This window comes from Callorhinus ursinus, unplaced genomic scaffold (genome assembly GCF_003265705.2).
Source record: "Callorhinus ursinus isolate GAN/ISIS: 27379988/994484 unplaced genomic scaffold, GSC_fseal_2.0 scaffold32, whole genome shotgun sequence".
Classification (NCBI taxonomy): Eukaryota; Metazoa; Chordata; class Mammalia; order Carnivora; family Otariidae; genus Callorhinus; species Callorhinus ursinus.
Genome location: NW_027397094.1, coordinates 17916903 through 18205260, shown reverse-complemented (window position 1 = coordinate 18205260; position 288358 = coordinate 17916903). Strand labels below are relative to the sequence as shown.

Below are 288358 nucleotides of genomic sequence, written 5' to 3'. Positions count from 1 at the left end.
ACTTACGGTTTTGAAGGCCTTGCCCCCGTGGCTGAGGCAAAGGCCCCGCTTTTTCGGAGTGGCTTCGTTGCACCACTGGTGAAAGAGGGTGGGCAGTCAGGGTTTCAGCGACAGTTTGCTTTTAGAACCACGGCCTTTTGTGGTCCACGGCTTAGAGGAGGAAGATTGGATCTTTGTCCAGTCTCTGCCAACACCTTGCTAGCCCTGCTGGGCCAGTGGTCCCGTGGCATGATGGGGGACCGCCTGTATGAGATTAAGGGAGTTAGAGATACATGCGTGATGTTGATACTTGCAGCTTGGGCATCATGGAGAATTTATTCCTGAAGCCAACTGAGTGTGCCTCAGTAGTAACCGGTCTCATTATTGTTGTATTTGTTGCTTCAGTAAAAATGAATTTAAAATAATCCTAATTTAGGCAGCTGACAAAATACTCTGTAATTGTGTTTAGTAAGGTTGAGTTTTGGGGCTCCTGGGTGGCTCAGTCAGTTAGGCAGCTGCCTTCACCTCAGGTCACGATCCCAGGGTCCTGGGATTGAGCCCCGCCTCAGGCTCCTTGCTCAGCGGGAAGCCTGCTTCTCCCTCTCCCTGTTGCTCCCCCCTCTTGTGCTCTCTCTGTCAAGTAACTAAATAAATAAAATCTTTAAAAAAAAATAAAGTTGAGTTAAAGATTACCAAAATTCTATGTGGACAATCACTTTTTAATTGATTCACTCAAATATCTGAATGTCTGTTCTTTGTCAGGTGCTGGGATACAAAAATGATTTAATCATAACCCCTGCCCTCAAGAACCTCTTTCATGGGAGCCAGCAAAAAATAATTACATTACGGTGTGGTGGATACAATAACTGAAGGGTGCATAGGATCCTGGGATCACACAGAGAAGGGGAACCTGCCTAGCTAGGTCATGGACGTAGTGTCCGAGAGGGTTCCAAGAGGAGGTGACAGCCGAGCTCAGTCTTTCACAGTGTGAGGAAGAGTGAACTGGCTAAGGGATTGGGGAGGAGGGTGGTCCAGCAGAGGGGACAGCATGATTTGGAAGTAACCAGAAAGTAAAAATCACGAGACCAGAGAGACTACGGTGGGATGGCAGGTGAGAAGGTTGGAGAGAGGCGGCAGCCGGGCTAGTGATTCTCATCAAGGATCTGGAACTTTATCTTACGGGTTACTGAGTCTCAACCCTGGCTGTACACTACAGTCACCTTGGATGCAGGAAAATTCAGATCCCAGGCCCCACCTCTCGAGATGCTGATTAATTGGGCTTAAGTATGGTTTGGGCATCAGCATTTCCAAAAGCGCTCTTATGTGATTGATTGTAGAGGACAGGAAGCTATTCAAGGGTGGTAAGCAGTGAGCGATATGGTCAGGTTGGGACTTGAGATAAATCATGTCTGTAGGTGCCATGTTGAGGACAGATTGAAAGGACGGGAGACCAGGGTGCCAATTACGGCATTTTTGAGTAATCCAAGTAAAAGATGACTGATTAAAGCTTTAAGGAGGATGTGGAAGTAGAGACGAAGAGATATAGATGAATCCAAGAAATATTTTGGTAGTAGCACCATATGACTCATGTGCTAAATGGGGCAGGGCAGTTGATTTGGGGGTGGGGAGTAGCGGTGAGGAGGTGGGGTCAGGAAGGCATGAGGAGCCAAGGGTAACTAGATGTCGCACTTGGGTAACTTGGGAAAGAGATGTCATTAAACCAGAGGATAAGCAGGTTCCGGGGCATGTAGATGATTCTGTCCTGGAGGTGTTCCCTTTGCAGTACCACTGGCACAAGCCCATGGGATTATCTCATAAGCTCTGGGGAGAAGTCTGGGCTGGCGGTATACGTTTGGAAGCCATCAGTACATAGGAGTAGTTGAAACTATGAAAGGAATGTGATCACCCGAGAGCAGTTGAGAGTGAAAAAAGCAGTGATCAAAAGCAGAACCTTGGAGACTGAGAGATGGAGAAGAGGAACCTAGAAAAGAGAAAGAGAGGGAAATGGTCAGAGATGTATGGAAGGAACCAGGGGAAAGTGGGCATCATTTCAGCCAAAAGGATGAGAGTCAAAGACTTGTTCACTATCAAATGCAATAGAGAATAGTCTCCTAAGCTAAGAACTAAGCTAAAAAACATCCACTGGGGTGGGTAATAGGAAGTCACTGGGCATCTTTATCAAGAACAGCTCCGGTAGAATTATGAAAACAGAAGACAGCAATTGAGGAACGAAGAGGAGGTGAGAAAGTAGAGTGAGTGTTGACTCCTCTCTTGAAAAGAAAAGGTATAGTAGGGTCCCAAGGGTTAACGTAAAGAGGTTTTGGCGATGGAAGAAATGTTAGCCTGTGTGAATGCTGAGAGGAAACAAGGGAAGGGAAAGGAGAGGAGGGTGGAGAGATGACAGAGACAGTAGGGTGCTGGGTGAGGTGCAGAGAGAGAGAGAGAGAGAGGGTCAAGGGCCCGGGTGGAAGAGAGGGACACTTCATCCTTCTGGATTGTCTCGCTCTGAAAACAAACAAAAAAATTTTTTACTAAATTTGTCACAAAAACAACTGTTACTCTTAAAGACTGTAACATTGTTATTAAAATTGGCTTGGTGTTGAGTATTATTAAGCTTAGCACGAGGTTTTATTTAATCACCTTGCTACCTTAATACTGCGTCCATGGTTATAGTCCATACAAGTCGACTCAGAACATTTTCAAGATACATTTCTTCTGAGATCATCAAAATCATAATTACATCTAGGTGAAAAAATACAAAGATATAAGTTAAAATTTTTCAGCAGTACTTCAAATTTTCGGAATAGGCTGTACATTCATATGATTCAAAAACCGCTGTTTCCTCCTCTTTTTTTTTAAAGATGTATTTATTTATTAGAGAGAGAGTATGCACACGTGTGAGCCTCTGAAGGGGCCCAGGGAGGAGGAGGGAGGCAGACTCCCTGCTGAGGGTGGAGCCTGTTGCGAGGCTCCATCTCACCACCCTGAAAACATGACCTGAGCTGAAATCAAGAGTGGGTCACTTATGGGCGCCTGGGTGGCTCAGATGGTTAAGCGTCTGCCTTCAGCTGAGGTCATGATCCCAGGATCCTGGGATCAAGTCCCATATCGGGCTCCCTGCTCCTTGGGAGCCTGCTTCTCCCTCTGCTTCTCTCTCTCTCTCTCTCTGTCTCTCATGAATAAATGAATAAAATCTTTAAAAAAAAAAAAAAGAGTGGGTCACTTAACCCGATGAGACACCCAGGCCCCCCTCCTCCTCTTTTTTTACACAAAAGTTAACATACTATAAATTCTGTACCTTGCTTTATGTACTTACTAGACCTATGGATCATTACAAATGAACATATAGAGACTTCCATGTATATATGTATGCTAATACACATACATGTTGTGTGTGTGTGTGTGTGTGTGTGTGTGTGTGTAATATTCAGTTGTCTGTATTGCTATAATTTAACCAGTCTACTTGGGACATTTGGAGTATTGCCAGCATTTTGCTGTCACAAATAATATTGCAGTAAGTAACCTTTTATATATCATTTCCCATGTGTGGGGTGTATGTATAGGATAAGTTCCCAGAAGTAGAATTGCTAGGTGAAAGAACATAAGCATTTGGAATTTAGGTAGAGGCTGTCAGATTCCTTCTAGCATGGTTGTAGCAATTTATAATCCCACTGTAATGAATGAAAGTGCTTATTTCACTGAAGCCATGCCCACAGGGTATATTATCATACTTGGATTCTTACCCGTCTGGTAAGTAGGAAATGGTCTCTTTGTAGCTTAATTTTAAATTAATTTATCTTTGTATGCACAATATATTCATATAATTCCAAATTCAAAAAATAAAAAGCGGATACAGTGAAAGTCTCCCTCCATTACAAACCCTCTCCTGTCCCCAAGCCATCTAAAACTCCTTCTTGAAGTCAGCTATTATTCTCACATTTTTTAAAATATTTTATTTATTTATTTACTTGAGAGAGAGAGAGAGAGAGCAGAGCAGGAGATAGGGGCAGAGAGAGAAGCAGGCTCCCCACTGAGCAAGGAGCCCAATGCGGGGCTCGATCCCAGGACCCTGGGATCAGGACCTGAGCCGAAGGCAGATGCTTAACCGACTGAGCCACCCAGGCGCACCTATTCTCACTTCTGTTCGTCTCCTTCCAAAGATATTTTTATGCCCATACAAGAAAACATGTATATATTTTTTCCTTATTATTCAAACCAGCTGTTTATACACAGTGCTCTGCACTTTGCTTTTTTCACTTAATATATTTTTGGGATCACAGAAACATAAAAGCTTTTTTTAAAGGAGACTTGCTTGGTCCTCAGGTGAGCTGGACCCAGAAAGAATGGGCTCTGGTATTCAGTATGGGGATGCTGCCTTGAGACAGCTGCGGTCACCACGTCGCGCACAGGCCCCAAGCGCTCAGGAATGTGGCTGTTAGGAGCAGCGCCGGAGTGTACAGGTAGGTGCTCTCACCACAGCGTCTGTGCTGGCCCTCTTACCTTAAACTTGTTCACTGCTCGGGAGTTCTACACCTGCTTAACTATACAGCTTGTCATTGCTTTTGCAGCTACATTACGAAACCCAGAGGTGATGGTATAATTAAAATTAGATATTTCAACAACAGTGGAATACACATTCCAAGCTATAAAACAGTTTAACAAATTTAAAAGAATAGAAATTATACAGACCACAGTGGAATTAAACTAGAAGTCAATAACAGATAACTGGAAAATCCAAAATATGTGGAGGTTAAACAACAGAGTTTCATTTGAACTAAATGTAATTCAAAACACAACTTATCAAAATGTGGGGGGATGCCATGTAAGCAGTGCTTAGGGGGAAATTTATAGCATTGAATGCATACTTAGAAAAGAAGAAAGATCTAAAATCAGTCATCTAAGTTGTCCACCATAGGAAACTAGAAAACGAAGAGCAAACTAAATCCAAAGTAGGCAGAAGAAATAATAAGAATTATAGCAGAAATTAATGAAATTAAAACCAGAAAGTCAATAGAGAAAAATCAACAAAATCAAAGCTGATTCTTTGGAAAGATCAATAAAATCAACAAGCCTATAACCAGGCTAATTAAGAAAAAGGGGGGGACATAAATTACTAATATCTGAAATGAAAGAGGGGACATCACTGCAGATCCTATGGACATTAAAAGGATAACGAAGGAACACTATGAAAAACTCTGTGCCCACAAACTTGATAACAGATGAAACAGACCAATTCCTTAAAAGACATGATTTGCCAAAATTCAAGAAAAGAATAGACAATTTGAATAGGTCTTACATCTATTAAAGAAATCGAACCAATAATTAATAATCTTCCAAAAGAGAAAGTACCGAGCCCAGATGGGTTCTCTGCTGAATTCTACCCAACATTTAAGGAAGAAATTATACTATTTCTCTACAGTCTCTTTCACAGGAGAGAAGCAGATGGAATACTTCCTATCTCATTCTGTGAGGCCAGCATTACCCTAATTCCAAAACCAAAAACATTACAAGAAAACTACAGCCCAATATCTCTCATGAATGTAGATGCAAAAATCGTCAATAAATATTAGCAAATCAAATCCAGCAATGTACAAAAAGAATTATAAACCACTTCCAAGTGGGATTTATCCCAGGTATGCAAGGCTGGTTCAACATTCCAGACTCAGTTCATGTAATCCATCACATCAATGGGCTAAAGAAGAAAAATCATAGGATCCTATCAAGAGAAAAATCATTTGACAAAATCTAACACCCATTCATGATGAAAATTCTCAGTAAACTAGGAATAGAGAGGAATTTCCTCAGCTGGGTAAAGAATATCTACAGAAAACTACCACTAACATCATCAAACTTGAAGTTTTCCCACTATTAAAAGGAACAAGGTGAGGATGTCCCCCCCCCGCCACCACTCCTTTTCAACATCATCCTGGAAGTTCTAGCTAATGCAGTAAGATAAGAAAAGGAAACAAAAGGTATACAGATGGGAAGGAAAAAATTAACTGTCTTTGTTCACAGATGACATGCTCATCTATAATGTAGAAAATCTAAAAGAATCCACAGACTCCTACCTAAGCACTTATACAGCATGGTTTTTTGTTTTTTTGTTTTTGTTTTAAAGATTGATTTATTTGAGAGAGAGAGAGTACATGAGAGGGGGGAGGGTCAGAGGGAGAAGCAGCCTCCTCTCCGAGCAGGGAGCCCGATGCGGGACTCGATCCCGGGACTCTGGGATCATGACCCGAGCCAAAGGCAGTCGCTTAACCGACTGAGCCACCCAGGCGCCCATACAGCATGGTTATGTAGCAGGATACAAGGTTAGTAGACAGAGTCAGTCACTTTTCCATATGTCACTGATGAACAAGTGCAGTTTGAAATAAAAACAATACTCTTTAGCATTCAAGAAAAGAAAATACTTTGGTATAATTCTGCCAAAATACGTACGAGATCTGTATGAGGAAGACCAAACTGATTCTCGAGTTTATATGGGGTGGCAGAATGCCCCGAATGGCCAACGCAGGATTGGAGGAGAAGAACAAAGTTGGAGGACTGTGGCTGCTGGAGTTCAAGACACTGTCCAGCTATGGTAGTCAAGACACTTTGGTGTTGATCAAAGAAGAGACACAGAGATCAGGGGGACGGGGGAGAGAGCCCAGAAATACACCTACATAAGTATAGTCAGCTAATCTTTGGTGAAGGAGCAAAGACAGTCTTTTCCACGAAAGGTGCTGGAACAACTGGACATCCACATGCAAAAATATGAATCTAGACCAACCTTACACCCTTCACAAAAATTAACTCGAAATGGATCATAGACCCAAATGTAAAACATAAAACTATAAAACTCCTGCAAGATAACATAGGAAAAAATCCTAGACTTTTTAGATACAACAGCAAAGGTCCATGAAAGACATAGTTGATAAGCTGGACTCCATTCTAAAACTTCTCGAGGAAAGACAACAAGAGATGCCACAGCCTGGGAGAAAATATTTCTAAAAGGCATGTAGTTAAGGATTATTACCAGATAGACAAAGAACCCTTCAAACTTAATAATACGAAAACAACCCAATTTAAAAATGGGCCAAAGACTATACCAAACACTTCACCAAAGAAGACAGTAAGTATATGAAAAGATACTGCACAGCATACATATGTCGTCAGGGAAATGCAAATTAAAACAATGAGATACCACTACAACATACTAATTAGTACGGCCAAAATACAAGACGCTGACAACACCAAATGCTAGCAAGAATGTGGAGCAGTCGGAACTGTTAGTCATCGCTGGTGGGAATGCAAAATGGTACGGCCACTTTGGAAGACAGTATGGCAGCCTCTTACAAAGTAAACATATCTGTAAATATGGTCCAGCAGTCCCACTCCCTTGGTATTTACCCAAAGGAGGTGAAAACACGAAAATCTGGGGCCCCTGGCTGGCTCAGCCGGTAGAGCATGTGACTCTGACTCTCAAGGTCATGAGTTCAAGCCCCACGTTGGGCGTGGAGCCTACTTAAAAAGAAGAAAGAAAAAACACAAAAATCTGCACATGGATGTTTATAGCAGCTTTATTCGTAATTACCAAAACTTGTAAACAAGTAAAATGGCCTTCAGCAAATGGATAACTAAACTGCGTACATCCAAACAATGGACTATTATTCGGTGCTTAAAAAGAAATGAGTTATCAAGCCATGAAAAAGTGGAGAGGAACTTTCCATGCATATTACTAAGTGAATGACACCAGTCTAAAGAAAAGGCTACATACTGTATGATTCCAACGCTATCACATTCTGGAAAAGGCAAAATATGACAATAATAAAAAGATCAGTGGTTGTCAGGGGTTGGGGATGGGAGGGATGAATAGAGCATGGACAATATTTGGGGCAGCGAAAATACTCTGTATAATACCGTAATGATGGATACATGTCATTATATATTTGTCCAAACCCATACAGTGTACAGCAGCAGGGGTGAACCGCAATGTAAATAGTGGACTTTGGGTGATGATGTTGTGTCAGTGTACGTAACAGATGTAGCTCTCTGGTCCGGGATGTCGGTAATGGGGGAGGCTCTGCGTCTGTGAGGTCAGGGGGCATATGGGAAATCTATAGACTTTTCCCTCACTTGTGCTGTGAACCTAAAACTGCTCAAAGAAAGCCAAAATCTTATTAAGAAAAAAGTCCTAAAGCAAACACTAAAATAATATGACAAAGAGTTTTGGCTAATAAGCCAAATTTAAATTTGGAATTTAAATGGGATAAACACATAATTAATCTAAATAATCAAAAAGCAGGCAGAAGGAGGGAAGGAGGGGGAAGGAACCGCGCAAATAGGAAATGGTAGATTAAACCCTGCCAATTAAAGAAGATGTTCTGCTTGAAAGAATTTAAACTATAGGAAAGCCTTAGGCTCTTGGTCAGAAAGAAAGCAAGAGTGGTAGGTGGTGGGAGTAATTGGGATAGAGATTTTTCTGTCTTTGTATCCATCAGGAGACTTTCTTGGGTAAATTGAAGTCTAAATGTGTTGCTAAAATAGAAGGCTTATATATAAAATTCGCAAATGGAGATTTTACCTTTCTAAAGCTTCCTTTTTCCCATTTACCACAGTGGACTTCTTTATGTTCCTACCATATTATCTAACAGGGGTAGGTAAGTTTAAGTAAAGTTGGAAGTTACGTTCACTAAGTCCCTGTGGGACTTGAAGCTGTGTTTGTCTGTACTGTTATAGTTACGCATATTTCTAAATCGCTCTTTATATTTTTTAGGTGTTCATACAGCGGTATTTGGGACACAATTGTCGGACCTTGAAGAAGTTTTTTACCACCATCTTTTTCTACTTTATACAGAAGTAGATATTTGTGCGAAGAAAAATAATTCGGCGTGTTATGTAAGCTCATAGATGTGGCACAGCAAATCATATAATAATAAATCTCAATAAACGGACAGTACCATTAGGTGTATACATGTATGTAAGAATTTTCTGTTTCATATTTCCCTTTCACTCTTGGTTCCAATCCTGTGTGTTGTAGACATCCTCTCGTGCGGTCTGTCTCCACAGCATGGTATCTGATGTAGGATATGGTAGAATGTTGCTCTAAATGCAGTCTAAAATTTTGTGTTTTTTGATCATACGAACTGAAATCTGTCACTGGTGAGGTGTACTTTGATCATCATGTCGGGTACCTTGCACAGTGCGTATTATTTAGGACCTGATAGTCAAAGACTCTGGCATTGAGGGCCAGTGCGGCGCTCACTTCATGCCGTTTACCACAGTCCACAGTGTTTACGTAATCCACCCTTGAAATACGAGATCAGTAGTTACTCACATACGGAAATGAAAAATGGAGTTTTTCCATGAACTTCACACTGTCCAGCACTCTGGTGATTTTAAAGTATCTTCATCCAGATCAATTCAGGAAGCGTAGCCTGAGTACCTGCCGTGTTTTGGCCACTGTGATCGGCACTAAGGATTCTGTTGTCTTCACCCAGACTTACTAGGAAATCGGTTCTGCTTTCAGCTCTTCGTAAATGTGATGGACGGTGTAATTTGAGGCTGCTCACCTGTTTCTGGTTGCTCTATCTGGTCTCCCTGCTGGAAAATGTTGTTTGTTACTGTGCTTTTCCCGGGATTCAGTGTATGATGTCACAGCCTCTTTTTTAAGTCTTTTATTGTTTTGTGTTCATTTTAAGGAAACCCACTAAACCAAGTTCATATTAAAGGAATACCACTCATTAAGAAATTTCTGTATCGCTTTCGCTGAATACTTAAATGCCTTACCACAGTTATCAAGTTGACATGTTTTTCATTCACCCAAGGTGTGTATTGAAGTATAATATACATTGTATCACAAAGACTTGTTCTAATATTTTAAAATGTCAATGCAAAAAAACATATAATAGAACTTTTCTTTAAAGTTGAAATGCAGTATTATTTAAGGCCAGAAGGTTAAAAAGCATTCTTCACCTTCTGTATGTTCTTTCACTGTGACTTTTAGCTGCAGACTGATTGGTAGATCTCATTGCCTTTCAGTTAGAAGCCGCCCACTGCTTTTGTTGTTTGATTTAATCAACAGAGCACAGTGGCACCACAGACTCTGGAAAGTGACTTGGATAAAAATATCAGTATGTATCTGCTTGGGGTATTTTAATTTTGCTTGTTTTAATGCCATGGATATTTTATTTTGAAAAGTCAGAATATGAAGCAAATTCTCAGACTGAACTACTTCTGGGACCTGGCTGGAAGAACATTCGATTCAATGTCTCATTTATGATAGTTTTGCAGGCTGCTCACTCTTGAACAGCTTTTTGCATGGGATAGGAGCATGTCTGTTCTACCACATCGGTTTATTCAAAAGCAAGAATTTTTAAAATAAGATGTTAAGTTGGTTTATAAATGAGCCTATTCATTAAACCACAGGTACTGCATATAATTCCACATCCTTTGACCAATAAAAGTTGCTGGAGAACCAAACCATGGTGGTTCTTAATAAAGGCCTTCGGGAGAAAGGAAGAAGGAAGATAATTCAGTGTTGGTCAGTGGAGTGTTTTCCAACACCCTCAACCAATTCTCTGGTTCTGCAGAGATCCTAGCGGGGTGGCGAATTCCGTTCCCATTATCATCCACCTGGAGATAACTCAGATCCCACAGGTTCCGGGCGTGGTCTGCCCTGCCCCTCAACGCACACGCACACTTCAGCGCCAGGAGCAAGCAGGTTACCTGTGCTTCTGACCGACCAGCTTCAAATCTGAGATTCCCAGGACCCCTTACTTGGGTTTGATTCATTTGCTAGAATGGCTCACAGAACTGAGAAAAACCATTTACTTGCTAGAATGCTCATTTATTGCAAAGGATACAAACAGCCAGATGCAAAGATACATAGGGCCCAGGCTGGAAGGGTCCCGAGTCTAGGAGCCCCTGTCCCCCTGGAGTCTGGGGTGCACCATCCTCCTAGCCAAGGATGTGTTCTTGTTCACCAACCTGGAGACTCATCAAATCGTGTTCCAGCCCCTCTAATGATTTGGTCTTTCTGGTGACCAGTCCCATCATGAGGCTCAAGGGGCCCCACCCTAAAGCACCTCATGAGCATAAACCCCAGCGTGCCCAGAGGGGATGTTTTGTGACTAACAGAACACACCCCATCACAGGAAATTTCAAGGGTTTTAGGAGCTCCTTGCCAGGAATCGGGGGCAAAACCCAAATATATGTTATTATATCATAGTCTAATAAATGTTATGTATACATTTCCCACAACTTACTAGGTTTTCAGGATACTCTTAATTCACATTTCTAGTAAAATATTTTTTCGGTCTTCCTAGAAAAATATTCTAAGCTCCATTTAAACTTGAAATTGTTCTTTTACAAGTCCAGCATTTAGTGAAAATAAGAACATCACAGTTTAGAATGAATCTGTTTTATTAAAAACCTATTTTTTTGTGACTTATGAAATCTTAAGGAACATGGATTCCTAGCAGATCAGTATTATTCAGAGTGATGAAGAATCTGGTGTTAAAATTAGAAACTTGGGGCACCTGGGTGACTCAGTCGGTTAAGCATCTGCCTTTGGCTCAGGTCATGATCCTGATTTAGAGGGACCTTAAAACACCTGTGAATTATTAATCTTTTTTTTATGTGCCAGTTGTAAAGTGAGTCTCTTTCCTAATCATTCTACCTGTTCATATATACATATAATCGGAGTTTGTCCCAGTTGTTGCTTGGTTACTTCCCAATTATATTAAATTCTTCAAGGAGTTGTTTTTAGACTTTGAGAGGGATTTCTGTGAGGACATCCAGCAGATTGAGGAAGACCTGTGACAGTATCAGCCATCACCCTCTCAGGCAAGAAAATACGGCTTACTGTGAGAAGACGATAGTGTGGTCAGGGAACCTGTGCGTGTCTTTGCTCTACCTTTGCCCCACTTTTCAATGCTGTAGTACTTGGAAACATCCAAGGCATTTGTCATTGCACCCCAAACTAGTCCGGTATGCATCTCTGAAAAGAATTTCTTTTTAATTTTATATAATCACCATACCATTGAGATCTTCTTAAAAGATACTGATACAAAGCCAAGATGGTTATGTTTTTTCTTATCTTGCAATTATATAAAGTTTTCTGGCAGGTACTGAGAAAGCAAAATGCACATCTTTCATACCATATTTTCGGAGCATGTGGCTAATTGTGCTGGCAGTGCCGGGACGGCCCCGGGGACCCCTGTGCCTGCAGCAGGGGCACCAGGACGGCCAGCACAGCATCAAGTAAAATGCTGATGTCTGTATGTTGGGTGGGGGGCCCTCAAATCGTTTTACATAGAATTTGTTTTTTGTAATATGAGTAATTCAGAGTAAGTCTCCCACATTATTCCCTTTTCCAGAAGTCATTGTTTCCATGGCCATAAATGTACATCACATACCCCATAGTACGTATTATGCCCGTTTGCAGGGGAGAATGGTGCTTTTCTGTGACACTCACGTTTTTCCGAATGCCACCTGCTTTCCCATTGCTTCTGTGCCTTTGCATGGACTGTGTTTTCCTCACTTGCATTGCACCCCCACCGGCTCTGCAAGTCTGTCGGGCTCAGCCCGGTTGTCCTGTAGGGGGCGCTGTAGCACCTCTCTGCTGGGAGCCTTCTCTAAGCCCCTTCCCCTCCCTGGGCATGTGCAGACACACTCGGCTCTTGTCGTTCTCTGTCCTAACCTTTCTTTTGATATTGATCACGTTTCTCTATATGTTATCCTTACTTGTCTTCTTTCTTGGGCTGAGACCTCCCGAGGACAGGGCTGCCTTTAGTGTGTCCCAGGCCCGGCACATAGGAGTGCTTGTGGAAGGGACAAATGATGAGTCAGTTCTGTCCCCAGGACTTTCTAAAGTACTCGGATGTTCAGTCTATGCACTGCGAGATCCATTTTTGCAAAATCCCCGAAGGATGGTCATATGATCCTGCTAAATCCCTTTCTGTCTGGGAGGGAGTTTCATAACTCCTAGAGCCCTTTTCACATGACGTTACCAAGCTGGTGAAGTGGAAGAGCCCAGCCTCCCCCCACAAAGATCCACTTGGACAGCATTAGACAGCTATCCACAAAATCAGCTCCAAGAGAGATCAGGAGTCCACTTAAGAACGTCAACACAATGGGACAGAAAAACCTGAGGATAACCGCCAAAAAAGGGAAGAAGAATCAGCTTCGTTTTGCCTGCACTCTCCCATCCTCTTAGGCCGGCACTGCTCAGCACCGTGAGGACCCCCCAGCTAGGAAGAGTTCTCCTCACCCGGGAAGGGAGAGTGGAGGGAAGGACTGGTCTCCCCAGGCTTTGGAGGCACAACACAAAGGACCCGCTTCAGCTTTACCGCACCCGGAGGCCGGCAACGCTGAGACTTTAGAGACGGCTCAGAACAAGGCAGAGGGTCGAGGGCTGTCGGTAGCAGCCACGGTTGCCAGTGACCTGCTCTGCAGAGGACCCCGGCGGCTTGCACCCCTGCGGCTCACCCACGTGGGCCCCCTGCAGATTTCATTCTTTGCCCCAGTGCCAGATGCCTGAGTTCTCTGCTCCCTCCCAGTGCCCCTGCCAGAGCCCGGGATCTGTAGCTCCACGAGTGCAAGATGCCAGACCGAACTTCCCCCCCACCCGCCCCCATGCCATAGCTGACCCCCAGTGCCACTCGCACACTTGCCCCTAGCCACTCCAGCTGTGCACTCACAGGCCACCAGCCTGACTCGAATCACTGGTCGATCCTGCAGCCAGAGAAGTGCACACCAACAGCCGGGGTGCCCCAGCTGCATGCTTCTGGGCCTGCAGTTGGCCCAAACCCTTGTTGCTGGCTCTGGCCCCAGCCCCGACCATGACACCAACACCTGCAGCTGGCTTTCACAGCCAAGTACGTGCACACACCTAGCTTGGCCACCGCTGCTGCCTGCCCCGGTCCCTAGCTACTGGACCTGAAGTTATCACCGAGGATCCCAACGGCCCTTGAAGCCAGTGCAGATGAAACCGCCCGCCCCCCAGTGCTTGCCAAGGACCATACAGTTGATGCTGTGGACCTCAGTGGCCTGAACTACTGCAGCATCAGACCTGGAGCTGCCACACCCCCCACACTTGGTACCCTGCACTACTAGTCTTGGAGACACAGCACGCTCCAGCAGCCCCTATTCACAGGTGACGGTCTTTCCTTACTGAAGCCAGTCCATAAAGTCAAGGAGGTGACTGCTTCTTCAAACGCACATACACCTATACAAGTGACAGGGATCACAAAGAACTGGGGAACACAACACCACCAAAGGAACACCGTAGACTTCCAGTACCTGACCCCCCAAAGAAATGGAGATAACATGAATTGCCTGATGAAGAATTCAAAACAGTTGTTCTGGAAGATGCTCAGAGAACTACAAGAAAACAGTTTAACAAAATCAGAAAAACACAAGAACAAAATGAGTTCAACAAAGGGAAGACATAAAAAAGAACCAAACAAATGTTGGAGCTGAAGAATACAACTTTTAAACCGAAGAATTCAGTAGAGAGCTTCAGCAGCAGACTGGAATGAACAGTAGGAAGAATCCATGAGCTTAAAGGCAGATGGTATGAAATTACCCAGAGAAACAAAGAAAGAATGAAAAGGAATGAAGAAAGCCTACAGGACTTATGGAACACCATTAAGAAACAATCTACCCTGGACGCCTGGGTGGCTCAGTCGGTTAAGCATCTGCCGTCGACTCAGGTCATGATCCCAAGGGTCCTGGAATCAAGTCTGGCATCGAGCTCCTTGCTGGGTGGGGAGTCTGCTTCTCCCTAGGTGCCTCCCCCTGCTCGAGCTCTCCCTCACTCTCTCTCTGACAAATGGATAAATAAAATTAAAAAAAAATTTTTTTTTAATTTAAAAAACTAAAAAAAAAAAAAAAAGAAACAATCTATCCATGGCTTTGGAGTCCCTGAAGGAGAAGGGAGAAGGGAGAGAACACTTTCTTTAAAGAAGTCATGGCTGGGGTGCCTGGTGGCTTAGTCAGTTAAGTGGCTGCTTTTGGCTCAGGTCGTGATCTGGGGGTCCTGGGATTGAGCCCCAAGTCAGGCTCCCTGCTCAGCAGGGAGCTGGCTTCTCCCTCTGGCCCTCCTCATGCTTGCACTCTCCCTCTCTCTGCCTATCTCTCTCTCTGGGGGTCCTGGGATCTTGAAAAAAAATTTTTTTTGTAAGTAGTGGCTGAGAACTCCCCATACCAGGGAAGACATTTGAACATCCAAGTTTTTGAAGCTGCGGAGTCACACCAAAATTTCAGTCCAAAACTATGTTCTCCAAGACACATTATAATGAAAGTGTCTAAAATCATATGTCCTCGTGCAACCTACTCCCTTTCCAAAATTTGGGTAACAGAGTTATCCAGTTGTTTTACATTCTAGAGGTAAGAGCTCTGATGTTTAGGCAGCAGGTTTTTTTATTTGGATTAGTATTTCTTGGGAATTCTGTCTGTACTCGTGGTTGGCCTCCTGGTACCTCACGGTACAGCCTGGGGGCAAGCAGGTACCCAAGGCGTGCTCTCCATCTTCATGAACGAGCTTTAGGCTTGAGGGCTGTGAGAAGCAGTTGAGGATTACTGATAAGCCTCTGCTTTTAGACCTCAGGCGTCTAAGTATTATATGATGGGTCATAAATGCTTGGGGGCGAAATGTGTCAAATCTCTCCATTTTGTCAGTTACATACTCTGTTACAGTTGACAAGTCCCCACGTTGGAGAAGCCAGAGCCGTAATTAGATCTTGAAAACTTGGACCTCCTGCCTTTTCAGATGGAGAGATGAATGGCCAATAGTTGTCCTACTCTAATTTGAAGATTAAATGATTTCACCTGAAACTTGAACTTTGTATCTCTTTAAGTTGTTTATACAGGTTTTCACCTGATTTTTCAAACTTTCACCCTGTCTGAGCTATGGAGAACTATACTGTTGCACTTGGAGAAACCCAGTTGCTGAGCACTCCTTTGGTGGTTCACTGGGTCTCTGATCAAAGTACAGCACCGGGCATCCGTTCCAAGAGCCCAGTGGAAGCCTGAAGCTGCAGAGAGTACTGAGCTCTATATATACTCTGTTTTTTCTTATATATACATAGCTATGGTAAGGTTTAATTTGTACATTAGACACCGTAGGAGAGTATCCAAACTGCCAGCATCACCACCCTTGTGCTTGGGGGCCCTCAGTAAGTGAAATAGGGGTTCCCCGAATACAAGCACAGCAATACCACAACAGTCAAGCTGATAACCAAGGGGCTCGGTGACTCGGGGTCCACGGTACACGGTACAATGTGGGTATGCGGGACAAGGGGCTGAGTCCCCTCTTGGGCGGGACAGAGCAGCTTGGCACAAGATTTCACGATGCAGCTTAGAACAGCACACAGTTTAAAACTTAGGAATTATTGGGGCGCCTGGGCAGCTTAGTCGTTGGGTGTCTGCCTTCGGCTCAGGTCATGATCCCAGGGTCCTGGGATCGAGCCCCGCGTCAGGCTCCCTGCACCGCGGGAGGCCTGCTTCTCCCTCTCCCACTCCCCCTGCTTGTGTTCCCGCTCTCACTGTGTCTCTCTCTGTCAAATAAATAAAATCTTTAAAAAAGAAAAGAAACCTTGCAAATATGATAACTTGCTTTTTGTCCCTGCCTTCAATAGGTTGAAAATATTACAAGTTAAAAGCGCATGGCTGAAAAATGCACGCTACCTGGTTTTCAGGATGCTTGCCACCATCTTCTTACCTTTGGCTTTTAAAGCTGTCCAGAACTGAAATGGTTTGTGAGTTAAATAGTAAGGGAAAGGTAAGAATGTGCCTGTGCTGACGGCTGTCAGCACAGCCGTGGGGAAACTGTCCTTCACCTTACACCCTGAGGTTTGCATCCCTCCCGGCAACATTGTGTGCCATTTGCTATGGCCGCATTCCTGTTGACCCAGGCTAGCCGTCGCCTGTGCTACCCCTCATCTCTGTTTATTTAACCTAGTCCTTGAGCAAGAGTAAAAGAAAATTGCTTTATTTACTCAGGATTGTTTTTTAACTTAATCTCTATCAGATTATTCTACTGGGGCCTTCTTTTCTCCTATTTCCAGGAGTGATTTTGGCTTTATGCTAGTAAAATGTTAACCTGTTGCTTCAGACTTTCACCAAATGTAGTTACATTGCGGGCCCCATGTAATGGCCTCAACTTTAGGCCAGGTCTGGTGTTTGTTCACAGGGTTGACATCATGTTTTCCCCGCGTGTCAGGTCTGTTCTGTCACTGGGTGACGCCGAACAGCATGCTCCGCTGGGGGGAAGGTGGAAGTCTAGTTCAATGGATGCTATAGAAAGTATAGAAGGCAACCAGGAGGGGTGAGTGTTGGGAGTCACCCACAAGTGAGCATGGGACAAAGGACCCTGGAGCTAAGCCCTGCCCGAGAAGGAGGTGGCCAGCTGAGCAAGCTGAGCCATTGGAGGGGACTCTGGGCAAGAAGCAAGCGTTTGGTTCTGACTTCACAGGTTCCACTCAGTAACCAGAAAGCAGCACAGAGACAAAGGAACTCCCTGGTTCTGAAATCCTAAAGCTGTAAGAACGTGAAAAGAGAAACTGATGTCCTCATCACAGGTGTTAGTCAACACCTAGGCTACAAAAACAACAAAAGATAAATGAATGGTAAAATCAGTGTTCACAAGTAGTTACTCTTACCTAGATCAAACTATCTTTCATAGTCAACAAAACCAGTGTCTTGTGTTTAAATTGAAACCATACACACAGCAAGATTCCTGCCACAGGCAACCCCAGGAACATATGAGCAGTTGGCAATGTCAAAGCAGTTAGCAACAGTGAGCAGGGAACAACCGTGCTTCCGCTTAGGTTTTGTCTATGCTTCCGATGGTTCTGCACTTGGCTTCCTTCCTCCCTCCCCTGTAGGTCTAACTCATGGTGACAGGCAGACAGTGTGGTTGGGCCACAGTCCACCCACTATACTACACTGCTGTGAACTCCCTTGGCCAGGACACCTGCGCACATGGGTATATCAGGAAATGCTTAGGAGTGGAACTGCCAAGTCAAAGAGGTGTTCCTTTTTACGATTCATAAAGCGAAAGTACCCTCCAGCACCCTTGTGCCAATTGACTCTCCCACTAATAGAGCAAGGGGTCCAAACTTAAATCCACACTTAAAAAAAAACAAACCCATTAGGTTTATATTTTATCTTCGTTAACCTAGAAAAGGTTAGCCTTTTTAGTGAGAATTCAGGATTTATATCTTACTATATCAGTGTATACTTCAGAGCAGTAGCCAGAGACTGCTGTTAGTGGGGTAAAAGCATACCTTCTTCGTGACTACTACAGTATTTACGGCAAAGCTAAAATTTAACAAAGACGACAGAATCTTCAGGGGGAGGATATATCTTGGAAGAAGGGCATTTAGTGTGTATTTTCTCTAAGGTTTTTTTTTTAATGACTAATACATTTTTATGGTTCGAAAATCAAAGCAGTATGAAAGATGCACACCAGAGCTCCCCTCCCCCCGACCCCCGCTGCCCACCACTCCATTCCTTCCCTCACCTCTAGAGGTAACCACCTTGTAGTTTGTGTATCCCTCCAGTTTCTTGGTGTAGATACAGGTATTTCTTATTACTTTTCTCTCTCTCTCTCTCTCTTTTTTTTTTTTTTTTTAAAGAGCAGGGAGCCCGATGCAGGGCTCAATCCCAGGACCCTGGGATCATGACCTGAGCCGAAGGCAGATGCTTAAGGACTGAGCCACCCAGGCGCCCCATTACTCTTCTCTTTCTTAAACAAAAGGTAACATATTACATACTATCCTTTTCTCTCTATACTGTATCTTGGAGCTCTTTGCATATCTCAGTACATTGAGAGCTTTCTTCTCACTAAAGGCTACATAGTGTTCCGTTGTGTGCACAGACCAGGTTGTCTTTAACCAGCTCCTTACTGATAAACAATTGGGTCATTTCCAATTCTTGGGTTCTTTTGAAGTCATTCCAAAATATTTAATTAATGACAGCATTGTTAATTTTTGAGTCTTTACCTACATTCTCCTTCCCTCATTTCTCAGAAAAAGTAATAGCATTCCTTCTAGTTTAACCCCTTTCCTATATACAGGCAAGAATCATTTAGAAAATTTGATAGAAGGGGAGAAAATCCAGCAAGAAATGTGCGAGAAATTTTTGATGAAAACTACTGAAATAAATATAAGAAGACCAACTTAAATGGAGACATACTATAGTTGGGAATGGAAAGACTCAGTATTATTAAGATATGAGTTCTCCAAAATTAGCAAATTCAATGCAGTTTAATAAAAGTCCCAAATGGAATTTTAATAGAATTTGTAAGTTCATTCTAACGTTCATATATATATATAAGAAAATTGCCAAGAAAAGCAAAGAACAAGATGGGTATATAGACACTTGTCATGCCAGATACTAAAGGGCAAAATTAAATTAAAACAGTGCTATGAGCTCAGGTATATACAAATTGATCCATAGAAGAGCAGCAGCTAGAAACCTTCTCATGAGTCTATGGCAATTCATGAAAACATATGATGTGACAGCTTATATCAGTAGCAGCTCTTCACTGGATAGTGTTAAGTCTATTTTCTACTCATTTAATTGGAAGAAAAAATTCAATTTCTACTTCATATTCACCAAAAAATTAATTCCAGTTGGATTAAAAAACTGAAAGCAAAAGACAAAGGGTTTTTTTAAGGCATTGGAAGAACATACAGAATTTTTTTAATGACCAAAGGGTGATTCTTTCTGACACAAAATCCCCCATCTGTAGAGAAAAGGTTTAAGTTTTGACTCTGCAGATTAATATTTCCTATAAGACAAAGGAAAACAAAGTTCAGCAATGGGCTTTGACAACACATTTGCAACACATTTAACAGAAGATTGATACCAGACAAGCTAGACAGACAGGAATGCACTTAAAAAAAAAAAAAAGTAGTGTGTTTTCCTAATTTTTCCAAAATATTTTTAAAAGATTGGCAAAGGGGGCACCTGGGTGGCTCAGTCGTTAAGCGTCTGCCTTCAGCTCAGGTCATGATCCCAGGGTCCTGGGATCGAGCCCTGCATCGGGCTCCCTGCTCCGCGGGAAGCCTGCTTCTCCCTCTCCCACTCCCCCTGCTTGTGTTCCCTCTCTCGCTGTGTCTCTCTGTCAAATAAATAAATAAAAAATCCTAAAAAAAAAAAAAAAGGTTAGCAAAGTACACAAACAGGATATTCATCAAAGAAATAGGTGATTGACATGAAAAAGATGCTAATCTTTATTATCAAGTAATATGCAAATTAAGATAACCACATTTTAATTCCCGATATTGGTAATATCTGACTTTTTCTTTTTGTTGTCAGTCTTGCTACAGGTTTATCAATTTTGTTCTTTTTGAAGGACATACTATTTGTTTCATTTTTTTTTTCAAATTCATTGATTTCTACTCTTTACTTTCTTTCATTCTACTAGATGTGGGTTTATTTTGCTCATCCTTTTCCAATTTCTTAAGATGGAAGCTTAGGTTATTGATCTGAGAACTTCTCTCCTAATAATAGCCCTTGGGGCGCCTGGGTGGCTCAGTTGGTTAAGCGACTGCCTTCGGCTCAGGTCACGATCCTGGAGTCCCGGGATCGAGTCCCACATCGGGCTCCCTGCTCAGCAGTGAGTCTGCTTCTCCCTCTGACCCTCCCCCCTCTCATACTCTCCCTCCCTCTCATTCTCCCTCAAATAAATAAATAAAATCTTTAAAAAAAATAGCCCTCAAAGCTATAAATTTCCTTCTAAGCACTGTTAGCTGTGCCCACAAATTTTAATATGTTGTAATTTCATTTTTCTACCATCTAAAATACTTTTGAATTGCTCTTAAGACTTCCTTGGGGGATTATTTATGAGTGTACTGTTTAATTTCCAACTGATTTGAGATTTTCCTGTTATCTTTGTTACTGATTTCCAGTTTAATTCCTTTGTAGTATACAGTATACAGTATAATTCCATTATAGTCAGAAATATACTTTGTATAATTTAAATTATTTTGCATTTGTTAATGTTTATTTTATAAACAGGATATGGTCTATCTTAATGAAGATAGACAAGTTCCATGTGCACTTGACAAATATGTTTTTCTGTTGTTGGGTAAAGTGTTCTATAAGTACCAGTTATCTGATTAATGATATTGTTTAGATCTTCTGTATCTTCATTTTTTGTCTACAGTGTTCTATTACTGATAGTGAAGTCTCCAACTGTACTTGTAAATTTGTCTAATGTTCCTTTCAATTATCAGATTTTCCTGCATGTATTTTGCCCAAGCATGATATTCTTTGTAATTTTAGCTTTTTTCTGAAAGATCAACTTAGTCTGCCCACCCTAGCCACTCTGTTTCCTGCCATAGCCCTGCTTTCCCTGGGCATACAGAGAAGCCTTGCTCTTCTTACATGTTTTAATTTTGTAGGGATGATCCTTGCCATACTTCTAGAAGTTCACCAGGTTTTAGGAACACTCACCATGTTCATGAGAGCACTATTCGGACAGAAGCTCATATATTCTAAAGCACTGTTATTAGGTTCTAAGGAAAAACTCACTTCTTCCCTGTGTCTCCTCTCTCAATACTACAGCACTACTTCACTTCTGACACCAGATTTGTGGGTTTTCCACACATCAAGCAATTCTGTGACAACAGCAGGTGTCCTACAATTTAACTCAATTCTGACAGTATCTACCTGGAAATAGCATGAGACCCCACAGGTTAAGGACTCAGTCCCATAAGACTGCCCTCATTCCCCATTTCCGATGCCAATCACAAGTCCAGATTGTTACCTGTGTTTCTGTCTGACCAGCTACGCATTGGAGGTTCCATGACCCTCCTTGGGTCTTTTAAGTTCCTAGAGTGTCAATATCACTAATTATCACGTAAATACAACTCAAAACCACAATGAGATATCATCTTATGCCTGTCAGAATGGCTAGCATCAAAAAGACAAGAAATAACAAGTGTTGGTGAGGATGTGGAGAAAAAGGAACTCTCATACACTGTAGGTAAAAATGTAAATTGGTATAACCACTGTGCAAAACAGTATGTAGTTTCCTCAAAAATTTAAAAATAGAAATACCATATGATCCAGTTAATTCCAGTTCTGGGTATTTACACAAAAGACATGAAAACACTAATTCAAAAATATATATGCACTAACCCCTCTGGAAAACAGTATGGAGGTTCCTCAAACAGTTGAAATTAGAGCTACCATTTGATCCAGCAATTGCACTACTGGGTATTTACCCCAAAGATACAAATGTAGGGACCCGAAGGGGTACGTGCACCCCAATGTTTATATCAGCAATGTCCACAATAGCCAAACTGTGGAAAGAGCCAAGATGTCCATCGACAGATGAATGGATAAAGAAGATGTGGTATATATACACAATGGAATATTATGCAGCCATCAAAAGGAATGAGATCTTGCCATTTGCAACGACGTGGATGGAACTGGAGGTTGTTATGCTTAGTGAAATAAGTCAATCAGAGAAAGATATGTATCATATGACCTCACTGATATGAGGAATTCTTAATCTCAGGAACAAACTGAGGGTTGCTGGAGTGGTCGGGGGTGGGAGGGATGGGGTGGCTGGGTGATAGACATTGGGGAGGGTATGTGCTACGGTGAGCGCTGTGAATTGTGTAAGACTGTTGAATCACAGATCTGTACTTCTGAAACAAATAATGCAACATATTTTAAGAAAAAAGAAAAAGAAGAAGATAGCAGGAGAGGAAGAATGAAGGGGAGTAAGTCAGAAGGGGAGACGAACCAGGAGAGATGATGGACTCTGAAAAACAAACTGAGGGTTCTAGAGGGGAGGAGGGGAGGAGGATGGGTTAGCCTGGTGATGGGTATTAAAGAGGGCACATTCTGTGTGGAGCACTGGGTGTTATGAACAAACAATGAATCATGGAACACTACACCAAAACAAATGATGTAATATATGGTGATTAACATAACAATAAAAAATTTTTAAAAAATTTTAAAAAAATAAAATGTTAAACAGAAAAAATATATATATATATGCACTTTATGTTTATTGTGGCATTATTTACAATAACCAAGATGTGGAAGCAACCCAAGTTTCCATCGATAGATGAACAGATAAAGAAGATGTGGTTTATATACACAATGGAATATTATTCAGCCATAAAAAAGATGAGATCTTGCCGTTGGACCCAAGAGGGTATTATACTAAATGAAATAAGTCAGAGAAAGACAAATACCATATTATTTCACTTATATGTGGAATATAACACCCAACAAAACAAACAAAAAGCAGAACAGTCCCATAAATACAGAGAACAGACTGGTGGTTGTCAGAGGAGAAGGGGTGGAGGGTGAACAACCTGGATGAAAGGGAGTGAGGATACAGCCTTCCAGTTACGGGATGAGTAAGTCACAGGAGTGAAAGGTACCACATAGGGAATACAGTCAATGATAATGTAATGGTGTTGTATGGTGACAGATGGTAGCTACCCTTGTGGTGAGCACAGCATAATGTACAGACTTGTTGAATCACTATGTTGTACACCTGAAACTAATGTGATATGTATCAACTGTACTTCAATTTAGGAAAAAAAGAGACTTACAGGGAAGATGGCAGAGTAGGGGGACTCTAGGCCCACCCTGTCCCATGGATACAACTAGATAACACTCACATCAGTGTAAATAACCCAGAAAAACAATCTGAAGACTGGCAGAACAAACTCCACAACTTCAGGTAGAGAAGAGGGTAGGAAGTGCAGAGACTCAGGAACTAATGGACTCTGGGGAATGTATGTGGGAGGGTGGGATACCACAGTCATGGAGAGGGGAGAGGAACAGACCCTCACACCAAGGAGTCCACACAGGAAAGATGAATCCCCATAACATTTGGCTTTGAAAACCAGGGGGGCCAAATTTCATGAGTTCTTACAAAAAGCAAGACTTAAAACGTGGAATCTTAAAAAATCAGCAGGCTCAGCTCTGGGAGAGCATGTGGGTGAGAGGAAACTGAATCCCCGCCCTTAAAAAGACAGCACAACAAACAGCCCACGTAGGTATAGCAGCAGCTTGAAAAACGCCTGGGGCATATGGGAGGGAGAGTTATTTACTAATCTCAGAGCATGTACCTGTCAGGAGAGACAGAAATCCCTGGGGAACTCCTCCAGGAACAAAGGACCTGGCAGGCACCATTCCCCTCCCCCCCGCCCCACCCCCCAGTGTAAACACACAGCCACCTGTGGGACTCACTAACTTGCTATAGCACTGCCACTCCCGCACCCCATTACCCACCCCCCCACACACACACGCACACACACTGTGCTTTGGCTAATCCACCCCTCTGGACAGCCCACCCCAATCCCATCACAGCAGGGGGGCAAAGCTTGCTTGCGTCACACCCCTACCCCAGCACCTCCATGATGTACATTGGTGGACCCCCCTTCTCCAATATGCTCTTGACCAGAACCCATTAGGGTAGTGCCACCAACCCGGAAGAACGAAAGCAGCCCCTACACTGGCCAGCACCACTCCACAATGACTCCTGCGCCAGAGAGAGGGAAAGATAATCACACAAACTAGTCAGACAGAGACCCCAGCAGTGGGCTGGAAGCAGACATCTGGTCTGACTTCAAGCCCCGCCCACCAACCAAAGCTTCCCTGGGGACAACACAGGGAAAGTGCCCCACAGTTTGCTGCTACTGCATCTCTGGCAAATGCTTGGTGTGACTCAACTCAAGCCCAAGGTGTCCCCCTGACTGGTCCATGAACACCACAGGGACGAAACACTGCCCACAACAGACAAAGAGAGCCACTGCAAATGATTGGACTGAAGGAAAAAGTGGCTCAGCCACAACAGCAGGGTGCATACAACACACATAGAAGACACCCCTGATGTGCCAGGTTCTGGGGAACAGTGAACATTGCATGGCAGGGTATTACAGGACCTCTTCTTCACATGGCCATTACTTTCAAGAGCAGGAGATGTAGCTGTCTTCCTTAACACAGAGAAACAGACACAGAGAGTTAGATAAAATGAGGAGACAGAAGAATATGTCCCAAATGAAAAAACAGGACAAAAATCATAGCAAGAGACCTAAGCAAAATGGAGATAATACACCTGATAGAGAATTTAAAGTAATGATCATAAAGATACTCAATGGACTTGAGAAAAGAGTGGAGGACATCAGTGAGACCCTTAACAATGAGATTAAAAAAAAAAACAATCAGAGATGGGGCGCCTGGGTTGCTCAGTCGTTGAGCATCTGCCTTCAGCTCAGGTCATGATCCCGGGGTCCTGGAATCGAGCCCCACATCGGGCTCCCCATTCAGCGGGAAGCCTGCTTCTCCCTCTCCCACTCCCCCTGCTTGTGTTCCTTCTCTTGCTCTCTTACTCTCTGTCAAATAAATGGGTGAAATCTTTAAAAAATAAAAAAAAAATCAGAGATGAAGAACACAATAAATGACATTAAAAATACACTAGATGGAATCCATAGTTTATTAGATGGCAGGAGAATGAATCAGTGACCTGGAGGACAGATTAATGGAAAGTAGTAAAGCTGAGCAGGTGAGAGAGAAAAAATTATGCAAAATGAGAATAGACTTAGGGAGTTCAATGACTCCATCAAGCATAATGACGTTCACATTATAGGGATCACAAGAGAAGAGAAAGAAAGGGGGGCAGAAAATTTATTTGAAGAAATAATAGCTGAAAGCTTCCCAAATCTGGGGAAGGAAGCAGAAACCTAGATCCAGTAGGCACAGAGATCCTCCAACAAAATCAACCCAAAGAAGTCCACACAAAGACATAGAAATTAAGATGGCAAAAAAAAAAAATTATAAAGAGAGAATTTTAAAAGCAGCAAGAGAGGAGTGCCTGGGTGGCTCAGTCGGTTAAGTGCCCAACTCTTGATTTCAGTTCATGATCTCAGGGTCATGGGATTGAGACCCAAGTTAGGCTGCACACTCAGCACAGAGTCTGCTTGAGATTCTCTCCTTCTCCCTCTGCCCCTCCTCCTGCTCTTGCTCTCTCTCTCTCTCGCCCTCCAAAATAAATAAGTAAATAAAATCTTTTAAAGCAGCAAGAAAAGACAGTTACATACAAGGGAAACCCCATAAGGCTATCAGCTGATTTTTCAGCAGAAACTTTGCAGGCCAGAAAAGAGTGGCATGATCTATTCAAAGTGTTGGAAGGAAAAAATGTACAGTCAAGAATACTCTATCCAGCAAGGCTATCATTCAGAATAGAAGGAGAGATAAAGAGTTTCCCAAACAAAAGTTAAAGGAATTCAAGACCACAAAACCAGCCCTACAAGAAATGTTAAAGGGGACTCTTTGAGTGGAAAGGGAAAACCATAAGGAAGAATAAGGAAAGTAGGAAGCACAAAAGCAGTAAAAATAAGTATATCTGTAAAAATCAGTCAAGGGACTCACAAAATAAAAGGATATATAAAGTATGACACCATGTACCTAAAATGGGCAGATGAGAGGAATAAAGAATGGGTTCAAACTTAAGCAATCATCAACTTAATATAGACTGCCATATGCAGAAGATGTTATATACAAACCTAATGGTAACCACAAAACAAAAACCGTTAATAGATATGCAAAAAATAAGGAGAAAGGAATCCAAGTACCACTAAAAAAAGCCAACTAATCATGAGAGAAGAGAGCAAGAGAAGAAAGGAACACTGGGGGTCACCAGAGGGGAGGTGGGTGGGGTGTGGGCGAAATAGGTGAAGGGGATTATGAATATGCTTATCTTGATGAGCACTGAGTAATACAAAGTATAGAATCGTTAAATCACTACATTATACCCTGAAACTAATACAACGCTCTGTTAACAGTACTGGAATTAAGAAAATAAAATAAAAAAAGAAAGAAAGAACTGTAGATACAGCGTCTGCTAAACACCAGGCACTGTTTAGACAGTGGAAGACAGAGGTGGCAGTTGACCTGGGAAAGGAGGACTTGTGCCCTCTCAGAGCTGGGCCCGGTATTTAAGAACAGGAGGTTCCATTTTACAATGGAGGCTGTGTCCAGGCAATTCACTTTCCTCTCTGACCTCAATTTACTCTTTTTAAATGAGGAGGTTAGATTATATGATCTCTAAGCCCTCACATTCTGATTCTAGCACCTTAAGAATGAAGTTCACTTCCAAGTCAGCAAAAGAGTTGCAGGAACATACATAGACCTCAGGGTGTAAACACTATGTTATCCGAAGGGAAAATAGAGATAACATGCTTTAAAAAAATGTTTTAAATAGTAAAATAAGTTGCTTGAGTGGCTCACAGGAATCAGGAAAGCAGTTTACTTACTAGAGTACTGGTTCATTATAAGAGGCTACAACTCAGGAAGAGCCAGATGGAAGAGATGCATAGGGCAAGGTATGTGGGAGTTCCCATGCTCTCTGGCCACATTTCTGTGTGTTGTCCTTTTGAGTTTTTCTGAAGGCTTCACTACACAGGCATGATTGATTAGATCATTTGTCCTTGATCCTCAGCATCCTCCCTCCCCAGAGGCCAGGGTGGGGACTGAAAGTTCCTAACCGTCCAATCACAGCAGTCCCTCGGGCCCCCATCCTTGGGCGTTTCCCAAAGTCACTTCATTAACACAAATTCAGGTATGGTTGATAGGGGTTTGTCAAGAATAACAAGGCACACCTTTCACCTTTAAGGCTCTGGAACAGTTTCAAGAACTGAGGACAGAAGACCAAATATTACCACTGTTGCTCTTTCTTTGCTCCCAGTGTTCCAAGTTCTGTCTTCAGTCTGAAGTATATCCTGTGGCTCTTCCTTTAAAGCAGGTCTGCCAGCTCTCGTTCTCTTAGCTCTCCTTCATGAGGGAATCTCTTTATTTTACCTTCATTCCTGAGAGATATCGCACTGGGTATAGAATTCTGAGTTGGCAGTTGTTTCAGCACTTTAAGTTCTGGCCTCCACAGTTTCTGATGAGGAAATGGACTGTCATTTGAATTATCCCCTCTAGGTAATGTTTCACTTTCTCTGGCTGCTTTCAAGATGTCTTTTGGTTTTCAACAGTTTATGATATGTCTGGGCTTGGATTTCTTTGGGTTGAGCCTGTTTTCCGGTCACTCAGCTTCCTTGGGTGGTTGTCAGCCATTATTTCTGCAATACTTTTACAGCACTATGCTTTCTCTTCTCATTCTGTGACTTCTATGACATGATCCTGGAAATTTTCTTCTTTTCTTGTTGTTCAGATTGGATGATTTGTATTGATCTGGATCTTTCTCTTGTCATCTCCATTTTGCTACTAAGTCTATCCAGTGAGGTTTTAAAAATTGCAGTTTGGTACTTTTCAATTCCAATATTTTCATTTGGTTCTTCTACCATCTATTTCTTTACTGATAATTTTTACTTTATTTTTTTATTTACTTTTTTAAAAAAGATTTTATTTACTTGAGAGAGAGAGAGAGAGAGAGAGAGAGAATGTGCATGAGCCAGGGGAGGGGCAGAGAAGCAGACTCCCAACTGAGCAGGGAGCCTGATGTGGGACTTAATCTCAGGACTCTGGGATCATGACCTGAGCTGAAGGCAGACACTTAACCGACTGAGCCACCCAGGTGCCCGATAATTCCTACTTTAAATGCTTATTTCAAGTGTGTTTGTGATTAGTCATTGGAATATTTTAATCAGAGTTTCTTGAAAGTCTGTGATGGTATATATTATCTTTCTTTCTATTAGAGTTATTTTCATGGCTTTTTATATGCTGGGTAATTTGGGATCGTATCCTATGCATTTTGAATGTTACATGAGGAGATGCCAGCAAATCCTATGGAGAATGTTGATATCTTTGTTTTAGCAAGTAATCAGTCTGGTTAGGTTCAGGCCACAAGTTCTGTGAGTGGTGATTCTAACATCAGTTCAGTTTTCAAAGCCTTTACAATGCTACTCGGATCTGTCACCATCTCATGATCAGTGGGAGACCTGGGGAGAGATCTACGGATCAGCAGAGATCTCAAATATGTTTGGTATGCTAATTAGAATCAGTTTCATGGGTGAACAGTGTGAACCAGGTGAGCAGGTCAGGGGTGAGGCAGAGCTCATAAATAACTTTGTGGAGTCCCTACTCTCTCTCCAGTACTTCCTGGGCCCTCTAGCCCAACGCTTCCAGCCCACTCCAGTAACTGAGCCTTGGCTCCACTTCCTTGGCCACGCCTCTACCAAATGGAAAAGAAATTCCCTTCCCTCACACTCTTGGCTCCTGCAGGCTCCCACTGGCAGCCAAGGGATTAGCTGGGGCTCTAGCATCAAAAATGGAGAAGGAGAGCAAAGAAAGGGCATCGCCCCCACTCCTTCTGAGCTCTAGCACTTCTGTTTTTGTTCCACAAGCCTGGCTTCTCTAGGATCTCTGCACCACTGTGCTCACTTCTGCAATTGGGGCTGTGCTGCATTCTGGCTGGAAGATCCCAGAGGAATACAAAAATGGGAAACTCACCACTTCGGTTGTACTCAGAATTCTGGGCTTCTCCCCCACCTGCTTGGTACTATTTACCTCTTTGAGTCTTCCAATGGTTGTGCCATACATTCTGTCCAGGTTTTATTGCTGTGTTCAGTGAGAACAAAAGGAAGGTGTGTGTCAAACTCCACTTAACCTGGAACACAGACCTTCCCTATGATATTAAAAGCTATAGAACATGTAGGGCATGATCATGTACTTGCACACCTCCCAAGAAACATACATGTAACTCCATAGCTAAGTGTTTAGAGAAAAGGTCTGCAGGTTTCCAACTTAACACTGGCTTCCTCTACGAAGGGGTGCAGAACTTTGGTGAGGGGGCAGTCCTGAAAGAACCTTCACTTCATACTTCTTTTTTAATTATTTTAACCATGCACTATTGCTTTTGTAATTTTCAAAATAGGGAGGTGTGAGGGAAAGGACTAGGAAAAATTTAGAGTTCAACTCAAAGTTGAATATACAGAAAGTATTTTTCCTGGGTATATCTTGTTAAACATTTGTCTGATGAAAAATCCACTTAGGAGTCAATATGATCGTACATTTTCTTCAACCATTGATGTACTAGTCAGAATTATTTCCCACAAAAGAGAAATTTTAGCCTGCAATTTTAACTTTATTCACATTTTCCAAGTAATTGCAATATTAAATATAAGCTAAAAGCAATACATAGTTCTTAGAAAATACAACCCAAAATTCTCATTGCCTGAGCTTTGTGATTACAGATGCCCAGCTTTTGTTCCTTCAGAATGTTAAAGTGAAGTCCGTACTCATACAACAACATGGGGAGACTGTTCTTAAGTACAGTTTTGCTAATTATAAAAGAAATCCAAAAAGAGGCTTCTAATGTCTTCATGCAGGTGTCCTTCCAAAATGGAAATAAGTATTTAAGAAGCAACTTATTTCTATCTCACACTAGGAGGCTTGAAGGGAGCGAATCTGGGCCAATAATCTAGACATAGTTCCTTGCATATACTTTGGTATTAAGCATATACTTACACCGAATGACTCCCTACTCATTCTGTTGTATAAAAATCCATTTCAAATGCAAACATTTTGAAATGATCAGGTCACATTTTTAGGATCCCTTTTTAAATATTAAGTAACTTATCACCAGACTATAGTAAGGACCTTATGAGTCAGGCATTAGCATTTTAATATCAAAACAAATACAGAATCAAGATAAATAAACATTAGCACCATTTTTAATCTAGTCCAGGGTAAAAATATCCACGAAACTATTTTTTTTTACTGAAGCAGTCAACAAGAAAAGTTTTCACTTCCAACATATGCTTTGCCTCTCTCCCTCTTTGCCAATAATGCTTTTAAACATTTTAAATACCAAATACTATAACATTCCCTTTTTAAAGTTTATGCTCAGTACAGCATTTCGAGTTAAAAGGAGGGGAATCACTGCAGATTTTTTTAAACCCTGCCAATAGCACAGAATTCTGTTCTGGAAAGTGAGTTCTAACAACTCAGACACCTTTCATGCAATTTAGCTGACCGAGTTGGAGTGACCTCGCATATACACCTTTCAAGTTATTAGCAATTTCTATTTAATGAAACAATGACAAAGCTATTACATATGAAGTGCCATAAATATGTGCCTACTATATCATGAGCAATTAAGATAACCTACACCCTACTATATGTTCAGTAAACTTTAAAAAATGTGTATGTGTGCTTAGAAATGTCATGGTGGTGGAGGAGTACATATATATATGTATGTATAAAACCAGAAGTACCAAAGTATTTTGATACCTCCTAAATAAGAGCAGCCTTTTAGGTTTTAAAAGAAAAAGAAAGAATAGATTCCTATTTACTTCTCATTCACCTTGGCCCAGCAGAGTGCTAGATGTTATTCAATATTCTATTACTGCTTTTGATAAAAGTAACACAGAAAACATGTTTATGGCCAACGGTTTTGTTTTAATTTTAAAACCAAAATTTAAAAGAGAAAGTCTTATTGTAGCCATTATTTTGTTCTATCTTTCTAAGTGTCCCTGGATCCTCAAACAGTTTCAAATTTTTCAACACGAAAGGTAATTTTAAACTATCTTCCTGTCTTCCAACTTGTCCCATGATTTAGGAACATAGTTACAAATACATTTGTTTCTAGAGTGAGAAGGAAAAAGTAAGAGCATCAAATTGTTACCACTGAAAAACATCATGGGCTCAAAGGGTAATTTCCACCCCTAAAAAGAAAAGACACCCTAACCAACTAATGACTTGGGCATGGGATGGGCACTCACAATTAATTCAGATTAATTTATTCATTGTTCATTGCACATTAAAAGTACTTTAAAAAGCTTGTTCATTTGTCCTCTACTTAAAAAGGGGGACAACTGGCCAATATTGCCTTCTAGGTTTTATCTCTATCTGGACTTTTCAGTAGTAAGCACATTAAATACAAGTCTGTTCTCTAAAGGAGAGAGTCTGGCTTGGTCAAAGCCTGAGGAAGTTGGGTTTCTAAGGCAGCCCGTCAGCGTGGGGCCTGAGCTACTCCAAGGCTAGCTTCCCTAAGATTGTCCGGTGCAACAGGAACACTTGAGCTTCATGGCTAAAACCAAACATGCAAGAAGTGGTTAGAAAGGAACGGTTTTTACAATCAGTTACACCATCACAATGCCACATTAATTGGATCTTTAGGTACCTGCAGTGTTTAAGGACTTTAATAATAATTACAGCAACATTCACCAGAATTATTAGCAAGGTTGTTTGGACCAACATATAGAACTTCCTGTTAAATATACATCTCAATGATTAGGAGAGCTCTCCATGTAAAAGAATTCACTTCAAAACAATGCAAATATTTAAAAAGTTTGTTTTTTTTTTAAAGCTCATGATTCTTAAGTGAGTTGTCAAAGCTCAGTACAGTTGTAAGATGACACTGTGTGAAGACTTTATGTGGAATAAAACATATTTGTGTTCTAAAAATTGACAATAGGGGCACCTGGCTGGCTCAGTCAGTACAGCATGCGACTCTTGCTCTGAGGGTCATGAGTTCAAGCCCCATGTTGGGGGTGGAGCCTACTTAAAAAAAATAAAAGTAAAAATTGACCATAATACTTCAAAGATACAGAGTAAAAATATCAAGGAAATGTTCAACCTCACATCTAATGGCAAATTTTATTCGCCCATCTCCAGGTGACAACCTGGCCTAGGCAAAGACCTCTTTCCTCTCTTATAGAGAATTTAGGACTCATCCTTCCTGTAGATTCCTGTCTCTGCTGGATAGAAACCAGTGTTTCTCAAAACCATTTTTCTACCCCAAGAGCAAATGTACCAGGGAAGGAGCACTTGGCTTACACACTCACAACCGTGCCTCGACACACTACTATTCTCCCACTGTAAGTTCTCTGTAACATCTACTGGCTAGGAGTAACGCGTTTCGGCCAGAAGTCTGAATAATGTACGGAGTTGAGGCTTTGTTATGAATGAGTCTGTAGAGGAGAAAGTACAGAAAGGAGGGGTAGGCCACATCTCTAATTGGTACCTTAATATTTGCCCCCTGTCCCCAGTGAGCAAGACAATCTCAACATAATTAAATGAAATTTCACACTGTAAGTTCTAAATGTCATTGCCAACTATTCTAGAAAAGGCAAAAGCCCACAGTGCATATGTGCCGAAAGGCCACACTGCGGCAAGGAACTGATTCCCAGTTATGTGTTTAAAGAAAGAAAAAGTTGCAATAATAATAAAAAAAAAGTTGCAATACTACACTAAAGACACAGTACTGGCACTTCATTCATTGGAATGCATTCGATCTATTAAACTATGAGATAATAAGTGCCTCAGTGACATCCTAAAGAGAAAAGAGGACCCTCCCCCAACACAGACAATTCTTAAATATCACAGTCTCTGTGACGTGGTCCCGAAACTGAAACACAAGTAAGTTCTGGTTTCACTACACAAGGAGTCAATATTAGTGTTGAAAACTCAGTTGACAAGCTATTCTTTCACAAAGAAAACTCCACAAAAGGAAAATGGGTCTAAAGCTGCAAGTCGGAATGACCTTACGGGCTATGGAATCTGGAAAGTGATGAGAACAGGGTGAAAACAGGCTCCAGCTAATCTGATGAAAATACTGAGTGTTAAGCATCTGTAGCCATTTAAAGGCATTCGGTGTTGGTGTCTGAAAAGATTAAGATGCTTTAAAACAAAACCCTTATAAGAATATCAAATAGGGAATTAGCTTCAGAAATAACCAAATGTCTATGGCTTCAACTGTCGCCCTACAGCTGAGGTAGGTGACCAGGATCTATCGAAATAGCAGTCTTTAGGAAATTCCCCACGAAAAACCTTGCGTCCTCCACTGGTTTCTTAAACCTGTGTCTGTTGTCTTTAGATGGTTTTTCTTTTGTTCTGTTTCTTCTTTCTTTCATTTACACTTTTTCGAAGAGGCTGTCCCAGCAACCGTTTCTGCCTTTAGGCTCGTGCTGAGTAGCATCTCATATATTCTGTCATCCACGGGTTCTCGGAGGGGGAAGGCTTTATCCTTCTGTTCTTCTCCACCTCTACGGAGTGAGCACGCTGCCTCTGAGCCATCAGTTTCCTTTTTTCCACCTGCCTTCTGTTCTTGGCTCGTAATGCTGATTCATGAATCTAAGTTATTCAAAAATAAAAAATTATTATTTCCAAAATAAATGCATAGTAAGTTCCGTGGCTTTTGTAACAGTTTCCAAGAATGTCTGCAATGAAGCCACGCGCAGGTCACCTGAAGCAGGGCAGAAGCAAGCCCAGCCCCGTTGGTTTGCTTCTCCCCAAAAGCCATCCCCTTGCCCACCGTCAGTGACCAAGACACTGAACCACCAAAAATATCCACTGCACTGAATTGTAGATAGAAATGATAAGCAACCAATCTGCAATGTGCCTCTAGAAATAGGCTCTGGAAAATTATTGAAAAAGCTTAGCATCAACCTGGATAAGTATTCCATTAAAGGACTTTAAATGTTCTACCACAGTATACTAAACAAAACAAAAAACAAAGTCTGAAGGGATTTTTACCACTTAAAACGTTTCGTACTACAAACTCTCTTAAACTTAATCCCACGGAATTGCCAGAGTCTTTTGTTAAACGACAGCTTCATTGTCTCAAATATCACTCCAAAAAACACCATCTGCTAGGGGTCGTTCAGAAGTCTGTTCAGTAAAAATCTGATTATGGCATTTCATCAGAATTCAAACCGTACTTTCTGCTTCTTTTCATTCGTTCTTTGTTTTAGGCTATAGCAGCTGCATTAACACTAACATACATAACTGCTTTGGGCCTCCACACATGAAGACCTCTTGTCAGACACGTTCTCAGGACCAAGTAAGAGGACAACCAAGGCTCCAAGGAGCAAAAGGCACCGGATATGGATGAGCAGGGGAAAACACAAGCATCCATATTTAATGCAAAGAGCAAAAGGGAGTCTACAGTAGATGCCAAGAACTACAGGAGAAGCCATCTAACAAAAGAAAACAAAGGAGTCAAGGAATACCCGTTATCAAAACCAAAGGAACTGGAAACCTCTCCAGAGCCCCGTGGCAAATCTAGATGGGCTGCCACAAGCCCTGGTTGTCCTCCTCCTCCTCTGACCCACCGGCCTCCCAGCAACCTGAAAACCCTGATTCCAGCCACTTCTTCACCTGGCTCCATATTGGTAAACCTTCCAGATACCAGCTAACTCCCAGCAAAACCCCTCGATCTCCGGGAAGCTAACACCCAGACTCCTGTTTGCCAATCAGATGCCCAGGTCTGGGCTTTCCTTGCCACCCCCCCGTCCCCCGCCATCCCCTAAGACCTACCATGACCCCCAAGCATCGCAGCGAACACAGGACAGGTTCCACAGGAGCAGAGCCCAACTCCCATCCTCCCTCCAACCAGGCAGAGAAGCTGGTGCACATGAACCCACCTCATGCACCGGAGCAGAAGCACAGACGTTGTGAGTTTTTTGGCTTCCCGTATCCGTCTGTTTTTCTCCCCACCCATAAAGGGCAAACGGATGCTTGTTCTCTTTTATTTTACTTGATGATCTTTGAGGACTTTTGACTGCTTTCCTATTTCCTCTAGCAAATAAGGCACTTTGTTGCTGTCGAGGTTCAGTACTGCTAGGTAACTTGTCAGTCTCTTTTGTTCTGATCTGTTGTTCAGGTTTTTCTTTTGTATCTTTCACTGGCAGTGCTTTTAAAAAAAAGGAGACAAAACAAAATGAGAATGTTTTAAAATCATGTTTCTATATAATTACCTTAAATATTTGGGTTGTAAAATTCATAATGCTTAGTTCAGTAACTTGTTCACTTATAGCTCAGTTCACAATTTCCTGGAGAGCAGAACTACAGCAACAAGTTAGTATCATACTTTTCAGTCTATCCCATTTTAAAATCAACAAATACACCAATATTGAACCAAGCCTATTCAAAAGCAACAACTGTTATGCATATTCTTTTCTTAAAAAGATTTATTTATTTATTTATTTATTTATTTATTTATTTATTTATTTCAGGGGGAGGGGGAGGGGCAGGGAGAGATGGAGAGAATCCCAAGCAGGTTCCATGCTCAGCACAGAGCCCAAAACAGGGCTCGATCTCACGACCCTGAGATCATGACCTGAGCCGAAATCAAGAGTTGGGCGCTCAACCCACTGAGCCACCCAGACACCCCTGATATTCATATTCTGAAATTAAGCAGCTCAATTAAATATTAAAAGCTAGAAAACACCACAGCCTAACAGCTTTCTCCACAACCCCAAGGTACGTCCAATCATCAGTGTCTTGCTTCAGAGAAAGATCTGAATTTGTGGTAATCACTCAGCAGTGGCAAAAGGTTAGTTTTTAATTTACTCAACTGGAGTTCCAGGATTCCATTTCTTTCTGAGGCACCATGATTATGGAAAGCTCCTGATGGTGCTTACATGCTCAATTTCGTTTCTTTTTGACGTTCCATGAATATAGAAAGTTCCCTATGGCTCCTACCTGCTCCTTGTAAGAGCGAGCTGGCAACCTCAATTTAAAAGGTCCTCAGTCACAATTGGAGTGTTTCCATAGTTATTCACATAGGCTTCCAGCCCCACATTCCCAGTATGAAGAGCTGGAGAGGAGAGCTCCCCCAACACGTGCAATAGAAATGCCTGCATGAATGAGAACCCATGGTCTACACAGTCCTAAATTCTGTCAAGCAGAGCTGGAGAAACTCTGGAGGAAAATGGGACTGCCCTGGGGCGGCTGGGTGGCTCCGTCAGTGAAGCGTCTGCCTTCAGCTCAGGTCATGATCCCAGGGTCCTGGGATCGAGCCCCGCATCGGGCTCCCTGCTCGGCGAGGAGCCCGCTTCTCCCTCTCCCACTCCCCGTGCTTTTGCTCTCTCTCTCACTCTCGCTCTATCTCAAATAAATAAAATCTTAAAAAAAAAAAATGGGACTGCTCTACCTGAGGTCAACACCAGACATTAAGGGCACACTCTAAAACATACCCACTTCCCTAACACTTTATGATTTTCATTATTTTTATAAACCTTTTATCTTTTATAAAAGTTATAGTGTTTTGTTTAAACCCTTTGCGAGCTCATGTTTCATTTCAGCCTAAATTTACATGTTTTGTTTTTATTGACATAAAATTGGTATATAACATTATAATTTGGTATTTGTATACACCACAAAGTGATCACCACTGTAAGCCTAGTTACTGTCCGTCACTGTGCAAATAAGCCCATCCACCCATTCTGCCCTCCCCCTTCTCCCTCCCCCCTCTGGTAACCGCTAATCTGTTCTCTGTATCCATGAGTTTGTTTTTGTTTTGTTTGTTGATTTGTCTTAAGTTTTTTAGATTCTCCATATAGGTGAGATCATATGGTATTTGTCTTTCTTCATCTGACTTATTTCACTTGGTATGAAACCCTTGAGAGACATCCATGTTGTTGCAAATGGCAAGATTTCCTACTTTTTTTGTGGCTACTCTGAGTAACATTCTGTCGTGTGTGTATATATATGCCTTACATTCTTTGCCCATTCATCCATCAATGGCCACTTAGGTTGTTTCTAGATCTTGGCTATTGTAACTTATGCTGTGATAAACACAGGGGTGCCTATGTCTTTTCAAAGTAGTGTTTTTGTATTCAGATAAATACCCAGAAGTGGAATTGCTGGATCATACAGTTAGTTCTATTGGTACTTTTGTGAGGAATCGCCATATTGTTTTCCATAGTGGCTGCACCAACTTCTATTCCTATCAAGTGTATGAGGGCTCCCTTTCCCCCACAGCCTTGCAATACCTGTTATTTCTGATCTTTCTGGTAATTGCAATTCTAACAGGTGTGAGGTGACATCGAATTGTGGTTTTGATTTGCATTTCCCTGATAATTACTGATGTGTAATGTCTTTTCATATGCTTATTGGCCATCTGCCTATCTTCTTTGGAAAAATGTCTACTCAGGTCCTCTGGCCATTTTTTAATTTGGGTTGTTCAGGGTTTTTTGTTGTTGAGTTGTGGGAGTTCTGTATATATTTTGGATATTTAACCCCTTATGGGATAAGTCATTTGCAGATATCTTCTCCAATTCAATAGGTTGCCTCCTTTTTACTTTGTTGATGGTTTCCCTCACTGTGCAGAAGCTTTTCAGCTTGTTGTAGTCCTGTCTGTTATTTTTGCTTTTGTTTCCCTTGCCTTTGGAATCAGGTCCAAAAAACACATTGCTAAGACTGATGTCAAGGAGCTCACTGCCTGTGTTTTCTTCTAGGAATTTTATGGTTTCAGGTCTTTAAACCACTTGAGTTAATTTTTGTCTGGTGTAAGACTGTGATCTAATTCATTCTTTTGAATAAGAGCTCCTTATGCATCCGGGCTCCATTTCACTTACCCCAGCTGTTTAAGGATCTTTAAGGTCTTAAGAATACCCCTCACTTTAGATGCTCCAGAATTTGTCTCTAGATAATGATTTTATAGGTTGCTATTCCAAAACCTCATCACTTCTTTAGGACATACTCTTGTCCCTTACTATTTTTAGCTGTGATTCGTTTCTTGCTTCTGTCCATGTTCCCTTTAGAGTGAGCCCCGAATAGGAAGTCCAGATCCTGTGGCACAAGTGTAAGAAGCCTCAATTTCTGTCTTTAGCAATGACCTTGACTCTACCAGACTGTTTCATTTATTACTACATATTTTAAGAAGGAGATAATGCACTGACCCTGGGATTTAGTGCTTTGTACCACTGTGCCATATCTTTAAACACAGCACTTGAGCTGTTTGCGGATAAGGCGAGATGCCAATCTTCCATTTTACCATGAGAACCTAAATCCATTCATTGCTCAAACATTTCTGAGTGATGTGTCCACACTTTATTCTCTTCTCTTTGCTGGCTAGAAGCCCATCAAGACCAAGACAAAGGGAGATAGAAGGGGGGGGACACAAAGCCTTGTGAAGTCACAATACTGAGGATGAGAGGGAAAACAACCCAAATCATCTTCTCTGATTCATTTCCCTTCCTTCTCTTCCTCTCCCACTCCCTCTGTGTCTGACCCAGGCCTTCCAGAGAAGCCTACCCAGAGAAGGTAATAATGATTACATGTAAAGGATAAGCTAGCCAGGAAGAAAATAGAAAAGAGAATCTCAGCAAGGGGGAACGTCTTGTTCAAAGGTCCGGAGAGAAGAGGGAATATAAATAGTTCAAAATGACAGGTGCACAGAGAGTCTATGGATGAAGGCATGGAGCAGGTAGCAAGGGTGGAATAAAGACTTTCTATGCCAAACTCAGGAGTTTTATTTTATCCTGAAAATGATGAAGAATCACTAAAGGATTTTAAGCTGGAAAATGACACGGCCCTATTTACATTTTAGGAACAAGGCCTCTAACTAGCAATGTGAAGGATGAGTTAGAAGGATGAGGACAGAAAGGCCAGCTAGCGAACAATGGCAGTCTGGGGGTGGTGCGGGAAGCGGGAGGAGGTGGGGACGGACAGTCACAGCAGAGATGGAGAGGCAAAGAAGGACCAGAAGGGGGCCCGCCAAGCCCGGCAGGTGCTCAGACTCACCGGGCACTTGTGAAGTACACACTGACCAGAACAGCAGTGAGGTGGTGCTGAAGCCTCTCCAGAGCAGACAGCCCAGCAACACTGGGTAGACTGGGTAGGACTGACAGGTGAACACGACACAACGCAGCCCTGGGCACAAAGAGGGGGCTACAGCCCCCACAGGTGTTTGGAGTGGATGGATGGGCATGCTGTCCTCTGATGAAAGGCCCACCAAAGGATAAGGAAAGGATAGTCGCCTCAGATGTGACATGCTTCTGGAACAGCCAAGCAGGCAGCAGCCGGACACTTAATCTGGGGCCGGGAGAGGTGGTGAGTGAGCAGGTGGGAGCTGAGGCCTGGATTTGGAACAGAAGAAATGCAGTCAGAGAAGGGGAGAGTGGAGTCAGGCCCCCAGGGACAGTGACTTAAGAAGCAGCCAGGCAGAGGACGGGGCGCCCAAAGGGCATGAAAGAATTGCTAGAGAAGTAGAAAAACTAACCAGGTGAGCAAGGAAGGGAAGAGCTTCGGTGAAGGAGATAGCACTTAACAGTGCCAAATATGATGGGGGGGGTCAGTGAGATGAGGAGGAAGAGACTTGGCATTTGGCAACCAAGCTGTCCCACAGCAGACAGAGGGGAACGTGGGGTCACGGAACCAGACTACAGCGGGCTACGGAGTGAACAGAGTGGAGACCTCAGTTCATAGTCAACAGTGGACTACGGGACCAACCCTCCCCAGCATGGATAAATAGAGACTGCTGCTCAAAACCCAGAGGGTCCACAGGCACCCAACACAAAAAGCTCAACTCTTCTCCAGTGACCTGCGGCCTCAAATTATCCCTGCAAATGATTTTGCAAACATAATTATGAATGTACTGCAAAACAAGGAGCAGGCACACAAGGAGAAAAGACAGTAAGGAAGGACCAGCAGGAGCAACAGCCTTGACATGAGGGAATCAGCATTAACAGACTATAAAATAATGGCATTTACGCTCCGTGATACTTCAAGAGAAAGACAAACTCAAGTACATCTGCAGCAGCAGGAGACAAAGACAGAAAATACAGAAGAGACAGACTTATTACTATAATACTAATATTTATAAAACCCTTGAAGTACTGCCTGGTATAGGAGAAGTGCATGTAAGTCTATGATTCGAAATCCTATTCAAAAGAACGAAGCTTAGAATAAAGACTTCAGACAAACAAAAACAGTGCTCACAACCATTATAGCGGAGGATTAGAACACTCCCTTTCTCAGTAACTGACAGAACACTCAAACAAAAATAAATCCAGTCTTGTTTTAGGACTGTGCTTAATCCAATACAAAAGCCTAACCACATGTGGCTATTAAAGGTAAGTTTAAATTAATTAAAATAAAGGTAAACATTCAGTTCCTCAGATATGCTAGTCGGAGTTTTAAGTGCTCAGTAACCTCATGTGGCTAGTGACTAGCATGCTGGATGATACAAAGAACACATCCACCATTACAGTAAGTTTTACTGAACAGTCTGATTTTTTAAAGTATTTTCTAAAGATTTTTTTAAAGTATTTGAACGACAGAATTTGACCTAATGGATACATATACAACACTGCATCGAATAACTACAGGATACAGAACTTGTAATAATATAAATGCTTGGCGTTTAAAGAATTGACATATCTAAGGCTATAAACCAAATCTTTAATACATTTATTTAAATCATATAGACTGTATCCTGTAGTGTAATTAAACTCAATAAAAATAAAAAACTTTAAAAATCTCTAGTTTTGAAATTTAAATACATTTTAGTGCACATCAAAAACAAATCATATGGTGGGGCACCTGGGTGGCTCAGTCTGTTAAGCGGCTGCCTTCAGCTTGGGTCGTGATCCTAGGGTCCTGGGATCGAGCCCCATGTCCGGCTCTGTGCTCAGCGGGGAGCCTGCTTCTCCCTCTCCCTCTGCCTGCCTGTCTGCCCGCTTGTGATCTCTCTCTCTCTCTCTCTCTCTCTCTCTCTCTGTGTGTGTCAAATAAATAAATAAAAAATCTTAAAAAAACAAATCATATGGTTACAAAAAATGGGAATGTACTCAATGTCACATTTAAAAATGGTAAAGTGTGTTAGGTATACTTTACAGCAATGTTTAACAATTTCAAAAAAAAAAATAGTGGTGATGGAAGTCTGCGGAGTCCTCTTGAGATTTTCTCTCTCCCCCTCTGCCCCTCCCCCAGTGGTGCACATGTGCATGCTCTCTCTCAATAAATAAATAAAATCTTAAAAAAAAAAAAAGGGAAAGAAAAGACATGCTTCTAAAGTTTCTTCACCAAGCATGTTTGTAGATTTTTGGTATTTGGGGTTTTTTTTAAGATTTTATTTATTTATTTATTTAGAGAGCATGGGCAGAGGGAGAGAGAGAATCTCAAGCATACCTCCGTGCTGAGTGAGGGGTCTGACGTGGGGCTCAATCTCACCATCCTGAGATCATGACATGAGCTGAAATCAAGATACAGATGCTTAACTGACTGAACCATCCAGCTGCCCCTAGTCTTTTTTTTAAAGAAAAATATGTTTCCTTATGTTTGTATTTATGTATTTATATACATAAGTATTAAACTTTAATTTTTCATGTATTTTAAAAATCATAATAATTTTGCTTAAGTAAATAAAATACTATATAACAAAACTTGGGCCTTTCTCCTGCAGGAAGTTAGGATTGATCATACTCAACTGATGGTATAGCTAAAGCAGTAATCAGATGGAAATTTATAGCCTTAAAATCAATATATCCAAAAAGAAAGGCAGGGCAAAACAAAACAAAACAAAATCAATGATAAGCATCCATCTTAAAAAGTTAGAAAAATAAACTCAACGAAAATCAGAGGGGGCACCTGGGTGGCTCAGTGGGTTAAGCGTCTGACTTGGTTTCGGCTCCAGTCATGATCTCAGGGTTCTGGGATCAAGCCCCGCGTCGGTTTCTGAGCTCAGTGCAGTCTGCTTGTCCCTCTCCCTCCCCCTCTGCTCCTTCCCCAGCTTGCATGTATATTCTCTCTCTCAAATAAATAAAATCTTCAAAAAAAAAAGAAAATTAGAGTAAGGGAAAAAAGATCATGGATTAATAAAAACATATAATAAAGAAAATCCACATAGCCAAGCATTAGTTTGGGAAAAAAAACTAATAGAATTCACAAGTTTCTGGTAAGACTGATCAAGAAAGAAGGAAGTAGGGCGCCTGGGTAGCTCAGTCGTTTGAGCGTCTGCCTTCAGCTCAGGTCATGATCCCAGGGTCCTGGGATTGAGCCCCACATCAGGCTCCCTGCTCAGCGGGAAGCTTGCTTCTCCCTCTCCCAATCCCCCTGCTTGTGTTCCCTCTCTCGATGTCTCTCTCTCTGTCAAATGAATAAATAAAATCTTTAAAAAATAATAAAATAAAAAAGAAAGAAAGAAAGAAGTAAAAAATAAACGTAAGTAAAAATACAACAAATGGAATTTAGGTTAAATACGCACCAATGACATGTGTGTATAGTCCCTTCATCCCAAAAGCCCACTCGAGTGAAGGAAAAAAGGCATAACCCACAGGACAAAAAGTAAGGGAGGTGATGACATCAGGTGTCGATAAAATTTTGGAAGCTGGAAAGTAGATGAAGATGTAGAAGTGACCTTGCAGAATTGAGTAGGATGAATCCTAACTCCCTGCAGAAGAAAGCCCCACAGGACACAAACTGAACCCCAAAAGGAACTGGAAAATGATGCAGAAGGTCCAGCATTAATCAGTGCCGCAGCCCACATACTCTTCTAACCACATAATATGAATGTGCCTGTTGAGAATTGGGCTGGTAGATGCTTCTTCCTTATGAACCTTGGCAGACTTTTTAAGCAAGGAATGGGGTGAAAGAGGTGCTACATGGCTCCCAGTAATAAGTCACAAAGGGCAATACAGCATCTGCCCAGCTCTCTCTCTGGAACACATGCCCTTGGCGGCCAGCCAGCATGTTATGAAGAAGGCCAGGTGCATGAAGATGTCACATGTGAGTGTCCTAGCAGACAGCCCCCAGCCCTGGCACCTTCCATCAGAGGCTGCAGAAAGCACAGAGCAGAAACAAGGCATACCCCTGTGCCGAGGCCAAATTCCAACCCACAGAAACCATGAGCAATAATCAATGAGTACTGGAATCTTAAGCCATTAGTTTTCAAGGTAATTCTGTTATGTAGCTGTAGATACTTCTTGCACAGTCTTTCCTCTAGTCCATAAGCCAGGTGATGGCTCCTCTCCCAACCCAGAAGGCATATGGGTTACTCTCCAGAGAGAACCAGAGGGGGTATGGACTTGAAATACCAGGCACAGGAGAAGTAAGGGGTAACACCTTCCTGAAAATAGGTTTATGTGGTAAAGAACAAGACCCCTGCTCCCTTTCCCCAACTCTGTTCCCAGAATGCTGATGGCCAGGCTTGTACCTTCCAGGCAGGAGATTGGAAGCGTGCTGTCTGGGAAAGTGAACACAAGAACAATGGGCATATACTATGCTTGAAGTCCCTCAGAGAAACAGCTGGTCCTGATCCAATTAGTCAACAAGCACCCCCACATACAGAGCTCCTAAAAAGTTCTTCAAGCCTCACTCTTACATATGAGCAGACAGGCTAAGAGCAAACATGTGAGTATATCCTCTAAAAAGAAAAAGACCAAAATATACAGAAAAGACTAGGAAATACAAGAGAGCCCTCAAAGGATATTTATGGCTTTTTTTTTTTTTTGAGTTAAAAGAAATCCAAGAAGAACAGGATGCTATTTTTTTATTTTTAATTTTTAAAAATAACACTTGGGACAAAAAACATGTAATCTTTTCAGAGTTTAAGACTGGGATGGTAGAATTAAAAATTTCAGTATAAAGTTTGGAAGATAAAATTGATGAGTTCTCCAAGAAAACAGAACCCAAAATTCCAATATCAGAGAAGTTTTAAATAAAAATGTTAGAGATTTGATTCAGGAGTTATACCATCCAACTAAAAATAATCATAGAAAGAAAAACCAAATAGAGCACAGGAAATTATTTTAAATGGTACTAAAAAATATTACTGAACTGTAAGAAACATTTCCAGACTAAAGAGGCCCACCAAGTTGTCCGCCCAATGAATGATAAAAGACATACACATAGGGGGCACTTGGCTGGCTGAGTTGGCAGAGCATATGACTCTTGACCTCAGGGTCATGAGTTCAAGCCCCACATTGGGTGTAGAGCTTACGTTAAAAAAAAAAAAAAGGGACAGACACATAGAATTTTAGAACACCTAAGATAAAGAGAACCTCTTTAAAAACTGCCCCCTCAGCAAAAGAAAGAAAAAAAAATGAGGTCACATACACAGGGTCTCAGAATGGAATGGTACTTCTAAAAAGCAAGACCAAAAAGTAGGATTCAATATAATAATGCTTTAGAACACTGAAATTTCTAATCTAGAGTTCTCTACCTTGCAAAATATCAATCCAGCCTTTGGATATAGTAAAGGCATTTTCAGTCATAAAAGGTCACAAAACCATTACTTCCCATGCAACATTTCTCAGGACTTACTGAGGATGTGTTACACCAAAAGGAAGGGATTAGCCACACAAAGGAACGCTTGAGATTTCTAAGACAGGGGTCAGATAAAGGAGGTAAGCAAAAGGAATACTCAGGCAAACAGTGAAGAGAAGCACCAGACTGACAGCTGTGTCAGATCTGGGCAGCATAAATAAGGAGGATGAGGGTTCAAAAAAAAAATGTCTCCAAGGAAAAAACTAAATGAATGGAACACCTAATGTGTCTAGCATATGACAAGTTTTAAAGTACTACCAGACTATTTCAAGCTGAATTAATGATGGGAGTATAAAAAATATACATAAGCAAACAAAAAAATGAAGCAATGGTTAACTTCAGGAAAAACATAAATGAAAAGAAAATGTAGTCAGAATATACTACTTGGCTCACCTGTAAATACCATTTTACAGAGTCACAATAATTCAAACACAGAAACAAAATAGTGCTTAAACAAAATAGTCATATAGTTAATATTGTGGGACAAATAGGTGCTCCTATAATATATGTTGGGGAGTGGGGGTGGCAGAGATAAGATCTTAAGCTAAATCATCTCCCATGATGGGAAGTCAATATATAACATTTAAAATAAAAAAGCCAACACATAAGTCTAGATGAGAAGAGGGTGGCCAAAGCTGAAAAGAGTTGGAAGGTGCACCCTAGAGAGCAAGAGGTATGGGAAATAGGTCAGAATTATTTTTTTTCATTTTAAGTATATTTTTAAAAATTATGCATATGTATAACTTTGCTAAAAAATAAAATTTAATTTAAAAAGAAATGTGACTATGAAAAAAGCAATTAGAGACAGTCCAGACCACTCTTCAAGGCATGCTTCAGTCCACAGTAAACACTCCCACTGCCACCCCATCACACACAAAGAACGTCCTGACAGCTTTCTAGGACCCATCTCTTAAATAAGAACGAGAACCCAAGGATCATTAGACACTTGAGAAAACTAACATGAAATTCAGATTTATAAACAAAAAGAACCAAAAATGGGGAGACAGTGGGGAACCAGAGACTATGCTATAGAAATACAAGGAGAAGAAAACAAAAAACTTCTAGTAATATCCTCAGCAAGATAATAGAAGATACTGTATGCATGAATCAAGAACAGAATACTATTTTTAAAAAAGGCATAAAAAGAGGAAGGAGGGGGAGAGGAGAGGGAAAGAGAGGGGAACAAGGCAAGTCCAGAAAACAAAATTAAATTTAAAAATATATAGGGGGCGCCTGGGTGGCTCAGTTGGTTAAGCAACTGCCTTCGGCTCAGGTCATGATCCCGGAGCGCTGGGATCGAGTCCCACATCAGGCTCTCTGCTCAGCAAAGGAGCCTGCTTCTCCCTCTGACCCTCCCCCCTCTCATGTATTCTCTCTCTCTCTCAAATAAATGAATCTTTTAAATAAATAAATAAATAAATAAATAAATAAATAAATAAATAGGATCCCACCAGTTAAAAAAAAAAAATGTAATAGAAGAGGGGCACCTGGGTGGCTCAGTCATTAAGCATCTGCCTTCCGCTCGGGTCATGATCCCAGGGTCCTGGGATGGAGCCCCACATCGGGCTCTCTACTCAGCGGGAAGCCTGCTTCTCCCTCTCCCACTCCCCCTGCTTGTGTTCCCTCTCTCGCTGTGTCTCTATCAAATAAATAAATAAAAATCTTTAAAAAAATGTAATAGAAGAGTTGGAAGATACAGTTGAGAATATCACCCAGAAAAATAGAAGAAAAAGATGAGAATAGGGGGTGGGGTGCATATTAGAAAATGAGGGGATAAATTCATGAAGTCTAACATCCATCTAAGGAGTTTAGAAAGAAAGGAACAGGAACAGAAATAGAAATGAAAAAACAACTCAAGAAAACTTACCAAAATTACAAAACAGGAGTTTCATTGTAAGGACTCACCAAACACACTGAAGGAAAACAGACCCAGACCAAGGAAAAATTTCAGAACACAAAGGACAAAGAGAAGACCCTAAAAGCTTCCTGAGGGTGGGGACATGTTATCAAGATTCAGGAAGACATGGGACTGCAACAGCAATACCACAAGTTACAACACAACAGAGCACTGTCTCCAGATTTTTTAGAGACAATACTCCCAACCTAGAATTCGATGCTCAGCCACACACTCACCAAATCATGAGGGCAGAATAAAGCTATCTTTTGACATGCAAGGTCTTAGGAAATTAATCTCTCACATACCCTTTCTCAGGAAGCTACTAGAAGACAAGCTCCAACAGGAGGGGTAAACCAAGAAGGAAAACGATGTGAGGGCCACACAAGGGCTCCTACCCAAGAGAGAAGCCAAGGAGTCTGTGGGGTGGTGGCCAAGGGCCCGCCCAACATGGAACCAGGCAGGCAGCAGGCACCAAGAGCAGCAACCAGGCCAGATGGAAGTAGGTCAGAGGCCCTGGGAGGGATGTCTTAAGATGTCGACAGTGATAATGAACCTGATGTATTGGTTGTATTGTGAGAGAAAAAGGAGTCATGGCAAACAATACAGGACAGCTTTGAGCAACATTTTCCAGGCACCACATTGTAGATGCTAATTGTAATCTAACCAACTCCGTGCTGACTATATTGTGGAAGGTATGGGGAGGGGCCGTGTGTCTGGGTTAGGAGAGGGGTAAAAAGAATTAAAGCCAGATAGATAAGGCTAAAAACTGGGGGAGAAAATTAAGAAGTGTCAATACTATGAATTACAAATAGTAATTGTTTTATTGTTATTTACAAGTAACAATCTCCATGTTACTTGGAGAAACAGAAATCAGCACCAAAGGAAAAACCAGAGGAGCTGGAAGTGGACCCCTAAGGAACAGGCAGTTGGTCTGTGTGTGGCGGGGGAGCTGCTGTATCTTTGTAATAAGCCACACAGAACTGTATGATTCCATGTGTACATATGGCTTCAGTAAAAACAAGAACCAAATGTTTATGTTTTACAGAAATTCAGGAGTGCTCATCATTCTAGTATGTAAAACCATCCACTGAAAAACAAGGATTTTGTAATCGGGAGTCCCGGACTCGGCAAACATCCTTCCTTCTGCCTGGTGCCTAAACCAGAAATATTAGCAGAGAAGAAAGAAATAACTGATCTTAGCCACTGGTAGGATTCAGTGTCTCTAAGGAAACCAAAATAATCCACGAAATCAGGTAAACACAGGCACCATCCATACTACATTTCTATCTAAAAACCACATTTCTATACCCACAGAAATAAATGACACCTCTTTCACAAACAATGAAAGGGAAGGGCCGGAGGGAGAAAAGCACATTCAGTCTGATAAAGTACATCTCACAACTTAGCTGGTAGCTCAGTGCCACAGGAATAAACCAGAAGGCATGTTTCCCTACCCCCGCCACCTTCTGTTACTCAAATTTCTACCAGTGATCACTGCAGCTAGGACTCCAGCTTGTAGATATTCAGCAATCTCTGGAAATTGACAAGGAACATGAGGATGGAGAGGCAGCTCTGCACTGAGATGTTGCACTGAGAATAACTGACGATGACAGATCAAGAACTAAGTCTCCTGGCTCTTCCACTCAAAGATTACATCTCCCAGCCTCTTGCAGAGAGTCGAGGGCGACGAATTGCAAGGAGTTGATTAATTACCACTTACGATGCCATAAACAAAAATAAAGTCACTGATCATTTATCCCGAGTTCCCATTTCTTCATCTATAAGATTGAGACAAAAATTATGCTCCTACCACTTAGAATTATTTTGAACGTTAAACGAGAAAATAACATATTCTAAGATCAGTGACCGGAGGCATAATAAGCTCTCAATACATTTCGGTTATCCTAATCGCCAGAGCCTCTTTAAAATTGAGTGACCCGGGGTGGAGAGTGTGAGGTGTCTGGCCACCGTTAGGAAGAAGGAAGGAACCGCTCGTTACTCCAGGCTGTATCCTGCCTGAGGCATTTAATTCGGCCCTGAGCACCAGCGACCATCCTCCGGGCCTCTGATGCTGAGACCCCAACTCTGCAACCGTCTAGCCAGGAGACAAGGTGTAGGGCCGCGGCGGAAACAAGGCACGCGCCGCCCGTGAGCCATTTTCCAGCGGCTGCTCCGGCCCTGCATCTCGGCAGCCTTTTGATGAGATGCACACTTTGGCTGAGCGGAGGGGCAAGAAAGCCAGAGGACCTAGCACTTACATCCCACCAACCAGGAGTTACGCAACAGCCTGCGTAAACAAATTCAAAATATTCTTTAGACACAATGCAGCGAGGTCAGGGAGTTAACACAGAAAACAGCGGCCCCGTTCATAAGACTGAAAGCTTGGCTCCGTGATTCTTAACCTCTCGGGGTAGGTCCTCTTTGAGAATCCGATGAAAGCTGGGCTCCTCTACGGAAAAAAAAAATGGGCGCTTAGATATAAATAGATGGGATTGTGGAGCTCACTCCGGCAACCAAGGCCCCCGAGTGAAGAGACGGAGTTCAGCGGCACTTCAACTCTATTCACAACCAGAGCCACCCTAGTACGGAAATAAAGGGTGGGAGGGCAAAGGCGGGGCTGACACCACCCTTACTTTGTCAAGGGAGGTGGATTCTTCATCTACCAGGGGGAAAAAAGAAAAAGGGAAGGGCTTGCCCTGAGCGCAGCGAGACCCTGAGCTGGGCAGCTCGGCCGCCAGGAGCAGGCCCCTCGCAGCCCCCTCCCGGCCCGGTACCTGGCAGAGCCGCAGCGGCCGCCTCCTCCACGCTCTCCGCGTCCCGGGCCTCCTCGGCCTCCGCCGCCTCGGCGCCCCGCTCCTCCGCCGGCCCGCGCGCCCGCCGTTCCGGCCCCTCCGGCGCCGCGGGCTCCGCGGGCGGCGAGGCGGGGGCGCACTGGGGCGCGGGGCCCCCGGCGCCGGACGACGCCGATGACGCCGAGTCGTCCGAGGCTCCGGCCGGGCCCCAGTCGTCCCAGAGCCAGGGCGCGTGCGCCTGCTCCAGCAGCCGGCGGCCCAGGCGGTAGTGCAGCAGCTCGCGGTAGCACGGCCCGTACTCGTCCCAGCGCGGCTCCCGGTAGCGCTTCATGTACTCGCTCTTCACCCCGCTCCCCGGGGACATGGTGCCTCCCGCCAGGCTGAGTGCGCGCCGCTCCGAGCCGCCGCCGCCTACGGACCGGGGGGACACGACACAGAGGCCCGCCCCGCCCCTCCCGCCGGCCCGGCCCGCCGCGACGTTTAAACCCGGAGCCCCGCCCGCACGGGGCGGGGCGCGGGCGGGGGCGGGGGCGGCGGTGAGGGGGCGGAGGGAGCCGGCGGCCGGCCCCCGGGAAGGGGCGGGTCCCGGGAGGACCCGCCAGGTAGCGTCGCGTCTGGTGACCCTGTCCTGAGAGCCCGGGCAGGGTACGGGGCGGGAGGTTCCCGGAGGCGGGCGGAGCGGCCAGCTTCGCGGGGGACGGGCGCCCCCTCGGGGGACGGCTCGGGAGGTGGGACGCCAGAGGCTGTGGGCTAGGGTGACAGGGCCGCGGGAGGCCGGGGACAGGCGGGCGCAGGAGCGAGGCAAAGCAGGAGCGGGGCTAGGGGTCCTCGGGGCCCCCTCCAAGCTTACCTCCTGGGTGCCGCCCCGCGCTGGCCCTGCGTCTCCCGCCCCGCGGCGCCCGGCCGGTCCTCCGCGCGCTGGGCGCTGCAGCTCCGAGCGGCCCGCCCTCCCCCGCGCTTTCCTCCCGAGCAAGATGTCGCCGACGGCGCGGCGGCCCGCGTCCCTGCGGCAGCGGGCAGGCGATGGCGCCGCCTCAGTCCCCGGGAGCAGACACCTCCCCCGCGCGCTCCCGGTCCCGGCCCCCGCCCCGCCGCGTGGGGGCGGCTGCTTCAGTGCTGAGCGCCGGGCGCGGGGATGCGGCGCCTCCGCCAGCCCCGGGCTCCGAGGCCCACGGCCCCGGCCCACCCGTCCGAGACGCCCGCCCGCCCAAGCCCCCAGTAGGCGCCGTCCCAGGCGCCTGCCACCGCAGGAGGCCTCGGTTAGGGTCTGGTGTTGGTGCCGGGTCCGGGGAACGGTGCCCTCCGCCCCCCCATCCTTTCCCGGCCGGCGACCCGCGGCGCTCCCCTCCTGACGCACCTGCCCTGCTCGCGTTTCCCAGAGACGAGTGCACGCGTTGGCTCTTGGCTTCCCTCCTGTGTTCACAGCACCTGTTACTCTGGTTTTAACCTCTTTAACCTCTTTTTACGCTTTAGTACAATTCCTTTCTGGTCGGTACCCCAAACATTTTTTTAAACTTAATTAAAACCGCTAACCCACCCTCTCAGAGACCTTTGTACAAAAAACCTTGACAGATTTCAGTTGTGTTGTGCGAAAGTATACAACGTTGCTCTAGTCGCTACAGTTTCCAGAGTGGCCCCAGGCAGATTCTTAACCTCTATTGAAAGGAGCCTTGATACGTTCTTTACAAAAAGATCTGAAAGAAGCTTTGGAAAATCAAAAATAATTAGCAGTTGAAAAGCAGGCCTAGGCCCGGAGTGAGTTACCCAGTTCTGGCTTCCATACCGGGATTCCCATCCCCCACCCCCACCCCTTCACCTACAGTGTTTTTCTCACCTACTACTTTGCTTCTCCCTTTGTGGGGCAGAAGCCCCAGCCCCTCGTAGCTGAATGATCCAGAGGTAGATACTGCTCAAGTGGGACAGGTCAGACTATCCTGAGAACTTGAAGTTAGCAGTCCAGGAGTCATTACCCCTGGGCTGTTAATGGCACTTTTCTGGACGGTCACTCCATGACCCCCACTGTTGACGTCCCCACAGTGGCCCTGAGTTTTCCCCTCCCCAACTTTACCTTTTATTCCTTGAAACTTCCTAATGCATTTCACTTTTGTTTAAGCTGTCCAGGGTTGGTTTCAGATGGTTGCAACCAAGAGAATTTTAACAAGTAACATTAATAACCTGGGGGGGAATGACCACATGCAGTTATATGAAACATGCAGAATACAATCTGTTTCAGTTGGTCTTGGCTGCACAATTAACCACCCCAAAAATTAGTGGTTTAAAACAATTAAGATTTATTATTTCTCATAACTCTGTGGGGTCAACCAGGCAGTTCGTCTGCGGGTTTCACGTGGCTGGGTTAGACTCATTCATACAGTTGCTTTCAGCTGGAGGGAGAGCTATCCTGTAAGGCTCCAGAGGGCCTGGTCATGGACCTGGCTGTGTACTGGCCCTAGTTTGGTCTCCTCACTGTGGCCTCATCCTCCAGGAGGCTAGACTGGCTTTTTCACCTGGTCCTCTCTTCTGAGAGGCTAATGACAGAAGCTGGAGGGCCTGGGAAGTTCATAAGCGTCTCTTCGGCTGCATACTAAGATTCAAACCACAAGGCCAGCCCAGATTCAGAGAGAGAGAGAAATAAACTCCACCCCCGCACGAGAAAAGCAGCAGCAAACTTACCTGGCAAAGGGGCATGAGTTCTGCACGGAGAAATGTGTGATCATGCCTTATAATCACACCTCTACACACAAAGTGTATAAGGTAAGATAACATTTTTTGTATAACAAAAAATAGAATTAAGAACAATTTATTTGTTTTACTTTCACCTGTTCTGCACAATTAAGGGTATTACTTTCTAATTTTTTTAAGTTATTATTCATCAGGGCTCATCCGCTTGGAAGTGACAAAAACCAATTCAACCAGCTTAAACAGAAAGGATATTTAGGGGTGCCTGGGTGGCTCAGTAGGTTAACCATCTGCCTTCAGCTCGGGTCATGATCCTGGGGTCCTGGGATCAAGAGCCTTGCATCGCAGGGCTCCCTTGGGGATCCTGCTTTTCCCTCTGCCTCTGCCACTCCCCCTGCTTGTGCTCCCTCCCCCCCCATCAAATAAATAAATAAATCTTTAGGAAGAAAGGAAGGGAGGGAGGGAGGGAGGAAGGAGGGATATTTAGTGACTCTAGCAAAGCTAAACCCAGGGACCTGGTCAATGTCATTGGGATTCTGTTTCTTTCCGTCTTCGAGCTCTGCTTTCCTCCTGGGGCTGGCTTCTTTGTCTCCCACCGTAAATGGACTTCCTCCACATAGCTGAGGAAATACCCTTGTAGCCCCAAGCTTGTGATGTCTTAGCACTGGATCACCAGCAAGAGAGAACTTCTCGGTATTCCAGTTATAGAGAAAGATTCTTTAGTCACATGCTTAGCTGTTGCTGGGTGTGGGAAGGGATATGACTGTCCAAGCCTGGGTTACAATGCCCATCACTATGGAAGGCGATAGGGTGGCAGGCTGAGAGTGACAGCCCCAGGAAAAGCACATGGAATAAGGAGGGAGCGGCTCCTCAGAAGGAAAAGTAGTAGGCAGACAAAACTGCGTGTGCCCATGTGTATGTTTGTCTTTGTGTCTAAGAACAGGAGAAGAGCGTTCTAATTTCACAGCACTTGTTGGGGGCGGGGGAACTGGGAGGTAGATGATCACAAGTAAGGTACAGCTGTTACGAAATTGAATACAGGGCACCTGGGTGGCTCAGTCAGTTGAGCGGCTGCCTTCAGCTCAGGTCATGATCCCAGGGTCCTGGGATGGAGCCCCGCATCGGGCTCCCTGCTCAGCGGGGAGCCTGCTTCTCCCTCTCCCTCTGCCCCTGCCCCCCCCCACTTGTGATCTCTCTCTCTCTCTCTCTCTCTCTGTCAAATAAATAAATAAAATCTTTTTAAAAAAAAGAAATTGAATAGAATCATAAGCAGTATCTATCAAATTGTATTTCTCTATCAGGGTGGTAAACATTCCCTCTAAAGAACCCTCTGTTCATATAGTACTGAAAGCAGCCAGTGTGGATGAGAGAGCCCCTTTGTTCTGCAGGCAGAATTGGGGCCACTGAGCAGAGATAACACGCCACAACTGTGGAAAACGTTGTGGACTTGGATCTGATTTCTAAAGCAAGAGGGAAATTTTAGGGATGGCCTGAGAAGCTCACAGAAGAAATAGGGAGGGTGGAAAATGAGCAGGCATCGAGGAGACCCCCGAGGCCTGGCTGCAGGGTCCTGGACAGACAGGAGAGGGAAGATCTGGCCCCTCGACTTTGGGAGAGGCAGCCCTAGCCCCTGGGGAGAACCTCTCCCCCCCCCGCCCCGCCCCCGGGGGACTGGGGAGCCAATAGAAAGGAATGCTGCACTCCCGAAGATTATAGGAAAATAGTGTATATTTGCTACATAGGCATAGAGATCCCATCTAAGACCTGCTAGGATAAGTCTGGCCAGCCGTGGAATAGCAGCCTCACAAAAGGGGAGCATTTCAAGCTGTTCTCCACCTTTAGTGGCGCACCCCTAATTCTTTGAGCTCCCCACTTCTCAGAGCCCTTCCACCCAAAGCCTCTGGTGCTATCACCCCCAGGGTGCTACCCCGTCCTGTGCCAATAACCTTGTCCTGAGCTGGGGAGGCTGTCTTGCAAGTGCTTCCTCCACCTCACTCTTCCTTTCTTCTGAGATGTTCTTTCCATGTCATATGCTCTCCTCTCAACTCTCCCTCCCCTCTACCCCCTCTCCAAATACATACATACTCAGAAGTCCCCTGTCCACTCTGCCCTCTTTATAACCCCACCTCCCAGTGGAGAAGCTACAAATGCTCCATATTTTCCCTAGTCTCTCTTGCAGCCAGAGTGCTGTTGTGAGGCCCTAAAACTCTGATCATCAGTTACTGCTGCCCCCAGGCTCGGCATCAGGGTTTACTGTTGCATGGAAGCAAGGACCAGGAGACTCTGGCTGAAATGCCAAGTTCAAGCCTGAATTCCTGGAGCAGCGGTGACCACGGTGCTTAGAGAAATGCTGGCATCCAGAGCTCAAGGGAAGCCAGCCGCATATCTAACACTCCTGGGCAGTGGCGGTCTCCGTTACTGTTCTTCCTCTCAGAGCTCTAAGCCTGTTTTTTGTTTTGTTTTATTTTGTTTTTCAAGATTTTGGAAGCCACCCAGGCAAGTTTTAAATAGGTGTCTTTTCTTCTAAAATTAGCAGAGTTGATTTCTCTGATGAATAATTAAGCACTTTGTTGAATACACTGGAAGGTCCTGAGTCTTCCTCCTCTCTGCAGGGGTCCCCAGGTTCCTTGGCAGCTTCCCATTCCTCCTTCTCCTTGTTTAAACTAAGGATTCCCCATTCGCCCCTCGCCTCTTTCTTCCTGCTGTCTCTGCACAAGGGATCCCATAACAGTGATGACCTCTCTCGTGGCATCGACGCCCCCACGTCCTGCCCCTCTCTGCAGGGCCAGACAAACTTGCAGCTTATTGTCCACTATCTCCTTGTGCATAGCTCGCTAATACTGAGTGCTCCGTGTTCAGATCTGCCATCTTGCTCCCTCCACCAAGCCCTTCTCCTGCATTCCCACTTGCTGCTAACAGCATTTCCTTCTCCCACTCGCAGAGCCAACCTGTCGGAGTCATCTTTGCGACTGGGTACTCCACATGCAATCACTTGCTGGTGGGATCCTATCGATCACACAGTGGCTCGTGTGCCCATCCTCTCACCACCTCATCATCCCAGTTGGGGGCACACTCACAAGCACCAAGCCCCCTTCAGGGCCCTGCAGAGAGCAAGGACCTGAGCAAATAAGGGTCTACACCAGGGGCAGGCCTAGCTGAGTTACTGTACCCACAGGGCCTCCCCCAATCCTCAGCTGGAGGGGAAGCCAGGCCTTTGCCCTGGAAAGGAGCTTTCAGAGCTGCAGGCTGATCTAGACTCTAAATAAGAGCACAGAAAAAAATAACACTTAAACATTAAACAAAATCATCAAGTGGAGCTCAGAACTGTTGAATTGCCTTCTTTCGCTCCTTGTCTACCATGAACGCAGCCAGGAACGATCATATACAAAATACAGATAGTTCCTTTCATATGAACAAGATCTAGACTAAGCAATTGTTTGACTGGGTTACTCCTGGTAGTCATAACCTTATTTCTCAAGGCCATACCAGCCACAGGAAAAATGAAAATATGCAAAATATTTAGCTTGAATATTTGCAAGCTAAAATGAATATATGCAAAAAAGTATTTAGTTTGAATTCCTTCCTACCAAGAAGCCTGGGGAAATCCCCCCAACTAGGTCTCCTGGAGCCCTGTTCACAGGGAGAGGGTGGCTGCACAGAGAACACCAGCCATATACACTCTCTCTGGGTGGAAGTCAGGTTACTCAGACTCTTCCCTACCAGGGGCTTCAGCAGTCCCACAAGGAAAACCACCCTAAGTCTTTCACTTACTGAGAATAGGCAAGGAGAGTTTCTGTGCCAGGATCCACTGACCCCAGACCCTGAGCTTGACCACTAATTTGAGCTCCTCTGAGAGGCTACTCAGCCCTGGGGCTGGCTCTCAGATGGGGACCCCCGTCTTAGTCCATTCAGGCTGCTGTAACAAAGTCCCATAGGCTTTGTAGCTTATGAACAACAGAAGTGCATTTCTCAGAGCTCTGGAGGCTGGATGTCTGAGATTAAGGTGACAGCACAGTTGGGTTCTGGTGACAGTCCTCTTCCTTGTTCATGGCTGGTGTCTTCTGGGTCTTCCCATGGCAGGAAAGGGGGTGAGGGAGTCCTCTGGGGCCTCTTTTATAAGGGCACTAGCCCCATTCAGGAGGGCTCTACCCTCATGGCAGAATCACCTCCCAGAGGCCCCATCTCCTAACACCAACTGATGGGGTGTGGGAGGGGTTGGATTCAACATATAAGTTGGGGTGGGGGGGGTCACAAACATTCAGACTGTAAAAACCCCTGTATCCTCCCTTCCTCCACCACTGCCACCTTCTACCTCCTGTTCTCCTTCATGCCCTAAACAGTCATACAAGCTCTTCCTCCTCCTTCCCCCTCCCTCTCCCCACCCCCTTCTCCCTCTTTCCTTGACTTCCAGCACAGTGCCTCTGACTCCCTCCAGAATGATCCCCCCCCCCCCCCCCCGCCCCCCGTCTTCCTACTCTTGGTCCTATCTAACAAAGAAACAAAAATATCTCCAATTACCTTGACTACTAGATAATAAGCCATCACATCCAGAAACACAGTGGGATTACCATGGCAATTTGTCAGACCTTGCAATTCTGTGTGCAGTCTCATCCGGCTGCATCAGTAACGCCTGCTTTGAAAGAGTGCCCAGACTGTGATTCTTGCTGTCTTGCTCCATGGTGTTGCCAGCTAAGCCCCAGGTTGCCTGTTTGTGTGTGTTTCTGTAGAAATTCTTGGCCCTATCTGCATACATTCTGTCAGCCCACCCCCGTGAAGATCAGGATACGCACCTTTTTTCTGAGGCTTCGTAATTTTTATGAAAGGATGGACATTCTACTCACCACTTAGTAAAGAGCATCTATACTCCAGGTCTGTCTCCCAGAGAACAGAGCCCCCAGCTCTACAGGGCTTGGGAACAAGAACATATTTTTCATGGTGGATTGCCTGATGGATATGCACTCACTCCATTGCTCCAGGTGATTCTTTCTCTTCCCCTCACCTAAATCTTTTCCTTGCGCTCTAGCCAACCCATTAGAAAAGTGTTCTTCAAGAGCATTGCTGGTGCCTCACAGAATTGTTTTTTCTGAATTGCATGTGGTGTTAGAGTATTGGCTTCACTGGGGGACTCTACAAGAAATGGCTAGATACTCTCTATTAAATCCATGCAAGGTAGTTGCAGTGATCTGCCCACCGCTTCACCCATTATCTCTTTGTGAAATCCCATAGGAGAAATTTGTCTTAGTCCTCGATTGACAAATTGACTTATTTTTTTTTACCTTTCAGACACTGAAAATGCTGTGGTTTTTCTTTCCTTCGACTGCTGTATAGAGCCAAATTTGTGGCCCACTCTTGTGCACTGACCTACCACAACTTTGTTCTTTTTCTTGCTCTGGTTGCCTCTCTTACTGATCTTATTCTATTGTATGACGTGTATTTTGGATGCTTACTAAAATCCTTCCTTAATCTATTAATTCTTTATTGTTTGAAAATTATTACTTATCCTTCAGAATTGATGTAAAATGTAAACTTTTTTAATTCAATGAGATTTACAGGAGTATGTAATATAAACTACCAGATCTCACATAGGAAGCCTGGATATTATTAAAGACCTTAATTGGAAATCAATATCTAAATGTACTTGAGTCCTTTTTAAATTGAGGATGGCTATAACAACCCACAAGTAGATGGATAAAAATAAAAACGAATGACTTGTGTTTCCGTTCTTTGGATAGTAGTCGCTATTGTTTCAAGGTGTTTGCATGAGGGAAGAGCAATGGGAGCTCATACAGACATACAGACCCACCCCTGCCACCCACCTACCAGTCCTCCAGCAGGAGATGTCATCGTGCTGTTTGATTGGTGTAATCAGCATCCTTCTCCAATGCAACATTTGGAATACTCAGCTTTGGATAATTGTTGTCAGACAAAAGAAGTGATTTTGGAAATATTTTCACAGTGGACATCTCTGTATGGAAGGAAGGCAGGCTGGCAACATCAGGGACCCCACCATCCTAGGGCTTGACACCCACCACTGAATTCCAGTGAAATTCAATTTTGTGCAGTCACGGAGAGCTTGCTGCGTGTCCAGCACTGTGCTCAGGGGAGGAAAGCTAAAAGACCCAGGTCCAGCTATGTGCCCAGCTGTGCTGAGGGCAGGAAGTGTGAAGGATTCAATTCAATTCTGAATTCTGAAGGACTCAGGTCTCAACCTCCAGGCTCACTAACATTCACTGGTTCCCAGTTGGCAGTGGGGGGCTGGAGGGGGGGGTCACCTACTCTTCTGGGAATATGACTAAAGCTATAGACTCTTTCACCAGAAGGGAATAGATGTACACACAAGACATTTGCCTGCCTGTCGTCCTCTCCCCATGCTGGTTTATGGATCCCAGGAAAAGAACCCCTATCTCCTATTTATGAGACAAATTATATGATTAGATGTCTAACAGCTAGCATCAAATGCCCGCTGATATCAGGCGCTTTACTCACATTATCTCAGTTAATTCTCAACTCTGTGAAATAGACTTTTTTTTTTTTTTTTATAAATGATGACACTGAAGACTAGCCCTAATAAGTACCTGGACCAAGATTACACAGCTAATAAGTAGCAGAGATAGAACTGGAACCCAAGTATGGCTGACTCCAGGGTTATCATTCAATTTTAGTATATGTGCTGCCGAAGCGAGCACCAGGGTTATCATTCATGTTGCTAGAAGGGAGGATTAGGACAAAAAGAATTTGTGGGGCGCCTGGGTGGCTCAGTGGGTTAAGCGTCTGCCTTCAGCTCAGGTCATGATCCCAGGGTCCTGGGATCGAGACCGGCATTGGGCTGCTTGCCCAGCGGAGAACCTGCTTCTCCCTCTCCCTGCTGCTCGAGCTCTCTCACTCGCTCTCTCACAAATAAATAAATAAAATCTTAAAAAAATAAAAGACAAAAGGAATTTGGCCGAGGAGTATTTGGCCAGATACCCTGAGGCAGAGAAGAAAGACTGTGGAGACAATATGGTATGGGGGGTAAGTAGAGCAAGTACTAGGGCTAGGCTGCCTGAGTTTGAATCTTGGCTTTGCCACTATGTGACCTCCGTCAAGGAACTTAACTTCTTTGTGCTTCAGTTATAAAATAGACATAATGGCAGTTCTTGCGAGGATTGGATAAAATTATACTTTATGAAGTAATAGAACTGCATATTCACTTAATAAGCAATCGATAGATGGTAGCTCTTTTTATTAGAAAGCGGCAGCGCAGGATGACCCTGTGCCTTTGAGGAGTCTAGGTCAGAGGAAGATGCTCAATTTAGAAGTCTAACCAAGGGGTACCTGGGTGGTGCAGTTGGTTATCCAACTCTTGGTTTCGGCTCAGGTGGTGATCTCAGGGTGGTGAGATTGAGCCCAGCACTGGGCTCCCCACTCAGATCCAAGTCTGCTTGAGTTTCTCTCTCCCTCTCCCTCTGTCCCTTCTGCTCGTGCTCTCTCTCTCTCTCTCTCTCTCAAATAAATAAATCTTAAAATAAAAGTCTAACTAAGAACCAGCTTCACCATCATGCAGGTCCCTTCACTGAGAGTTTAAGTCAATCTTTGACACATGTTCTTTCTGCATTTGTAAGAGAGCTGTGAGGACCCCTTCGGGGGAATTATACCGTGTCGGTCAGCTCTGGCTACCATAACAAAATACCACAGACAAGGGGCTTACCTAACAGAAACTTATTTCTCACAGTTCTGGAGGCGGTAAGTCCAGCCTGATCATTTGCTGGTGGGGGCCCTCTTCCTGGCCCTGGCTTGGAGGTATCTGCCTTCTCACTGTGTCCTTACATGGTGGAGAGAGTTCTGCATCTTCTTATAAGGGCACCCGTCCTATCATATCAGGGCCTCACCCTTAGGACCTCGTTTAACCTTTATCACCTCCTCAGAGGCCCTATCTCCAAATACAATCATATTGGGGATTAGGGCTTCAACATATGAATTTGGAGGGAACACAGTTCAGTTCATAGCATATACTCTGATGGTTCTGGAGATCCATTGTGATGGCAAAGTGCACTCAACTTTCAGAGCCAATTAAACTTTATTGCCCAAAAAAGTGACTCAGGAGTGTCAGAGAGTTGCTCATCTTCTGAGCCCAGAGAGGAGAAAGTGGGTACGTGACAGGGAATTGAGTGACAGTGACAAAATAACTACAGGTTCGGAGGCTGCTGACATTGTCCCACATCCCATTATGCCTTCTTTTCAGAACCCTGGGAATTGGCAACCATGACAAAAATGGCTGGTCAGAAGCCAGGTTGAACCTTTGGCACTGTGTGGTCAAGGGGTGATAAGACCTCCGTAACTTCAGCCAGCCTGCGCTGCTGGCGCATGTAAGCACGTCTGCCAATAGATAAGGCAGTGCTCAGACATTGTAGGGTCAAATCTGTCAACAATTAACACAGGGTTTTCCAAACACCATAGTAGATGTTCAAAATGCAATTGCTTTTGATGATGCAGTTGACTCTGTTTTGTCTCAAATGGAAAACAAGATTTATTTTTTTAATAATTTTTATTGTTATGTTAATCACCATACATTACATCATTAGTTTTTGATGTAGTGTTCCATGATTCATTGTTTGTGCATAACACCCAGTGCTCCACGCAGAATGTGCCCTCTTTAATACCCATCACCAGGCTAACCCATCCCCCCACCCCCCTCCCCTCTAGAACCCTCAGTTTGTAGAAAACAAGATTTAAAAAAAAAATTGGTCTTCACAAACTTATCTAAAAGAAAACTTTTCTACATGCATAATAAGGGTTTTAACCTTGCTCAAAAGGAGGTCTGACCTTTGTCCTCAGCTCCTGGTAGGTAATCTCCAAGCTCCTGGAATGTCTTCACTGATGAATGTCTTTGTTTACGTGGGGGTCTTGGACAATACCAGAATGTCTAACAATGTGATTTATGGTGGGGGCTTTTAGTCATGCAGTATCAGCTCAACCTCCAAAAGATCTGGAGACTGAGGCCAGTTACATAGACAGTTGACTATGGAGCCACCATATAGACTCTAGACACTAAAGTGTGGGTGAACTTTCTTGGTTGGAAATATTCCACAAATAATGTCAGCATCATAGCTGGGAGGAGTTAACACTGCCCATGACTCCATGGGGAGGGGACAATCAGAAGCTCTGTGTTTGGACTCCTCCTGGACTACCCCATGCACCTCTTCACTTGGCTGATTTTAATCTCTATCCTTTTGCTGTTATAAATTGTAACCATCAGCTTTCAGTGAGTTCTGTGACTGCTTCTAAAGAATGATCAAACCTAAGGGTGGTCCTGGGGAGTCCCAAACTTGCAGTTGGTATCCAAAGCAAGGGTCTTGTGAACTGTGCACCCTAACTTCTCAATACTAGAAATTAAACACAAGTACACAATGTATCAAAGAAATCTTGATTTGAAAGTAGAGAAGAAAGTGCTTGAACCTTTCTGATCATTGCTACAAAGTTAAATTAGAATCTTTGTTGGCAACTGCTTTCATGGATCTCCTGAAATTCAGAGGCTGCTTACATATTGGTTACTCCACAGTTCTCTAGTCTTGAAAACATGTTTATAAGGTCATTTAGTGAAGGTAAGTTTTCTCAAGATCATACACTTATTGCCAGAACTGAGACCAGAATTTACTCTTTCATTTTACCCATTCACATGGAAATATATATACATACCTTTGGGGTTTATGTCAGGTGTCCTCTCCCAGGTGGGCTCTCCCAGAATACTGTTGTTCATGGTTCACAATAAAAATGTTTCAAACATATAATTTAGATATACAGGGTGTTAAAATAGCAACAGAAGTACAGCCCAAGGGGACTGCAGATCCTGAAATCAGTACTTCATTCCTTGCCATGATGTTGAAATACACTGTTTTATAATAATACCTCTCTCTGCAATGGGAGGCTGATTGGAAACTCTCCTTTAGCTCTTTCCTTTTCCTGTACAGATCCTTTGTCTTCTTAAAATGGAAAGATGCATACATAATATAGTGGTTCTAGTGTAGGACTCGATTCATTAAGCATTTATCAGAGGGCTGGGAGGCAGATTTCACCTCAGGATAAAGAACTTTCTTATAAATTAAAATGGGCCAGCAATGTGATTGGCCCCTACTAGGTAGACCACGGAAGACCCTTGTTGGGGATTCAGGGGTTCAGTGGAGTCACTTACCAGTTAGGAGCTAGGGCTCTGTGGTTGGACAGAGCTGGGCTGAACACCGAGCTTCCCCACCTACTCCTGGCGTGCCCCAAGGTTAGCCATCTGCCTCTGTGAGCCTCAGCTTCCAAACCCTGAAAGATGGGAATAGTGACAATGCCTCTGCCATAGAGTCATCGTGAGGATTAGGTGAGATGCACACTGAGGGCTTCACAAGGACTCCAGAAATGCTAGAAACTTTTTGAAATTTTATGCCTTAAAAAAAAAAAAGGAAATCGGGGCGATTGGGTGGCTCAGTCGGTTAAGCGTCTGCCTTCGGCTTGGGTCATGATCCCAGCGTCCTGGAATCGAGCCCTGCATTGGGCTCCCTGGTTGGTGGGGAGTCTACTTCTTCCTCTCCCTGTCTGCCACTCCCCCTGCATGTGCTCTCTCTCTGTCAAATAAATAAATGAAATCTTTAAAAAAATGGAAATCTTTTATTAAAGAAAGTCTGACCAAGGAAGCTTAAATAAGTGACACAGATAGAAATAGAGTTCTTTTATTTTTTAAAAAAAGATTTTTAGGGCGCCTGAGTGGCTCAGTTGGTTAAGCGTCTGCCTTCTGCTCAAGTCATCTCAGGGTCCTGGGGTCAAGCCCTGGATCTGGTTTCCTGCTCAGCAGGGAGCCTGCTTCTCCCTCTGCCCCTCCCCCTGCTCGCGATTTCTCTCTCTCTGAAATAAATAAAACCTTTTTAAAAAAATTTTAAAAAATTAAAAGATTTTTATTTATTCATTTGAGAGAGAAAGAGTGAGCACAAGTGGGGGGTGGGCAGAGAGGCTGAGGGAGAAGCAGGCTTCCCGCGGAGCAGGGAACCCCATGCGGGACTCGATCCCAGGACCCTGGGCTCATGACCTGAGCTGAAGGCAGACGCTTCACCGACTGAGCCACCCAGGTGCCCCAAAACAGAGTTCTTTTAGATGAAGCTAAGGTAACAATCCTTACCTTCTAGAAAAGTAGGAATATCTGATAAGGTTTTTACTTCCTGTTCATTTCATCTGGATAAGGGTGGTAGTCTCTGAGAGCATTTCCTACCTGGTCAGACCAGCTTCTATAGTAGACTGATTCCAAAATCTCAGTCTCGGAAAACAATAGAAGTCTATTTCTCACTCACACAAAGAGGGGGCTGTCCTCCCAGCAGTGAGTCAGAAATCCTCCGTCTCTCCCCCTTGTGACACAGCCATCCCAACACAGGGCTTCCAGGTCACAAGGAGAAGGGGAGGGGGACGACGTTGGAAAAAAACCCTCTGTGTGTTTCTCTTGTGCTCTCCCACGACCTCCACAGTCGCAACTCTTCTGACACCACATATGTAGGGCTTTCCACATCAAGAAATTCTGCAACACCAGCCAGGGGTCCTACAATTGAAACTATCTACCTGGAGTTAGCATCAGATCCCATGGGTTAAGGGCTCCGTCCCACAAGACTGCCCCCACTTCAGAGGCCAATCACAGGTCATCACTTGTCCCTCGGTACCCACCTGGCTGCAAATCAGAGGTTCCCGTGACCCCTCTGCTCCTGTAGTTCCTTGGGCAAGCTCCGACTCGTCTTTAGGCTCCGCTCGAGCCTTCGATCCTCCAGCCCCCTGCACTGCCTCTCTCATAGGAAACCCTGAGCACTCCTCCTCCCGGATGCACTGGCATGCATCTGCAGTCAGGTGCTACCCGTGGAGTCAGGGCTGTGTCCTTTCTCTCTGCCGGACCAGGAGGTCTCTGAGGCAGTAACCAGACACATTCGCTCAGCTATGGCCTGAGCCTCTGATGTGTGCTATACCAGCGATTTCAGTGTAAATCGCTCTCTTATGGATTTCAAAATACAGTAGACCCTTGACCCCCACACAGTTGAAACATTAAATATAACTTCTGACTACCCCAAACTTCCCTGCTGATAGCCTCTGTTGGCCGGAAGCCTTACCAGTAACATAAACAATCGATTAACACATATTTTGTATGCTACATGTATTCTACACTGTATTCTGACAATAGAGTAAGCTGGAGAAGAGAAAATGTTAAGAAAATCACAAGGAAGGGTGCCTGGGTGGCTCAGATGGTTAAGCATCTGCCTTCGGCTCAGGTCATGATCCCAGACTCCTGGGATCGGGTCCCGCATCAGGCTCCCTGCTCCTTGGGAGCCTGCTTCTCCCTCAGCCTCTCTCTCTGTCTCTGTCTCTGTCTCTCATGAATAAATAAATAAAATCTTTAAAAAAAAAAAGATTTTAAAAAAGAAAATCACAAGGAAAATACATTCACGGTAGTGCACTGTACTCACTGAAAAAAATCCCCGTGTGAGTGGACCCATGCGGTTCAAATCCATGTTGTTCAAGGGTCAGCTCTATACCAAATCCCTTTTCACTAGAAAGTAAAAGCAGAAAGGAAAGAGCAGGAAGGAGGGGCAGTAAGATGGGGAAATTTCTGTGAAAATTTTTGAATTATAAAGGGTTGGGTTTTTTTTCTAGTTTATTTATTTTTTTCTAGTAATCTCTGCACCCAACGTGGGTCTTGAACTCATAACCCCGAGATCAAGAGTCACATGTTCTTCTGACTGAGCCGGCCAGGCGCCCCTGAATTATAGAGTTTTTTAAAAAGCTCTGTTTTCTGGGCATATAAGGCAAATTAATATGCATCTGTTGCAGCTAAGCTTGTGATTAGTTAGTTAACACTACCAGACTTCCAGAGCCCGGCTGCTTTATACACAGCCATGCTATGAAAACGGAAAGCCTTCCACAGGTATCATCTCAGCTTGACTGGGGCCTCAAATGTGTGGCAAAGATCTGCAGTTCTCTGGGCTCTCCCTTTGAAAAGGTCTTGGAATTCAGTAACTTTTTCGTTTTGTGTTTAAGGTTCTGAGAACGTGGAGGAAGACATTATTTCAACACTTGTAGCCTATAAGAATCTCCTTTCTCAGTACATGTAGTTTCTCACTAAATGGGGATCTGGGTCGATGAGGCTTTTGTAGGGGCTGGGCTCATGGAACTTCGAGGCAACTTTAGAAATTCTCTCTTGGCCAAACTGAAAGTGACAAGCCATGGGTAGCCCATGGGCAGGTACTCGGTGCTTGACGAGCAGTCCTCCCTATTTTGGGATAGTTCTAATTATTAATAAGCTAATGAACTGTATTTATTATTATAGCTATAATAATAAACAAATATGCATATAATTATATAAATATATAAAATTCACATCATATAATAATTATAATATATTTATATTATACATTCTATAATAATTGTAATATATAATATATAAAAATGTGTAATATATATAAATATATAATTATATATAAATAAATTTTTATATATAATCTTATATATTTATATAAATAGTAATACATTTTAATTAGTGATAAACTATATTAAGCTTTCTTAGTTTACTTATCCTTCTGATTCTAGTTTTATCTCCCAGAATCTGGAATAGCATTGATCAATCTACTCCTTTGATTACCTGACAGCCCTTCAGCCTAGGAGACAGTCTTGCCCTATCAGTAAGCCACTCAGAAGTGGCCTGAGGGTCCCCTAATCAAGCCCTTCATCTTGGTGAAGAGGAAACTGAACCTCAGAGGCCAAGTCAGTACTCCTGGGCCCTAACCAACTCCCCTCCCAACCACAACCAACGCCCCCCGCCGCCCAGGGCCCCTCACCTTCTCCTGTCTAAAAACAACTCTTCCTTGGGGAGAATGAATTTCTTTTCTCCACTCCTCCTTAGTTTTCCCAATTTTTATAACGTGTTTGTTTTTCTGCAGTAAAAAACTAAAACACGTTTTAAACATTCAAGTTTCCTTCACTCTCCATTGTATGACATTCCAGATGCCTCCTTATTCTGATTGGCCCGCTCAATGTTCTCTGGTTTGTCACTGTTCCTGATCTTAAAATGCAGATCCCAGGATTGAACTGAGATGTGGCCTAACGGGAACTAGGTGCAGGCCATTTTTCATATATAATGGCCTGGACACGATCTCGACAAGGATGCTCCAGGAAGGCGGTGCAAGGTTGTATCTTTTAATCACAGCACACTGTGGTCAGTCTCTTTAACTCCTTGGTGATTTTTCACATGAATTGCCAAAATGTTTCTCCCATATTTAAAAATCTAAATCCAGGGGCGCCTGGGTGGCTTAGTCGGTCAAGCGTCTGCCTTTGGATCAGGTCATGATCCCAGGGTCTTGGGATTGAGCCCCTGCTGAGTGGGGAGTCTGCTTCTTCCTCTCCCCCTGCCACTCCCACTGCTTGTGCTCTCTCTCTCAAATAAATAAATAAAATATTTTCTAAAAATTAAAAGAAAATAAAAATCTAAACCTAAACTTGGCATTTGTCCTGGTTGTCATTTTACCCATTGATCTGAGTCCACCATTTCAGGTTGTCAAGCTTGATGTCAAGTCTATTTATCTACAGACTAGCTTTCCCTGTCACTTCTATAGTGTCTACAAGGTTATCAAGCAAGTTTTCCATTTCCAAACACTGAGAAGCTAGAACAGAATACTCCATGCTCCACTATGATATCAATCCAGTTTTTAAACATAATTGTTCAACCCACTCATCTCTCACCTGTCCAGGTGTGCCACTATCAAGCCAACATTTCTCCATTTCATGCATAGGATTTTATGTCAGACGCCATATGAAACAGACAAAATGCTCTCTGAGGGATTCCTTGGTGGTATTAAGTGAGCACCACGATCTGAACACAGAGTGGCCCGAGTTTGGCGCAACCCACGTGCTCTTTCTGAATTAGTGCAGACTCCCAGAAATCTCCTAATCCCTTCCCTCATAGTCAAAATCATACATTCAACAATCAATCCCAGGAGTTTTCTGGAAAGCAACGTCAAGCAGACCTACAGTTTCTCACACTCTACTACATTTTCCTTAAAAAAAAATGAAATGCCAGTCTGATTCTAATCTTTTTTGATATTCCTATCATCTGTGATTCCTTTAAAATCACCAAAAAGGGTTCCAAATTATATCCAGGAGCATCTTCAGAATGCCCAGTTATAGATTATCTGGGTCTGAAGTCTGAAACTCATAAAGCATCTCACTCTGCCCTGGATTATGTTTTTGCTTAAAGGGACAATGCAGAAGATGGTGAGGCAAAGGGAAACTCTGGTTTTCATTATAACACATGAGGACTTCTCTGGGGTCATCACTTGACAAAGAAAAGCGAGTGCCCGAGTCTTCTCCAACCCTAGTGCATGTTATAGATTCAGACATTTCCAAACCTACCAGCTGGGGTCCTCAGGGACTGAACTTTCCGCATGGAGCCCTGGATCTCTCCAGGGCTCAGATGGCATTTCCCGGGCAGCGGGCCACCACGACTTAGAAGGTAAATGCTATCATGGCCAGATTCAGACTAGGGTATCTGTTTCCTCCTCCCAAAACTTCAAGTTCTGTGTGATCCACTTGCCAAGGCAGACATCATCATGTGTCACATTTATAAATAGCTCCAAACATCTCTGCAAGGGCTCAGGGGGCCCCTGGACATAAAGGGTTTAGCTGAGATGAGAAGAAGGAGAATTTTTTAAGTTCTTCAGCAGTTGTTTTGCATGAAGTGAAAGCACTGAAACAAGCTCATTACAGAAGCAAGGATTTTTAGATGAACTCCCTTTTGGAATAAGATTTGGGCTTTTAGGACAGCAATGATCAGCACTTAACTAGAAAATTTCTGGGAATTGAGGGAACTAATTTTGGGAAGATCTGTAAAGGACTGAGGTACTAAAAAGAATATAGGACTTAGTTCTTAAAGAGGCTGATGGCCCAATTTATTTAAGAAGCTAGAACCCCTTTTTGTGGCTTTCTGACTTGATACTCTAGTTCAGCCCAATCCTCTCCAGGGGTCTCGGCTGGGAGGTCAGATTCTCACCTTCTCATGGATGGGGCTGAAGGTCCAGATTTGTCTTCTCCAAAGAAACAGAAGCGGACTTGGTTGGGGAATTATTTGAAGAGTGGCCAGCAGAATTGATTTTTTTTTTTAAGATTTTATTTATTTATTTGACAGAGAGAGACACGGTGAGAGAGGGAACACAAGCAGGGGAAGAGGGAGCGGGAGAAGCAGGCTTCTGGCGGAGCAGGGAGCCCGACACGGGGCTCGATCCCATGACCCTGGGATCATGACCTGAGCCAAAGGCAGACGCTTCACGACTGAGCCACCCAGGCGCCCCCAGAATTGATTCTAACTACAAAAGTCCTTACCCGGTGGTATTCTGTTGAAACCCAGGTAGCAGGTAAAGCACCCTGTGGTCTGAAACAGACACATCGTGCACTCAGAGATCTAAGGTCTCAAAGATGGAGACTGACCAACCCTCCACTGAGGGCTCTGCATGCCTGGGCTGGTGGGCTAAGCAGGAGGCTGCTCTAAGTATTGATTTAACCCACATAACACCACTACACTCGTGGCCTTATCACTTTTCACCGCTGACTACGTCCCCAGAGGTGAGGGGTGGAGGGCAAGGCCCAACTGCAATGGACAGCGGAGCCAGGTTCTAGCCCCGTCCCTCGGTCCTGCAAGAAGTGAGAGCAAGAGCAACATGGGGGAGGGAGCAGACCTCCACTGTCCACAAGGCCATTTATGTTGTGAAACGTGTGCCCTGTCCCTCTCCCTGCCTGAGGGATGTGGGAGCCACGTTGGGTGAGTGCGAGGCTGGGGGAAGGTTTTTGGTCCCTAGAGAACTATGCTGAACCAGATCCCTCTTGGGGGCAAGTATGCACTTGCTGGAGGAAGGGTGTTGATGTCTAAATGAGTGCTTGGAATTGCTTTCTGGCCAGCAGAGCACACAAAGCCTCCTGCTCAAGAGGTGGCAGGCTGTTTTGAAGCAAATTGCGTGGCTGTTGTCTCTTAGGTGACCCCAACTTCGCCCCCTCTGACCCGCCCCTCTGCCCCAACTACAATTTTAATTATGATGGCCATCCACTTAACGACCTTGGTTTCTACACCCACACCAGGAGTCCATGAAAATACCTTCCCTGTGTCTGTCCTTCCTAACCAAGAGCTCATGAATCTGAGCCTTCGGACTTCACCAAGTCCTTTGAACAAATGGGCCACGTCCCCCATTTCCCCTTTTAACTGCCACACTGGTTGGGAAAGTAGGAACTAAGGTCCTGTTCTCAACAGCAGCCCCCAGTTTCAAGTTTTCAGATATAAGTGTGAGGATTGTCCCCGGAGAAAGATTCAGAACAGTGACTCGAGGGACCGCTTGTGGATAGTGTTTCAACTTTCTAAGTGACCCAGAATTTTTTCTGACTCTGAGGTCAGCTCCAGGACCCCTGCTGCTCATTTGATGCCCTGAAAGACCAGGAATCTAGTTTGGGACAAGATGCCCTGGGTCCCGCAGGTTGGGGCTCTGAATTAGAACCTGAGCTCCTCAGGGCTGGGTTCATGTCTGATGATTCTAATAGCAATTCCAATCTGTGTGTGGTTTTCCCTCACACCACCAATAAGAAATTCTCAGACACCAGCTGGGTGTCCTACAATTTAACTTAATTCTAAATCAATCTTCCTGGACATGGTGTTAGATCCCACGGGGTAAGGGCTCAGTCCCCCAAGACTACCCCCATTTCAGATGCCAGTCACAAGCCCAGGTGGTTCCCTGTGCTTCTGACCAACTAGCTATGGATCAGAGGTTCCAACGACCCCTTCCTTGGGTTTGATTAATTTGCTAGAGCAGTCCACAGAATTCAGAGAAACATTTTATTTACCAGATCACCAATTTATTATAAAAGGATATAACTCAGGAACAGCCAGTGGGAAGAAATGTATAGGGTGGGGTATGGGGCAGCAAGGGTGAGGTGGTCCCATGCCCTCTCTGAGCTGGCCACTGAATCTTCACCAACCAGGAAGCTCTCCAAAACTCTGTCCTTTTGGGTTTTATAGAGGCTTCATTACATGGGCATGCTTCATTAAATCATTGGCCACTGGTGATTGAACTCAACTTCCAGCCCCACTCCCTTTTCCAGAAGTCAAGTTGTGGGACTGAAAGTTTCCAACCCTGTATTCACAGAGCGGTTCCCCTGGCAACCAGCCTCCATCCTTAGGTGCATTTCAAAAGCCATCTCATTACCATAAACCTAGCTGTCTATGAATAACAAGATACCCACCTCACCTACATGGATCTGAATTTCAGGAACTGAGGACAAGAGACCAAGTATTATAGCAAAAGCTCCTTTTTCTCTTATTGCTCGGGGAATTCCAAGGGTTTTTGGAGCTCTGTGCCAGAAATGGGACAAAGACCACCTATATATTTCTTATTATAAATCACAATATCACAATGCCCTTTACTCAATTCAACAAATGCTAACCACTAAGAAGATGGATTCACAGTAAACCTAGTTAAGCTCAAGTGTCAGGGACACTCACTTGCCTTGGTCCCTATCAAGACTCTGAGAGAGACTCTAACAATGCTTTTAGGAAGTCCTTGGTTTGGGTACAATTTACAAAAGTAAATAATTTAATTGCAACTTTCCCTCCAGTGTGCTTCCCTTCACATGGAATAGGGGTAGCTACAGGTAATTTGGGATCTGGCTGGTAGGATGTTGAGTTGGGGAGACGTAAGTTTGGGTTTGGTGAGGTTTGTTTATGTGGTCATGGGCACTTCCACACATAGGCCCTCCACGGGGACCGATGACACAGTGACACCGAGCACTCCGAGCACCTGGCCAACAAAGGGCCACCTGCCACTCCATCTGCCGCAACCACAGCTGATGCCAGCACCAACCTGCTGTACCTTTAGGAACCACGTCACTTGCGGGGGCAAGTAGGCTTTGTAGGCTAATTTTAAAAAATTAGTAAAAAAATAATATTTGTCATAGAAAACTGTAAAACACAGGGAAATGGCGAAATTACATTATAAGAAATGCTCACTTGGAAGATTATTATAATTAATTATATATCATTATATATATATGATATATATTTATGATATTATATATGATATATAATTATATATCATTATAAGAACCTCCTCACTTGGATGCATGTCCTTATGATATTTAAGCATATACTCATTTTATTTTATTTTTTTAAGTTCAATTTAGTTAACATATAGTGTGTTATTAGTTACAGGGGTAGAATTTAGTGATTCCTCAGTTGCATGCAAAACCCAGTGCTCGTTACATCATACGCCCTCCTTAATGCCCACCACCCAGTTACCCCATCCCCCACTCACCTCCCCTCCAGCAACCCTCAGTTTGTTACCGAGAGTTAAGAGCCTTTCATGTGTTGCCTCCCTCTCTGTTTTTATCTTTTTATTTTTCCTTCCTTTCCCTTATGTTCATCTGTTTTGTTTCTTAAATTCCACATATGAGGGGTGCCTGGGTGGCTCAGTTGTTAAGCGTCTACCTTCGGCTCAGGTCATGATCCCAGGGTCCTAGGATCAGGTTCCCTCCTCAGTGGGGAGCCTGCTTCTCCCTCTGCTTGCCGCTCCCCCTGCTTGTGTTCTCTCTCACATGCTCATGCTCTCTCTCTCTCAAATAAATAAATAAAATCTTAAAAAGAAAATTCCACATATGAGTGAAAGCAGATGGTATTTGTCTTCCTCTGACTGACTTATTTCACTTAGCAGAATACCCTCTAGCTCCATCCACTTCGTGGCAAATGCAAGATTTCATTATCTTTGATGGCTGCATAATATTCCATCACACACACACACACACACACACACACACACACACACATATATGTACACATACACATCTTCTTTATCCATTCATCTGTCCATGGACATCTGGGCTCTTTCCATATTTTCGCTATTGTGGTCATTAAGATTGGGGTTCATGTGCCCCTTCAAATCACTATGTTTGTATCCTTTGGATAAATACCCAGTAGAGCAATTGCTGGGTCATAGGGTAGCTCTATTTTTAACTTTTTGAGGAACCTCCATACTGTTTTCCAGAGTGGCTGCTCCAGCTTGCATTCCCACCAACAGTGTAGGAGGGTTCCCCTTTCTCCACATCCCCGCCAACATCTGTCGTTTCCCGACTTGTTAATTTTAGCCATACTGACTGGTGTGAGGTGGTGTCTCATTGAGGTTTTGATTTGGATTTCCCTGGTACCGAGTGATTTGAGCACTTTTTCATGTGTCCATTAGCCATTTGGATGTCTTCTTTGGAGAAATGTCTGTTCACGTCTTCTGTCCATTTCTTGACTGGATTTTTTTTGTTTTTTGGGTGCTAAGTTTGATAAGTTCTTTATAGATTTTGGATACTAGCCCTTTATCTGATATGTCATTTGTGAATATCTCCTCCCATTCCATAGGTTGCCTTTTAGTTTTGTTGACTCGTTTTAAAAAGTGAAATTGAGACCATGACGATTTTGTGGTTTAATCTACCGGTTTTATGTGAGACTGCATCATGGTCATTTTCCTCAGCCATTTCAAGATCTTGCAGTACATACTTGTAGTGGTTGCTCAGCAGGGCCATCTTACACCATGCACCCAAGCTTATCCAGCTGGGCTAGCCTTGATCCGTGATTTACCTCTTCCAAGTTAGGTTTGTCAGAAATAACACTGCGGGGTTCTTGTACATATACATCTTTGCTGCCTCGTTCATTTTTTCCTTAAGATAAATTCCTGAAAGTAAAATCACAGAACAAGGCATTGTTATGGTGTTGGGTTTAATTGTCTAAACTGCTTTCAGAAAAGTTTCCAATTTCCATGGCCGCCCCTGGCAATGTTGGAGAGGGTGCCCATGCCACCAGCCTTCTCAGTACTGACTTGTGTGTTAGCTTCTTAAACATCGCCAATTTGATATATGAAAAGCAGCAACTCTCAGGGCTTGAATGGTCATGACTTTGATCAGTAATAATATTAAATAGGGTTAGTTACGTGCATTGGTTTGTGTATTTATTTTATGTCCTTTGTGCTTCTACTTATTATTTATCTTAAATTATGATTTGTTCGTACATGTCCTTTGCCTGCTTTTCTATTAGGATTTTTAAAGATCTGTTTTCTGTTTTCTTTAATTATGACTGTATGAACCATTTGTCTATCTAATTGTGGCGAGTATTTTCCCTGTCAATTGTCTGGAAATGAGTTGGTGGCTGGGCTCCATCTGTCCTAATGTTTCCATCTTAGTGCTGGATGGATGGCCTCTTTGTCTTCCCTGAACGGATCTATCCAGGGCATCAATACCCTTTCTCAATGGAGCTTGAAGGACAGTGAGTGAACCGACCCATGATGGACACTGAAGTTTGCAAAAATCGCTACTAGTTCAAGGGCAGAAGTGATTCGCCAACAAGGCCTTTCTTGCCGAGGCAGTCAGCGGTGCATGCCTCCTCCAGGGCCTCCTCCTCACGGCCGGCCTTAGGGAGGCTCCCCTGCTGAGCACCTTCCAGGGGCTTCTGCAAGAGGGAAAGCCAAACCCCTTGGCAGGACGTAGAAAGCCTTTCCTGATCTGGCCCCTGCCTGCCTTTTTAACGTCTTCTCCCCCAGCCCCTGCTTATCCTAAGAGCCCCAGGGCTGTGCTGTTTGCAGTTGGCTGTGTGGGAAAGACCTTCTAGCCTTAGTGCATCCAACTCCTGCTCAGCTTCCAGGGCTCAGTCTGGGCACTGCCTCCTAGCAGCCTCCCTCCCTGCGCAGCCCAGCACACATCCTCACCGCTCTTGCGGCGCTCATCACTGCGGTTCCACCAGCTTGCTCGTCCACACTGTCTACTCCGTGACCTCCGTGGTATCAGGAGCTGTCTCTTCTCTCGGAAATGCCCACTCAACACATCGCAGGCACGCACTGTGTATTCATGGGGGGGAGGGAGGAGAGGGAGGAGGAGGGCTAGTTCTGGGTCTCCGTAGATCTGGCACCGTGGAAAGGTGCTTCGCAAAATATCGTCCCTTTCCACGCAGAGGACATTATAGTCGCTCGCGGAGGTGGTGGCCATGTTCGCGTTGCTATTATCTTCTGGAAACCATCTACAGTCTCAGGGGCAGGCAGACAACCTTCATGGAAGAGAAAATCATTGCTTCAGGGTGAAACTTCTCACTGGGCAAGAGAATCACATAGACGAAGCAAGGTGGTTTATTTTCTAATTACACTCTCTAGGGTTTCAGCAGCACCAGGTGTAGACGTCAAGGGGACCGCACCATCTACTCCTGAGATTGGACCCATGTATGATTTGTCGCCTGCGATTTTCGGGCATCGGACCCGGCACACGTCCTGGGCGGGGGGGGGGGGGGACGGCTAGGGCAGGAAGAGCACCTGCTGTGCTAAACTGCCCTTCACGGCTGTGCTTTGTGGTGGGTCCGTGGGCAGGCCCTGCCCACCCACCGCAGAGAGAGGTGGCAACCCCAGGGCTGCGTCTTGTGTTGGCTTCCAGAGTCCCACCCGCCAGCTCTGCGCGGTTCACCGCTCCCCTGGCCTCCTCGCCTGCTCAGGTGATTGCCCTGTGCCCAGGGCTGCAAGTGCAAGGGATGCACCGTGAAACCAAGGAGGGCGAGGGTCCTTCCCCACCTGCCGCACTCCAAGGGTCTCTTGAGCTCTTTCTCCTTTAGACAGTAGTTCCCTCCGGGGCTTTTTTATGCCAAGTTATTGGCTAATTATTGGAGCCATCCCGTTAAACAGATCTATTTTGAGGAGTCAGGAGACCAAAACCTGGGGGCACAGAAGGAGGACGAGGTGCACACAGTAGTAGCACAAGCCCATGGACCATTGCAACCTAGACTCTGCCACGAGTGACTATAGTTCTCTTCCCTGCAGCAGCTGCTCACCAACATCTGTCTGCACTAGAGTCATCTGGGGCTTTTATTAAACTGCAGATGTCAAGGGTCCTCCCCTAGATTCTGCCTGGGGTTGGGAGTAGACCAGAGATCTGCATTTTCACACACACTTCAAGGGACTCTGATGCACACGGCCTGAGAACCACACACTGGGAGACATGGCCTTGCCTGGGTTGAACTGGGATTCAGAGATTCACTAATCAAACTGTGGTCCACGGACCACCAGCAGCATCTCATCATCAGGGATCTTGCGTTAACTAGACTGTCTGAGCATCTCAGATCTACTGAATTAGAATCTGTATCTTAACAGAATCCCCAGGTGATGTTATGCACCAGAAAGTTTGAGAAGCACTGATCCAACTGCAGTAGAGAGAAAATGAGAAAAGGCAAAGAGGAATCCCACAAAACTCTTAAGGAAGCACAAGTCCCGCTGGGAAAATTTTGGAGGTATTTGGAGTTGCAAATGTGTTTTTCTAGAGTAGAATTTTCAGTTCAGGAGAGAAGCTATACTCCATCTGCCATCGACAGGGATGGGTGTGTTACCTGAGCCATGCAGGTGAGGCAGAAACTGGTGCTGTCTCTGGAACATCAAACAGTTCTCCTCGGAGAACATTCAAAGACCAAAGCCCACGACTCTGAAATGGCAATATTCTCAAGTAGCATAAAAAGGAAAATGCAGGCTGATTTTGCTTTTCATTTCAACTCACTTGTTTATTCGTGATAGAACACAGATGTCCGCTCGAGTCTCCCTACGGCATAAATTTGTTTATGCTAAATTGGTTTGGCTGAGACCCATCTCCAACCCCACCATCAGTCCTGGGGCCCGTCAGAGTACAAGCCCTCCTCATGATGTGTGACGGCCCTCTGCGTCTGATTCCTACCTTAGTGCATGCTGCTCGTGTCTGCCCCCGGGGCAAAGTGAGCCTCTTGAGCCCTTCCCACCACAAGTCCACTCACCCTGAGCATTTGGTGAGTTTAGTGCACTTTATTGGAGATTTGGGGTCATAAAGGGGGCTCATCCTTTCACTGGCCCCTTTCCCTGTATCTCTCCCTAGCCCCCCCCCCACCCGCCCCTTCCCCAAACAAAACAAGTACCTCTTGTTTCATAACAGTTTTGCAATCACCTTCTGGGATTTCACTCCATGGGCAGGGTGGCTTATGGACACATGCTTCCGAATAAACACCTGCGCTTTCCCTAAGAGAACTTCTGATAAATAACATCTGCTCCACTTGTGGCAAAGGGGCGACTGAAGGCGGAATAAGGTGAACTGAAATAGATCCTTCACTTATTTCTCAGACTAAGATGAAGATTCACTAGCCAAGTCTAACTCCATCTCTCCACATCCCTCCCCTGATCCTAAACACTGAGGTTTTCTGATAGGGATAGGAAACAGAAGAGAAAATATGAGTACAGGGTCCAGGGGGAGCCCCTCTGAGGCTGTGTCTGTGGCCTCAAGGGTAGATCTGACAGGTGGCCGATCGGACCTCGGGTTCTAGGATTTTCCTGGGCTCTGTCTATTGATCATCAGGGGCCATTCCCTCACACCACATCCAAAATGCACCAGACTAGGACCTCTGTGTTGGGGAGAACACTTCATCCCTCTTTCATCTGTGCCCTAAAAAAATACCTGTCAGTGAGCGTGGAGTCAGGAAAGGAAGGAAGCCTTCCTGCGGGGCTGAGCACGGGCCACGGTGCTCCTCCCTGGAAGGCATGTGGCCAGGGATGGGGAATGGGGAGAGGTGTGGTAGACAAGACTCAGGGGACCAGGAATTTGTGGCCTGTGTTTGCCCTTCTTTTTTTTTTTTTTAAGATTTTTTTTAAATTTATTCGAGCGCTGAGGGAGAGGGAGAGGGAGAAGCAGACTCCCCCCTGAGCAGGGAGCCCGACTCGGGGCTCGATCCCAGGACCCTGGGACCATGACCTGAGCTGAAGGCAGACGCTTAACAACTGAGCCACCCAGGCGCCCCTGTGTTTGCCCTTCTTATAAAATCATATGGTGTGTTCTTTTTCTGTAGGAAAACTCTGAGAACAATTTTTTGCAAATGAATTCAAGGAGAATAGCTGGGCGGAGAAGCAGTTAGGCCTCCCACTCAGGATGACGTGTGAAGAAATTGGCCACCCACCAGTCTGTATCCAGCGCGAATAATAAGCACCCTTTCTCTTCACCACGAAAGCACAGTGCCCCCATCAGATGCAATGACATCATAACTTCCGGGAAGCATCTTGCCTTTTCAGGCTTTTCCCTTTCATTAGATTTTCTGTGAGGAATTCTGACATGCACTAGAGCCAGATGCCTGAGCAAAGCCACATGTGGGAGAAAAGGGGCCTTTATCACAGCCGACAATACTTTTGCTGCCTCACTGTGTATCAGAACAGACACGACCCTCCACCCACATTTAGCCATATTTATCCACACCCCGCCCCCCGCCATGCCCTGCATGAAAGCACGGTCCAAACATGAGTACTGCCAGGCCTGACCCACCCCAGCCATGGGCCAGGCATCTGCCTAATCAGCTGAATCCGGATCAGGGAGCCCCTATGATCCGTTTCCCTAGGGAGGGGCAGGCAGGGGGCTCATTTTGGATCTGTTGGAGTGCAGTGTTCCCTTACTCTTTATTTCCCGGCCTCTCCTGCTGCCTCATCTGTACTTCTACTTGACTCACGCACAGAGGGGACAATTCTGGCCACCCCGCTCCAGTGCCCAGAGAATTTAGGCAGGAAGCCGGAAGGCTTCCGGGGGTGCTGGGCAGGGGGCACAGAGGCTGCCCTCCTGCCATTGTTTCCTGGCCTGGGCCCCACTAGACTCCACCTCTGGGCCCCGGGACTGGGAGCAGGGATGCTGCTTGTCCTCTGGGTCCCAAAGGGAAGGGGCCAGGGAGGGAACAGAAGCCAGGCTGGCCAGCAAAGGAGGCTGGGGGACAACAGCAGCTCTCTCTGGGTGGTGTGCCACCAGGGAGCCACCCAGCCCCTCACCCCTCCTCAGGCCCCTCTCTGCTGAGAGATGGAGGTGGGAGGTAGTGTGACCAGCAGTCAGCACCCTGTCCCCTGGCAGGGCGCAGGGGTGAGGCTGGAGCACCCCCAAGACCGCCTCCCCAGATGTGTCAGGGCTAGGCTAATCCCCAGTCCCAGGGCCTAACTTCGGCCCTTCCCTCCCGCTCAAGAAAGGTCACTGTCGTAGGAGTTAGAATGGCATTAGTAGAGGGATAATCTTACCTCCTTATACACTCACTCCATCGTTTACGGCTGGGGAGGGTTTACTTGTGGGGCAACAAGTCATGACGAGCAGCGGCCGCCTCAGGACAGGCTGAGCTGGGCAGAGTGCATGGCACCCCTCCCCCTGCACCCAGGCATGGGTGACAGGACAGGTAGGCAAGCGCTGGAGGGATGACAGTGAGGTGGGCTGGGGGCGGAGGCGAAGAGGGCCACAGGGAGCAAGATCCACAAATCCAAGCCTGAGTTTTGCCTCAAGCAGTGCTCAGAAATGTGCATCTGCAGAACTGGGACAGGTCCCCTGGGGATCAAGGAACAGGAGGAAGCATCGGTGACAGCCCGCCAAGGAAGGCTTTGCAGAGACAGAGTTTTTAAAAATATGTTTTCTGCTAGCAATGTTGCCCAGTGCTGAACTCCAAGGGTAAGTAATTCTGTTTTCCCGGCCTGATGCTTTGATCCTTTATGAGGAATCACCTAGCCCACAATTACCCCTAGGCCTTGAGTGTGAATCATTGATCAATATTAAATCCCTCGGACGCAGAATCACAGAATCTTCAAGACGGAATGGTCTCAGGGAACATTGAGCTCAAAGCCCTCATTCTACACAGAAGGACTGATCAACCCCTGAGGCGCGCAGAAGCTTGCCACTGCTCTATGGTGCCCGGGGTTTGAGGCCCTCTCCAGCCAAAGGAGGGTGTCTCCAGTACCTGTCTTGACACTACCTGGCATATCATAGTTGCCCAATTACTGTTTGCTGAATTGGATTGACATAAATGAAGAACTCCTAGCGTACGGTGCCAGAGGTTGTTCCTTATTCCCCAAACCGGTCCCCTTTCTCTCATCTTTATAGAATCCCCACATTTTAGTTGAGCATATCAGTGCTCAGAATAAAAATGACTTTTCTGAGTTACCCTTGAAGCAATGTATTTTGGCCAAGTTTTGACCAATAAAGCATAAATAGCAGTATCACATGACAGCTTCCAGGAGCTTTCCATAAAAGATAGCTAGTCATGTCCTTTGCCTTCCTCCTTCCTGCTAGCTGCAATGTGTGTGTGATGACCGGACCTATGCAGCCCTCTTGGACCGGGAAGTGGTGACGTGAATTGGGACCACATGCAGCAAGGTAGATAGTCCTGGGTGTCTGAGGATTTCGTGGAGGAGAGCCTCAATTCCAGCCCTGGATGAACTATCCTCAGACTTTTAGGGGAAAGAGAAATAGATTCTTATTTTGTTTAAGTCACTATTGTGTCTCTTACTGACAACTGAACCTAATCCAAACTGATGCACCATGCCTTTGCTGCCTAGAAGTCCTCAGTAGTGCTTATTGAATGAATAAATGCCAAAGCAATAATGTTTGTTATTGAAAAATAACAAAATTAAGGAAATATAGACAACCATTTTCCTACAAGGATAAAAGAGAAAATTTGAGTCTCATGCTTGAGTCCTGCCTACAGTTAATAATCAATAATAACTGGGTAAGAAATAGTACAGAGGATCATAGGGGAAGGGAGGGAAAATTGGGAAGAAATCAGAGAGGGAGACAAACCATGAGAGACTCTTGACTCTGGGAAACAAACCGAGGGTTGCTGGAGGGGAGGTGGGGGGAGGATGAGGCCAGTAGGTGGTGGGCATTAAGGAGGACACGTGATGTGAGGAGCACTGGGTGTTATACGCAAATATGAATTATTGAACACTACATCTGAAACTAATGATGTACTATATATTGGCTAACTGAATTTAAATTAAAAAATATAATAACTGGGTAATTGTTGGCATTGCAACAGCTATTGAGATACTAAACACCAAAATACCCTACACAGAGCTTCCCTATAACTAGTGGGCTCAACTGTGCAAAAATGAAACAGTATTTTCTTTTTTTTAAAATTTTTTATTGTTATGTTAATCACCATACATTACATCATTAGTTTTTGTGAAACAGTATTTTCTGTAATCATTTTATGCTTTTTCTTGAACCCCTGTTTTCTCCCAAGAGCAAAAACAATCTTGTTGGGGCGCCTGGGTGGCTCAGGCGGTTAAGCATCATTCTTCGGCTCAGGTCACCATCCCAGGGTCCTGGGATTGAGTCCTGCATCAGACTCCCTGCTCAGCGAGGAGTCGGCTTCTCTCTCTGCCCCTGCTGTGCTCCCTCTCTCTCTCTCTCAAATAAAATAAAAATCTTAAAAAAAAAAGATCTTGTTATTTCTAAATAAATTCCTTTAATGACTATGAAGTCATTTTAGGATTTAAATTCAGATGTTTCTGCCCTCCTTTCCGTGGGGATGTGGCAAGGCTCTAGGGGACTTGGGTAAGTGCTGAGGAGGAGGTGCCGACCTCAGTCCACCTTTGCCCATGTGGCCCTCCTGTGGGGTCCTCATTCCCACAACTCTGCATCCTTTGCAGCTCTGCAAGGAGTTACACCCTCCTCAACAAAACTATGGGACTCCTTGAGGTTCCCTAGCCCTCTTGGCACTTCTGGGACCTCCTAGGGTCTCAGGACCTTTCCCTGGTCCAGCTTGAGCACCATAACCTTGGCCCCCGGAAGACCCCACTTAGATGCTGCTCCAAGCTCTAGTTTATGCTGGTCACATCAGTGCACAGCCCCCAGGGCTCAGGGGTCCTTGTCAACTTATCAAGGGGTCATTATCATGGCTCATTCAGCCTGCGTGTGCCTGACACAGAGTTCCTTCTCAAACTTGCAGCATGGGTGGCCTCCCTACTACCCTACCCCACCCTCCCAAATTTGAAAAAACTCTCTTCTTTTCGTCCCAGAAAGAGCTTTCCTCCCCTCATTCTGTGGTGAAGAAAATAGGCTTCCACATGTCACTTCTGAGTGTCTTCCTGTCACTTATATGTGAACTTCAAACACTTAACTCTTCATTTCTTAGCCTTTTAATCCCCAAACCCGCCCCCACCCCCAGTCTGACCAAGCCAGGGGCTCCTGCCAATCGAAATCCTCAGTTTCTAAGACATTACTTAGCTATGGTCCACACAAGCCTATTTTCTTTAGTGCCAAGGCTAAGAATGTGATTGTTTTTGGTCTCTGAACTTGGCCTCTAATGTTGGAAAGAAGGGCCGTGGAATAGATAGGAATACCAAGAATTAAAATGAGCAGCTAATATTTCAAAATGTTGTCCTACCCCATTAAGATCAACAGATCTTCTGTGTCTCAGAAAGTGCGCAGGGGTGAAACAAAAAGCCCAAAGGGTCACAGAGAACCCAGGCTCCCCTGGAGTGGTAAATCCCAGGGAACCACCCTCCCCTCTGAACGTCGGTGTTTAGGCTGCTTCAGCCTGTTTTCTATTACTTGCTGCTGAAAGCATCCTATTCAAGTATGAGTTTGTCTTTGAGGACATTGCTTAGTGCATGAGGCAATGTCCCTTTCAAGAGGGCTACAGGTGACAATGACTTTTAGCCTCACTTTTCTGAGCAATTCTGAGCATTGGCTTGTTTTTCTCACTGGATACCGTAATCACTGTGATAGTATGTGCCGGGGATTTGTTTTATTCCGGTATGATAAGACACAGGAAAGGTGTAAAGGGGAGTCTGCTTCTCCCTCTGACCTCTTCCCTCTCGTGCTCTCTATCTCTCATTCTCTCTCTCTCAAATAAATAAAAATAAAATCTCTAAAAAAAAAAAAAGAAATGAAAGGTGTACAGGGAACACAAGTTCAGTGAGGAGGTGGGGGTGTGTGTGGGGGAAGATGTTGCCAAGAGCCTCCATTGTGCCTTCCATTGGAAAGGCAAAGTGAGGCAGGGGAAGCAGGTTTAGGATTGGCTGGTTTGAATAACCTCCATGGGTTCGGGGGGCATAGGAGCTGTCCCCGATTGTCTGCTACCTGGGCCTTGGTGATTAGGGCAGGGGGATAGTGGCCCGGAGTATGAGAGCCCACTGAGCAGGTGACTGGGGTGTGGGCTCTGGATTGGTGGGTTTGCCTATGGAAGGTGCTTAAAGATGGGTTGTTGACTATCTCTAGGAATTAGCTAGCCCTGGGACAGGCATTGGCCTTTGCAGGCCCCAAGCATCAGAATAAAGACATGATTAATACAATCATATTGTATCTCCCTCTTTGCATAAATTGTTGGTGAACTCAGAATTAAACTTACGGTGTGTTTCTACCTGCCTAACTAATCTCCCTCCTAGCTTTATCTTAGCTTTCCAACCCTCTATGTTCCAATTTCTTCGCTCATTTTAATTTTATCTTTTATAATCTTAAATCCTTTTTAGAACAAGAAAACACTGCAGCTTCCCACGAGGATCGGCACAAATGAAAGCATACAGTAAATTTGTAAGAGGTGATCACAAACACTATGGAACATGTCCTGTAGCTCGGACAAGAGGCTCTGCTCCTAGAACATGAACGTGACCTCCTACTGTCCTGTCGTAAGAGGTATTTATGACACACTGATCTTTTTTTTTTTTTTTTTTTTAAGATTCTATCCATTTATTTGACAGAGAGAGACACAGCAAGAGAAGGAACACAAGCAGGGGGAGCGGGAGAGGGAGAAGCAGGCTTCCTGCCGAGCAGGGAGCCCGATGCAGGGCTCGATCCCAGGACCCCGGGATCATGACCTGAGCTGAAGGCAGACGCTTAACGACTGAGCCACCCAGGCGCCCCTAGGACACATTGATCTAAAACAACTCTGCCTTGGAATCCAGCAGAAAGTTTGGGGTGAGGGGATTTCCTTCCTTAGCGGGCTCTCTGGAGGAATGGGAATGGCGGGGCTCTTTCCAGGTACGTTCCCCTGAAAGCAAGTAGAGGCCTTCAGATTTATCCAGTTACACTTCAAGCTGCCTCAAAGATGAAAACATTTCTTTCTCAATGAAAGCTTTTGTTTGGAGCACCCAGCGGTTTGGAGCCCTTGAAAGGACTCGGTCATAGTAACTGACAGGTGTCACACACATTCTGCTCATTATACTCAGGCACGATTCACAGACTCTAGGAATGCGCTGGCCCATCTTCCAGCCGAGGAAAGGGCGAGGTTGCATTATGGCCTGAGAATTATCCATTTGGAGAAGTGGAACCAAGATCAGAACTGAGGCAATCTGATGCCAAAATCCGTGCCTTTAACCACCAGGGGAACTGCCTCAGTTATGAGGGGCTCTTAGCCTGGACTATTTTAGTTGAGAGTGGCAGAAACCCCAATCAAACTGGTTCATACCAAACAAACAACAGTGGGAAAGAATTTGTAGACTCCCCAGTTCCACTCTGAGCATCCCCACCTGACTCTCCGTGTCCTAGCTCCCACCCCAGGGGCCACAACTGCCTGTAACCCCCACCCGCCCGTCCCCTATCCCCCGACTGCAGCCTATTCGGTGTGTCCAGGCCCAGCAGAAGCAAGCCTCCCTCTCTGAACACCATCGACCAGTCTAGGCAAGGACTCTTACTGGACAGTTTGGCTCATTGGCTCATCCAGGACCAACTGCTGTTTCCAACTTGGCTCACGCTGCATCGTGGGCCTGGTCCCAGTCTTTGGGGGGGGGGGATGGGTGATGCACAACAGTGTGCTTGATGGCACAGGGAGGAAAGAAGGGTATGGGCAGGTGAAAACACAGATGGTTACCGGAAAGCGTCCGTACCACCAGCCTGGCGCCTGCGTGAGCAACAACGTGCTTCCGAGGAGAGGCACCTCTGCCCACCCCTCCCCAAGCGATGAGCAGCTAGTCTGCTTTCCCCCCAGCTGAAGGGTCCATGGGAGGGGGGGATTCCAGCACTCAGGTTCTCATGCTGAAGCTGAACAACATGACGCAGGTGTGTTCTGCTAGCAAACCCTCACCACTGTGAAAAGTTTCAATTAAGGTGTAATGTGGGCATACTAAAGACAACTGCCAGACGACCATGGGTGCATAGGAAGGGCCCTAAGAACCCCAAGGCTTTGACGCTGAACCAGAGACACATTGACATGATGGCTTCCCATGAGAGCTAAGATCCCTCCAGGGACAGCTTTCTGAATTTTCAGTGCAGAGTGGTTTCAAATACGTTATGGCTGGCCCAGGTATCAGGCCATGCATCCCGTATTTTCTTCCAAATACATGGGTGCCCTACAAATGGCCCCAGTTTGAAGGTCACCAGAGTCTTCCAGGACCCACTCATCTTCTTACCTCCCTGCAGTCCCAGGGGTAGACAGTCCTTTAAGGAGATTAAGGTGCACACTGTGGGTTGCATGGAATACTCTCGGACCAAATGAGACAGACCCATGATGTTTCCATGATTCCAATGAGGCCATTTCTGTCCCTTGGGCCTGGTCAGACAGGGGCCCTGACACCAGTTTATGGGGAAGGAGAGATCAACCCAGGGGTGGTGGAGCCATGGCAAAGCATGAGGCACCAGGACTCTGGGGCCCCTTAGATGTTGTGTGTGACTCTGCAGAGTGTCATGTGTATCTGGCTTTTTTCTTTTCTTTCTTTGTTTCTTTGTTTCTTTTTCTTTCTTTCTTTCTTTCTTTCTTTCTTTCTTTCTTTCTTTCTTTCTTTCTTTCTTTCTTTCTTTCTTTCTTCTTCCTTCCTTCCTTCTTTCTTTCTTTCTTTTTTAAGAGGGAGAGAGTGAGAGAGAATGCGTGGGGGTGGGGGGGAAGGGGGAGAAAGAATCTTAAGCAGGCTCCATGCCCAGTGGGGAGCCCAACACAGGGCTCTATCTCACGACCCTGAGATCATGACCTGAACCAAAATCAAGAGTCAGATGCTCAATCAACTGAGCCCCCCAGGTGCCCTATGGCTTTTCTAAAACTGTGAAATCAAATTCATGTATTGTATCTGTCAAGAGAAGGTGTAGAGATGAAAAGTGCTCCAAAAGGAGAAAAGAAGTTTATTTACAAGAAGGGGCAAGAGAGCCAGACTTCAGTAACACTCTCATCCAATAAAAAATCCAGCGAATATCTCATATTAAAACTCACAAGACTACCATGTTTACATCTGTCTTTTCATGGTGGAAAAGCAAAAACCCCCCACACGTTGTGTTACATCCTCAGACAACAGCTCTGAAAGCCAGGGATGAGGTGGTTTCTGCCGAGAGTCCGGGCTTATGGGAAATGCTCAAGATTTTTTTCTTTGGAGATCAAAACTAGCCTGAGTGACTGTATTGTTTTAATTTTGTATGAAGGTACAGAGTGTTTTTCCCTCCCTGACTGCTGACTGTGGAAACTGATCTGCACGCACACTGGTAATGGGGGCTGGGTCTAGTGCTGGTTTGCCCCGGGGTGAGTCATTTGTTTGCATTGGGTCCATTTCTCTCCTTCTTCCAACATGGCTCCCAGCCCTTCAGAGACATGATCAAAGTTAGTACCCCTCCCAAAGGGACACTCCTTTTTCCTACTGGCATCAGGACAGTCCTAGGGCCATAAGGAAAGGTGGCTTCGACAAAATGACACATGCCATCTGCCATTAAAGAGAAGAAATAGTGCCAAAGCTGCGGACTTCTGCTTCTTTCAGCTTTTTTTCTTATTCCCTGAAATCATCTGAGATGCATGAATCATTACATCTGTTGATCTTAATGAGGCAGAAGAATATCTTGAAATATCATTATTCTTGGTACTTCCTTCCTACCCTGTGACTCTTTCATCAGTAAGAGCCTGAGTTTGGATGTTCAGGGGAGGCTGAGCTGAGAGAGCAGAATATCCTTAAGGCCTTTGACTTCTAAACTGGGGTTGTGAACTACATCCCAGAGACACAGTATCAAAGCTCAAGCACCCGACTTCCTGGGTAAGAATAATAAAGGCATTAGAGGCTCAGGAAGGACTCAGAGCTAAAGCTTGCACACACACACACACACACACACACACAGGATGCATGCACACATGTACAGGTGCGCACGCATGAGCACACACTTAGAAGAGTCTGTTTTCCCACCACTCCAAGAGGAGAGAACTTTCTGAGTTGGGGACTTGGGCCTGTTTTGCCAACAAGACCCAATTTCTTTTTTTTTTTTCATGTAACATCTTTCTTTTTTTGTAAGTTTTTATTTTGAGTGAGTTAACATACAGTATACTATTAGTTTCAGGTGTGCAATATAGTGATTCAAATCTTCCATACAACACCTGGTGCTCACCATGACAGGTGCACTCCTTGATACCCTTTCTATATCTGACCCATTCCCCCCCCTTTCTGGTAACTATCATATTGTTCTCTGTAGTTAAGAGTCTGTTTCTTGTTTTGTCTCTCTGTTTTCCCTTTGCTTATTTGTTTTGTTTCTTAAATTCCACATATGAGTGAAATCATGGTATTTGTCTTTCTCTGACTGACTTATTCCACTTAGCCTTATACTTTCTAGATCCAACCAGGTTGTTGCAAATGGCAAGATTTCATTCTTTTTATGGCTGAATAGTCCATTGTATATACATACCACCTCTTCTTTATCCATTCATCAGTCGATGGACACTTGGGCAGCTTCCATAATTCAGCTGTTGTAGATAATGCTGCCATAAACATAGGGGTGCATGTATTCCTTTGAATTGGTGTTTCTGTATTCTTTGGGTAAATACCCAGTAGTGCAATTACTGGATCATAGGGTAGTTCTATTTTTAACTTTTTGAGGAACCTCCATACTCTTTTCCGGAGTGGCCGCACCAGTTTGCATTCCCACCAACAGCGCAAGAGGGTTCCTTTTTCTCCACATCCTTATCAACACTTGGGGTTTTGTGTGTGTGTGTGTGTGTGTGTGTGTGTGTGTGTGTGTGTGTGGTTTTTGATTTCAGCCATCCTGACAGGTGTGAGGTGGTATCTCATTGTAGTTTTGACTTTCATTTCCTTGATGATGAGTGATGTTGAGCATCTTTTCATGTGTCCGCTGGTCATCTGTATGTCTTCTCTGGAGAAGTGTCTGTTCATGTCTTCTGCCCATTTTTAAATTGGACTATTTGTTTTTTGGGTGTTAAGTTGTATCAGCTCTTTATATATTTTGGATACTAACCTTTTATCAGATGTCATTTGCAAATATTTTCTCCCATTCAGTAGGTTGCCTTTTAGTTTTGTTGATTATTTCCTTTGTGGTACAGAAGCTTTTTACTTTGATGTAGTCCCAATAGTTTGTTTTTGCTTTTTTCCCTTCCTTGGGAGACACATCTAGAAAGAAGATGCTTTGACTAATGTCAAAGAAATTACTGCCTGTGTTATCTTCTAGGATTTTTATGGCTTCAGGTCTCACATTTAGGTCTTTTATCCATTTTGAATTTATTTTTGTGCATGATGTAAGAAAGTGGCCCAGTTTTTTTCTTTTTCATGTAGCTGTTCAGCTTTCCCAACACTATTTGTTGAACAGACTGTCCTTTTCCCACTGGATGTTCTTGTCTGCTTTTTTGAAGATTAATTGAACATATAGTTGTGGGTTCATTTCTGGGTTTTCTATTCTGTTCTATTGATCAATGTGTCTATTTTTGTGCCAGTACCATACTGTTTTGATTACTACAGCTTTGTAATAGAGCTGGAAGTCTGGAATTGTGATGCCTCAGCTTTGCTTTTCTTTTTCAAGAAACTTTTTCAAGATTGCTTTGGCTATTTGGGATCTTTTGTGGTTCCATACAAATTTAGGATTGTTTGTTCTAGTTCTGTGAAAAATACTGTTGGTATTTTGATAGGAATTGCCTTACATGTGCAGATTGTTCCGGGTAGTACAGACATTTTAACGATACTTGTTCTTCCAGTCCATGAGCATGGGTTGTCTTTCCATTTCTTTGTGTTGCAACAAGACCCAATTTCAATGGTTGTTCCTGTTCTTTTTATCCTGTAGCCTCTGAGAAGTCCATTGCCTTTTTCATTCATTCATTGAATAGTTATTGAACATCTGTTTTGTCCCTTCTAAAACAGAATGTGATGGCTCTGGATTTCACCTCGGAACGTTAAAGAACAGACTCTGAACTCTCTGTGACGGTGATGCTGATGGGGATTCTACCCTCCTATCATGCCAATGGGCCCTCATGCCTCCATTCAGCTGGGACAGAGACTCAGAGAGGAACTGCATGGGCTGAATTTTGCACCCCCCGCCACCACCACCTAAATTCATATATTGAAGTCCTAACCTCACAATATGACCTTATTTGGAGATAGTGTTACAGAGGTAATCAGACTAAAATGAGGTCATAAGAGTAGATTAGAGTTACTAATCCAATATGACTGGTGTCCATATAAAAAGAGGAATTTGGAAACAGAAATACACAGAGGGGGAAGGGCATGTGAAGAGGAAGAGGGCCACCTATAAGCCAGGGAGAGAAGCCTGGGACAGATCCTTCCCTCACAGCGCTCAAAAGAACCAACCCTGCTGACACCTTGATCTTGGACTCTGGCCTCCAGAACTGTGAGACAATAAATGTCTATTGTTTAAGCCACCCAGCTTGTCAAACTGTGTTACAACGGCACTAGCAAACGAACACAGAAACCAACCCAAGCCCTTCGAGCCCTTCCTCTCGTGACCCACACAGATGCCCCTGGGGCACACTGAGGGCCATCCTTGTTTACTGTCTGTGCTTTCCCTAAAGACTCTGTGTGTCCTACCCTTCCTTCCCTGCGAGTGAAGAGGTCTCCAGCAGTGGATGGGGCAATAGGATGTGGAGTCACGGGGCTTTTGGATTGCTAGTCCTTCTGTTACACCAGTTCTGCTAAGGGGTATCTGTTGGGGTGCCTGCCAGCTCATAAGCCGCTGATGCTCTTCTCTGGGAAGTTTTGCCTTTCCCTTATCTCTATTGGTGACAAAGAACACCCATTGGCCATGCTAATGCTGGGGCACCCTTTTTCTTAGCCATTGCTTATTGAACTAGGGATGGAAGCTTGACTCAAGCTAGGCCAATCTGATTTTTCCTATTCTTGGAAGTGTCAGATGGAACTGAGACAGAATCTGAACTTTCGCCTATGGCTGGATCTGTAAGTGTAAATTTGGAGCTGCAGGGTGTCCATTGTCTATGGTGGGGCAGATAAGCAGGAAGGGAAGAACAAAGCAGACATTCAAAGAGGAGGAGGGTGGCAAACAGAGAGAGCCCTTCCAGCCCTCCTGTGCATTCCCTCCCTGAGACCTGGCTGCATCCCCCACATCCTGGTAACTCCCCTCCCCACCTTTGCTGAAGCTAGCTGGGCTACTTCATACTCACTACCCAGTCTCTACCATAGCTCCTTCTCTTAATGTAGCTAAATACTTCTAAACACTAATTTTATAGCTAGAAACAAGCATCATAATCCAAAATCATGCATCTATTTTTCGCCAATTTCCTTTTGGTTGGAAATAAGCCAGACTTGAATTCAAATCCCAGCTCTGTGACTTACTTGCTGTGTGAGGTTGGACAAGTTTCTCAGTCTCTCTGGGCCTTCATCCCCTCATCTAAAGCGGGTAGGTGGTAAGGGTACCTGCCCCGATAGATTGTTGTGAAAGACAAATCTCACACACAATCTTATCACTTCTCTTCCATAAGCCTACAAAAGTGTGATCTCAGGGTCCTGAGCTTGAGGCTCCCGCGTCGGGCTCCTTGCTATGCGTGGGGCCTGCTTAAGATTCTCTCTCCCCCTCTCCCTTTCCCCCTTCCTTCCCCTCCCCTTCTTTAAAGACAAAAACAAAAAAAACAAAAAGCACTTCTCTTTATGAACAAACTAAACAAGTATTTACAAGAATATTTGATATATATCTGCAACTTCCTTTGAAATGCATCAAAAAATCAGACAGATTTAAGGGTGGGTAGAGGGCTGAGTAGGTGGACAGGCAGGTAATAAAGCAAGTGTAGTCAGATGTTAGCGGTGGATCCTAGGTGGAGGGCATATGGGTGTTCATGCACGATTCTTGTACCATTCTGTACGCTTGATGTTTTCCATAATAAAACTTCGGAGAAATTCATGAACACATGGAGGTTCTAACGGCCCATGTGGAGCAGAAGCAGACAGAGGGAAAAGTAAGAGTTCCCCTTCACGTGTACTCCCCACTCCCACGCTCTCTACCCAGGGAACCTCTCTAAATTCCCATCATCCCCTCACTTTTTAAATGAGCTCCCAGAGGCCCAGAGAGAATCCACTTTTGGCCAAGATCTCGCTGCAAGTTAGGGAGCCCATCCAGCGCTCTCAGCCCCGTTCGGTGAAAGACACTTGAGGGAAGCAAGTTCATCATCCCCTGGTGACAAGAGTTTTTCTCACCAGCGTGAAACTCGAAACTAGACTCGAGCCATAGACACACGCCACTATGTTAATGGATAACGTGTAAATAACTGCAAATCCACCTCAGCTTGGCCATTCAGAAAGAAGCTGCCTTGCAGCGAGGAGCCAGAAACAATGATTACAACATATAAACCAGTCCAGAAATTAGCAGGTAGGCGGTCCTTACAAAGGAGAGAGAAGAGTGGGCGTGCTGTTCAACAAAATGGGCAAAGCGTGCGAACGGTCCAGTCACAGGAGGACAAATTTGCCAAGTAAGCATGTTCTGCACACACTACACAAAAAGTAAAGTTCAATGTCACCAGGAAACAAGCAATACAAACAGTGCCTTTTTCTCACCTGTTGCATGTCTAAAGAAAAAAGTGATCATAACCAGTGTGGGGAGTGGTCTCCACACTCCGCCTGCCCTTCTCCTCACTGTTTTACTCTTCTCTGCCCTTCTTCCGCAGGGAGGGCTTGGCAGCCTCCTTGTCCTCAGCCCTCATCTTCTTCCAGTCCCAGAAGACTCCACAGCCTAATTTGAAACCTCTAATTTGACGCCCCAGCCAAAGGGAATTCATCCACGTTTGGGGGAGTGCCTGCTGCATATTAGGCCAGTTTGGAGAATTACGTGGCCAGGGAGTTAATTCTACAGGAATTAGCACAAGTGTTTTGTCCCATTAGAGGCCTGGTCTAGAAAGTATTCAGCCGGAGATAACACATCCCTTCAGTGAAAGTACAGCCTTCCCACCATCTTGCCATTTTCAAAGCAAAAAATGCCGACTGAAAAAAAAAAAGGAGCTGGTAGGAAAATAGGGCATGAGAGACAGGTGTTCTGCCCTACTTCATCCCATACTGTCCCCTCCAGGCAGCACTTCATTGCTGACGTCATGAGTGGGAACATTTGTCAAAACATTTGGGAGATCTGACCGCATGTGGGGCAGGACAACAGGGGAGGAATGCACTCCATTATGTCCAACTAAAAAAAAATTACATATGCACATACACACGCACAATTAGGACTTTAGGAGAACAGACCTTAACATTTCAGAGATCCCCTAAACCAGTAGGATTTGATTCATGTGTTCACTAATTCACTATTTATTGAACATCTACTAGGATACACTGGCAAAGAAGACAGGCATGGCTCCTCCCCCCAGAGCTTCCACTCCAGTGAAGGAAACAGATCCAACAGGAGAGACAGGAAATACGATCAATGTTATTGTTCTGGGAAGGCTTCCGTAGTAACCAATGTCCTTTATCTTCTGGATTCTGATGCTTTCACATCCGGGGCCTTGCTGACCCTGGAGGGAGTCTTCCAGGGTTAGACACTGTAAACAACTTGCCCCAAGAGTGTGCTTTTCAAATGCGAACCAACCAACACAGAGCCCACACCCCTGACCGCCTCTTCTATCCATCCGGCTGTTCCCACTCAGGATCACTACCACTCGCTCTAATCAGCTGGGGACACCCCTACACCCAGAGTCCACTGAAATGATTCAAACTAGCCAAGCCAGAGCCTGCTTCTTCTGCCTCCCACTTTCCTTCCCACAGAAACCGTAATAAAGCCTCTTGCCCACATTTCCCCCTTGTTCCCTCTGTCTCCTGCCAAAACCTGGGACGTCCTGAGTAGCACTGCATAGCTTGGTATGCCTCCTATTTCTAGGAAACTGCTAGTATAAAAAACTTCTTTTTTCTTCAGTCATTTCCATGTCTGTCTGTGTTACCACACCTGACTTAACACACATCTTGGGCCCCTTATAACAGCCTCTCTGTAAGCTGGTGCTTCAGCCCCTCTCCGAAGGATGAGAAGGAGCCAACACACCCAGATCTTGGGTCCATAGGAAATAGAAACAGTATGAGCAAAAGACTCAAGGCAGGAAAGAGATGGGCTTATGTGAGGGCCTGGAAGTGACCTCAGTGGCAAGAACATGGCGGCATGGTGCATCCTCCACATGTGCTTTCTGTACGGACATATGGGAAGCCTACCCAGAGTTCCTTCTTGGAGTCCTTGATGCCAGGAGCTCAGTACAAATCCACACAGAATGTCCTTGGGCTCTAGAGGCCACCATGAGCTCCTCACACACCACGGTGATGGAAGGGCCTTCGTGCATGAACTCATGCTCACAAACAACCTGGCACAGGAGAAGATTCTCTTAGAAGTTCCACGAAAATTATTTTAGAGCATATTTTATACCAGTTAACATGGTGTTTAATAACCAAGGGCAGAAAGAACCTTCCAAATATTAAGCACTCATGCCCATTTCCCTTGCCATCTGTTTTCTCATAAAATATTCCCTCGGTATATTACCTATTGCCTTCTGCATTAAGATTCAGCAGTTGAGTAGATTTTGAGAGCTTAGCTATGATTTCTAAGGTCTCTGGTGTGAGCAACGGAACTCTCTTAAGGTCAAATCTGCTACTGGTGAGAAGATGAAAATATGCCCTCTCTCCTGATAGCAATAGGGAAGGGAGACAAGCAAGCAGGAGGGAGGTGGGTGAGGGAGGGTCTGGGGAGGAGTGGAGATTAGTGGGTGTTGAGCCTCTCTTATGCTCCAGGCATTGTGTTAGGCATATGTTTTTCCTTTTTTTTTTTTAAGATTTTATTTATTTTATTCATGAGAGACAGAGGGAGGCAGAGGGAGAAGCAGGCTCCCCAAGGAGCAGGGAGCCCGATGTGGGACTCGATCCCAGGACCCCGGGATCATGACCTGAGCTGAAGGCAGATGTTTAACCATCTGAGCCACCCAGGCGCCCTGGGCATATTTTTTTCCATTTTAACTTTATATAGATGTGTAATATACATCCAGCAAAGTGTCAGATCATAAATGTACAGCTCAACAAATTTTCACACATTCAGTGTCCTTGCATATTCCACATTCTAATTAACAAACAACATTACCAGCAACCCAGAAGCCCCCAGCATCCTCTTGCCATCACTATAACCTGCCCAAGGATAATTACTATCCTAATTTTTCTTATTGAGATGAAATTAACATAACATGAAGTTAACCATTTTCAAGTGAACAATTCAGTGGTATTTAGTACATTTACACTATCATGCAACCACCTCCTTTGTCTAGTTCCAAAACATTATCATCGCTCCAAAACCCCATTACCTATTAAGCAGTTACTCCCCATTACTCCCCTCCCCACCCCCCAGCTCCTGGCAACCACCATCTACTTTCTGTTTTTATGGATTTATCTATTCTGGATATTTTATATAAATGGAATCATGCAATATGTGACCTTTCATGTCTGGCTTCTTTCACTTAGAGTAAGTTTTTCAAAGTTCATGTACATTATAGCATGTGTCAGTGCTTAATTTTTTCTTTATGGCTGAATAATATTCCACTTGTATGGATAGATTACATTATGTTTATCCGTTCATCTCTTTTTTAAAAATTTATTTATTTATTTGAGAGAGAGAGAGAGTGTGCGTGTGCAAGCAGGGGAGGGGCAGAAGGAGAGAGCGCGAATCTCAAGCAGACTCCCCGCTGAGCACAGAGCCCCACCTGGGGCTCTGTCTCATGACCCTGACATCATGATGTGAGCCAAAATCAAGAGTTGGACACCTAACCGACTGAGCCACCCAGGTGCCCTTATCCATTCATCTCTTTCTCTCTCTCTTTCTTTTTTTAAGATTTTTATTTATTTATTTGAGAGAAAGAGAACGAGCAGTGGGGAGGGGCAGAGGGAGAGAAAGAGAAAGAGAAGCAGACTCCCTGCTGAGCAGCAAGCCCGATTCGGAGCTCGATCTCAGGACCAGAGATCATGACCTGCGATCATGAACCAAAGGCAGACGCTTAGCCGACTGAGCCACCCAGGCGCCCCTCCATTCAACTCTTAATAGACATTGGGTTATTTTCACTTTTTGGCTGTTATGAATAGTGCTGCTATGAACATTCATGAACAAGTATTTGTTTGAGTACCTGTTTTCAAATCTTTTGGATATAAATCGAGGAGTGGAATTTCTGGACCATATGACAATGATGTCTCACTTTTTGGAGAACTGCAACAAACTGTTTTCCAAAGTGGCTACTGCATTTTACATTCCCACCAGCAATGGGAATGAGTTCCAATTTCTCCACATCTGTGTCAATACTTGTTATTGTCTGTCTTTATTCACATCCTAGTGGGTATGAAGTGGATCTCATTGTGGTTCTGATTTACATTTCCATAATGACAAATGATGTTGAGCATCAAGTGCTTATTGGTCATTGTATTTTTTTTTTTCAGAGAAAAGTCTATTCAAATCCTTTCCCCATTTTTAATTAGGTTATTTATTCTTTATTGTTGAATTTTAAGTTATTTATCTGTTCTGGATACACGGCTCTGTAGTGTAAGCCCTAATTGTTTTTTTTTTCTTTTTTGTAATGTGAGTGCCTGACAAGCTTTGATAGCTTAAGCATCCATTTCAATGAGGTATCCATTTCAAAGATGGCTATCTTGAATAAACATATTGCCAGCCACATGACTAGATAAAGAGCCAGGCCACCTCTGCCCACTGAGGCTCTGTTGTTTTAGAGATCTTGGTTAATTTTGATAACTGGCCATTTAGGTCACTTGTCTCTTCTCTTCCTATGCTTTAAATTCCCACTCTTATGCTTTAAATTCACCAATAAAGGTCGAGCCTGTGAAACCCTAGGCCCCCACCCTCAACCCCAATAAAAGCAGAACCCCAGGCTTATGCACTTTTCCTCACCCTCAACCTCATATGGCCCCAAGTGTGCTGTGTAATTTCTAGGTGTTGTAAGTAATAAACTCCTATTTTTTCAAACTTCCTGATGGTTGTTGCTGGAGGGCATCTTGCAATCATAGTAAGAAAGATAAAGGCCAGTCCAACCACAACACTGGTTATTGGTAAGTTGAGATCAGCACAAAGCTGTCCCTTATTAGATATATAATTTGCAAATATTTTCTTCCATTCTGTGGATTGTCTTTTTACTTTCTTGATGGTATCATCTGAAGCATAAAATTTTAATTTTGGAGTTCCAGTTCAAGATGGCAACTCACTTCCTCCCATGGATACACTGAATCTACAGCCACATATGGAACAATGCCCTCTGGGTGGAGAGGGGGACTAGCTGAGTGATTCCTACACATCAGGTGAATGAGAAAAACCCACATAGAAGCTGGCAACAGAGTTAACTTTTGTGTATAGTGTGAGGTAGGGGTCCAACTTCATTCTTTCATATGTGGATACCCAGGTTGTCCCAGGACCCTTTGTTGAAAAGACTGTTTTTTCTCCATTGAATTACCTTGGCCCCTTTGTTGAAAATCAGCCGGCCATCAGTCAAAGACCACAAATGACGCAAGCTAATCCAACTGCAGTTTTAGGCCCCAGAGTGAGGCAGGTGATACATCTGACATGGGTTCAGGACAAATACTTGCTTCAAAAGGATGCTGTGAGGGCTTCCACCATGGTAGGCATTCTAAGACCCTCTTCATTCTAAGACACTTACAAACATTATCTCATCTCATTCTCATGGTAATCCCCTGAGGGTAAATACAATTATTCCCTCCTATAGAGGAGGAAACTGAGGCACAGAGGGGCTAGGCGATTTGGGCAAACCCGTTCACCCAGTAAGGGCAGAGGGTAAGAGAGCAGAGCCAGTAATCAAATCCAGGCAGTTTGGGTTCCCAACCACTACACTAGGTAAGAAGCCTAGCACAGCCCCTGCCATCTCTCAAGCTCTCAGAAAAGACCAAAAAAGCAGCTCTTATTTATAAAATGAAAATAATAACACCTACGTTAGAGGTTTTAGATGATGTGGGCAAGTGCCGCTTTATAAACTCGAAAGTGCTGTTTTACTGATGTAGGGGAGATGCAGGATTTAGGCATTGTCATTGGCTACATCTGTGACATGACCCAAGACTTCTTTTTCTGGAGGGCTCTGCTGACGGAGGAGCTTTTCTTAAAGGTACATTTTTCTGCTTCAATTTTAAACCAGCTATGATGCACAGAGAGTAAAGTAGGTTTGTTGTTTTTAAAGCCTCTTCAATCTCATGGGAAGTTTGGCTCATCTATTTCTGGAGAGGTTCAGAATACATGGACCCCACACCCTCACAGACACGTGCACACACAGAATCATCACAGTCCTGCATACCCAGCTCTGGGAAGCTGCCTCTCCCTTGAGACACTTTATTGTTTAGAAAGGAAAAGTAACGTGAGAAAATAAATCCTCAGGCTGCAGAGAATTTATCTACAGAATACTGTTGTCATCCTGATGTTCAGGGACTAAAAATGCTCTAAATAGCAAAGGCAGATAATTACTGCCTTCCAAAGGGAAGTTGGCAAGAATTTCAAAGAAAGGAAAGCAAGTTTGCTTCCATCAAGTAAGGTTGCAGATAATAAATTTGCCCATGATGTGGAGGCGGGGGAAACCCGCATAAGCGTCAGTGTTAATTCCCCAGGTAATCTGTATGTAATGCAGATATTTGTGATACAGATCCTAAGGAAAACATGCCCCCTCTACCACATGGACTCTTGCTTCTGTGGGAAGTTCGGTCTATGCTTGGAAGAGGGAGGTCAGCCCCAGAAAGGATCACTTTGCTTAAGACACTTGTATTAGTGTCCTATCATGGCTGTAATAAGTTACCACAAATTTGGTGGCGGGAAGAATACAAACATATCGTCTTGCATTTCTGGAGGTCGGAAGTCTGAAATGGATCTCAAACCCTGGGGCCGGCAGGGCCGCGTGCCTTCTGGAGGCGGTCAGGGGAGAGTCCATTTCCCTAGAGGCCGCCTGCGATCCTGGGCTCCTGGTTCTCTCTGCAACACACTGCATCACATCAGAGCATGTCTGCTCTCACCGCCACCGTCTCAACTCCTTCTCTGATTCTGACCCTTGCCTCCCTCTTGTATGGACTCTTGTGATGACATTGGGTCCACCCAGATAATCCTGGGTAACCTCCCCATCTCAAGGTCCTTACCTTAGTCACATCTGTGAAGCTTCTTCGGCCACAGCAGCCAACAAGTTTACAGGTCCTGGGGATCACAACATGGCCATCTTTGGAGGCTGTTTTTCTGTTCGCCTTTTCTGCTTTCAAGAGACAAGGTCAGGAACCCAGTTTGCCTGGCCTGCTCCAATTTCAGGCAAGACCAGAAGGGCACAAGGTTGTACTTGTATTCCTAAGGGAGAAGGCATCTTGGAAGATGCCCTGAGAGCATGTGGTCTTGGACTTGACCTTCTTTTTTATTTATTTATTTATTTTTCTTTTTTTTTTAAATTATGTTATGTTAATCACCATCGTTAGTTTTCGATGTAGTGTTCCATGACTCATTGTTTGTGTATAACACCCAGTGCTCCATTCAATACGTGCCCTCCTTAATACCCGTTGTTTAAGTAAACTTTTTTTTAAAGATTTTATTTATTTATTTATTTGACAGAGAGAGACACGGCGAGAGAGGGAACACAAGCAGGGGGAGTGGGAGAGGGAGAAGCAGGCTTCCCGCGGAGCAGGGAGCCCGATGCGGGGCTGGATCCCAGGACCCTGGGATCGTGACCTGAGCCGAAGGCAGACGCTTAACAACTGAGCCACCCAGGCACCCCATTAAGTAAACTTTTTATTTGAGAGCGGGTTTTGATTTACAGTGAAGTTGTGAAGATAGTATAGAAAGTTCCCATATACGTCATACCCAGTTCCCCCAATTATTAACATCTTAAATTAGTGTGGTACATTTGTTAAAATCAATGAACCAATACTGATACATTATTATTAACTAAGGTTCACACTTTATTCAGATTTCCTTAGTTTTTACCCAGTGTCCTCTTTCTGTTCCAGGATCCCATATTTCATTTAATCCTCGTGTCTTCTTGGGCTCCTCTAGGTTGTAACATTTTCTCAAACTTCCCTCATTTTTGATGACCTTGACAGTTTTGAGAAGTACTGGGCCAGGTATTTTATAAAATGTCCTTCAGTTGGGATGTGTCTGATGTCTTTCTCATAATTATATTGGGGTTATGCATTTTTAGGAGGAAGACCACGGACATAAAGTACCATTGTCATCACATCGCACTCAGGACATGCCCCATCAGCCTGACCTAACACTGGGGATATTAACTTGGTCACCTGGTGGAGGGATGTTATGTTTGTCAGGTTTCTCCACTATGAAATCACTCTTTCTTTTTTCCTTACCATACTTGATAAATACGTGGCTTCCCATGGGCCACAGCTTCATAATTCTGAGACCACCACACAGGTATACTGGGATCGAACAATTAAGTAAATGGATGACAGTGGGACTCAGTGTTCCCCCTGTTGGAGGGAAGGTTACAGAGGCGAGGGAAGGCGGCTACAGTGACCCATGTGGCAATGTACTGCAGTTGGAAACATCAGTATGAACTCGTACAGATTGCTTGATAGAGCAATACTTAGAGTTGTGTGTAGACAAGGTTTACAGCACATAAATACTTTCTTGCTCTGTCAGCTGAGAGGTTCTCTAAGCAATGATACCCAACTAGCAATAAGCAGAGCCAGCCCCAGATCTTTATGTTCTAAAACCATTCTCCAATAAAAGGAACCAGAACTCCGGAGAAATGGCTGATTCCAGGACTGGGGCAGAAAATATACAAGGGGAAGTATCTTGTAGGGCCAGAAAGTAAGGGAGTGATTTAAAAAAAAAAAAAAAATCCCACAGTGATGAGGTAGATCAAACTGACACAGGAGCCAATAGACAGAACTGGAAGAATCGGGCCTTCCCTTTTAACTGTCAGTGATAGTTACTACCAGGCGCTGCATGGTACTTCACACCCAGCTAAGGCTATGCAGACAGCATCACATCAGTCCTCACAATATTCTTGTGAATACTTTCCTTAGTTTTATGGACAAAGAAGTGGAGACCTGAGATGGTGAAGTGAACCAAGATCACACATCTGGGAAGTGACCTCTAGGATTCACGACCTTCATACTCAGGGTCTGCTCCCAAATGCCACTCACGGCCTGCTCCCACGGCCTCTGGGAAGCCCTGGTCGTGAGTGGCCGACCCACAGAGGCCTCACAGGCCAGAACACATACTCCTGGTGCGGTTTCCGGTGCATCTCACCTTCCCCAGGAGATGGTAAGCTTGTCAGGGCAAGACAGATGTCTCCCTTTCCCTTGCTCTCTCCCACCCCAGTGGCCAGCAGAGTGCTCGATACACAGTCCAACAAGTGCCTGTTACCTTGCCTTACCTGTCTCTAAGGTAAAAATCCCACTTCTTTCTCCAGAGAGCACACAGTTCCCTGCAGGATCAGCACATACTAACCACCACGCCTGTAAGAAGCCTAAAGCAGAAGGCAGAGTTATGATACCTTTCTCTGTTTTACAAGTCACGTCTCTTAAGACTCTTTGTGCCTCAAGCCAAGATTCCTTTCCCTCTAATTTAGGAGCTTCCGGAATCTATGAGCCCTACACGTCCCTCAGATGTATCCTCTCTCCTGACTTAACGAGGGAGATCCGAAGCTCAAGCAGTATAGCCCTTTGTGCCCATGCAGAGAAGGGGGAGCCGGGGAGGGGAGCTGGGCTCCGGCTGCCAGGTATGCCCCACCACCTGCCACAAAATCCCCTCAAACAGGCCATGGTGGCTGGCTGTTAGTCACTGCCATCTGCCCCAAAGCTGAAGGCAGGCCTCAGCATAACAGTAAAGCCTCGGCCACCTTCAGACTGAGGAACCAGAAAACCAGCATTGCCTGGGCCAGACTGTGCTGGGGGCAGACTGAACTGGCTTTTTCCTCAAGGAGTGAAGACCAGCTTTCTCGTGACCCTTGTGGAACGTCTCCACCCAGGCAAGGGGGCTCTGTGGGCCCTAATGACCCCACGAGGGTCATGAGATGCTGAAGGTGCCAGCATCTAAAGTTGTCAAGGCCCCACCGGCAGAGCAGGGGGAAAGGGCAGTGCCCAGAGCTGAGAGAAGGACATGCCCCAGAAGACAAAGACCCAACTGCTTGGACAGCACTGCCTTCCTACCATTGAGAGAGCTGGCTCTGGAATGGGGGAGTTTTCCTTTCCTTATGTGAGGATGTGTCATTTAAGTCTGTCTCCATCTGTATCTATATAATGGCAGACAACTGGCTGAAAAGTGAAAATGCAAAGTAATGAAATGCCCTCTCTGTCATCCAGACGTCGACTGGGGCCATGTGGTCTCCTAAGATTGAAATAAGATAGGCTTGAACCCTCATTCCATCCTGTGGAAAATCCAACATCTTCCCTCTACATGCCAGGAATGGATATTCTTGTTTTCATGTTCGTATTTTTCTCTGAGCTAGTACCACTACCAGTAGGAACTCATGTTTAACTTAACACATATACAAATGTATATATGGAGATAATTATAGATGTATGTATACATGGGTTAATATACACATCATTATTCCCTAGCTCTGCCTGCTAAGAGGTCCTAGAAACAACAATGAACACCCCAAGAGCGATGAGCACACTAGTGGCCCATATCTTGGTTTCTAAATATCATTCTCCAATAAAAGGCACCAGGACTCCTTGGAGACATGATGGGTACTAGGGCAGGGAAAACACAACACGCGCCTGGAGCGTATTGCAGTAGGAGCAAGTAAGGAAGTGCTCCATAAACAAAAGTATTGTGATGTCAAAGGAAAGAGCACCTAATGGCCAAAGCCAGAATGATTTGACAAGAAAACAGATAACATAGCATTGGATTATAACCCAGAGTGTGTATATGTAAGTGATGATTGAATTAGTAAAATAATGGGTGAAGAGAGGCAGTTCCTCCTTACGGAAGATTCTAAACAATGTATGGAGAGACCCCCCCCCAACGCCGCTGCAGGGTGTCGGGGGAGCTTTAGCCTCCTCCTTTAAGCTCTAAGCCTGGGCTCTAAAAAATATTGTAGGGAAAGTAAAAAATAGTAAGTTAGGGTGGAGAAACCTGGCAGACATCCCCTTAGCCACATGGTGAGGACAAATGCCAGAAAGGGTGGCACACCAACTCATGCAACCTTCTATATGATGTGCTGAGAAGGGCACTTGGCCTCTTTAGTATTCTTTCCAAAAACCCATAATCCCAGTCTGATCATGAGAAAAAGATGAGAGAAACCCAAATTGAGAGACCGTCTACAAAATACCTGACCAGTACTCCTCAAAACTGTCAAGCTCATGGAAAAAAAAAAAACACACACACACAAAAAAAAACCCAGAAAGGACTTGAGAAACTCTCCCAGGCCAGATGAGAGTAAGAAAACATGGTAACTAGATGCAGCGTGGTGCCCTGAATGGATTCTGGGACAGAGAGAGGGCATTCATGGGAAAACGGCTAAAACCCAAAGAACTTTTGGAGTTTAGGTGACAGTAACGCACCAAGTCTGGTTCCTTCGTGGGTATGAAGGATATGAAGACAGGAACAACAGGAGGACAGGGTGCAGAATACACAGAAAGAAGCTCTATGTACTTCCCCTGCAACTTTTCTGCAAATCGAAATTTTTTCCAAAGTAAGCGTTTAAAAAAAAACAACTCTACTTGAGCTTTGAAATAATATATCCTGAAGGCACCAAACACGCACATCACACTTATTCAGGAAACGTTTCGAAGAGCCGCCCAAGTATTAAGCTCTCCTTCTGACGTTATTGCCGGCACGCCGAATCTGTGCGAGGCCTGCATTCTCGAACATTCACTGCCTTACCTCCCCGCTCAGGCCCGCTGCCCTGGCCTGCACCGGGCCCACTGAGGCTGGTCACAGACCTGCTTTGACGGCCACCTAAACAATTCCCCAACACAAAAGCAAACGGACCCAGCTCTTTGTGTGTGGCCAACTTTACTAAAGATGTGGAGAAACGGAGAGTTCTCCCATGTCTAAGCTCATCTTGAAAAGCAGTGCCTGGGCCATCTCCACCCTGCAGAACTCCTGCCATTCCCCCCCCCACTTCCCTCCACCCCAGTTCCTGGCCATATCTCCTGCTGAGGACTTGAACCTGCCCTTTATTTACTGCCCCCGACCCTGTCTATGTGAGGGGAGTTTTTCCGCAGTTGGCTTTCCCCCCCCCACAGGGCACAGGCTGGCCTGACACGGGAGTCCCTCCGCAGTCAGGGGGCCAGCCCTGCATGAACTCGCTGCGGAGGTGGGAGCACTGCAGGCCAGGAGGGCACAGAGCTTCTGCGGGGAGGCGCGCCGAGGCTCTGCCCAGGCGGCCACAGGCCATCATGGCCTCAGGAGCCGGTGTGTCCCAGAGCTATAAACAGCGATCACAGGCAGGAGCGCAGAGCTTCTGGGCAGCGAGGGACCCTGGAGGTGACACTTCTGCCCCTTGTGTTGCAGATGTGGAAGATGAGGCCCGCAGTGGGAGCACTGAGTCACGGAGGGACTGTCCCAGAGTGAAGTCAGGAGAACCCCGGCCATCCGGCTGGGAGCACAGCCCAGGAGGAGGTGGGGGCACCCCGAGGCTGTCCGAGCAGAGCGCCCGGTGAGAGTGGCCCGATGGGGCCCTGCTGTGGGGGACCTGGCTGTCCAGGGAGAGCAGCCCCAGACCCATGCATCCTACAGGGCCCAAAGGGTCCAGGCCCAGGGTCCCCATCTCAATGTCCCCCCCAGCTCTGCAGACGTGGCTTCTCCTGCGGCTTCTCGGGAATTCGCCCCCGGTGACCAACTGTCCATGTGTATTCCAACCAAGCTTCGGAGCGGTGGCCATGAGGTTCGGTGAGGCTTCCGAGAATGAGGTGAACGAAATCGTGTCAACTTCTGAAGAAGACAAGACAGAGGAGGGACTGGGAGCTGCTAGTTTGTTCTGTGACTGCTCTTCACTCCTCCGTTCATGGAGCTGATAAAACCTACCTGATGTTCTTAAGCGGAGCCCCTTGGACACATCAGCTGCTTCCCATCCTTCCTTATGGGCCACTCACCCTCTGCAGCTCATTAAGCTGAAGAGGCCTGGGAACAAGGTTTGAAACGAAGGTTAATGAGACTCTTTGTCAAGGAAGGAAGGAGGGAGGGAAGGGAGGGAGGGAGGAAGACAAAAAGAAAGAAGGAAAGAAAGAAAGAAAGAAAGAGAGAGAGAGGGAGGGAGGGAGGGAGGAGGGAAGGGAGGGAGGGAGGAGGGAAGGGAGAGAGGGAGGGGGGAAGGGAGGGAGGGAGGAGGAAGGAAAGTCAAACCAGAGCTGCGCGAGGCCTTGGCTCTGAGCCCCTGCAGAGGCGGAGGGCAGCTCCTCTGTGGCTAAATGCCACCAGTGAGAGGGGCGCCTGTCCTCTTCTCTCACTGCCTAAAGATGCTGGTCACTTCCAGTCGTCCCGTGGCAGAGCTGCTCAGCCTCTCTGCGGCTGCCAGCCATTGTCAGATCACTGGGGCGCTGGGGCAGAAAGCAAACACGCGTGCCTCCCTCCCTCCCAGAGCTGGGCAGCTCAGGGCCCTGTGTGGGGGCCCAGGGAGGGGGGAACTCGGTGCCCTGCCAGGGCCCTCGGCCTGCACCTCCAGGGCAGCGTGCTCCCGATTTCCAAAATTAACTCTGCTGTCGTGACATTAACCGCCCTAGTAAACATGCTCATATGTTACCAGGGAGAGAAGGCCATGAAGCCCCCTCAGCCGCGAACTAGGTTAATTTCTGGAACCGAAACAAGCCGGGGGTGGGGGGAGAGGGGGGAATGGGGGGGCAGCTGAGCAAGGCAGGTCCATGCGTGCTGGGGCCGTTGGGGGCACAGCAAGAAAAGGCAGTGATAAAAGTACCCAAGGCACTTCTTCGACCCTCCTGGAGGAGGCGGGGGGGGGGGGCCTGCTTTCCCAGCCAGGCTTGGAGGACCCCCAGAAGAGCTCAGGTTGGGGGATAAATTCCCTCGGCAGGCTGGGTGGCGCCCTTACCCTCTGCAGCTCCCCCACGGCCGCCGGAGTCCCTGGGACCTAATAATACACACAAATCAGAAGACAGGCTGCAGGCCGTGGCCATGCAAGGAGAGGGAGCAAGCTGACGCCTGCCCTAGGCTGTCCCCACTGGCCTCGCCCTCCAGCAGCAGGGTGTCCGGGCCTGGGGACACCCTATATTGAGAGGATGAGAGCGCCGGGGGGAATGGCAGGCATGTGGCCCGTGGCAGGCATGTGGGGTGAGCTGTCAGTGAGCCCGGCCCAGAAAGCCTGTTCTCTCCCCACACCGTCCTTCCTGCCCGCAGGCTCCAGAGCCAGCTCCAGCTCCCAGAGGGTACCGAACCCTGCGAAATGGAAAATTGGGCGCGTGGAGTGAGCGGAGGCCGCTAGGAAGATGGAAACGTTCAAAACCTGCTTAAGGAAGGTGGTGCCCTGACTGAAGGGATCTAAGAGAGAAATACCCTCTTTATCCACCCTCCACCCAAAGACGCCCGACAGCTCCGCATTTCCAGGGCTGCCCTGGACGTCTCCACCAAGCCCACCACCACACTCCCCAGGCATTCCGTGGCTCGTGGCTCATGGCTCTGGAGAAGTAGCAGGCTAGAGATGCAGGCTTTTTGATGCAGTACTAGCCTGGGACTTTGTGATCTACCCTCAGTCTTGTCTTTCAAACCTGCAAAATGGGAACACTTGTAGCTTTCTTCCTGAGCAGGCTGCTCCTTGGCCACAAAGGAAGATGCCCTGACTCTGGTTCATGAAGGGCAGAGACTCCACCAGCAGACCCTCACTGAGCCAGCCCTGGAGGAAGGAAGCTCGTGGGCTCTGGGACCACGTTATTGGGGGGGGGGGTGTCCCAGCCATGCAGGGCCAGGCTGCCTTTCCCCCTGGGGCCACTAAGAATAGACAGGAAAGGGAAAAGATCAGATGCCTGTCAGGAAAGGTGCAGGTACTTGGGGCGGCAGGGGGGGGGGGGTCTAGTTTGAGCACATGGGCAAGCCGGGCACCCGAGGCATTGCCCAGGAGAATGGGGCCCTCGGCTCAGATAGATAGGGGACAGGGGAGGGCAGGGCGGGAGAGGACAGCACAGGCACTGAGCCTGGCTGGCCCCTTGCGCTTTCCCAACAGGGTCTGGAAGCTCTTGTCTCTCCCCCAGGGCCTCCCAGAGCCACTCTTGGCTTTAAAGTTTGGGTTTAAAGCGGTGCTTACTTGTGTAAGGAGAAAGGGGGAAAAAAACCCAGCGGCCTCCACTTGTCAGTGTCCCTCTGCTTCCTTCTAGGGTCAGGCAGAGTGTATGAAGGAGAGGACAGCTGCCTGTTCTGGGAGGCCCCAGAAAAGGGAGGTCTGTGCCAGTGGCCAGGCACCTGCTCCTGGAGGCATGGCCCTCAGGGCACTGTGCTGGGGTCTGGCGCTCAGCCTCTCTGGTCCCAGGCCTTAGTGCACAGGCAGGTCCTGGGGCCCTGGGTCACCAGGATCTTGCTCTGAATGTGAGGATGCTTGCCATGGAGAGACTAGAAATGCTCATGCCTCTTCTCCACCAGACCCAGGAGCTGGGAGCCTGGGATACAACGGCACGATGCGTTCTGGCTGTCCACCCCTTGCAAAGCATGGCAAGAAGGATGCATGGCTCCCAGCTCGCCCAGTTCCTCCCAACAAGAGTAAACCCTAATTCTCCTCCTCCAAGTACCTGTAAAGCACCAGGATTGACATGATCGATATTCCCGCCACGATTTGATGCGAACAAGTTAACTTCAGAAGGCAGGGCTCAAATAGCTCAACACCTCTCACCCTGGAGATTATCCAAAAGGAAGATAATCCAGGGAGGCTCAAAGCCACATGGCAGCGCACCCCTTGCCCTTGACCCCTGCCAGTGGCCTCAGAAAGGCTGTTGTTCGCACCGCAAATCAAAGAAAAGCGGCCCTCATTCTCTAGAAGGCACTAGGGCGCAGAGCTCTTCTCAAGACTGGGCCCACCGGTCTCCCCCTCGGCAGAGCAGACAGTGACACTGGGGATCTCTAGTCACTCTGCTGTCATCCTCCAACGCTGCAAGGCTGGGCACACCACCCCCGTTTCACAGATGAGGGGATGGAGCCTCAGAGAAACGCAATGACTTGCACGGGGTAACCGGCCGTAGATCTGACCTCCAGCCCCGGGCTCCGGCGTTTGTCTCTGACCGGCTGCGATCCGCTGGGCCCCGGGGAGGGCGGCAGCCTTGCCCGCCGGCGGCCGAGGAGCCCTGTTCTGCCGGGGGTCACAGTCAAGTGCCTAGCAGCACAGCCTCCCAAGCCCCTCCGGCAGCCGCCGCCACGCCCGCTGCCAAAGCCGGACCCGGGATCATCGGTGCGGCGGCCGCCCGGGGCCTGGCGAGCCTTCCCTCCCGGGGCCGCGGCGGCTCCGAGCGCCTGCTTACTAAAAAGGCGCCGCTCTCCTAGCAAGACAGAGGGATCGCCTCGTAATTCCTATTGCGACTTCTCCAATATTCCCTCGGTCCTCATCCTCGGCCCTCAGATCCGTCCCCCCCCCCCCCCCCCCGCTGGGAGGCTTACTCAGCGAGCCAGAGAGGGGCAGGCGCGGATACAAAAATAGAGGCAGGCGGCGGGAGCGGGTACCGTGACTCACCGCGGGGCGGGCGGCGGCGGGCCTCCCGCTCCGCCCCTCCTCCTCTGCCCCGACCCGCGTCCGCTCTCCCAACTCCTCTTCCTCCCCTGCCCTGTCCCTGCCTTGCTCCTCCGCCTCCGTCCTCTCTCCTCCCCCGCCTCCCCTCCACTTTCCGGCCCCCAGAGCGCAGGTCCTCCGAGCAGACACTGGATAAAGCAGGCCTATTTGAGGCAGGCTCCCCCAAGGCTCGCTTACCATTTAAGATTCCCCAGCCTTCGTGCCGGAGATGGGAGGAAACGCCAACATAGCACAAACTCTCATTCTCTTGTGGTCTTCCTGGGTTTTCTGCAGAGAACACTCCAGTTCTAATGATCCTCCCCGCCAGCTCCAAGGTGGGAATAGACTGAGAGGAAGTGGAAAGGCTGCAGCCCAGGCCGCACCCCCAACTCAGGGCCCAGGCCGCACCCCCATCTCAGGGCCCAGCCCCCCATCTCAGGCCCCAGGCTGCACCCCATCTCAGGGCCCAGGCTGCACCCCCATCTCAGGGCCCAGGCCACACCCCCATCTCGGAGCCCAGGCAGCACCCCATCCTAGAGGCCCAGGCCACACCCCCGTCTCAGGGCCCCCGGCCTGTTCCCCCCTCCCCACCCGCGGCTCCTTCTCCGGCACTGCCAATCTGCCCGGTGTCCCACACCCGCCAGAGCTCACTAGCTCCCCTGTTTCAGTGAGCATGCTAATGTGAGTCAGAGGCCTGAGAGTTGTCATGAAGTCTTTCCTCCTGTGATGCCAGGTTCTCTGTCTCTCTCTCTCTCTCTCTGCCTAAAATGGTTCAATGGCTTTCCATCACTCTTAGATTAAAGAAAAAATATATCCTCTGCCATGGAGGGTCTGCTCAAGCTGGGTATGGCTCCTTCTGCACCCCCAGCCACAGCGACCTGTCCTCCTGGCTGGGGGCCCCACCTTCAACCCCAGCCCCGGGAGGAGCTGTTCCTTCCCATGACCCTTCGGAGGCACCTCAACCTGCTCTTGCTCATCAAACCCCTCTGTGGCCCTTGACTTCTCCTATGCTGTCAGCGTGAGCCAGATTTACAGAGTTACATTGATTTGTGCTAACATGTCTCCCCTCACCCTGATACTGTGAGCCCCCTGAGGGCTGAGACCCTGAGCCTTTGGCTCACCCTTTTATCTCCTAGCTCAGTGCCCGGTGCATAGTAAATGCTCAGTAAATGTTGGTTGGGTGAATCAGCAAATTAACTGCTGACCGGTGGGTGTGCCAATAAGTAGGCGAGAGTGGAATTACAGGGTTCTGGATCCTTCTGGAAAATGAGGGGACTAGATTTTGGATGTCTTGACTTCTCAGACTTATGAAAAGGACAGCCCCCACGCCTGTGACCTTGGACAACCAGGAAGTCGGGTGGAGGAAAAGGGTACTTCCCTGGCTGTGAGCCATGACCCTGTATCCTCCCGTGGCCTTGAGCAAATGTTTGCCTCACAGTGTCCACATTGTCCTTTGGAAAAAATACAGCCACTCGGCACAGGGCTGGGGTGAGGGTGCGGCAAGGGGGTGCCCAGGGGGGCAGGGAAGGAAGAGAAAAAGCCCGCTGTGAGGACAGCGCCCACCCTCATGCTGGCCCAGGCCAGACTGTGTCTTCCCCGTGAAGTCCCTAAATCTCAGAGGAGCCGAGACCCTGGCTCTCAGATTCCTGGCCTCCAGTGCCAGTGTGGTGGACGAAGAAACACCGGGCCCCCGTCAGGGGGCAGAGCCGGGCAGGCAGTTTCAGCCTCTGTGTCCCCGGCGGTTTGAGCACACGTCCTGCCTGGGCCTGGCCCTACCCCTGCGGCCCTGCCCTCCACCTGCCTGCTCCGCCCTGCACTCTGGAAGTCTGAAACAGAAAGTAGAGGAAAACCCAAGGTGGGGTGGGAGGGACGGGGTGGCTGGGTGATGGACACTGGGGAGGGTATGTGCTACGGTGAGCACTGTGAATTGTGTAAGACTGATGAATCACTGACCTGTACCCCTGAAACAATACATTATATGTTAATAATAAAAAAACAAAAAACAAAAAAAGCAGAGGAAAACCCAGGTTCTAGAGAACCTTCCAGAGATAGATGTGAAGGATACGAGGCATCCCTTTTAAGCATTTACTGAAGAAGTTCAAGTACAGTCAAGCGATTCCTTCTTGGTGCCTACAGTGGAAGAGATACTTGGCAACTATGCGTTGGGGAATGGACAGGAGGGGAGGGACAGAGCGGGGGAGAACTTGGAGCACGCTGGCTTAGGAAGGGCCAAGCGTGAACTGGAGCCTCGGCGGAATTTGCAGGGAATCTGGGCGTGGAGACGCTCTTCAGTGGCATTGCGTGTCCCCCTTCTGCTCGCTCACCAGCTTGTCCTGCTCCTGACGTAATTCCGAACAGCCTCTCCTTTCTCTCCCGTGTGTGACACTGTCAGAGGAATGAGGGGCCAGCAGCCACGGCGGCTCTTCCCCCTCCTGCTAGAGACGGGGCCAGGACCAGAAGGCAGTCTCTGGCACCCCAGAGACTCTTCCCTCACTGCTGTCTGCCCAGCTCCCCCAGCACTGCTCTGGAGCTCAGGGCAGGGGAATGGGAGGAGCAAGTTGCGCTCCTTTCAGCCACTGCCCCCTGGGGACCACGCAGGACACAGTGGTCCTCTGATGCTTTGCCCAGCCCAAACCCCTGGGCTCCTCCGTCTGTCTCAGGAGCCCAGCCTCTGGCCACCAGGCGGCTTGTGAGTTGGCTCTGCCCAAACCCATTCCCGCTGCTGGAAATACCATCCAGCACCCCCCCCCCCCCACAATTGAACTACTGAGGCCTCCTCTTTTCTGGATTTTTTTCCCCCATTTTTCACTTGACTATTTTTAACATTAACATAATACACATTTCTTGAAGAAAAATAAAGTTAGAAGAAATATTGAAGTATAAAAAAGGCAGAAAAAAATCACCCATCAACTCACTTGCAGAAGTTGTAGGGTGACTTATTACTTTGACCCAGTTCCTTTGTCTCTTTTGCCCTTCATTTTTTTTTTCATGGTTCAACTGATCCCTGTTGACACATGGCACATTAGCATTGGGCTGCCAGGGCTCCAGGCACCTCTGCCTCCCAGCTGGTACCCTGTCAGCCTGGGGAATATTTCAGACCCAGAGCATTTTTAGACCCAGAGGGAGAAAAAAAAGCTTTAAAATAAGGCAGCAGAATTTGGGGCAAAATTCCTGAAGACTGCATAGGAGATTTGTGCTGTTCTTCAGAGGTGGCTCAAGCCAAGCCTGAGAAGTAAGAGATGTGGAGTTCTATTTTTAGAGAATATGGCAGGCTAAATTCTCAGAATCAACACTCCTGTTGAAAACAACTTTTAAGAAGCCAGATAAAGTATTTTAGAAATCTTACAGGCACTGAAGAGTTGACAAGATACTAAAGCACTACTAGGGCCCAAATCTAAGGGAAGCCAGAAGTGCAGTAATTCTAGGAACAGCTCTTTCCCTGAGAGTGTTTGCTTATCTAGATTACCTTGCACTTGGGGGTTAACAACTCTGTAAAGCTTGGGGCCTTCCTACCTGAAGCTGAAGGGCTACCCCACAGGGGAAGAGGGAAGGAGTTAACCAGAGGTAAACCCCACCCCACACTGACACGCAAGCATCTGAAAGGTAAGTTGCCTTAACCCAGAGCACGTGGCGGCGGTGTTGGTGTGGGGGGCAGATTTCCAAGAAACTGTGACAACAGCTGGGTCCTCACAGGTACCTGCGGTCCCGATTTGTATCACCTGGGAGGACCCAGAGACCTCAGGCTGTGGAGTTTATCATCGTTTCAGATTAGTTGTATCTTAGGGGATCCCTGGCACAAGCAAATACAAATCCTTTCTGGAGAGAGGCACTTGTATTCCAGGTTTCTAAGTGTTCTACAAGTAATTCTTCAAGGACAGTGAACATGACTCTGTCAAGAAAACACATGGAAACAAGGTAGTATGAACAAGAACCCAAACAACAGGTAACACAGACTCCAAGACTCCGGTTACTGGGATTATTAGGTCCACATTGTTAAAAGAAACAAAAACAAAAAAACCTGTGGATACAGGGGCACCTGAGTGGCTCAGTCAGTTAAGCGTCTGCCTTTGGCTCAGGTCATGATCCTGGGATCCTGGGATTGAGCCTCACATCGGGCTCCCTGCTCAGCGGGGAGTCTGCTTCTCCCTCCCTCTCTGCCCCTCCCCCCTGCTTGTACTCCGTCTCTCTCTCTCATTCTCTCTCAAAAAAATAAATAAAATCTTTAAAAAAAACCCACCTTTGGATCCTTTATTAAGGAAGTAAGAGAAAAGATAACAAATATCCATTGGGAACAGAAAGTATAAAAACATGACCTCATTGATTTGGAAAAAAACAAAAGAGAATATCTAAACATTTCTATAAGGGAAAAAATTAATAACAGAAACTTAAATGTCCACAAAAGAGCTTAATGATAGAGTAAAGGAAGAATTAGTAGATTGGACGATCAATTAGAGGAATTGCCCACAATGCAATTCAGATAAACCCCTTAAAATGAAAAGTAATGAAAAAATTTTAATGTAGAGCATATCTGATATTCTGGGGCATCTGACTGGCTCAGTCAGAGCATGCGACTCTTTTTTTTTCCCCTTAAGATTCATTTATTTATTTCAGAGAGAGAGAGAGAGAGAGAGAGAATGAGAATGCCCAGAGAAGAGGGGCAGAGAGAATCTCAAGCAGACTTCACACTGCCTGGAGCCTGACACGGGACTCGATCTCATGACCCTGAGATCTCAATCCTGAAATCACCACCTGAACCAAAATCAAGAGTCAGTCACTTAACCAACTGCACACCCAGGTACCCTAGTATGTGACTCTTGATCTCAGGGTCATGAGTTTAAGTTCCATGTTGGGCATAGAGAATACTTAAAAAAAAAAAAAAGTTCTGATATTCTATTTTTGCTTGCAATTTTTTTGATTAAAATGTGCATTGAATGAAATACACAGATCTTAATTGTATGCTCACTGATCTTGATCTGTTTGACATAATTTATATTTATCAAAATATAGACCATTTCTATCACCCCCAAAATTTCCCAAATGCCACTTCTCAATCTCTACCCCACTCCCCAGAGACAACCACTGTTCTGTTTTTTTTTTTAAGAAAATTTTTTTTTTAGATTTTATTTATCCAAGAGAAAGAGAGAAAGATCACAAGCAGGGGTGGGGAGGGGTAGAGGGAGAAGCAGACTCCCCAGTGAGCTATCCCAGGACGCCAGGATCATGACCTAAGCCGAAGGCAGACGCTCAACCCACTGAGCCACCCAGGCTCCTTGTTCGGTTTTTTCTATATCATCGACTAGTTTTGCTTGTTCTCAAATAACATATAAATGGAATATTACATATAAAGGCTTCTGTGTACATTTTCTTTCGCTCAGTATGTTTTTGAGATCCATTCATGTTGTGTGTCTGTAGTTTGCTCCTTTCTATTGCTGAATAGTATTCCATTATATGACTATATGCAACTTTCCTATTTTTCTACTGGTGGATACCTGAGCTGTTTCCAGTTTTTTCTGTTTTTTGTTTTGTTTTAAGTAGCCTCCATGCTGGTCAAGGAGCCCAACATGGGGCTTGAACTCATGACCTTGAGATTAAGACTTGAGCTGAGGTCAAGAGTCAGAGGCCTAACCAACTGAGCCACCCAGGCACCTTGCTGTTTCCAGTTTTTACTATTATGAATAAAGCTGCTATTAACATACTGGTACAAGTCCTTTTGTGAATATATGTTTTTAATCTTTGTGGGTAAATTCCTAGCAATAGAATTATCAGTTATTAGAGCAGATGTATGTTTAGTTTTATAAAAAACTTCCAAATGTTTTCCAAAGTGATGGTACCATTTTGTATTCCCACTCAGAGTATGAAAATTCCGGTTGCTCCATATGCTTGTCAACATCTAGTGTTGTCAGTCTTTTTAATTTTAGCTGTAACAGTAGGTATATAGTAGCTTCTGATCGTTCTTTAATTTTGTCTCTAATGGCTAAAAATATTGAGCACTTTTTCGTGTGCTTATCTTTTCTTAAAATTGGGGTAAAATATACATAACATATAATTTGTTATTCTAACCATCTGTTCTGTGGCATTAAGTTCATTCACTTTATCATGCAACCATCACCACCATCCATCTCCAGAACTCTTTCATCTTCCCCAGCTGAAACTCTGTGCCCATTTAACAACTAACTCCTTTTTCCCTCTTCCTCCCAGCCTCTGGCAACCACCCTTTTACTTTCTTCCTCTATGAATTTGACTACACTAGGTATATCATATAAGTGGAATCATATAGTATTTGCCTTTGTGGGACTGTTTTATTTCACTTAGTGTAATATCCTCAAAGTTCATCCATGTTGTAGTGTGTGTCAGAATTTCCTTCCCTTTTAAGGTTGAATAATATCCCATTGTACAAATATACCATATTTTGTTTATCCGATCATCCATCACTGGACACTTGGGCTGCTACAATTTTTTGATTATTGTGAATCACGCTGCTATGAACATGGTTGTGTAAATATCTCTTTGAGTCCCTGCTTGTATTTCTTTGGATATGTGCTCAGAAGTAGAATTGCTGGATCATATCTTCTGTCTTTAATTTTTTTTAGGAATTTCCATGATATTTTCCCCAAAGCCTACACCATTTTACAGTACTACCAGCAATGTACAAGAGTTCCAATGTCTCCACATTCTCACCAACACTTGTTATTCTGTTCTCTTTGTTTGTTTGTTTGTTTTTGACAATAGCCATCCTAACAAGTATGATCATGTGCTTATCTTATTGGCCATTTGCATATCTTCTTTTGTGAAGTGTCTGTTCAAAATATTTTGCCCGTTTTACTGCATTTTTATCTGTTTGTTATTGAATTGTAGGGGTTATTTATATAGCCTGGATACAAACCTTTGTCAGGTATGTTTTGCAAATATTTTCTCCCAGTACTAGACTTGACTATTCATTTTTTTAAAGATTTTATTTATTTATTTGAGAGAGAGAGAATGAGAGACAGAGAGCACGAGAGGGAAGAGAGTCAGAGGGAGAAGCAGACTCCCCGCTGAGCAGGGAGCCCAATGTGGGACTCGATCCCGGGACTCCAGGATCATGACCTGAGCCAAAGGCAGACGCTTAACCAACTGAGCCACCCAGGCACCCGACTATTCATTTTTTTTAATGTCCTTTGATGAACAAGTATTTTAATTTTGGTGAAGCCAAATTTGTCAATTCTTCAGAACGAAAGGAGAGAAAACATGGGACTGGAGCCAGTATTTGAAGAAATAACGGCTGATAATTTCCCAAACCTGTTGAAAAGACACCAATCCACATATTCGAAAGGCTCATGAATTCCAAAGAAGATAAGTAAAAAAGAAACCCACAATTAGGTACATCGCAGAGAAACTGCAGATTATCAAAGGCAAAGAGAAAACTTAAAAAAAAAAAAAAGTTGAGAGGCGGGGAGAGAGAAATACAGCTTGCCTCAAAGAAATACCAGGCTGACTGTTGACATCTCAACAGCAACAACGGCACTCAGGAGATAGAGAAATGTCATTTTCAATATGGTGAAAGAAGTAACTGTCAACCAGGAATTCTATATTCAGGAAAAAATTCTCTCAAGAATGACGGAGAAATAGACATACATAGACAAACAAAAACTGAGAGATATTGCGACCAACAGATTCTCATGAAAAAAATTCTAAAGACTATGTGCTCAAGCAGAAACCAAAAATGATCCCACTTGGAAAGGATCCACAGAAAGCAAGAAATGGGCAAAGAAAATTGTTAATATACAAGTAAATCTGAACTGTATAAAACAATTATAATATCTTGAGGAGGTTAAAGCCATGGCTGATGTAGAACAAATGATAATATCTGGGGGTTTAAAAAGATAGAATGGGGGTGGTATATGGGTGGCTCACTCACCTGTGTGTCTTGATTTTGGCTGAGGTCATGGTCTCAGGGTCGTGAGGCTGAGCCCCATGGCAGGCTCCCCACTGGTTAAATCATCGATTCAATCCAAATATGTCAGTGATTACATCAAATATACATGGACCAAGTGTTCCAATTAAAAGACAAAATTATCCTGCTGGAAAAACTATTTAATCATATGCTGTTTACAAGAAATACGTATAAAGTATAAGGACATACCAAGGTTGAAATAAGAGAATAGAGTCAAGAGTTCCAGGTTCAAGTCTTTGCTCTACCTCTTTTCCTAATTTATAAACTTGGGCAAGTCATTCAATCTTGAGGTCTCAGTTTTATCATGTATAAAAGTGGCATAATAGTCTCTATTCTAGCTACCTTGTAGGTTAAAATCAGTTCATGTATGCGAGAGTGCTTCATAGAGCATAGACACAATATTAATGTAAGAGATGCATGACTTATTAAAATGAATTGTTAATGTTAATACAAATGAGTTGTTATAGGGTTTCTTAGGTACTATAGAGGGTCAATTTGCTGCCCCTATCTGAGGCTGAATTGTGCAAACCCCCCCATTCATATGTTGAACTCCTAACACCCAGTACCTCTGAATGTGACTGAATTCAGAGGCGGTGTCTTTAACGAGGTAATTAAATTGAAATGAAGTCATTAAGGTGGGCACTAAATCCAGCAAGACTGATGTTCTCTAAGGAGGAAATTTGGACCCAGACATGGAAGGATGGAAGACAAAGTGAGGACACAGGGAGGGAGAAGATAGCCATCTATAAGCCAAGGAGAGAGACCTCAGAAGACACCAATCCCACCACCACCTTGGTCTTGACTTTGTAGCCTCCAGAACTGTGAAAAAGTTAGATCCTGTTGTTTTAAACCACCTGCTTTGTGGTAATTTGTTACAGCAACCACAGGATCCTCATACAGGTGCCATGAAGGAAAGAAGTGAAGATGTGGTAGCATAAGGATCCAAGGGTGTTATGGCTGCCCCTTGGCCCATGATACAGAGAATCTGCCATTCTTGAGACCAGCTCTAGTCACCAGCAACTCTGCAGTGATTAGGTTTAGGAAACGCCAATCATCATACAAAAGGCAATCCTGATACTACTATTGGTGCATATGAGGACCACCAATGTCATCTTCTCACCTTCCACAATCTGTCTTTTACTCACATATCACCCTCAGAAGCTGTTCATTATCAGGAGGAGCCATTAAGAAACTGATAAGAGGGGCAGGGTCACCAGAAGGCTCGGGGCTCCTTCACCCAGTGCAGGTCCTCCAGCTTCCTGTGTGACAGGACCACCCTTGGTGAAGCCCCGGCATGTTCCTCATTCACATCTGACTAACCTTCAGCTGCCTTTGCCTCCCTAACCCACCTTTGGAAGTTGCAGCCCATGATGGCTTGGGAGCTGGCTCCGGCTCTGGGTGGCGAGGAGGCAGGTGGCCCAGAATCCTGCGCTCTTACTGTGCTGCCTACCCAAACGGAGAGCCATCAAAGTCAGATTTTCTCAGTTTCTTTCTGAGAGCTGCAGTTGAGGCATGTATCATCGGCTTATGGTAATTAGTCAAAAGAACTATGACATATCAACGGTGCTGAAATGGATGCCTTCCAAATAACAGTACAGGACAGAAAGGAAATGAAAGTGACAGAAATGAGACAAAGAGGAGAAGGAGGCAGTCAGGTAGGTAAGCTGATGCCCACATGGCCGTGCCGTTCTGTGGCATGAGCCCATTTCCACCTCCAGTCCTCGGGGCTGAGGCACTACCTGGTAAGAGGCAGTGCTACTCTGTGTCCCCAGCACCAGAGGCAGGGCAGACCCTCTTGAGCACAACGAGGGATGTGTTTCCCCATAAGAACCAATATTTGGAGCCCATGGAGCCTTGTCAGAAAACAATGGAAGGGAAGCCAGCCTCATGGTGGCAAGTGGCTGAACAGGCTACAAAACAGCCACTGTATCCACAGCATCAGAGGGTTCACAGTGCAGAGTGGGCCCGGCCTCTAGGAGCTCCGATAGGCTTTGTGGTAATCAGGGTCAAGGCGTAAGTGCCCGGTGATATTGGGGATCGTGGCACCAAACTCTTAAGGATGGGACTGTATCTTAGCCCTCTCTGTACCCCTTGCACATGGTACGTGGGCAACAAAATATTTCATTAACCTTTTGTGGGTTTGACCACATCTGGGGCAATAGGTCAGGGGACAGATGCAGCTGGGAGGGACCCTGATATTCCATGGTCCAAATCGAACTTCCAAAGGTTTAAATGATGGAGCCTAGGGTGTACTGGGGTATGGGGTCCTTTCCTTTCTCCCACTCAAACTTAATCCTTTTTAATCCTGACACATTCTCTCTTCTCATGTTCTTCTCTATTCCTTCTTTCTTCAACTGAACACTAGTCATATAGATTTAGTGAAAACAAATTGGTGGCAACTTCACAAGCTTTTGTGAGAAGGAAATAAGATCCCTGATAAGTCCCACTGCCACGTCTAAAGAAACACACCATAAGCAATGGGTGGGGAAATTTTTTGTTGTTGAAAACAACAAAGAATTGAAAATTCTCTCAATGCTCCAAAAACTGATTCTCTGAGATGGCTGTTCAGCTGGGGAATCGGTTGTAACATTATTCGCTCCACTACCACCACACAGGGACTTCTTGATTCCTCTTACCACAAACACTCTTAGAGCTGCTGGACTCAGTTTTTCTCCTCTCATCCAGCACAAACATTTGTATATGCTCTAGATATATATTTTCAAACGACTCATTCTTTACCACACCCAACATCCTCTTTCAGGACAAATATAGGTAATACAATTTACCAAATACCTATAATCATGACCTAATAGGAAAGCAGGAAAGCTAACAGAACACTAATAAAATGTGTGATGTTTTGTTGTTGTTGTTGTTGTTGTTTTTAGAGACGTGTCAGTAAGGAAAGTAATTTTTAGATTTGGCGCATTCCCAGTGAAACCACAATTGGTAATGTTTGCACATTTTTTCAGTAGAAGAGCAGTATCAAAGGTAGTGCACAAGGAAAGGCTACCAGATTATACTGAAAACTTCTGTGAGTTCTAAATGACCATGAGTCATGTAATGATTATGATCACAGGAGAAATGGGTCATTATCTCTTTACCTACCTTACTGAAATCTTAATTAAGGTATTTTGGGTTTTGGTTAGAAAACACTTAACAATTAGTTAACTCATGTAACTCTGACATTTTTCCAGGCTGCTGGCTACATGAATTATTCAATCTGTGTGTACGTGGGTTTGATTTGCTCAGATATGCCTATGTATACCTGTCATTATCAATAAAACCTAGATTCCTCCAAGAGACTAGAACTTGGGCCATTTTTAACATTTATCCACCCTTGATGGGGCAATAATACATGGAATCATAGACTTGTTTTATTAAAATTTTAAATTCTACTGAATTACTGATTTTCTTGATATCTGGGTTTGGCAGTATTCCCACATTAGAGGCCTCAAGGATTTCAGAAACTTTTCAGTAGGCCATAAAAGGAGACAATGAATAAACATGTGGCTATGTGGCTTACAACATTGCATAACGTTAATTCTACTTGCAAACCTTCTTTGAGTCAGAATCTATTTTATTTAGGTACCACTGTCCTTGGTCATCTTGACTAGAAAACATTAAGCTAGCTCTTAAAAGTAGGTACTGTGCTCTCCTGTAGAAATTCCACCTCTGTTAGTATATTTTGTACCTTTAGACTATGGCCAGTGGTGGGAAGGAGGGGGTGGTGTTCCTCCTCCTCTGGTAACCCCTCTTCTTCCAGTGCCAGTCTCAGCTCCACTCCCTGCAGACATCTCCTTGCTGGGCTGCCCTCGGTGTTTGTGCATGCCCAGCATACGCTGTCCTTTCTGGGCCGCTCATTTGGCCCTTGCTCACCCTCCTCCCACCTCTGGGCGTGGCTCCTCCCCAGCCCCACACTGGAAGAGGCACATTTTTATACCACCATCACCTTGGCATGAAGCAAAGGACTTCCCGGTCTGGTAGAGAAGTGATTGTCTTCACTGGTTCATTAAATGCAGAACACAGCCCTTTCAGTTAGACCTCGAGATTCAGGAGGGAATACTGATTTCCTCGAGGGAATGCCCGACGGGCCGTAGGGGGAGCAGCTCTCGGGAGCCAGCACCGCGGACAGCGCCCGATGCCTGCGGCGGGCCGGAGCCACCCGCCCGCGGCCCCCCTCGAGCCTACTGCTCAGTGCAGCGCCCTGGAGAGGGAGAGGTTCCTCGGCTCACACCGGACGGCCAGGTCGGGCCCTCGACGGGACTGCCAGTGTCTGGGAATGGATCTGATCGGGGGCCGGGGGGGCGGGGACCGTGAGCACGGGAAGACTTAACTAATGGTGTGGCTCGGAGCGCACTCATTCCGCCCTCATTGTGAAAAGTGACACAAGAAGATGGGGCCCCTCTTCCTCCCCTGTGCCCCACCACCCCCCGCAAGTAAACACAACGAACAACTTTAGGCAACAGACAGAATGGCTGAGTTTAATGCTTCAAGTTTTCCATTTCCTTCCACAGGGCTTTGTTTTAAAAATAACAAAATGAGGTAAATAAGTTAATGTATGTACACTTTATAAACATTGTGTCGCGTTGCGGCTGCCAGCAACTCAAGTTGTTAGAGACGAAGTTGCTGCGCGGTGGCTCGAGGTCAGCCACCTGCAACCTGAGCCGATTTGTCGTCCTGAGGAGAATTCGAGCGCTGTTGGTGGAATGGGGTCTAGAAGCATTTGCGGTGGACGATGGAGGGGCCGGCCTCGTCGTACTCCTGCTTGGTGATCCACATCTGCTGGAAGGTGGACAGCGAGGCCAGGATGGAGCCGCCGATCCACACCGAGTACTTGCGCTCAGGGGGGGCGATGATCTGAAAGACAGTGAGCGCGTCAGGGGGCGAAGGCCGCACCCCCGAGCCCACGCGCGGGCGGGGGGCGCGGGCCGCCGCCCACCTTAATCTTCATGGTGCTGGGGGCCAGCGCCGTGATCTCCTTCTGCATGCGGTCCGCGATACCGGGGTACATGGTGGTGCCCCCCGACATGACGTTGTTGGCGTACAGGTCCTTCCTGATGTCGATGTCGCACTTCATGATGCTGTTGTAGGTGGTCTCATGGATGCCCGCCGACTCCATGCCTGGGGGCCGCAGGGAGGAGCGTGAGCCGGCGGGGGGCGACCCGGGGGCCGGGCGGGGCTGGGCGGCGCGGCCCCGGGGCTGCTGGCGAGGCCGGCGGGCGGGACTCACCGATGAAGGAGGGCTGGAAGAGCGTCTCCGGGCAGCGGAAGCGCTCGTTACCGATGGTGATGACCTGTCCATCGGGCAGCTCGTAGCTCTTCTCCAGGGAGGAGGAGGACGCGGCCGTCGCCATCTCGTTCTCGAAGTCCAGGGCCACGTAGCACAGCTTCTCTTTGATGTCGCGCACGATCTCGCGCTCAGCTGTGGGGCGGGGGGGGGGGGGGCAGGAGAGGAGCTCTCAGCGCAGGGCCCCGGGGCCCGCGCGCCACCCCGCCCGCCCGGGGTGTCCGGAGCGCCGCGCACCTGTGGTCACGAAGGAGTAGCCACGCTCAGTGAGGATCTTCATCAGGTAGTCGGTGAGGTCGCGGCCAGCTAGGTCCAGACGCATGATGGCGTGCGGCAGGGCGTAGCCCTCATAGATGGGCACGTTGTGGGTGACGCCGTCGCCAGAGTCGAGCACGATGCCTGCGCGCGGGGCGGGGCGGGGGACAGGGCGGCGAGTGAGCGGGCGCCCCCCGGCCGGCGCGGGCCGCGGGCGGGAGCGGGGGGGTGGGGCGGCGGGCGCGCGCACTCACCGGTGGTACGGCCGGAGGCGTAGAGGGACAGCACGGCCTGGATGGCCACGTACATGGCGGGCACGTTGAAGGTCTCAAACATGATCTGGGTCATCTTCTCGCGGTTGGCCTTGGGGTTGAGGGGGGCCTCGGTGAGCAGGGTGGGGTGCTCCTCGGGGGCCACGCGGAGCTCGTTGTAGAAGGTATGGTGCCAGATCTTCTCCATGTCGTCCCAGTTGGTGATGATGCCGTGCTCGATGGGGTACTTCAGGGTCAGGATACCTCTCTTGCTCTGAGCCTCGTCACCCACGTAGGAGTCTTTCTGACCCATGCCCACCATGACGCCCTGCGGAGCGGAGACACCACGCGCACGTTACCGCGGCTCACGGTGGCCCGGGGCCCGGCTCCACGGGGACCCCGGCCCGGCTTCCTCCGCCGGGCGGCAGCCTGACCTGGTGGCGAGGGCGGCCCACGATGGAAGGGAACACGGCCCTAGGGGCGTCGTCGCCGGCGAAGCCGGCTTTCACCAGGCCGGAGCCATTGTCGCACACGAGGGCGGTGGTCTCGTCTTCGTCACACATGGTGTCTGGTTTCTGCAAAGGACAGGAAGGCCGTGGAGACACACGGCGCGTCAGGACAGGCGGCCCCGCTGGCCCGAGAGCCCTCCCTTCCCGGGGACCGACGGACGCCCCCAGCCGGGCCAGGGGAGCAGCCGAAGGGACCCTGCGCTGCCCTGAGAGGGAGAGGGGCACAGGATCGTCGTCGCGTCGTCGCGACCACACGGAGGATTTCTCCACCCCGGGAGCCCCGGCCCGGGGTCCGCCGAGACTTCTCTGCCTTCCTGCAGGCTCCCCGCGGCAAGAGCCAGGCGCGGGCGCCCACCCTCTCCGCGCCTCGGCGGCCTCGCCTCGGAGGTTAGGGCCGGCGATACCCGCTCGCTGCGCACGCGTGCGGCTGCAAGGGCACGGCCGTGGGAGGGGCTTTGGTGCTCCATCTCGGGAGGAATGGCCCATCCCGGACCCTCTTGACACTCCAGGCTCAGAACAGAGGCACCTTTTCGTCTGCTGGCCAACCCAGAGAATAGTGGCCCCTGCTGATCTTTGGGGGAGGTTCGTGGGGGAGGTATTGCCTTTGGGACGACTAAAGCAAAACCTTTAATCTACGGGGCACACGCTGAGCCGCCAGGTAGCGGAGCCCAAAGGGGCTGGGGATAAATTTGGAGACGTTTCCAAAAACTGATTGTGTCATGTCTCCTCTATAAAGCGCGTGTGGCTCTGAGGACCAAGACGCAGGGGACAGAAAGTAGGCCTTGGGGCTGCTCAAACGAGTCGGCTGGGTTCTACCCCGGATTCTCCAGGCTCCCCTCGGTGGTGCCCTGTCACCTTGTCCCCCTGTCCTACGGTTCTCCTGTCCCCGACCCCTCCCCCACTCCCGCCCTACCTGGGCGGGTGGCTACACCTGCTGCTCTCCGGCTCGGGCCCCGGTCGCCGCGGGAGGGAAGCGAGGCTTCTCTCGGCTCTGTCCGCTGCGGTGGCCGCCGGGCCTCGCGCTCAGGTTTTATATAGCCCGCGGGCGCCGCCCCCCCGCGCCGCCCCGCAGGAATGTCGCTCCCCTTCTCGAGCCATATTTGGGTGTTGGGCACTAGAGCCCCCTCCCCCAGCCGGCCCGCGGCCCTGGGCCCCAGCCCGGGTCCCCTGCGCTGACCAAAGAAGGAGCGGCCTGGCCCGAGCCCAGGTAACGCGGGCCGGGCCGTATATGGAGCGTGTCCCCGGCCGGTCGGCCCCTGCCGACCCGGCCCAGTTGCCTGCCCGAGGGGATGGGGTGGGGCGAGGGTCACCGCGCGCGCCAGTGGGTGCGTGGGTGCGCCTGTGCTCCCGGAGCTGCACCTGTCCGAAAGGCCTCCCCACCCCGTCAGCTCTGCTCGCACTGGGCGCTCCGGAGGGTGCCTCCCACATTTCAGCCCATCTCTGGCTTTACTCAGACCCCCGAGACCCCACGCGCGGCTACAGGGAGGAGGGAGCCGTGTCCCAGCGGTGGGACAGAGAGGACGCGGGTAGCAGTCACACCCGGGGTCCCAGGAAGGGAAGGAAGGAGACCCCCGCGCCCCCCCGCCCCCGCCGGGGAACTTCATTTCGCCCTCTCCACCGCTGAGCTCCCCAGTTCAGAGGGCTGACCCAAGTCGGCCCCCGCCCCCACCGCGGAGAGGGCAGCCGGCGGCGGGAGGGCGCGCAGCTGTCGCGGGCCGGACAACTGGCGGCGGGAGGAGAGAACCGAGAGGCGGGGGGGGGGGGGGGGGAGGAGGAGGAGGGCTCCCGGGGACAGGCACCAAGCCAGGGCAGAGCCATTCGCCTCCGTGACGCGCAGCGCACCCGGGCGCTCACGAAGGGCGTGAATTTGGGGGGTGCTCTCTCTCTCCCAACTGACCTGGCCCAGGTTGGGTGAGCCGAGCTGAGCCCCCAGGTCCCCACCTCCTTGGTGGGGCTACGAGTGCCCCTGTCCTGGGACTGAAAGGCCAGGGTCAGAACCCACGACCTGGTGGTGGAACGGGTGAAGCGCCCTTACTAAATGAAACCTTGCTCGACCTTCCTCCCAGTGAGGACGACAAGGACATTGCACTCTAGGATGGGTAGCAATTTTTCCTTCTGCAAAGGCTGAACAAACTCATCTTTATATTTAGAGGATGATGCCTTGCCAAGGCCAGGCGGCTTCCCAGTCCACCCTGGAGAGTCACCATCTACCAGAGGCTGCTGAAGCGGTTCTATTTATATCACTGATATATGGGGATATGCCTTTCAGATTTTCTAGAAGGATTTGGATCTACTTATGGTAAGGTGGAGTGAGGGTCAGAGGAGGTTATCCAGTTGGTGCCGGTCTCACATTTTCTTTTTTGGCAGGGGGTGGGGGAGCAAGCGCAGTCCTAACCCTGATGTAGAAGGCACAGGGAGACACAATTTTCTGTGATGAACTCAGGGACATGCTTTGAGGGGGTACATCAGTGACGTGGGACAAACGAGAATGGAATCATTCATTTTTCTGATGTGCTTGTGTTCCCAAAATAGTCGTGATTCACATTTGGTAGTGGAACTCAGCAACTGGGACAGGTGTGGATTCTCTGGAGGAGGGACAGAAAAGCACATGTAACCCTCCTCTGTAGCCCACATCATGGCAGCTCTTCCTAAAACCATCAGTCAATTAAAAAATAGTTTGGTTATTATGGGGCTTACGCAGTGAGTGTAAAGGGTCAGCTAAATGCAACCATGGTTTCGCATTTAGCTTTTTCAGTTATTTTAGAGAATGAGTGACTGACAGAACTACATTTCGTTTGTAATACCTCATGTCCTGCTGTCAGTGGGTAGTGAAGAGACTAGAAAAAAATAAACTGGCAAATGCATTATAGGTCCAATATAAATGGAAAAGCTTAAATTTTGCCCCGAAAGTAGGAAGAATACCTAAGAATATATTTTAAAGGGGAACAGGGTTGTCAATATTTCCCCAAACTCTTGCTCAGTGCCGTTCTTCTCTTCTATTGCAAGCTTCTCTAAGCCCAGAGTCTATGAGCTTCAAACACACAAAGCTATGAAGCAAACACTCAGGAGGGAGGAGACTGCTAGTACAGCAAACCTTGGGAGAACACCGCGCCGGACATCTTTCTGCGCACGGTTGGGGCTGTTTAAATAGTCTCTGACAGGTCACTATGGGGCCACCCAGTCCCATTCTGGTATTGTTGAATTCTCATTGGCCTAGGGGATAGACCTAACGGGTGAGTGGAAAAACTGTCTCCATACATGTACACTTTTGGGGAACACACCAGTGCTCTGCTCTCCCCTGATAAGCGGGTGCCTACCTGCATACCCTTTTGAGAACTATCACTAAGCAAAGCTCAGCCATGTACGGTATGCCTGAGAGTGCTTGCTTCTAAGTTTTCAGGTGCAGCCCTGCTCTTGAAACTCTGACAAGGCCCTTGTGCAGCTCCTCAGCTGTGGCCTCACAGCTCCCTCCTCTGCAGCCCCATACCCTGAGCTCCTCACGCATCTGCAGACCCCACTATCGCTGGGTCTAAACCTCCTATCATTTCCTATTGATTCAAATATGAATTCAGGGGTGTCTGGGTGGCTCAGTCCGTTGTGTGCCTTTGGCTCAGGTCATGGGTCTCGGGGTCCTGGGATTGAGCCCAAATCAGGCTCTCTGCTCAATGGGGAGTCTGCTCCCCCCCTGCTCGTTCTCTCAAAAAAATATTAAATATGTATTCATAAAACTTCATATGCTTTCGTATTGTTAAAAGCATACAGGCGTTTAACTATCTGAGGTAAATAAGACAGGTACTAGTTATTCAGTTTTAAGAATCAGAAAAGCGAGGCTCAATGAGCTAGACCACACTCCCAGGTCCCAAAGCTGGGGCTTGGGTGCCTCTCTCCCACTAGGAGTAGTCAGGGCAGGGCAGGGACTGCTTTCTACCTTCCTTTAATCCTTCCCAACACTTGGTTTGGTTCTGAAAACATAAGAGATCCTCAAGAGATCTTTTCCAACGAGGGGCCAAAGACATCCTGCAATGAAGTCATGGCTTCTGCCTTGGCCATCTCTACCGGCCTAATGATTCCACTGGAGCCATCAGCTCTCTGCCCCCACCCTCCACCTCCTAGTATCCAGCATAGTAAGTGGGTTAAAAGCTTGCACTTTGCAGTAAGGTATTTCTGGGTGTACCCTCTTCCCCTTCTGACTGGCTGTGTGACCTTGGGCAGCTCACTTCAAGAAAGACTCCATATTCTCAACTGAGGATACTACCTACTGCTTAACATTGACTTGAAGATTAAAAACTAGGTAAGTGCCTGGGACAGAAACACTCAATAGCACAGTATCTTTCTTCTGAGTGTTTGGAGGAGGTGAGGGGGGTGAGGTGGTAGAAGAGGGGAGCAAAAGACATTCAAAATTATTAGAACTGTTTGCTAAACATGTCAGCTTCACCACAAACTGAACAGGAAGAGTCATGTAATTTTACAGGAATTTGGAGTACACACAGACTTTTGTACAAAGATTTACTCTAGTAGTATCTAAAAAGGCAAAAAAAAACAAAAAACAAAAACCCAACCCAAGCCAACACCATTAAGTCAAGTGTTCAGATCGTTAAGGAGGCAGAGAACCATTAAATAAAGCATGGCACAGCCATGTGGTGAAGTATCATGCAGTCATTAAAAAACTGTATCTTCAACAACTGTGAAGGCATGCATTTTTGAAGGGGGGGGATTGTTTCTTCGGGGTGTGAAAAGAATCTTAAATTAGGTATTACAATGATTTGTGGCCTCCAGAAGCACAGCACATAAAAAAAATACACAGTATATCTGCAGAATTAAACTTTGCTGGGGGGGATGGGGGTGGAGTGATTAGGACAAAACTACCTAAAAAGAGTCCTCAGGAATGACAATGGGAAAAAGACTGGGAAACACTGGATGAAGGATACGTGGAGATGCTCACAATACACACTGGGCTACAGAATACACGGTATGCACAGTCCCAAACTGTCCAAGATGCGTTTCACTTTTTAAAAGTTTAATCTCTACACCCAACATGGGGCTCGAACTCATGACTCTTGAGATCAAGAGTTGCATGCTCTTCCGACTGAGCCAGTCAGGCGTCCCTAAGATACACTTCAAACTGGTACCTGAAGCTATGTCTAGCTGGTGGAATTACAGGGCTTTATCTTCTTCCTTCTACTTTTTAAAAAAATAGGTTTCACATTTTCTAGTTTTTTTTTTTAACTTAAGAATTAATTAGGGCACCTGGGTGGCTTAGTTGGTTAAGCGTCTGCCTTCGGCTCATGATCCCAGGGTGCTGGGACTGAGCCCTGTGTGGGGGGCTTCCTGCTCAGTGGGGAGTCTGCTTCTCCCTCTGCCCTACCCCCACTCATACTCGCTCTCAAATAAAAATCTTTAAATTTTTAGAATTACACAAAATTATTTTTTAAATTATATTTTGGTACCTAATGAGTGGATTTTACATAGAAATACGTAAAACTCTTTTCTCTTCAGGCATTCTCCAAATTAAAGGTCCAGGAATAAGCAGGTAGAACTACATTAATATTTCTGTAGTTATCAGCTTCAACATGTACAAGTACGCTGGATTACAATAGATTAAGTGAGTCTGACGACATTATGGTGTGGCTTTCCTTCCATTCCTGTTCTAGAGAAAGCAACTGGCCTCAAAGGGGAAACATGCTGGACAATCTACCCGCAGGCCTCATGTGCCTGGTGGGCGATATACTTCAGGACTCTGATTCAGACCCCAAAGTAAAAGAAACAATTCACTTTTGAAGTTTTCTTCAAAAACGAAATCCCTACAACAGAGGGGATCAGTAGCCTTTTACTTCACTGGGGTTTCAGCAAGTCCCTTATGTGTATCCAGTTCTGCCTTCATCCTTGACACAGTCACGATTTTTTTTTTTTTAATTTACTTGAGAGGTAGAGAGAGAGAGAGCACAAGCAGGGGGAGCAGCAGGCTCCCTGCTGAACAGAGAGCCCGATGTGGGGCTCGATCCCAGGACCCTGAGATCATGACCTGAGCCGAAGGCAGACGCTTAACCGACTGAGCCACCCAGGCACCCCATATTCACAAATTCTTAAAACATATCAGCACGCAAAGCTGGCTGCTCACTTTCAAAAACACATTATTGTTTCATTTAATCAAGGCTGCAAGCTGTGACTTTGAGAAAAGCAAAGATGGGGGGCAGGGGGGAACCTTTCCCAAGTCAGTAAAATTTCTTTCCTTAGAAAACATGCTCACCTTTATAATGTGTCTTTATCAATTACTCAATTTATTTAAAAATCAATTCTTTGATAGACTATGTTGTGAAATTTTTAAAATTTAGAAAAATTATTCAAAATCTTAGGTCTTAATTTTACTATTACTAATTTTTAAAAATGCAACCATTTCGGTGCTAGGCTACTGACGATGAGATAGAGCTAGAAGAGCGAGCCTTCCCCTCCCTCAAAATAAGATGACTACGCATTACACTGTGACAGCAGTAAAGCAAAATCATGCCATCAATAAGGCCAGGGTCACTCTCGGCCTGGCTTTCCTGTCACACTAGGGCTATCAGATTTGTGGCAGCATGCTGAAGGGGGCACAATCCTACGTCCAGAGCACATTACTGAAAAGGATCATACAGGCAAGAACTGTTAATGTCTATGTCCTATAAGATAAAAATTCTGCAATTTCTTATCCGCCATCTGACAAGTTCAACTTCCCTTAGCACCCTTCAGTAGATTTCTAACTTGGAACCTGATGCTGTCCCCACATACAAGCTGCAAAAAGAAAAAGACAAGGCTGCTAGTGTCTTTCCTTCGGTTATTAATGTAACGAGCTCCATTAACCTCTTCTTGCCAACGTATTCAAGGCTGGATTTGAAGCCTAGAGGGGAAGAGGGCACAGACGGCTGTCCTTTGTGAAACCCGGAACCGGACTCTCTTCACCATATTTAACTTCTGACCTTTTCAGCTGCTGGAGCAAGTTGTTTAGTGAGCATTCAACTGGGCCAAAATCTGAATATGCAGCAACTCCCTGTCCAATCTTTAGTCTTTATTTAAAGCTGATAAAAACTGAGTGAGGACATTGCTCAGAACAACGAAGCTTTGAGAACCACTACTTTTCAGTAAATTGGATGCCATATTAAGAAAACCTATAATGGCTTCTAGCATAACACATGCTTTACATTAGTTAGACTGTGGTAAAGCTGGAATTCGGTGTAAATCACCTTGAAAACACATGAAGCTAATTGAACCCCCATACTGAAGATTGTAACTCACATTAATACTATAAACTTATTTACCATAGGTAACTTACAGATAGGTTAGAAAACACAGGTCTTATTCACTCCTCTCATTAATACTCTATTATTTACACAGAAATGTTTAATATTTTCCCAATGAATTAATCAGTTCTTAAGCTCACATGAATTATGCCTTGTTTAGTCTTTTAGTCCTATAGCAAGTCAGCAAACCTGACATCTATCTTACTACATATTTCCCACTAGCTCTAACCAAAAGACACCAAATACTCCAGATTCTCTTCAGTGCAGAGTCACAGCCATTTCAGAGACAATCAGTGCAATCTTGTCATGTTTAAAGTCACAGAAACTGAGGCCGAGAAGTGCTTTGTGCATACAAGTAGCCAGAACCAGAGTTAAGAACTCCAGAACCCCTGACAGAATGAGAAGAGGAAGAAAGGGTAGCAAGCATGGAAATAACAAGTGATACATTTCAGATGGAAAAAGGAGAGAAAATATCTTGTAGCAAAAAAACAAAACTACATTCAGTCACACAGCTGTTTTGTAGCCGCTTTCAAATAAAGTATACAAAATTCAGCAATACATGTTATAAAACTACAAATTTTTAGATGTTTAAGGCCTAAGATTTTTATAAGGACATGCTTACACAAATTTTCAGGGACAGTGACCATTTTTAGAAAAAGTTACATTTGTCCCAGAACATAATATTCATAGTTTGCTTTCAAAACAAACTCAAAGTAAGGATTAGACTTTAAGCTTCCAAGCTGGTCGGCTTGCAGGAGGTCTTTCACCTCTGGCAGGTATTCACTGAGCTGAATGCCTATAAACACAAACACAGAAAGTCCTTTTTTATTTTCATAAGACTCCCAAATGAATGAAGATGATTAATGATAACATCTGTGCTTCTATTTAAAATATATTGTCACTCCACTATTGGGAAATACTCTGTTCTAAATTCCTTCCACTGTCAAACATACTTGCAGGTCTAACGACAGGACATTCTTTACTTAGAAGAGGTTGCTTGAGTGTTTTTCCCCCTAGTGGTCAAAATAGCCAATCTGATTAAAGTCTTTAATAAGACCCGAAATACTTTCATTTTTCTCCACAGCTTAAGTCATTTCTTCAATGTGGAAGTTTTTAACTAATAATCACCTGAAAACAAGTATTTCAAACAATTATATATTCCAACAATTATATATTCAAGTATTTCAACAATTATATATTAAATATATAGCCAATTATATATAGGGAAATAATTTAGTAGAATAGGATCATGAAAACTAGCTCCAGTGTCTCAAAATATATTACAGTGTGAAATGAGACAGGTGAAGAATCATTTCTTCATTAGACTTCTATAAAGGTGGAAAGTCAATGAGCACTGATGAAATGAAACTGTTGAATTAGGATCTGTGTAGTTACAAAAAGGTATATGTTTTCTCACTTGATAAAACTGGAAAAAAATTTTCAATTAATAAGACTGTTTTATAATGTCACATTACCATAAGGTTCCCAAAATCAAATACTGAGTTTTTTTTTTCAATACCCTCAAAGTGCCTAGCATCACTTTTTGTACTTAACTGTTATATAATAAAAATCTGGGTTAATAAATGTTATGAGGTGAAATCTGAACTATTTATAGATCATTATAATTAAAATACTTCAAATACTTTTTGTCTGTAACACAGCATTACACTTCTGAAAATACAGTAATTTCTAAAAGATCAATTCTCTAAAAAAATTAAACATCTTGGGGTGCCTGGGTGGCTCAGTCGTTAAGCGTCTGCGTTCGGCTCAGGTCATGATCCCAGGGTCCTGGGATTGAGCCGAGCCCCGCATCGGGCTCCCTGCTTAGCAGGGAGCCTGCTTCTCCCTCTCCCACTCCCCCTGCTTGTGTTCCCTCTCTCGCTGTGTCTCTGTCAAATAAAAAAATAAAATCTTTAAAAAATTTTTAACATCTTGTTTGGCTTCTATTTTTATCATGCATGCCCTCTGTTTAGAACTAATATTTGATGACTTCTTTTCTTCACAGCAGGCGTTGAAACTCTGCCCGGTGGTATAAGGAAGGCGGCCTCGGGGATCTTGGTAAACTTAAGAGCCAACGCCTCACCCAAATGGGGCAGCGCTCATCAGATTGTTGACTGTTGCCAGGACAATATTTCAGTCCAGTTTAGGCCAATATTTTGATTCTTAGAATTAAGAAAGTAAGATTTTTTTTAAGATTTTGTTTATTCATTTGAGACACAGAGATAGAGAGAGAGATAGAGAGAGAGAGAGAGAGAGAGAGAGAGAGAGAATGAGCAGGGGGAGAGGCAGAGGGAGAGGGAGAAGCAGACTCCCTGCTGAGCCAGGAGCCTGATATGAGGCTCAATCCCAGGACCCTAGAATCATGACCTGAGCAAAGGCAGACATTTAGCCATCTGAGCCACCCAGGCACCCCAAGAAAGTTAAGACTTTTGTAAGACACTTCTCAACTATTAAATGCTGGTGGCTAATTAGAAAAAAACTTAAAGTCCATGTATCGATATATGTATTTTGTGTATAATGTACCTCAATAATATTAAAAGCAAACTGAAAAGCTCCATGTGGGTAAGTTAAATGTATTATAGAATCAATTCTTTCCACAAACTGAAGTAATTGTTGGCTGCCAGAGCTTATGAAATATGAGGCTATCTATATCTCTCTACCGTCAGGATCTGTCCTTTTAAAAACATCTGCTATTGTATATAGTAGCTATATTATTAAAAAGCTTCCAAAAATAAATGTCTATAACTTCTTGTTATAAGTCTATATACACCTTTCATTTGTATATATATGTTTATTTATTTCTATAGTAGTTTCTACTTGTTTTTGTCCTTTGGTCACAATTTAACAATTCTTTCTGCACAGTCACAACTTTCCATTCCTATTGTTCATCTATGATTTATTATCTGAGAATAACAAAAACAGCAAAGTCACCTTTAAATAGCACTAACCACTTAATTAGCCACAATTCAATTCTGTGGCACTTTTAAGAAACAAACTTCATGGAAAACACTGGATTTGGGTCCAAATGCTTTCTAATAATCTATGAGGCTCAACTGGAAAATCTCTCCAGCAGTACAGAGAAATCAATCATATCCAGTTATTTTTTCATTTCTAAATACAAAAAAGAGAAAGTCTTACAGGTGCATTTTAGCTCTTTATGAATTTCAAGTATTTCAAATACTTTCAAACAAAAGATTATTTTGCTATATCCCTTCATTATTTCATTTTTAATTTTTATTTTTGTGACAATGAAAAGGCTTAATTAACCTTTGTGTTATTTACTCATCTTTGAAAAAGAATGCACTTTATTAAATCTCTCATGGTAGGATGATCAAGTATCCCTTTTTCAAAATAAAAGTCCAGATCAATTATGAGCAAGTTCCAAGTAATCTATTCACAGAATTACATTTTCATTGGATCACTTACAAAAGGAGACTACAAGTCTGAAAAGTAATGCTAAGAGACCATCAGATGGGCTGTAAAACAAAAGCTTCTGACACGCAAACACTGAGAGTTTGCTTCTGTTTCACCTCAGAATACTGGTTGGTGTGGTTAGTTTCACACTACTTTTCTAAGGGTCCCCCTTCACGTCCCCTGGTTAAGCAAGCAATTCTGAAATAGAAGACTGCAGAACACAATCCATTACAGAGGAGTCTGGGTTACGAATCTGCAAAATACATGTAGGTACTCAAAGGACAAATGTCTATTGAGTGACTACTACATACCAGGGACGGGGTTCGTCATGTTTTATGTAGATTAAATAATGTATCTTGCATATATATGTATAGAAAACTTCCAAATGCGTGTAAATGTTAGAATGATGGATAAAAGTCCTATCCATTTAGAGGGGCTGAATTTACAATAACTTATCAATGTGTATTTTTTCCATTTGGTATAACACAGAGTATCCTTATATCTGCAAAGATTACTGGTAAACACTAAGTCTATTTTGCGCATTGCCTAAATTTAGTATGACACATTTTGACAGAACATTCTGTAATAAATATGAGCCACACATGTACAAAATGTGCAAAACTGCTCATCTCTAGTCTTAACACTCTCCATATATTAAGCTCCCAGTAATATGAAAAAAGCTGAAAGTAAATACAGTTGATCCTTGAACACGGGTTTGAACTGCATGGGTCCATATACTTGCAAATTTTTTTGATACAGTACAGTACTGTAAATGTATTTTCTCAATTAACAATTTCTCTTCTCTAATTTATCTTATAAGAATATAATATATAATACACATGCAAAGTATGTGTTGACTATGTTATTGGTAAGGTTTCTGGTCAATAGCAGGCTAATGGTAGTGAAGTTTTGAGGGAGTTAACAGTTATATGTGGATTTTCAACCATGCTGGGGGTCAGTGCCCCTCATCCACACATTGTTCAAGGGTCAACTGTATCCTCTACTTCAGATTCCCCCGAGAATAGCATTTTATCCATAAAAGCTTCTTTACCTAATTTGTGTCTCAATCAGCAAATGGAATTTTGCTGTTTTAGGTGCAAAACATACCCTTCTTGTTCCTTTTTTATTTTGTTCCTAAAATGAATTTCAGAGTGTTAATGTCCAAAATGAATGTGTAAAAAAGCATTCTGTAATTTGCACTTTAGTATGGTCAGTTATATATCAAAAAGTTATTTCTCATTTATATATTATTTCAAGTTTTCAATCTTCACAAGAGTTAACTGAAAAATTAAAGGAAATGGCTACTTCTATCATACAGATTTTTGGTGTCACAACCAACATCTGAATCCATTCCTTGTCCATCCTGAATCAGCATGGAGACTTTGCCCACTGGAGTCCACCAGGACCCATGTGGATGGAGACTTCACTTTGACACATGCTCCCCCAACTGGGAGAGGAAAGAAAAAAACCCTTCCTTCATTTTAAACAAATCTAATTCTGAGTATGATACTGTTTAATCTTAAATCGCCCTGGCATTGACACCTTGGCAAATCCCCATTTTTCTCAGATTTCTAAAATTGAGGACTGATGCTATAACTTCCAATATTAACAAACCACTTACCATCTTTTAAAAGTTTCTGTAAGATTTTCACAAATATACTGTCTTTAGATACTTCAATTGGATCATCCTTACCATCTGAACTAGACCAGCTAGAAAACAAAATTGCAATGAGAAGAAAATGAAATCATGGACATATCTGAAATAAATGACTTCTGTTTGCTACTGTAGTTTTGTTTTGCTGTTGTTCCAGGGGTGGAGAATCTTGAGTTTTGTGATACTGTTTCAAAGTACTTAAATAAGGGAGGTTTCAATGTTGAATATACTTAAGTCTCTATATTAGATACAAAATGCTACACTCACGTAGCTATTCGCCCAACATAACCATATGTATTTGATGTCAAAACAAAGTAGCAAACCATCTTTCCCAAAATAATTCTATAAATAAACAACAAATCTAGTAAAGACTCCAAAGCAGATCTTCAGAGCACAGGTAATAGTTACAATATACTGTAACATATTCTGCTTTTCATAAAAGTAAAATGGTAACCAGGGTCTATTACAATATAAGTTTTCTTTATCTAGTGAAATTATCTACTGCTGAAACACATACACACACACACACACACACACACACAAACCACTGCTTTGTAGTAATCAATGAATATATTCCACAATACCTTAAATGCTCCCCCAATGCATTATTTTATTTTATTTGAGGGGGGTAGACCACCCCCTACCCCTGATTGGGGGGGGAGACCACCACGACCACCACCCCCCACCCCCACCCCTGCCCAGAGCCTGATGTGGGGCTCGATCCCAGGACCCAAAGATCATGACATGAGCCAAAGGCATGTGTGAGCCACCCAGGCGCCCCAATACCTTAAAGTTTTTAAACGTGAAGCCATGACAAGGAATTCCAAACGACAGCATACTTTTTTAAGATTAGGAAGGAGAATCAAGTGGGCAGAGCTAGATGCTTCAGAGAGTGACCTCCAAGACCAAATAGAACAACAATTTTAACTATTTGGGAGTGATCAGAGGAAGAAATGCTTTAGTAAAAATAGTTCTACTGCAATTTCTCAGCACCATATAAAGGAAAACTGTAAGTAGGAAAGGGTGTTAGCACTCAAGTCACATTCTCTAAAATTCTTTTCCTAGAAACAATTCAATCCCCCAACTGATTATTCTCAGTCTTTCACTGCCACCACCTTTCTTTGCCACCATTTCCCGTAGAAATCTCCCTTCTCAGGAAGGAGATGATCATGAAAAAGAGGTCTCAGTAACTTACAAGAGAGTACTGATACTCTAATAAACTTTTTATTTAAAAAAAAATGCAGCTTCTTGTTTGGTAGAACTGGCCCAACTTCTGTGAAAATCAGGAACATATGTATTTCTGTGCAAACTGACAGTCCAAATTTTAAAATCGAAAGTACAGGGGCGTCTGGGTGTCTCGGTTAAGCGTCCGACTCAGGTCATGATCTCAGGATCGTGGGACTGAGCTCCACATTGGGTTCTGCACTGGGCGTGGAGCCTGCTTGAGATTCTCTTTCTCCCCTTCTCCCTCTGCACCCCACCCCCGCTCTCTCTCACTCAATAAATAAAATCAAAAGTAGAGATTTATTATACCAGTGGTCCTAAGTCCTTAAACTCTTCCTTAATTATTGAATGAAAAATTAAGATTACTAATGCACACAATAAAATTTTTATAATTATGTTAGAATACAATTAGGTTACAAAACCATTAGATATAGGATATCATAATCTTCCTAAAGAGTCCTTTTCTAAAACCATAGATTAGAGTCATGCTATGAGAACTTACTTATCTCTCTGAAGAGCTTTGCAAAGGATTTCCAGTTTTAGATCATTTATATTTACATCTTCCTCCTTTACAGTAAAACAAAAAAATCCTCATTAAGTGCTGATTTAAAAAAAATACATGCTTAAATTTGAGTTATGTTAACTAATTCTGCATAAATACAATTGATTTACCTTAATTCATAATTTAAAAAAATTTCAGACATGAATACTCAGAAGCGTAAGCCAATTAGTAACTGTGAGAATTAGTTTCTGATTATTCTGTGATAATCTGATTTTATCAGGAAACTTGAAAGGGTTAAGACTTTAAACAAGGTAACATAAAAGGCAATACACTACATTTTTAAAATCTATCTATTGCAGGGCCAACTATTTAACCTACAGAATTGTCATTTAAAGCTCCCCCCCACCCCCAAGAAAAAGGTTGAGAAACAGCTCCTCTTAGGGTGAATAATGTGAAGAATAAATTGATAAAGCAACATATCAGACTGAGGAACTAATAATGACTTAATGATGAAAGAGAAAAAATACCTCAGGACTCTGAAAAGTGGTGTTTTTTATTCATGCACAGAAAAAGACATCTGGGAATGTGTGAGAATTATCAGGAAAGGGAATCTCCTGACAGCTTTTCTAAAGAACTATACACATTCCAAGAGTTAGGAATAGCTGAACCAGAGAGTCTTTCTAAATTAACATATTGTCATGATTGGCTACAAGAGGTATTTTTTTCTCTTTTTATAGGTATTCAGTTCTACAGAAAACCATATATATAAACTGTGATACTTGCCTGTGATCATCTCAAGTGATTTTATACTTACCTCATCAATATACTCCAGCAAGTCCAAAGCTTTCTTGAAATCATATTCATTAGCTCTTCTGTTTTCTTCACAGATATACAGCTATAGAAAGTTCAAATAAGGTTGAGGATTATTTTAAGTAATCATATAACCAAGACTAGAGAAATTTATGGACAAAATATGTCATTGTCTTTTAAGTAAGTCAAAGGTATTTTTATTTTATAGTAAGACTATCATCTTTGGAAATCACATTCCATCTATCCTCATAATAAACTAACTGATTTGCAAATCTTGGTATACGTACTTTTAAAATGTCAGTAAATTTATATTCTTAGGTTCAAGATAGTATACATATTTTAGTATTCTTTTGAGCATATTCTTTGCAATATGCTATATAAGGAGAGGCCGTTGTGAGCTCAATTACAGGAAATCTGTTACTAGTAATGTCTAAAACACTGAAGTTTTTCAATTGTCCTCTTTTTAATAAAATTAGAGCAAATTCAAAGTGATCCTACATCGCTCTTGCATTTGAAATGCTTTCCTGAAAGGCAAAGAGAGAAGCAGAGTTAAGGCTACAAGTGTACTTAACAACAAAAGTATCTTTTGTTGTAGTACCCAGGCTACAGCCCATAATGTAGCTATGCCCTTAAGAATGTGTTATGTTCCAAAGGAAAAGGGTGAGGATGGTACTTATAGGCTATGAAAATCCAGTTCCTTAAACCATTTTTCTTATGGAACAGCCTGAACTGTACCTCATGGTACATATGTGTCCTATGCTGGAAAAGAAAATACAAGAACTTTCTTCTGGTCACCGGCATGAGCATCTCTAGGAACAGGTGGAGATCTACAGGGAGGCAGAAGCTGATCCACTACTTTCTGCTAATGTGCATCCTGCTCTCAAGCAGCTTCTAACAACTTATTCTGGGGGAAGGGGAAAGTTACCAGAAAAACAGGAAGTGAGGAGATGACTACTCATAGGAACTATACCATCTGACTCAAGAAATACCGATGCTGTTTTGAGACTGAGAAACGGTGCAAGGATGGGAAAAGCACGCACGCTGATGAGCTGAGGGGCAGTCAGCACTGGCATCGCACTGAGACTTAGCTGTTTCTCCGCCAGCAGCTGTTCAGGCAGGGTCTCCTGGTGCAAAAGAAAGCGCTCCTGCTCAGCCATTTCTAGAATTCAAAATGAGAGGCAGGAAGGGGAGTAAACTCTTCTGCTCTATCATAAAACAAATCTAAATTAAAAAAAAAAAAAGAGGAACATCTCTAAAGGTAATCTCATCACTACCTGGTGATCCTAAAATGTTATAAATTCTGCTAACTCTTGATTCCTGATGTTAAAACATACTCATGGTTTGATTCAAATCATATAAACAATCACAGTCACCACAAATAGGAGGGGAGAGAAGAGCTATGAAAATAACACTACTGTTTGAAGGAGTTGTAGAACAGATGGCTATTTCATGAGGCACAAGTCCCTCAAATCGGGGGTCACCCAGTCCCATTTTCTGGTAACTCAGCAACTCCTGCCAGAGTTTCTAATATAATCTTTCACTAAGGGAAATGATCTATTTAAAAGCCACCATGAGTATATTCCAGGAAAAACAAAACCTGGAAGTTTATGTGCCAAACCTAATTAGCAATGGTAATCTCAATAGGATGAGGTGACGGGGTGAGGCTATTCAGGCTGCAGCCCATTCCCAGGCTTTGCCCAGGAAAGTGTGCTGGGCTGCAGGGGAAAAGGATCGAGAACTGCCATGCAGCCTCATAAACACAGCAGTCACAGCAAAGTACAGTGACCAAAGCATAAATATGCTCAAATACTGACATCACTCCATGTGATCCTAATTTTATAACAAACAAATCATTTTTGTGCAATTTCCATACCAAGAAAAACAGACTGGGAGGATACACGAAATAGTAACAGTAGTAATCTCTGAGGCAGTGAGATTATAGGAACAATTTTTTTTTATTGTGTTCTTCCTGGTGATTTACAAATTTCCATAGGAATTTTTCATATAACCAGAAAGTTATTTTTTAAAAATCTACTCCCTATGACCAGACACACTGATAGTCCATAGGTAATTACTGACACCTGAAAATACTCCCACTGTTTTAAGAAAGTGAAAGTTAAGAAGTGATCAAATCAAAACGGTGACCAGAGTTCTAATGATTTCTGGTGGGTGGGGGAGCAAGAAATAAAACCTTGATTTGATTAACATAGTCTATCTCTGGTGACCAGGCTAAAATATGGTTTCCCATGTCAGACTATCAGCCAACCTTGCAGAATATATACACACTTCTCTAGAGCAATAGGCACTACTAGTACTTAAAAATGAAAGACTGAAGAATCTCCTAAAGAGTGAATAATAATTTTAGTAATAAAAGTTAAATGATAAAAGTTAAAAGTTATATGATTTATTAAGGACTTAATATATGCGAAACATTTTTTTCAAGGAAGAGTGTCTCCGATCCTTACAACTACCCATTTTATAGCCAAGGAACTGAGGCTCAGAGGGTACCCAAGGTCACAAAACTAGTAAGCTGGAGAAAATAACTGAAACCAGATCTCTCCAATTTCCATCCAGATTCTTTCCACTATTCCCACTCCCCAAAGAAAAAAATGGCAGTATAATTGGAATCCATACCTCAGAAGCTGGACTCTGTGGCTAAGCCCTGCAACCACACACCTATATTTGCATATACTTCACTCCTGACCACATAGCTAAGATCCCCTCCAATTTTAATTTTGAAAAATTCCAAACCTACACAAAATTTTAAAAAAGAATGCAGTGTACACTGTATACCTAGAGTTACCTGCTATTAACATTTTGCCATCTTTCTTTATCTATCTACCTACCTACCAACCTATTTGCTTTCCCCCCTACGCAATATGGAAGTTGCAGACTTTCATGCCATTTCGTTTCTAAATACTTTAGCATATACCTCCTAAGAACAAGGGCATTCAACCAAGTATCATTATCAAGTCTGAAAAATTTAACACAAATAAAGTAATGTCATCTAATATTATGTTCACATTTCCCCAGTCGTCCCCAAAATGTTTGTCATAGTTAGTTATTTGGGGGATGACTGAGGAGTTGATCAAGCATCTCACACTGTATTTGGTTGTCACAGCTCTCAGGCTACTTTAATCTAAAACAGCCTCTTGTCTTTTTTTTTGTCTTTCATGCTGCTGAATTTTGAAGAGTCTGGGCCAATTATATTGCAAAATGCCCCACAAACAGGATATATCTAATCACTCCCTTGTGGTTAGATTCAGGTTGACCATTTCTAGCATGAAAGCAACACAGGTGGTATTCTACACTGTCACATTACATCACTCCAGGAAGCATATAATTTGAGTTTGTCTCACTGCTGACGATGGTATCTATTAGATCTGTGTAATAATACTCTGAAAACATGACATGATCTTCTTCCCCCAACCCTTAAACTCAATGGTTTTAGCATCCTTTGATGACTAATTAGTCACCAGGGTTGCAAGATGACTTCCCAAGTCCTATTCTACATTTATTAGTTGGTATTCTTTTTTTGTAAAGAAGCATTTCACTGACCCCTCCCCTTTTGGGTATCACTGTGGATTTATGGATTTTTTGTTTTTAAACGTTTTTTAAACGGTGAAATAAAATGCTTTACTATCATTCTTTTTGGTGTTCAAATTATCCCCAAACTTGGCTAGTGGAGGCTATTGTGTTGACATCTCTACATTAACCCTGCTTTCTGGCTAAACAAGACTTCCCAAGATCATTTCTTCAATAACCCTCAATTCCTTTTACTGAGAAATAGTAGTTAGAAGCCAAAGTATAGGACTAGGTATACTCATGCTACGGGGGTGTCACTGATTTTAGGCCTTTTCACTGAACAGAGCCAAGAAATACTTTAATTTTAAACAATCATGATTCCATCTGATTATCTCCAATTCAAATGCAGTACAGGGTTCTTCCTCATCTTCCTTCTAAATTTCATCTCCCTTCCCCTTGGTTCTCAAAAATAACAATATACCCAATCATTTTCTCAACCTACAATATAACAAAATAGTTGTATACAATTATGACACCAAAAAGTTTTGAATTCTGAAACCAGTAGCTTCAAAATTACCACTATCTACAATAAAACCCACTGAGTAAAGGTCAAGATTTCTTTGCAGTTCTTCTTGTTCTTAGAATATGAGTCACTACGGGTGTACTCAGAACACTCTTCAAATCATGTAACATCCTTCTTAGGAATTCTTATTTAACATACAAATTTTCTCTAAAAAACAGAATCCCAAAAAATACATACTTGAGTAAGGGTCTAACGACACTGAATCACTCCTCTTAAAGGAGAGATGGGTCCTGGTGTCTAATGAACCCTATTAAATGATAATAGGAATGCACAGAGTTCATTGATAGCATGACTGATGTTCAAATCCTTTCTTTTACCTTCAATTTTTTCTTGCAGTATATTCTCTGAAAAGTCTGAAGCCAACGCAGCCAATTTACTCAAACCAAGAAGGGTTTTTTTCTTTGCAAAGTAATGAGTTTCCACGTTTGCCAAACCCAGCAGTGTTGCATGAGCCTACGATAAACAAAATATGGAAAAATGGTAAGATCCTGAGTATTAAATTCAAATTTAAATAAAGGTTAAGTACAACCCATAGTTGTTTCCCCCCCTTACTGATACCAAGGAAAGATCAGATCCAATACTAGCAAACCTAAACCTGACTGGTACTATATACTGAGAGTAATTACTCAATAAAATATTAACCAGCCACACTAATTATTGGGAAAAGAAACATGTACAAAACATCTGTTCTATAACAATTATACATTCACTTCAACAACTTGTCAAGGACAAACTTTAAAACTATTTAGTGTACTGTTTTTACTCATAATTTGAACATTTTTAAGAAAATACTCATTACAAAAAAAAGGCCACAGACTGTTATTTACACATTAATAAAATTTTTGTGCTTTACTGTAATAGTAGTCAAATCACAAGGTACTTTTTTTATTGAGACATTAAAAGTAATGGCAATGCCATCATAAATAAAAAAGAACACTTTATTTAAATTATGTCATAGAATAGGAGATACATATTTAAAAAAATCTCTAGGGGCACCTGGGTGGCTCAGTTGTCAAGGGTCTGCCTTCAGCTCAGGTCATGATCCCGGGGTCCTGGGATGGAGACCCGCATGGGGCTCCCTGCTCAGTGGGAAGCCTACTTCTCCCTCTCCCACTCCCCCTGCTTGTGTTCCCTCTCTCGCTCTGTCAAATAAATAAATAAAATCTTTAAAAAAAAAATAAGATAGTAAAATAATCTCTAAATAGTATTTTAATCACTAAACTAAACAAGTAAAAAATTGCCTAAATCTGCTCCATGTAACTCAATCCTTCTTACCTTTTCTAATTCTTGGCTGTTAATTTCATGTAACCAGCTGAGATGTTCATGAGCCTGCAAAAAATTCGCCAACTCTCCATGCTGAGAAATGGGCTGAGATAATAATTTGCCTCGCTTTCCTTTCTCCAGATACCAACGGAAGAGGAAGTCTGAAAAATTCTACAAATAACAGGGCAAGGAATCCAGTAATATTCAGTAATACAGTTTTAAAAAGTACATTTCTTATAATAAAATATTAATTTTTTTCAAAGGTCTTAGATTGCAGAACAGAAATCCTTAAATACTTATTTTCTATATGGTAGGGCCTTAAAAAAAACTTAGTCATCTCATTTAATAAATGAGGAATTCGGATTCAGAAAGGGAATCTTGCTCAAGGTCATGTAAACTTTAGATGTGCGTGGTATGGTATGGTAGCCATTAGCTACATGTAGCTGTTTAAACTCAGTTAAAATTTTAAAATTCAGTTCCTCAGTCACACTCGCCACATTTCAAGTGCTCAATGGCCCTATGTCCTATCTTAGACAAAATATATGAGTAAGATCTTCAGTGTCACAGGAAGTTCTATGTGACAGTGCAGAACGAAAGATTCTCAAAGACTGAATTCTGTGCCAGAAGGCCATGCAGACTGGCATGATAAATAAGAATCTAGAGAGGCCCTCAATGCCTAGCTGGTTTTTCCCACCAGACTTTGCTGAATGCTGGGGTAAGTATGGAAGCCTAGGGTGGAAAGGAAGACTAAAATGTCCTACAGTCACACAGTATGTAAGAGATGTTTCCACTAAAGAAGGAATTCTGCAACGAACATACCAATCCCACAAGACTTCAAAACCAGAAATGAAATGAATATAACAAAAGCCACAACGAAGCCTTGGCCCACCTCTATTCTTGATGAATCGAGTGACCTGCCTCTCACCCTATCTGCCTCCCCAGAGAAAAATAGCATTCATTTCCACCTTTAAGGTTCCTTTATACACAATATCCAAAATAAAACAAAAAAGTTACAAGACATAAAAAGCAGAAAAATATGACTAATAACTAGACAACAGAACCAGACCGGAGAATGATCAGATTTTGGAGGTAGCATGGAAGGATTTTTAAATAATTACTAAACATATTAAAGAGAATAAAAGAATGCAAAAATGGATGGAAAATGTTGACAAAGGGCTAGAATCCACAAAAAGAATAAAAATCATATGGGCACAAAAGTATTTACTTAAGCACTATTTTGAAATACCAAATAAGCCGTGTCCAACAATCAGGCCCTGGTCAAATACGGTAAGTTACACCCAGTTCACAATATACCATAACACCATCAAAAACATTGTTGTGAAATACTTAATAAGAAGGACAAATATTTGTGATATATTAAGGGAAATAAGCAATTGGCAAAGTATGTTTGTCTGTAATACTATACAGTGAAAAGACCAGAACAATATAAACCAAATGATAAAAAGGGTTCTCTCTGGGTGGTGAAATTGTGAGTGACTTTCACCTAGAGAGTGTCATAATGAGAACTTCTTTAAAAAAATAAGCATGATGTCAACTGAGGAAAGCTGAGCTCTCCAAAAGCTGCAGCATCCTGTTCTCCCAAGATCTTTTTTCAAAGTTTTAAAACTCTCCCAATATTCGTCTATTTACTTTTAATTATAACTGGAAATATCAGAACAGAAATGAAAGTTTTAACACATTCTTCAAAGGTCAAAAAATCTTTCAATATTTGGAATTGTCTGCCAATTTACAAAGAAACACAACGCACAAATTAGTATCTAAGTTAACTGCAAAAAGACTGTACATCATCTTCCTAAAAACCCAAGTAAGATTTGAAATGGTAAAACCTACTACAGGATCCACTGCCTACGTCCCTGACATTCGTTACCTACCTGATTGGCAAATTGGGTCATGTAGCGCTGGAGTCTGGTCTGGTTGTCGGTCTGCTCACACATCTGTACTAAGATATCAAAGTCACAGTACTTTTCTGCTAATGAAGCAGCCCACGGGTACTGGCCTAGTGTGACTGTAAAAATGAGAACAGATGGAAAAAAAAAAATCCTGTCAGTGAAAACTTAATATGTGATAAAAAATATTACATGAAATTTTACCCTTAACTCATACCATACTCTAAAAATAATGGAATAGAAATCTTTCCAGTTACTGGCATTTAGTTTCATAATCCACATAAATTCATTAAAGAGGCAAATTTAATCCACTTTGTTCCTGCCTACCTATGAAGCTATTCCCTTCCTATGTGTACAACCCCACCTCCTCATCCTAACTATGAAAAGAACGTGTCCTCTGCTGAACAGGCTTCATCATGCTCTACTGGGCAGACTAGTTATTCGTGTCAAGGTCTCAGATGACAAGCTCTTGGAGGGCAGTCTCCATCTGTTGCTAATTTACTTTTTCAAATGCTCTTCAGCATGGTGCTTGTATCTGGCAAGTTTTGAAAATAAGGTTGAACAAATGAACACAGAAAGCTGTATGTATGCTTTAAGTTCTTGGTTAGGCTTGGATGAATGATAGCACACTGAATACGCTGCATTAACGATCTGACTCCTTCCTCTGTTCTGCAAATTCAAAGACCCATGGGCCTTGCTAAATACCATGCACTTACGAAGTGGAGATAAGAGATCTGATCTTTTCTGTAGGTATTCCATTTCCAGACTGTTATATCTTTCTTGATCACCAGATCGGTCCAGAGACTTCAGCTGGGAAACATAACCATCCAGGAAGCAATCAATCAGTGCCACCAGCTGCTCTGTCAGAATGTTTCGGAGGTTGCTGTCTGCCTGAGGATAAACCACTTTCAGGACAATTCCATGCTGGCGTTCTATTACTGTCCGGATGCCTGAAGGACCACCCGTTGCTGTGAAATCACACAAAGTAATACGGTAAGTAAGGGTTCTATACTGGCTAAGGGAAAGACCAACTTCCTAAAAACTATCACCTCACTGCTGCTGGAAAAATAAATCAAATAGGGTTTCAGTTGATACCTCTCTGTCCTGCTCAAATCCCATCTTCTATACGGGAGACTTCCTCAACAAAGCCAGGTAAACATGATCCTTTTTCCTTCTAAATCCCTTTAATGCTGCTCCACTTACTTTTTTGTATTAAATCAACATTAAATATAGTCAACACCTCCAGAGCCAGGACCTGCTTCTTTGAATAACTATATGCCCTAAAATCTAGTAGACATGGAGCGCCTAGCTGGCTCAGTCACAGAGCATGCGACTCCTGATCCTGGGGTCATAAGTTCAAGCCCCTCACTGGGGGTAGCGATTACTTAAAAAACAAATAAATAAAATCTAGTGGACACATAATAAGTACTAGTGAAATACATCATAGAGAGATCTATAAATTATTCAAGAGAATAAAGCAATTTTCACAAGAATTGCTCATTCTGGAGATAGCACTTATTTTTCATTTTACTTATAAACCTACACTAATGGAGTAATACAGCTTCCAAAAATGGGTCATCAGGAATATATTTTGAATGACTGCTAATAATAAATCAGTATATTTGCGCTCAGTGCTTGCAATCTCACCTGTCCAAGGAACATATTCAGGTTCTTGTTCTTGTGGTTCTTCTCTTCTATATAAGGAGTTTCTATTTTGTCGATAATGACTAGCAGCTTGTAGCATGTCCTAGAAAAAAAATGTGATAGCATATGCAGAAAGCGATGAATCCCAGTATTTTTAAAGCTAATTTGAAACACCAAAGTCTATTAATACTAAAAAATACTCAGCACAGGTCTGCAAAATTACTTTTTGGTTCTTTCTGCACTAAAATTTAATTTCAATTTTGGAAAACTATAGTAACCAGAGTAGGGAAACAATTGCTATAAAGACCATTAGCTAAGATTAAATGGAACATTTTAATCAGTAATATAAACAGTAAGCTTTTGAGTGATTTAGTTAGTATAACATTAATACATTTGTAATGATATATATATCCCTCTCCAAATAAAAGGTTTATTTTACCAAACAGAACTCAGGATCATAGACACTTAATAATGCCCAAGGCAAACATTCAAAATGTTTGCCTGATTAATAAAATGGCATTTTTCTAAATTTTTGGAATTAAATGCTAAACACTTAAAAATTACTGGCGATACAGAATAGGAATATGGAAACCACTCTCTCTTCTATCCATACTCTGGTCTTTGATTTGCCGAAATCTTCACTGTAATTTTGTACCTTGAGAATACTGTTCACATTGATGACCACCTCAGCCCATTCAACGGATTCCAATGATGTATCCTTTAAGATCTGCTCCTCATGCTCTAGTAAGCACTCACAGACGGTGTCTACCTGGGACACCTGGGGAAGTACAGAGAAGGCAATACTTACAACAAAAATTATGTTGATGGTAATAATTACAACTGCCCAGAATCTACTCAAGGGGCTTTTCTCATCAAGGAATACCCTCAGCTCATTAGCCAGAATAAAACAGCTGATGGTGAAAATAAATTTAAAAGGAAGTAGAAAGAGAAAATATTGTTCAAGGAATCCTTGAGCAACAGGTTTGAACCACATGGGTCCACTTACACGTGGATGTTTTTTGATACAGTACAGTAAATTTATTTTCTCTTATGATTTTTTAAAACACTCTGACTGCATGGGGGGTCAGCACCCTTAACCCCCTGTATTGTTCAAGAGTCAAATGTATATAACTTCTGTTCTTTTCTAATTTTTTTTGTCATTATTAACACATGAAGGTAATGAAGCAAAAAATTCTCTTTAAGCACTGAAACACCTGTTTCTGGTTTCAGCCCACGGTTAAACTTTCCCCCCTTTATTAAGTGGATATTTACTTAATACATTTAGAGTCTGCATAGCATTGGGCATGCAAAGAAATAACAGAAAGGAGGTTTGCTGTCCTTATGCTTACAAGCTAGTTGAGGGAACAAGACATATGTATATGCAAAATATGGCCCAAAGAAAATCTTTTTTTTTAAGATTTTATTTATTTATTTGACAGAAAGAGACATAGTGAGAGAAAGAACACAGGCAGGGGGAGTGGGAGAGGGAGAAGCAGGCTTCCCCGCAGAGCAGGGAGCCCGATGTGGGGCTTGATCCCAGGACCCTGGGAGCCGAAGGCAGACGCTTAATGACTGAGCCACCCAGGCGCCCCCAAAATCATCTTTTAAACCTGTTATTCCTTTCCTATTTCAGGTGTTAGTCAAAGGCATCCTAATAGCCCCAGCAAGAGACTTTTGGCTCATTTAATTTGCAAGATTAAATGTAAGAATTTCTTAATATCGTTAAAATGAAAATGGTAAGATAGCATATATGATATAAAAAAGCAGAAAATATAAAAGCAGGGATGCCTGGGTGGCTCCGTCGGTTAAGCATCTGCCTTTAGCTCAAGTCATGATCCTAGGGTCTTGGGATCAAGTCCTGCATTGGGCTCCTTACTCAGCGGGGAGCCTGCTTCTCCCTCTCCCGCTCCCCCTGCTTGTGATCTCTCTCTCTGACATATAGATAAAATCTTAAAAAAAAAAAAATATATATATATATATATAAAAGCAAATAAATTGCTAAACACCTTCACCACGAGAGTTACATACTCAGTGGTTTCAAATACTATTCATATGCTGACCCAACAGTCTATCCCTTAAGCAGTTACCTCTATGGAACCCTAAGATTCAAAACTACACCCCAAAGGAAACTTAATACCAGCAAATGTCATGAGGAATTAAGATAAATGGTGATATAGGGGCGCCTGGGTGGCTCAGTTGGTTAAACCGCTGCCTTCAGCTCAGGTCATGATCCCAGGGTCCTGGGATCGAGCCCCACATCGGACTCCCTGCTCATGCAGGAAGCCTGCTTCTCCCTCTGCCTGCCGCTCCCCCTGCTTGTGGGGAGATCCCTCTCTCTCTCTCTTGCTATCTCTGTGTGTCAAATAAATAAATAAATCAAAAAAAAAAAAAGATAAATGGTGATATAAATAGTCTTAAACATTACCATTCCCATATGGAGCGTTCTTTTGAAGAACCAGTCACATTTTTGGTTTTGTCTATCATATTCCTAAGGTACTACTCATGAATTATGTATCCAACTGATAATTTCCAGATCCTTCCTTTTTTTCCCCCCAGTTAACTGGAAAATGCAGGTATACTGAATTAACCAGTATGCTTTCCACTTTGATCCAAATGCAGGAAAAGGAATCAGGCTCTTACTCAATTCTTTCAAATAATTTGTTAGTAACTTTTTTAAAAATTTGCTTTGCCATGTAAAAGTGTGCATGAACAAAAACTAAAAAAGAACACAAAAGTTACAACAGTGTGATTGTGAAAGGAATCTATACACCTTAAGGATCCTACCTTTTCCCCTTCAAACCCCAATAACCTCTCAAACCTGAGGCCCTGAGAGGCTTACAACCCCCATTTCCAAATTCCTTTCCTCTAATAAACCTACTAACTCTCCTTACAGTACTCTAAGCCTTCTAGTCAAAAAGCCATACGGTTCTGGGTAGATGAGAGTAGGGAGGGCCAGAGACAGGAAGATTACCCATTTGCAAAAAAAGAGTGGACTTAAACCTGAGCTATAGAAAAGGCAGATTTACTTCAGAGAAGAACTGAGGACTAGGCAACATGCAAGTTGAAAGGAAGGAGCAAATAAACAGGGAAAAATGAAAATACAAGAGTGTGTGAGTGGGACCACAAGCAGGTCTAATAGAGTGAATTGAAAGAGGGGTGGGAAAGACCTGCGGGAAGAATTTAAACTTAGAATAAAGAATCTTTCTTTTATGAAACTAAAGGAGGAAAAGAATCCAGACACATGAAGACGGAAAAAAGAAACAAGAAATACGTACCTTATGGCCTCCTATTATTTTAGTGGTAGACACTAAGATGGCCCTCTGGATTCCCAACTTTAAAGCACATGCCCTGTATAATCCTTTCCTTTTGCATGTGGAGGGAGGGTGTCATGAAAATGGCTTCTAAGAGCTGAGAACAACCTCTGGCTAAAAGCCAGCAAGGAAATGAATGCTGCCAACAACCACGTGAGCATGGAAGAGGAATCTGAGCTCCAGACTAATAAATAACTGAGAAACCCAACTGCTTAAAAATAAGCTACTATTCAAGAGGACTGACCAGACCTGAGAGACTCCAAAACAGCAGCAAGGCCTATTTCAAATAGCCACAGATGTCCACCACATGAGAGCTAACATGCTGACCATAAGGGACATGAGGAAAGTCCTCTGTCTCCAACGTATTTGTCATAAGGTGTGAGCAGCCATCTGTTCTTTATTTATGTTTCCAGAAACCCAATAACTTTGGAGATGTATTCACATAGAAAAAAAAAAACATATATTAGAAACAAAAAGGAGACAGCTCTGAAATGACTCAGTGACAAAATGTGTGAGACATTTTAGCAGCTAAAGAGGTGGTCAGGAGTTTACTGAAAGTGAACTCCATTATAAGCCATTATTGCAAAATGACTGACATTAAAATAGGAACCCAGAGATAAGGGAGAAAATAAAATGCAACTTATTTCACTTTAATTTTTTTCTCCTGATTAAAGATTAATAATAGCCAGGTAAAGTTAAGGAAGCTTAGAGTTATCTAGTTAAAATAATAGGAACAAGCAGGGTAACCCAAAAGATGAGGGAATTAGCATCTTCAGGGCAGAAAATAAGTGAACATAAATTTGGTTTCAACAGTTACTCAAATAGACTGAATAAGATTTTAAAGGCATATGCCAGACCAGAATTTAAGACCAGAGATACCAAACAATTGCTGGTATCAGTTAACTCTAAAAGTTTATAAATTCCAAATTCACTTGAAATCATGAGTCCAGATTCAAGGATGAGATAGGAAATATAGCTTATTCACTGAAGTTCTTTATACTTCTAATAGACAAGACAGATAAACAAATACGCTGAAGGAAAAAACAGAACTTCACAAGTAACCTTCATGAGTCTTTTATTAGCACCTAATTCTACTGAAGCCTAAAAATTATCCAAATGCAACTGAACTGAATTAAAATAAATGGAAGTTGAGTATATTAATAAATATGAAGGGATTCCCTAGACTTCCAAAAAAAAAAAAAAAAAGCCAGACGGTTCTTATAGACTCGCTCAGGATCTCGGAATTATCAACGAAGCAGTCTTCCCTATCCACCCCATCGTCCCCAAGCCATACACCCTCTCCCCACCATTGCACCCCCACCATGTACATCACTGTCTTAGACCTTAAGGATGCATTCTCCAATGTTCCCATCTTTCCAGAATCCCAAGACCTTTTCACCTTTCCCTGGACTGACCCCAACACCTGACACTCCCAACAGTTAATTTGGACAGTTCTCCTGCAGGGTTTTAGGGATAGCCCCCACCTCTTCGGACAAGCTCTGGCATCAGATAACCTCTCCCTCCCAAATAGTACTCTTATCCAATATGTAGGTGACCTTCTCCTCTGTAGCCCTTCTTGGCCCACTTCTATTTCTGACACCATCACTCTCCTCCCCTTCTTACACAACAAAGAGTTAGGGCCAAGTGCAGACACCTGTGAGTTTTGTCTGTAAGCTTGGCTGGAGGTGGGGGAGTGAGGGCTTTGCACAGATTTCCCTTCAGATTGGTTAGATGATGGAATTTGAGGAAACTGTTTTTCTTTCTTTCATTCAGATTTTGGGGATATTTCCTAGATTTAAAAAACAACAACAACAACAAAATAAAACAAAAAAGTGCTTTGCCTTACATCCTTAGACAAAAAACTAACCCAAATATATAAGAACAAGGCATTCTAGAACTAAATACATTTCTGGAATCAACAGAAAACCTGAACATAGTTCAGTGTCTTAAATTATTTTTAGGTTATAGTACATGAAACATAGCTGACCCTTAAACAACACAGGTTTAAACTTCATGGGCCCACTGATGCACATATTTTTTTTGATACAGTACAGTATTGTGAATTTATTCTTCCTTATGTAAATTTTAACATTTCCTTTAAGAATACAGTATGTAATACTGTATGTAACATACAAACTGTGTATTAATTCAACTATTGGTAAGGCTTCCGATCAACAGTAAACTATTAGTAGTTTTTTTTTTTTTTTTAAAGATTTTATTTATTTATTTGACAGAGAGAGATAGTGAGAGAGGGAACATAAGCAGGGGGAGTAGGAGAGGGAGAAGCAGGCTTCCTACAGAGCGGGGAGCCCGATGCAGGGCTCGATCCCAGGACCCTGGGATCATGACCTGAGCCAAAGGCTGACGCTTAATAACTGAGCCACCCAGGCACCCAGTAATTATATTTTTGGAGAGTCAGAAGTTATACACAGATTTTCCACTGTGCAAGGGGACTGGCATGTTGTTCAAGGGTCAACTGTATTAAGAAGAGAAAAGGACTTCTTGGCATAGCCTGTTAGATGCTAGATTATAGCTAGACTGTGGTAGGAAGGAAATAAAAATGAAACTGAGCAAATAGAGTTAAAAGTTCCCCAAATGTAAAAAACAATTACAGGGAGGGAGTAAAGTCTCCCTGCCCCTGCATGAAGTTGTAAGAAGTTGCACAAGAACAAGAGCTATATGCTATTATCACAATAGTCAGCTGCCACTAGTTGGCCAGCATCTTAAATCTTTTCTTCCTCTGATGTTTATAGCGGGTTTTTCTTTTCCTTAGAAAATAAATGATTTTAAAAACAAGGTAGATAGTAGGATCCTAGCAGGTAGTGAGCAGAGTTTAGTGAAGGGCCCGTTTGTGGTGGTGCTGGCAGGGGCCAGGGGATCTACATAGGAAGATGCAGCATCCAGGGCTAGCAACAGGGGAGCCACTACGAAGGCCAGGCGTGAAGGCGCACTGGGTGGAAGCAGTTACTGGAAACGTGGAGAGCAGCCAGCGAGAAGCTGCAGTCTCTGACAGAAGGCACAGCAAACTGCAGTGGAAGCAGGGAAGGAACGAGGCTGGGGGAATAACAGATAGAACAAATTATAATAGATAACCACTCCCGGCCTGATAGTGCCTCACCGTTATCAAAGACAACAGGAGGGCAAAGGAACCCACTGACGAGATGCCCTCTAGAGGGGGCAGCGTCAAGAGTGGATTTGGAGAGGCAAAAGGAAAACATCCAGCAGACAGTAGAGAAGACTTAGTCAATTTTGCAAGCTCTAACTTACAGGGAATGTGCTAAATAAACATGGAGTCCTATTTAAAATTTCAATGAGATTTTTTTGTGCTCCATCTTTTCCCTGTTCGAGGCATGATCAGCAAATGGCATAGCTCTAAAAAGCCACGTTAAAGGCAAAAGAACTCCTCTTACTTCTCTAAAAAAGACATCTGCGGGAGTCAGGTTGGATGGGATTTCACAATCCCTCTTGTTTAAAGCAATCATGATTGCTGTGTTCAGCAGGTCCGAGAGCCTGGAGTGGTAGTTCTTGAGAACAATGGCGGCTGATAACTTTTCCGCATGCTCGCAGAGCAACAGTCGAGTTGCCATGGGCATCCCTCTTACTGCAAAAGTGCCAAGACGTCCAAATAAGCCAACCTGGGGAAAATACAAACACGTGTTCTTAGGAAACATTCACAGTAACACACGAAATAATGCAGGCTCATCTCCACCAGAAGCACAATGGGTACAGAGCCGTTGGCCTTAGGTGTCCCCCAGAGAGCACCTCAGCTACCTTCTCCTTTCCACCGTTTTACACCCGCACACACACAACTTCAGCCAGAGCCACTAGCCCCTTTGTAAGTACCAATGTTCCTCTTCTGAGATTAGGGTCATTCCACTACTCTTATTTCTCATTACTTATGGTTATCAAAAGCGTAAAATTGCTCTTTTCTACCTAACTCCCCAAGATTCTAGATCTTTGTGAACTAGACACTCCGCAGTCTCCATCTTCAGCGATTACTCTCCACAACCTTAAAGTCACAGGCAGGGGGCGAGAGTCCATGCTCCCTTGCACTCCCACCTGTGCTGGTCCCCATCTCTGACGTCACTCTGGGGGTCCCTCTTAGCTTTCTCATCTGAGAAAGCATCAACGGACACGTCTAAATACGGAACACTCTTCTACACTTTATTGCTGAGTGACTTGATTTTTATATGTTGAGGTTTATTTTAAATAAAGTACACAGTAAACAAAATAAACAATGCCCCAAATCCCCAGAGAAGTCCTACGACATGGGTGAAAAACACACATGGTTAGAAAACTTTTTTTTTTTTTCTGAATTAGGTTTCTTTTATTACAATGAGCTTAAGGAAATAATAAGGAATCTACCTTTTGCTAAATGGGCTAAAATGGTTTTATACAAATCCCCCATGAGGTTAGGTGACAGTCTTCTTTACTCTTTTTTTTAAAAGCATAAAGATAGCCCTACAGTGTGTAAATGGGAAGCCCCAGGAGAAGGCTGCTTCCCATACAACAAACATCAGAATCATGGAGGAACAAGAGGTAATTACAGTGAAAAGCCAAAACAGCTTGTGTCTTGGAAGTGTGGTTCACACATGTGTGTCAAGAACAAAAACTGCAGTATCAGCCAACTGAAAACAAAAGATAAAAGATGACATTCATGGGTCTTTTCCCTTTTTCTCTGTGCAAAAATGCTCTTTCATTTTTTTCTAAATGAGAGAAGACCGTTTCTTTTTTGAAGATTTTATTTATTTATCTGACAGAGACAGAGAGAGAGCACAAGCAGGGGGAAGAGCAGAGGGAAAGAGAGAGAAGCAGGCTTCTCCGCCGAGCAGAGAGCCTGATATGGGGCTCGATCCCAGGACCCTGAGATCCTGACCTGAACTAAGAGAGACGCTTAACCGAATGAGCCACCCAGGAGCCCGAGAAGATGGTTTCTACACTGTGACCTGACATGAAAATGCTGTGTGCCCAGGGTGCCACGCCCAGCAGCACCTCTCATTGACTGCCATTGTGAGCAGAGACTCTGGACAATAAGAGGATGAACATGACCTCCCTTGGCTGGAGAACCATTTCTTGCCACTTTGCTGCTGAATTCGCTCATGAAGCTGCTCAAAGAAAAGCTGCACCCTGACTTCTGAGAATCTACAGCAATTATATATAAAGACTATCGACCAAGAGGACAGCACACGTGAACCCTTCCTTCAGAGAACACAACCAAAAGAGAGTGGGTCTGATAAACTGGGGCCAGAATGAAGGATAATACTGTAGGTCAGACCTCAAGGCTCTCAGGAACATCATCTACCATCCCAAATGAATACCAAAGCCGGGAAAGAGGGTGTGAAGCTCTGACCCATGAAAGAGAACAATACAAAACATTTAACAAAGGCATCTCTTCCCAACATGCTACCCCCCTGAGGCTCAACCAACAGTGCAGGGCTTGCCTGGCATAATGTGGACACCAGAACCCTCAGTTGAACTTGGTCTGCCACCTTTGATTCCCCATGTTGCAAAGAGAACTGGAACCCTCCTCCTGCTTTTCCTTCACAGAACACAAGATAAAGGGAGAACTGACCAAGATTGTGGTAGGTCACCATTCTGGAAATCTCTCCACCACATTGTCCATGGCGAAAGCGGAGAGCCTGGCTTGCACACTGGTTAGAAAACTTAATAGTATGGAGAGGTAAAAGTCCCCAGCCCATTTCCTACTGGAGCTGCAGTTAAATTTCCCTGCTATCTTTATAAGCTTTTGTGGCATTCATATGCTAGGAGACATTTTTTTTTTTTTAAACACAAAGGGGTCACACTATATATATTGTTCTGTACCTTGTTTTGATAGCATCTTATTTTTTCACAACACATTTAGATACACTTTTTTTTTCCTCATTATTTTTAAAGACCATGGAATAGGTTGCTGAATCAATCTGGCTTAGTTTATTCACCCCGTTCACCTGGTTATTTTAAAATAAGAGTTGCATTGTCTTTTCTGATTTGAATTCTCTTCCTGGTTCCCTCATAAATATTGAAAATGTAGTTTTTACATGAGGGAATTCTGCTTGCCTCAGCGCGGCAGCACTGCCAGTGAAGTGATGTCTACACATGAACTCACTTGGGCCCCAAGACAAAGAGAAGCGCAGTAACACCCTGCCTCTAAGCCTCTCTGCACTACGTGTGAGGACATATGCTTCCCTCAGTGCCAGAAAACTGCAGGCAAAGGCACTGTCCTGAGGCCTGGATATTAATTCTCATCCCCTTTAGCATGAGATATGGCCTTGTTGGCACAGAGTCTGGCTTGAGGAGGAGAGCCTCATATTCAGAAGTATTTCCTTAGGGGCGCCCGGGTGGCTCAGTTGTTAAGCATCTGCCTTCGGCTCAGGTCATGATCCCGGGGTCCTGGGATGGAGTCCCAGCGTCGGGCTCCTTGCTCCGTGGGGAGCCTGCCTCTCCTTCTGCCCCTCCCCCTGCTTGTACTCTCTCTCTCTCTCTCTCTCTCTCTCTGACAAATAACTAAATAAAATCTTAAAAAAAAAAAGTATTTCTTTAGATACAAATGTCTGGTTACACAATTATTTACATTAATAATAATTAACAACTAATAATATGCTCTAAAATTCAAACATAAAGGCACAGCCAGAATGGGATTTTTAGATCCAGCTAGATATTACCTTGCAATGGACACTGCCTCCAAGAGTTGAATGACTCCAGCAGGGTTTCTGAAGCCTGGGGAGGCTGTGCCAAGAGATACGGCAACCACTCCTGGTCCATGGCTCTCTCAACCCTCTGATAAATTAGTGTGTCCTTGGTGTGGCATATTAAGGCATGAACTCCTTCCATCCCAGTATGCACATCCTCCTGCAACATGACTTTGGCACTCCTCCCATCAAGAGGTAGAATCCATCTCTCAATCCTTTTCATCTGGGCTGGCCTGGTGACTTGCTTTGACCAATGTCACTTTGGTGGAAGCAACATTTTGTGACATCTAACGTAAGACCTGAGGAAGACTACAGCTTCTACGTTCATCCCCGTGAGGGCTGCCCTGAGACCACAGGAAGCCAGTGCAGCCTAAAGGAGGATTAGAGACTAAGTGGAGGAGAAGAACCATGTGGCCCAGCTGACAAACTGACATCAAATGTCAGGCAAGAGAAGCTTGGGGACCTTCCAGCTCAGCCTACCCTAAATGCAGTTCAAGGAGTGGCCCCAGCTAAAATTCACAGAAAAACCGCCCAGGTACCCGAAAGAAATGTTTTAATCCACCACATTTTGGGGTGGTTAGGTATTAATAGTTAACTGATACACTTGACTAAATAAACAATTACATAAGAAAATGTTGTGTTTTTCCCCTCATTAATTTGTAGTCTATCTAAACCACTTAAAAAAAAAGGAGAGAGACCTGAATGATTGGAGTGCCCTTGCCAAGACAATAAAAGTAGACAGGAGCCAAACCATACATTACAACTGAAGCAGAATGTGGAATTAAGAACAATCAAGGTGTTTCTGGAATCATCTAGAATTGCACTGTCCAATAAGGTAGCCACTATCCACCAAAGGTGCTCAGCAGCCACCTGTGACTACTGGCTACTGAGTAACACAGATATAGAACATTCCCATCACCACAGAAAGTTCTATTAGACAGCATCAGAATCTCTTTAACATGAAGGCATTATTGATTTTGGAAAAAGTAAGCGAAAGTGGGATTAAATGCATTCATTTGGATATATAATATGCCTGGGAGCCACTACTGATCAACAAGGCAGAGATGGGTGACACTGTGTAACAATTCTGTCTAGCAGTAAAAACATATTCTAATTTTAGGCCCAATATAAATGAGGATACTCCATTAAAAACAAAACAAAAAACCACAAACTTTAAATAAGGAATCGATTCTAATGGCACTTCAAAACTATAAACCCATATATCAAAATCTGTCATCACCTTAATATTCTTCACTATCTTTTCAATAATACAAAGGCAATTCATGAAAACCCAAGTTTACTTAAAAGCACATAGGTATCAAAGAATGTCAAAATAAAGATGAAACATTTCTGTGGAAATACACTGTTTTTCTTCTTTTTAGTCTGTTTTCCGTGCAGCTTTTATACTTGAATAGCTCCCTCTCCCCCACCAGCCCTGGACTTTCCTACTTTGAAGTCAGCAAAGAAAATGGAAAACACTAGTCATGTCCGACCTCACAAAACACCTCAGAATAAGAAAGGATCTCCCATTATCCTGGAGAGAGCTGACAAAAGACACAGTAAAGCCTGGTGTCCTGGCCATCCCTGTCCATAGCAACTAGGATGCTTACTTGGTGAATAAAGTCCATAAGGAAAGAATGGGCTTTCATCTTGTCTTCTAGCTGATGAAGAATAATCAGTGATGTATTGCTAAACCCAGGTGCTTCTGTTGAAACACAATAACAAAATTTAAACACATAACATACTAGCTTTACAATAATTACTGCTATTAAAATAAAAAGTTAAAAAATATACCAAAGGAAACTACCAATCTTTTAATGCAACTATTTGTAACATTACCCAAGAGTTTAAAAAATTTAGAGGAAAATTTTGGGAGCCATACCATATTTATTCAAAACACAAACCCTGTTATTGTTAATCATTTATATCATTCTAAGCTTGCCAGCTCAAAATGAAGTCAAAGAAAAAAGGTAAGCACTGATGTTTCCTTCCTAACCCTCTAATGAGGTTTAGCAAACTTGCTAAGTAGGAATTTAGAGAGAGAAATGGACATTTGAGACAGTTTGCTGGTACCTGGGAATACCGAGTGCCTGTGATGCTGTGGTGGAAGTGTAAGAAGGACAGTCACCCAGGGCAGAAACATGATATGTCCATTTCTATATGTTGAGATTTACTCATTGCCACTCTCAGGGAAATGTATAATTTCTATTAGGCAAATACAGTGATTATACCAAAATTGTCATTTAATTTGGGAGCTAATAGGTGCCAAATGCTTACCTATGCCACCAATTTCCTTTGAGAAATAAAATGGTGAGAAAGCTAAGTAGGGCTAGTTAGTCTGCTTCACATAGAACAAGCAGGATTTGCTCCAATACTCCTTCAGTTTTTATCCTGCAGATCTGTTCTGAGCCCCTTTCAAAATCTACTGTAAGGTAAGTTATAACCTTTTAAAAAATAATAAATTCAAAAACTAAAAAAACATGCTTTGAGAGATGCTTTAATAAAAGAACCAGAATATTCTCAAAACAGATCACTCCATAATATGAAAAGTAAAAGTTCTTACCCTCAGGGACAGACTCAGCCCATCGTGGGTCGGAGGCTGGGTAGTCATCCACCAGATCTACACTGATTTGGGTAACAGCTCTGTCTAGTTCACAATCAGAATCCAAATCAGAGTGGGAGGAAAAGAGCTCATCAACCATCATTTGAGCATGACCTAGATCTTTTCTGAAATAAAATTGGAAAATAAAAATATTAAAGGAGGCAAACCATTTTCAAGATTCACCATGAAAAAGTTAACTACAGGGGTGCCTGAGTGGCTCAGTCAGTCAAGCATCTGCCTTCAGCTCAGGTCATGATCTTGGGGTCCTGAGATCGAGCCCCGCATCCAGCTCTCTACTCAGCAGGGAGTCTGCTTCTCTCTCCCTCTGCCTCTCCTCCCGCTGGTGTTCGCTCATGCTCTCTCTTGTGCTCACTCTCCCCCTCTCTCAAATAAATAAATAAAATCTTTTTAAAAAGAAAAAGTTAACTGGAACAGTCCCCTATTTTAGTTCAAAGTTATCTTTTTAAAAAAAGACTGATCTATTTATTTGAGAGAGAGAAAGAGAACGAGCATGCAGGAAGGGGAGAGGGAGAGAATCCCACATGGGGCTCAATCTCACCACCAGCAAGATCATGACCTGAGCGGAAACCAAGAGTCAGACGCTCAACCAACTGAGCCACCCAGGTGCCCCAAAGTTAACTACTCTTAATAACATTTATTTAAAAGGGATACAACTATTACGCATTTATTAATTCAACAAATACATGTTGAGTACTTACAATATGCTAGGCACTGGAGGCAGAATGACAAGACATTAAAAAACACTCTAAGACTTCACAAAGGACACAGTGTCACAAGAAGCAGAGAGTTAAACAAGTAGTTACATGTACACTGTGACAGAAAAAGAACAGAGCACTTGCTACAGAGCACACAGAAGGGAAACCAAGACTGTCTGAGGGGCAGGGAAAACTTCCTGGAAGAAGAGGTGCATAAGCAGAGGCCTACAGCTGAGGAAGAGGAGCAGCGAGGCTGAGGGGACTGTGGGGAGGGGCACACGGTGGCAAAGAGCACACGTCACATGTGTAAGTATGTCCGTATCTTAGCAAAGAACTGAAGCCATGGGGAGGATGAGATCGCCCAGGGAAGAAAGGGGGAAGTAGGCTTCCAGGGCAGACTCTCAGAAACACCACCAATTAAAAGACAGAGTACATAAAACGTCATACACCATGTTATGGAGTTCTAGGCACTAGAAGGCCTAAGAAGGCACTTCTTAGGCACTAAGAAGAAAGTGTCACGATCTGTTCTATTTTCTCAAAAAATCATTTTATGATAAGGAAATAGGGGATTGGACAGGAGCAAGAAAAACCCAGTTAAGAAGTTATTGCAGAAATTCAGACAAGAGAAGAAGGGAGTCTCCACTAGCAGTAGCTGCAGAGGAGAATGGAGACAAGTAGACAGGTTTGGGGGAAAAAAAAGAGATATAAGGTAAATACTGGCAACTCCTTGGATCTGATATATTTTTGCTCTGAAACTGAATGGATTATGGTAGGACATTTTTGCCAGTGGCAGAAACAGCGGGTAAAAAAGAAAGAATAAGCTTTGGAGAAGACAAGCAGGGCTGTGGGTATGTCGAAACTGAGATGCCTGTAGAATATACAACTGCTTTGGAACAGTCTTCATTTGTATATAATGACCTAGAGCATGGTAGATTGGTGTTTCTTTGGCAAATGAGGTCAAGGAAAGAGAAGAAAAATCAGGGAGTAGAGAAAGAAATTATGATAGACAATGGCAAAGGTAGACAACTTTTCAGGCAGTTTCGTTATAAACAGGAACAAACAAAAGGGGTGGGAGATCAAAGGGAGACACAAAGTCAAAGACTGTTTTTTTTTTTTTTTAAGATTTATTTATTTGAGAGAGAAAGAGAGATCACAGTGGGGGGAGGGTCCGAGGGAGAGGGAGAAACACAAGCAGACTCAGCACAGAGCATGGAGCTCAACAGGGGGCTCCAGTTCACAACCCTGAGGTCACAGCCTGAGCCAAAACTCAGAGTCAGACACTAACTGACTGTGCCACCCAGGCGCCCTGCCCCTGGTTTTTTTTTTTAAATGACATAGTAAATATGATTCATGGCTGGTGAGAAGAACCCAGCACAAGAGAGGTCAAAGATACAGAAGAGGAAGAACAAAACACTTCTCTCAAGAGAAGCAGGAGACTGTGGCATTCAAAACAAGGACAAAGAGGGGTGCCTGGATGGCTCAGTTGGTTAAGCATCCAACTCTTGATTTCAGCTCAGGTCGTGATCTCAGGATTGTGGGATCGAGCCCCATGTCAGGCTCTGTGCTCAGCAGGGAATCTGCTTGAGATTTTCTCTCTCCCTCTCCCCCTCCCTTCTGCTCGCTCACGCACACGTTCTCTAAATATATAAATAAAATCTTTAAAACAACCAAAAAAGACAGGGATTCTTCTTAGAAAGAACACCCCTTCCTACTTTATAGGGAGCAAAAGAGGAAAAATAGCTGAGGCTCAGGTAAGTTTGTAGGTATTAAGTCCAGGGAGTTGCTATCTGATGGCTTCTATTATCTCTGTGAAGTAGGAGGCTGAGTCCTCTTGCTAGGTATGGGAGAAGAGGCAGAGAAATGTAAAAGGTGGAGGAGAGTTAGGAAAGCACTGAAATGGACTCTTGGTAGAACAAGAGAAGGAACTGAATAGAGAAACACAGAAAAACTGACTAAAAGTGTTAGGCCAAGCTGAAGCTAGAAGCCTGGTTATGCTACAGGTTATGGGAATACAAAGTTGACTATGGCACGATAATCAATAATTAACTATTTCAATTAACAGAATAAGTTTCTTAAAGCTCTCATGAGCAAAAGAGCTTATATTTATATTGAGTCAAGTGAAAATCAAAATAATATAAAAATTAATTTCAAAGAAACCATGCCATAGAAATAGCAATATTAACCTTAGCAAAAAACTAAACACAGAACATTTTTGAATGCAATCTACTCATTTCAACCCCCAGGGAGCATTTGGCAATGTCTGAAAATAATTTTGGTTGTCACAAGTTGGGGGAGGATGCTACTGGTACCAAGTGGGAAGAGGCCAGCGATGGCTGCTACACATTCTACGATTCACAGGATAGCTCACAATAAAAAAATTGTATGGCTTCAAATGTTAACAGTGATGAGGAAGCAAAACCCTGCTTTGAAAGTATGATTCCACTTGTTAAGAGTCCAATTCTTTAAGACTATTAATAGGTTCACACCACCCCAGAAATGGTTACTTGTTAACCTCACAGGGTAAGTTGAAGGCACAGCTGTGCTAGAGATCCATGACCCTATTCCTAAGGTTACTATACTCTCAGGACTTCAGGTCAGGGGATTCCTCTTCCTGCTTAATAATCTTCCCCTATAGAACATTTAGAAATGACTACATGGGGTTGAACAGCATCCCTCCAAATCGCATTCACCCAGAACCTCAGAATGTGACCTTATTTGGAAATAAGTTTTTGAGTATATAATCAGTTAAGTTATGATGAAGTTATACTGAATTAGGGTGGGCTCTAAATCCAATGACTGGTGTCACTATTAGAAGGACATGTAAAGGCAGACACACAGGGAAGAAGGCCATGTGGTAAGGGAGACCACTGGAGTGATCCAAGTGCAAGCTAAGGAATGCTGATGATTGCCAGCAACCACCAGAAGCTAGGAGAGAAGCAAGCAAAGATTCTTCCCTAGAGCCTTCAGAGGAAGCATGGCCCTGCTGATACCTTGATTTTGGATTTCAGGACTCCAGAACTGTGACAGAATAAAGTTCTATGAGGTCACCCTGTTTGTAGTGATTTGTTACAGCAGCCACAGGAAACTAATATAAGGACTACAGTAACTTGCTCCATTATCATTTAAATTTTGAGATGCCACAGGTCTGTCAAAATTGTTAAGGGACCAACTTGCGCAAGACAGGATCATAGTATTTTAATCCAAATCTTGGCAGTAAGACTGAACACCATGCAATAGAGCAAAATTAAAAGCATATATATATATATATTTTTTAAAGATTTTATTTATTTGACAGAGAGAGATATGGCGAAGAGGGAACACAAGCAGGGGGGGTGGGAGAGGGAGAAGCAGGTCTCCCGCGGAGCAGGGAGCCTGATGTGGGGCTCAATCCCAGGACCCTGGGATCATGACCTGAGCCGAAGGCAGTCGCTTAACGACTGAACCACCCATGCGCCCCTAAAAGAATATATTTTAAAAACAGAATCAAAAAAATTGTCTAATGGTGCCCTCTTCTGGATGAGAAACTAAGCTCAGTAGATCATTATGATGGCACAGAACTGTGTGTGTGTTTTTTAAGAATTTATTTATTTGAAAGAGAGAGAGAGTGCACAAGCAGGGGGAGGAGTAGAGGGAGAGGGAGAAGCAGACTCCCCGGTGAGCAGGGAGTCTGATGTGGGGCTCATTTGCAGGACCCTGGGATCATGCCCTGAGCCAAAGGCAGACACTTAACCGACAGAGCCATTCAGGTGCCCTGATGGCACAGAATTGTAAAACTTTACTTGCTATCCCTTCTGTGGGAGTGAGCTCCTATGCATCAAAAACCAGTATGAGTGAGACTATGGGATCACAAGCTGAGAACTGGGCGATATGGAGGTAGTAAACTCTGAATATAACTTTAAAACAAAGATCTGCCAGATAAACTAATGATCCTTCAGACAGTCCAACGGACACCCCACTCAACACTTCACAAAGGAAGAAACAAAATTCCAGGAATGTTAAGCAATCTGTCCAAAGTCTCACACAACTACTTGGGGCAGAGCAAAGGCTAGATCTCAATTTTCCTTAGTGTTCATTCAAATGTGAATTTACTATACCTTTTAAGGAAGGTACAGGATATGCAGAATAAATGTCTAGGACAAACAAATGACTGAATTGGCTTTAAAACCAGAAGTATCGGGTCAGCAAGTGTGGCAAACTGAGTATCATTCCCCTTCCATATGCACACTCCCTAGCAGCACCCTCCCATGGAGGGGGAGGGAGGGCTCGCCCCTGTGACTTGCTATGGCCAATGGGATATTGGCAAATATGACCCAAGCAGAGATATGAAAAGCACTTGTACACTGAGGCTTACTCTCTTGCCACTCCTGGAACTCTGAGATATGTAAACCTGCTAGATGATGAGAGGGCACATGAGCAAAGAAATGACGAGAGCCCCCAAAATGTGAGCAAGTCTAGCCGGGATGGCTGGCAGCTGATCATGGACAGTGAATCCAAATGGGAACCATAAAATGGCCACCTGAGCCCAACCCCAAATAGCCAGATGGCAGAATCATGAGCTGTATTAAACAAGCCACTATGTTCTCTGGTGATTTTGTATGCAATAAAACCCAATGAATAGGCCAAGTCTAATTTCTTTATAACATCAATAAACCTTTGTATGCAACTCATTTGCCTTCACAGTATACATAAAACATGCTTGCTAGATGTCTTTCATGATCACTATTTTTAATAGCACATTGTTATCCATTAAGTGGAGAGGGTATGTTACATCATGTTTTTCCTAGACTAACTGGAAGCCTCTTGTGGCTACCAAGTTCAGAATAAGTTTGTTAAAGCACTGAGAAGCTCAGAAAAACATTTTCTCTTTGGTGGCATCATTCCTCCACCTTGCTCCCACCAGTCAACAAATAAGTAGCATACATCAGTAAAAGGTCCTCAGACATAAAATAAATTAAGCCATCATTTAAAAACTTTTCATACCGGGTGCCTGGGTGGCTCAGTTGGTTAAGCAACTGCCTTCGGCTCAGGTCATGATCCCGGAGTCCTGGGATCGAGTCCCACATCAGGCTCCCGGCTCAGCAGGGAGCCTGCTTCTCCCTCTGATCCTCTCCCCTCTCATGCTGTTTCTCTCTCTCTCTCTCTAATAAATAAATAAAATCTTTAAAAAAAAAAAAAACTTTTCATACCTGCAGTATTGCAGAAAAGCAGCTTTTAACAATTTGGTTTTATCCTCCTGGGCAATGGTTTCATTCTTTGTAGAAGCCTCAAAAACCATACTCTGTCAAATAAAAAACTGTAATTTAGAGGTGAAGGTATCAGAATATACCGAATTGTTGGACTAAAAACCGGACCCACCTATGACAGCAACAACACAGACACATAAGCTATTTACCATGTTCTTCATATACCAGCAGTTTACTTAAGACGTTTACTGAAACAAGATAAAATGGACGAAATGATCGACTAAAGTCTTATCAAAAAAGTATATATAACCACAGGAATCCTGAAAAATAAAAAACTGGAGGAGGTATCACAATCCCGGATACCAAGTTATACTACAAAGCTGTAGTAATCAAAACAGTATGGTACTGGCATGAAAACACACAGATCAATGGAACAGATTACAGAGCCCAGAAATAAACTCACAATTATATGATCAATTAATCTTTAACAAAGGAGGCAAGAATATGCAGTGGAAAAAAGACCATCTCTTCAACAAATGGTGTTGGGAAAACTGGACAGCTACATGCAAAATGAAACTGGACCACTTTCTTACACTATACATAAAAATAAACTCAAAATGTGATTAAGGACCTAAATGTGAGGGCGCCTGGGTGGCTCAGTCTTAAGCATCTGCCTTCGGCTCAGGTCATGATCCCACGGTCCTGGGATCGGTCCCGCATCGGGCTCCCTGCTCAGCGGGAAGCCTGCTTCTCCCTCTCCCACTCCCCCTGCTTGTGTTCCTGCTCTCGCTGTCTGTCAAATAAATAAAAAAAATCTTTAAAAAAAAAAAAAGGACCTAAATGTGAGAACTGAAACCATAATAATCCTAGAAGAGAGCAAATGCAGTAATTTCTCTGACATTGGCTGCAGCAACATTTTTCTAGATATGTCTCCTAAGGCCAAGGAAACCAAAGCAAAAACAAACTATTGGGACTATATCAAAATAAAAAGCTTTTGCAAAATAAATGAAACAAAGCTAAAGGACAACCTACTGAATCTCATTGTAAATGACATATCTGATAAAAGGTTAGTATCCAAAATATATAAAGAACTGATAGAACTCAACACCCAAAAGACAAATAACCCAATTAAAAAATGAGAAGACATGAACAGACATTTCTCCAAAGAAGACATCCAGATGGCCAACACATGAAAAAATGCTCAAAATCACTCATCAGGGAAATGCAAATCAAAACCACAATGAGGTATTACCTCACACCTGTCAAAAAGGCTAAAGTCAAAAACAGAAGAAACAGTTAAGTGTTGGTGAGGATGTGGATGAAAAAGGAACCATTGTACACTTTTGGTGAGAAGGTAAACTGGTGCAGCCACTGTGGAAAACAGTATGGAGATTGCCCAAAAAATTAAAAACAGAACTATCATATGATCTAGTAATTCCACTACTGGGTATTTACCCAAAGAATACAAAAACACTAATTCAAAAATATATTATGAACCCCTATGGTTATTACAGCACTATTTACAATAGCTAGATTATGGAAGCAGCCCAAGTGTCCATCAACAGATAAATGGATAAAGAAGATGTGATATATACATACAATGGAATATTACTCAGCCATAAAGTTTGCCATTTGCAACAAAATGGAAGGATCTAGAGAGTAAAGGCTAAGTGAAATAAGTTGGTCAGAGAAAGACAAATACCATATGATTTCACTCATATGTGGAATTTATTTATTTTTTAAAAAAGATTTTTATTTATTTATTTGACAGAGACAATGGCAAGAGAGGTTCGGAACACAAGCAGGGGCAGTGGGAGAGGGAGAAGCAGACTTTCCACCGAGCAGGGAGCCCAATGCGGGGCTCGATCCCAGGACCCTGGATTTATGACCTGAGCTGAAGGCAGACGCTTAACGACTGAGCCACCCAGGCACCCCTCATATGTGGAATTTAGGAAACAAAGTAAACAAAGAAAAAAAAGAGACAAAGTAAAAAACAGACTCTTAACTACAGAGAAAAAACTGGTGGTCACCAGAGGGGGGAGGTGAGTGGGGGATGGGTGAAATAGGTGAAGGGGATTAAGAGTACATTTATCATAATGAGCACTAAGTAATTTATACAATTATTGAATCACTATATTATATACCTGAAACTAGTATAACACTGTATGTTAACTACACTAGAATAAAAAAATAAATAAAAATAAATAATATGGATCAACATACAATTTTTTTTAAAAAGATATATATAATTCAGGGATTATATTTTGAGTAAAATTATCTGGGGGTTTCTTCATAACCCATACAACCTTTTATAGGTTTGCTCTTACACAATTCATTTCATTGTGTATTACTAAGAATAATGGTTGATTTCAAGCTCAAACAAGGATTTAGAAAAAATTTTAAAGAAGCAGAATACTCTAACGTAGCTTCAGAACATAAGGCGATATTATAAAAATCACATGACTACAAAGGAATAAAAGTAAAAAACATTGTTACTTTCTGTTGAAACTATCATTTTAATTTTGAATTATAAAAATAGTCTATATAGTTCACATTCTATTCAAGTGTAAATTACCCCAAATGATATTATTTTTATTTATTTATTTTTTTTTTAAAGATTTTATTTATTTATTTGAGAGAGAGAGAGAATGAGAGATAGAGAGCACGAGAAGGAAGAGGGTCAGAGGGAGAAGCAGACTCCCTGCTGAGCAGGAAGCCCAATGTGGGACTCGATCCCGGGACTCCAGGATCATGACCTGAGCCGAAGGCAGTCGCTTAACCAACTGAGCCACCCAGGCGCCCCAAATGATATTATTTTTAGTCTCCTATAAGAGAATGATACAAATCTCCAGATCAGGGCATTTCATGTTTCAAGGTGAGAGAAAAAAAAAATGTTTTTTTTTCCCACTCTCCCTGTCAAAATCATCCCACAATAGCAAGAAGTGCAACCACCTGAACACCTTTGCTTCCAGCTACAACACATGAAGATGGAAACCAGAAGAATTGGCAGAGAACAGAGTAGAGAGGAGACAAGCAAACTGGTGTGTGTGGAGCAGGGACAGGTCCTGGTGGGGATTTGTGGACTATGAAAAGGAAAGTTCCAAAATGACGGTAGACGCAGAGTTTCTAGAGATTTGACTATGGGGAAAACCATACTGACGGGCATTTAAAGAGCTCCTGGAGGCTGTGAGAAGTTGGGCCAGATATTAAAGAAGAGTGAAAGCAAATATAAAATTAGTCCATTAAACACTCCAAGAGTCACATAAAGCTGAGTAATGAAGGAAATGTAATCAACATATTACTTGACTCAGTGAACCATAAGTAATATTCACACTGTCATTAAAGGAAAAAAATTTATATTGGGATGATAAAGGCAGAGGAAGGGCTAGAAGTTACCCTAAATCCTTACCTTCTGTAATAGGAAATCAACAGATGTCTAATATTGGTGAATTAAGAGATGGCAACACATGATATTACTTATATATGGAAAAAAATAGCAGCAGAAACAGCTAAAAGACTTAAAAGAAGCTACTTCTGGAAAGGAGGACAAAGGAGATGAGGGAGGTAAAAGAACTATGTTTTCATCACAACTCTTTTAAAACTGTTAAACTAAAACATTTGTGGGAAATACCCTGATAAAAATCTTAAAATTTTATGGAACCACATTACCTCATTGCTGGGTCCAGCAACTGAAGATGCTAGGGAATCTTCAAGATCTTCTGCTAATATGGACACACCTTCCCTTGAAGTAATAGACACCAACCCACTGTTTCTCGAAAAAAGGATAGGAAAACCACCGCAGGAACCAGCTCCTAAAATACTATCTCCTAAAAGAAAGAAAAATACACAGACATACATAACAAAAACATGCTTTCTAAAATCTACTGCCCTAAGCAGAGAATCATCTTGATACACTAAGAACTTTTTTTTTTCCCTTTACAATATTCCTCCTACTTTGAACTCAGCTTTTTAATTCCAGGTCAAATGTCAGGAACCTGTTGCTACTTGAAATAGCAGGCTCTGTGTCCTTCAGTTTGGGGACAATAAAAACTAGCCTTCCAAATAGCAGTGAGTATAATAAACCAAAAAAGGAAATTATTCATTCTGCAAAACTCAGAATGACAGCTTTATCAATCCAGTGGAGTCCTCTTGCCCTCTTTCTATCTTTATTTATTAAGTAGGTCAATGGAGAAGGGAAGTGTCTCAGCTTGCTCAATTCCTTATTAACATTCTCCCTACCCAAAGTCAAGGCTCTTGCGTTGAAACTAGAAAATCTAGGTTCCATCCTGTTGCCTCAGTTGGATTTTGCCCTCTGCCCAATCTCTTTAGATAAAAATCCTGATTAAACTGCCTGCCTGGCTTCTTTTTCACTCCTGGCTGGCGCCCCCCACTCTCTACCGTCATTCCAGCCCCTTTGCATGAGTCCAGCACCTGGGATTCTTCTTAGCCAGGGGTCTGGACAAACTTACTTAAGGAACATCATCTCAGAATAAATTAACCTAACCAGGAATAAGCAATTACTTTTCTTTGTGTCAGAGTTTTGCTTCCTGGCCTCTTATGGGGGAAAACATTACTATTTTTTTGCCCATAAATGTAACAGTTTGGGAATTTTACTACCCTTTTGATATTTCAGTAGGGTTGTGACTTCAGCTACTACTGCTCTGGTACTGTCTCAATAACACCTGGAGGCATGCTGAAAACACCACTTACAGAAAGAGAATAAAAACTGCTACGAATGACTAATGAGTCATTAATCATCCTTTCTGAAACTGATACTGTACCTTGTGTGTTAAAGACAATTTTCTCCCGAGGAAGAGAAAACTTCCCAGTTCCTGTGGCGCACACATAGACAGCACTTTCAGTATACAGATAGGCAGTCTGATTTGAAAAGTTTGGGACCATTAACCGACACATAATCAGGTCTTCAGACTGAAAAACGTCAGATTACATTTAATGGTAATTAAAACAAAAATACTTGTTTGTGTAATTTTGTAATTTATAATTTTATACACTATCTCATAAAAATGATAAAATAATTCAGATTGTCCTTGTCAAAACCTAAACACTAGATGATTTACAAAATATGACAGGTTAAGTTTACAAACATCAATTAAGAGAAATCATTTGTCGAGTTGTAAACAATCAGCAAATTTTGAAAATTCCATGGTGGTAAGATTTTAACTAAAAGCCTATAACAAATGTGAGAAAACAAAAAGATTAATTTATTATTGATTTAAAATTGGCAAATACTTTATAAGTGACCCGTGGTGAACATTTTGGTTCTAACTTCCCTGTGAAGATATCAAGTACAAGAAAATTGAGTTAATTTGTTTATATATAAAATCAGAAGCACAAATAGAAATACAACCTAATTAAATGAAATCAGCAAATGTTAAAAATATATACTGTTTGTTATTAAAGAAGTAATTTTATTTCTTTACCCCTCTTTTGCATTGCCTGAAAAATCTTAACACTAAGCATGTTTTTCTTGAATAATCAGAACTATAAGGTTTGTCTGAAACAAAAGGACAAATTAAACGACTTCCTTACAGTATTTAGTTACAGTCATATTAAGAATAAAGACTTAACAAAATTAGATACTATACTATATAAGGCTAAATGAAATGAATTTACAGTTAAGCCTTTTCCTTATGAATATCATCATTATTCAACAATATTTACAATATTAAACGATTGCTTGCTATCAGCTGCTTCCACTCTCATCTGTCTTTAGCTAAGGCTGTGCAAAAGAATGATTCTAAAATGGCAAACAAAATGCAATGCCTAAAAACCAGCTATTTAAAAATATTTCCAAGCCCTCCAGGTGAATCTCTCAAAAGAACCTGACCCTACAACGGTTAGTACAAACAATTCAGTACGTTACTGTCATTTTTAATTTAATTTACAGATAGAAATCTTACCTGAAAAGGTGGATTATACTGAGTGACTTCTACAGTTACCGCATCAGACATTTGGTGGCCATTATCTTCTACTGTTATCAGAGAGTAATAGATGAGACATGGATTGTCTGCTGGGTGCCATGCGGCTGCCAAAATCAGGAGCCCATCACTAATCAATGAAAAAGAAAGATCTGCAGCCTCTTGGAAATCAGTCTGTCAGTTTCTTATAAACAGATACTAACCATATGACCTAGCAATCCCACTCCAAGATATTTAAAAATAAAAACTTACATTCACACAAAAACCTGTGTGCAAACAGCTATAGTGGCTTTATTCATAATTACCTAAAACTGGAAGCCCAATATCCTTCAACTGCTGAATAGATAAATCCTGGTAATTTTCTTTTTTTAAGATTTTATTTGAGAGAAGAGAGTACAAGTGGGGAGAGGGGCAGAAGGAGAGACAGAATCCCAAGGAGACTCTGAGCTGAGCATGGAGCCCAATGCGGGGCTCAATCCCTTGACCCTGAGATCATGATCTGAGCGAAATCAAGAGTCAGGACATTTAACCGACTCAGCCGTCCAGGCACCCCAAGCTCTGGTAATTCTACAGAGTGTGCCACTACTCAGCAGTAAAAATGAAGAAACTATTGAATGCACATCAAATGCATTATGCTAAGTGAAAGAAGCCAGTCTCGAAAGGCTTTATACTATATGATCCCATTTATAGGGCATTCAGAAAAAGGCAATGTAGTTTAACTACAGGGACTGAAAACACATCAATAGTTGCCAGGGCTTGAAAGTGAAGGGGGGTTTGATTACAAAGGGACATGAGGAAATTTTGGGGGTGATGGAACTATTCCATATCGTCATTGTGTCTTACAGTCAAATGAGTCTGCATTTGTCAATTCACTAAATTATACACTAAAACAGGTGAATTTTACTGTATATAAAATACAGCTCAATAAATCTGACTTTTAAAAAAATCAACAAATCATCAAATGCAGGACCGGCAAAGCATAGCCCTCAAGCCAAACTGTGCCCAAGTGAGTTTTTATAAATGAAGCTTTACTGGAATACAGCCATGCCCACTCATTTCTGTATTATCCATGGATGCTTTCATGCTATTACTGATAAGAGTAGAATAGCTGCAGTGAAGACCACATGCCCTCAAAGCCTAAAAGTGTCAGTTTGGGGCCCTTCAAAGAAAAGGCTGCCAAACCCTGGCCTAATCTGTTCTTTAAAGCTTACTCTGGTCCGGAGGAACACTTTGTTTCTAATTTTAACAAACAGTTATAGAAACTTCAATGTGAAAACAAACCTTTTTCTATCTTAAAGCTTATATGTTTCTCTTAAGTCTATCAAAATTGGTGCCCTCGGGGCGCCTGGGTGGCTCAGTCGTTAAGCATCTGCCTTCGGCTCTGGTCATGGTCCCAGGGTCCTGGGATCGAGCCCCACATCGGGCTCCCTGCTCCACGGGAAGCCTGCTTCTCCCTCTCCTACTCCCCCTGCTTGTGTTCCCTCTCTCACTGGGTCTCTGTCAAATAAATAAAATCTTAAAAAAAAAACAAAACTGTTGCCCTCAACAAAGAATTAAATGGTCTCTAATCTCAACCCCTCCAAAACATTCAGTAGGATTTATTATCAGCAACTTTCATTCAAGTCTCAGAAATATTAACGGGGGGCAAGCGCCCTCTACTGACAACTAAAAACAAGAAACAGAAGAAAAAAAAAAAAAATGAAACCCAGCTAGTGATTAAATGACATCACTCCAAATCAAGCAATCCTAACATGGCTCTCATTTCTTTTTCCCCTGTGATCTTCACCCAGCTCCTGGACTCTTATCATTTCTATTTGGACTCTTGAAAGGAATCCAAAAATACTGGCCCAAACTTGTAACATATTGGCAGTGACCTAAAGAGCTAATATAGGATATAGAAGAATGTTTTGCATAAAAAGGAACTAATAGATTAAAGACCTAAATGTGAGATCTGAAACCATAAAACTCCTAAAAGCAAACACAGGCAGTAATCTCTTGGACATCAGCCTTAACAACATTATTTATGGATATGTCTCCACAGGCAAGCAAAAGCAAAATCAAACTCTTGCAGCTACACCAAAATAAAAAGCTTTTGCACAGTAAAGGAAACTATCAACAAAACAAAAAGGAAACCTACTGAATGGAATTTCAAAAATGATATATCTGATAAGTGGTTAGTATCTAAAATACGTAAAGAAGTTACACAACACCACCAAAAAACCCCCAAACAACCCAATTTAAAAATAGACAGAGGCCATGAATAAATGTTTTTCTAAAGACATAGAGATGGCTAACAGACATGTGAAAAGATGCTCAACATCAGTATTCATCAGGGAAATACAAATCAAAACCACAATGAGATATCACCTCACACCTATCAGAATGGCTAAAATAAAAAGGACAAGAATTAACAAGTGCTGGTGAGGATGTGGAGAAAAAAGGAGCCCTCACATTGTGTTGGTGGGAATGCAAACTGGTGAAGCCACTGTGGAAAACAGTATGGAGGTTTCTCAAAAACTTAAAAACTGAAATACCAGATGATCCAATAATTCCACTACTGGGTATTTATCCAAAGAAAACAAAAACACTAATTTGAAAATATATATGCACCCCTATGTTTATTGCAGCATTATTTATAACAGCTGAGACATGGAAGCAACCCCAGTGCTCATCAACGAAATGAATGGATAAAGAAGATATTACACACACACGCACACGCACACACTCACACTCACGATGGAATATTACTCAGCCATAAAAAAGAATGAGATTTTTACCATTTGTGACAACACGGATGGAACCAGAGGGTATTATGCTAAGTGAAATAAATCAGACACAGAAAGACAAATACCATATGACTTCCCTTATATGTGGACTCTTAAAAACAAAACAAATGAACAAACAGAAAAACAAAAGACTCTTAGTTGCCAGAAGGAAGATGGCTGAGGGGATAGGCAAAATAGATAAAGGGGATTATCAGGTGCAAATTTCCAGTTACAAAATAAACAGGTCAGAGATGAAAAGTACAGCCAAAAAGACAAAGACAAACAAAAAAAGAAACCGAGTGAGGTCCCAGATAATGTGGTCCTGAATGTACCAAGGAGGGAGGCAGAGTTGGCTATACCTAGGATAAGGCTCTGTATTGAAGTTACTCTAAAGACTGTATCACTGGAGTGCCACTGACTCATGGAGACATGTCTAAAAGAATTCCTTAGAGTGGTGCTAGACCAGTTCTTTTTGACATCTTTATAAAAACATCTTCACATTTAAAAAAAAAAACATGAAGCAATTTTAGGTAGCAGAGATGACAGGTAGATAATCTAAATTTTGCAAATCAGTAAAAATTTAACAATAAATTTTTACATGAGTATATACAAGATAATACACTTAAGACTTAAAAAATCCAATTTCACATCTAAAATGAGGCTATCTGAGCTCTGTGTCAGTAATAATCTAGTAAAAGAATTTATAAGCCTATTCTCTGAAAATATATGCCTAGGTTGCATACCCGGCCAAAACGAGCAAAAGATCAAGGAGCATCAGTGAGCATGAGGAAGACAAACACTATTCTTAAATAGAAGAAAGGTATGCAGATACGGACACTCTGTATGGATCACTAGGAGAACAAGAGCTGTGTCTCAAGCCCCACAAGCATCTTGTTAGCATGACGACAGTGGGGGAGAGGAGCCTGGTCTCTGACCCAGTCCAGCAATTCTTAAGCACGTTTCTCTTCTGTTTTCAGTCCACATCTCCATTCTGAAAACTATGTGAAAATGTCTGCATCATATGCCCACGTGCGCTGTGTCCTAGCAGCAGTTCTAAATTTCTGAAAGTCTGGTAAAGATACATGAAAACAAATTAAATATATATTATTTTTACCTCTTTGATAGTTTCTATAAGGTTTTCAGAAACTATAAAGAAGGATCTTACTTTCTCAAGAGCCTAAGAAAAATTATACAGACCTGCAATATCCTTCCAAAAAACAAGTAGAATTTGTTCTACTAAATAAACTCAATTACTCTAAAACACATAAAAATTGCTCTTAACTTCTGGTAAGTTGTGTTTTGAAGAATGACAAGTCATATATTTGTACTCATTATGAACTTTCTCATGGAAGCCATGTTACAAATGGTTTTTAAGTTCCATATGACCTTTGGTATTAAAACTAAATAATCACACAGGATAAATTAACTTTATCAGACTAACCTAGGATCTTAAGCGCCACTTAGAGCATTGTCTCTAAAAGGAAATTCACAGTGAATACAAACCCTGAGTGAGTTCTCACTTGTACTGCCAAGACAAAACCTCACCCTACCTTCCTTTCTTCAATATCACCACAAACATAGGCTTAGTAAAGCCAAAGGGCTGGAGAAGTATGTCTGGTATCTCCACTGAGAAGAGAAGGATGGCAGCATGGAGTACACACAGCAGCAGGGAGTGCATCTCTCAGCGTGAAGAAAGAAAACCTCCAGCCATGAGAGCAGGAAAGATGAGTCTCAAACTAGGGCAGACAACTAATATAAGAATATGCAGCTGAAAGCTGAGAACTGCCTATATTTCTCAAATGAACCAGCATCTCTAGAAAAGGACACAAAACCATTTAGTAAGGTATAAAAGTATGATGAGAATAGCATTAGAAGAACAGATAGCAAGGTTGCTCATCATTTTACAATAAACATTATTTATCCAAACAACTACCTATATTCTTGATGACAAACTAATCGCTTACCAGTTTTGCTTCAAATCCAAATACCGAATATTGACCCCTTCTTTAATAGCTTCATAGTTACTTTCAGATCCCTATATGAAAATATCAATAACATAAGGTCCATGAGTGTAAGGATCATTTCTTTTCACCTTTGTATTCCCAGCACCTACTAAACAGTTCAAATAGTTATTGAATAAATAATATGTGCATTTTAAAAACTACCAAGTAAATCAGTGAGCTCCAATATTTCTAGGGGTTGAACGCCCTATTTCTGCTTATCTGATCGCTAAAAGCTACACTGCATTGAAATGTGTTCTAATAAATAAAACAATTAAAGAAACTAGCATTCTCATATACTCAAAAATGTGAATTACAAAGATGAGTATGATTTTTCCTTACCCAAATAGCATCAGTAATGTTTTCCTTCAGGGCTCTATTTATATCCCAACTATGTGCTTGTTTTTCTGAAGAATCATCTAATTCCCATTTACTGATGTTTGAACTTGTCAGGCTATAAAAGCTTGCTCTCTCTCTATCCCAGAGGACACTTGAAAGCTGTATGGAGAGGAGAGATGAAAAAAGTTATGTTTATAGATTTTTAAGTTCTAATGTGAATGAACTACTTTTCTGAAACTCAAATTTTACATATTTTATAAGTATTCCATTAGTAATCCTAGCAGAATTCTTTGTTTAGTATTCAAAGAAAGGAGCGATCCTAAAATGGACCTTGAAGGCAAGGTAAGATTTCCATAGGCAGAAATACAAAAGCAGACAGCCCACAAAGAGTACAGTTGTGGGAAAGTTATAAGGTCTTTCAGAGAACAAGTAGTCCTGTTACATTGGAATGTAGACTATAACTAGAAAAGTAGAAATAATGCTCAAATGAAAAATTAGGGACACACAGCAGAGTCCTGAATGTGAGTTTGTAAACCTAGTAAACAAGATATTATCAATGGCTTTTGAACTTAAGAGCTGTGTTATAGGAAAACAAAAGTGGCAAGTTTGTAGACAGATTATTTCACCTTTTCAAGTATATACTTGGTTATGAAGAACAGTTATGTTTTTAGTTGGGCACACAACTGTTTTGACTTAAAGCCCTAATTTTCTCCATTTCTCCCGTCACCATGTTTCTGGCCACTAATGGGATAAGGGAGGCAACAGAGAGTAAACTGAACTGGCACCAAGAGCTTAGGGGAAATTTACCAAGAGTGCAGATCAGGGCATAACAATGGAAGTAAAAGATAGGGATGAAAATGAGACATGACAGAAGTCAAATCTATAGTACCTGATAAGTACGGAATTTGCTATAGCAGGGGAGACACACACACACACACACACACACAATGAAGAGTTTATACCGGGGTCACTGAAAAAAGTGACAGGTCATGAACAGAAATAAACAGGCCAAAAGAGAAACAAGTTTTATACACACTTTTGGTGTAGAAAATGTGAGAGAAGAGGGAATATGAGCAATTTGTTTTCAGACATGTTAGGTCGTAAGGTTCGAAGACCATCAAGAAAGCAGATGATGAGAGCAACCTCAATTAGAAGGAAATAGCACAGGGGCGCCTGGGTGGCTCAGTTGTTTAGCTTCTGCCTTCAGCTCAGGTCATGGTCCCAGGGTCCTGGGATCGAGCCCCGCATCGGGCTCCCTGCTCAGTTGGGAGTCTGCTTCTCCCTCTCCCACTCCCCCTGCTTGTGTTCAGGCTCTCTATCTCTCTCTGTCAAATAAATAAATAAAATCTTAAAAAAAAAAAAAAGGAGGAGGAAACAGCACAGTGAGAAGAAAATGTGCTTTCAATCAAAGAAGCCTGGGCACATATCTGCCATGGAGTAGTTGTGCAACCTCAGGCAGTTTACGTAAATGTCACTGAGGTTATTTCCTCATCTGCAAACTGAGGAGAAAGCACTCTACGTTACAGGTCATCATATTACTCGAGATAACAAATATAGAGCCCCTAGCAGAGAGGAGATGCTCCAGGTTCAATCCCATCTGCCTCCCTTCACTATTCCAGAGCCTGAGGCAGAAGCCCAGCTGACAGATCTAGATTTGAGTCATCCACACAAATAGCCGGAGTCATGGGAGTGGAGAACACATTTCTGGTTAAGTCAAAAAGCAAAACTGGTCCTTAAACACATTTGTAATTTTATATAACAGTTTTAATGCAAAGAATGTACATATAAGAGAATGTGTATGATTTAAGAATATTAAAGTTACAGGGTTTGTGAGAGGGTTAGTATGAATTCATTTGATCACGATAAAAATGCTTCACTGAAAAGATCAAAAGTTTTACTTCATATACGCTAGTGTTCATACAGAGGCAATACCAACTTCGTAGGAAACTTCCAACTTATTGATTTCATGAAGAAACAAGCTTGTAAAACAAAAATCATTTTATCAACTTACGATGAGATCACTACTTGGAGATAAAATTCCCAAAAGAGAAGAGACCTTCCGACCAATTCCTGAAAGCATGCCTTGTCCTTGAGGCAGAATGTGTTGATGAATTTTTCCTAAACTATCAGGTATCAGCCGAACCAGCTGGCTTCCCGATGAGGACAAAATAAAACTTCCTCCCTATGAACAAATATTGTAAATAAGTTATGCATCTATAACTAAGAACATTAACACAAAATGCTTTGATACAGAAACAAATCATCTATCATCTGTACCTTAAAACAAATCTAAAAGAATAAAAAAAGAAAGTGTCATTTTACTAAAATGATTTACTTATGAATACTATTACATGATACTATTAATTCTACATAGAGAAACTGGTTGTTTTTTTAATTGAGTGGTTTTTTTTTTAATTCTGATTTTTAAACTATAGGTTCACCACACTGCAGGTTCAACAAATCAAGTATCACATTTTGTTCTTTGGTAAACTTGCGAAGAGTGCATTAGCAAGCCATTTTTCATAATGTCTAAGGGTCTAAGTCACTGTCAGAAAATGTTTCTGAAAGAAATGAATACCATGGGCTACGATCTAATATTGGTATTTCAGAGTCCTAGAAGGGCTTTCCTTTGTCCAACTGTTCAACTCCTAGACCCTTACCTTCTTCTCTTGCCTCTTTTTGATCCCCCTCTGGCCTGTATGGTCTATCCAAAACAATTTTTAGTCATTCACATATCACTCCCAAGCAAATCACAGCTTCCCAATAAATATGAAAGAAAACCCATTATATACCTGCACTGCTGTTAGGAAACTGTAAGTCTTATCACCTCCCAAATCTACAAAGGTCTCTGTGTAGATATCTTCACCGGCAAGGCTTGGCCAATAGCGGATGGATCCTTCTCTGGTGGCAACCATGACAGCAACAGCCTTGAAACAAGATCATTAACACTTGGCAATCACAGTAAAAAGGACCCTGAAACTGGGAGTCTGGTGACACTGATAAAAAGAAACTAGGGGAATTTATTATTTAACAGAAATTAGGGGGGACAAAACCCCTCCTTTTTATATTTTAAAAATTATCAGACTATAAATTGACTTTCTTTCCCTTTTGTTGTGCAGTTCTATTAATTTTAACACTTGTATAGACCCATGTAACTACCACCAATATAGGGACACAGCACATCCCAAACTCCCTAGTGCTAACTATCCCTTAATAATCACATCTTTCCCCTATCTTAACCCCGGTAACCAGTTTCCACCATTATAATTTCATCTTTCTGAGACTGTCAAGCAAATGAAATCATATAGAATGTAACCTTTAAGCACTGGTTTATCTCACTTCAGCATGTCTTTGAGATGCATCTGGGTTGTTGCTATATTGAGTTCATTCCTTTTTACTGTTGAGTAGTATTCCATTCTGCGGATGAAACCCGTTTGTTTATTCATTCACTTGTTAAAGGACATTTGGGTTATTTCCACCTTTGGCTATCACAAATAAAGCTGTTATGACATTCGTATACTGTTTTTTGTGTAAACTTAAGTTTTAATTTCTATGAGGTAAACAGCCAGGAATGGAATTGTTGGGTCATAATGGCAAGTGTCTTTCAACTTCATTGGAAAGCGAAAATCAAGTAGCTGTACCATTTTGCATTCCCATCAGCAATGTATGAGTTCTAGTTGCTCCACATCCTTGTCAGCACGTGGTAGTGTTAGTATTTTGTATTTTAGCCATTGTAATAGGTATATTGTGATATCTCACTATTGTTTCAATTTGCATCTCCCTAAGGGCTAATGATGTGAACATCTCTGTAATACCTTGTATCTTCTTTGGTAAAGTATCTGTTCAAGTCCTGTGCCCTGTTTTTAAATTGGGTTGTTTTCTTATTAAGCTTTGAGAGTTCATTTTACGTTCTAGATACAAGTTCTTTGTAGGATATGGCTTCTGAATATTCTCTCCCAGTTTGTAGCTTGTCTCATTCTTGTCACTGTCTTTGACACAGCCAAGTTTTTAATTTTGATAAAGTCCAATTTATCTATTTTTTTCTTTTATGAATCATGCTTTTGGTGATTTCCAAGAACTCTATGTCTAACCCCAGGTCATGATGATTTTCTCCTGTTTTCTTCCAAAAATTTATAGTTCTATGTTTTACATCTAAATCTACGATCCCTTTTGAGTTAATCTTTGTATAAGGTAGGAGGTTTAGGGGGAAATTATTTCTTCCCTTTTTTTTTTTTTTTTTTTGCATAAGGATGACCAAAGGTCCCAACACCATTTACTGAAGAGACTATCCTTACTCCACTGAATCACTGTTGCAGATCAAAGGGCCACCTCTGTATCTGCACACTCTATGTGTCTATATGCCAACACTACTGTCTTGGTTCCTGTGGCTTTACAGTTATGTCTCCGAATCAGGTTGGATGATTCCTCTAATATTACAACTCCCTTATTTAAAAAAAATATATATTTAAATAAGCATTTAAGTCACCTACCTGAGTAGAATGTGCTTCACCTGCAGTATCAGGATAAGAGAGAGCCACCAAGTCAGCACTCCAGTGGAAGTCACTAGGCGGCAGCTGAAGTTCTTTGCAAACAGATAACTAAAGAAGAAACCCAAACAAAAAATCTTTCACCTCAAATCCAAGTTTTTTGAATATGCACCTGACTTCACTATTTTCTTTCCCTGCATATTTCAGGTTCTGATTCACTGCTGGAAATACCATTCTATAAATATTCTTTCTTCTCACATCTTTTTGATCAGGCTTTCATCAGGGCTTTCAGTAATTTCAAAATAAAATATCTTAAGAGATACAGAATCAGGAAAACTTAAGAGGTAGACCAGACACTGAATATCAACTAGCCCAATACCTTTCTGGACTAAAAAAAGTCTACTGGTTAAGAGACCTATGTATGGAATTTTCCCAGGCTAGTCTTGATTCGTTTATTTGACATCTAAAATCAGAATGACCACAGAATAATTAATTATACCAAGTTGTTCAGAAAATATTTCTTAGCCTCACCCAGATGTCAGGCTCCTTCTGCTAACTCATCGCGGCCCCAGGACATCTCCTCACCTATGCTCTCAACTACAAATACTACGTTCTAGGCAGCAGCAGTACAAAAGCCACAGATGTCAAGAGTTCAGATAATCACGAATCCCCAGTTCCAACAGAACAATGGCCCAGTAACTAAAGACCCGTGATTGGTGCAAGGAAGGATGCCTGATATGGAACACACAGGAAAATTAGGTTGCTGACAGTAAGTTCTTGGAAACACAAATGATAATCCTATGTGAGAAACTTGACAACCGAAAGTTAAACTAGTAACTACTAAAATTGGTATCATTTTTCCCCTATTTTTAAAAGACTTATTTACTTATTTGGTGAGAGGGGAAGGGAAGAGGGAGAAAGAGAATCCTGAAGCAGACTCCCACCTGAGCACAGAGCCCGACACAGGGCTCAATCCCAGGACCCCGAGATCATGACTTGAGCCAAAATCAAGAGTCGGCGGCTTAACTGACTGAGTCACCTAGATACCCCTGTTTTTCCCTATTAAGCATCATTCAGCCGATTTAGTGAAAGAGTCCTATCTTAGAAATAAATAAATTCAATTCATTAGCTTATGTGGATGGCATTTAGCCTTAAACTTCATTAGGTAGACTGACATTACATTTATAACATTCATTAAAAATTTTGAAGTCTCCAATGTTATTAAATGTAAATAAGATGGATCTAGTTTAAAATTATTAAATGGGAGAAACTTTTCCCCCCCAATACAACAATGTATATGCATGCTCAGTATTTCATATAACAAAAATGCAAATCCATAATGTTTGAGTAGATTCAGATTACTGTCCTCTAACAACTCTAAAGCTTTAGGGTAAACACTAAAAGCCAATTGGTAATCCTCTCCTCTATCTCCTTCTAGCTTTCTAAACAGCAATTACCTTAGTAATAGGTGACAGAGCAATCTTCCAAATAATGAGTTTCTCTTTGCAGACCAGACAAGCCCATCCACCTCCATCTATGTGAACAGTCAGCTGATCATCAACTTAAAAAAAAGTACATAATTAAACTTAAAGCATTAATAAGAAAAACTGTTAAAAAAAAGGAAAAAAAAACCTTAAAATTCCTTATACCAAGATCTTTATAGCTACACTCTTTATATATGTTTGTCTATATATATACATAAAAAAGTAATTACCACATAAAAAAAGATTCATTCACATCAAAAATGCTCTCGAGTAATTCAAGAGTTATAAATATCCAAAACAAGAAATCCATTTAACTTTGATAACCACACTTAGAAATGTATCTGAATGCAAAAAGTATATTTTGGACGTAGGTTTAGTATCTTTTAATATTGGTTATAAACAGGTATCTTACTTTCTAAAATATTTAGTAACACTTGTAGTTTTATTTTGATACAGCAACACAAATAATGATCTCTCCCATTAAATATATTAAAAATTTCAAGGAAAAACTGTTCTTTCAAAATAATGTGATTTTCAAATACTTTCTTTAAAAGTATGATAAATCACTTCACTATATGCAGACGTCAAGGGTTACACTCCATATTTTTTAAAGAGTTATTTAAAGAGTTATTTATTTATTTTAGAAAGAGAGAGAGAGCACAAGGGAGGGGCAGAGGGAGGAGAGGAAGAGAATCTCAAGCAGACTCCTCACTAAGCACAGAGTTCCACACAGAGCTCAATCCCACGACCTGAGCTAAAACCAAGAGTCGGCCACTTAACCGAATGAGCCACCTAGACACCACGTGGGTTACATTCCATATTAACTAACAAAACTAAATTAGTATATTGCTGTCGTAAGCATTGGTGGTAAACCTCAGTGTGTTAGCCCTAGAAATTTAATTAATTTGAGCTCTGCTCTTTGCCTAAAGAAGAGCAAGATAAAAAGCATCAATAATGTACAAGCTAAAATACTAAGTCATGCCTAGGCTAAGTGTGGGCATTTTGCTGAATTAGCATATCTGCTCAATATTTTCTTTTCCTGAAAGCAATAAAGCGGCTCCAAATACTCTACTGGTAAGCCCTTGAGGTCTCTGACTTAACAAACAGCACTTGGTAGGTTTCCATATAGGGAAAAGTTCTTCCAGTTTACACACCCCTCAGTTTAAACATCCTAATTTCTAGGGACTCTCTCCTCTGAGGCTGTGTACTATTTATTAAAAGTCTGGTGGCATGAACCAGGAGTATGTTAAAAGGTTTAAATATAATTTAAGCTGAAATTTTTAGAAGAGTAAAGAAAAATATATATATATTTAAAACAAAAACAGTGCAGGGCGCCTGGGTGGCTCAGTCACCTTCAGTGGTTGCCTTCAGCTCAGGTCATGATCCCAGGATCCTGGGATCAAGTCCCGCATCAGGCACCCTGCTCAGTGGGAAGTCTGCATCTCCCTCTGCCCCTCCCCCTGCTCATGCACGTGCTCTCTCTTGCGTGTGCTCTCCCTCTCTCTCTCGCAAATAAAAAATCTTAAAAATAAATAAATAAAACAAAAACAGTGCATGACAGAGGTTAGTGGAAGTTTAGTTGTCTGAAAACCATTGTACCTGAGTTCTCAAGGACTCATAGGGAAGATAGGCAAGTTCAAGTTGATGAGAAATATTCCTTTCTAGAATGGAGTATTTTAACCTTTTTTGATTGTCATTCACAGTATGAAATACATTTTATATCATGATGCATTCACATACAATTTAAATAAAACAAACAAGCTATCAAACATTATATGAAATGCACTCTGATATTTTTTAAGTGCTGGCCATGAGCCACCAAACTGGTATCAGTTACTACCTGCAGTTTGAAAAACACTGTTCCAGAAAATCACAAAAATCTAACTGTATCATAAATAATGCCTTAGGAACATCACTGAGGATGCTCTGAACTTTGCTCTTCGAGTCACCCAACCCCTCATCCTTACTGCTGCCTTTCTAACACTTGTGTGACTGCATCTTTCAAACTTCGACTCTAATTCTCGGCCAACAGAATCTTCTAAAGATACACCACACTGATAACACAAATGTGTACATATAACCTCTGGGATACTACACAGGATCCAGAAATAGACGTAGTAAGACTTGACCTTACTGCATTATCACACCCAATAATGTGAGGCAGTGTTTTGGTTTTTTTTAAAGCTAAACTCATACACCCGATCAACTTTTGAAATCAGACCGAGTTTTGCATATGCAGTGTTTACAACCATAAAAGAAGTAATGTGATTGTGCTAAAAATAAACTCATTCCGCTTCTCAAATTCATTACATTTCTCAATTACAGTGAAAACCAAAGACATTACCTGTTTCTACCCCATTTAAGTGAAGGTATATCAGAGAAAGCACAAATTTCAATCTGAGCCAGAGCCAGGCTGCATTTTGAATTGCTAACAGAGGCAAATGGAAAATGACACCCACCTTCAGCCAATGTCAAGGCTTCCATTATTTTAACAGGAAGAGAAGATCCAAATGTTTTCACATCATAGTTCATAGACTCAGTTACACAGTGGTGTGGCAATATTCGTGTAGGTGTTCCTCTAAAGAAAAGAGACCACATTCCTTGAACCATAACTTAAAATTTTCCATTATCTTGTGGCACTTGGGTGGCTCAGTCGGTTAAGCGTCTGCCTTGGGCTCAGGTCATGATCCCAGGTCCTGGGATAAAGTCCCACAACGGGCTCTCTGCTCAGCAGGGAGCCTGCTTCTCCCTCTCTCCCTGCCGGCCACTCCCCTTGCTTGTACTCTGTCAAATAAATAAAATCTTTAAAAAAAAAATTTTCCATTATCCTAATTTTAAGGTACATATTTTCACATAAAGAGAAGATCTCTGATGAAGAAGAATGATGAGGTGTAACAGTAAAAAAAAAAACAAAAAAACAAAACAACTCTGGTTCATGTGTACTAATATATTACTTGTTTAAAAAAAAAAAAAGACTGACAGGATCTAGAAAAATGGCTTCTGACTCTTATGCTCTAGGAATCAGACGCATGCTCTATTCAAAACTATTTATAACTGCTTCCTTAGCTGTGAAATACGAAGGTTGGACTAGATCAGTATTTTCCAAATTGTGGGTCATTTTGAGGGTCTCAATCAACATTTTTGAAAAACAAAATAGAATATAATCTAGAGTTATTCTACACTGTGGTCAAAAAAGCTTTACAAACACTGGGTTAGATTATCTTTTTTTTTTTTAAAGATTTTATTTGACAGAGAGAGACAGTGAGAGCAGGAATACAAGCAGGGGGAGTGGGAGAGGGAGAAGCAGACTCCCTGCTGAGCAGGGAGCCCGATGCGGGGCTTGATCCCAGGACCCTGGGACCATGACCTGAGCCGAAGGCAGAGGCTTAACGACTGAGCCACCCAGGCGCCCTGGGTTAGATTATCTTTAAGCTCTCACCAACCCTGGAACTTTTTTTTTTTAATTGAAGTATAGTCGACACATAATGTTACATTAGTTTCAGATGTACAAAACTGACTGAAGCACAGCTACTGTCTGTCACCATGCAACCCTATTATAGTATCACTGATTATATTCCCTATGCTGCCTGTACCCCCCACTCCCTTTCACCCATTTTGCCCTCATCAGGCAAATTTTATGAAGTCTACCAGATTTTTTTTTTTTTTAAGATTTCATTTATTTATTCTTAAGAGACAGAGAGAGAGAGGCAGAAGCAGAGGAAGAAGCAGGGAGCCTGACATGGGACTCCATCCCAGGACCCCTGGATCATGACCTGAGCCAAAGGCAGACGCTTAACGAACTGAGCCACTCAGGTGCCCCCAGATTTGTGCAACCAAGAAATTAGAGTCATGAGTATCTGCTGTTACCTGTTCTTCAACAGCAGATACAGCAGTTGAAATTGTATCTCCTCACCTTATTAACATTCAAAAAATAATGTAAAGCTACCAGTATAAAATTTATTCTCTTATCATGAGGATTAAGTGAGCTTTGTTGACATACTGTTATAACAAAGATTTTTCTTTAAATAATCACTAGAAAGTAAGAAAAGATTTTAAAAACCACACATTAAATACAGGTTTTATTCCCTTTTTTTCAAAAGGAGTAGAAAACACTGACAAGATCACCACTTTGAAGAGAACTTTCAAAATATGTTTTCTTGCAAAACAAAGTTCTTTTTTGGTAGACCAATTCAGAGGAAACAATTCAGAAACATGTTACCTTCTAAAGTTCTAGATTAAATATGAAAGGGTGGGTGCGGAGCATGATTTAACAAGTGATGTGGACTGATGTGCCACGGTTTTATTTGCTAACAAAACTACTCTTAACTCACTTGCTATGGAAAGCCTTATACCTATTAATTTAGCTACAAAGTGAACTTGTGTGGCCAAAACTCCCTTAACTATTAATCGGCAGATATTAATGGCAATAACTATGTTAGGCAGTATACGGTTTTCCTGGGTTGGAGATGCTCCTTGCCACCATCGTCGAAGGATTTCATATTGATTCATTTGGCCTTAAGTGAAGACTCAAGACTGACACGGGAACACAGGGGTAGTAAGAAGGAGGCGGGTAACCACTGACTGAAATCCAATTTGTTCACTTCTACACAAAGCTAATTCCATGAAAAGTGCAAAGTCAAGGCTCCATAAATTAAAGCTAGGCTTAAATAACTACCCGCAAAGATGGAGAGGATCTATTTCCCCCAAATCTTGGCATTCTTCCCCGCCGCCCCCGGTTCCGGAGGCTTCTGGAGACACTATCCCATCAGGCCCGCTGAGGCACGTAAGCCTATCGGTCACCAGACTGAACCGGGGACAATCACTTACCGCGAGCTCAGCGAGCTACGCCGGCCGACCGGCGAAAAGAGCACCGGGGAGCTGACTGCCGACGCCAGGGACAGACCTTTCCTGCTAGTCGCCCGGGGCGTGGAGCCCGGCCCGACTCCACCCAGCGGGCCCCTTCGGGTCCCGGGCCCCGGTGTCCGCGGAGAGGAGACGGCCGGGAACATGACGGAACGCAGAAGCGACACAGGGCGCGCGGATTCCGCTCGTGGGCCTGAAGCTCGGCTCGCGCGCGGAGCTTGAACACCCAGAGGCGGGAGGGCGCGCTGTGATGACGTAAAAGCACAGCGCCTAGAGGCGGGCTTTGTCGGGGAGGCGGGGGAGGGCGAGCGGTCAGACGTAAAAGCGCAGCGCCGAGGCCGCGGGGTGTGGTCGGAGCAGTGTGTGTAGGGTGGCGGGGGAGGGCGCGCGGTAATGACGTCAGAGGGCTGCCTCTAGCCGCGGGGCTTGGTCGTAGAGGGAGCCAGTGGAGAGTTCTGGGGGGCTGGCCGGTGTCCGGAACCTCAGGAAAGTGAAACTGGAGAGCCAGGCGCCCTTTTCGACTGGCCCTCTAGCAGCCTGAACGGAAAGCCTCTCTTTGCGTGCTGGTCTTTCCTGAGCCTCTTGGGAACTGCAAAGTATCGGTTCCCTGGTCCACGCTGAGAGGGGAGAAAATCGGAAAAGCTGCCAGTGGTTTCACACTCTGTTATATTTGTTCTTCTCTACATTTGTCATTTCCCACTCCACACTGTCTCATCCACGCTAGTGAACGCAAGTGACGCCACAAGTCCACATCTTTATCCCGGATCTTGCTGAAAAACTGTAGGCTCTAAACAACACCCTAGTGGACACTTCGACCTGCGTGTCCTTCAGATTCCTGACGATCCACGTGTTAAAAACTGAATTCTTGTTTTCCTTTAGGACGGACCCCTGTTCTACCACCTTTTGCCCCACTTGGTAAAACTGACCAGTTACCCCAGTCAAAAAGAAGAGCTCTATCCTGGAGTCATTCTTCACACTTAACCGCCACTGCAACACCCTGGTACACTGTAGCTCCTGAATGCAGTCCACGGATGTCAACCTCCTGCAGTGGAGACTGGAGACCGCAGCGAGTGGAACAGTATCAGGACCTGTGCCTTGGGGACAGCCCAAGTACTTCTTTATTACTACCCAGGATTCTACATTTTCCTAGTGGTTACCATTTCCTTTAAAAAAAAAATCATTTCCTTGTTTATCCTTTGACCTCATTTTAAATAGTATAGTCCCTTATACGGGAAATCTAGAAGAAGGGATAGTGTAGTGCAGTGGCTCTCACACTCAAACATGTATCATCACCAGGAGGGCTTGTTAAACTGCGTTGCTGCCCACCCACAGTTTCTGAGAATTTGCATTTCTAATAAGCTTCTAGGTGTTGGTGATGCTGCTGTCCGGGGACATTTTGATAACCACTGGCGTAGTAATTGAGTGTATAGACTCCGGAATTATTAAATGGTACTTGGTTCAAATCTCACCTCTGCTATTTACTATCTGTGTCACCTTTTTGAGCCTCTATTAAATTACTAATAGTACTCACTTGTGAGAATTAGATAATATAAATGTGACTGTATTTGTGAATGTCAAAAAACAAACATAGAATGAAGGCAAACTGAAGAAAAACAATATTTCCAATAAAATAGTACTCTTTGAAGAAAATCAGTAAGAGAAAGCAAGCTACCCCAATAGAAAAAAATGGAAATGTATGAAGGGCATGAACTAGCATTAAGTCAAAGACTAGAAATGACCAAAATCACATGAAAAGATCTTCAACATCACTAATAGTTAAAGAAATGCAAATCAAACCACCTATCAGTATTGTTTGCCTGTTGGATTAGCTGGAAAGTTATAAAAAATGAAAATAGTTCATGTTGAAAGGCCGTGGAGGAATAGGTGCTGGTGTATACACTTCTGGTGAGATTTTTATAAATTAGTACAGTTTTAAGAGGATAATCTATCAAAAAGCCTTATAACTTGTATATGCTCTTTAAACGTGGCAATTCACTTTTAGAATTTATCTGAAAAAATCATAATAAATAGTATTGTTTATAATAGCAAAGAGTATAGAAAGATGTCCAATGATAGATTTATAGGATATTCACATTATAAAATTGTATGTGGTTAAAAAGAATACATGTAGATGTGTGTAATGAATACTTAAGGATATAGGAAAATATTGTAACATTTTAAAAAGCAGATGGGTCACAAAACAGTATGTACACTATGAGCCCATTTTTTATTGAAATAAAAAAAGGCCTCATAGACACATGTATACATGTGAGAAGCTCAACTTGAACATGTGCCTCCCTTCTATACACCCTTCCTAAAGTACTGCCCTTTCAGTTAAGACCAAACTTTGACTTCTCTAGTACTAATCACTGCAATCAACAGTGGGATAGTAGCCAGAATTATTTCCTGCAGCTGTTGTAGAATTGTTAGAATTCCACTATCACCAACATATTAATGGTGATATTATTCAAATGGAAAGACAGGGAAACAATGAAGAACCCATCATGGAAATGATCCATGCCCAATCATTTTCAAGGCATTCATTTAATTGCCTCTAATGGCAATGGAACTTTTTGAGATAACTCTAAATTTCATTGTAGTTTGAAAGTCCTCCAAGCAGGGAAGAATGCATATCGTTTTCACTAGTTCTGTGGTCAGCAAACTGTCAAGGGGCAGAGAGTATCTCCAGCTTGCAGGCTGTAATCTGTTGCAACTGCTCATGAATGAGTGTGGCTATGTTCCAATAAAACTCTATGTATGGACACTGGAATTTGAATTTCATGTAACTTTGATGTGTTATGAAATATTTCTTTTAGTTTTTAAAAATCATTTAAAACTGTAAAAACTGGGGCACCTGGGTGGCTCAGTCAGTTAGGCATTTGACTTGTGGTTTTGGCTCAGGTCAGGATCTCAAGGTCGTGGGATCAAACCCCAAGTCAGGCTCCACACTCAGTGCAGTCTGCTTGGGGTTCTCTCCCTCTCCCTCTACCCTTCCCCCAGCTTGCACACTCTTTCTCTCTCTCACTAAATGAAGAAAATCTTTAAAAACAAACAAACAAACAAAACTGTAAAAACCATCCTTAGCTTACAGGCCATACAAATCAGGCAACTGCTCACAGTTTGCTGACCCATGGGCTAGTTTCATGAGGGAGGCACAGGTCCTTTGTTGGCATAGGACCTAACAAAATAAGAGGATGCTCAATAATGTTTTTTGTTTTTTAAAGATTTTATTTATTTATTTGAGAGAGAGAGAATGAGAGATAGAGAGCACAAGAGGGAAGAGGGTCAGAGGGAGAAGCAGACTCCCTGCTGAGCAGGGAGCCTGATGTGGGACTCGATCCCGGGACTCCAGGATCATGACCTGAGCCGAAGGCAGTCGCTTAACCAATTGAGCCACCCAGGCGCCCTCAATGTTTTTTGAATGAGTTGAACGAATAGAGATTGCCATGATGCCTCAGACGTAAAAATCATGTAAAACATTCCCAAAGGAACATTTACAATGTAGTTCTCACATACTTCTTTCATTAATATACTTAATGTTTTGTTAACATGTACATTTATTTTCATTTATTTTCTAACAGCTTTGGCATTTTTTATGAAATAAAGTGAATTTCCCAAAATAGAGCCTTAACTTATAAAAATGTACTGACAAGGGTTTAGCCTATAATGGTTTATTTAGCTTATGATTATTTCCTGAGAACCAGTCAAGTCCAGGGTCAGAGAAGGCCTTGCACATAGAGATGAGCCTGGGAGGGTGGACAACAAAACACTAAGCTCAATAACATGAAATTTTATCTTCACAGATAGAATTTCTGGTGATTAAAATTTTCTTTTTTGCTTATTTTCTAAATTGCTTATATGAACATATGCTCTCCATGCATGTAGGATGAAAGCTAAGATTTTCAGCATAATGTCAAAAGTCCCCCATGATTGGCTCCCATTTCTCGAATCTCTTTGTATAAAGCATCAATGCTGAATTTACGATTTGCCTATTCTTTTTTTCTTTTTTAAAGATTTTTATTTATTTATTATTTGACAGACAGTGAGAGAGGGAACACAAGCAGGGGGAGTGGGAGAGGGAGAAGCAGACTCCCCGCTGAGCAGGGAGCCCCATGTGGGGCTCGATCCCAGGACCCGGGATCACAACCTGAGCCGAAGGCAGACGCTTAAGGACTGAGCCACCCAGGCGCCCCTACAATTTGCCTATTCTTATTTCCTCTTCTGTGAAAAGGGGGTGATAGGTATTTCTTTAAATTATAGGATTGCCTGGGGTGCCTGGGTGGCTCAGTCGGTTAAGCATCTGCCTTCGGCTCAGGTAGTGATCCCGGGGTCCTGGGATCAAGCCCCGCATTGGGCTCCCTGCTTCTCCCTTTCCCTCTGCCTGCCACTCCCACTGCTTGTGCGCCTCCCCGCCCCCCCGTCAAATAAATAAAAAATAAATTATAGGATTGTCAAAGTATCAAACACGGTAACATGTATAAACACTCTGGAAACAAAGTGATACCATCCACAGTGTTAGCAACACCACCTCTGTAATATTTAGCTATTTTCTTGTAATTGATTTTTATCTGCCTTATCTTTCTAAATAAGCTAGAAGCTCCTTGAGGGCAGATAATCATTCTGTCATCAACTCGACAGCACAATTCCTTGTCCAAGGTGGGGGCAGGGGATATTTATTTATTGCACTGAAGCAACTAGAGTGTTTATGTAGGAGTACTGACAATACGGACTCCATCTTTAGCCCTCCATCTTGTTCATGTTTGCTCAATGACCTCTCGTGTTCCAGGCCCCTTGAAGATTAATATACATACCTTAAAAATGCCCACCAAGGCTGGGATGTGTGGAGGCTTGCTTTGGCCTCCCATGAATGTTAGAGATAAGAGTCTTTACCCTTCCTGACACATGGATGGTGCCACAATATCTAATTAAAGGTTAGTTGTCAGTTAGGTGCATGCAAGCCCTCTGATCTCACTACAGTGCCCTCCCCACCCACACATCTCCTTGCTCCATAAAATCTATAGACCAAGGTCTGGACTTTATGGAGAATTGCTGTGCAGCTGCCTGGATCGTCATCCACACGACTCCCCCATCAGCAAGTTACCCTGAATAAAACTGTGTCAATTGGTTGGAGTCACCTGCTTCATTCTCCAGTCTCTACGTACTTTCTCAGTTTGGGGGATACTTTACTGTCCTTCCCCCACCCTCTAACAGTTTGTAAATAGAAAAAAAATTTTTAAAAATAAAAAATAAAAATGAGAACATTAACAATCAGGTAGGGAGAAAATGAAAGGAACTTGTAATTACTACTTACTTTTATTTATTTATAATGTTAGTTTTTTCTTTATTCCTGAATCTCCACAGCCAAACTCCAGTAAGAAACTGAATGTAATAAAGTTTTATAAGAAGTGACAGACACAGATAAAGTTCACTATAAATTTTAATCCAGGATATAAAATGTTCCCTAAAGACACAATTGAACATCTTGTATTAGAAAATAAAATATAATGATCAAATTCAATTTTGTAAATACTTCTATGGCACAAAGCAAATTTCCCTCAGATCCAACCTTGTAATTGTGTTTTGTCTGCTTTCTGAGAACCACATCATAATTGCAAATTGTATAAAGAATACAAGTAAAGCTTGTTAAAATGATTGTCACCGATGTACTGTTTCCTAATACAAAGAACGTGGAGTTCATTCATTCACTGAGTTCATTTTATTCAATAACAAATTCCCTTATGTAGAATGAATTATAATACCGCACGCTTATCATGAAGTAGTGGTTTCTCCTTCCAGCATAATCAGTGAACTCATCAATACTTAGAACACAGGCAAACTTCCATTTTAGTTACATCAACACAGTTATTTCTTAGGTTCTGGCATCATCAATGTAAAAAAAGCACTTTTTCTTGAGGCAACAGCAAATTAACAGCACTGATTTGAAATATGGCAAATCTAATGGTTATCAGCATTGCTTTCAGAATTCTGAGGCATCTGGGTGAATAAAACTATAACCATAAATAAAAAGGGTTATTGTCCTCTTTTCAGAAGAATAACAAGTTCTGAAAGTTTCTTGATATTCTGTAGAATAGGAAGAACTAAGCTTTCTTCAAATGTTTTAAGGTTGAAAATTACAGTTTAGGTTTTTGCTTCATTGAATGAAATTTCAAAAGTACTTAATGGATAAAACCTAAAATCGGGCTAGGAATTACAAAATTTTAAAAGATAACTTTCAAAATAAATGCCTCGGATGACTTAAATGTAAAATTCATTTTTACCTCTTGATAGTACCTAGCAGTTCATGCTTGACTTTCCACAGTAACAGATGCGTGAATAATGAAAATAGAAGTTTCCATATTCAAACGTTGGGCTTCTTCCCTTTTTAAAACTTGTCAGGCTTTCACATGCTAAAAATGTTGAAAACCACACACATCCAAACATGGTCTCATCCCAGAGGAACACATATATCTGAAATTTCATACCCCTGAAGACACAGGAGGTAGGAACGTAAATGTTCCCTTCTCGCTATGTGATGCTAACTACTCCTCTATTCTGTATGTCAGGTTCACTTCAGGAGATTATCAGAATAAAAAAAGGGAAGATTTTCATCTTCTAGGAAAATGAGACACAATGTAGGTAGAATACTACCAAGAAAATTACACAGTGGTTGGCAAATCACCTAAAATAATTAAGCTTTTTATTTATAATCCCCTTTTCAAAGTTGTCATTGGACAACAGCTTCAATCTGTAACAGCGCATAAAAAATAAAAATGAGGTGCCATGTTATATTAAATAAAGTATTCCAGGATAAAAGAAAGTAAAAAACCTGAAAATAACTTCAGTGCTATAGACATTTAGAAAGTTACAATTATTAAAACTCTGAATAAAAAGGTCGAGAACAGGTACATCTCAAAACGATATTTTACCCACCTTGGAAAAAATAGGCATATTTTAAATAACCTGAAGTATGATTTACAGATTAGATACCATCTCTAAGTATTTTTCCTGCAACGATGTCTAAAGCCTCTCATGTTCACTTTATCAGTAATTGCTCCTTTACACTGAACTAAGGCTTTGCTTGTTCATTAATTTCCTGTATGTCCCATCTGGTTTTGAAAGCAGTTCTTCATGTTTCCCGCATTCTGTAATCCTTCCTTGGTCAAGAACAGCCACCGTATTAGCATTCTTAATAGTGGACAGACGGTGGGCAATAATTAACACTGTTCTTCCTTCCATGAGTCGGTCTAGAGCTTCTTGCACAAGGTGCTCGTTTTCAGCATCTAGGGCACTTCAAACAGGAAACCGTGTGAGAAAGCAAAGACTTCAGTCCCGCGCACACTGTGCACTCATGTGCTTCCTGTCACACACGCAGTTGCCCTAGAGGAGCAGCGCATTTTCACCACGACCAAGATCACCACTTCTACTATATATACACTTCTACTATCTATTTTTTATATTATAAAAATACTACAAAAAGGAAACTTGGGACCCTTGATTTCCATAGACCTGCTGTCACAGTAGAAAGCACTCTGTAGAGCTGCTGCTGGGTGTGACCCAGGGCTCATCATAAACGGGACTGAACTGAGACTAGAACCCTCCACTTCTTTTTTTTTTTTTTTTTAAGATTTTATTTATTTATTTGAGAGAGAAAGAATGAAACAGAGAGAGCATGAGAAGGGGGAGGGTCAGAGGGAGAAGCAGACTCCCTGCTGAGCGGGGAGTCTGATGCGGGGCTCGATCCCGGGACTCCAGGATCATGACCTGAGCCGAAGGCAGTCGCTTAACCAACTGAGCCACCCAGGCGCCCTAGAACCCTCTACTTCTGACCTGGCCTGTCCACTGCCTCCCCGCTGTCATTATTAATTCAGACCTGGTCACTTTAAAGTGGGAGCGGGAAAAACAGCATTTTCAGCTGTATCGCTTTGAAATACAGAAGAGTAAGTTTTTGGTAAAGGAAGAATTTGGCTTGTACAATCACACAGAGTATTAAGATATGCTCACCTGGTTGCTTCGTCTAGGAGAAGAATTTTGGGATTCTGAAAAAAGAAAAACACTATTTTTAATTGTTTTTAATATGTTTTTAATGTTCTTTTCTTTTGAAACAGTTTTATTATAAAAACACAAACTCTCAGTAATAAAAGGAAATGAAGTACTCATACACGATACAACATGGATGAACCTTGAAAACATTCTGCTACGTGAGAGAAGCCAGACACAAAACGCCCATATTGCAGGACCCCATCCATATGAAATGTCCAGAACAGGCATATCCTACAGAGACAGTGAGTAGGTAAGCGCTCACTTGGGGCTGAGGTCAACAGAGAAATAAGACAGGGGGCCATGTGTGACTGGTAAAGAATCTAGCGTCTCTTCCTGGGGCGACGAAAATGTTCTAAAATTGATTCTGGTGATGGATGCACAACTCGGACTACACTGAAACCCACTGAGCTGCACGCTTTAAATGGGTGAACTGTATAGGATGTAAATTGTATCACAATAAAGCTGCTACAAAAAAGAAAAGCACAGACTCCTAACTGTGTGAGCTAAGCACATAAATGGAAGAGTTAGAGGTGACTCTCTGAGCCACTGTTGCGGGCATCACTGGACTGGACCTTGTTTACAGTGCAGTTTACGCTGTTGGCCAGTCAACCGGCAGTGTGAGGCAGGATCTAAAGTGAGTAGGACAGAGTCTAGCCTCTCAAGGTCCTGCTTGTAGTTTAGTTAGGAGCATCACATAAAACCGAGACAAGGTAAGAGTCAGCTGATGTCTCTAACACATTAAATTCTAGCTGTGCCTAGGAAGTTGCTGACAAGAAATGAAAATGTACGTTCACACAGAAACTTGTACGCTGCTTGCTCACAGCAGCACTAGTCACAATAGCCCTAGCCTGGAAACAACCCCAATGTTCAGCACTGGTGAATGGATACTCGAGTCGTGTTGTGGCGCACAGAGGAATACTGCTCAGCAAGAGAAAGGAGTAAAGAAGGACTGATATACGCAGAGATGCGGACAGACCTCAAAAACATGGTACGCATGGGGCGCCTGGGTGGCTCAGTCGGTTAAGCCTCCAACTCTTGATTTCGGCTCAGGTCATGATCTCAAGGTTGTGAGATCGAGCCCCACGTCAGGCTCCACATTGGGAGTGGAGCCTACTTAAGATTCTCTCTCTCCCATTCCCCTGCCCCTCCCCCCTTGAAAAAAACAAACAAACATTATACGAGTAAAAGAGGCGAGATGCAAAGGTCACATCTTGTCTGATTCCATTTATCTGAAATGTCCAGAAAGGCAAATCAGGACAGACAGAAAGTACATTGGTGGCAGCCTGGGACTAGGGCTAGGAGTGGGGAAAGACTGCAAGTGGGTACAAGGGATCTATCTGGGGTGACAGAAATGTTCTAAAATTGGACTGTGTGATGGTTGAACAACTGTACATCTACTAAAAGTCACTGAAGAGTACATTTAAAACTGGTGAGTTTTTATGGTATGCTTCAATAAAGCTGCTTTTTAAAAACATCATTTATAAATCTGAGGAGAGTAGTTACATAACAAAGGGGAAAGCTATCATTTCCTACAAACTACAATGTCTGGGGCCTTCAGCTAAAATGGCTTTCCCTCTCCTCTTAGGAGTTTTGGGTAAGTATTTCCAGCCTATACTACGAAGTTTAGCAGTTGACTATAGATTCAAAGAATCATACTTGTATTGTTTTGATATTTTTATATAATCACTGTTTCGCTTGTTAGACCTATACTTCTTCACAGAAGGTCCATGTGTTAAAGTTTTCTCCCTCCAACAACCCTAGCACAGCACTGGGCTCCTAATACTGAAGAAATCCTTGTTAAATTGGAACAACATGTACTCAGTGGAACTCCCAACTCATCTTTCACCTGAACTATCAACCATAGATCTACCCTCCTGTCCAAAAAAAAACAAACAAAAGGAAGAAGAAGAAGAGTAAATTAAAAATTATAAGGTCCCTAATTAAAAATGATAATAAAAAAATTCTGACCAAATGGCTTCAAGCTTACCTTAAGCAGAGCACGGGCAATGGCAATCCGTTGTTTCTGCCCACCTGACAATGACAATATTTTTTTTTTACACTTGAAAGCCTTAACAAAAATTCTTGGTAACAGGTTTTTCTGATAAGCTAAGTGGCAATTTGAAGATAGCTTCTTCCAGTTAGTCACATCTGAGATAGACAGTAAAACAAAGGCCTATTTTTTAAATATATTGTCTCCTCATCAACCTCAAAATTAATAACAATGATCATAGCTAACATTTATTGAGGAGTTCCTATGTACCAGGCATTGTCTAAAAGCATTACAATGTTGTCTCATTCAATCTTTAAAAAAAATCCTATGAAGTAGATCCTGTAATTATTCCCTTTTCACAGATGAAAACCAAGGCACAAAATAACCAGTCCCAGGTCTCATAGTTGGTTAAGTGGCAGAACCAAGGTCTGAGTAAGCCACTTCAATCTGCCCTCTTAGAACTCAAATTCTACTAAAAGCAAGGGAAGAAACTGGGGTAGGGGTGGATAGGAGTGAGTAAATGCAGATGGGACAGACAGAGGGAGGCAGAAGAACATCTATGATAATCCCTTTCCTCATCTTTGCCTCACACCACCTTCTCTCCTTTACTCCAGGGGACGGGACTCCCAAGTTACAACTGGTAGAGTCTCAGAGAACACTACTCAGGACTCCTCCCGACTTACTTCATTTTGGAAAACTCACTACATTTTTGGTGATGAAAACAGTCCTTTTTGGTTGGTTTTATTGGATGAAATACTTATTAATAGTAATTACTGGACATTACATTATTTCATCTAAAAGCAGCTCATCAAATGATGAACTGAAATCAAATTACAACTGAAATGTGTGGTGCTCCTAAAAGCTGTCCTCAGATAGGCAGCCCCATGCTCACAACAAGGGAACCAGGGAAATCCCTTTCTTTTGGAACCTCTGAAGTTGGTGAGGGTGTCGGAGTGCTCTGAGGTGGGCTGGCTGAGCAGCCAGCTGAGAGCTTTGGGTCAGCTCTGAGAAATCCTCAGTGCCAATTAGTGCACAGGGAATCTGTCACTAGATATTCTCTCTTCCCCCCAGAAAGTGAGCATGGGCTGAAACCTTTGGTTATTTCACTCTGAAATGGGAGCTTGAGAATCCTGGTAGAGGGAAGGACTTGTAGAATCTGTTCCAAGAGAGAAGGCGACACGCTTGTTGGATGGAGTGAGGTAGCTCCTGGCTCCACCCCCTGACGCTCAATAATGTCACCATGGGGAGCTGAAACTGGTTTTCTACCCAAGGACGTGTTTCAGAGATGCCAGAGCAGGTCATTTTTACATAGCCATGTGTGATTCTACTGCTGCAATCTTGCAAATCTATCCAAAACATTTTTTCATCCACTGCCTATTGTTTAAAAAAATCATACACAATCAAAACATGTCTGTGTTAAATTTTCTGTGGTCTAACCTGAAACAAAAAGTTTTGAGTTGGAGGGGCGCCTGGGTGGCTCAGTCGTTGAGCATCTGCCTTCGGCTCAGGTCATGATCCCAGGGTTCTGGGATCGAGCCCCGCATCGGGCTCCCAGCTCAGCGGGAAGTCTGCTTCTCCCTCTCCCACTCCCCCTGCTTGTGTTCCCTCTCTCGCTGTGTCTCTCTCTGTCAAATAAATAAAATCTTTAAAAAAAAAAAAAAAGGTTTGAGTTGGAAAGGACTACTGCTCTAGTCCAACCCAGCCACCTTCACTCTGACATGGAGGCAGACACCTCCAGTGACAGAGTGCTCATTCCATGGAAGGGAGCATGTGTCAATAACTGTAATGAAAAAATTATCTGTGTTTACCCAAAAATGTATTTCTCTTTAAGTCTACTCAATGGTCTCACTTCTGTATTCTAGGCAATAGAATACAAGTTTTTTCTTTCCCTCCTGAAAATACGGTAGCCAGAATGCGATGCACTCCGAGGTGCTCTAACATCCCAGGGAACAGCGACTGAGCCTCAGCCGCAAGTCTTGCCTGTGTCCAGCACAGGGCGTGGCACACTGTGCCATGGGCCAGACCGGGACCAGCTCCTGTTTCTGCACGGCCCTCAAGCCAAGAGTGGTTTTCACATTCCTAAAGGGTTGTTTAAAAAAAAAAATCAACAAAGGATATGTGACAGAAACCACATGTGGCTCATAAAATCTAAAATATTTACTCTCTGGCCCTTTATAGGAGAGTCTGTGGACCCCTGGTCTAACATGTAAAGTACAAAGTGGGGAGCAGAGAACTCTTCAATTTCAGTTCTGCTCTATGCTCACAGCCCCTGCCTCCCTGGACAAATCATCCTTCCACGCTGTATCTGTCTTATTTTCTGCAATTTTCAAGGATCTCAATTTGCAAAACACATTCTTTTCTCAGATGAGAAAAAAGCTGCTGTGGCTGAGTTATTACTCGGTGGGACACTCCGTGGGAATTTGGGAACACCTTTGAGGTAGAAAGTGAAGGAAACCAGGGAGCTATCCACATACAAAAGAGATTACAGGAAGGGGAAAGGCCAATCTCATAAACTCTAAGGACAAAAGCCTAATTAGAAATTAATACTGCTGTATGAAATGCTGCAGAGTTCTTTGGAGCAAGAGTTTTTGCTGCCAAGCAGTAACAAAAAGGTACCTGAAAGGAGAACGCCCTTTTCTCCGACCACAGTGTTGAATCCTTGGGGGAAGTTTCGGATGAAAGCACCTGCGTTGGCTACATCAGCCACTCTCTCTATCTGCTCGGCAGTCACCGAGGAAGGGTCGTCTGCACCATAAGCAATGTTCTCAGCAATGGAGCAAGAAAACAAAATTGGTTCCTGCAAATTGGAAACAAAACATTATTTCTTGCAAATTTCAAAACAGACTTCAAACATATCTAGGAAATATAGTGAAGCTTACTATACAGTACTTACATCTAAGAAACTATTAAATTGTTCTCAAAGAATACACAGTCAGCCACTGAATAACATGAGGGTTAGGGGTGCTGACCCCATGCCGTTGAAAATCTGAGTATAACTTTTGAACTCCCCCAAAACTTAACCCCTAATAGCCTACGTAGACTGGAAGCCTTACTGATAACATAAACAGTCGATTAACGCGTACCTTGTGTGTTATATATTTTCTATACAGTATTCTTACAATAAAGTAAGCTAGAGAAAAGAAAACATTATTAAGAAATCATAAGAGAAAATACATTTGTGGTACTGTACCATAAAAAACCACATATAAGTGGTCCCATGCAGTTCAAACCCATGTTGTTCAAGGGTCAACTTTATACTTTTTAAGATTTTTATTTACTTATTTATTGGAGAGAAAGAGAGAGAGAGAGAGAGCACTTGCACATGCACATGAGTGAGTAAGGGAGGAGCAGAGGAGGGGGGGAGAGGGACAAGCAAACTCCACAGTGAGCACGGAGCCCGACGCGGGGCTCAATCCCAAGACTGGAGCTGAAACCAAGAGTCAGATGCTTAACCAACTGAGCCACCCAGGTACCCAACATTATACTATTTTGATTCTACTTCCTCATTCTCCATAAATTCGCCCAGCTGACTTTTAAAAAATTTACGCTTTTCCATGAACAGGATTGATTTCATCATGATACCACAGGAAATGAGATCCCATGGCAGGTGCCTGGCACATAGTTGATTCTTCATAAATGCAAGCTCCCTCCCTCAGGAATACGCCGGTATGGAAGGCACCGGGTCCATCTATATTTTCCAGCTGTGGGCTTCCCACTGAGGACTGAGGGGGACTCCATCTCTATTCATTACTTTTTGAAATAGACACAAACCAGGTGGGAACATGACATTTTAACAGCACCTTGTGGAACAGTCCTAAAAAAGCAAATAAACCTCCAGCTTCTTTCCTCCATCCCTAAACACTATGCACTGCTGCTATCCATATACTAACAAGCCGCTCCCATCACTGCCCCTCCTGCTCCTCACCCAGTGGAGTGGGATGAGGGTAAGGTCTGAGGAGAAGTTCATTAGAGGGGGAGGCTCAGAAATGAGGGAAGCCTCAGGTTTGTCTGCTGTGCACATAGCCTGGTAGTAAAATATAAACAGCTGTGTCAAAATTTCCCTGCACCAAATGATCTCATTAAAGTGACCATATTACACTAACATTCTGCCTTGAAATCTGTGACCTCTTTGCAAGGAGACCCTGGCTCTTGCCATACTCTTTGCTTGCTTATTCCTGAAACCCATTATATAAAACAGTAGACTGTGCTGTGATGAGAATGTGAATTGTCAGTAAAAGCTAAAAAGTTCTATCATTTCCTCCCCATCCTCTGGACTACCTGCATTACAAAGTTATACTAGTCCCCAGCTTTGGATAAAAAGTCAGTTTCAACTGGTTCAAGTGTTTAAGGTCTTCAGGATACAGCACTATTTACAAACCTAAAAAACATGCGATGGGAGATTAGTTTAGCACCTCTGGAGAACTTCCATTTCTTCTCTTTTGAGGGGTTCAAGTCTAAGGAAAAGATATATAATAAAAGTGAATATAAAAGACAGTGTAATAAAAATAGAAACCTCTCTTCTCACCTGACTCACTGTCCCAATCTTGGATCTCAGCCAGACTGGATTTAGCTGACGGATATCACGGCCATCGAGACTGATAGTTCCTTGTAAAGAGGAGAGGAAAGTCACAGAATGTCATGGGGCCAATGACTAATGTGAACACAGAAAGGATCTGGTGGACAAATTCCACATTCAGTTCTTTTAAAGATTCAAAGTATGTTCAAAATCTCCAAACAGCATCTAAAATCAACGTATTTCACGGCCTTTCCCTGTCTACTGTCTCCCTACAGTAGTTGGCTGGCTAGCCCACCCACTAGTTCATCCACCCAGCTCGCTTTGCTGCAGTGGCTTCCTTTCTGGAGGGACTCGGCTCCCCGAGAAGATTCACCTGTGCCACGCTGATTCAGAAGCCGAGTTACGTGGAAGGGGCACGCGGTGAGGTGCCCACGTGCTGGCACCAACACTGGCAGTCCTGGCACAGTTCTGAAGCTGCCTAACTCTGGAGCTTCCTGATATGTCAGCATCAGCAACTACCATGAAGGCCTGGTTCTGTGGTGAAGTTTTGAGGAGTGTCCTGGAAATTCAATCCTGCCAGTGATTTTTTTTAGCTCTTTTATTACTCCTTAAAATATCCCTTCCTGCATAAATGCAGTTGGAGGAGACTCATCATCCACAGCCATGAATCTGATACCATAGCAGAGCTTTTAAATAATCAGATGTAATTCCATGACCCTAGCTAACAGAATTAATTCTACAACACGGAGGGAACTCAGTAATGCTTGGGGATGACGATAACGTTGACTAAGAAACACCATGCTTTCTCCGTCAGTGGCGTGGAATTATACAAACCAGCTGTAAACTTTCATACACTGGCAAAAACCTGAGGTTTTTGACTTAAAAAGTACAAGTGTTCTACAGTCTGCGAAGGCTGGAATTTACGTGTAGTTTCTTTTCTCCTTGATATTTATTCACCATGATAAAGAAACTAGAGGCTTCATATTTTGACTTGCTTTGCATTCACCTAACTAGGATTTTTCTAAATTCAGAATTTTATAGCAAGTAGCGTGAATCAAAACAGGGATTCCAGAGGCAAACAGTATAGTTAACACCCATTTTAACATAGTTGGTGATTCCGTGGCTCAGGATCTGCAAGTCAAATAACTATCTGGCATATAACCAGCTCCCTCGTGGTTTTAACCAAAAAGCACAGATACAGAGATCAAAGACACACTGATTTTAAACTAATACTGTAATTTTTACCTAAAGTTGTTTTCTTGCCGAGAAACATCGTTTTCTCAGTCCAAAATTAAATCCATTAATATGGACTATCTACTCCAGGCTCTGATATAAAGAAGGATATAAACTTTATGTGTGGTGACGGATGTTAACTAGACATTTCACAATATATACACACAGCAAATCATTTTGCACACTTGAAACTGATATGTTATATGTCAATTACATCTTAATTAACAGGACATAAAGAAGTAAAATAACATATTCTTTGCTCTAAAAGATGCTATAATCCAGTTAAAAATAAAAACCAAAACATAAAAATCCATTAAGAAAATCCCTACTACCTCAAAATAGCTTCAATAAAGCAGTCACATAGAAGGGGATCCCTGGCTGCCAAATCACCCATCTGCATGCTAGCCACGGGGCATTTCATGGGCAGATGCAGCCTGAAGGCTTCCAGAGAGCTTTACAAGCCGAGTGGCCGGCACAGAGTGGTACTCACTCCACGGTGCTGCTCAGCCAGCCATACGTGGGCACCTTTTTGGAGATGTGGAGCAGCCTTGCCCACCCCAGGAGAGGGGGCATCAGAAGGGCACACCAGCATGGGAGATGAGGAGGTAGAATTCAGGAAGTCACTCGCTCCCAGAGGCGTCCCCTGGCACCCAGCCCTTTCATCAGCTCCAAGTAGAAAGAGGTGAAGAGGTCAGACACGAAATATACAAACTGCCCGACAGGCCTTCTATATACTCCTAAAAGTGACACCTTTGTATAAGGGATTTCTTTCCTGGGAACAAACCCTCTGGCATTTCAGAATTCTCACATACAAGGTCTCTGCATAATTTGGTCCTCTCCCAGAACATGAGAGTAGAAGGGCTCTGGAGAGTCCTCTCACCCTACCATGTGATGAAGCACTCACCAGACATGGGGTCATACAACCTCAGCAGGAGGGACACCACTGTTGATTTGCCAGAACCACTTGGGCCAACCAGCGCTGTGACCGATGCTGATGGGATAGAAAGGCTGAAATCCTGGAATATGGGCACCTCTGGGCGAGCTGGATAGGCGAAATGCACATTCCTAAACTCCAAAGTGCCCTGGAAGCTCTCCTTGTTTAAAATGACCCCTTCTGAAACAAGATAGAATACTAGTTACGTAACGCAAAGATCAAGCTGACAGCAGAACTCCGTTCTCCCATTTGTCTGCCTACAGATGGCCCCGGCCCACAGCTCCTGTGCTCACCTGCAGTAGGAGCTCTTACCGGGCACAGCAGGAACAGGCCTCTGCCTAATGCTTACCTTGAGCCTGCTCTGCACCCACTCTGTCCGAGGCACTCTACGTATGCGCTTGTCTGATTCTCGCAGCCTTGAGAGGCAGAGAGGACCAGACACTGAATCTCAGAGACAACCACCTGCCCAAGCTAATGGGTAGTGGAGCTCGTTTTCACCTGTGGAGCAGTCTGGTTTCAAGCCCCATTGCCTCTCCTCTGTGCCACTGCCTCTGTAGTTCCGCAGGTCCAGGTTTTATCTTATCTACTCTAAATAAATATTTTGATAGAATGATGGTAAATGGGTGAGCCTTGTACAACAGCTTCAGAGTCTGATATTACCTTGCTAATGACTTGGGAGAAGCTGCTCCATCTCTTTTAGCTGTGTTTATTTCCTCCAGCCCGTCACACTGGAGAATGCTGGGCTTTCACTCATGATCTAGGGCTAAGCCACAATGTCCTGGGAGTCAGTGAGTGAGGAGTGGTTACTGCTCTGGCCACACGGCTCCCCCAGTCCTAGCTTCCAAGAAAGGAGCTAATAAAGGAGATGGCTCTAGCCAATTAACACCAGCATCCCCTGGCCCACTACCCAAAGCCAAGAAATTCAGAGGCTTTTCTATGTGTGATCTGTCTTCCTTTCCCTCACCCTCCCCACCGCCCAAACATCAGAATCACTAGAGAAGACAAATCTGGTGGACTGGCCAGGGCCCTTCCTATGTGCAACCCTAGGTGGTACTCCCTTCCTTCCTGCTGTGGTGGTAACGAATCACCTGCAGGAAGGCACACCGCCTGGTCAGCCCCCTCGCTTCCAGGGCAGTCCTCTGCTCAGCAGCAGTGCCTGGCACCATCCTTCCTCTCTCCCTGCCTGCCCCTCTGATCACCCTCTCTGCTGTGTGGCAGGGATGACATCCTTGCCCTGCTTGTCATTTGCAGGTAGAACAGGGAGTTGGTCTAACTGTCCAAAGCCACATTTGTTTAATCCCAGCAAAGAACAAACCCATGGGAGACCCACCATTAAAAGGCAGCTCAGGCTCTCTCTCAAGGAGCTCCCAGAGGCGTCCCCCGGCACCCAGCCCTTTCATCAGCTCCGAGTAGAAAGAGCTCAGACCTGAGGACAAGAAGCAAACATATCTGTCACCGATGCCAGGAAATGATCATCTGCTACTCCCAGACCTCTGTGGACAGTAACAATAACTTGCTTTTGATATAAAATCTGTTACCTTTCAAAAAAGGATTTGAGGCAACTACCATATTCAAAATTCCCTGTCTCATACCCTTGTTTGCCCTCAGCTTCTCCTTCTCCAATTTCATTGATTTCTAATAAAGATTAAATGTTTGGGAATTTACAAATGCATAGAGCCATAGTAATCAACCACTGAATTAAAATCACTATGTTACAGAGAAAATCTACCTAGTCAAAAAAACATAACAATATAAATAAAACACTTACTTAAAAGGAATATAAAACATCTCAATATTCATTTTAAATTCATATCCACAAAATCAACCCCCCCCTTTCAGTCAGTCAACAAATAGAACTTTTACTAGGCTAAAAACTGAAAAGTAATTTGGAAATGTTAAATATTCCAACCATCTCTTTTTAAAGTCACCTTTGAACTATGAATTAATTAATGACTTAAAACAAACAAACTCTAAGTACACTAGGCCATGTCAACTGCAAGAACATAACACTTGTAATACTTTCCCTCAGTAAGGATGCTGCAAAAATACTATCCAAATATTCTTTCTAAGGTATTTTTGTGCATATATTCGTGGAAATTTGTGCAAAATACAGTGGATTAAACTCTTCAGGTTAAATTAAAAATGCACTGGGCAGAAATAGATCCAGATAAATATAGTCAACTAATCTTTGACAAGTGAGCAAAGGCAATTCAATAAAGAAAGGATACCCTTTAACAATGGTGCTGGAACTACTGGACATCCACATACAAAAAAAAAAAAAGAATCTAGACACAGACCTCACACCCTTCACAAAAATTACTCAGAATGGATCACAGACTTAAATGTAAAGAACAAAACTATAAAACTCTTAGAAGATAACATAGGAGAAATCCTAAATGACTGTGGGTTTGGTGATGACTTTGTAGATAAACACCAAACACATGATCAATGAAAGGAAGAACTGATAAATTAGATTTCATGAAAATTGAAAACTGGAGCTCTCCAAAGAGAATGAGAAAACAAGCCACAGAGTGGGAGAAAATATTTGTAAAAGACGTATCTGATAAAGGACAGACATCCACGATATAAGAACTCTTAAAACTCAACAATAAGAAAACGAACAACCCAATTTAAAAATGGGCAAAAGACCTGAACCCAAAGACCTCACTAAAGAAATACAGATAACAAATAAGCATATGTAAAGATGCTCCACATCATATGTCATCAAGGAAATGCAAACAAAACAACAGCGAGATACCACTGTACACCTAACAGAATGACGAAAACCCAAAATTCTGACAGCACCAACAGCTGAGGAGGATGTGGCGCATCAGGAACCCTCTTCCACTGCTGGTGGGAATGCAAAATGGTACAGCCACTTTGGCAGTTTCTTACACTCAGCATACTCTTTGCATATGATCTAGCAATCTCATCCCTTTGTGTTTACCCAGAGAAGGTGAAAACTTATGTCCACATGAAAATCTGCACATGGATATTTATAGCATCTTTAGTTATAATTGCCAAATCTGGGACGTAACCAAGATGTCCTTCAATATGTGGATGGACAAATAAACTGTGGTACATCAGAAAATGAAATATTAGTCAGTCCTAAAAAGAAATGAGCTATCAAGCCCTGAAAAGACATGGAGGAATCCTCAATGCCATTTACTAAATGAAAGATGCCAATCTGAACTATAGGACATTCCGGAAAAGGCAAAACTATGGAGACAGTAAAAAGATCAGTGGTTGTGAAGGGTGAGGGGATGGGAGAAACAGGCAGAGCAGAGAGGATTTTTAGGGCAGTGAAAGTATTCTGTATGATACTGTGATGACAGACACATGTCCAAACCCATAGAATATACAACACCAGTGAACATAATATAAACTATGGACTTTGGGTGATGATGATGTGTCAGTGTTGGGTTTGTCAATTATAACAAATGTACCACTCGGATGGGGGATGTTGATACTGAGGGAGGCTGTGCTCATGTAGAAGCAGGAGATATGTGGGAACTCTCTATACTTTCCCCTCAATCCTGTTGTGAACCTAAAATTCCTCTAAAAAAAATTCTGTTAATAAAAAACAGAAAGGAAGGAAGGAGTCGGAGGTAGTTCAACAGAGTAGAGTTTAGACTCTGGAAAATAGAAACAAAACAAAATGGCCCTGGATAAACAATATGTGGTCTCTCCATACAGTGGAGTATTAGGGTCATAAAAAGTAATGAAGTACCAACCCATGCTACAATGTGGGTGAACTCTGAAAACATTATGCTATGTGAAAGAAGCCAAACATACAAGGCCACATATTATGTAATTCCATTTATAGGAACTAAAGTAAACACACGAAGACACAAAGCAAACTGTGGTTGCTAGGGGCTGAAGAGGGGAGGGATATGGAAACAGACTGCTTAATAAGTACGGGATTTTCTTTTGAGGTACGAAAATATTTTGGAACTAAGGTGAGGTGGTGGTTGCACAATGCCATGAATGTACAAAATTAGCACTGAATCGTAAACTTTAAAATGGGTAATTTTATGTTATGTGAATTTCACCTCAATAAAAATAAATCAGAAACAAGATATCAGGTTCAGTAGGAAGATGTCAGAGCATTCTCCGGTGCAAAACAAGCAAGCATGCTTTTCTTCAAACAGCACTCTGACCCTCTCTCAGCAAAGAATGCAAGTAGAATTTGTTTTTGTTTTTCAGCATGCGGTTCTAAGCAGAAAACAACATCTAAAAATTCTTATTTATTGAATAAATAAAATAGAATTTCTTGCTTGAAGATTCATTATGCAATTATTTTGAACAGTGAGCTTTACAAAAACATTCAAAATCTAATTCAACTTGTTGAATAAAGTTCCTGTAGCCTTACGTACCTGTCTGGCTTGTAACTGTGGGGAGACCGTGTGCTAACAGACTCCTCCACATCCACCTGTACCTTTTCTCCTTCCATCACCAGACAGCAGGTATCATACAAGACAGCGACCAGAGATGTGGGACAGCCTGCGGCTCTGAAAGCCAAGTGACCCCAGACCTCGAGCACAGACAAACCTCAGCAGCCGTTTCTATAACGGGGGAGGTAACTGACTCCCCGCAGATGGGAACTGTGTTTCCAACCTACTTCTGTGCAAGACACAGTTGTGAACTTGTCAGGACAAAAAGTAAGACAGTGAACACACCAAATCAGACGTGGCTTCTATCAGGTCAAGTAGTTTGGAGAAAAGCGGGTGGGAGGAACAGAGAGACTTGAGAAAGATCAAGTCAATTTGTGGCAGAAAACGTACGGAAAGGGGAGGAAAGCTGACTGTGGTCAAGCATGGAACGTGAACAGAAAGGCCATAGGGAGGGGACGTGGTAGTAGGTAAGTCCACTCTGAGGCAGGCCAGAAGACCTGAAGGAACGTGACCACCCAGGTTTGAGACCCTGCAGCCCAGCAGGCTCAACCCAGGGGTGGAGAGAGACCTAACCACATCACCGGCTCCTCCTGAACTGACCCTCTCACTTCCCAAGCCACTCAGCACCCTGAACCGTGTTAATCAGGTTTTTCTTCAAGAGCAGCCAGCAGAGGGGCGCGTCTGCCTTCGGCTCAGGTCATGATCCCAGGGTCCTGGGATCGAGCCCCGCATCAGGCTCCCTGCTCGGCGGGGAGCCTGCCTCACCCTCTCCCACTCCCCCTGCTTGTGTTCTCTTTCTCGCTGTGTCTCTCTCTGTCAAATAAATAAATAAAAATCGTAAAAAAAAAAAAAAAAGCAGCCAGCAGAACTAAAATGCTATTTTCAGGGATCTCTGGAAATCTCAGTCCAGAAAATATATATCCTCACTTGCCTGCAGATGTCTAAGGAAAAGCCTCTACCTTTAAACCCTGACAATAAAAATCTCAGGTTGAGGTGACACTGTGGGATACCAGACTTCCGTTGATCAGACCTCAGGCTATTTATCTAACCTTCCTATCTCAGTCTTCAAAGAAAGGAATCAAAAAGCAGGAAATCTCTTGCCCCTTGTTGGCTGGGCATGCCAGAGAGGTACAGAAAAGAGAACCTCACTGACTTCCCACATATTTGCTTCCATGGACCTTGCTTCCCTTTAGCCAGGAATGGACAACAAAAGCTGAACTCTGAGAGATTCCTGACAAAAGCAGGCAATTCTGTTTCATGAACTTTCTAATTTATACCGTTCGATCGTTCATCAATTTTGAACCTGGTTGACTTCTTACGAAAGGAATTTTATTCCCCAGTGATTTGTCAGTCGGGAAACTACCACTACTACAGGACTGTGGGTTTGTGTTCACAGCTGTTCAGCGCTGTCCTTCCCCCTCCCCATCTCCTAAGGCCAAAGCAAACAAGCTGTCTTAATAGGCGAGTTGGAAAATACGGCTCCAGTACGACCCCAAGCTCAGTGAGCTGCAAGAGGCCTGTAAAAATCCTCAGCTTCCCAGCCAAGTAACTGCCCACCTACATGGGATCACATTCATATCTTTATTTCTTCTTTCAAAGTCAAGTTGGACTAACATTCTAGGAAATGTTTTTTCAGTTGGAAGTTAATTGATGAGAGGTGGTGTAATGGGAAAGTTAAATTTTTATTTCAGAAACAACAACCTGATTTTTAGTTTGTAACTCTCAAGCCTATTTAAATTATATACCTCCAATGCTTAATCCAACCCAGAAAGCATACATTAGGAAGGACGAGAGTTCACCCACGGTCATGTGGGCACTGCCCATCAGCAGCCCTCCTTTGTACAAGACAGAAAGCACGATCAGGTTCCCGGAGAGCCCTGTCTGTCAAATGAAGAAAACAGAGATGTCAGGTGGGAACCACAGACCTAAATGCTACAAGGATGAACATGGCCTATAATTTCCTTTTTACATTTAACTATCACAACAAGATTTTTCCGAATAGTAAGTTTTAATGTGAATTTCAAATAAAAAAATACTTTTGAAATATTACAGTACTTGAAGGAAATATACTCATCAACAGGAAAACCTAGAAGCTAAGACACCCATCTGATTCCTATTTTACTCAATCTATTCAGTTTGCAAAGGAAAGAACAATATTAAGAACTCCCTCCATAAGAAGGAGATGAATATATAGTTAATATGTGTGTTTATATATTCTAATGTGATACCCCGAGCAAAGCTGGATAAGCAGTTGGAGTCCTGTCTCTCTTATCTGCCTTGAGCGTTGTTAGGTGCGTGGTCTCTGGTCAATGCTGCCTTATCTGGGCCTCTGCTTCCTCCATGTCCCTAAATCATGACCGTTATTGAATCACCTGAAGTTCTTTCCAATTTGAAGATGCTATGGATTTCCCTTCATGGTGATTTTCTATTCAGTGTCATATTTTTTCATACTTCTTTCTTGAGATACACTGAAGTTATTTTGGTTAATCCTCAGTGGGTCTCAAACTGCATCAGAATGACCTGGAGGCCTGTTAAAATGGATTGCTGGCCCCTGCGCCAGGGTTTCTGATTCATGGGTCTGGAGTGAAGCTGAGGATCTGCACATCCAGCCAGGTCCCAGGTGAAGCGGATGCAGGTGGTCTGGACCACACCGGGAAGCTGTCTGATCCCACGCTGTTTTGGTCTCATCACCCACTTCCCTTTGTTACATGTAGCGGTTTTCCTCTTCCTTCACATAAATAGTTTATGAATGCTCACACCTAGTCTCGAAGTGGAAGAGAATTATTTTCTATTCATGGCAAAGTCACAGAATAAAAATGTCTTTCAGTCATAAGATCCACCCTTTGCAGTCTTTTTAAAATGATCTACTTACTAGCTTTGCGCAGTGGCAGTATCATAGCCAATGAGGTTTATCCGAGGCGCGATTATTGCTAATTGAAAAAATAAATAAATAAATAAAATGATCTACTTACTGCTCCGTAGAAGCAAGCCTGAGCAAATGCTTCTTTCCTTGCTAACTGCATCACGCGGTCCACTTTGCTGGTGTATTTCTCTATTTCAGTCATTTCTTTACCAAAAGCTCGAACAGTTCTTATATTTCCAATACGTTCCTCAGCTAGCTGGGAGAATAATAAATACATTTCAGGAAAAGGAAAGTCACATTTCAAGATTCCTACAGGCAAGTTAAAATGGGGCTCTCATTTTTTTTTAAAGATTTTTATTTATTAGACAGTGAGAGAGGGAACACAAGCAGGGGGAGTGGGAGAGGGAGAAGCAGGCTCCCCACTGAACAAGGAGCCCGATGCGGGGCTCGATCCCAGGACCCTAGGATCATGACCTGAGCCGAAGGCAGACGCTTAACCGACTGAGCCACCCAGGCACCCTGGGGCTCTCATTTTTAAGACATTCAATAGAATGCTGCTCAGGATACATGACTAAGTCAAAAATAGGTTACAAAGCAGAGTATATGAACAATCCTATTTTTGGAAACAAATATTTATCTATACATACAAACACCATATATGAGTAGATAGAAAGACAAACAGGAGGGCTAATAAACAGACACTGAAATATATTTTTATGCAGAGAAAAAAGATAAAAAGGATAGATTTTAAAATGTTAATAACATTCATTCTGAGAGACAGGGTTGTATGTGTTATTTTCCCTCTTTATATTTTCCAGCTTTCAGTTACAAACACACTTGGTTTTTGTAACATGAAAATGTAAGTTATTTTTAATTTTTTTTAAAAAATACAGTATTGGGTAGCATTACAAAGCTTCACTTATTAATTAATAAAGGACAGAGTGTCATGCAGAAACTATCCTCAAAATATAATTAGATTTTCCATCCTATAAGAAATAGTGATGGTAAAGCACTAAGGAGTTCATACAGTGTTCAGTCAAGTGGGATCTACGCCAAGGTGTGGGTAGTAATGTAGTCTAGAAGGCAGAGTATTTTAGGTTTCTAGGATCTTGAGGGCTAACTTAAGGAAAAGTAAGCACATTTTTGGAAAGCCTAAGTACATCTCTTAGGGGGTGCCCACTAGAACCTGGACTCTGAGTTCATTCTAGTGGAGACCATACAGGGGAGCAGCCTTTACCTGAGTGGCTTGTGCCAGGGAATCCTGTGTAACTTTGGTTAGTTTCCGTAGATAACGTCCATAAACCACAGCAAGGATTGATATTGGAGGCACCACACTCAAAACAAAAGTGGCCAGATTTGGTGAGACAAAAAACTGTCAAAAACAAAAGCCAAAAGGTGCTTGTTACACAGAGTAGCAAGACATTCTCATTACCTACTATAGGGGGGTGTGGGTGTGGGTGTGGGTGTGGGTGTGGGTGTGTTTAAATTAACAGGCAGGTTTGAAGGTGCTGTCTCAAAGTTGTACACCCTGTTTTGGTGGAACTTTTCGGACATCTTCAATCTTCATAAAACTCCACGAAAAATCAGCATGCCACACAGGGGTAACATGGCAAAGCTGCTGAAGGAAGGATGGAAGTATTCTCCCCTCCAGCGCTGTACCCTTGCTGATACAACGCTGTATACAGTAGGCGACACTGGTCAACCACAGAGGAGAGGAAGGCAGGACAGGAGTAACGGAAGGAGGCCCATGCGGCTCCATGCCGACCAGACCACACCAGGAATTCTGTGTTCCAGTCTGGGTCCCCTCGAAGGCACTGAAGAACCAGAGCAACGTGTCTCATTGAAATGGCCGAGAAGGCAAAGACACCACAAAAACCCGTATCAAATGAAGATGAAAGAGGACTCTCCGCAGGGGGTGGAACTAACAAGTGGGAGAAGAGTTAGAGCTGTTTCCATACCTCAGAGGAATGACGGCTCAGCAGGACAGATGCGAACTCAACATAAGGAGTTTCTAACTGGAGTTGCTCAAAGAGGAAGTAATCAACTTCTATAGAAATAACACAGTGAGTTTTCCTGTCAACCCTGCAATTTGGTGACTGGATTTTAAACGGCACTAGCATCTTTTCAACAAATTGTTAAAATCTGCCAAATCTCATTTGCACAGAAAGTAGTATAATCAGCATAAGGCTTTCTTAAAAAGCTGAGGAAAAGTTGCACACGGAAATGTACGGTAATAGATGGATCAACCAATCATTCATTCATTTTCTCATTCAAGAGCTCGTTACTGAATGCCTACACATGCACACGCTATTCCAGGCACCTGGAAGATAAACTGACCCATGTGGAGTTTTATCCAAGGGGAGAGCTAGATAGCAAATGGGTAAAAGAGGGACAGAGAGAACAATTTCAGGTGTAATAGGGTCTTGGAAGAGCAAGTGACAAAGGCCCTGAAGCAGGAATGAGCTTGGCACCTTCAATTTATGGAATGACCCCCCCGAGCAGACAAGTCATGCAGTTCAGCAGGGCCCCGGGATGATGGCTGCCAGCAGGACACACGCAGGGGGAGTGATGCAATCAGGGCAGGTCTGATGGTTCTGGGGCCTGACTACACGGGACCTCAAGCAAACCATCTGCATGGGGTGCCCTCTGCGGTGGGGCAGGAAATGCATCAGTCCCATTCCATTCCATAATCTGATGTTACCAGCTCAGTCTGCAACACGTCCGTCTGCTCTGGATTGAGTGCTACGTGGAAGCAAAGAGGACATAAGCCCAAGCTATTCCACTTGGGGGATGGGAATAATTACAGTCCTCGTTTAGGGATCTGGAACTGCACTGCTTAAAATGACAGCATCACATGGCTACTGAGCACCTCAGATGTAGCTAGTGTGACTGAGAAACTGAATTTTTAAATTTGTTTAGTTTTAATTAAAATTTAAACTTAAAAATGAATATTCTATTTCTATTCAGTTATTGGTAAGGTTTTAGGTATGTCTGGAAAACCTGGTACGTCAGTCTACTTTTTCAATGGCAAATTTTATAAATCTAAACGAGGATGAAATATTTCCAATGAAAATTTAGCATCCGAATTGAGATGTTCCATAAGTATAAAAGACATTGGATTTTGAAATCTTAATATGAAAAAATAATATTAAATTTCAGATTAATAATTTTTTATATAAATTACATGTTGAACTGATACTTCGTTTATATTGGGTTAAATAAAATATATTATTAAAGTTAATCTCATCTTTCTTTTTGCTTTTTAAAATGTGGCTGTTAGAAAATTTAAAATTACCTATGTGGCTTGCATGACATTTCTCCTGGCCAGCAGCACAGGTCTGATGAGTGAGGTAAACAGACAGGACAGTGCTCAAGCCACCCAGTTAAGGCAGGAAAGAGGCTGTGGGGGTAGAGAGAGCTCACTTCAGTGGAATATAGATCTACTTCTTGTACAGAAGGATGGAATTTACCCTCCTCCGAAAGGCAATGATTCCTTGGTCTTGTCAAGTTTAACACTGCCTTTTGGGGGGCAGGGAGAGAATGTAACTTACAATCTTTCCTTTAACCCAACTGCTTGGCACCCAAAGGGCTCCCACCACCTGTTGCTCTTTTCTGCAACATTCTTTCACACAGCCTTAGAAAACCCAAGCAATAATGTAATCTTTGCTAAATGTAACGGTCCACTCTTCCAAGAAGTCATTCTGGAGAAACCAAGGTGGCAGGGGGCCACACAGGAAGAGGCCATCTCCACATCACGCAGCCTCTGTGACAGCACTCTTGGCTAAGTGGCTTACAGGATGATGAGAACAGCTCAACTTGAGCTAATCTCATGACTGAGAGGCCTGGAACAGGCCAAAGCCCTGACTAGAAGGTACCAACACAAGCCAGGCTAACATACCATCATGCCAATGCCAACAGAAGCCTGGGCCCCAGCCCGGAGCCCATCCGAGAGGTTTTCGGTCACCGAGCGCCCTAGGAGTGCGGTGTCTGAGGAGAGGCGGTTAATCAATTCTCCTGTGCGAGTCTTGTCAAAGAAAGCAACTTCTTGCCTCAGAACAGAGGAGAATAACGAAGTTCTCAACCTATTCACAATGCGCTGACCTGCAAAAGCAAACAGGAATGGCATCAGCTTGGGTGCAGCCACCTAATAGGTTGCAGCTTGGCCCGAGGTCATCAACCTCTTCTGAGCACCACAGCCTCTGAGGCATGTCTGGTGCCCTGTATCCACCTGGTGGGAACAGACTCACCTGAGCCCTGGCATATTGGCAGACGTGCACCGGTAACAAGCACTGATTTTCTCTTAGCAACCATATACAAACTGCGGATGTGGAGGACGGGGTACAGGGATAAAATACAGGATCTCTGAGAGATGTTTAAAAAGTATTATTTACAAATAAGCTTTACTACATTAACTTCTCAAAAGCTAATTTTGTTCCTCCTTGGCAATCCTTTTCTGTATTGAACTTTCAAATGGCAAGCACTGGTTAATTATCTATTTTATTAGCTAAATACTGAGAAGCGACTTAGAGTCTGGCATCCCGGGCTCTGGGATTACTGTGGTAGTCCCCCACCTGTTAACAACCAGGACTCATCACGGAAATGCTGTAAAAAAATCATTGCCCCAGTGCCTACTGAAGGGGAAACACAAACATGGAGCAGATAAGGTTTCCACAGTTCCCTGGAGGAGGCTCAGAACTCCAGCCTCCTGACCACGGGCCGTGTCTGCAAACCTCCCATCAGACAGGCTCCGTCCCTCACTTCACTTCGTGTACAGGGAGAGTTGAGAAGAGAGTGCCTGACCTAAAACAATTCGTAGCTCCAACGTCTGGCCATACATAGGGCTCTGTCCCCGCTGAACGTGATGGCAGGAGAAAAGAGGAACAGACGGCCTGGAGCACACGAACCTCGAGCCCGGACAGCCCTACGTGACGCCACTGGAGGCCTCTGGAATACCTCGCTCGTGCAAGGCGAGGGCCGTTTTACCTGAAGTCTGCATGAGGTAGACGCGAACAGCGTTGGCGGCAGCGCCACACAGGAACACGCCACTGAGCACCAGGCAGAGGCGGGTCAGCTTGGAGAGGCAGTCCACGGTGGGGTTTGTGTAAATGACATCGATGATCTTTCCCAGGAAGAAGGGGGCAGACATGGTGATGACACTGGACACGGCCAGAAACCCAACTGCGGCTATAAAAACACAAGCAGCTCTCAGGTCCGTGGGCACTTCGGCAAGGGGCAGGGGGCCAACTTCACCACGCTTCTCTCCCAGAGCTGCCATCCAGAGCACGCGCTGCTCTCATGTGCTGGGAGTTTCCTTCCTTTTGCTCCTGGACCCTTGACTAAAGGCAAGAACCCAGGGGGTTCCAGGGACACACGAGTAGGGTGGCTGTAGGGAGGCACTGATCATACCCAAGTACCCAGACAAAATGACTTTTGCTTTACCCAGGTCTGATCATGTGAAGACAAGAATGACCAAGGACTAACTATGAAAATCTGAAGGTCCATTCTGACCTCCCTCCCTGCCTCTTGCTCTGGGTGTTCAGCTCAGATAACATTTTTCCTACATTCATGCTATCCATTGTCATTCTCTGGCATCTAACTGTGTCTTTGCTTGAAGATCAAACAATGCAGGTAAAGCACTTGATTATGTATACTATTTCCAAAGGCTATTTAAAGTTTTGAAATAGTATACTGTTCCTGGCACCCATTACACATGTGATATGTTCCTTCTTAATCTTATTGCTTTGGGGAATAAAGCACCAGAATACCAGCATGATATGGAAATAGATAATAACACAATTGTTCACACATCTAAAAAACAGGGGAATAGAGTCTTATCAGAAAGGAAAATATTAAGAAAATCCAATCAGGAACAACACAGACCCCAGGCAAGTAAGTGCATTCACAAAAAGAGGAATGCAAATTTATACTACAAAGATATACCAGTTTTCATCTATTAGATTGGCAAGGATCAGAGTTCGATAACACACTGTGTGGGTGAAGCTGTGGGAAAAGAGGCATTTACACTGTCAGTGGGTGTGCAAAGTGGTACAACTGCAATGGAGAATGATGTGATCATTTTGGTTAAAATGTGAAAGTACATTCTCTTTGATCCAGCAATTCTACCCCTAAGATTTTAACTTAACATATACTCCCATATGTGTACACAAAACATGTACCTTCGAGGATGTTCATTACAGCATTACTTATACCAGCAAAGGACTCAAAGTATGCAAACAACCACCAGTGGGAAACAAGTTAATCAATTAAGAAGCATTTATTTTATGCATCTTACACAGTCATTCAGAAGAATGAGGCAACTCTCCAGGTACAGACATCACCAAGATACACTGTTAGTGAAAACGGCCTGAGACACAAATGTTAACATTTGCTCAGTGGCTCTTAAGTTTATATACACACAGAACATCTCTGGGGTAGTAATAAGAAACAGGTAAGACTGGGGTTGGGACACCTGGGTGGCTCAGTCAGTTAAGCATCTGACTCTTGATTTTGGCTCAGGTCACGATCTCAGGGTCATGAGATAGAGGCCCGCATCAGGCTCTGCACTCAGCAGGGAGTCTACTTCTCCCTCTCTCCCTCTGTTTCTCCCCCTACTCTCTCTTTCCTTAAAATAAATAAAATCTTAAAAAAAGGAAGATTGGGGTGTTTGGGGGCAGGGTACAGGCCACTGCATGCCTTTTGAGTTTGGTCCTATTAGGAACCCAGCTAGTGCCACCACCACAGATTCCATGGTGAGGCTCTAGATGACTACAACATGAACTGACCCCTGGGAGAGGGGAGCTCTCACACCCCACAATCAGCAGTTGCTTCTCTTTGCGTTTTGCCTAATGCCAACACTGCAATTAAAGGTATTGTTTTTATGTAACCTTAATAAAAAGAGTATACATTGTATTATTTACAATACTGAGATATGGAAGCAACCCAAGTGTCCACCCATACATGACTGGATAATGTGGTGTGTACACACACACACACACACACACACACACACACACACACACACACACGACTATTAGCCACAAAAGAATGCGAGCTTGCCATTTGCTATAAGACGGATGGACCTAGAGGGTATTATGCTAAGTGAGATAAGTCAGACAAAGAAATGATTTCACTTATATGTAGAATATAAAAAACAAAACAAATGAATAAACAAAAAGTTTTAGACTCTTAAATACAGAGAACAAACTGGTAGCTGCCAGAGGGAAAGTGGGAGGGAGTACTGAGAAATAGATAAAGGAGATTAAGAGGTACAATCTTCAAGTTATAGAATAAGTAAGTCACAGAGACCAAAGTACAACATAGGGAAGGAATATAGTCAATAATACAGTATTAAATGCTGTTTGGTGACAGATGGTGACTACACTTATCGTGGTGAGCACTAAGTAACAGATAGAATTGGCAATTCCATATATTATACACCTGAAACTAATATAACATTGCACATCAACTATACTTCAATTAAAAATAGTTTTTATATTTAAAAAGAGTATAGAGCAGAGCACCTGGGTGGCTCAGTCAGTTAAGTGTCTGCCTTTGGCTCAGGTCATGATCTCAGGGTCCTGGGAGCGAGCCCCACGTTCCGCTCCCTGCTCCGTGGGGACTCTGCTTCTCTCTCTCCCTCTGCTCCTCCCCCTGTTTGTGCTCTGTCTCTGTCAAATAAATAAATAAAATCTTTAAAAAAAAAAAAAGAGTATAGAGCAAACTCAGTGCCAACAGTTTCAGTTGGCAGAGCTCTAGGAGAAAGGAGAGCCTTTTAAGTAAGGACGATTTCACACAACCACGCTCTTCCCTCCTCGAGGCCTTCTGACATCCTCTTCTCGAGAAGACCCACTCTGACAACCTTATTTAAAATACAGATACCCAATACTGGCTGCCTCATTCCCTCATTTTCCTCCTAGCACCCCCCACCTTCTGGCATTCTAAACATTTCACTTGTTTATTGTCTATCTCTTCATTAGGACATAACAGACTTTTTTAAGAATTTATTTTTAAGTAATCTCTACACCCAACGTGGGGCTTGAACTCACAACCCCAAGATCAAGAGCCACATGTTCTTCTGACTAAGCTGGCCAGGTGCCCCAGGACATAAAAAAGATTTTTGTCTGCTTTGTTCACTGCTATATCTGCACCCCACAGACACATAGTAGAAGTTCAATAAACACCTGTCGAATGTACTTTGGCAAAGAAGGCACAAAAGTGTATCAGACCAAAGTTCCTCAGTTGCCTAAATAGGAACGTAAGATCTGGCACCTCAGAAAATCCAGATGGAAATGACTCTTTGCACAGAGCCGGAAAGTCCCTGTGTCTGGCTTAAAATCCCATAATCACAATTTAACTGAGTAATGTAAACCTGGCCAAGGGCCATTTCATTTTGATGTAAGACCTGGGGTCTTGTTTCAAAATGCCACGCTCCTGACAATAGGGCCCAGAGGGACTGAAAGCCCACAAGGCACGCAGAACTAACTTGGGATTCCGCACTTCACAACTGTGGTGAACAGGCATGCTCCAGAAGGAGGAGTCCTGGGGAACAAGGGATCAACCCGAGAAGCCTTTCTGCTTCATCTTTCATCAGTAGCTAGTCTCTCCAGTCTGTTCATTCACTCTGGCCAAAGCTTCCAAGAGTATAATGTATGTGAAGTGCTAGAAGTGTTCTTTTCTCCCTCCCTCCTCCAGTGTTCTAATTCAAAGTTTTGATTCCAAATCAGAATCTGTAGTTTGTGAATAAAATGCCCTACGATTTTGATTCTGAACACTAGTTCTTACACAATAATGATAATGACTACAAAGAGGAAGGAATTTAGTTGAATCCAAACTCATTCCAGCATATCCCCTTTTGCCTTTTAATAAAAAAAAAATTATCTGTTTGTTTTATTGCCATTTGTGTCCTTTTCGTACAAACTGAATATAGACAAAAGGAAAATAAAAGTTTTTCGGCTTTTGTTTAGATGGATTCCTGTTAATGGAGGTTTTATTTACTACATACCACTGTCTTAGACATTAATGAATAATTTAGACTTGCACCCTATTGTTTCAGATTCCTCCCTAAACCTGACATGCTAACTGTACTACAATCCTTCTGAAATCCTTCTCCAACTTTTTTCTGTGGTTAAGCCTCTTGCTTGTTCCTATCCTTGCCTGATGGGACCCCAGCAACTCTTACGTATCTCTTGACAGATATCTTCAGGCATCTTTCTGTTATCCTCATTCTACGAAATCATGGCATCCAAAAAGTGAAAGAAATATTCTTCAAAAGAAGGGGGCCAGAAACCCTAAAATGCAGTTAACTCATGAAAAAAACAGAGGTTTGGGATGGGTGGAAGAAGCTGCACAGCATGCCCATCACCTGCTAGACATGGTACCCATCTTTTAAGGATTCATCTGACAATTTGGCAGGTACAGCTAAGCCCAGTGTCATTCCAGGACTAAAGATGAAACAGAAAAATGAGTCCCCACCACTGTCTGAAGCATTTGGTAGGCACTATCTCCTTGAATCGTCCCCCAAATCCTCTTATCCACATTTTCAAAGGAAACTCAAGCACAGAGAGGCGAGGGAGCTTGCCCAAGGTCACCCAAATCATATAATGCAGAACCACACTGAGACAAAGCCTTCATCTTACTACATTCGAAGTAGAGAAAAGGGCACAAGCCTGGGGGTTGGGGCAGGCCAGGAAGGAGAATGCCTGCAGGACAGAGTTGGAACTGGGACCTCATGGCGCAAAGGAAGAAGTACTAAGAAACAAAGTGGAGAGGTAGTGGGTTCTTGATTATAACGTGGAATAGGGAATTTACAGAATGGCAGGCTAAGAGGGCTTTAAGTTGGGTAGTGCTACAGTCAGCTTTGCATTTTATTTATTTATTTTTTTTTTTTAAAGATTTTATTTATTTATTTGAGAGAGAGAGCGAGCACATGAGAGGGGATAGGGTCAGAGGGAGAAGCAGACTCCCCGCTGAGCAGGGAGCCGGATGCGGGACTCGATCCCGGGACTCCAGGATCATGACCTGAGCCGAAGGCAGTGGCTTAACCAGCTGAGCCACCCAGGCGCCCTATTTATTTATTTTCTTAAAGATTTTATTTATTTGTCAGAGAACGAGAGAGAGCACAAGCAGGGGGGAGCAGTAGGCAGAAGAAGCAGGCTCCCCGCTGAGCAAGGAACCCAATGTAGGACTCAATCCCAGGACCCTGGGATCATGACCTGAGCCAAAGGCAGACGCTTAAGCGACTTGGCCACCCAGACGTCCCCAGCTTTGCATTTTATTTTTAACTTATTTTTTTATTATGTTATGTTAGTCACCATACATTACATCATTAGTTTTTGATGTAGCGTTCCATGATTCATTGTTTGCATATTACACCCAGCGCTCCACACAATGTGTGCCCTCCTTGATACCCAGCTTTGCATGTGAAACGATCCACTCTGGCTGCAGAGTGAAAGGGGAGGGCTGGAGGCCAGCATGACTGCAGACAGAGACTCCTTAGAACACGCTAGTCCACTGCTCCAGGCAAGAGGGACCGGAGGGAACTAGGGCAAGGGCAGAGAGGACAAGGAGGGCGACAAGGACAGGGGATACTTTTATGAACTAGGCTCTACAGGACCTGAGGATTGGCCGGGTTTGGGGAGCATGTTAGGAGGACAGGTTCTAAACTGGACCTTGCTCTGCCATCTAGCTGTCTGACCCCCAGTGAGTCACTCAACCTCCCTGTGCCTCAGGGTCTTCATCTATAAAATGGCAATAAAAGTTATACCTCCTTCATAGAAATATTACAAGGAGTAAATTAAGTGCATATATGTAAGGCATCTGATACAGGGCCCAATATCTAGTGAACAATAATCACCTATTATCTTCATCACTGTTACCATCACAAGGAGCCAAGAATGTCTCCAGCTGTGGCAAAGGGGTTCACACAGCAGTCCACTCTCTGAGAGAAGGGACAGAGCAGGAAAGGCAGCTTTAGGGAGGAAGGCAACTTTGGTTTTTGGACATGTTGAGTTTTCAAGTGTTCAGGAGACATCTCCATGGATGCAAGGTGGGTATTATGGGGCACAAAGGAGGAGAAGGTATTGCAGGTTAGAGGGTGAGGTGAAGAAACCTGGCATCTAAGCTGGATAGGGAAGGAAGTGAAGACATCAGGAGCTGGTAGACTAGCAGCAAACAGAGTTTAGGAAACTGCTCAGTTCATGGAGTAATCTGCAGAACAAAGATCTTCCAGACTGTCAGCTTGTGCTGAAGACTGAGGCATCTGGGCCATATCTGCAATAGTGGGAGGCCTGCCTTTGACTCCAGAGCTCGCTGTTCAGTAGACATATGATGTACTTTCAAATCTTCTGCCACATTAAAAGAATAAGAGGGGGTAAGATTAATTTTAACAATGCATTTAATCCAATATACCCAAAATATTAATCAACCTGTAATCAACATAAAAATAGCGAACCCTACTTTTTTTCATACCAAGTTCTTTTAAAACATGGTATGCATTGTCTGCTTATATCAATTCTAACACGTTTCATAGCACAGCTAGAGAATGTTCATGTTTTCTCTGAAATACAGTATTTCCAGAGCAAACAAACCTCCTTGGCTTTCTGGAGCAGTCTCAATTTGAGAGGTTCAGCCTCACTGTGCCGGCAGTACTGTCCTTGGAAGAGCCTCCGTCCTGACCTGGGCTTCAGGAAACAGCCATTCTAAGCACGGCTCACCCTCTCCTTGCTTACTGCATTCACTGGTTTTATCACTCTATTCTTTTTGGTCACTTCATAAAATATAACTATACATTCAGCAAAAGCTCCTGGTGGGCATCAGGTTCTAAGAACGGTCCTAATCTCAAACCACACAAGTCCTTATCAGTATTTTAAATGAGGGGCACCCTCCCCAGTTCTCCAGAGGCCTCAACTGAACGGTGTGGGTGGAGGGGTGGAGGTGTACCTTGCTTGCACAGTGTAACCAGGAACCTGCCCGGGAAGTGTAGGGAAGGCAAGCTGGCTCTGTGTGCACCTCCAGGTTGGCATTGTCATTATAACCTCACAGTTCCCCAACGACCCACAGCTCACTCCTGATATCAATTTATGCAGTGTTCCCTGCCCCTAACTCAATGGGGTGGCTACAGCCCTCCACGGCCTCCCTCTATCTGCCAAACGCAGCAAGGGGCTCGGACAAATTACTTCTTATCCCAGCAGTCCATCCACAGGGGCTCCTCGATGAGCTCCTGTATCTTTTAAGACTCCTCTGGCCAAGGCGATAAGATGAAGAATTATGAGAGAGAGACTGGAGAGCAACTTTGTAAAAAGGCCATGACTATAGGATGATGGTGCGAATTCCTATACCAAGTGAGCCGCAGGGGGGCGAGGGCAGGTGAGGGGACTGCAGTGCCTTTGGGAGGAGAACGGGAACAATGCTAAAACTCTTCTCTGCACACATATGGAAACATTTCACATGGTAGACCCTGGTTTTAAAGTTTCTGATATAAATTACTTCAGATCAAAGTGTTCTGCTCACAGGCTTCAAGTGGCATACTCAGCAGATTGCTGAAGACAGATGAAAATATTGTTAATCAAATGTATAGCTGAATCGTTGAAAAAGGATTTTTGCATTTGTTTTCCTAAAAATTGGCAAATTAACACTGGAATTTCTTTTCTTCAGCTCAGCTTTTTTTGGTTTCTTGATTAACACATACACACACACACACACACACACACACACACACACACACAGAGCTCTTTATCCACAGCATTTCAGAGAGATGTGCCAACATCTGAGGCTGCTCTTACGATAAGTTACAAATTAATGATGACACCCCACTTCCTTTTAATCCCACAAATGCCAACGTCCAGATGGGCTTCGATATATCATATATAATGACTTTTAAGGAAACCATATGTCCTAGTAAGGGTTTTTCAACAGATTTCCTCATAAGATACAATAAGTATTTATTATCTGTTTAAAATAAATTAGTGTATCAAGCTCGGACTTATTTTCTCAGATTATATGTTCACAATTATTCAATGAGGCAGATCAAAATCGCTTTTTTTTAAAAGATTTTATTTATTTATTTGAGAGAGAGAGAATGAGATAGAGAGAGCATGAGAGGGGCGAGGGTCAGAGGGAGAAGCAGACTCCCCGCTGAGCAGGGAGCCCGATGCGGGACTCGATCACCGGACTCCAGGATCATGACCTGAGCCGAAGGCAGTTGCTTAACCAACTGAGCCACCCAGGTGCCCCAAAATCGCTCTTCTTAAAAGGAGGTACAGCTCTGACTTCATTTAAAGCTGTCTTCTCAACATACTAGCGTGGTCGGACATGTGGGAACGGAAGGAAGGTACAGGGATGATGATTATGAGAGAGGCAGGGCTGGGCTACCCAGAGGGCTGAGCACATGTGGGCACCAGCAAAGTCTGATGTCTAAAACACCTTCTCGGCACCTGATATTTCAGAAATAAAACAAAACTGGCTTTCCTTGCAGTCACTCTGAGTTGCATATGGGAATGGCAGACATACCCTGTAGTGCTCAGGGACTCTAAATTTGGGCCTCAATCTGGGCCTGGTGGGACCATTATTTATTCCTTCATCTCGGGCACTCTGAGCCCCTGCTCTGTGCTGCACACATGCTAAGAACTAGACAGAATCAGACACAGTGCCTGTCTCGAGCAGCTCACAGTCCAGTGAGATTATCTAGTCTCAAAATTTTCTTTTAATAGGGTAAAAGATCTTTATTTCCATCAAAATCTACATACGCCCAACTGAGCAATGAAATAAATTCTCTTTATACCTCGGTGATACCAAGAATTGCCCTAAGCTTCAACAGTCAGCGACAGGTAAAACATTCCTACTCCACCTGCCTTCCTCCACATCACAAATGACTCCCTAAGAAAATCCTTTCTAAAGCAGCAAAGCATGCGGGCTTCTCACCTGCTTCAAGGGCTGCATCTGACAACCTCACAGGCCCTCGCCCTCATCATGGCTGCAGTTTTATCTCTAGTCATATGATTATTTCATTTATGTTTCCTCCCCATTAAGCTGGAAGCCCTAGCAGAAACAGGAACTGTTTTTTTCTGCTCGCCAATGTAACCCCATGCATGGCCTACCATATATTGAGCGGGCTCAATAAGTATTTATTAAAGAAATGAAAATTTAGGGGAATCTCAAAAACCTTTAGATCTTAAAAGGCCCTTGCACGTAAACATTTCCCCAGCTACGGTTAAAAATGAGGAACGATAGGGGCGCTTGGGTGGCTCAGATGGTTAAGCGTCTGCCTTCGGCTCAGGCCATGATCGCAGGGTGCTGGGATCGAGCCCCACATCAGGCTCCTGGCTCAGCAAGGAGCCTGCTTCTCCCTCTCCCTCTGCCTCTCTCCCTGCTCATGCTTTCTCTTCTCTCTGTATCTCTGTGTCTCAAATGAATAAATAAAATCCTTTAAAAAAAAATGAGGAACTATAGAAAATAGTTCTAAATACATTCATTTCAACTTCTTTAAAAAAAATTAATTATGATTTAGTTGGGTTATGATCTACAATTTCTCATAGTTCCTGGAGTTCACAGATCGCCGATCATGCCAGTGTTTGATTTTTTGAAGAGCTAGTAACTTCCTGCTTACCACTCACGGAGGCAAAAAGCACCTGAAACAAACCTGAAAGGTTTCCATTGTTTTGCTTCACATAGCAAAAAATTGTTGACTGTTTAATAAACTTGCCTAAAGCAAATAATGTTTTTACTTATTTTTATTTAAATTCAATTCAGTTAACACATAGTGTATTATTAGCTTCAGGGATAGAATTTAGCGATTCATCAGTTGCATACAATACCCAGTGCTCATTATATCAAGTGCCCTCCTTAATGCCCATCACCCAGTTACCCCATCCCCCACCCAGCTCACCTCCGGCAACCCTCCATTTGTTCCCTATAGTTAAGGGTCTCTTACGGTTTGCCTTTCTGTTTTTATCTTATTTTTCCTTCCCGTCCCCTATGTTCATCTGTTTTGTTTCTTAAATTCCACGTATGAGTGAGCTCATATGGTTTTTGTCTTTCTTTGACTCACTTCGCTTAGCATAATACACAATGTTTTTAAGAAGTACTATAACTGCGTAAAACAAAACAGGTATATTTTTGGCTAGAATAAATTTTAAAATGTAAAAGGGGGGGAAACCCAGCTCATTCTGAGAATGCTGGCAATGCCAAAGCAGGGCGAACCCAAAGATTCCAATAATGAGATGCTGCTCCACTTGTATAATGTGTGTCAAGCTAAGAAAACAAACATAAAAGACAACTGACAACAGGTTCTCGGCCAACCTGAAAGGCTTGACAATGCTACCGAGAGGTGAGCGCTCCATTCAGCACTTCTTGGTAAAGATCCCCATGTACAAAGCCAGCCCGTCCCTCCTCACAGTGTTACAAGTGGCCCAGGGTCTCTCTGCCGCCCCCACCGTGTCCCGGGACCACGCGCTCTGTAAGGTGTGCTGACCCGCAGAGGGGAAGAGGACAGAGAAAGCCCTACCTGCCAGCCTCCCGCGCTCCGGATACGCCAGCCCCAAGAGCTTCTGGGCCTCCGAGCGCCTGGCCACCGCCGGGCGCAGCCGCGGCTTGTTTCCGGGAGTAGCCGCGGCCGCAGGCAACGACGGCCGGCGCTGCCAGGCCTCGCCCCCTGCCCGGGCTGCGACTGCCGGGCCGCCCCGGAGCCCGGCGCGCGGGAGCCGGGGAGCGTCTGGCCCGGCAAGCGCCCGGCACCTGCTGGCGCCGGGGGGCCGCGCCCACAGCCCCAGGAGCCGCACGAGGCCTGCTCCACCTCCGGGGCCGCGGGGACCCCCGCCCGGGCAGCCGCTCGTGCAGCGGCGCGGGCCTCCCGCGGCTCCGGCATCCCCGAGGAGCCTCGGCCTCGCGCCCCAAGGCCGCGCCGGCCACAGGCCCGTCAACTGAGGCCGGGGCCCCGGGACGCCGGCGCCCAGGGTCCACGTGCTGGCGGCCGGGCTTCGCCACAGGAGCAGCCGCAGCGGCCAAGCAGGGGGGCCGTGCATGGCGCCGCGTCCGACCCGCGCGCCTCAGCCCGCCCGGCCCGGCGCGCACCGAGTCCGAGGACCCTCCCGGCCCAGCCGAGCAGAGGGCGTGAACGCCCGCCGCCCCGCCCGCTGTCACCCGCCGTCACCCGTCTCATCTGGCCCGCGGCCCCTGCGCACGCCCCGGGAAGCGCCCGCCCCATACCGGTCCTAGCCCCGTTCCTCCGCCCGCACGGGTCCCCGCCCCCGAGGGCGGCGACCCGGGCCCTGCACCAACCCCCTCCAAGGAGCCCCCTCCCGCCTCGGGCGCCTTCCCCGCAGCGCCCCCACCCGGCTGCCGAGCGCCCGGCGCGCAGCCGGCGCCGCCAAGGACCGGGCTGAAGAAAGCCCCGCGCGCCGCTGCGCCTGCGCACTACCGTGCGAGGAGATTTTTCGCGCTTTTCAGTTTCCTCCCGTAAAAAAACCTGGAAGCGGCGCGAGCCTTTTCTCACGCCGGAGCACTCGGCGGAGCGCACAGACGAGATCACACGATGACCGGTGAAAGGATGTGGCGGCCAGACTGCGAGGTAGTCTGGGCTTGGGGCGGGTCTGCTGCCCCGGCGACCCAGGCTAGGGCTGGTCCTGTCACCCTGCGTCCCAGTACCGAGCACCGGACTGAGACGCAGAACACTGGTGGAGAGGACATCGCTGCGGGTCAGCGCAGTTGTGGGAGGCGTTGTGGAGGAGGTGGTTGGCGAGCAGTGAAATTGGGTAACTTTGAGTAGAGGACCGGATCATTTCATAACTTGAACCAAAGTGCAAAAGCAGACACGGTCAAGGCACTCCGGCTGCTCAGGGCGAGAAGACCAATCCAAATGCAATGTAGTATTTTAGTACACGTGCAAGGAAAGCCAGAGGAGAGGATCCTAAAACCCACGGGGCCGCAAGGAGACTTCATGGTGCGGGCATCTCTACGCTGGGGATTGGGGAGGGGAGCGGCCTGATTCTCTCACATGTAAGAGTCGTGGTTGAACAAGATGGATAGATTTTTGTTGACTCGTAATTTTACAGGGTCGATACTAGGGTAAGGCTAGTGAGTGACACGTGCCTCACTGCAAAATTTTGCAAAAAATCGAAAAAACCCCCACACTTCAATAATCAAGATAAATATTTTAATGTAATATTTTTAAAGTCAAAATTAATTTCAAAAAAATCAAAATTAATGCAAAAAATCCATGATAAGCAATATATCAAAACTTCGAATGCATTTTTGCACTTGCATGATCCCGCCTCTCTCTTCCCATCTTAATCCCACCCCTGAAAGTCTTATTTACAGAAATAGGCAGTTAGCAGCTGGCCTAGTTTACCGATTTTTAAAAAAATTTTCGTTAAAATATTGTTTATCTTGATTAGTGAGACTTTTTAGACCCCCTTTAAGCTTCACCCCCAGCAGAGTGACTCACTTCACCCTACTTGCGGCCCTGGTAGGCAAGGAGTGTAGGACTTTTGAGAGGAAGTACCGATAATAAAAAGATAGTGTGGAATTAAATAGTGCTTTAAATGTCCCGATGAGCAGGAAGTGAGCAGGAAGCATGTTGTCCTTTAAATTCCAACCTCTTAGACCAAGGGGAGCATGGAGTGCCCCCCTCCCCACCCAAGTTAACCACGACTTAATTAGCCTCTCATTGGTGTCTAAATTCTAGAATGCAGGGTATAGATTGAAATCAACTCCACTAACTTATGAGTAGGTGTGTTCCTTTTTGGAAAGATTTTATTAGGTGACTTTTAAAAAGCCAGGAGATAGTGCCTCATACCCCACATTATACATTCCCACTTAAACCCCAGCTGAAGCAATGTAAAAAAAATGACATTCTCCCAGTTGGAAAGTGACAGTTTTAAGTCAAATCTAACCTTCCTCTGACTTTCTTTTTCCCATTTTTCAGAAAACAGTTGCCGCTCCAAGGGCTAGGGGAAGGCAGGACCATCCTTTGCTTTCTGCCTTCCCCGGAGTGATGTCCACTAGACTTACTCAACAAACACTCTCTGGGGCCTGGAGTCTACAGAAAAATAACTCCAAGTGTAGTTGATTAAAAAACAAAACAAAACAACTGTTGATTGTTCGCATTTCTAAAAATCAGGCAGGGGGCGCCTGGGTGGCTCAGTCCTTAAGCATCTGCATTGGGCTCAGGTCATGATCCCAGGGTCCTGGGATGGAGCCCCTCGTCGGGGCTCCTTGCTCAGTGGGAAGCCTGCTTCTCCCTCTCCCACTCCCCCTGCTCGTGTTCCTGCTCTCGCTATCTCTCTGTCAAATAAATAAATAAAATATTTAAAAAAATAAAAATAAATAAAAAGGCAGGTAATAGGAAAACAATTAACCCTGACAAAAATGTCATGCTAAAAATAAAAATCCTTTCCAGCCATCATATAATATACAAGGCAAGAATTATTTCTGTAGACTCTAAAGAAAATGTCCATGGCGCTTAAAAATATATATACGCTGGGGAAATGGAGTAGGGAATAAATATTGGCAGAACGATCACTAGGACTTACATAATCATCACACCAAAAAAAGAGCTACTCTAAATAGGTGTGTGCGTATATTCAATATATATTCATATGAGAAGAGAAGGTTGTCGTAATGCAAAGCACTAAATATATATGTTTTGCATATGTATATATGTTATATGTATTTTATTGTTTTGCATTCCTAGGACCTCTTCCCATTTAAAAATAAGGATAATTTCTCTTTGCCTTTTTAAAAGTTCTTTGGCCACTGCAAAAGGCAAGAAATACTCTGAACTGTGTTTGGGAAAGTAAGACTCAAACACTTAGATGTGAATGGATTAATAATATAAAGTATCATAGAAAAGCAAGAAAAGGCTGTGTATTAATTCTGAGACAACAAAAAAAGTCCAAATCCTGCCTCACTGACAGACAGAAAGGGCTCTTGGTGGAGGTGTGACTGAACCAAGCAGTAAAATCTGGCCCTCAGTGAAGAGACTCTTAATAGGTTTAGTGGCCAACAGGTGTTGAGTTCAAAAAGGATGTCTTTTGACAGAAACTTGAGAGCAATTGGGATTACTTCAAGAACAGTTCCACCTGTGGGTTCCTGTGCCTCTCAAAGGGCGATAAGTGTTCTCACGTGGACAGCAGGAGGGGCCCTGTGAAGCACAGTAGCACAAGAAGCAAGCACAAGGGGTGCCTGGGTGGCTCAGTCGTTAGGTGTCTGCCCTCCGCCCAGGTGATAATCCCGGGGTCCTGGGACTGAGCCCTGCATCAGGCTCCCTGCTCCGCGGGAAGCCTGCTTCTCCCTCTCCCACTCCCCCCTGCTTGTGTTCCCTCTCTCGCTGTGTCTCTCTCTGTCAAATAAATAAATAGATCTTAAAAAAAAAAAAAAAAGAAGCAAACACAAATCTTCCTGGTGTGAAGCCTGTGATCTGATGAGGGCGGGGGTGGGGTTGTCATTTGACCTTAGTACATTTCTTTTTCTCTTAACTCAAGCTTGCGGTTCATCCCACGAAGGACGGGAGTGGCAGGGCAATAACTGAAGGTGGAGCATGCAGTTCAGTGAAGCATGAACCAGGAAGGGGGTGGTCTCCACATGGGGCCGAATTTGTAAATTCCTCTGGAGTTCCAGATTGAAGTTTTGGTAACTCATCTGCGCTGTGCCTTTTAGGGAAGGCTGAGGCTGTAATTTAATCTCAGCAGGACTCAAGCGGGCTAAATGCAATGTAGGTAGGTTTCAGCATCTTTGGCTTTTACATTCTCTCTCACCTTCTCCCCAAAGATTCTAGAGAAAGGTTGTTATGGGTTGAATTGTGTCCCTTCAAAAAAGATATGTTGAAATCCTAACCCCTAGTATCTCAGAATGTGACCTTATTTGGCAATAGAATGGTTGCAGTTATAGTTAAGTAAGGTAAGAGGAAGCCATATTAGAGTAGGAGTAGGGTATCTTGATGAGGAGGTGGCCATATGAAAACAGAGACACACAGGGAAAATGCCATATGATGACCCAGGCAAAGATGAGAGTTATGAAGCTGAATGCGAAGGAATGTCAAAGATTGTCTGCTAATCCCCAGAAGCTGCCAAGAGGCAAGGAAGGATTTCCCTGTGGGTTTCAGAGGGAGCATGGCTCTGCCATCACCCTGTTTTCAGCCTCCAGAACCATGAGACAATAAATTTATCTTAAGCCATACAGTTTGTGGTATTTAATTAAGGCAGCTCTAGGGAAGTACTACAAAGGTCTAACATCAGTGTCTTTTATAATACTACAATAGATGCTTAGTATTTGTCCATTTAACTCATGTTTAGCCAAATAAGCAACTGAGTTATTCAGGCTACTCTAAACAGTTTGCAGGTTTTATCTGCTACACCACTTAACTTTATTTTACCAGGACTATGTTCCACAGCTGTCCAGATTTTAGGCTACAAAGAAGCTTGTATGATATGAAATGTAGCTCAGGACTATCACACAAAAATAACATAAATGAAACCCATGAGCTTGAGTCTATGATTTTTATAATATTTAGGTATAGTGTTTTCTCTTATGTTAAGAGTCTGAGGTTGGACCCAGACATAGAGAAAAATTTTAGCATATTTTGAATAGAAAGTGAAAGACCCAAAATTTACAAGAGGACACATAAACTAATACCCTAGTCATTCACTTCTCTCTAGAGAAAACCACTGTTCCTTGTGTATCCTTGCAAAGATATTCTGTTAATATATAAGTGTATGTGTGTCTAAGTATATATATTTTTATTTTTTACACAAATATAGCACACTATACATGCAGCCCTGCACCTTGCTTTTTTCATTGTACATCTTAGGGTTTGGTTCCCAACTGACACATCATCCTTTCCCAAAGGTTGCATGGTCTTCCATTGTCTGGATGTACCCCAATTTATTTAACTAATGTCCTAATACTAGACTGTAGTTTCCAGTCTTTTGCTATTATAAATAATACTGCAATGACTATCTTTGTATGCATCTATCATTCCACACATGTGGGAGTATGTATATAATTTAAATTCCTAGAAGTGATACACCTATTAGAATGACTAAAATCATTGATTAAAAATGACAAAAACAGGGATGTCTGGGTGGCTCAGTCGTTAAATGTCTGCCTTCAGCTCAGGTCACGATCCCAGGGTCCTGGGATCGAGCCCCACATCGGGGTCCCTGCTCAGCGGGAAGCCTGCTTCTCCTTCTCCCACTTCCCCTGCTTGTGTTCCCTCTCTGGCTGTGTCTCTCTGTCGGTCAAATACATAAATAAAATCTTTTTAAAAATTACAAAAACAATAAAAGAGAGCCTCCTATGTAGAAAAAGGGAGGAAAATTTTAAAGATACCCAAGGATTACCTGAAAAAAACATATGCTTGATAGGTTCTTTCTTATTTATTTGTAATTTTTTTCTTATTTTTACAAACCCTTGTGTTGAGGGCCTCTTTCAAGAAAAATTTTTTATTTGAGAGAGGGAGAAAGCAAGAGACAAACACGAGCAGAGGAAGAGGGAGAAGCAAACTCCCTGCTCAGCAGGGAGCTGGATGCAGGGCTCGATCCCAGGACCCTGGGATTATGACCTGGGCTGAAGGCAGATGCTCAACCACCTGAGCCACCCAGGCACCCCCCTCTTTCAAAAAGAACAAATGACTCCCATGGTATATAACTACCCCAAAGCATAAAAAAAGATAGACTTCTTCATCTATTTTATGAAATTCATGAGCCCTAATATTTAAATCTAACAAAGATAGCCACCAAAAGCAAAACACAGAAAAATATTAACATACAAGTCCTTAATAAAACAACAGCAAATCATATCCAACAGAATATTACAAGACTTTAAAAACCACGTTATTACTAAACTAACATGATAAGAATAGAACTGTCACATTGCACAATCAGTCCTCCGAGAAAGAGTATCTAGAGCAAGCCATCAGCCAACGTCATATTCACTAGTGAACCACTAGAGAAATAAAACAAAGATGCCAGTCATCACTGCCACTGTTAAAACATGGTGCTGGAGGTCCTAGCTGATGGAAGAGACAAAAATGAATGAGGTGTAGTTATCAACAAGAGAAAGATGAAATTATCAGCACATGCAAATTATATTCTTGTTTACCTAAAAAAACAGAGTTAAGTGAAAAAATAATGAAGCAATAAGAGAATTCTACGAGGTAGTTGAATCCAAAATTGACAAAAATAAATTTTCCTGTGAATGAAGATAGAGAATACACTGCCCCAAAATGGCATTAATAATTGCAATAAAAATGTAAAACATCTAGGGACGCCTGGGTGGCTCAGTCAGTTAAGCATCTGACTGTTGATCTCAGCCTAAGTCTTGATCTCAGGGTCATGAGGTCAGGCCCCGCATTGGCCTGCACCCTGGGTGTGGAGCCTACTTTAAAAAAAAAAAAATGTAAAACACCTAGTAATCAAATTAAAAGGAATGTACAAGACAAATGTGAAGATAATAATAAAGCTGTACTGAGGTATAAATAAGAAGACTCAAATAAAATGAAGAAATATTTTCCTGGATGTGTAGACCAAATGTTAATACATAATATGTACCAGGTTCTGTGTTAAGCAATTTACACACATAATCAAACAACATGTTGAGGTTTTTTGTTTGTTTGTTTTGTTTTTAAACAAATGAAGAAGCTGTGGCCCACAGAGGTGAAGCAATTTGCCCCAAGTCACACAAATAGTGGATGGCAGAGCAGGATTTGAATTCTGGCAGTTTCCAAAGCACATGCCTAACAGCCACGTCAGTTTTCCCACATTAATTTATAGATTTAACGTAATTCCAACTAAACTCTTGAATTTTTTTTTTAATTGCTAAAGTGAATCTGGGATATAAAAAAATAAAGAAGCCGGGCGCCTGGGTGGCTCAGTTCGTTAAGCGACTGCCTTCGGCTCAGGTCATGATCCTGGAGTCCCGGGATCGAGTCCCGCATCGGGCTCCCTGCTCAGCGGGGAGTTTGCTTCTCCCTCTGACCCTCCCCCCTCTCATGTGCTTGCTCGCTCTCTCTCTCATTCTCTCTCTCAAATAAATAAATAAAATCTTAAAAAAAAAATAAAGAAGCCAAGGAAAACTTCTGTCAATTGTAGCCAACTAAATATGGAGCTTCTCATACCTGCTCCCCAAAACTATATGGACTAATAAAAAGAACAAATAAAGGCACACAAATCTCACACCTATAATTAATTACAAAGCTCATCTTGCCAGTACATAGAAAAATAAACACCAATTTTTACCAGAGCTATCTGTCCAGCTCTGTCATAAGGCTTTGAACAGAACTGGGATAGGAAGACTTCAGAAAAACTATGAAAACAAAAGAAGAGGGGAGCAAGGGGTCTAAAATTGACCTAAAATCATGAGAGAGGAGGAAAACTTAAAGCTGAAACTATGGGGAAGAGGGAAGAGTTCTAGTGGATCAAAACACTAGCCACAAGGAAAGAACTTTCAGATGAGCAGAACTTAAGGTAATTGCCTCAAAAAAGGAAAAGGAAAAGCGGGAAGAAAGTTTAAAAGAAACTGCAGCCAACTAAATAGGGAGCTTCTCATTCCAGCTCCCCAAAACTATATGGACTAATAAAAAGAACTCTTTGGAAAGTTGGTGGCACAGAGAAAAAGAAGAGGGAAATTTAGAATCCTAAATTTGGAAATAAGAACGAAATCAATGATCACAATCCCATGGTCCTCCCTTCAGAGAGGCATCCATTAAATAAATTGTCTTTTACTACCCTGACAAAGTAGAGCACCCTCAAATTAGCCATTTTGTAACCTAACCCCCAACTGCCAACTCTGCTCATAGAATGCATAGACTTTTCATCAACACAAAACTATAGGAAACAGAAAAGGAAGATAAAAGCATTTCAGCTGATAAAAATTCTTCCCCCCAAAATGACAGAAGGCAGAAGAAAAAAAATTCTTCCCCCCAAAATGACAGAAAGCAGAAGAAAATTGTGATATTATACACAAAATTAAAATGAATATTTTCAAGTCAAGCATTTGGGATATGAAAAACACCTTGAATCAAAAATTAAACTAAGAACAAAATAGGCAAAATTAGGAAGAGAAGAAATGAGCTGATTGAATTCAAGAAAGAAATGGATGAAAATAAAAAGATCACCTCCGAATTGAAGACTAAATGGCTAAGTGCCCAAGGGAAAATAATTTCAAATAAAAAATTTAATAAACAGCATTGAAAAGAGGCAGGAAAACAATCAAAAGAGAATAAATGGCTGAAATGGAAGATGGGTAAAGAAGGTCCAAAATTCTTATAATGGAGAAGCAAATCAATAGACCAGAACTAATATTAAACCTATAATCTGGGGCACCTGGGTAGCTCAATCAGTTAAATGTCTGACTCTTTTTGTTTTGTTTTGTTTTTCTTTTTGTTTTTTGCTTTAAATTTTTTATTGTTATGTTAATCACCATACATTACATCATTAGTTTTTGATGTAGTGTTCCATGATTCATTGTTTGTGCATAACGCCCAGTGCTCCACGCAGAATGTGCCCTCTTTAATACCCATCACCAGGCTAGCCCATCCCCCCAGCCCCCTCCCCTCTAGAACCCTCAGTTTGTTTTTCAGAGTCCATCGTCTCTCATGGTTCATCTCCCCCTCCGATTTACTCCCCTTCATTCTTCCCCTCCTGCTATCTTCTTCTTCTTTCTCTTAACATATATTGCGTTGTTTCAGAGGTACAGATCTGTGATTCAACAGTCTTGCACAATTCACAGGGCTCACCATAGCACATACCCTCCCCAATGTCTATCACCCAGCCACCCCGTCCCTCCCACCCCCCACCACTCCAGCAACCCTCAGTTTGTTTCCTGAGATTAAGAATTCCTCATATCAGTGAGGTCATATGATACATGTCTTTCTTTGATTGACGTATTTCACTCAGCATAACACCTTCCAGTTCCATCCACGTCGTTGCAAATGGCAAGATCTCATTCCTTTTGATGGCTGCATAATATTCCATTGTGTATATATACCACATCTTCTTTATCCATTCATCTGTCGATGGACGTCTTGGCTCTTTCCACAGTTTGGCTACTGTGGACATTGCTGCTATAAAAAATGTCTGACTCTTGATATCAACTCAGGTCTTGATCTCATGGTCATGAGTTCAAGCCCCATGTTGGGCTCCACACTGGGCTTGGAGTCTACTTAAAAAACAAACAAAAAAACCCCTATAATCTAAGAAAACATTCCAAAAATAAAAACAATCTGAATCTACTATTTAAAGAGCCCACACCTACTTGAGAAAATTGACACACAAAGATCAATTCTGAGACATATGATAGCAAAATGGTTAAACTTTAAATTCTCCAAGACTCCAGGCAAAAGGATCAACCGACTTGCAAGGGCAAGAGAATTAGACAGCTTTCAGCCTTCAGACTTTTCGAAGTTAACATGCAAAGTAAGGCAACTATGGAGCAGCATTTTTTGAAAAGAAAAGAAACTTGAGGGGCGCCTGAGTGGCTCAGTCGTTAAGCGTCTGCCTTCAGCTCCGGTCATGATCCCAGGGTCCTGGGATCAAGCCCCACATCGGGCTCCCTACTCAGCGGGAAGCCTGCTTCTCCCTCTGCCATGCCCCCTGCTTGTGTTCCCTCTCTTGCTGTCTTTGTCAAATAAACAAATAAAATCTTAAAAAAAAAAAATCTGCAATGACCCTATTAAAAAAAAAAGAAAAGAAACTTGAGGAAAGAAAGCATAAACTAAAGATTTTATAACCAGCTAAGCTGTCTGTGTTGGTTTCCTAGGGCTATCATAATGAATTACCAGAAACTTCGTGGCTTAAAACAAATGGACATTTGGGGCGCCGGGGTGGCCCAGTTGTTAGGCGTCTGCCTTCTGCTCAGGTCATGATCCCAGAGTCCTTGGATCGAGCCCCGCATCGGGCTCCCTGCTCTGCAGGAATCCTGCTTCCTCTCCCACTCCCCCTGCTTGTGTTCCCTCTCTCATTGTATCTCTGTCAGATAAATGAATAAATAAAATCTTTAAAAAAAAAAAAAACCAAAAAAACAAATGGACATTTATTCGTTCAGAGTTCTGGAGGCCAGAAATCTGAAATCAAGGTGTTGGCAGCATTGGTTTCTTCTGGTGGCTCTGAGGGAGGATCTGTTCTACTGTCTCCCAGCTGCTGGTGCCTGCTGGCAATCCTGGCACTCTTCGCCTTGAGGCTGTGTAACTCCAATCTTTATCTTTTTCTTCACATGGCATTCCCTCATGTGCCTCTGTGTTTAAAATGTCAACTTCTTTCCTCTATGAGGGCACCAGTCATTGGATTTAGGGCCTATCCTAAATCCAGAATAGTATCCTCCCAAGATCCTTAATTGTATCTGCAAAGACCCCCTTTACCATTAAGTTAATATTCACAGGTCCCTGGGGTTAGGACTTGAGCATCTCTTTTTGTGGGACACTAGTCAACTCACTACATTGTTCTTTAGGTATCAAAACCATAGAAAAATTGTTTTGAACATGGAAAAGCTTGGGAAATATGGAACTTAGGAGCCTTTCTTGAGGAGGGTATGAGAGGATGACCTTCAACTAAAAGATGATTGAGAAATCCTTAGCAAAAGGGCTGATGGTGAGCATGTAATAATAATTAATTTAAATCTAAGATCAAGTGGCTGTCTGGCCAGCTCAGCCGGTAGAGCATGTGACTCTTGATCTCTGGCTTGTGAGTTCAAGCCCCATGTTGGGCATGGAGCCTACTTGAAAAAATAAAAAAAATAAAAAGTAAAAACAAACAAATACATCTAAGCCCCCCAAAAAGTTGGGAATAAGGATGAAACAGTAATACATAAATGTGATATATTCTAAGTAAAAATTTAAGCGACTAAAATAGGAAGAGAAGGAAAAGAGAAAGAAAAAGCAAAAGGAACTCACTGTCCAGAAAACAGACGGGAATCAGTGGCTATGAATACAAATGGACAAATCAGGAAAATAAAAGGGAGCTAACATTAGAAAACAGAGAATTCCAAAAGTAAGCTGTAGAATAAAAATACAAAGTTTCCTAAATATCAAAAGAATATTTACAAATAATAGAGCAAAGAAAACACATCATGTAGAGAAACGTATCAACTAATTATACATAAAGCAATTTTAATGCAAAATGAATAAGTAAATGTGAACGGATTTAGTTAATCTATGAAATAGAAAGGTTTCCAATTTGTTTAATAAAACAAGATCAACTGTATTCTGTATATAAAAGAATGGCAGAAAACAAAGGAATGGAGAGATGGGAAAAAAAGCAAGTTCTGTGATCTTGATAGCAGACAAAGTAGAATTCAAGCCAAAAAATGCACTAACCATGAAGAAGCATTTATATATGTGTATGTGTATGTGTATATATATTTTTCTTTACATACATATTTATATATATATTTTATACACATATATATATTTTAGAGAGAGGGAGAGAGGGGGGCCGAGGGGCTGAGGGAAAAAGCACTAATCATGAAGAAGCATTTATATATGTGTGTCTGTATATATATTTTTATTTACATACATATTCATATATATATATTATATATATATATATATGTATATATATATATATAAATTTTTTTTGGAGAGAGGAGGCCGAGGGGCAGAGGGAGAGGGAGAGAGAGACTCTTTTTTTATTGTTATGTTAATCACCATACATTACATCATTAGTTTTTGACGTAGTGTTCCATGATTCATTGTGCATAACACCCAGTGCTCCACGCAGAACGTGCCCTCCTTAATACCCATTACCAGGCTAACCCATCCCCCCACCCCCTGAGAGAGACTCTTAAGCAGGCTCCATGTCCAGCAGGGAGCCTGATGTGGGGCTTGATTTCACAACCCTGAGATCATGACCTGAGCCAAAATCAGGAGTCGGACTCTTAACTGACTGAGCCACCCAGGCGACCCAAGAAGCACATATTTACTTTTTAAGATTTTATTTATTTATTTGGGACACAGAAAGAGACAGAGCAGGAGAGAGAGGGAGAGAGAGAACCCGAAGCAGACTCCATGCTGAGCACAGAGCCCAATGCAGGGCTCAATCTCACGACCATGAGATCATGACTTAAGCTGAAACCAGAGTTGGATGCTTAACAGACAGAGCCACCCAGGTGCCCCAAAAAGCACATATTTTAAAAATAAAAGTCAGAATTAGCAATGATGATATAACAGTAGCCACTCTTAAAAAGGCAAAAAGAACAGGAAATGCAAGGAGAAAGAGAAGCACATTAATGATAGCACTCTTGCACATACCAATCTTAGTAGAAGAAAGGTCGAGATGGACTAAAATTAAATAAGGATACAGAAACTCTAACCAACAAAATCAATGAGGTAGGTGGTATGGATATATATTAAACTTCACATCCTAATAACAGTCTTTCTCAAGTGCCTGTGTAGTACTCACAAAATATGATCCTATATGATGTCACAAAAAAGCATAAGTTCCATAAAACAGAATCATTAAAACCACACTCTATGATTACAATGCAATAAAATTCAGAATTAATAAAATCAGGTGATAAAAGGAAGCTTCCATCAGAAAGTTTTAAAAAACTTCTTCATTAAATACCACTTGAACAAAAGGGAAATTATAAAGAAAAATGATATAATCTAATTAATTAATTAAAACACTAGGTATCTGGAGCACCTGGGTGGCTCAGTCAGTTAAGCATCTGCCTTCAGCTCAGGTCATGATCCCAGGGCCCAGAGATCAAGCCCTGCATCAGCCTGCTTCTCCCTATCCCTCTGCCACTGCCCCTGCTTGTGCTCTCTAACGTGCTTTCTCTCTCTGTCAAATAAATAAATAAAATCTTCAAAAAAATTAAAATAAGAAAATATAAAACACTATGTATCAGAATCTGTAGGATCTATTTTAAAGCAGTTATCAGAAGAAAATCAATGGTCTTAAACACGTATTAATATAAATAAAACAATAAAAAGTAGTGAATTAAATATTCAACTCAGAAGCCAGGAAAAGAACCAAAAGGTAAATAAACAAACAAAAAAGCACCAGGAAGGAACTAGTAAAAAATAAAAGCAGATATTAATGATATGGAGAATAGATAAATAAATAGATAAAATTAATTTAAAAATACTATTTTTAAAAAATCATTAAAGAATTCAAACAACTAACCTAATTGAGAAAAAAAGGAGAAAGTCACCAAATATACAAAATAAGAAATGACAAAGGGGAAATACCTATTAAAAAAATTATAAAACTATGGGACTATTTTGTGGACCACTATGCACATAAATTTTTTTTAATGCACATAAAATGTGAAAACACTGATAAAATAGATAATTTTAGGGACGCCTGGGCGGTTCAGTCTGTTAAGTGTCTGCCTTCAGCTCAGGTCATGATCCCAGGGTCCTGGGATCGAGTCCCGCATCAGGCTCCCTGCTCAGTGGGGAGTCTGTTTCTCCCTCTCCCTGTGCCCCTCCCCTCCCCTCTGCTTGTGCTCACTCTCTCTTTCACTTGAACACACCCTCTCTCTAAAAACAAATAAATAAAATCTTAAAAAAAAAGCAGAGAAATTCTGCCAAAACTTTAAAGACCAAGTAGTCATAATTTTTCATAAATTTTTTCATAGCATAGAAAATGAAGAAAACTTTTAAGTTCCTTTTATAACACCAGTATAAGATTGATACTTATTGCTGTTAAAAATAATACAAAAACAATTACTGACCAATGTAATTTAGGATTATCAAGTTTAAGATATTACATTAGTTTGCTAAGGTTGCCAAAAGAAATACCACAGATGGGGGGGGGGTTAAACAACAGAAATTGATTTTCTCACGGTTCTGGAGGTTAGACGTCTAAGATCAAGGGGTTGGCTGCTACTCCTGCTTGTGCTCTCTCTCTCTCTGACAAAGAAATAAAATCTTAAAAAAAAGGAAAGAAAGCTGTATTTTGCCAAATGCTTTTTCTGCATCTATTTAGAGGATCATATGGTTCTTGTCCTTTCTTTTACTAATGTTGTGTATCACATTGATTTGCAGATGTTGAACCACCCTTGCAACCCAGGAATAAATCCCACTTGGTCGTGATGAATAATCCTTTTAATGTACTGTTGGATCCTATTGGCTAGTGTCTTGGTGAGAATTTTTGCATCCATGTTCATCAAGGATATTGGTCTGTAATTCTCCTTTTTAATGGGTTCTTTGTCTGGTGGTGGGATGAAGGTAATGCTGGCCTCACAGAATGAGTTTGGAAGTTGTCCTTCCATTTTTATTTTTGGGAACAATTTCAGAAGAATAGGTATTAATTCTTCTTTAAATGTTTGGTAGAATTCCCCTGGGAAGCCATGTGGCCCTGGACTCTTGTTCATTGGGAGATTTTTAAAAAATTTATTTATTTGAGAGAGAGACAGAGAGAGCACAAGCAGGGGGAGAAGCAGAGGGAGAAGGAGCACTCTGCTGAGCAGGGAGCCCAACTCAGGGCTTGATCCCAGGACCCTGAGATCACTACCTGAGCTGAAGGCAGATGCCCAGGTGCCCCTCATTGGGAGATTTTTGATTACTGATTCAATTTCTTTGCTGGTTATGGGTCTGTTCAGGTTTTCTATTTCTTCCTGTATCAGTTTGGTAGTTTATATGTTTCTAGGAATGCATCCATTTCTTCCAGATCGCCTAATTTGTTGGCATATAATTGCTCATAATATTCTCTTATGATTGTATTTCTTCAGTGTTAGTCGTGACCTCTCCTCTTTCGTTCATGATTTTATATATTTGGGTGCTCTCCTGTTTTCTTTTTGATAAGTCTGGCTAAGGGTTTATCAATCTTATTAATTCAAAGAATGAGCTCCTAGTTTCATTGATCAGTTCTTTTTTTTCCCCCTAGATCATTGATTTCTGCTCTAATCTTTATTATTTCTCTTCTCCTGCCAGATTTAGGCTTTATTTGCTGTTCTTTTTCCAGATCCTTTAGGTGTAAGGTTAGGTTGTATATTTGAGACTTTTCTTGTTTCTAGAATAAGGCCTATATTGCTATATACTTCACTCTTAGGACAACATTTGCTGCATCCCAAAGGTTTGAACTGTCATGTTTTCCTTTTCATTTCCTTTCATGTATTTAAAAAAATTCTTCTTTAATTTCCTGGTTGATCCATTCATTCTTCAGTAGGATGTTCTTTAACCTCCATGTGTTTGTGGTCCTTCCAATTTTTTTCTGTGGTTGACTTCAAGTTTTATAGTGTTGTGGTCTAAAAATATGTATGGTATGATCTTAGTCTTTTTGTACCAGTTAAGACCTGATTTGTGACCCAGTATGTGATCTATTCTGGAGAATGTTACATGTGCACTAAGGAAGAATGTGTATTCTGTTGCTTTAGGATGAAATGCTCTGAATATATCTGTTAAGTCCATCTGGTCCAGGTGTGTTATTCAAAGCCCTTGTTTCCTTGTTGATCTTCTGCTTAGATGATCTGTCCATTGCAGTGAGTGGGGTGTTAAAGCCCCCTACTATTATTGTATTATTATCAATGAGTTTTTTAAATTTTGTTATTGATTTGTTTATATATTTGGCTGTTCCCAACTTAGGGGCATAAATATTTACAATTGTTAGGACTTCTTGTTGGATAGACCTTTTTATTATGAGATAGTGTCCCTCTTCATCTCTTATTACAGTCTTTGGTTTCAAATCTAGTTTGTCTGATATAAGGATTGCTACTCCAGCTTTCTTTTGATGTCCATTAGCATGATACATCATTCTTCACCCCCTCACTTTCAGTTTGGAAGTGTCTTTGGATCTAAAATGCATCTCTTGTAAGCAGCATATTGATGGGTCTTGTTGTTGTTGTTGTTTTAAGATTTTATTTATTTACTTGAGAGAGAGAGCAAGCAAGAAAGAGAGCATCAGCAGGGAAGAAGGGCAGAGTGAGAGGGAGCCTGACTTGGGGCTCAATCCCAGGACCCTGAGATCATGACCTGAGCTGAAGGCAGACACTTAACTGACTGAGCCACCCAGGCACCCCTCGATGGGTCTTGTTTTTTTTTAATCCATTCTGATACCCTATGTCTTTTGACTGGAGCATCTAGTCCATTTACATTCAGAGTAATTATCAAAAGTTATGAATATAGTGCTATTGTATTACCTGTAAAATCTCTGTTCCTGTATATTGTCTCTGTTCTTTTCTGGTCTTTGTTACATTTGGGCTCTCTCTTTGCTCAAAGGATCCCCTTTAATATTTCTTGCAGGGCTGGTTTAATGTTCACAAATTCCTTTAGCTTTTGTTTGTCCTGGAAACTCTTCACCTCTTCTTCTATTCTGAATGACAGCCTTGCTGAATAAAGTATTCTTGGCTGCATATTTTTCCCATTTAGCACATTGAATATATCATGCCTGTCCTCTCCAGCCTGCCAGGTCTCTGTGGACAGGTCTGCTGCCAGCCTTAGTGTCTACCCTTGTAAGTTAAGGACCTCTTGTCCCAAGCTGCTTTCAGGATTTTCTCTTTATCTTTAAAATTTGCAAGCTTCACTATTATATGTCGAGGTGTTGGCCTACTTTTATTGATTTTGAGGGCGGTTCTGTGTGCCTCCTGGACTTGAATGCCTGTTTCCTTCCCCAGATTAGGGAAGTTCTCAGCTATAATTTGTTCAAATAAACTATCTGCCCCTTTCTCCCACTCCTCATCTTCTGGGACCCCTATTATAGGGATATTATTTTGCTTTATGGAACTGCTGAGTTCTATTAAGTCTCCCACTGTGATCTAACAGTTTTCTTTCTCTTGTCTTTTCAGCTTCCTTACTTTCCATCATTTTATCTTCTATATCACTGATTCTCTCTTCTGTTTCGTTCATCCTCATTTTTATAGCCTCCACTTGGGACGACATTTTTTATTTCAGCCTGACTAAATTTTAGTTCCTTTATTTCTACAGTAAGGGATTCTCTAGTGTCTTCTATGCTTTTTTCCTAGCTCAGCTTGAAAGTCATTGTTTTAAATTCTAGTTCAGACGTCTTTATAATCATTGTTTTAAATTCTAGTTCAGACGTCTTACTTATATCCATATTGATTAAATCCGTGGCAGTGAGTACTACCTCCTGTTCCTTCTTTTGGGGTGAATTTCTCTGTCTCGTCATTTTGTTCAGAAAAGAAAAGAAGAAAGAAAGATTAAAAATGATAACAACAATGACAACAGGAAAAAACAAAACAAACAAACAAACAAAAAACAAAACAAAACAAAACGAAAAACTAGATCCTGGGTGTGTTTTGGTCTGTTTGTTAAAAGAACCTTCCAAAAAGTGGTTGCTTTTCTATTTGTAGAATTGCAGCATTTCTTTTCTCAGATCTCCAATTGATTTCTCAGATGTTCAGAATGATTTGTTAACTATCTAGCTGAACTCAAGGGACCAGAGAAATTAGGGTTCCCCTACTCCTCCACCATCTTAACTCCTCCCCTATATCTTAGTTCTAAACTAACATTTTACTTAAAGAGGAAGTGTTAACTGCATTTCTGTTAAGATCAGGGACCGGAAAGGATGCCCAGTAACTATGTTACTATTTCATATAGTACTGGAGGTTTTAGCCAATGCAAACAATAAAGGGAAACCAACTAGAAACAGGAGAATTGGTAAAAGAAGTGAAAAGGTCTATATTGCAGATGATATGATAGTATCCCTAGAAGTCTCAGAGAATCAATGATAAAGCTGACTGAAACAACACAGTTCTATTATGGTAGCAAAATATAATACCAACATATAAAAATTAAAAGCCTTCAGATATACAATAATTATATAATATAGAAATACATTTAGGAATAAACATAAAATATATGTTCCAAATTTATATAAGGATACTTTAAAACACTTCTGGAAGGTACAAAAATGGATTTTAAACAAATGAAAATATATCCAGTGTTCTTGGATAGAATAGTTTAGTATCATAAACACACCAGTTCTCTGTAGGTTCATTTCTAAATTTAATGCAATCTCAATAAAAATACCAAAAATCTTTTCTAGAGAGCTAAACTAAAGTTCATATGGATAAATAAACACACAAGTAGAAAATTAAGGCGAAAAATATGAAAAAGTATTGACCTTACTAGTAATTAAGTGTTAATTAAAACCATGAGATACCAATCTCTCTATTAATTAACTAACCATATTAACCAATATATTAAATGGACCAATATATTTAAAAATAGCAATAAGCAACTAAAATAGAACACAAATAAAACTATTGTGGAGAATGTAAGGAAAAGCACATTCATATACCTGTTAGTGGTATTTTTAATTGTACATACTTTGGAGGACTATTTGGCAACATGTTAAAAAAAATAGAAAAATACACTTCTTTTTAGTGTTTCACTTCTAGGAACCTATCCTAAAGAAAATGTTAGGAATGAGCAGCAAACTAAATGGCCCATGGTAAAATGAATTATGGCACTCCCTACAATAAGGCCATGAAAAATCATGCAGATTATATTTAATGACAAGAGAAAATATTCATGACATATTGTTAAGTGAAAAAAGGAGATGACATTAGTGGCATTGTCAGTATGATCCCAATTTCGCAAATGAGAAGAATCGGTTAAGTAGCCAAACATTGTATGATTCTCTCTGAGATGTGTGGCTACCTCTAATTCCAATATTTATCTTTGTGATTATTGGTCTTTTTCCTAGTAGCCTTTAATAAAAACCCTCTTTTGATTAAAAAAAAAAAAGAAAACCCTCAGGGTGCCTGGATGGCTCAGTCGGTTAGGCAACAGACTCTTGATTTCAGCTGGGGTCATGATGTCAGGGTCATGAGATTGAGCCCCACATTGGGCTACCCGCTCAGCAGGGAGTCTGTTGGAGATACTCTCCCTGTCTCTGTCTCTCCCCCTGCTTGTACTCTCTCTTTCTCTCTCTAAAATAAAGAAAGAAATCTTTAAAAATGATACCCTCATATACTTACACGTATCCCTCTGTGTATCTATACCAAGTTTCAAATACTGAATTAAATGTTTGAAATCAGGATGTATACGTTAGTTTCATTTTCTAAATAGCAGAGCTTCATTTTAATGTCAGAGATGATTAGGGGATGGGAGGAGTATGTGAATTGATTAACTGTCTCACTGTTTAGACTTTTTTTGGGCTGCTTGAAATTTTCCTTTGGCTTAATCAATAAGGATCATCTTGCCTATTTACACACCATGCCTTCCTTATTTCTCCTGTCTAAAAGAGCTTTGGCAGCAGGTTTCCAAAGCAGATTCCTTGTTTTATAGTGCCAAGGAATGTCAATGGGCTTAAACGAGATTAGACAAAAAGCTAATGGTGTTTCTGCAGCTAAGTAAGTTTGGAAGCAGTTTTTAAAGTATAATTTTCAATAAGTTACAAAGCATGACTACCTCTTACAAATATAAAATCAAAATGTGTCAAAGAACTATTAACTACATCATTAATGCGGGAATAGCAGGATGGTAAAACTAGTTCAAGAAGCATCTGAAGAACAAGAGTCCATATGTTAATCAGGAAAATATTTTTAAAAAAAAAAACAGAATAAGATTACTGTGTCAGATACAAACATGGTTAATTTCCCACAGGGCAATAAATGATACTTTGGGGGATTATCTTTACTCTACTAAGACAAATACCATGTTATACTATTAACTGTGTTCAAGTTAAACTCCTTTAGAGTTGCAAAATAGCCTAATCAGTATGAAGTAGGAAGTCAAACAAAGGTTTTTCTAGCAAGCTTGTTAGAAACTTTGACCTGGACAGTGAGACAATCCCCAAGAATCCCTTTTGCCTGTTTCCAAATTTGGATCATTTTTCTTTCTTTTTTTTTTAAGATTTTATTTATTTATTAGTTATTTTATTTTTTTTTTTATTTTTAATTTATTTATTTTAGAGAGACAGACAAAGAGAGCACAAGCAGGGGGAGGGGCAGAGGGAGAGGGACAAGGAGGCTCTCCTCTGGTGGAGAACCTGATGCAGGGCTCTATCCCAGGACCCTGAGATCATAACTTCAGCCTAAGTCAAATACTTAACTGACTGAGCCACCCAGGCAACACTGGATTATTTTTCTTAATAAGCAGGTTAAACCAAAACTGAACAGGTTTCTTTCCTACTGGACGTCTTCTATTAATATGTTAACATGCCATATAACTGGTATTTCAAACAAGCAGTGTTTGTAACATGCTGAAAATACAATTTTATTTATTTATTTAAGTATTTATTTTTCTATTTAGTTAAAGTATAGCTGACCCACAATGTCATATTATTTTCGGTGTACAGCATAGTGATGTGCCGAGTCTGTACGGTATGCTGCGCTCACCACGATCCAACTACCCTCTGTCACCATACAATGCTGCACAATACTATGCACCATATTCCTTCTGCTCTATCTCTTGTCCCCATGACTTACACATTTCATAACGGGAAGCCTGTATCTCCCAATCCCCTTCACTCATTTTTGCCCATCCCATCCCCTCTGGGAACCATAAGTTTGTTCTCTGTATTTATGGGTCTGTTTCAATTTTACTTTAGTCTCCCACAACACTTACAAAGTTTATTGAGCGGAGGTAATCTTCCCTTGCTCCTGGAGGAAAAGCCGGGTAAGCATAAAGATTTTCTACTTCACCTAGGTAACAGTTCTAATTTGGGACCAAATCGTCTTCCTTGTCACCTCTGGGGTTATCTTTTCTATCTGACAGAAATCTATGTGGTAAAGTGCTTCACAGATCCTGGGCTTTATAGCACCTTTTTTTTTTTTTTTTTTTAAGAGAGAGAGAGAGAGAGAGCATGAGCAGGAGGGACAGGGACAGAGAGAGAATCTTAAGCAGGGTGCGCACCCAGCACAGAGCCTGACGCTGGGCTCCATCTCAAGACCCTGACATCATGACCTTAAGGCTTAACTGACTGAGACATCCAGGTGCCCTCCACAGATTCTGGGCTTTAATGAAATAATAAACAACAAAGTCAGACATAGTGCATTTCTCTAGATGACTAAATAATCTTCTGTGTAAACTGAATTGACATGCCCCCCATCTTTTTTTACTTTTCTTGTCAACTGGGGCCTCTGGGAAGCAGACACTGAGTGCAAGTGGGTTATTGGGGTGTGTGAGTTCAACTGTGCCCCTCACTCCCAAAGAGCACAGAGGAGGGATGGGAAGCTCAAAGTCCCCCAGTGGGTCAAGGTTATGATGATAAGCAGGCCACTCTCACTTATGCCCTTTGGTTGTTGGACCCTTGTATTCTTTCTATTGGAGAAAGAGTGTGGCTACAATGTAGCTGCCATTTTTGGCTTGAACTTACTCACTGAGGCATCCACCACAAATCAAATTTGGGCATTTTCTTCTGCCTCACCCCCCATGGTTATTCATGTAAGTTGAGGGAGGGTTCCTGGTGCAACTGTGGTGAGTGGCAAGGGATGTGGCTACTCTAGCTCATGGTTTACTTAAACCCTCTTGTCCTTCTTGGGCTTGATTTGGATGTGTCATTTCCCTCTTATGATGGATTGTCTCTGGGCTCACCTGATCCTATGAGCTGATGAGTCTGACAGAACCCAGGTCTTGATAGGCAGCTCTCCATGCATGGCCACATGGTGTCTCATGGGCAAACATTTGATCTCTTCCAGAGCCCTGCTGCACATCAGGAGCTATTTTTATTTTTATTTTTATTTTTTTTATTTTTTTAAGATTTTATTTATTTATTCATGAGAGACAGAGAGAGTGAGAGAGGCAGAGGGAGAAGCAGGCTCCCAAGGAGCAGGGAGCCCGATGCGGGACTTGATCCCAGGACTCTGGGATCATGACCTGAGCCGAAGGCAGACGCTTAACCATCTGAGCCACCCAGGCACCCCAGGAGCTATTTTTAAAGTAGCAGATAGGACAGCCTTGTTCGAGACCCTGAGCCTGCATTGTGACTCGCCCTCTGGAGCTTGCCATCAGCTCCTCACTGCATCTTCTCCACCACTGATACCTCTGCTAGCTTCAGGCCTGTTGGGCCATGTGGCTAGAGCAGGGCTGCTTTGCCTGCAGCCTGGGTCCGTTGAAGAGTTCCTTTCTGCTCCAGGCCCCATTCAAAGGGGGAAGACTTTTGTGTCACATGGTATAGGGGCTGGAGCTCAGAATCTTTGTATGGTTTATCTCTTAGCATCTGATTTTATTTATTTATGAGAGAGAGAGAGAGAGAGAGAGTGCATGAGCAGAGGGGAGGGGCAGAGGGAGAAGCAGACTCCCAGCTGAGCAGGGAGTCCAATGTGGGTGACTGGGATCACGACCTGAGCCGAAGGCAGACACTTAACCAACTGAGCCACCCAGGTGCCCTTGATGCATTGTGTCTTATCAAGCCTTCAGCATGCTAGCCATTTCTTGCTTATCCAGTGGATCAGCATGATGTCAGCATCGTATATTGTATATACCTAGGAAGGTCGGCTACCTTCCCATGTGCTGGGTCAGGCACATAAAGTGGTAGAAAAACATGACATATATCTCCAATATAAAAATATGTGATCTTAAAAGGTAAAAGAATGATTACAGAAGATATTTTGCCATGCCAATTTTCTGGCTTTGAGACCAAATCATCAGATAATGTATATAACATGACAAAAATAGAGTTAAGTTTTAGACAAAGTATTGAGATTTGCCACAAAACAGGATTTTGAGCATTGTCTTAATAAACTGAACTTAGAAGGAATTTGTTTTTCCTTAATAGGCTACATCTAAGGCATTAATGTTCATGGGAATTTCCTGAACCATTGGGTACATTTACCAAGAACAAAACAAAACAACTTACCAGGCAGGCTTAGCACACATGGTTAGTATTCAATTTACAGGCAAACATTTCTTGTGTCTGAGTACCTACTATTAACAAGGCTGTCCTTTCTGTTACCTGAAAAATAGAGGTACGAGTTGAACAAATCTGGAAGTGTGAACTATTCACCCTACATCCCACAGCCCTGACAACTTCTAGAAGTGGGCCTTACCTACACATGTATAGAGGGCACAGTTGAAGTAGTGCTAAGTGTAATGAAATAGTTTATATGATCTTAAAATTCTTGGGCCACACTTAACAGTATCCTCTTTGAACTTGCAGAATATCACATCAGTGGACAGGATGCCATGGTGCATCACCCCGACTGACCTGGTAGAAGTATTTTAGGCTTGTTTTTTGCTAATGGGCTAGATCCATGACATTACTGTTCATAGGAAATTCTTGAACGGTTGTGCACACTTACAAGAAGCAGGCCGATCTAAAGCAGCAATGCTGATATTCAACCTACAAGCAAACACTTCAAATCAGAGATGTCTGAGCAAGGCCTCCCAGGTAACTGAAAAACAGAAGTAGCAGTTGAACACCATCTCTACGTGATTTCTCACGGAATCTCTGGCATGCAGCATGATGCCTGGCACACGGCATATATTCTGTAACTGATAGCTTTTATTATTATCCTTTTAATTATCCTATGCTTCTGTCTCTTCTCTACTTCCTCTCCCCATCTCCAAATGTCCCAGAGACCAAAAGAAGAACATGACCCAAAAGAGTCTCGATATTTTATCATAGCTTTGATTTGGCTTAATGCTGATTATAACCTAAGTGCTAATCCTGCCCTGACACTGGGGGGCCCCACAGAAACAAAACACCTGGCACAGAGAAGGGGAAGCTACTTCCTCCTTCTCCCGGGATTCACATTTCACCTTCATCATTCACAAAGAAGGCGAGAGGATGGGGGAATGAGGGAAGATCTAGGGGACCTTCAAAAGGAACGTACGAATCATTGGCTGTAAGAACTATGTCATCAGAACATAAAGCCCTGAGAGAAAAGTCCAAAAATAGAGAAAAGGAGCAGGAAAATTAACTTCTGGCCTGCCTCCAAATCATGTAAATATTGCTTAGAGCTTAGCTGAGAGGGAGGAGAGATGCGGGCAGGAAGCTGGGCTGCAGCTGATGGGAGACTCTCAGGTGTCCTCATCATGGTGCGCTTTTGGACCGCAGCGTGGATGGGCAGGACACACAAATAGAGGGCCATTTCAGGACTCCCCAGCTGCAGTCAGCAGGCCCTCTGCGTGCTCTGACTGCCACTGGAAGGAAGCCCGAGCAGCTCTGCCCTCACTGTTCAGGACTCACAGATCACTGGGCTGAGAAAGAGTGGTCTTCGGAGCCCAGGCTGGGAGCCACATGGTAGAGCCTGGCCCTGCTCCGTGCTCAGGTGCTGGGATCTGACCCGTCACCCTCTCTCAAGTCGAGGCGATGGTCATATTTTGGGAACTCTTAGCAAGTCAAGAAAAGGCTTGAGGTTTGAAAACAACCTGGGAACTGGCTAGGAGAGAGGAAGATAAGACAGAACAGGGCTCTCCAAAGACTGCAAAACTTCGGAATGACAGATTCTCAGTAGCATTGGAACCTAGGGATCTTATTCTTTAGGGGTATTAAAAGTTCATAATTAAAGAGAAATGTTTCTAATTATGGAAACATTAGTTTTTTGTCCTTTAAGAGGTGGGTTTGTTGACTTCTCTGTTTTACGTAACTAACCCTTAACCAAGATGATGATTAAGAGGTAGATTAAGTGGACAGCACAATATAGTGCATTTCTGGGCACTGAATTATAGCTTGATATCACTGCAAATCACTTTATTTTATTTTTCTGAGCTCAAGTAATAATTGCAGTACCTCGTCCCTTGTTATGCTTACTTATGGTTTTATTCTGGGAAGCCAAAGGATTTTACCAACATAAATTCAATGAGCCATCAGACAGCTTGTGGGTTAATTCAGGTTTGAGCTTTGCTTTTTTTTTTTAATTTAATTTTATTTAAATTCAATTAATTAACATATAGTGCATTATTAGTTTCAGAGGTAGAGTTCAGTGAGAGATTTATTTTATAGATAGAGGCAAACTTAGAAACATTGATCAACCCAGTATATTGGCTTAGCCAAGAAATACACTTGAAATAAATTTTAGAGACATTTTTAGGAAGCATAAGCCCTATTTTTTTTTTAAATAGCAAAAGAAACTACAACAATTCAAAATACAAAACTTGATGCATGGATTTGATATCTGTGTCACTGCTCCAGGGAAGAAGTCAGCCTTAAAAGTCCTGCAGGTTAGTTGAGTTGAAGTCCTCACCAAGGGCGAAAGGAGACCTATTGTTTTCTCCCATGACTGTGTAGCTACCATGTGCTATGCATTCGTTTACTCACTCGTTCAGTGGGCATTCGAGTCCCAGTTATAGGTGAGTTACATTATTTGGAGGCAGTATCCTATGTTTTGAATTTTTTCTTTTTTTGGTAACAGCTTTATTGAGATTTAACTCACCTTCCCTACAACTCACTCATTTAAAGTGAGCAACCCAGTGGTATTTAGCGTATTCAGAGTTGTGCGGCTATCATCACGATCGATTTTCATCAAGCCCATGTGACCTTTTGATTCTATCTTTGATTTCTCTAGGCAAACGTGTTGGCTTTTGCATATTTTTGCTAAGAGATATTTTACCAAATTAGATTTTTCGGTTAACATTGCTAAGTACATATTATGGCACCATTTGACTATGAAAATTTAACGGTCTTAAATGCTACTTCAATTCTTTTTTTCCACATTCACAGATGGAAAGAGGCTCAGAGAAGCCCAGATGCTTACCCATGGCCACGGCACACCTCACTGCAGCTGGGCATCAAGAGCACGCCTCATCTCTTTAGGCCACAGCGTTCCACGTTCTGCAAATAAACCCTGGGCCACCTCCCCTGCACTAGCTCAAACTAAGCAGGCCAATTAAAATACCCTTCTCCTCCCCCCTCCAAAAAAGCCCCCATGCTGCTTTCTGACAGGTGTGCGTATTTCATAGCATCTGAATTCAGTGTCCACACTGCTGGAGGGAGTATACTGTACATCCTACTCCCTCTCCAGAAAGCCAGATTGAGAGCAACACCGCCAGGCTATGGGAAAATCAAGTCCAGGCTGAAGCAGTCAGCATTACTGAATTGTACCTAGACAAAATAGCTAGCATTAACTGAACTCTTTTTCTTCTTTTTCCTTTTTCATGTTTTCAAAAAACAATCTCAAGTTCAGAGAGGCTAAGCAGCTTATTCTGGTTATCATATCTCTGTCAAAGCTGCGTGTTGTGAACAAAACCTAATGCAAAAATATAAATCTGAGTGAATCAAAATAAATCATAGTGGTTCATAAGCTTGTTCTTTTATTTACAACCTCCCTCCCTCTCCTTTTCCTTTCTTTCTTCCCACCTGTAAGCACCGGGGAAGGGCCTGCACCCAGGACAACTGACCTTCTACCTACTTGTCTCCATGAGCAACACGTCTCGTCCTTCCCTCTCCCCAATCTCGACTCCCCTCCCCAGCATTCAGGGGCCCCAGAACAATACTGTCCAGTTTCCATGTAATGGCCTCATTAGTGGGCTATGGAATTAATCAGTAGGTTAAAAATTATTAATTTTAAAAATTACTATTACTATTAAAATTATATATCATAGTATATCACATATAGAAATTTTTTATGCACTACACTGTTGAGTCCCAGATTTAATTAAAAAAATTTTTTTGAACATTTCTGGAATGAAGAGAGGATGGGACTTACAATTGGACGACACTTTATAGCTGCTCTCAGCTAGATGGTACTTGTGACACGTGAAGCGGGTTGTTAGTCCAGGTGTCAGGACTGCATCACTGTGATCACTCATTATTTCCATCAGAAAACTATTTAAGGACAGTTAAGGAAGGAATAAGAAGTTTGGTTGTTTTCTGAAAGCCTTCTGTTGACACCTAAGATAAAGAAGGTGCCAACATCAAACCTTGAGGAAAATCCTGGAGACAACAGTGGTACCCTCTTTTTTTTTTCTTAAGCACTTTTAATTAATTAATTTATTTGAGAGAGAGAGAGGGAGAGGGAAAGAGAAGAAGAAGGAAAGGAGAAGGAGAGGGAAAAAGTGAGAGAGAGCACACGAGCGAGAGAGGCAGCGGGAGAGGGAGAGAGAATCCCAAGCAGACTCCATGCTGAGCGTGGAGCCTGATGCAGGGCTCGATCCCAGGACCCTGAGATCATGACCTGAGCTGAAATCAAGAGTCGGATATTCAACCAACTGAGCACCCAGGTGCCCCAGTGGTGCCCTCTTTTAAGATGCTTCATTCAACATTTATTCAAGGGCACAGAGGGGAGAACTTAGATATTGATGATGGACTCAAAAAGCTGAATTCAAGGTAAAGAGGTTTTTGGACCACAATACCAATGTATTTCACTCATGGGGGAAAAACTATGTAAGCCTAAAAGTTTTAAAATAAACATAAATTTAAAGTTCTAAATAAACATAAAACTTCTAAGTGGCAAGAAAGCATTGCTCAACATTTGATGACAGCAAAAATAAATGGTACACAGAAGAATATACCTCTTCTAGTCAATGGAATCTTAGTTTAATAATATCCAGTATATGTGCATACTAGGTCACTATGTAAAATACATTTTTCTTGTGGGTTGAGGTCTAAACATTTGAAAGCCCCTGCTTTAGGAACTTTCATTAAAGATCAAACCAAAGCAAACAACAGGCAAATCAAATGATTCTTTCTTACTTCCACATGTCTGAATCTCTTCCCCTCTTTAAGTGTCTCAAGAGCTGCCCACATCCCTCGCTCTGCTCTCTGCTTTCTCAGCAACCTTTTATTCTTTCAGAAACGTTTTATTTTCTAAAAAAGATTTTATTTATTTATTTTATTTATTTGGGAGAGACAGTGACAGAGATAGTGAGAGAGATCACAAGCGGGGAGGAGAGGGAGAAGCAGACTCCATGCTGAGCAGGGAGCCCGAAGTGGGGCTCAATCCCAGGACCCTGGCATCATGACCTGAGCCAAAGGCAGACGCTCAACTGGCTGAGCCACCCAGGCGCCGCATGAGACATTTTAAATATAATGAAAAAAACTTCTTTGTACCACATAATGAACAGTTCTCAAGTGCACACTGGGGTGAGCACCACCTAAGTCAAGAAATAGAACATCCCTGGCACTCTAGTGTCCCCCACCCCGGTCGGGACTCTTCCCCCTCTACAGTTCTGTCATCACTGTATACATACTAAAATCTATACACTTGGTTTTGTCTGATTTGAGCTCTATGTAAATGGAATCATTCTGTGGGAATAATTTGTCTTTCTCTTCAGTCAACACTGTAAGGTACATCCACGTTGGGGCTTGTAGCTCTAATGTTTTCTTAGGGTCAAGTTTGTATGACTATTCAGTAATGTATTTATACTTTCTATTCATGGGCATTTAGTTTGTTTCCAGCTTTGGGAAATGATAGACAATGTTGCCATGGACATTTTCATGTATGTATCCTGGTGGATTTGGATTGTTGGGAATAACAGAGTTCAACTTTCTTCAATTTAGCTACATAATACCACACCCTTCTCAGATAGGTTACAAATTTAGTCTCACCAGGGTAGGAGGGTCCAGAGGCACTTGACACTTGACATTGTCAGGTTTTTACAATGTTGTTAGTCTGAAGGGTGTTTAACAGTATCTCATTGTTTTAAATTTGCATTTCCCTGAATAATACAAGGTTGAGTAATTTCTAATTTATTGGCCATTTGGATTTCTTTTCTGAAGAAGTGCTTCCCTTTAAGACTTTTGCCTTTCCCTCCCATTGACTATATGGTTTTCTTCTCACTGATTTGTAGTTCTTCATATATTTTAGAATTCTTCAGTCTGATACGTTAGCCACTAGTCTCATGTGGTAATCTGAGTATAAATTAAAAATTCAGTTCCTCAGTTACATTATCCATATTTCAAATGCTCAATGGCTACATGAGGCTAGTAGCTACTTTATGGGACAGCAGAGAACTACAGAACTTTCCCCCCCTCACAGCACTTTCTACGGGGCAGGAGAGAGACTACAGAACATTTCTGTCCTCACACAACATTCTATAGGACAGGACAGAACTAGAGAACATTCCACCGCACAGCTGATTCCACCGTACAATGTTGCTCTAGACACTTGTCTCTGTTGCTCATGTGTTACAAGTATCTCCCCACGTCCATTAGTGTTTCTCTGGTTCTTTTGATGAATGAACGTTTTTGAATTTAATCAATCTTGTCCTTTTTGGTTAGAGCTTTTTGTTTCTTTAGAAATTTCTTCCTATCCCAAGGTCATGAGGATGTTCTTTAATGCATCTGGAACTGGTTTTGTGTTGAGAGAGGTAAGGGTCCAATTTAATTTTTCCCCTATAGATTGCCAATTGTCTTAGCCCTGTGGTAAGGGCTATCTTCCTCCATTGCTGTCACCTATCACAAATGAAGTGTCTGTATTTGTGTTTCTATTACCTTTCCACTTTTCAATCCATTTCAATGTCCTTTCCATTTCTGTTACTCAACCATAACTGCTAGGGCTGAGATTCTCAGCCACCTGCCCCCAAGTCTAAAAGATATTCTCCAATCCTTATTTGAATTCTCGGTAGCATCAGGACAGTTGACCACTCTTATTATTTTTTTTCCCGAAGTTTTCATTTTTCAGTAATCTCTACACCCAACATAGGGCCCCAACTTACAACCCTGAGATCAAGAGTCACATGCTCCACCAACTCAGCCAGCTGAAGCCTTCCCCCTACCACTCCTGTTTTGAAGTACTTTCTTCTCTTGGCTCCTGGGACAGTGCCCTCTGCTGTTTTTCTTCCTTTGTTGGCGGCTCCTCCTTTCTGACCTGTACATGCTAGAGAACGTAAAGGCTTAGTTGTGAACCCTCATCTATTTTTACTCTATGCTCTTATCCTTGGTAATCACGTCTATTTGGAAGGCTTCAGATTCCAACTACATGCTAATGACTCTTGCCTTTGTCAGGGATAGGTTCAATGATAAGCAGATCTAATGCAAACTGGACAGGTTTGCTGGAACTTCTAGACTTTTTTTTTTCCTTGCTCTTAATAGCGAGGAATGGAAAGTAAGCTCACATCCCCACTAGATATGAATGAGGGGGAGTCTGGCCTTCATTGCTGTTGGTAGCCCTCTCCCAATGGGAAAAGTCAGGCTGTGCTCAAGCCAAACACAGAAGAGAACACAGCAGAGTTACAGAACACAGGTGGGGCCCTGAAACCCACCTGACCTCTACACTTCCTGGTAAGTGAACCAATAAAGTTCCTTATTTTTAAACCACCTGGAATCAGATTTCTGTCCCTAGTGGCAGAAAGCACTCTAATGAATCTAAGTCCCAAACTAGCATGTAAGGCAGAGCTCTGCTCTGAGCTCCAGGTGTGTCTATCTAAAATGCCTATCTGGGGGGCACCTGGGTGGCTCAGATGGTTAGGTGTCTGCCTTCGGCTCAGGTCATGATCCCAGGGTCCTGGGATTGAGTCCCGCATCAGGCTCCCTGCTCGGCAGGGAGCCTGCTTCTCCCTCTCCTTCTACTGCTCCCCCTGCTTGTGCTCTCTCTGTCAAATAAATAAAATCTTAAAAAAATTTTTTTTTAAATGCCTATCTGGTATTGTCACTTGGTTCTCTTATATGCATCTCAAACTTCAGAGGTCCAAAACTGAATTCTTGATCTTTGCCCCCAAATCTCCACTTCCTCCAGAATTTTCATCACAATAAATTGCAACCCTATCCACTGAACTGCTCATGCCAGAAACATCTGGGTCATCCATGATTCTTGTCTTCTCTCCCCATACAACCCAATAAAGTCTAGCCAACCCACCTCTAAAATATTCATTGAATTTGTCCACTTTTCTCCATTTCCACTGTGGCCCCCCCTAGTCCACACCATCCTCATCTCTCTCCTGGACAACTGCAATGATCTTAACTGGTCTCCCTGCTCACTCTCATACCCTCAGTCCATATTCCTTACAGCTGCCAGTGATTTTGTTTTAATCAGTAATTATTTCATTTTCTATAGTGTAGCAGTTAGAAGAATGGACTATGGAGTAGGACTGATGGGCTAGTTATCTACTCCACACAAGAAATTACCCCAAACCTCAGTGGTTTGAAACAATATTGGATATCTCACAGTTTCTCTCAGTTGGGAATCCGGGCAGACTTTTAAGCTGGATACCTGTGTCTCAAGGTCGATCAGGAGGTGGCAGTCTTATGTGAAGGCTTAGCCGGGACAGGACCTGCATCCAAGCTCACTTGTGTGGTGGTTGGCAGGACTCAGGTCCTCACAGGTTGTTGGTTAAAGCCCGCTTTCAGTTCATTGCCTGAGGGGCCACTCCATGTAGGGCAGCCCACTACATGGTAGCTGGCTTCCATCAGTTGGCTGTGCGCTGCAGTGCTTGGCACAGGTGGGTCCAGTAAATGTTGCCTTGTTATCCTGATGCTGAAGTGTAAGTCCACTGCAAATGTGTCTATGTCCCCTTGCTGCCAGTGATATTAAGGTGGAACTTGGACTTGATCACTTCTCTGTTGTACACCCTTCAGTGGCTTCCATCCCACCTGGGAGAAAAGCCAAACTCCCGATAGCGCCCAAAGCCCTGCCAATTATCCAAACTCATGTTGTGCTGTTCTGTTCCGTACTCACATTGCCTCAGCCCCAGTGAACTTTGAGTGTACCAGGTTCTTTCCCAGTTGGGGGTCTGGACCATTCTTCCCTCAACTCTGCCTGCCTAACTCCTGCTTACCCTCCAGATCCCAGCTTCATTATTACTTCTTCAGGGAGGCCTTCCTTGAATGCTTGATCTAAATTAGATCCCTGGGCATATTCTTTCATTGCACCTAGTACAGCACTCCCTACTGTTTGAAATTACATATTTATTTATGGTATTAGTTGATCAACACCTGCCTCCCTCTTTAAACTATAAACTCAAGCCAGGGCCTCTATCAGTTTTGCTTACTGTTGCATTTCTGCCCACTAACACAATGTCTGATTATAATAGATATCCACATATTTAATATAAAATATTTCTTTTAGGAATTTCAGAATCATGGGGAAGTATCTAAGTTGTCCTTTAATGGGTCAAGCTGGCAAGGAACATTTGCATTCCTCAAATTCTATAATGAAGATTTTGTTTACCATAAGGCAGTTTCAGACTCATGTGGTTGCTACGTAGGGGTCAATAATATGAATCCTTGTTGTGGGCTGGGCATAGATATAATGGACACTTTTCTAAAACATGCAACTGAAAGACAAGTTGAAGTACAGACTAATCTTTTAATCCATATATTTAAATACCAATCTGGGCAATAGCAAAATTAGAAGCCTACATATTCAATGGATTTTTTTTTATACAACCAAGACATTTTTAATGTATGAATAAAACAAAGGAAAAGTTAGTAATCACAGCTATCCTTAGAAGCTGGATCTTGAATATAAAAACTTCAAATTGTTTCCCGTTTCATCTCTATTTCTTACTTTCCTTTATCTCAACGTTCTCTTTCTTTTGGCCAGTGTACTGCTGAATTGAAATTACAGTCAGAGTTTTCTGAGCCTATCAGCCTAAGAAATTCCAGCATATTTCCCCCCTGCACCTATACACATTGCAGAGATTTATCATTGTGGTTCAAAATTGAGTATTTTCAAATTTCTTTTAGCCACATATTGTTTAAGTTTGTTCTTACCGCCAGTTCCTGATCCTGCTAGATGCTGCTGACTTATTTGGCAAAGGGAAGCATGAATCTTATAACTATTGCCAGGAACATTTAGTTACTAGTAACCTCAGGTCACTCTTTACCTGGTACTGCGGGAATGAAGGGACACATGAGCCTGTGGAAGAACTCTGGAGCCAGACTTCCCAGGGGCAAATTCTGGCTTCATCGGTTACTAGCTGTGTGACCCTCTGGCAAAGTGACTTAATCCAACAGGGCCTCAGAATCCTCATTTGTAAAATATAGATAAAAGTGGCATTTATCTCACAGAGTTGTTATGGAGATTTAAAAAAAGTTAATTTTCGTAAAGCTCATGGAATGATTTCCGGTAGATAGTAAACAGTATATATGTGTTTGTTAAATATTCATATTTCCTTTTTGGAGGGTTAAAAAAACAAAACAAAACGTTTTTCTATCATCAGGGCTATATCCTCCAGCTAGAACTTGAGGATACTGAATATAGATCTATGTAACACATCCAAGACATGTGACCGTTCCATGTTGGGTATAGATAACAGAGCTTCTCTGGGCTTTAGATATTTCATCTACTAAATGGTAGTATCACCAGTCTCTTGCTCTGAAGAATAAATAAAACAACGCCGGAGAGCACCCCGAAGAGTCTATGTTCTTATGCACCCTTGTGGCCATAAACATACATATGATATTTCTAAGATTCTGGGGAATTTGTGAGGGGTATTCTATAAAGTTAAATTATCCCACATTAAAATCAGTTCAAAGAAAGAGGCCAAACATGAAGCTCATTAAGAGCTTGAATTCAAATTACAAAAGTATATACATGATTGATAATTTGAAGACTGACCAACCCAATACGTTTTAGTGTTTAATCAAAAAAATTTTGCATTAAAAAACAAACACAAAGCCTTTCCAAATCATCCCTAGTCAGTGGTATTTTCACTCCTGAGAATGATTCGGCCCAATTTAGGGATTTTATCGTTTCTAGCAATACATCATAGAATTTAAGTTAAGAGTTCACTTATTACAGATAAGAACATATTTGAATTCTATCTGGCCTTCTTCACGGCACACTATGTGGAAGTGACTGAGGCGCTAACAGATCCTTCTTACAATGTTTCAAATATATAGGTTTTTATGAATAAGAAACATTTCTTATTAATTAGAATCTTAGGCTCAAGTAAAAGAAAAATTTGGCATAGAATTCTAGAGTCTTTAATTTCCTGATAATTCTTGGTGTTCTTCTATTTTGGCATCATTTAAATTTTTGAACAAGTCCTTTATCTGGAATTGCTCGAGAAACAGTTTAAGTTAATTAAATAGCACAGTTCTTATGCCCCTTAGAAATTTTATAATGGGGTCATTAAAGAAAACTGGAAGTGGGATCTTCCCAAATTACTCTAGATGGTAAAATATACATTGTCTCCCGTTAGCAAGTGGTAATCTTGGATGTATGAACAGTATTAAATGTTACCAATAATTCCTGTGTATGCCAAGAGGAAGCGCGAGTCAAAGTTAGCTGAACAGAATACAGGAACAGGTGGGAGTGTAGCTGCGTTGGGGCTAGTCTGGCCTACGTGAGTGGCTATCATCCCGAAGATAGGTGGGCTGCACACGTCATCCCAGGCCGGGCCACATACCCGCCTGCCCTCACAGTTTAAATGACATGACAACACTTTTTTTTTTTTTTTGAAACTAAATACATTTTAATAGAAAACAAAATACAAAATAACTCTTTTCAGAAAACAGAAATATTTAATCCTTTTTCCACGAATTCGAACTTGCTTTATCCTCAAAGCACAGTTTTAGATGCGTGTGTATGTACTTACGATTTGTTTCACAAAGTGTTCATTAAACCACTATTGCAATGCAGGAGGTGGGAGCGAATGAAGGCAGGAGGAAAAGACGCTGAGCGAGCCACACCTCCGAATAAATGGGCATTTGGAAATTTCACATCTTCTAATTCTATCTTTTGCTTCATCGCTTCAAATTCTTTTCATTTCTTTACCACCATCTGTCCTTCCCGGGGAGAGAACTGTTCACAGAAGTGCAGCCATGAGGAGACTCTTCCTCTCGCACCGTCACCGCCAGAGCCCAGGACTTTCTCAAACCAACCCACCCACCCACTTCTAGACACATGTCAGCCGGGGTGACCCATCGTCACCCAGAAAGTTTCCCTTTCTCCCAAAACACTGTGCTACCAAATTCTCTGAATTCCCTGAACCTCAAGATTCCAAGTATCACAGCCAGTGCCAGGAGTAAAACCTGAAAGACGAGAGCAGAGAAGGCCCCTCTGCCAGTGCTAGGTTTCCTCTTCTCAATAATAATAATAATTATAATTATAATAATAAAAAATCCTGGTTCTCTGTAATTACGGAAAAGGAAAGCCTTTTCGCCAGGATGATGCCCGCCCCTGTTCCTAGTTCCCACCCCCGCATTCCTACGCCAGGAAAGCCCTCTTGTGCCCGCCGACTGAGCAGCGGGGACCCCGTGGCACCACTCCTCGTGAGGGCACCCTGCAACCATCCTCAGACCAAAGGCAGCACCCGGCGGCGAGGTAAGCAGCATCTCGGGTTGACACACGGGAAAATGAGACAGACACACGAAGGTGCTCACGCGAGGACACGGGCAGGATCTCTGTTAAGAGCTTGCAATCCGACCCCCAGAGCCTCTTCATGCTCCATCTCATGTCCAATCACAGCACCTTCCCCCTCCAGTCCTTCAACATGTGGGGGACCGAGTGCAGGGGTGATGAGCTCAGGATGTCTGCACGGGAGAAGGGGGAGAAGCAGGGAGTCTTTCACAGTCAGTGATTCAATCTCAATTTGTCCTACGACTTGCAACCTGGAGGCTTTCCACTACAGCCCCAGTCCGTTACCACAAAGATTAAAAAACAAAAATTAATGTTCCTGATTTTCTTGTGTGATTCCAGTCACTAGAAGAAGGTTGCAGGCCATGAACTGCACACTGAGTACATTGCTCATCTGCCCGGTGTACACACCCACCAGTTCCCCAGAGGAGCCGTCGGCAGGCGTGCTGCAGTAAGTGTTCCTGATGTCCCAGACGCGCACGGAGTTGTCCATGGACGCAGACGCGATCAGACTGCTGTCCGGACTGAAGGTGAGGCTGGTGATATTGTCCGTGTGGCCTCTCAGTTCTTTATAAAGGGTCCCGGAGGCCAAGTCCCATAGCTTCAGCCGCTGGTCCTCGCCAGCTGATGCCAAGTACTTACCGTTGGGAGAAAAGGCAAGAGAGAGCACGGGGCCGCGGTGGCCCGTGAAGAGCCTCACCGAGTTGCCCTGTTGAGCGCTCCACAGCCGGACAGTCTTGTCGGTCGAGCCTGTGGCTAAGTAGTTTGAATTAGGGTGGAACTTGACGCAGTCCACATCTGCCAGGTGGCCGGCATATATTCTCAGCGGGTACGTCCGATCAAATGACCACAGCCTCGCGGTGCGGTCGTGGGACCCACTGGCAAAGTACAGGCTATACGGGCTAATGTCCAGGTCCCACACAGGGTAGGCATGTCCTTGGTACAACACAGTGTTGGTGAAACTCCCGAGGTCCCAGTACCTAATGGACATGTCTTCAGAACAAGAGAGCAACCCTGAGCTGTCTGCGAGGAACCTTGTGCTGTACACTGGTCCACAGTGTCCCCGTAGTATCTTCATCTCTGTGCCCGCATTGTCATCCTCATCATCCTGGGGACAGTAGGGGGAGGGGCGAGTGGCAGAGAGACACACAAGGGAAAAATGTTTAGTGGTCTGCCATGACAACCAAACAGTCCAGCAAAAAGAAAAAGAAAAAAAAAAAAGCCACTACTTGGGAAATAGCATCTGCCCAGTAAACGACAGCGGTCTTTGCCCTGAAGGGCGACCCCAGGAAAACAACTCGTAATTGCCCAACGGAACAAAAAGTCTCCTGCAACTTACAAACCGTCTTCCTCAAATTCATCTTGCAGCTACGACTGTCAAATTAAGAGCACACAAATGCGAGGCTATCACACGGTAACGACTGTAGACCTTACTGTTAGGCTGAGCATAACCGATTTCAAAGGCTGCTTAAAAGATTGCCCACGGTGACTTCCATTGTTCATCCTGATAGACATCTTTTGGAAAGATTTACTTCTGAATTTACATTAAGTTCCCAGATTCTTTTATTCTGTGGGCCTGTCTTCATCTGCTGGTTTTAGCTGCTTCATAAGCCACATTGCTCCCTGTTTCTACTCCACTAAGAAAATTCCTGGCAGGTTCATTACTCTCATGAGTGGGGTCAATGAGGAAGGCAGACATGGTCTCACTTCAAAATTAATACAAAACCACTGCAGGAGGTTAGCCAAAATAAAGCCCAGACATAGCAGAACAAACAGTAAACCAGAAAGGTACAGTTATCAATAACTGACACTCACACCTTGTGACCAGGCATAAACTGCCAGTGTCCAAAAAGAAATAAAGATGAAGTTTTAAAACTCCCAACTTTCTAGAGGGTCTCAAACATTTTCCCGAGTGAGGCATGGGTTCAGAATGGCTTTAAACAAAGCCGAGTGACTCATGGGATTCTTGGAACTAAACTCCTGTGTGTGGGGACAGAAAAGAAGACAGCCACTCAGGGTGCCGAGGGGGGAAGTCCCCTTCCTCACCCTCTTTCCCACAAGGACGGTATCGCTGTTCAAAATCCATTTTCCTTTCATTCCCTCACAGACAAGCTCCTTAACACTACAGCGGTCTCTCATCAAGAATTCACAGATTAAAATGGGTTTTAATTAACACCAGAAGAATGAGGAGTAACAAGAGTTCAAACCAATCGGCTTTGTTAGCTTTGATATAAATATGTCTGTGGGCCTTAAGTTCTTGTACAGGAAATGGCATCCTTTTAACTTCCTTTTGAAAACTATTAAATTCAAAATAAAACAAACGCCTTCAATGTGTACAGATTTCAGAAAAAGTTAAAGAGAAAATAAACACTGATGTCCATGAATATTCAAAATGGCTATTCCAGACACTCAACATTAAAAATACAGAAGCATTTGGGAGCTTAACGTTCTACCAAGTGTTACCAAGAATATTAGTAATTTTCCTTTCAAAAGAGGTCACGACAACACTTTAAAATTTCAAGGATGACTCATTACTGTACACCAGGAAGTTTATATAAAAACTGTGGGAGCAAAAAACGACCCCAGATGAATTACCCTTTGAAAGTGAGTGGTGGATTAAAGGGCACGTTACCATCTCTGAGGCTTAAGTGGTCTTCGTTTGGAGCAGGAAGTTAGGGAAGTGGGTCTTCAGCTCCTTAGAGGGGACCTAAACAGCAAGCTCAGGGATGGGAAGAGGAGGGTGCGCCAGGAGTCAAGCTGGCACTTCCCAGGGGTCTTGATGATTGTCCCAAGCACGTGGACAAGCACCTGGTTGACTCCATAGACCAAGAGATGGGGAAACCAGAGCATTTCTGCTGGCTATCGCTATCAGCTCTTTGCCAGGACCACAGCTTAAAATAACCCAGCCACATTTTCTTCCGTGGCTCAACCCGGTCCCACAAGGGCCTCGGCACAGTCGAACTGAAACTCTGAACAAGCAGCTGATTCACACATGCCCAACCCCAGATTCCCCCTTTCCTTCCTTTCATGCTCACAGGACAAAACCCCAAACTCCCTACAATTGACTGAACACCCTCCAGTAAGTGGGCATGCAACCCAAATAGGAATTTTTGATTTGTTAAGTATATTCGTGTAATAAATCATACTATGTACATTATAAAACATGCACAAAGTAAGAAATTTAAAAATAACAGGAAGAGTAAGTACAAAAAGACCTTCAAACATTATCTTATGTACCCCTGTGCCATAGTTTGCTAAGCCCTGCTTTCGACCATGGAGGCCCTAAAAATCTCAGACTTGTTATGGATGTCTGTTCCTGGACTAGGAGGTTCAGAGTGCCTCAGCTCACACTCCAGTCTTTCCTAGCTAGAGGGTACCTTCTGGGGTCTGAAATTTAGCCTTGGGCTGTTCTCCCAACATTAGCTGCCAATGGAACTGAAAGAAATTAAATCTGGCTGGGCTTGGGAGTGGGTTAAGACTTGGAAGCAAGCGGGGGGCTGCTCTCTCCAGGAGAGATGACAATGGCCGAAACTGGAATAGAAAAGGCGGCTATTGGCTAGTTGAGCTGAACATGTACTGTAAGTGTAAAACACACCAGATTTCCAAGACTTAGGACAAAAAAGGAGAATGTAACAGATTTCATTAATAATCTTTTAATATTGCTTACATGTTGAAATGATAATATTTTGGCCATTACTGGATTGAATAAAATACATTTTTTAAATTAATTGACTATTTCTTTTTACTTTTTTAATGTGGCTACTAGAAAAATCAAAGTTACAAACATGGCTCACATTATATTCTTCTAGGCCAGCACGGACCTACACGACCGTTTTATATACAAATCACAGAACTGAATATTATACAACACTGACTTCTTTACTTTTGAAACTTAGAGACTGCTGGACTGGGGGAAGGCTCACTAGCCAGTACACGAACCGAGTACTGGTGCTGTAGTGCTGGGCTAGGAGGGCGGGAGGCTGGCAGTGACGAGGGTGATCGTATACACATACCTGAAACGAAGAGCAAATCCTTGATTTGGTATCTGTGGTTTTGCCATGTTGCTCAAATATAAAAATACATAGTTGCCAATCAACAAGGGTAAAAGTTGGACCTCATTTCCCACTCCATGTAGTGTGGAACAGAGGATGGAGGGTCTCAGACAGGGTAGGGGCTACTGGTCCTGGTGGGAAGAGGGGCACTGCTATGCCAATTAATAGCTTTTCAAAGGTTAATTTAGAATCGCTTCTCGGCCTTTTGGCTAAGATCAAGTGTAGAATAGCTTTAAGTTGCAGGTATCAGAAGCTACAGGGCAGTGCTGTAAATCCCGTTTTATTTGGCTTAAATAAACTGAGAAAATTTTATGCCCTCATAGGAGCTTTTGATGACTATTTTTGACTTTTTTAAACTGAGATATAATTCACATACTATAAAATTCACTCTTTTAAATGTAATTCAATGGCTTTTCGTATACTCACGGAGTTGTGCAACTATCACCATTATCTACTACAGAACATTTTCATCACCTCAAAAAAGAACCTTTAACCCATTAGCAGTCACTGCCTATTTCCCTGTCCCCAGGCCCCAGCCGTCATCAATCTACTTTGTTTCTATGGGTAGGCCTATTCTGGATATCTCCTAGAAATGGAATCATATAGCATGTGGTCCTTTGTGATTGGCTTCTTTTATTTAGTTAGCATAATGTTTACAAGGTTCATCTACAACATAGCATGTCTCATGTCGCTTCATTCCTTTCTATAGCAGAATAATATTCTATTACACGGATATACTACATTTTGTTTATCTCTTAATCAGCTGACTGACATTTGGGCTATCCCCACTTTTTGGCAATTATGAATAATGATGTTCCGAACATTCATGTACAAGTTTTGGCGGGGACATATGTTTTGAATCCTCTGGGATATATACCTAGAAATGGAACTGGTGGGTCTGGTCAATATTTTAAATACCCACTATTAAAACATTTTATTCACTAATTTATGCAACAGCTGTTGCTTCACAAAGATTAAGGCAGAGGTTGCAAACTGGCTTTTTAATGGGGTTTTCATGTACTTTCATACTTCCTACCATCACTTTGATTCAGGCAGCGGTAAACCCGTTTACATTTACCTGCTTGGCTTCTACAGGCATGTGAATCTGTGACCTCTGCATTAAGACTTTCTATTTTAATTGTGAATTCTACAAGCAAAAAAAAAAAAAAAAGTCCAAGTTCTCATTGAAGAAATATAAAAACTAAAACTAACTACCAGAAATGATTTATACTTTGCTTTTCCCCAAAATGTTCCTTGTCAGGAACAACAACAAAAAACAAAAAGCAAAAAACAAACAAAAAACCCCCAAACACCCCAAAAAACCAAACACCAAACCCTCCCCCCCAAAAAAAACCCATTAACAACAAAAACTTTTGTAAACTGCTGTAACAAAATGGGTGGGGGATGTAGAAATCCCTAACAGGAAACCCCTTGACAACATGATAAGAAGATCTCAACTTTAGTTCTAAAATGAAACAAAAGTTTGTTCACAAGGAAAGCAGTACCTTTATACTGTAGCAGAATCTACAGTACTTTGTGGATAATGGCGAATACATCACAAAGATACTTAAACAAAGTATCTTCTTTTGGAGTGGAACAGCACCTCCCACCAGACTCCCTTCCTGGGGCCACACCCCTAGCTCAGGCCACCATAATCCCTAGCATAGCCTGTGGTGCCATACTGCTACGCGTCTTAGCCCTCTCAATGCTAGCCAGATTGAATTTCTTTCACTTTCTGGAAGTCTTCACTTCTGGGTCTTCAAATGCATACCTCCCAAAGCCTGGAAATCTTCACAGAATAAGTCACAGAGCTAATTTTCAGTGGTAGCCAGGATAGAAGGGTAGAATCTTAAGCATTTTTTTTTTTAGTCTAATGTTCTTTCCTTCTTTGTATCTACTTTTCTATCTTTGCTGTCCTCCTTTATATTAATTTGTAATGCTGACAATACTCTCCAAACCCAATGCCATCAAGCTAATAAGGTCGGTGGAAAAATATTTTTCCTTGTATTTACAGAAAGTTGTAAATCAATGATGGCAGCATCCTTCAGTTGCATGTGAAGAATGCTCAACAGGCTAGAATTATCTCCTAGGAAAAATTTAAAACTCAAACACATGTGCAATAAAAAAATTTTGGAGGGTACTATAAAATCCTAGAAATCCAAGTGTGTACACTGGAATGTAGACCTTTTATTCACCACAACAAACTCCTCTAATTATATTGTCTCAGTTGCAAGAAAAAAAATTCAAAGACCATGCTAACTGGAAGGTGACTAAGAAAACACGAATAGGAAAAAAGGGCTTATTTTGTGCCTCCAATACCACCCGTGGAAATTAACTTGAATGTTGGTTTTTTGTTTTTTTTTTTTTACTCCTTTATTTTTCAACCCCGTGCAAAGAATTTTCCATTGTAAGTAACCTGAGGCAGAGCAACCTGAAATTTCAGTGGTGAGATGACAAAAATATTCTAGCTTCCAGCTTTTGTGGGCCACTCGCAGGGAAAGTTAACTCTGTGAAGTTCAATTTTATCTCTCTTTGTGCACATGTTTTCTAAGGCAGTGATTCTCAGTGCCCCGAAACTCAGGCCACCAGGCCTGCCCTTTTCAGTAACCATGCCAAATCACTACACTGATTGATGGATAAAATAGCAATTGTACTCCCTGTGCACTTTTCAAAATGGGGTTTAGGAACACCCTGGAGCACATGAAGCCAGAGGACGTGCACTGGCTTCAGAGAGGCTGGTAACACCCAGTGTTGGTGAGGGTGAAGAGCCACCAGCGTTCTCGTTTACTGTTTGATGAGGCTGGAAAGTGACAATACTCCTCACAATTTAAAATGCAGACCCCTTGACCCAGTGATCCTACTTCTAATTGTTTATATTTGCATAAATGTACCCACACCCACACCCCCACACACACCCACACACACACACTTACTGCAAATCTCAATATTAGCTAAAGGTCTTTAATTAGGCTTAGCAATGCTATCCATATTCAGACAGTAATAAATACTGACCAATCATTAATCACGTTCAGTTAATGTTGTTAAACATAGTTGTCATCTCTTCCAAAGTTAGATATGAGCAGGAATTCAGCGGCTACAGGTTACATGGGTATTAGTCTGGCTTTAGCTATAAGATGGAGGAATTAATGAAGTCCATTCTCCACAAGAGCTGTCATGTCTGGTAAGAATTCTAAGCAAATTAGTAAGGCAGGTGTAGGGAAGAAAAATGATATTCATACCTCCTCCTCCAGAATGTCACAAGCCAAGTGGATGCGGGACACGTCTACTTGATGGGGTTCTGATTTTAACTTCTTGGATCGTAAACTCCAGAGTTTTATACAGGAGTTGTCAAACCCAGCAGCAAGCAGCTTGCTGTCTGGGGAGATTTCTGCAGTGTTCAACAGCTGCTCTGTGTTATAGAAGGCATAGAAACAGATGGTGGTGAGGGAGGGAGGGCCATCCTTGACACGCTTAATGCTCTCCTGCAAGACCTCCAGGGCAGCCTCGTTCTGCAGAATAGGGGCGGGCATGTCAGTGGGCTCTAAGCCGCTGCCCTCGCTTCGAGAGGAGTTGCCGCTGGCATAGAGCTGGTAATCTGTTCTCTTGGCAGGCTGCACGTCAAGATGGATATGCAAGGTGAGGACCTTGCACAGGGCGGTGTTGTTGTCACTTTGGAGGTAGCGGATAAGGTAGTTGTAGCTGTCTTCCTGGAGACGGACCACGTACTTGTTATCTAGGAATGCTCGAAGCTTGAAGTTAGACAGGATGTCCTGGATGGTTTGAGTGGTCTGTAGCTGCTCAATGACATCCTTCTGGCTAGCGTTCTGCAGAAACATTCCATGGAAGCGGCTGTAAAAACTTTCCACTGTGCTCTTCGGACTATTCTGGACCAGGTTGAGATGGAGGTAGACAAAGAGAGGATAGAGGAGAGGCATCACTTCGTGGCTATGCTGGGAATCAGAATCTATAATGGAAAAAAGTAAGGGCTTTATAATCGGTATAATTTCAAAGAATAACGTGGCCCTCCTGGGGAGCCCACCATCACACTACACATTCTGGTCAGGACTGTTGATTGAACTAGAAGCCCGACACAGAATTATGGAAACTCAAAATCCAAGCCTTTGGATGGAGGAAGAGCAGGGACTCTGAAGTCCAGCAAACCTGGGCCTGAAGTCGGCCACAGATCAGGAATCTGATGCCCAGAGAGGTTAAGAGACCTGCCTAAGTTGTCACAACACTTCAGGAGCTTGTCCTCAGGTCTTCAAGGTTCACTGTTTTTCCCCAGTACATTAGTGTTCCTCTAACTGGGGAGCACAGACCTCTGAGGGTGCTTAGATATATTCTTGGGAGACTATGAGTTCTTCCCAGAAACTTTTTAGTTGTCTAATTTTTAAAAACAATAAACACAGGTCTATTCATAATTATCCGGCTGGTCCTTAAGCAAGTATTGACATACGACTTTAGTGCTCCCTTTTGTTTTGTGATTACTTTGGGCCTCCATCATCCAACAGTATTATCAGAGTACTTATTTAGTGAGTTCATTAACACGCCTAGCTACCCAGGCTGGCACGCCCTAACACTAAACATGATAACACTCACCCAAAATTGTCCCATGTCTGCCAGTGTAATCATTTTGATTATGTTGGCTAAAAAGTAAAACGACTCTTTTTGCAGTGGTAATTTACAAATGAGACATTTTCATGTCATTAAGACTAAACCATTTACTAATTTGAGACTTAACACCATGCAACTACGTGACAGAGGATGTTCAAAAGTGTCCAGCTTTAATTGTCACAGGCAAGGGAGAAAAGCACAGAGGTGTATCTGACGCCCCTATGTGAGGGCGGAGGGGGCTGTGATGGTGCAGAGGTTCTGTAGCTATTCAGCCAGAGGCGAGTGGGGGCAGCAGGGCCGACGCAGGGCGTAAGCACCTCAGGAAGCTGAATGCAGACTAGTCTTGTCACAGCCCTCAGGACCGGCCCCATGCCTATGTGGAGCAGCAGGTCAGTTCTGGCAAAATCTATCCGTTATATTCACTTGCTGTTCATTTGAACTTTATTGCTTTTGTGGTTTTGCTTGTACTTGATTTGTAAATGAGTTTCGGTTTCATATAGAAATACAGTAACCATAAACGTGTTATATCTTATGTAACGTTTGTACATATTTAAGTAAATTAATATCAAAATGCTTTAAGTCAGCATTAGTACTTCTGCTAGCATTTTTTTTCCCCTTCATGAAAAAGAATCCATACCTGGCTCAAAATCAGGAATATCACATTAGGGAATCTCGCCTCCGTAATCTGACGATAAATGATACCAGCATGCTATCTCTGCTTAATACCCTATTTCACTTTATCACAGGTGGATTAATTGCATAATATGTGCATTTTAGAATAAATGTGTCCCTACTCAAAGACATATTTAGAAAATGAACTTAAATTACAACGATGATTCCAATAAACTTAAGACTGTTACCTGGCCACTTTGGGCTCCTCGTGTATTCAGTAGGCCCAGAAGGGAGTTATGGTGCTGGCTGGGGTGACTGATCCTGACTACCAAGGGGACATTGGACTGCCAGTCCACAGTGGAGGTAAGGCAGAGTGTGTCTGCAATACAGGAGATCCCTAAGGGCATCTCTTAGTATCATTCTGCCCTGTGGTTAAGATTAATGGAAAACTATAAAAATCTAATCCAAGTAGGACCAGTAATGGCCCAAGACTCTTCAGAAATGAGGTTTAGGTTATCCTATCCAGTAAAGAACCAGGACCAGCTGAGGTGTTTGCTGAAGGCAAAGAAAATGCAGAATGGGTAGCGGAAGAAAGTAGTTAAATACCAGATATGAAGTATGTGACCAGTTACAGAAATGAAGACTATTTAAATTACCCTCCTTATTTTGTTATGAATATGTGTGTATGTAATTTATACATATCTTTGTTTTCTTCCCTCTCTTGTTCCATTATCATGCACACAAGTTATCCTTACTCTGTACCAGAGTAGTTAAGTGTTGTTAACTCTATATCATAGTATTTAAGTTACATGATATCAAGGAGAAAAGTAAATCACCTAAGGACTTTGCTTTTTCTTCTGGGGAAGGGATTCGTGCATTTTTCGTTGTACCCAGGAGAGCTGTTATCATGATAGGGGGATTAAAGACCTTGTTAATCATCGTTATTTGGAGATTAAGTATGGTTTAAGGAGATAGATATGGGTACGAAATTGACAGAGGGTAGACTTGGGGTGGTTAATTCTGTGTCATCATGGCTGGGCCACAGTGCCCAGATACTTAGTTAAACATTATCTAGATGGTTCTGTGAAGGTATTTTTCAGATGAGATCAACAGTTAAGTCAGTAGACTTTGAATAAAGCAGATTACCCTCCATAATGTGGGTGAGCCTCGTCCAATCAGTTGAAGGCTTTATGAGAACAAAGACTGACCTCCCCAGAAGAGGGAATTCTGCCAACAGATTCAATTTGGGTTTGAGTTGCAGTTCTTCCCTGGGTCTCCAGCCTGCCTTCCTGTCTTGCAGATTTTGGACTTGCTAGCCTCCATAAGTGCACGAGCCAATTCCTTAAAATACATCTTTCTGTATATACATCTTATTGGTTCTGTTTCTATGGAAGATCTTGACTAATTCAGATTTTGGTATTTCTTTAAATGGTGTAATTCTTTGGAAGACCTCTGGGAATTTTTTTCCATAAAATACGAATGAAAAAACCAAAACCCCAAAAACTCAACCCTTACCAATTAGACTTCCAATATATCCTACTGGGATGAAGGATTGTTTGCTATTCCTTAAAGTATTAGTTTTAGGCTTATTTTTCAAAATGAGAGGCATTTTAGTTTAATAAGTTTAGAAAATAAAACAAAACAAAACCCAGCCACCAAGAGATAGGGCTGCACTATTTTAAAACTTAGTGAAATTCACTGTTGTTTCAGCTCAGTTTCAAAACTGTTTAATTGTTCCCTCTTGTCTGAAGAGAACAGTATATCAGGTATAAAATAAAATTTTGATCAACATATTCATTATGTGGAAGTAAGACTCACATAAGACTTAACTCTCATTTTTAATCGTTTCCTTGAAATCGTAACATATACTTCGTATTTTACTGAAAGTGTATTTGCTTGAAATATATTTTTTTCTAATTTCAAAAGTAACATATCCTCTGAAAAGTGCGCTTTTCCTTCCTTCTATCCATCTATCCACTGGCTTTGTAACAAACTCCTACTTGGTGCCACACTCTGCTGGTGGTGTAAGTAAGAGGAAGTTTTTTGCAGTTTGCAGGAATTAGTAGTGAAAAGGACACCAAGTTAAATGAAAACCTAGCTTGTTACCCCTTGTTCTCCTGCTGACCTCACACTCCTGTCTTCTGTTCTGAAACATCACACTACCCAGCTCGACTCTTCACCTCCCTCCCTTTCGGGTCTCCCCTCCTTCTCTCCTTCCTCAAATACTCATTTCATTTCAAGGACGAACACGGAGTGTGTGCTTCCTGTGACCCAGGCACTTGACATCTATTGTCGTGTCTAAGGGTCACAGCTGGCCCCAGATTCACACCCAGACTGCTTGATTCCAAAGTCTTTGTTCTTCCTCCTATACTTCCTGAAGAAAAGGACCCAGAGCAACAGGTAAGCTCACAGAAATCTCTCACCCACAGAGAACTTACGGAGGAAAAATACACTTAGGGTACTACAGCCGGAGATGCTCTTATTTTCCTCATATCTTCCTTTGAGATTCATCATCTCCTTAAAGTGGCATTTGCACCTCCATGAAGCTGATACTGAGTTCTTTATCACAAGTCTGTATCTTTCTTTTAAATACTAGCCTCCAATTTCCTACTGCAAGCTACACAGCAGGAGGCCGCCATCATAATGATGTAAAAAACCTGAGTTATTCCTGCTCAATATAGCTTAAGCTTCCATTTGTCACAGAGCCCGAGTCATCCTCAACTCTTCCTCCTTTAATCCTGAGCCTTGGAGAGTCTACCTTGGGAATTTTAACTACGAAATCAAGACCTTGCTTTCCACTTGCACAACACTGTTGAGCTGTGGTCCTTTTTCAGCTCACTTTTCCAGTACACAGTGGACTTTAGGCTGGCTTCCTGGTCATCCCACTTGCAAACCCTTTCATAAACTGCTTTCAGACTTTTGTCTCCTAGGCCCGATGGTCAGGTCTCTCCTCAACCTGGCTCCACTGTGGCTGGCTTTATCTCCAATCTGAAAACCCCATTCTCAACAAAGCTGCTTCCTTCACTGTTCCTGCCCAAAGAATTGCCATCTCTGCCCTTTTGCTCATGTCTTTCCACATACCCCAAATCCTCCTACTTCTCTTCCACAGCTTACTGAAATCCAGCCCATCTTCCAAACACTAACTTAAATTCCACCTCCTGATTGATAGTAAGGCCTTCTCTGACTACTCTGTCCAAACCATATTCTCCTTTCATTCCAGAGTTCCTCTATGTATAAACTTTGGCACTGATTTCATCCTGGCCTGTTAAAACTCTTCCACCATATTTGAACTTTATTTAAAAACTTTTACTTTTAGCCTTCTTATGTTAGGATTGCTCCCTATTTAGATTAATGACTGTATCTTATACTTTATCTTGGTGCTCAGGAAACACTTGTTCATTTGACTTGGCTGACTGCTCTTTAGAGACCTGAGGGTAGGGAAAAATATTCCAAGAAAAGCAGTCTGTAAAAACACAAAACAGGGGCGCCTGGGTGGCTCAGTTGGTTAAGCGACTGCCTTCGGCTCAGGTCATGATCCAGGAGTCCCTGGATCGAGTCCCGCATTAGGCTCCCTGCTCGGCGGGGAGTCTGCTTCTCCCTCTGACTCTCCCCCATCTCATGTGCGCTCTCTCTCTCTCTCTCTCTCTCATTCTCTGTCTCAAATAAATAAATAAGTAAAAATCTTAAAAAAAAAAAAACACAAAACAGGGCAACCTTTTCGGGTCCCCTCCCTCCTCAGGAGCTTTGTGCTATCACTTTGCTATCGCTCAGTAAACCTTGCTAAAAATAAAATAAAAAATAAAAACAAAAACAAAAAAACCCCACAAAATATATATTTACCCACTCCAAACGACCTGTGCCTAATGAATTAAAGAATTATAGGTAAAATAATAGACAACTTCCTCAGTTTTGAAACAAGACAAAGGAGAAGGTTAATACGTTACCAGTTATTGAAATTTAAAGTTCTGGGGGAAGGAAATTATGACAGGAGAATAAAGAAGGTACCACATATTAGGAAAAAACTAGCATCATCAGACACAAGGAGTCATCAGCTAGTCTACATTAAGAGTTTTAGTAAATAGTCAAGAAAAATAGTAAGAGCCCAAAGAAAAATTTTTTAAAGATTTCTTTAAAAAATTTATTTTAGAGAGTAAGTGAGAGAGAGAGCATGAGCAGGGGCAGAAAGAAAGGGAAAAGCAGACTCCCTGTTGAGCAGGAAGCCCAACACAGGGCTGGATCCCAGGACCTGGGATCATGACCTGAGCTGAAAGCAGATGCTTAACCCACTGAGCCACCCAGGCGCCCCCCAAAGAAATAAATCTAAGCAGAAAACTTTGCACCAGAATAAATCACATTTGTGATCAATTAAATGTATTAATTCTTCATTGTGAAAAGTAACCACAGTTCTGTAATAAAATTATTCCAATGAGTCTATTTTATTACAACTATGCTTCAGTGATTAAAGAATACAAACAAAAACCAGTATGTCACTAGTCACGAGCATCATTCATAATGGAAATAAGTCACGTCTATGAGTACATGGAAGGCATCACTATTATAATGATACACTGGGGCTTTATGCTTTTGTCTGTTTCCCTCATTAGGCAGTAGGCTCCACATCAATATGCTCTATTGCAACATCTAGCCCAGCAAGTAGTCAGTGCCTAACATAAATATCGGCTGAATGAATGAAAGAGAAAGGCTGAGAGAAGCTCGGCATTCCTTCTTAAACCAGCTTCCCCACCCCTAGCATGGAGAGAGAAATCGATCATGGGGAAAGAAATATATTTTAAAAACGGAGTAAAATGACTTTCTAAAGACTTAAATTTAAAAAATAAATTGCTTAGGGGCGCCTGGGTGGCTCAGTCTTTAAGCATCTGCCTTCGGCTCAGGTCATGATCCCAGGATCCTGGGATCAAGCCCCGCATTGGCCTCCCTGATCGGTGGGAAGCCTGCTTCTCCCTCTCCCACTCCCCCTGCTTGTGTTCCCTCTCTTGCTGTGTCTCAGTGTCAAATAAATAAATAAAATCTTTAAAAAAAAAATTGCTAAAAGCCTCAAAAAAAAAAAAAAAGGCCAGTGATTACATAACTCAGTATCTCCAAGTTCTTGCTTACCTCTCAGTGAAAGCCTTCTTATAAATTCAATTTTTCTCTTTTTATCCTTACTGGAGATAGAAAGCAGCTGATCACTGTTCTGAGATATTTAACATTCATATGATATGAAGATCTTACGCTTCTTTCTTTTTCAGTTTAAACATAATAGGCTCTTTTTACTAAACCTTTAAGCTTCATGATTTTTTCATTTTTGTAACAATAGATGGTACTTATGAATTCCATCACTCTAATAACTCTGAGGCTGATAAGATAACTCTTTCTAAGGTTTTATTTTGTAACCTTTATTTCTTGTAACATTTTGGCCACTTTCCCTAGAATACAGAAAATGTGGAATCTTTCCCTTAAAAAATACAGATCATAATGAGGGTCAAGTAAAATCAAGTGATGTAAAATTAGGTATACTATTGTGGCTTATACATTGATCGCCTTATATGCATCTTTACCATTAAAACCTATTACTCTGAGGATTTTTTCAAATAAAAAAAGAAAAATGAAATAACCTCAAAGTGCTTTAACTACAATTTGCCACTAACCAATACCTACTAATTACTCTCAACCCTTTGAGGGCAGAGAAAATTTTGTATTTCTTACACCTCAAGGTGTTCTGAATGAAAAAGTACTCAGCAAAAGACTTTGATTAATAACCTGAATCAACGTAGTCTCCCTCACTGCGATAATCTTCCCAACATTAAAATTATAATCAGTTATCTTAGGACTGGATGAAATCACTTGGTTACACCTTTGAATCACCTTATTTCACAGATGAAGAAACCAGGGCTCCAGAGATGCTAAACAACTTCATTTTTTTTTTTAAGTGATTCATTTAAAAAGTCATACAGTGAGTTAAAAGAACTGATTGGAACTCATATCTACTGATTCTGTGTTTTAATGGTCATTACACCACCCACAAACTGGACTAAACTACTTCTAATTTTTTTTGTCTAGCTGATTCATGATGAGCAGTGTCTTGCACTTTGGGAAATAAGGGGAAAAGGTCATTTTGAGATGTACTATATTATTAATAGTGATTTCAACGTCCATTTCAAATTCTCTGCATTTAAGGATGTTTCTCTACATGGCTAATTTAACTTTCACTGTTTCATCGCAAGTTTTAGTCACTTTGCTGACAGCCATGGACAAAACAGTGACCAAAACACCGGGAGCCCTAGCCCTTGCAAACTTTAACTTGTGACTTAACTCTCTTAGGAGGTCCGATAGATTGTAAGACTGAATGCAAGGACTGCCCTCAACTACCTTTGAATCCGTACTAAGTACACTGTACCCGGAATACAGTAGGTTCTGAGGGAAAGTTGCGGGATTCTTTCTTAATAAGAGGAAGTTCTTCTTTAAGCTGAGCACTTACCAGTGAGAAAATTCCGTAGGCGTCCAAACTGTACTTCATATTGCTGGGGCTCTGCCTGGCAAGGGGCTGCAGACACTATGTTGGCACAGCCGGATTCTGATTGGACTAAGGAGAAAAAGATATATACAGTGGGGATGGGAAACACAATTATTAATCCAGTATGTGGCAAGGTGGGTGGAAGAGGGTGTTAAGTATGCATCATAGCAATGGACATTTCAGTAGATTTTCAGAGTATGGTGGGGCTTCTGGTTAAATATGGCCGAGTGATGACACCTATCTCCTCTTCTTCCTGATACCCAAATAAAATGATAGTGGAGGAATGAAAAGGTATAAAGCACAGGGTTAAGTTGAATGAGAGAGGACAGGTACATAAGTGCAAGAGGGACATATCTGAAAGTATCTGACCCCATGTTCTGACATCCTATGATAATGTGCCTTGGGGTGGGTCTATTTGCAACCATCATTATGGACACTTAGCCGGCCCTTTCAATAAAAATTCATGTCTCTTGGTTCTGAGAAATTTGTTGATTCTCTGTTTTCTCTTTCAGGGACCCCCTCCTGTTTCTCTTTCTTCTTCTTCTTCTTTTTCAGAAAGCTCTAGGCCTAATGTGGGGTTCACACTTACAACGCTGCGATTAAGAGTCACGTGCTCTACCAACTGAACCAGCCACGTGCCACTGGGACCCCCTACTATTTCAAGGTTAGATTCCCTGAACTGATCTGCTTCCTCAACTTTCAACCTTTCTACTGATTTCTCATTTTTATGACCATTTACTTCAATTTGCTACATTTCTTGCTGTTCTCCTAATGTTGTTTGCTTTTTAAAAATAGCATTTTCTTCTCGTCTCAAGGCTATCAATGATGGTATTTTTGAAATTTTCTTCTCTCGGCTGTTTGCTTCACTCAAGTTGCTTCTCACTGATTCTTTCCACCTCTCCTCTTTATACTGAGTACATTAGGTTCTTTCATGGCTGAAGGTGAAGTACTACAGAGCTGATGGAAACTCTGCATGTTTATCACCCTGCATGACCTGGATGGGCAATTTCCCAAAGTCAATGTCTTCACAGGTCTTCTCTCTTGGGCAGGTCAGATTCACCAGGGAAGAATCTCTAATCACCTTCCTGAGGGATATGTGACTGACTGCTAGCGTTCTAGGCAGCGGGATGTGGGGAAGAAGGTTGGAGTCTCAATATTCAGATACACAGTATGTAAACATGCACTTAGTCTCCATTCTGTGAATTTATTCTTTCTAAAAAGAGAAACAACATTCCCGTACCCTTTCTGCGGGGGTAAGGGAACACTGGGGAAAGGTGGCTGGGGACCGAGGGAGCCATCTTTAATAATCTGGATGAAACTAACACATTTCAGAAGACAGATTATGGATGGAGGAATGAAATTAATGCAGCAGGACTGAGGTAGCCACAACATAACATGTACAGGAAGGGGGACACAGATGAGAAGTCAGTGTGCCCTACGAGAACTCAGAGCAACAGCCTGAAGCAGGAGGATGTGCTGCACGTGCACGAACGGTACGCCTCTCTCCTTCATGTGGTTCCCACCTTGAGTTAATCAGTCACCAAATCCTACAGATTCCTCAATCTATCCTCTCCTCTCCACTCCTATTACCACCTCTTTAACTCAGGTTGTCCTGACTTCTCACTGGATCATTCTATGGCCTTCTAACTAGTTTCCCTGGTTCTACTCTGGGCCTTCCCCAATCAATGCAGCCACCAGAGTGATCTTTCCACAATTCACACTTGAGAACCTAGATACCCTTCTCCAACTTGTCCCCTGGTAAGCTCCGAATGGTTCTTTTGAGACTCAGCTCACTCCTTCTATTTATTAACCCCTACTATATACTGGGAATCATGAAACCTTTGGGGAGGCAATCCTTGACCTGCCAAGCTAATTTCGATGAGCACCTTCTTTGTTCCTACAGAACCTGAAACATTCTCCCTTCATAGAACTTACTACATCATACCCTCCTGTCATCACTGATTTATCCGCCTCATTTCCTCGCTGTAATGTTAAGCTCTTTAGGAGCTAGGATCAAACCTTAGCTATCTCTAGGACTCTTCAGCACCTGACCTATAGCAGATGTTCAATAGGTGGTATGCTGAAGGACGACACAATCATTCAGATTACTCAACTGACAGAAAGACCTAGGACAAAATCTTATGATACTCACACTTCCTGGTGGTTTTCTAGGAACAACAGTGCCCTTCCTAATCAGCCATTATATCTGCATTAAGACGACTAAGAAGAGTCATGTTCTGGCAGTCATGTTCTGTATAATAGTACTTGTTTCTATTTTCTATCAACAACTGCATAGAATTACTGCTCCCAGGTTCTAATGAACATGGGGCAGCAGGAGATTATTCATGCACATTAAAGGCTGTGCTGGCAAGTTGAGAAGGAATTACTCTGGCTCTATAAACTGGCCATCCTGCTCGAAACAATAAGGCATTTAGTAATCTATTCCAAGCCCCTCGTCTGGCTCTGTTCTTGTCAGGGGTAACCTAGTCTGAAAGAAAGGAACAATGGGGGTGGATCTGATGCTAAAGAATAAGAAGGCAGCTACCTTCTTCTAAGAAGGTATAATAAGAAGGGCTACTTCTACTGTCTCAGGAGGAGTCAGGAAGCAGCTCTTTGAGGACATCCTCATTCTACTCTCCCTTCACTCTCTTCCTATGGCAACAGCAGTGCACCCTTAGAATGTGAAGGGTCTGGGTTCATGACTCTGAAGATAATAAGAGGGAGGAGAGGGAGCTGCTGCTACCAGTGTGGGGGCTGAAACCATTAAGGGATAAAGTAGGTGATGACAGATACTTAGAAGAGCAGAAGGAAGTACAAGAATCAAAAAGAGAGAACAGTCCAGTCGGAGCAGGTAAGAGGAACCAGGGCTGAGCTGGAGAAAGCACTGTGGTGTTGGAACTCCTCATACAGCCATTAAAGCAGCTCACAATCACCTGAAAAGCACTGCGGCTGTCTGTTTTTTGGCAAAGTCTCCAGTACCCAGGTCCAATAGAAGAAAATTATATCACATAAAAATTCAACTCACAACATAGCTAAGTAGTAACTATTTGCTGTTCTAAAGAGATTTAAGACACATTTTTCTAAAAAAAGAATCTGATTTCAAAACAAAACCCCCAAAACAAATCTTAAAAACCTCAGGAACATATCTAGGATGCCAATCTTTCCGACCACTGATCCCAAAGCACTCGTTCACCCGGCAAACCTGACTTCCATGGGCAAGGCTCCGGGCTACAGGGAGGGACATGATGGAAGCCCTGGCCCTCCGGGTCTCATAGCACACTAGTTCACAGAGGGAAAACATCAGATGCAGTGGAAAGCAGAGAATTCTGAAGCAGGATGGATTACGACAGGAGGCCTCTCAAAGTGGCTTTGAAGGACAGATAGCATCTCTGAAGGCCTGCACCATCATGTGGTGCTGCCTCTGGAGGCTGCCGCACTCTCTCCAGAGGAGGAGGGGAAGTAACTTCTCAGGGTCCTCTGTGTGAGTTCTGCTCCAGCCTGCCCGCCCCCATTACCTGCGAGGTTGGCCGCCATCTCCTCAGCAGTCTGTGACAGCCGCAGTCCTTGCTTCAGGGGACCGTCGGAGTCCACGTACTGCCGGCGTTTGAGGTAGCAGGACACTGCCATCTGAATCTGCTCGGTGCGCACTCGTTTCATGACCTTCAGGGGGAACCACAGAACACTAAGCCACGTGGGACATGACCCAAGCTGGTGCGCACAGTGCACGGGTAAAATAAGGCGCAGACAAAGGCTAGCCACATGGCTAGTTACGTGACCTAGTTAAGACACAAAGCAAAGTTACTAACCTAGCACTCTCCCATGTATCTATTTTCTCAATAGCGATACAGTCAACTTCAATTGCGGAAAATAGGAATATTATGGAGAATAAAACCCCACAGACCGCCCCCAAACTTAATTTAATACCACGATTTCAATCTTTCTGGTAGAACTTTTCATTAGAGCTGTTAACAAGGAGCCTACAGGATCAGGTCAATTCCAGGGCCTTTTACTTCTCCTGCTTACTCTTGGAGAGAGGTGTTAATTGGCAGTGAACTGGGCAAATAAAGCAGGCAGGAGGCAAGACGAAAATCAAAGATCTGAGAAACTGAAGACACTGGATGAATGGAAGTTGAGAAAGTGAGCAGTTACTAATGAGGAAAGGAATGCTATGTTCTTCCTGATAGTCAGGAACACGCGGGCAGCACTACGTCAAAGGTTAGGGCACCCTGTCTTCATTGTAATCCCATTATTTACCTCTTTCACTCTTTACAACCTCAGGCCCAGGAAAGCATCAAAATGGAAAGAGGCTATGTATATGCATTAGAATATATCTCACAAATTCTTATAAGAAAGGAAAAGAAAATGGTAGGAAGTGCACCGAATAGGGCTAAATTACTTTTGGTAATTTAAGCTAATTTGAGGGTTCCCCTCACAAAGGACTATTTTCCTTGATGATTAAATTAATGATCAAGAACAACAGGAACTCCTGAAGGTACCATGGGTCTCAAACACCGCTTTGTTAGAGGTAAAGGATACTGCAGTCCCGGTGACCCACGACAGCTGGATGAATTTTCTATGTTCACTTCTCTCATGTAAAAATGGAATGCCTGCAACATTATCCATATACACGTGATTGTCCCCATCAAAGTAACCTTCCCTATATCAATGGCTCCCAATGTTTTGCATGTGGGAGATCTGCTTTTGGTAATTTATTTGGAGTGTCTGAGTTTTCTGTTTCAACGACATGCACTGGCCTCCTTTGTGATTGCCTCCATTCTCTTTTAAGATTTGAAATTCCCCCCATTCCAGAAATCTGCCTTTTTTTCTTTAAATGTTTCAAAAAATTTTATTTGTATCTCATTTTTATTCATCTGCCATTTTTTAGCATATAAGTGTGGCGAATAGCCAAATGTTTTATACAGATACTGTAGCAACAAATTATTCTACAATTATTTGCAAATAATCCTTTCTTTCCAAACTGACTTGTGGTATACTCTGAATAATTCCCTAAAAGTCCTACAACAGAGCAAACAGTGAAGGCTGGAGACACATGCACTAAAAAATATATATCTATATAAAATACAAATGTTAGGATATCATAAATATGTTATTTTAAATTATGTATTTAGAAAAATTATATTCTCTATGCATTTCAGTTGTGGATTACCAAAGAAAGTATAAAATCATTTGCTAAAAAGAAGGGGCAGTGGGTGTTATATGGTTGACAGTGATACAATGAAAATTACTAATAAATTTCCCAAGACTGAACCACCTTTTTACTGTGGAATTTGCATCACTCAGTTTTGGTGTATTAGTCTTTCACTATATTGCTAACTGAGATTGTTTTTTTAATTAAGTTTTTTTTTTTATTGCCAACACAAGGATTTTGATACTTTGAAAGTAGGACTCCCTGCTCCAAGCATTCATCTGTCCATCAATGAAAGCAGATAATTGTTTTTTGGTGGTTACTAATAAGCATTCCTGTATCATTTTGACTGTATCAGTGATTCTCTATGGTTCTCTAACCTGGCTACACCTAAGAACCTCCTGTAACTGTGTGTATGAATAATTTCAAACCCTGGAGATTCTGATTCAATGTTATACTCAGAGAAAAACAATGAAATGCACACAGAGACTGTGACAATATACTGCCCTTTCCCAGTTTGGCCCCAAGTCAGGACTAGTCAAATCCAACCAGCTCCCACTGCCCCACCCTGTGCCTCCCCCCTTCCCCCCACAATGTTTGCTAAAGCTGCTTTTAATCTAACTTCAAGAGCTCCTCGTCTCCGAACTCTTCCAAAGCAGCCTGATTCCTCGTATTTAGCTGAGACTCACACTTTTTCAGATTTCCTCCTGCCAATCTCTTGTTGCTATGGGAATACATGCTTGTATCAATGTGTGTCCCTCAGTGCTCCAAATAAGATGGGAATAAGAGATCACCTCTCTAACAGGAAGAAACCATGCATGTGAAAGACACAGAACAATTGACAGAGAGAACAGACCCTGTGATGACACACTGTCCTCACAGTAGGGCAATGTTTATGCACATCAGAGGAGGAGGGAAAAAGATATGAAAGATATGGAAGGGTAAACAGGAGTGAGAACGAACAACAGCAAAAACTGGCCATATTCGGGATTGCTAAAAATTCGTTTCTAAATACTGATTCTAATGAATTTGTCCAAATTAGCTGGCCCAAATGGCAGTTTCTCAGAACCCAAACCACTTTTTATGACAAGGGACCTTCCCTGAGGGTGGGCAGTGAGTCAGCTGTAGGGCCAAGGACCTTAAGAGCAGGAATGCTGGTGTTAACTAACTCTCTTTTACAACCACACTCAACTGAAATACCAGAGACATGACCCAATAGACATAAGTGGATTTGATTCCAACACACACATATTTCAAATGAAACAAATAATGAAGAGTTCTGTGGAGAAACCAGTTCCCCTCCCCCTACTGATTTCTCTAATACTAATATCCATAAATGGACACATGAGGGAAAAAAAAAAAAAACTCCTTACAATAGACCTGTCTTTCGGCAGACGTGACACTAACACTGAAATTTCAAGTTACTTGCTTAGCTTTTCCCATAATTATAAAATCTTTTAAATTTAAATTAAGTTTGGATATAATTATATCCTTGTTAAAATTTCAGGATTTCCCATGATTTTCAATTTACATAATATCTTAACTTTAAAAGTAAAAATAGATGATCACACACCTTTCTCTTCATGTCATATTAGTAGTATTTCTGGAAATTAAAAAGAGGATTCTGACACAATATGTATCTATTTCTCATATATCAATAGCTGCCTACCGTTTAACTAATACTTTAACAAAGTTGCTATATAAAATCAAGACACGATCATCTTCCTGTCTCAAAGTAACAACTGTGCAGGAAAAACCACAGCCATTCTTGGTATTTAACTACAGAAATATGGGGAGGCAAAGACACATGGAACCCAGGCACACTCTTAAGATGATGATGATAATACGGGACTGCAGCCAAGCAAATTTCTTACTGGTTACAGACTGTATCCTAACACTGCCCACTTATGTTCAAATGTGTGTGTTGGTGGAGGGTGCAGGGGGGACATCCCCAGGGCACCACGTGAAGGGCTAAGCAGGCAAAATACTACACAACTCCATTAAATGCTAATAGAATACTGTATGGACAAATACCCCCTGGGTAAGGTGGCAGCTTTGAGCATGGGTGAATTCAGAATAAATCCAGGCAAATTCACCACCACCATTCTTGAATCAGCTCCCCAAATGAGTTTACTGACAGGTGGCTAGGGGTGTGTGTACTTTGAAGCAAATGTATTCCAATTATAAATTTATGCTTAGAAACAGATAAAAATGCTTGTGTATTTTCTCTTAAATAAGATGCCATGTAAAGTGCATACTAGGTACTCAAATACATTAGTTCTCTTCTCTTTACTTGCAGAAGTCTAAATATAATATCTGTCAAAAGGTCATTCTAAGGAGGACCTAAAAAGCTAGCTTTTGCATTAATCATCATGGTAAAGTGTATCCAATCTTTGTGAAAATATAAATCACAGGTGACAAAATGAGCCACGGTACTCTCAGTTTTAGTAATACTTCATACAATTTTAACATTATCATGGTCTTTCATATTCAATCTTTGCTCATAGACTGACATGAATATACTTGAACTAGAAGCTGTGTTCTTTCTTATGGTGTCCCAAGAAATAAATGGCATGAGAATAATGCTCGGAACTAGGGGCTCAGGACGCAACATAGCGCCTGGAGGGTTTTTTGTTTTGGTTTGGTTTTTTGGCGGGGGAGAACTCACACAACTAGGCAGACAGATACCACTAAAACTGATCTTCTCTAACATCACCTGGGACCTCTATGATGTTCCAGAAGTCTTTTTTCACTAATTTCGTTTCTTTCCCAATAGCTTCCTACCTAGCTATTCCAAAGCCATACCAGTCTCCTTATCCAGCCAGCTGACCTGCTCCCTACCTCAGTGGGCTATTTATTAAGACCTGAGATTCCTCAACTCTTGCCAAACCAACAGTCCCTTTTCCACACTATCCCACAAGGTCTCTTGGCTGCTGAACACGCCTCCTCCCTTGAAACTCCCTCTCCCTTGGTCGCTCCCCCTCTCCCATTCTTGGTCTGCTTCTCATTCTTCACATTCCCTACATCATCATACTACTTACACAAGACTTACACCGCCTCTGGTCAGACTACCTTCCTGAGCTCAAGTCTGAGGGACATCTCTACCTAGATGCTGCAAACGTGAAATTCAACATGCTCAAATTTATTATCTTCCTTCAAATCCTCCTTCTCCTACTGCCAGCTTGATGTTTTGCCATGATCTATCACTAAAGCAAAAACCCCAGTCATCATCTTAAGATTTTTCTTCTCTCCCTCTCATTTCTACGAGGCTACGAACTCCTTCTATTCCACACAGAATTCTTTTTTGCAGCCATTGCTGCTACCCCATCTTCACTGCTGCTATGGGACAGCACAAATCACTTCTCAACTGGAATATTCCAATATCCTCCCACCTCTAGCCCTACCTCAAACCACCCTCTAGAACGCAGCCAGAGTAGAAGACAAATCTGATTATGCTACTCCCAAGCTTAAAATTTCTCCCCAACCCTGCCCCAATGCAGGTTGTCCAGTCCTGCCATCACTGCTCCTTAGTTTGCCCAGACAGACAGAGAATTCCTGGAGAACAGAGTTATTCTTATCTTTGAAACTCACATTAAAAATAAAGTGAGGGTTGGGGCGCCTGGGTGGCTCAGTCAGTTAAGCGTCTGCCTCCGGCTCAGGGCGTGATCTCAGGGTCCTGGGATGGAGCCCCGCATTGCATTGCACTCCCTGCTCAGTGGCAAGCCTGCTTCTCCCTTTCCCACTCTCCCTACCTGTGCGCGCTCTGTCAAATAAATAAATAAAATCTTAAAAAAAGATAAAGTGAGGGTTGTCTAGCTTCTGTTTCGAATTCTTGACAGTTTACTCTAGGTTCATGATCCTCCTGAATTTTTATGGGCCACAAATATTTGATTCCTGTTTTCACACTGTTTTACAGCACAGAAAAAAAGATATTCCCACACAAAACCTCATTAACACAGAAGAGTACGGTACAAGAATGGATATCTACATTATTTACTATGACTTCAGAAAGAAAACTTTCCTAAATGTTCTATTTGCAAACACCATTGTAGATGGAAAAAACAGATGTTTTGTTCTCAGAGAATTAGGAGAAATATGTTTTCCTATGTTAATTTTTCTCCATGAAACTGAATCAAACGCAGCCAGGTTTTAGAAATAGTTTAATGACATTAAAACATTTATGTATGTGTCTCAAAATAGAATGATATTAATTTTTCATTTTATTTTAAAGATTTTATTTATTGATTTGACAGAGAGAGACACAGCGAGAGAGGGAACACATGCAGGGGGAGTAGAAGAGGGAGAAGCAGGCTTCCCACTGAGCAGTGAGCCTGATGCAGGGCTGATCCCAGGACCCTGGAACCATGACCTGAGCCAAAGGCAGACGCTTAACGACTGAGCCACCCAGGCTCCCCTAATTTTTCATTTTAGAGCAGTACTGTTCTATAGGACTTTTCTCAATAATAAAAATGTTCTAAGTCTGCACTGTTCAGTATGGTAGCCACCAGCCACACAGAGCTATTGAGCAATTAAACTGTGGCCAGTGCTGAATTTTTATTTTAATTAAATTTAAGTAAACACATGCGCCAACGGGTTAAGAGTGTGGTATTACTTTGTGAAACTAATGTACTAGCATCTTAGCCTAAAGATGCTGATTGACAAAGTTTCGCAAAACATCTCATTACTAAATAACCAAATATCCAAAAGTGAGTACCATTGACCCCTGAACAACATAAGTGACCCTCCCTGCGCCCCCCTCAAAAATTTGCATATAACTTTTGACTCCCCAAGAACTTCATTACTAATAGCCTACTGTTGACTGAAAGCCTTAATATAAACAGTGGGCTAACATGTTTCATGTAAGAGTTATATACTGTATTCTTACAATAAAGCTAGAGAAAAGGAAACGTTAAGAAAATCATCAAGGAGAATATTTACAGTACCATTCTGTCTTTATGGAAAAAAAAATCTGTGTGTAAGTGGATCCACAGTTATACCTGTGCTGTTCAAGGGTCAGCTGTATTTTGCTAGTAAAACAGAACTACCCTTTAGGACAACCAGTCACTGTAAGGTGACTAAGATACATTTCAATACATTTTACTGGAAGAGTATCTGATTTGACTGCTGAACAAAGAATTATGAATGGAAGTTCTCCACAGTGTTTTCTAAACCTCACCAGTACGCAATGTTCCTTAAACCTTCTAAAAGTTAAAAAATGAGAAAAGGGAATTTGTTCCAGGAGAGAAAAAGATCAGCAGTCAATTTCTGTGAAACATCCAAATAAAAGGTTAAGTTCAAACCTAAGACAATGATACCCTTGCAATGATAAAATTAAGAAGAAATTTTGGGGGTGAATTTAAATAAAAAAAAAAAAACCTTTGAGGACTACAGAGGAAACAGTCAAATGTCTGCTTATAATCTTTATTAACTCACATATATTTAAAAATACATTATATAGTGCAATATATTAATTCACAAAACAATTTTACTCTATTCACTTTCATCTTCCACTTATCAGTGTCTCTGTGGTCACGTAAGCCACTCAGAATTATCAAATTCCATTTTCCAGAGCACATCACCCTCACAATGACCAAATCAGCTATGACAGAGTACTTCTTGAATCCACACATGATGCTCTCATCGGAAATCTCAACCAACCAAAGCCATCAACACCTATTCAGGAGGGCAGAACATTTTTTCAGTCATCATTGACTATACTGATTGACTGAATAAATACATCAAACCAGCATCAACTGAAGTTATTTTAGCCCAATATGTATTTCCCAAACAGCATCCTGTTGTTCAAAACAGAGTGACTGAGGGACGCCTGGGCGGCGCATGTCCATTAAGCATCTGCTTTCTGCTCAGGTCGTGCTCCCAGGGTCCTGGGATTGAGTCCTGCATCGGGCTCCTTGCTTGGCAGGGAGCCTGCTTCTCTCTCTGCCTGCCTCTGTCTCTCTCTCTGACAAATAAATAAATAAAATCTTAGGGAAAAAAAAAACCAGAGTGACTGAGAGAGCCCTGTAATAGGAGAGACTTGAACACGTGGTGACACTCTCTTTACAGAGGAATACGTTTGGGGGGAACTTTGCCTTATAATCAGGTGTACACAGTATATCCTTGAAGTCAACTTTTAAGAGGGAAAGCTGCCTGGGATATCTAAGGATTTCTTCCTGTCTTTTGTAAATGCTCTCTAAGCTTCCAGATTTGGAATGAAATGCCTGTCTCTGCTAAGCAGTCATTTTCCTTTTCGAGTCACAGGCAGACACAAAGCTGCCAGCACAAGTGGATGGATGGGCCTTCCCTACTTTTAATCCAATCCCATACTACTGCAGGTACAATCGGCACAATCTTTCCAAAAAACTAATCTGATGGCATCTGCTCAGCTTAAAAACTTGCTACTGCCTCCATCTGTTGGAGGGTAAAAAATTCAATCTTCCTTGTGTCATTTTGAGGTTACTCTGATCCACCTTTGTTAACTGGTAGGTACCACCCCACTTTCTCATCTCAGGGGCTTTGGCCAAGACCCCTCCATTAACTGGAGGCACCCCCTGCACTGGCACTCCAACTTGGTTAAATCCTACTCTTTTTTTCACAGCTCAACTCAGCTTCCTCCAGCACTGAATCCAGGAACAACTTCCGTCTCACTGCTTACCATAGTATTTGTTTTCTACACTACCACTACTAATACCTAATACTTATTCAGTGTATGCCACTGGTAAGACACTATTTTAAGTGCTGCACATAGGTTATCTCCTGTATACCTCAAAAGCTTTCTAAGCTAGGTAACACTCTTGGGCTAAGAAAGCTGAGGCCCACAGAAGTCAGACACAGTCCCAAGGTTCTATAGTGCTAGGATGGAAAGTCAGGTCATCGGCAGAGCTTCAGGGTCTGAACTCTTACCCTTTACAATGTCCTACTGCCCAAAGGGTTCTACATTAAATCAGAGGCTTCTTGACAATAGTGAAGGCTTACCAGTTGCTTGTTGAGAGAATGATCAGAACAATTACAGGTAGAACAATGACTACCTGAGAAGATGAAGCGAGGCTGGAAACTGAGTAATGTTGGTTTAACAGA

At 42.9% G+C, this 288358-nt stretch overlaps 6 protein-coding genes, 1 long non-coding RNA gene, 1 other non-coding gene and 1 pseudogene across 18 annotated transcripts in view; 3 read left to right on the top strand and 6 right to left on the bottom strand.

Annotated features, from left to right (window-relative positions):
• Positions 1-10443, top strand: part of RAB4A (RAB4A, member RAS oncogene family) — a 53114-nt gene extending 42671 nt beyond the window's left edge. For both annotated transcript variants that reach the window (XM_025850753.2, XM_025850754.2), the window contains 2 exons: positions 4303-4439; positions 8738-10443. In XM_025850753.2, coding sequence (XP_025706538.1) covers positions 4303-4418 — 116 coding nt within the window. In that variant the 3' untranslated portion in view covers positions 4419-4439; positions 8738-10443. The remainder of the gene's footprint in view (positions 1-4302; positions 4440-8737) is intronic.
• On the top strand, positions 7402-7476 carry TRNAQ-CUG (transfer RNA glutamine (anticodon CUG)). Its single transcript has one exon. It is a non-coding gene; the product is annotated as a tRNA-Gln (tRNA).
• A 19573-nt stretch (positions 10444-30016) lies between the features above and the next one.
• On the bottom strand, positions 30017-50663 carry CCSAP (centriole, cilia and spindle associated protein). 2 transcript variants are annotated; one of them, XM_025850853.2, is made up of 4 exons: positions 50489-50663; positions 49621-50049; positions 35322-35590; positions 30017-34029 (listed from the first exon to the last, which is right to left on the bottom strand). In XM_025850853.2, the coding sequence occupies exons 2-4, from the start codon at positions 50000-50002 to the stop codon at positions 33853-33855; spliced, it is 828 nt and encodes a 275-aa protein (XP_025706638.1). In that variant the 5' UTR covers positions 50003-50049; positions 50489-50663; the 3' UTR covers positions 30017-33852. The 2 variants fall into 2 exon arrangements, with proteins under 2 accessions (XP_025706638.1, XP_073735178.1); XM_073879077.1 differs by lacking the exons at positions 49621-50049; positions 50489-50663 and adding an exon at positions 36255-37055.
• Positions 50664-102384: 51721 nt separating this feature from the next.
• LOC141370330 (uncharacterized) lies at positions 102385-106795 on the bottom strand. The gene is made up of 3 exons (XR_012374259.1): positions 106692-106795; positions 103267-103362; positions 102385-103173 (listed from the first exon to the last, which is right to left on the bottom strand). It is a non-coding gene; the product is annotated as an uncharacterized lncRNA (long non-coding RNA).
• A 12534-nt stretch (positions 106796-119329) lies between these two features.
• ACTA1 (actin alpha 1, skeletal muscle) lies at positions 119330-122198 on the bottom strand. 2 transcript variants are annotated; one of them, XM_025850786.2, is made up of 7 exons: positions 122085-122198; positions 121097-121237; positions 120666-120990; positions 120394-120555; positions 120100-120291; positions 119809-119990; positions 119330-119726 (listed from the first exon to the last, which is right to left on the bottom strand). In XM_025850786.2, exons 2-7 carry the CDS (start codon positions 121223-121225, stop codon positions 119583-119585), a joined length of 1134 nt encoding a protein of 377 aa, XP_025706571.1. In that variant the 5' UTR covers positions 121226-121237; positions 122085-122198; the 3' UTR covers positions 119330-119582. The 2 variants fall into 2 exon arrangements, with proteins under 2 accessions (XP_025706571.1, XP_073735177.1); XM_073879076.1 differs by having other exon boundaries at positions 122103-122164.
• Positions 122199-125663: 3465 nt separating this feature from the next.
• NUP133 (nucleoporin 133) lies at positions 125664-185593 on the bottom strand. 2 transcript variants are annotated; one of them, XM_025850785.2, is made up of 26 exons: positions 185314-185593; positions 182946-183064; positions 180460-180563; positions 179006-179113; positions 177308-177442; positions 176527-176697; positions 174519-174674; positions 174141-174211; positions 169394-169541; positions 168254-168401; positions 167142-167299; positions 163476-163567; positions 157535-157698; positions 156582-156676; positions 151693-151917; positions 145627-145749; positions 144975-145074; positions 144044-144295; positions 143313-143446; positions 141433-141591; positions 140475-140610; positions 137090-137208; positions 136054-136134; positions 135240-135304; positions 133481-133569; positions 125664-129241 (listed from the first exon to the last, which is right to left on the bottom strand). In XM_025850785.2, exons 1-26 carry the CDS (start codon positions 185493-185495, stop codon positions 129105-129107), a joined length of 3471 nt encoding a protein of 1156 aa, XP_025706570.1. In that variant the 5' UTR covers positions 185496-185593; the 3' UTR covers positions 125664-129104. The 2 variants fall into 2 exon arrangements, 1 of the variants encoding a protein (XP_025706570.1); XR_012374334.1 differs by lacking the exons at positions 125664-129241; positions 133481-133569; positions 137090-137208.
• A 5175-nt stretch (positions 185594-190768) lies between these two features.
• On the bottom strand, positions 190769-225527 carry ABCB10 (ATP binding cassette subfamily B member 10). 3 transcript variants are annotated; one of them, XM_073879073.1, is made up of 13 exons: positions 224819-225527; positions 214303-214503; positions 213218-213420; positions 210557-210691; positions 209429-209575; positions 208202-208337; positions 203393-203488; positions 202033-202242; positions 199905-199984; positions 197996-198176; positions 195377-195537; positions 193351-193385; positions 190769-192637 (listed from the first exon to the last, which is right to left on the bottom strand). In XM_073879073.1, the coding sequence occupies exons 1-13, from the start codon at positions 225333-225335 to the stop codon at positions 192406-192408; spliced, it is 2334 nt and encodes a 777-aa protein (XP_073735174.1). In that variant the 5' UTR covers positions 225336-225527; the 3' UTR covers positions 190769-192405. The 3 variants fall into 3 exon arrangements, with proteins under 3 accessions (XP_073735174.1, XP_025706531.2, XP_073735176.1); XM_025850746.2 differs by having other exon boundaries at positions 195377-195420; positions 224819-225523; XM_073879075.1 differs by lacking the exons at positions 190769-192637; positions 193351-193385; positions 195377-195537 and adding an exon at positions 195553-197458 and having other exon boundaries at positions 224819-225526.
• LOC112807952 (U4 spliceosomal RNA) lies at positions 209330-209412 on the top strand (annotated as a pseudogene).
• A 33920-nt stretch (positions 225528-259447) lies between the features above and the next one.
• TAF5L (TATA-box binding protein associated factor 5 like) overlaps positions 259448-288358 on the bottom strand; it is a 31198-nt gene continuing 2287 nt past the window's right edge. For 4 of the 5 annotated variants that reach the window (XM_025850793.2, XM_025850795.2, XM_025850794.2 and 1 more), the window contains exons 2-5: positions 279651-279795; positions 276100-276204; positions 267635-268359; positions 259448-261451 (exon numbers count right to left, since the gene is read on the bottom strand). In XM_025850793.2, coding sequence (XP_025706578.1) covers positions 260654-261451; positions 267635-268359; positions 276100-276204; positions 279651-279792 — 1770 coding nt within the window. In that variant the 5' untranslated portion in view covers positions 279793-279795 and the 3' untranslated portion in view covers positions 259448-260653. Of the gene's footprint in view, positions 261452-267634; positions 268360-276099; positions 276205-279650; positions 279796-288358 lie in introns of those variants that run through there. The other variant, XM_025850796.2, reaches the window with a different exon arrangement.

What these genes read in the sequence shown, in the direction of transcription:
- CCSAP (XM_025850853.2), bottom strand. Translation starts at nt 50,002, where the DNA reads ATGTCCCCGGGGAGCGGGGTGAAGAGCGAGTACATGAAGCGCTACCGG. An exon ending in GGCCGCTGCGGCTCTGCCAG is followed by an intron (nt 35,591 to 49,620) that starts GTACCGGGCCGG and finishes TTTTTTTAAAAG; the next exon opens with CACTGCCAGTGAAAGATACA. An exon ending in CTTCTGCTCCGGTGCATGAG is followed by an intron (nt 34,030 to 35,321) that starts GTGGGTTCATGT and finishes TGAATAACTTAG; the next exon opens with ATTCATGAATCAGCATTACG.
- ACTA1 (XM_025850786.2), bottom strand. Translation starts at nt 121,225, where the DNA reads ATGTGTGACGAAGACGAGACCACCGCCCTCGTGTGCGACAATGGCTCC. An exon ending in CTTCCAGCCCTCCTTCATCG is followed by an intron (nt 119,991 to 120,099) that starts GTGAGTCCCGCC and finishes TGCGGCCCCCAG; the next exon opens with GCATGGAGTCGGCGGGCATC. An exon ending in CCAGCACCATGAAGATTAAG is followed by an intron (nt 119,727 to 119,808) that starts GTGGGCGGCGGC and finishes ACTGTCTTTCAG; the next exon opens with ATCATCGCCCCCCCTGAGCG.
- NUP133 (XM_025850785.2), bottom strand. Translation starts at nt 185,495, where the DNA reads ATGTTCCCGGCCGTCTCCTCTCCGCGGACACCGGGGCCCGGGACCCGA. An exon ending in TGAATATGTTCCTTGGACAG is followed by an intron (nt 144,296 to 144,974) that starts GTGAGATTGCAA and finishes GTGATTTCACAG; the next exon opens with CAACGGGTGGTCCTTCAGGC. An exon ending in ACAGCCAAGAATTAGAAAAG is followed by an intron (nt 140,611 to 141,432) that starts GTAAGAAGGATT and finishes TGTTTATCGTAG; the next exon opens with GCTCATGCAACACTGCTGGG.
- ABCB10 (XM_073879073.1), bottom strand. Translation starts at nt 225,335, where the DNA reads ATGCACGGCCCCCCTGCTTGGCCGCTGCGGCTGCTCCTGTGGCGAAGC. An exon ending in CCCTGGCACAAGCCACTCAG is followed by an intron (nt 209,576 to 210,556) that starts GTAAAGGCTGCT and finishes TTATTCTCCCAG; the next exon opens with CTAGCTGAGGAACGTATTGG. An exon ending in AGGCTTGCTTCTACGGAGCA is followed by an intron (nt 208,338 to 209,428) that starts GTAAGTAGATCA and finishes TTCATTTGACAG; the next exon opens with ACAGGGCTCTCCGGGAACCT.